The sequence below is a fragment of the Pithys albifrons genome, chromosome 20 (assembly GCF_047495875.1).
Source record: "Pithys albifrons albifrons isolate INPA30051 chromosome 20, PitAlb_v1, whole genome shotgun sequence".
In the NCBI taxonomy this organism is placed as follows: domain Eukaryota; kingdom Metazoa; phylum Chordata; class Aves; order Passeriformes; family Thamnophilidae; genus Pithys; species Pithys albifrons.
Genome location: NC_092477.1, coordinates 8,262,337 through 8,489,473, shown reverse-complemented (window position 1 = coordinate 8,489,473; position 227,137 = coordinate 8,262,337). Strand labels below are relative to the sequence as shown.

At 45.6% G+C, this 227,137-nt stretch overlaps 7 protein-coding genes across 21 annotated transcripts; 3 read left to right on the top strand and 4 right to left on the bottom strand.

Annotated features, from left to right (window-relative positions):
• Window positions 1–2,998: 2,998 nt before the first annotated feature.
• On the bottom strand, window positions 2,999–22,337 carry NCS1 (neuronal calcium sensor 1). The gene is made up of 8 exons (XM_071574481.1): window positions 21,982–22,337; window positions 9,055–9,079; window positions 7,503–7,641; window positions 6,954–7,032; window positions 6,754–6,842; window positions 6,361–6,438; window positions 5,903–6,019; window positions 2,999–5,240 (listed from the first exon to the last, which is right to left on the bottom strand). The coding sequence occupies exons 1-7, from the start codon at window positions 22,043–22,045 to the stop codon at window positions 5,921–5,923; spliced, it is 573 nt and encodes a 190-aa protein (XP_071430582.1). The 5' UTR covers window positions 22,046–22,337; the 3' UTR covers window positions 2,999–5,240; window positions 5,903–5,920.
• A 12,432-nt stretch (window positions 22,338–34,769) lies between these two features.
• On the bottom strand, window positions 34,770–67,455 carry GPR107 (G protein-coupled receptor 107). Its single transcript, XM_071574086.1, has 18 exons — window positions 67,320–67,455; window positions 62,799–62,915; window positions 61,993–62,043; window positions 61,654–61,742; window positions 60,854–61,020; window positions 59,113–59,147; window positions 58,839–58,895; window positions 57,920–58,030; window positions 57,152–57,285; window positions 56,168–56,243; window positions 55,102–55,175; window positions 54,412–54,529; window positions 53,306–53,436; window positions 51,448–51,491; window positions 44,184–44,233; window positions 43,362–43,445; window positions 42,423–42,547; window positions 34,770–36,256 (listed from the first exon to the last, which is right to left on the bottom strand). Exons 1-18 carry the CDS (start codon window positions 67,428–67,430, stop codon window positions 36,160–36,162), a joined length of 1,671 nt encoding a protein of 556 aa, XP_071430187.1. The 5' UTR covers window positions 67,431–67,455; the 3' UTR covers window positions 34,770–36,159.
• Window positions 67,456–74,855: 7,400 nt separating this feature from the next.
• Window positions 74,856–169,617, top strand: FNBP1 (formin binding protein 1). Of its 11 annotated transcripts, XM_071574679.1 has the most exons (18): window positions 74,856–75,013; window positions 106,006–106,121; window positions 110,606–110,662; window positions 113,073–113,220; window positions 125,836–125,898; window positions 126,630–126,734; window positions 139,464–139,592; window positions 141,357–141,503; window positions 146,352–146,549; window positions 147,924–148,106; window positions 153,615–153,701; window positions 156,892–156,906; window positions 160,871–160,980; window positions 163,400–163,532; window positions 164,992–165,113; window positions 165,544–165,683; window positions 166,050–166,208; window positions 168,293–169,617. In XM_071574679.1, the coding sequence occupies exons 1-18, from the start codon at window positions 74,990–74,992 to the stop codon at window positions 168,325–168,327; spliced, it is 1,971 nt and encodes a 656-aa protein (XP_071430780.1). In that variant the 5' UTR covers window positions 74,856–74,989; the 3' UTR covers window positions 168,328–169,617. The 11 variants fall into 11 exon arrangements, with proteins under 11 accessions (XP_071430780.1, XP_071430777.1, XP_071430776.1 ...); XM_071574676.1 differs by lacking the exons at window positions 74,856–75,013; window positions 153,615–153,701 and adding an exon at window positions 99,974–100,132 and having other exon boundaries at window positions 165,547–165,683; XM_071574675.1 differs by lacking the exons at window positions 74,856–75,013; window positions 153,615–153,701 and adding an exon at window positions 99,974–100,132.
• A 6,507-nt stretch (window positions 169,618–176,124) lies between these two features.
• On the bottom strand, window positions 176,125–195,949 carry USP20 (ubiquitin specific peptidase 20). 4 transcript variants are annotated; one of them, XM_071574670.1, is made up of 24 exons: window positions 195,430–195,949; window positions 192,156–192,269; window positions 191,720–191,773; window positions 191,001–191,063; window positions 190,735–190,866; window positions 190,005–190,101; window positions 189,769–189,838; window positions 189,134–189,247; window positions 187,991–188,069; window positions 186,262–186,703; window positions 185,236–185,376; window positions 183,922–184,034; window positions 183,305–183,477; window positions 182,737–182,831; window positions 182,201–182,234; window positions 181,946–181,991; window positions 181,494–181,674; window positions 180,947–181,073; window positions 180,668–180,837; window positions 179,981–180,062; window positions 179,609–179,717; window positions 179,149–179,251; window positions 178,838–178,909; window positions 176,125–178,160 (listed from the first exon to the last, which is right to left on the bottom strand). In XM_071574670.1, the coding sequence occupies exons 2-24, from the start codon at window positions 192,234–192,236 to the stop codon at window positions 178,000–178,002; spliced, it is 2,739 nt and encodes a 912-aa protein (XP_071430771.1). In that variant the 5' UTR covers window positions 192,237–192,269; window positions 195,430–195,949; the 3' UTR covers window positions 176,125–177,999. The 4 variants fall into 4 exon arrangements, with proteins under 4 accessions (XP_071430771.1, XP_071430773.1, XP_071430774.1 ...); XM_071574672.1 differs by having other exon boundaries at window positions 185,236–185,373; XM_071574673.1 differs by having other exon boundaries at window positions 190,747–190,866.
• On the top strand, window positions 195,547–201,156 carry C20H9orf78 (chromosome 20 C9orf78 homolog). Its single transcript, XM_071574686.1, has 9 exons — window positions 195,547–196,113; window positions 197,120–197,179; window positions 197,447–197,498; window positions 197,710–197,780; window positions 198,017–198,094; window positions 198,531–198,728; window positions 199,153–199,289; window positions 200,009–200,107; window positions 200,536–201,156. The coding sequence occupies exons 1-9, from the start codon at window positions 196,031–196,033 to the stop codon at window positions 200,625–200,627; spliced, it is 870 nt and encodes a 289-aa protein (XP_071430787.1). The 5' UTR covers window positions 195,547–196,030; the 3' UTR covers window positions 200,628–201,156.
• Window positions 201,157–202,020: 864 nt separating this feature from the next.
• On the top strand, window positions 202,021–206,493 carry LOC139681042 (torsin-1A-like). Its single transcript, XM_071574176.1, has 5 exons — window positions 202,021–202,281; window positions 202,467–202,732; window positions 204,342–204,517; window positions 204,609–204,736; window positions 205,218–206,493. Exons 1-5 carry the CDS (start codon window positions 202,071–202,073, stop codon window positions 205,466–205,468), a joined length of 1,032 nt encoding a protein of 343 aa, XP_071430277.1. The 5' UTR covers window positions 202,021–202,070; the 3' UTR covers window positions 205,469–206,493.
• A 2,038-nt stretch (window positions 206,494–208,531) lies between these two features.
• Window positions 208,532–216,013, bottom strand: TOR1B (torsin family 1 member B). 2 transcript variants are annotated; one of them, XM_071574496.1, is made up of 5 exons: window positions 215,788–216,013; window positions 213,548–213,813; window positions 211,842–212,017; window positions 210,774–210,901; window positions 208,532–210,617 (listed from the first exon to the last, which is right to left on the bottom strand). In XM_071574496.1, the coding sequence occupies exons 1-5, from the start codon at window positions 215,972–215,974 to the stop codon at window positions 210,352–210,354; spliced, it is 1,023 nt and encodes a 340-aa protein (XP_071430597.1). In that variant the 5' UTR covers window positions 215,975–216,013; the 3' UTR covers window positions 208,532–210,351. The 2 variants fall into 2 exon arrangements, with proteins under 2 accessions (XP_071430597.1, XP_071430598.1); XM_071574497.1 differs by lacking the exon at window positions 215,788–216,013 and adding an exon at window positions 213,902–214,101.
• Window positions 216,014–227,137: the final 11,124 nt, after the last annotated feature.

Below are 227,137 nucleotides of genomic sequence, written 5' to 3'. Positions count from 1 at the left end.
ACCCTTTCCTTTCTGGGGGTTAAGGCACAGCCTCTGAGCAACCAGCGTGGTTTGGAGCCCATCCTCACCCGCTCCCTGGCACAGGGAAATCACCGGGTGCCCCCACCATGTGCTGGCACAAGGCACCTCTGGACAAAACCCCCTGTGCAAACACAGCCTCCTTGTTCAGATCATTAGGGCATCTCCTCTGGCTTCCCGAAAATAATTAGTCAGCCTCGTTAGGAATGAAAACACAACAGAGATGGGCTGGCAGGGAAGCCTTGCAGAGCTTGTTTCCAGAAGACTTGGCAACACAGAATGGCAAATGCAATCCCACTGCACGTGAAAAGCCCAGTCCAGGCTATGGGTCCCCCATGAGCTCTGCCAGTGCTGGGGGGACTGGGGAGGGGCACCTCCGGTCTGGGCCATGGGGGACAATTATGGGATATTCCCATTCGGCTTCCCCTGCAGCCACTGTGTGCCAAAAGCCACCCAATGGCTCCCCAGGCAGCTGCACTGACGAGGGGGCTCAGAAGAGACAGGGATGGTACCAGTGGGCACAGGGCTGCAAGTGTGCAAGAGGACAAGGGAAGAAGGGATGTGGCAGATGGAAAGCTGTGTCTTGGGTAAAAGGAGGTGGAAAGAGCAGTGACATGGGGGTGAAGAGTTCCCAACCTGCCTGGAGCTGAGACCTCACAGCTCTTCACAGGTGTGGGCACAGCTCCTGACCAACTGCCTGCTCACAGGGCTCAGAGCATCCCTTTTACAGCTGTGCTGGTGTACCCCCAGGCCCTGCTCACTGCTGGTGCCATCACAGCCCCGTGCTTGGGGCATTGAACAGTTGTATCCCCCAGCTCAACTCCCAGCCCCTCTGGGTGCCAGGGGACTGTCATGACCCTCCACCCCAGCCCATCACAACCACAGCTGTTCTGTTATTGTCATTAAGCTTTTATTTCCACTGTCACAAAGTTCCTGGGTTTTGTTTTGTTTTCTTTTTGTTTTTAAAGTGTTTTGTTTGCTTGGTTTGCTCTTGAATTCATCTCAAGACAAGGCAGCGGGGCATGCAAGCCGAGACACCGGCACGGACGCACACACAGGCTTCATCTTCACACACAAGGCTCTTTGCTGGAGCTGCTCCTTCTCAGCCCAGGGCTCAGCCACCCCCAGGCAGGGGTCCCACCTGCAGGACACAGCACCCAGCCCGGAGGTGGCCATAGGAGGAGAGAGAAGGGAAGGATGGCTTTCCAGCAGTGCTGCTGGAACAGTCAGGGCAGGCACATGTAACTGAGACCCCAAAACTGCTGTACCCCAAATTGTGCACTGAGACCAGGGCCATCAGCTTTTTTCTTTGCCCCCAGCCCTCGTTCTTACCCCAGCCAGATCCCTCCCCTCCAATGCCCTCAGGAAGGAGGGGTGGCTGATGCACTCACTAAAGGCCCCAAATCAACTTGGGGATGATGGGGGACAGTGAGCTGGCTGCAGGTCACCCACCCATCCCATTCGAATCCCCCCTGGCCCTAAACACATGGGAAGAGGGCAGCTCTACCAATTATTTCAGCTGCTCCCATGCCATGCCTGGCTCTGATTTGAAGCCAGCCCCCAGCTCCCAAGCCTCCAAGAAATTTCCACGCCCTGGACAGCTTGTTACCTGCATCCTTGCCCACTCAGGAGCGGTGGCTCTGGGATTTGAGTCCCAGGGCCTCAGCACCCCCAACCAATGGGCATGCAGTGTCCTGATAGCACAGGGAGCACCAACAGGCACCTGTTTCTGCACAGGTAGGGGAGATGCAGTTGGTACCTGGCACAAACAGGATCTGGGGTTCCCCACAATCAAACACCCCCCTTCACCAACCCAGTGCAGAGCCTCCTGGGGGCTGTTTGATCTCGTTACAAATCACACTAATTAATGGACTGCAACAGAGGAAAAACCCTTCACTTCTCTCTCCTGGGTCCTGCTTTGTGCCATGAGGAGAGGGCCAGGGGAATCTGCCCCCAGAGCCTTCTCCCATGTCCTTGCTCCCGGGGGAAACAGCTCAGCCCAGCCCAGCCCCAGAGCTCAAGGAAAGATGGATATAAAGCAGCAACAGTCAGCACACGGACAGAAAAATGAAAAAAAAGGAAAGTACAGATGTGGCATTTAATGGGGCAACACTAACAGGGACAAATGAGAATGTGGGGGGGACACACTGCAGTTATCAGGGCTGGACCTGCACCTCTGCCTCGCTGTGCTTTGGGTCGCCTTCCCATCACCAGGGCTCTGTTTTGGACAGACACCGGGAACCCGAGTATGAACAGGAACAAACTAGGGCTTCTTGGCCCTGTTTGCTTTTCGTCATGGGCAGGTGTAAAATGGAGACTGGACTTAATTATTTGCTGATGTAAACTCCACCCCAGCAGCTCATGCATCATCCCTGGTGTTCTGCATGTGCCTGATGCTTGGTGGGTCCTGCCAAGCCCTCGTGGCCGCAGCCATGAGCCGTACCCAGCACTCATGCTTGCTGGGGCACAGGCCTTGAACCGCTTTCCGGAGGAGAATTGATCATTCTGGCCACTTCACTGATGGGGAAACTGAGGCACGAGGAGGTTAAGGCCAACATTTCCAAGCACAAGATGCTCCAAGCCTTATTTTCAGCAGTACTGAGATGCTGCAGATCCTGGTGATTTTCAGGAGTTGGGGACCCTCAGTGCTCCCTAGTGGGAGACTGGAAGCATCCAAACCAGGGTCCCAAATCCACAGCAAGAGAAGGAATACTGGAGCCAAAAGACTTTGCTCAAGGACACTCAGCATGACAAGCACCCTGGCAGGGCTGACTCCCCAGGGAGCACTGATGGAGCTCAACTCATGACAGGTCCTCCTAAAAATTAAAAGCTTTTCAGGGGAAAGTGTCAGAGCAAATAAGGTTTGCCTTTGCTCGGGAACTGTGTCAAACATCATGGGCTCCATCATTCATCAGTGGAGGTGATTACAGCAGTGTCACATTCATTGGGAACATCGACTGGCACCGGGAAGGGACCCAACTGGCAGATGAGCATTCAGCAAGTTGGAGGCACTACAAAAGTCTACCTCCAGAGTTGCATTTTGGCTACAAAGCATCAAAGCAAAGGAGTTTCCATGTGAGGGAGCGAGGTGACATCTTCCACAACCCCCCACCATAAAACATGGGCACCCATGGGGGCAGGAACTGCAGAAGCAGCAGAAATATTGCACGTGGATGTGAGATTGTTCTCCTTGGGAATGGGGAAAGGTGTTTTTTATGGGCATCAGAAAGTACCACAAGTACATGGTCCTGAAACTGGGGAGGACTGCACAGCAAAGGACCAGCATCCCTTGGCTGAGGCATCTTTCCCTGCCATGCCATGAGGATTCAGGGAATACTGAGGCACTGCCTTCTCTCCCGCATCATGAGACACCTCTGAGACTGTCCTCCACATCCAGCTGTCACCTCCCACTCTGACGGGGACAGTGCTGCAGCTGGGCTCAGCCACAGGAGCTGTAGACACTCTGGGATACAGTTGGGCAGAAAGATGCTGCCACTATGGAAGGGTGAACCCCCAGGATTGGCTTTAGGGGTCCCACAGGCATCTTGTACTTTGCTCCTGAGGGGATGCACTCCTCTCCTTCCCCAGGGTAGGGGAAATACAGGTGGAAACAGAGCTGTGGCAGCACCCACACAATGCTCATTCTCCAGCAGAGATGCCAACTGTGTCCCACGGTGTGTGATCTGGTGGGGCTGAGCTGGGGGCACATCCTGGAGTGGTGGTGGGTGACAGAGAGGCCACGCAGGCACCTCTCATGGCTGGGGAGCTGCTGCCCCACATTTGGGTGTCCCCAGGTGTGTAACCCTATCCCTTTGCCTCCTCCAAGGTGGGTGTAAGCGGCTCAGCTTCGGGTCATGCTCTTGGTTTACAGCAAAACTTCCCATGTCCTAAACAAGGACTGAGCGGATAAAGAAACACCCTGTGCATGGGCCGGCTCAGCACAGCCCTGTGACATCACCCCAGCTGGGATGAGGGGAAGACACAAGACAGAGCAATTCACCCCCTCTGCTCTGCCAGCCCCACCAGCACATGGGCTGATTCACAGCTACCACCAAACAGATCTTCCCAGCATTTGCAAAGCAGAAAACAGTAAAGGAACCTGTTTGAACACAAAACCAAAGTCTGGGCTCCATTAATACTTTTTCATGCAGTAAGAAAATGAAAAAAAAGAAAGGAAATAGGGACATTCTGGTGCCCGGTGGTTTTCTCACCCTGCCTGATGAGGGATAGAGCAGCTCAGTCTGCTCAGAGCCTGGGCTGAGTGAGTCCTCACTGAGCTGCCAAAGGGAAAGGTGAACAGAAAAATGCAGGCAAACAGCGGAATGGGAAGAGGGAAAGAAGCTACAGCATCCCCTGCAAACAGCAGGCAGCCCACAGAGCTTGGGATACAGGGGGTGGGAGGAGAGGGGGGGAAGGCAGATTTTTGGCTTCATTGTTATTGCAGGCTCCCGTGTCCCCGCAATAGTACAAGCATGTAAACCTTACAAATTCTCACCTGGGTGGGTGGACACACACACGAGAGACAAAACACAGCAGCAACATTTACAACAAATAAATAAGGATATCAATCGTCGAGATAGGTATATAAAAAAAAAAGCCTCACTTTTTTCCACCAAAGGAAAAAAATAAACAAAAAAAACCAAACCAAAAAGCACAATACTGTCTCACCAAAAAAAAAAAATAGTAATAATATAATATATATCCCTAGTGAGCCGGGCCGGGCTGCCAGCGGCATCGTGGGTGATGCCAGGAATCTGTTCCCAATTGCCATCAGTGCCTCGGCTCCCCTGCTGCCCTGCAAGGGCAGCGCCCCAGGGTGTGCAGCCCCCGGTACCTTTGGGCTCCATCTCCAGCCAGCTGGTTCCCAGAGAGGACCAGGCCGGCACATCCGCAGTCCCATCCGAAAACATAGGAAAAGGGGAGCAAAGGGGGCGAGGAGGCCGGGTGGGGAGGCTCTGCCTTCGGCGATGCTCAACCCATTCCCCCGGCCCTGAAGTCTCGGGCGTTCGCTGCCGCTCAGACCAGGGTCTGGCATGGGGTTGTGTTTGGAAAAAGCAGAAGTCGGCGGATGGCAGCGGCTGGTTCGGAGTGCAGAGAGGGGGAGTGAGCTCGCGCTGCGAGGGCATCCTTTGCTCACGGAACAGAAAGGAAGGCCGAGAGGGACAGGCAAGCTTCGCGCGGCGGTGGTCGGATGGCACGGAGAGCGTCTTCCCCCCAGGCATCTGCAGGAGAAGGGAAGGGGAGAAGGGAAATGTGGTGAGAAGGATGGGTAGAAATCCCTGTGGCCATCTGGTGTAACACCAGAGAATTTGGAAGGGCAAAGCTGGAAAGACAACAGAGATTTTGAAAAGCTCAGAACTCCAGTGGAGTGTTAAAAAACACAGCTGGACACTGCCTGGACTGAGATGACAAAAGTCACTGCAAGAGACACCTCTGCATGGCCCCAGAAACCACTGTGAGGACCATGGGGTACTCAACCCAGTACCTGCAGGATGCTGCAAACCACAGTGTCCCTGACACCACCATGCCAAACCCAGCTCCAGGGAGTAATATTATAAGAGTAATATGAATAGAACATTTGATACAGTATCTTTTTCAAGCATCCCATGCCCCCAGCACGCCAGCTGCCTTCCTGCCTCTTCTGCAGCCAAATCTGCTGGTGAGAGCATGAGCTGTGCCACAGGCAAATGCTGCCATCTCCATGGGATGTGGTCTGGGGGTGCGCTGTGGGATGGGAGGGACTGGAAGAAACTCATCAGAATGGGGGCAACATCTCCCCCATCTGGATCTGGGGTGGATGCCCATGTTTTGATGGTTCAGCAGAGGAGAATCGGTTGCAAGGCAGATGGGACATGGGGCACCCCAACCCCCTCACTGCACTCACCGCCACTCGGCCCCGGGACTATACGAGCCCATCATAGAGGGAGAGCGCCTGCACGATGGAGGGGTCGGCTTTGGAGCCCTCCTGAAACTCCTGCAGCGTCAGCTTCCCATCTGCATTCTGCAAAACACTCCTGTTACAGCACCACTTTGGCCTAGCTGAGCAACCACCATCCCACACAGCCACCCAGGTCCTCCCACCTCCACAGCTTCAGTTTCCCCATCAATTCACCCATGCCTGAAGAAAGGGAGGAGTACCAAGGAAGGAGCAATGCCACCCTGGGACTCTGAAATGGATGCAGGGATCCCTGGTGGATGTGGAGGTCCCAGTGAGCCCAGTGGCAGCTGAGATCTTGTACTGGTAGGGGAACGAGGCATCTGCAAGGGCCAAGATGCAGCAAAGGGACCCAAAGCAGTTTCTAAATCCCTTGTCCCCAGGGAAAAACCCTCAAGTGTCCTCACCTTGTCCATCATGGCAAAAATCCGATCCACCCTCTTCTCTGGTGTGTTCTCCTCCTCAGGAAGCTCCACTGTGTTTCCCTGCAGCAGCAGGACAGGACTCAGTCACACACCCACCTGTGCCCTGCCTGTAAAGTGTCCCCAGGCAAGGACATGAATCCCCCAACACCTCTGACAACAGGACAGGGTGCAAGGGGATGGTGTTGGCACCAGAACCACCCACAGTGGCCAGATTCAGCCCTGCCCTGGCCACGATGGCCATGAGGGCCACAACCCCCCAGCAAAAAAGGCCAAAGAGGGAACTGGGGGTGCTTCAGCATTCCCACAGAGCCAGGTTCCAGCCCAGCAGGGATCCCCAGAGGCTGCCTATCCCACAACCCCCTTCACATTACTTACCACCATCTGATAAATTGCATCCACAATGTCCAGCATCTCGTTCCTCGTGATGTACCCGTCGTTGTCCAAGTCATACAGCTTGAACGCCCCTGCAAGCCAGAGCAACACTGAGATGCTGAGACTGTGGCCCAACACACGCCCCTGACACCCACAGCACCTTATGGGGCTGAGCCCACCAGCATCCCATGGGGAGCACTTACACCTCAGCTTCTCGTCCAGCGTTCCCCGGGAGGTGACTGACAGTGCCTGGATGAACTCCGAAAACTCGATCCTCCCATCCTGCAGAAGGGAAGGCGCAGGTGAGGGTGCTGCTGCCATCCCTGTCTAGCAAAGCCCTCCCTGCCCACACGTGCCCTCTGAGAAGGCACATCCAAGAAGGCAGTGGGGAGGGAGGAGTGACGCACATTTATCTCAGTGTGATCCACCCGCTGGTGCCCAGCCCAGCAGGGAGCACCCCTGCCGGAGTAGCTCTGGAACTGCATGGATGGGCTTTTGCCAGCAGCACCAAAACACCGCGTTTCTCCTCTCTCACTCTGGCACTTCATCGCCTCTTCCCACGTGACTCTCCTCGACTGAAATAAGCGCGGGGGCTCACTCGCTCCAGCTGCGCCACTTCAATTTCACGCCCCAGGAAGCACTGGAATATTTTGCTTCTCCAGTGCTGCACAGCTGCGCTCCCAACCCATCCCATCATCACCACAGCCCCAGCCCAGACTCCCCTGGAACATGCCCTCAGATGCCAAACTTACTTTGTTCTCATCGAAGACATTGAAAACAAAGGTGGCAAATTTGGTTGGGTCACCAAAGGGGAAGAACTGCTTATAGATCTTCTGGAAGCCAGCGGCATCGAGCTGCCCACTGGGACAGTCCTTGATAAAGCCCTTGTACCTGTGGAGGGAGGACAGAGCATGGGCACCAGGAGGGTCTCCTCACTGAGCCCTGGGGAGCTGGGATGAGGCTCTGCTCAGTGCTCCAGTGGGCTGGAGCTGGGAAGGTCCCCAGGTGCTCCTGAGTCATTCCCACCACCCACCCACAGCCTCCCAGCCCTGTGGGATGAGGTCCCTGCAGGCACCACAGTGAGGGTGACAGTGGGGACAAGCAGCGAGTGGCACCAGTGACACTGAGCGGTGCCCACTGAACTGCTCCAACCTGCTGCCAGCCCACAAGTGGCAACAGAGCCACAATAAGGATTGTGCTGAACACTGCCCAGGATCTGGGAAGGGACAAGGACCCACTGCCCAGACAGCAGCAACAGCGACCCCATGCTGCAGCCATGCCCTGGTGAAAAACAATGGCACAACAGCAGCTGAGGTTCTGTGAGGGTGTTTGGGCACTGGAACAGGCTCCCCAGGGAAGTGGTCATGGCATCAAGCCTGCCAGAGAAGCATTTGAACAATGCTCTCAGGCACATGGTGGGATTCTTGGCATATGCAGGGCCAGGAGCTGGGTCTTTGCTGATCCTTGTGAGTCACTTCCAACTCAGGACAATCTATGATTCCATGAGTCTACTGCTAATTTTTTGCACAACCCAAATGGAAGATGCTGAGAGCTGGGGGGCACAGCAGGGTTATTGTGTACTTGCGTGGCATCTCCAAAACCCATCAATGCTTAAACACCTCAAAAAGCCCTTGGTTCCAGCTCTGGGGATCTGGGTGCTGTGAAGTGCCACCCCAGAGAGTGTGGCACCTGTGGGTGCAGGGAGCAGGCAGGGACCACAGGGGGACCACGTGGGGTACGTGAATATTATGCAACACATCGCCCAGATCTGTCAGGCTCCCGTTGCAGGGGGACGAGGGCTGGAGGAGGAGGGGAAGGGGGTGGCGAGGTGGGAAACCAAAGTGCCAGTGACATCTTTTCCACGCTGCTGCAGCTATGACTCATCGGGTGGGGGGAAGGATGAGAGAAAGAGATAAAGAAAGCAAACCTTGACTGGTGGGATAGGAAGATGAAAGGGAAGCAGTGGCTTTTCCAGGGCGCTGTGTTCGGTGGGGCAGAGGGGATGGGATGAGAGCATGTTGTTGGCAAGTACCATGGATCTTACCCCTGCCTGCCTCTGCAGGGCCTGCTGCAAATGGGGACATGCTGGGACAGCCAAGGCCATGGCCACCAGCTGCACAATCCCCCTGTCCAGCTGCACAATCCCCACGTCCACCTGCACCCCAATACAAGTGCATCCCCTGCCCACACCTCCTGCACCCCTCACCTCTGCCCAGCCAGTGGGGTGGCTGAGTGCCACCAGCTCCCCTCCCCTCACCCACGTCCCCAAACCCTTGCCAGCTCACCACCACACTGGACACTCACCACTGCTGTACCTCCTTCTCTGTGACTGCAAGAGGAAAGAGGAGAAAAGAGAAAGAAGAGACAGGAATTTAGTGCTTGTGCAGTGACAGCTGTTCCTCTGCACTTCCATCAGTGACTGGGCCTCCCAACAGTGAATTCCCAGGGCAGATGTCCCAGGGTTACCATTAGTGAATTCCCAAGGCAGATGTCCCAGGGCTCCAATCAGTGACTTCCCGAGGGAATGCCCCAGGGCTCACTTGCTCCCTGGACTGCCACATTGTTCCCCACATGCCAGCAGCTGCTTTTGAGGCACAGCCTGGGCCAGCCTGGGTTGTCAGCAGGGCCAGGGATGTGGGTGCTGAAGAGCCTCCAGCTCTGAAACCAGAGAGTCCCTCAAGATGTTTTGATCCCTGCCAGGAGAGTGCAGCACCATTGCTGCAAGGTGCTATGGACCATGCAGAGGACAGGACTGGCTCTGCCCTCCTTCCTCTCCAGAGCTAAAACGTCCCTGGAAACATCAGCCAAAACATCTGCCTGGAGTTAGCTCAGGGAAGGAACCTGCCTGGCCTCAACATACTGAACATGGGCACAGGCACAGCCCCAGAGCTGGCATCCCCCCAGGTACCAGCTGTCTCTGACCCACTTGGAGAAACATCATCAAACCCATCCCAGGGCCCTGGAAGCTTCACCAGGGTCTGGAGAACCCCCAAAAATGTGCAAGCTAGAAAACAGTAAACATTGGCAACCTTGAATGTGCCCAGCCCAGGGACAGCTGCTGAGATGGCAAATGTCCTGGGCAGAGGGAAGGGCTCTGATGGGATGCTGGGCAGGGGGCTGGCACCCGTCCCTGCTCGTCCCACTGCAGGAGGAGTGCCTGGTCGAAATGCCAGCAGGGAGCCCTGTGCCAGCAGGTGGGCACAGGGGGGGAACAACCTCATTAGTCATTTCTTTTGCATCGTGCATCTAAATAATGATAAAAAAGCCACAGGTCTGAAAGGCGCAGGGATAATGAGGCGAGCGGAGATGTCAATGTGCAAACGACTGATAAAAATAGAGACTCAAGACACATCAACAGATGCCAATTACCTTGAATGGCAAAAAGAAAAAAAGCAATTTTCCATCAGGAAGATTTGTAACGTGCCTGGCAGAAGGTGCAGAGCACAGAGGCGAGGGCCCTCACCACGTGCTGGATGCTGGCTCCAGCATCCCTGTGGGCAGGAATTGCTGCACCCAAAGCTGTCCCCGTGTATTGGGGGTCCCTCCATCCCAGCTCAGGGATCACTGGAGGGACAGAGCATGCAGTTCTCCCAGAAAGGGCTACGCCAGCCTCCCCACCATGTCAGTAAAGGGCAGCAGCTCTCGCAGTACCACCACGGGGTGTCTGGAAAGCAACACTCCAGAAGAGAGAAGGTATGCTCAGCACCTGGGATGAAAGACACCCAGAGCTTCAGCTGTGCCACAGGAGGGATTTGGACAGTTGTTTGTTTGGCAGAAGAGTAGACAAGGGAAAGGACAGAGGTCTCTTGTCAGGAGGGAGCCAGAAAGGACACACTGCATCCAGCAGCTGAGCTGAGTGGGCTAAAACAACAGTCATGCCAGTCCCAAGGGAGTTCACCATCCCAAAAAAGAGTTGCACAGAAGCATCCTTCGAAAAGAGAGATGCTGAGCAACAGCTCTTACAGGAACAGGCTTCTCTGCACACATTCCCTACAAGCATTGACACAATGGCCACAACCCCCACCCCGAGGATGCCCGAGGCACCAGCGGGCACCAAGGAGGGCAGGTGGAAGGAGGAGAAGGAGTGTGAGCAGCAGAACTTCAGGCAGCCCTTGAAGCAGGCAGAAGGAGCCAAAGCAGCAGTTGGGGCTCGGCTCAGCCCCTCCAGGCAAATCGCCTTCTGCTCTCTCTTGTTCGACTGCGTTTCCTCCAACGTGCTATTTTGGGCCCGGGAGCTGCCTTTCAAATCCAGCAGGAAACAATTAAGAAATTTGTGCTTTTTTTAGTACAGGAGAAATGCTGGTAATGATACGCTCGAGTTGAGGCGGGAGGGAGGGATGGAGCCAGCTCCCCTCGTGCTGCAGGAGGGATGTGTGATGCTCCCAGGAGAGGCTTTTCCGATGGAGGAAACCATTCAGGTGCCAGCCTGAAAATAAGCACGGGGCTCCCGGGGAGGGATTTGTTAATGTGCATCCTGGAATGGAGCCACATAGAGCCCCATCCCTCCTCCAGCACACAGGCACCCGTGCCTGTCCTCCAGTCCCGAGTGCGGGGGAAGCTGTGGGGTGTGGCTTGGGGTGGGAGTACAGCCTCATCTCCCACCTCTGGGTAGATCCCTCCACTGCCACCAAATCTCCCCTCTCCCCAGGGGCAGTGTTCCCTGTGCAGGGAAACACCCCTGTCCTGATCCAGTGTGGCTGTGGCCAGCCAAGCTGCGACTGAGCTGTACCTGCCTCCCTGTACCTGCTGTTACTGATCTGAGACAGATGATGACTTCATGACTGTCACTTCCCAGCCACTCCGACCTTGCTGGGTTGTCCACACTCGAGTGGCACTGATTAGGGATGCTAATGTCCAACCCAGCAGCTGGACCTGCAGCCAGGGAAGCCTTGGGGACATGCCACTGTGTGACAGTCACCTGTCCTGGAGCTGGGGACAGTGGACACACTGAGGGGCAGGGCCATCCCTCCACTCACCCGGATCCATCCCCTGCAGCTCCGCGGCACGCAGAGCCCAGCCAAGCTCACAGAAAGTATCCGTGTGGTGGCGGCGGCGTTGGCTGCTGCATTTCCGTCCGCCCGCATCGATTACGGCGCGATGCTGAGCCGATAACACATCAACTGGCAGCGATAGAAACCTCAGCCAGGTGTGCCACCAGTGCCCAAGGACAAGGAGACGACCCACAGCAGCCTCACCGCAGCATCCCAGCGGAGCAGGGCCGGCTAAGCCGGGGCCGAGGCTGGCTCAGCTGCCGTGCAGTGCTCCGGGGACCGCCGCTCTGGGAAGGGCTATAAATAGCGCACGAAGCAGCTTGTTAGTAGCAGCGTGCCCCGGGATCCTTGGGGATGGATCCTGGGGGATGAAAGGCGCTAAATAAAGGCAGAGTATTAGCATTCGTTATGAACCGCAACGCTGGAAGAGGCATCGCCGAGCCGGGAGCCTTCGGCTACGCCCCGCAGACGCCGGTCCCGCACGAACGAACATCACCGCACGGCAGCAGTGACAGCACATCACGGCTCCTGCTGCTCGTAGCAAAGAACAGGGAGCCTCCGAACGCGGTGTTGTCACCGCAGGCAGGGCAGGCGGTGGAGACAGGGACAGGCACTCAGAGCAGCTCAGGAGCTGCCTGGCACGGCCAAACTGCGGCCAAGGGCCCTCGCTGCCCTTCGCAGCGCTGGTCGGTCCGTTCCTGCTCCCACCTCAGCCGGGAGGAAGGGTTTGGCTGCACAATTCACAGAGCACAGGGGCAGAGCCTCCAAGCAGCCCCCAGCCCCCTTCTCCCAGCACCCCCCACAACCCTCTCCCCGCACCTCTCCATCAATCCCAGCGGCACAGGCGAGGACTGACAGCTCCGTCACCACCCGCCCCTCCCTTGCCCCCTCTCCTCCCACCACCCAGCTGCCACTGCAGCAAGAATCAGCTCTGGTTAATCAGTGCTCAAGCCTGTTAATTTGTGTTTTCAAGGCAGCGAGGAGAGGAAGCGCCCGGGACCGCAAATCCCTGTTCATTGCCTCGCTACAGGGCGCTCGCTGGACCGTGGCAGGAGCAGGGGCAGCAGGAAGGAGGGCGAGAGGCAGCCAAATTCGAAACGGTTCAGAGACCACTGGCCACAGTGGGATTCGTGAGGTGACATGAAGTTCCAGCCCCACGGGGCTTTTTGGGTGCTGCCATTGCCTTCCCTGCCTGCTCAAGGGCAGGGGCTTGGCCACGGCAGCTGGGCTGGGTCCTGGGCAGGACTGTGCACACTCAGCCCAGCCCTTCGTGTGTCAGTCCCAGCACGGGTCTGATTTTGTGTGGGTCCCAAAGGCTCCACAAGCAACGTCTCCACACAGGAGCCAGCAGGAAACCTCACCTCGCTCCAGCCACTACAACAGCACCTTGATCCCGCGGGGCCATGGCCACCAGAGCCTTATCAGGGAAACCAGTTAATTATTTGTAGGTGCAAAGTGACTTCCTTCACTGCCACAGGGCACTCCAGCTCTGCCAGGTCATGGGCTCAGCTGCCAACCCATGGGCAACTGGTCCACCATCACCGACTGAGTCATTGCAGAGTCAGTCCTCAGTCCTGTGGCATTTATTTCCCCCAAAGATCTGCTGCTTCTTCACAGGGTTGCTGCAGGTCACTGGGCATCCCAGTCTGGGGGAGCCAAGCACATCATCCTAAGCTGGGGCTCCCACTGGTTTGGGGCTGCCTAAAGCTGCTGTGGATGCTCAGCACAGCCCTCAGATGAGGGGAAATTTGGCACCCACATGTATGCAGTGGGTGCTCCTGCATAAGCAAAGTGGGTGCTCAGACATGAAGGAATGGGGAACTTAGGCTTGCACTAACTGGGCACCCATGACTAAGCCAGATGGGCACTCATGCAAACATACAGTGGGAGATCATGCATGGACTAACTGGACACTCATGCATAAATTATATGGGTGTTTCTAGGTGAACTAACTGTGTGCTCATGCATGAACTGCTGGGGGGCTGAGGCATGAATGAAAAGGGTGCTTGTGCACAAACCAGCTGGGGGCTCATGCATCAATTTTTTTTTTGCATTCATGAATTTCTGGGGCGCTCATGCACAGACTAATTGAGCAGTCACGCGATTCACTGGGCACTCCTGCGTGAACTAATTGGGCACTCATGTGTAAATTAGTATAATTAGTAGATAACACACTTGTGCATGTACTAATTGGGTACTCAGGTGTGAGTGGATCAGGTGCTCATGCATAAATTAATTGGACACCCAGGCATGAACTGATTGGAGGCACATGAACCAATTAATTGGGCACTCATGCATCAACCACCAGGGCACTCATGCGTGGACAAGTGTGTGATCCAGCATGAATTAACTGGGCACCCATGCACAAATCAACTGGGTGCTTGTATGTAAATTAATTGGGTGCTCATGTGTGTATTAACTGGGTGCTCATGCGTGAACTTATTGGGCACTGATGAGGAAATGACTGGGCTGCTCATGCGTGCGCTGATGGTCCCTCATGCGCAAAATACCAGGGTGCTCCGGGGTGAGCCCCACACACCCTGCAATTTATGCTCAACACACTCCGCCCCTCGCCTCTGTGAAACACATATTTAAGAATTTTCTGAATGTAAATCTGATACAAACTCTGCTTTCAAAATCACGTTAACATCACTGTTAATACTGACCAATTATGAGCTCCCCACTCCTTCCCACCCAGCTCGGCAGTGTGTGCGTGTGCCCGCTCCGATTTCACTCCAACCCCTGGGACCCAGATTCAGGCTCAGCAGCAGAGTCTGAACCAACACCACTGCAGAACTGGCCCCTCGTTCCCTCAGAGCAGACATCAGGCTCAATACAGCAGGTACTCAGTGCAGACTTCACACCTGCAAAATGGACCCAGGCTGAATTCCGTGACAATGTCCTGGTTAACCATTAGAGAGCACGTGGTCCTGTGCACTCTGTCAGGGCTCAGGTCCAGCTTCAGGGCAACCAGACTGTCCAGACTGGGCTTTGCTCCTACCCTCAGGCAGCACAGGGGTAACTCTGGGGAAGAGGCATTAAAACATGACCCTGGCACTGGGAAAGAACCACGGTAGGAACATGCCCAATGACATTTCCTTTTGCTCCCAGAGATGACCAGCTGCACCTGGCGCAAACCACCATGCCCCTATTTCAGCCCTTTGCCCATCCCTGTTTCCAGACACATCACCCACGTGCCAGTATCCACGCCTGCAACATCTCAAAAGCATGTGGGAGCAGCCTCAATGCGTGGGCACTGGCACAGCCAGAGCTGTCAACCTGTTGGAGCAGGACATTCCCATCCCAGCTCGCCCAATTTGGCTCCTCTCCCCATCAGACACAGACACCACCAGCACTGTGGCGGGTCCAGGAGCCTCCGAGATGCTGGGAGCACAAGCCTGACAGTGTTATTGGTGTCATTAGTTCCTGACACTTGGAGCCATATGCTGGAGCACTGCCTGTGTGCTTGGCACTTCCTCGCCAGTGGTTGCCATTAGTGGGCTGTCTTGCTCCCAGACTGGATAAACAGGTCTGTGAGCAGTTCTGTTCTCATCTCCCCCGGGGCTGGTACCAACAGGAGAGCCAATATGCAGTCGAAATCCTTTTTAGACTTTATTAAATATTTAAGGACCAGACATTAGGCTTTGGAAATTGGGTTTAGGGAAGAAGCAGCGGTTACTCTTTGCAGCAAAGGTAGCAGAGGAAGGGCAAAGGACGTTGCCTTCATTTGGAAATTAATGAATCTGAGTGTAGCACCTCCACAGCAGGAACTGGTGGCTGTGACAGGTCAATTCCAGGCTGGACTCAATCCCGGCTTCCCCATGTGCCAATATAGCAATGCCTTGGTGGAGCAGAGCTTCCCCAGTACTGCTGGAAGCAGAGACAGAGCAGCCCCACTGCCCAGCTGTGTGTGGGGCAGCTGCTTCCTGCCCCCTGCTCAACCCATCCTTGGCCACAGGGATTTTAGCATGGCCTGGCACTCCAGTGTGCTGTCCCCAACTCACATAGCGATTCCTGCCCCAGGCAGAGGAGAAAACTCCCCCCCAGACCCAGCACAGGCAGGGGAAGAGAAGTCTCTCCAGCCCACCCATCAGTCTCTGGAGCCAAGGGAAGAACAGGAGGATGCTCAGGGCAAAGCCTCACTGGCAGTGGGGCCACTTCTGCTGCCCTCCTGGTCTCTCCTGAACGGAACAGACTGTGCCAAGGGGCACAGTACCAACACCCAGAGCAGCTCCACCTGGTTGGACCATTGATCAGAAGATGCTGGAGAAACACAGGTGGATGAAGCACAGGCAGCCCTCCTTCCAGGTGGAAAGCAAAAACACACCTTGAAGGGAGAATGTGCCAGAGGTGTGGGAAGAGAGCCTTGTGCCGGCACCTCCAGGCTGGGGAACCCATAGAAGCAACACACCCTGTCCTGGGCTAAGCACCCCACTGCCACCAGTGCCCAGGGCACAAACCTTTGCCCCCTTTGCCATCCAGCTCCTAGAAGACCCAGGAGAACAAGGAGGAGAGGGAGGAACAAGGCAACTCCACAAATGTCACCCTGATAACAGAGCGAGCGCATCCGCAGGCTCCTCCCTGAAGCAGCCGCTTCCTTTGATGCCTTCAGAGCTTCTTGTTTCACAACCTTAATTATAGCGGCAGCAGCAAAGGTCAGGAGAGTGGTTAAGCAGATCCATTAACATGTCAGGGGATAAATGAAATGTGATTCTTCTGATGCCGGAGCAGCAGCGGCGCGAGCGTGGCCGGCGGGGACGGCTGCTCCGCTCTGCCGCAGAGGGAACCCTCAGGGCCCTTGGTCACGTCTCCATCTTCCCACCCCGGCACTGCAAACAACTCCCAAGGATCACAGGGATTCTTCAAAACTTGCTTTTGACACCCCAAAACTTGCTCCTCTTGCATCTACCTACAGAACCCCAGACCCACATGCACGTGACATGCCCAGTTGTGAAGTTCACTGGGAGCAGGTTGGGGTCTCCTTGGGGAATGGGCTGGAGTTGTCTCCAGCCAGCCACAGCCCTCTGGAGGCAGCACAGCAGGTCCCCAATCAACTTGCAGTGAACCTGAACCACAGAAACCACCTTCACAGCTCTGGGTTACATGTGGCTGCAGTAAAAACAGGTCCCAAACAAACACCAGCCCTTGGCCATCCCTCCGGCATATCCTGCCCACTGTCCTGCCTCGGTGCTCCAAGCCCTGTCCAACAGGGCCTTGGTCACTTCCAGGGATGGGGCAGCCACGGCTTCTCTGGGCAACCTGTGCCAGGGTCTCACCACCCTCACAGCCAAGAATTTCTTCCCAATATCCAGTCTAACCCTGCCCTCCCTCAGTTTGAAGCCATTCCCCCTTGTCCTGTCACTCCATCCCACTAGAAATCACCCAGCACTGTGAAAATCCCACCCAGCACTGGCCACTGAAGGGTAAAGGGTCCAGAGCCACCCAGCCAGCTCACCTCATTTTCTGCCAGATGAGCAACAGGAGGGATTTCAACATGAACTAACCTTGCAGAGAAACCCACTGCCTGGGGCCAAACATTTTGGAGGCTAAAAATAAACCAGCAGCAGTGGGGAACTACCAAGGTCCCTCCTCTGCTCCTGCCCACCACCCCAGCAGCGCATTTCCCCGGCACAGGGGCGGCATGATGGAGTAAAGCCCCAGCCTGGTTCCCTCAGGGAGGAACCGAGTCATTTTCCTGGCTGAAAACTGCGGCAGTCGTAGAATTTCCTTTCCTTTCCCACAGAATTCCACCCGCCACCACGTACCCCCGTAACTACGAATCAATATGTTTATAGTTTGCTCTTAAACTAATGCCCATTAATTCCCTGCATTACTGTCGAGCAACAGAGCCAATTTTGTGGCTCATTGTAAAAGAGCAGAAAACGATGATGCCAGAGTGAGTTTAAAAATCCACAAAATAGATCACAGTGGGTGGGAAGCAGTTCTTGGGAAAAGAGCATCTTCCTCTCCCTGCACCCACTCTGCAGGCTGGGTGTTGTGTTGGCACCCTCGCCGTGGCTCCCACGCCTTCACCAGAGCCCCACTGTGGCCTCTGAAGCACTGGGACCATCATCCTGACCCCACCCCAGACCCAGCAGTGATGCTGCTGCACTGACACCACTCTGAGTGTGATAGATTGCTCAGCTATTGCAGCTGGTGTCAAAAATAATACAGGGTTAGTTCTGGACACAGGCAACGGCTGCACAAAGGGAACCCTGAAAGCAGATCCCACCCCAAAATGATTTTTAAAAAAAGGGCTAAAACGTGCTCTTCTGAAACAACCTGACATTTTTAAGTCTGTTTCATGATTTTAGGGGTTGCCAGCGCTGTGACTGGGCTGGCCTGGGAGTGCTGCTTTAAGTAGGAACACTCAGCACTGTATTTCTCTCCTAATTTCACTCCCAGGAGCCCCGTGTCAAGACATTTCCACCCAGGACACATACTCTGCACCCACAACTGCAGACTTTACACACTTTATGCAGGCTGTAGCCATGCTCCACGAACTTCATAAATCTTCAGCTTAGCAGAACCCTCTGAATGGCCCCACAAGGCTCTTACAAACAATCCCAAATCCCACCGTGGCCCTGAGCTGTGAGCACCTGGTCCAAGTAAAGCTCAGGTTTAAATCCCCGTAGAAGAGCAGTTGTCAGACATGATCCAGGGAGGACGGTGGTTCCTTTGAGTCTCAGGAGTTATCACCTACTGGGACACAACATAAAACTGCATCTCTGAGCTACGTCAACAAGGCACGAAGATGATTAATAAATTAATTATTATAAAGCACTTTGAAAGCTTTTGGGTGACAGGATATATAGAAGTACAAAGAATTACATCATTTATTATTATCACTTGGTATTGGCTTCTCCTGCATGCTTCTGTGTGGCACCAGCCTGGCCCTGAGGAGGGTTAAATCCTCACCCCTCAGCCTGCCTCTCCCCACCAGCACCACTCCAGCACCTGCCAGATGGGTGAGCTTGGCACTACCAGGTATTTCTGAGCACTCAGGTGTCCTGAGATGCAAAAATGTACATAGGGATGGGTCCAAACCAACAGAACTTGGGCAGTAAGCACTTCAACAAAGCCCTCAGATGTCCTTCTCTGCCTTTAGGTGTCCAAGTGCCATTAAAATCTGGCCCCCAGCACTGTAAGTCAGGAGCAGAGTGGGGAGGGGAGCCAAGAGACGAGATTTCCAGGCTCCTGCCTTTTCATGTCCGGCTCCCAGCAGGGCCTGGGACAACCTGCTCTGAATACACGCAGTAAAATATTTCTCGCTGCTCAGAGGCCGCTGACAGCAGCTCTGCAGCATCCTCGGCTCCAACACCTTGCCCAAAATTGCTCTGGCACATGAAACATCCCAAACCCCTCTCCTGGCTGTTCCCACCACCTCCTTGTCCTGGAACTGCTATGACCAAGGCACAGCCAGTGAAACACCACAAACAGAAAATGGAGAGCCCAGAGGACACAAGAAGCCACCAGGCACTGGAAGAACACTGAGGGGACACAGCACAGACTGCAGGTCCTGTGTCCCATGGATGAGATAAATCTGCAGAAAAGCCACATGGGAGTGGAGAGAGGGGGTGACATCTCCCCATTCCTCTGATCCTGCAGAACCAAGAAGGGGCCTTTTGTTATTTGCTTCGTTTCGTGCAGAAATCACACAAACAGAAAATGATGCAATGGAAGGGAATCCCAGCATGGGAAAAGCCCTTTATGTACCACAGCCACGGCTCACGCTGCCACGGGAACCTCCCTGAGACAAAAGCAGGTCCCCATTGTTACCTGCCAGTTTCAGACTCCAGGAGACATCTGCCCAGATGTGCTGGACCAGCAGCTGAAACAGCACCATGCATGAGGCAGGGATGGCACCCGCTCAGTGATGAGGCAGTCAGGACACAGGATGGGCACCACAGGCCAGAGATGCTCTTAGGATGGTCCTCAGCATCTGCCAGAAAGGTGCCAAAATACCACTGTGCTGTGGAGAAAAACCTTTCCCAAACAGGCCCCCAGAAATTCTTGACTATTCCGTGGATTTGTAGGTCCTGTTCCAGCTGTTCCAACAGCCACAGCACAGGGGTCTGGATCAGTCCCTCCTGCTGTACTCAGCACAGCCCTGCCCTCCTACCTGCCTCTCCTCTGCTTGGATTCCCCAAAACACAGAAGGAAATTAATATCTTTCCAGTCTCTCAGGGTCTGAAGATAAATCAGAGGCTCTCAGCCGTGCCTGGGAGGGCCCTGTGAAGTGCTTTGCCAGACAAGGGAATGCGTGCTCGCCTTGACAGCTGCAGAAAAGGGGCAGAAACACTCAGCAAAAGTAATTAATCCCAGAGACAAGAGGTGGAATGAGCAGAGATCAACAAACAGAGCCTGGAATTAGCGACGGCTCTGCCTGACAGGCACCACACCACCAGCCACACGCTGCCAGGGCACGTTGGGATGCTGCACCAGGCTCTGGCCACACCAAGGGCCATGTGCTGCCTCATGGCACGGCTGCCAAGCGCTGCTGCCTCACCTGCACAGGTACATGGGTCTGTTGCACATTGGAAAAGAGGCAATGAGAAGTCCAGAGCAGGCAGGCAAAATCACAGGCAGGCCAGGAGCTCATCAGGGGAGAGATCAGAGAACCACAGTCATTCTTGAAAAAGGTGCAGTGGAAAGAGGAGGGCACCCAAAAGAGAGGAACAGAAAGTTGTGAATGAAGTGATTCAAAAGGCAATGACTCTCTGCTGGCCTTATCCAGAGAAGAGACATTCCTGCACCTGCAGATGATGGTTTCACCAGCACTGTGTTTGGTTGGCCACGGCTGCAGGTAGGACAAGGGACATCCCTGCCCACAGGCCCCACATCAGCCCCACTGGGGCTGCACCTTCTCACACCGAGAGGAGCCACCCCAGGGAGGCAGAAAGCCCAATACACAGGAGACCACCAGCAGACGAGGCGAGGCTGGGACTGGCTGTCCCCAGATCCCTCTCCATCAGAGATCAGATCACCACAGCGGCTGCAATTGCAGCACAGCAATAACTGTACCTGGCCCAGTGTGGCTGCACTTGGTGTGGGTGACAGCTGCAGTGAGGACACCAAAACCCAGGGCTCAGCTCCAGCTCCAGCCCCAGCCCGGGGCTCTGCCCAGTCAGCACTGCCACCTTCTCACTATTTCTTCTCCTTGAGCACTTTGAGGAAGCCCAGCTGGGGTACCCCAACCTCTCCTACCATCACACCCGGTGTGGCTCTGAGGACGTGCCCCCCACAACCTGCCCTCCTCCTGCCTGCTGTGCCACGGCAGAGAGCAACCCCGCGTGTAGGGTTGTGCAATGCACCAGTATTGCCTCTTCTCCATATGGGAGAACTTGCTGCATCCTAATCTATTGCCTTTTTGGGTAAGCGCTGCCGTGGGACTGCAGCAATGACAGCGGGGAGAGCTCGCAGGTCTCTGCTGCACGTTAAGGGAATATCTGCGACCTGCGAGGGGGGAGGCAAACTTGAGTCACCAAAGCCTTTGTTTCCTTTGTGCATCCTTCAGGAGAAAAAAACCTGATTTTGCTAAAACTGGATGGCTCAGGCACCAGCCACGTTAATAAGATTACAGTGAAGGTCCAGACGGGAAAGCCACTCGCCTAGAAAATCAGGTTATTAAACCGATACTGAAATACTCAGAAAAATACCGAACTTGCCGGTGTCGGGCTCTTCACTTCAGAGCGCAATAACAAAGGGAACCCCTCCAACTAAGCACCCAAACTTTGGAAGCCACCCAGACGCTCAGCTCCCCTCTCCGGGAGCTGCTGCCTGGCTCTCCTCCGGGGAGGACAATCCCCGCGGCCGGCCCTGGGTACCGGGGACCGGGGAAACACGAGGAAGGATGCCAGGGGCAGGCGCGGAGGGTCGGCGAGGGAGGGCGCGATGCTCCGGTGGGCGCCGCGGGCGGGCAGGATGCGGCCCTGGCCCCGCCGTTCCCGGAGGCTCAGAAATAGGCCACGGAGGATGGTTTTTGCAAGAAAACGGCGCGTTCCCCTGGCTCGCTGCCCCTCTCCGTGTCTCCGCTGCCTTATGGGTTTTTTCCTCCTCCCAAGCCAATCCCTGAATTCTTCCAACAAAGCCCGGCCGAGCCTGCGCCCTCCCCGGGAGCGGCCCCGCAGGAGCCGCCGCTTCTCCGCGGGACCGACCCGGGGGGAGCGGCTGGGCTGGGCGGCGCCGCGGACTCCCCGCACCCCCGGCATCCCCCCGGCAAGCCCCCCGAGGCACTCACAGTACGTTTTCCTGGTCAGCTCCTCCACAACTTCAGGCTTCAACTTGCTGTTGGATTTGCCCATGGTGGCGGCAGCGCCGCTGAGCCCGCCGCCTCCCGGCCTCGCTGCGGGGCACGGAGCGGCGGGGCCGCTGCCTCGCTGGGGCTCCCGGTCCCGCTACATCCCGCGGGGGGCGACGGCGAGGGGGGCGGACAGAGAGAGGGTCTTTGTTGCCGGGGCTTGGCCGCACAGCCGCGCTGCGGGACCGCCCTGCGTGTGCGTGTCCGTGAGCGTGTCCGTGTGCGTGTCCGTGTCCGTGAGCGTGTCCGCGGCTCCACGCGCCCTGCCCGCCCTCCGCCGCCGGGCGCGGAGCGGCCGCGGGGGCGCGGAGGGGCGGAGGGGGCCGGCGCGCCCCGCCCCGCGCTGCGGGAGCGGGATGGGGAGCGGGATGGGGGAATTCCGGCATGGCCCCGCCGCTCCCGATGGCGCGGGCTCCGAGAGGGGCAGGGATTCCAGAGAAGACCCCGCCGCGGCGACCCCCCCCCCCCCCCGAGCCGGCCCGCAGGGAGCAGCGGGAACAGCCGCAGCGAAATGTTGGGGGTCGTGCCCGAGAGGGTTGATGGGCAGCTGAGGGGTGAGGAGACACAGGATCCGGGAGCTGGCGGTGGGAACACGGAGCCTGGAGCGAGGCTGAGCTCGGAGTGCGGGGGTGACCTTGGTGGGACACCAACACCTCCCGCTGTAGAAGCATCTTCCAACCTCCGGGTGCCCCAGCTGAAGAGGGGTCTGCTCCTGACTTGGAGGAGTTGGATCCTTGTGCGTCCAGTCCATCTAAGGATAATCAGGCTGAGAGAACTGAAGGTGTTCAGCCTGGGGAAGAAAAGGTTGTGGAAAGACCTTAGAGCCCTTTCCAGCACCTAAGGGCCTACAAGAGAGTTGGAGAGAGGCTTCAGACAAAGGCATGGAGGACAAGGGGGAATGGCTTAAAGCTGAAAGAGGGCTGGTTTAGACTAGATATTAGGAGGAAATTCTTCCCTGTGAGGCCCTGGCACAGGTTCCCCAGGGAAGCTGTGGCTGCCCCATCTTCAGAAGTGTTGAAGGCCAGGTTAGACAGGGCTCTCTGAGCAACATGGTGTAGTGAAAGGTGTCTCTCTGCCAGCGGCAGGGGTGGGTGGAAGGACGTTAAGGACCCTTCCAACCCAAACCATTCTGTGATTCTACGATTCTCTCAGCCCAAGGCTTCTGTGAGCCTTCCCGCACTCTCTGCAACACGCATATATAGAGAGACCAAGTTCAATCGCTTCAAAACCCCCACAGATTCAACCTACAGCAGGTTTGTGGTGCAGCCAGGAAACCATACAAGTGCTAAAAGCAGTGGCACCCAGCTCTTCTCCAGCTCAAACCATGCAGGGTTTATGCCTCCACAAAAGCTCTCTGTGGCTGTGCAGTCATTAGCTGTACCGATGCACACGATAAATACAGTTTTCCTCCCATCTCTGTTGTAATGAGGGCCCTGCTGGAGCTGCCCAGGCATGCCTGGACTGCTGTGGTAACAGCCCAGGAGGGGGAAAATCTGTGCCTGGATACAGTAAAACCTGTCTGCAAGGCTGCAGAGAGCCCAGCACAACACACACACACACACAGGGTATTTGCAGCGGGGACAGGGAGCACAGCTGACAGGGCGCTGCTCTCCCCACTTTTATTGTTTTTAACCAGCCAAATGTTGCCTGACACTCACTTCTCCAGGGATGCATTCCCCAAGTGGATGTTTCTAAAACGCCTCCTCCTCTGTTACCCAGCCTCACACAAACGAGCTCATTAAGGCAGAAGAGCATAAAAACACCATCCCCATGTCCCAGCAGTGGCACACCCTGGGGGTGAGCAGGAGGGACAGCACTCAGCGACAGGGGGTTGGCAACACGTGGCAGTGAGAGCTCTGCGAGGCTCGTGTCTCCCCTCCAGGCCCTCCCAACATTTGCACAGCTTTTGGGGACAAAGGCCTGCCTGTGAATCCAGCACAGGCCTTGGCAAGTTCCAGTTTGGTCCCCAGATGTGCTTCAAAATGCCCTGTGCTGCCCTTCTGTGCTGCCCACCAGCGAAACACCATATTTTGCAGTATTTCCCTTCATCTGTGGTCCCTGGGCTGTAAGTGTGTGCAGAGCACAACCTGTCCTGTTCCCAGCTGGGGGGACCAGCAAGCTCCCAAACCTTCCCTGCACAGCACAGGCATTTTAGCACAAGCTCTGCTGCTGCAAAACTGATGTTAAAAGGATTTAATTCTATTTAAAACACTACCCTGCCTCCAGCACGGGGAATGCTGAGGGGAGAGCTCAGATCACACAGACGAGAGGAGAAAAGTAATCATAAACTGTGCAAGCCAGTCACTTTCGCTTCCTAATTATTAGCTTTAACCCTAGTATTGTTTAAATAACAACACCAGTGGCATTTTCTGGGATAAAGTGACATTATTACAGAGAAACACAGTCCCAGCCTGGAAAGACTCCTGGGGCTGATGGGCTTGAAATCTAAACAGTGTCTGGGGCACAATGCAGCCATGTCCCCCTGAATATGGTCAGTGTGCCAGGGAAGGAGCTGGGTTGTTTGCTCAGGAGGGAAAATCCAATGCAGGGCCAGCTCCTGAGAGAAGTTTTGCTTTATAAATGCCCCTGGATCTCTCTTCCAAGGCAGACCTCGGGCAGTGCTCACATTCCTGTGACTGCAGGACAAGCTCAGAGCCTGCCCAGCAGTGACCCGGGCTGGCTTTTTGGTTAAGCAATCGCGAGTGCCGCTCGCAGTGCATTCGCTGTCTGCTCCCCGTATCGCAACGTGCTGCCATGGAAATGATCAACCCCTGGGCGATATTTGCCGTCGCTGCCGCGGCCAGAGCAGGGTCCTGCTAAAAGGGAAGCTGTTACCTCTCCTGCCACACCAGCGCTGGAGGCTGGGATGGGATCTGAGGATGCTCCACGCACTGACTGTAAAAGCTGGGAGCTGCGTGGGCTGCACAACTGAGTGTGTGTCTGCAGAAAGCTTTTCCTTCCTTGGGTATTTACTTAAAAGTGTTTAATAAAAACCCCGAGTTCTTTTTCCCCAGGACACAGCGAGTCTGTCAGGCTCAGCCACGCAGCCTTTTGTTCCACGTGGGCTCAGCACACCACACGCATTTAATCAGCATCCTCAGACGCCATCACGGGGGTTTTCCTCAACGCATCCTTCCTGATTCATTTGTCAGGATTGCAGTTGCCTCGTGGGAATAGCACTGCATCCAAGCAGAGAGGTGCATTCCCCCCGTTCTAGCATTCTCACTCTCTGTGCTTCATCATAAAAGGTCTTGTCTTTTCCCCTTCATTTCCCTCACTGCTCAGACTTGAAAAATCAGTGGTGTAACACAGCCCAAGGACAGCACCCTCTGAATCCCACCTTGGGCATGGCTGGAGCTGTTTGTGGGGTAGGAACTTGGGGACGGGGTAGTATCCAGTATCACACTACACTCTTGGATGTGCTTTGATGCAGAAGCTGCTCCAGGAAGGGGAGGAGACAGGCAGAAGATGGGCTCAGCTCAGCCCATCCCCTGCCTTTCTCCCCCAGTTCCCAGGGCTGGATGAGGCTCCACACAGGGTGAACTCAGGCTTCAGGCTTCACCAACCCCTTTTTTCCTACTGCATCACTAAACCCACACATCCATCCACCCATCACTGTTAGCTTTGTGGCCAGTGTCACCCCCAGACCTGTCGGCTTGTGAACATCCCCCTTCCACATCCACCCACCCACCCACCAGCAGATCAAGAAGATGCTCCAAAAGCCAGCACACCACGTGACAAAGGAATCTGTGACTGCAGACACCAACAGCAAAGGCAAATAGCCTTTGCCTGGCAGTGAACTCACACACAGCCTGTACTTTGTGCTTTCTTTTTGTGGAAAAGCCAAGCTTTGCTAAGAGCTTTCTTGTGCCAAAGCAGGGAGTGGGTCAGCAGGGGTGTGGTGAAGCCTCAGAGCCTGGAATGGGGAAAGAACGTACACACACAGGAGATTAATTATATCAACTACAAAAATAGTTGCTATTTTAAGGTTAATGCTTGAGTGATCTGACTCAGTTAGAAAAAGAGCCAAAGGAATTACTGGCATAAGTGCTGGCTGCTCCACCAAACAAGCTGTGGTCACCGCTGGCACAGAGAGCCACCAAAATAGCTGCTTTTTGAGAGGATTTGAAAAAAAAATGCCAGTACAGTGAGTTCAACATCCTGGTGCAACAACCACAAACACAGGAATGCATCAGCTAGTGCTGGGGACATCCTCAGCTTCCCAGGCATCACCCTCATCTCAGATTACAGCAATTTTACATATGTGTGTGATCTCAAGACTGAGCAGCTTTCAGTGGGGCTCCACAGTTTCCAGTTCACCAACCAGTGTGTTCCTGAAGCTCTTTTAAGTGTGACAAGATGTGAGTGAGCTGCTCCTGCTTTGCCCCTGGTATCACTGTGGGTCACAGCAAGTACCCAGAGCTGGCATTTACCACTGCAGGCTGTTTTGATAGCTGAGCTATATATATGACTGAATAAGAAAGCCCTCAAAAATCAAGATTTATAACCCAAACCACTCTGAGACTTGAACTCTACCAGCCCTACTGGCTATCACTGTCATAAATTAATTTCAGATTGCACAGCATTTTAGTGCCAATCCATTGAATAGCTCTAGAGAAAATGCAAAAGACAAAAAACATAGCAGGTTTTTGGGTAAATGGCAGCAGGAATGGTGTCCTGCAGGCTCTTGCCCCAGGAAACAGAATTGTAGAGGTTGAAATGCTGGCCAAATGCAGAGGAAAGTCTGGCAATCACAGCTCTGCCAAGGCTGCACCTACAGCTGTCGCTCAAGCCTGACAGGCAGCCGAGGCGCTGAGCGTTACAATTTGCTACACTATTAATTTTCTGTTAAATTCTAGTATATTTTTGAAAGCCCGTATTCTCCTTACAGCCTCTGGGGCTGTAATTGTTATGCTAATGTAGGAACCTGGGAAGGGTGGCTGTGGTGAACTCATCAGCTGCTCTCTCGTTGCCTGCAGTGTGCAACCAGCTCTTGGCTGAGATAAACCCGAGTAGGAGGGGGGTTTTGTGATCTTCCTTCGATCTTCCTTCGTGGCACATCACAAATCACAGCTGGCAACTGGGAAACCACCTTGTTGTTCTGCTCCTGCCACGCTCAACCTGCAGTGCAGGGAAGGGAGAGCTCAGCCCAGACACCCTGAGCCTTCAGCCGAGGTTTGATACCAGACACAGGCAGTGCATTTGAAAATAAAAGACTCCTCGTAACGACAGCCAAGCAAGCGCCGCGCAGTTGTGTCTGTGTGCGATAAGATCACAGTCGCAGAGGCAGCAGCACCGTTTTGCAGCACAGACGCCCCGCAGCATCCAAGAGCACCCTCCGGGCTGGAAAAGGGGTTGGGAGGCTGCTCCTGCTGTGAGCACAGACTGCAAGGGGAACTTGAGCACTGCTCACCAGTTCTGCCCAGCTGCAGCAGGGGGTTGGAATAAAAAAACAATCATTTTTTTGGGAGAAGTGTCCCTAAAACTGAAAGACTGAGGTTTGGAGCTGAACGAAGCACCCTTTTTTTTTTAAATAAATATACATAGGAACCTCCAAAATTAAGGGAAGGCCTGTGTGTTCCAGGTCTCCGATCCTGCCTGGATCTTTGCTCCAAAGGCAACTCAGTGTCCACTCAGTGCTGAGCTGTGAACCAGGCAGGGAATGGTTGTGGTGGTGGGTTTCATGCCATGAGCCAGACAGAATCAGCCTCTATTCCTCATGAGTCATATGTTGGCTCAGCAGCTGGTCGGTGTGGGGGTTTGTGTGCTGTGGACACAATTGTGGGGGCCGGGGCAGCAGCTGGGGCTGGGGTTGCTGACCTGGCCTGCTCTTAAGACAGGACACAAGCTCCTTGAGGAAGCTGTGTAAGCCAATTGTCAGCAGTGATGTCTGCCCACCCAAATCCTACCCTGCAACTGATAAATTAAAAAAAAACCAAAACCACAAACCCAACAAAAACACAGCACTCCCCCTCCCCAAAAAAAAAGACATTCAGACATCCAAAAATCGACCTGATGGACCTGTACCTATTTATCAAATTTTGTTGTTGTTAAAGAGGTTGAATTGTTGCCTCCCACAAGGCTGCTCTGATTCATGGCAACACACGGGCATTGTGTGCTTGGCAAATCCCCGCAGATATTTCCGCTCAGTTTTTGCAGCAACAGTTAAAACCCTGACTGAGTCGGAATACAGATGAGGGCACGCCCGACCCAGCTTCGTTTGAACGTGGTCCTTTCAACGTTCCTCCTGTGGAGCAGCCAGGCTCACTCAAGGCATCTACAAGGCTTCACAGTAAAGCAAATGAACCCCCAAACCAGGAATTATGCACGCAATATACTTCACACAGAGATAAGCAAATGGAAAACGGCTGAGCCAGGCATTTCATCCAGCTCACAGCTGATGAGGGGTCATTCCCTGCAGTGTATTTAGCAATGATTTGTCCAGTCTAGTGTTGATTATCTAAAACAACACAGAACTGCCTCGATTTCTCCAGGGAGATTGTTTGCAGCCAAACTCATTGGCAGAAGGTTTCTCCTAACATCTTGCTTTCCTCTGCTTTCATTACATCTCACCTCTCCACAGCTCAGCTTTCAGCCACACTAATTAGTTCCCCATTTCCATGGGTTCCCCCATGCAGCCATTTTGTACCATGCTACATCTTCTTGGCTCTCTTTAATCATCCCTTAGTCAGGCTTACATCTTTATTTCTTGTAATCTTCTGCCATTGCCCAGTTCTCTCCTCTCAGTCACTGCAGCTGCTCTTTGTAGCCCTCCAATTTGGATACCACCTCGTGGCATAAGAGCCATCTCAAAATGAACAAGTTTAGCTTCTCCCAAGAGATTCAGATCAATACCTTCATAACCGTGCTGGGTGGAGGATTCCTCCTGACTTCACAGGGCTCCTGCAGAACAAAGATCCTGAGCAGCTCAGGGAAGAGCCATCTGGAGCACAGACCTGCAGTAAGTGGTGGGTGTATGCACATTGTGAGGGAGACAATATGCCACTGGGCTATCCATGGCATTATGTCCCACCCTTACCAAAATGACTCAGGACGGAAGATATATAGAAGATCTGAAGCCCAGAACACTGCCCTCAGGAGCGAAAAATCCACTCCAAAGGTATTAATATACTTACTCTGGCCACAGGAGACCCATGTGGTTAACTGCTCTCATTGAGGATGCTCTTGGCTCAGCACAGCCACCCCAAGAGGGAGCAGTAAAAAGAATGTTAAGCCATCTCTTCCATTTTGATCCTCACTTATTCCACCTGCCACCCTCATAACAGCTTTACCTCACATGCCTGTTTACTTCTTTAAGGAACAGAAGAGCCATCTCATGTATTGTCTCAGCCACCCCAGGGAAAATATTCCACAGGGAAGAAGAGTCACAACAAAGCAGTGTCGCCTCCAGTTACACCATTTTCCATGGGTGAGAGGGAAGAAAGGAATGACATGCATTTGTTAGTACTTAAGGCACACAAAAGCCCTTGTCTCCTAACTGAGGACCCCAATATCAGGATCAGCTGTGCCAATACAAGCTGTGATATTACCTCTGCTGTAGAAAGCAATTTGGTTTTTATTGACCACTCGCTATACAGGGCACTACAACAGGCTCCTCTCATTAGAGCCTGTCAGTCAGAAGGCAAAGGAAAGCAAAAGCAGGACTGAAAAAGAAGGCAGCCCCCTTTGCAGTCATGAAGATAACCTTGCTCCAGCAAAAGCATTGACAGCAGGCAGCCAGGACTGCAACAAGGAGCTGCAAATGATCAAGACAGCTGGGAATTTTAGACACTGGAAGAAAAACCTTAAAGCAGGTAGAACAATGTACCTCCCCTGAGCAGGAAAACACCTACAAAATTACATCCAAATGCAGCACATCAAGAAGAGCTTTGTTAGGGCTCTGGTTTTGTCTCTTAATTTCCCCTGTGTAAGTCTGCCAGACAACCTCTGCTGGGAACTCTTTGTCTCCTTGGAGAAGAGGGTCAGAAATCAAATTTTCACCATATAACTTTATTTAGTCTCTTTTTCAAGTGAGAGTTCCCACAATTTAGTCCCATTTTACCCACCCCACTTTTAACATTCCACCCTCCATTGTGGCTGAGGGATGTCCTGGCCTGATGCAGCCAACTCTGCCAGAGCACTGCACTCTTAGAGCAGGGATGAGTTTGGCTGCTCTCAGGGAGAGAGGGAGAATGTTTTAAGGCCAAATACACAACAGACAGAACACGCAGAGGATGTTCAGTTTGGAGCAATCTGCATGAAGTAGATCCAGGTCACCCCAGTGTAACAACCAGCCACCACCTCCATCACACAGTTCGTTTTGATCTACAGAGGGGTATTAGGAAATCCAAAGCCCAAGTACTTTTTATAGTTTAGTTCCCTGGGCAAACACCACCCACCCAGAGGCTCAAGGTAACACAGAACTGACTGCTTGGGAGGTGCAGGGTAGAGAACATGGGCTATTTCTGGCATTACCCCTCGGTGGTAGGATGAGAGCTATAGGCTGAACTGTTAGAAACATCTTGAAGAGTTGCATTTCGTGCTGAAGGACATCTGCTTTTGAGGGCTGGGGGATAATCAGGACAAACACTTCACAGGAATACTCTGCCCTTCTCATCCCTGCCAATCCAACCAGTTTGCAGAACTGAAAAGCATGATTAGATGCCAACACCTCAGGAAGAGCACAACCATGTCAGTCCCGAATAACCATCAGTCCAGCCTAAAGCAAACAGGTCCCTTTGAGACAATGTGGTCAGATCCACAAAAGATGTTACTTAAAAATAGGTTTCTACCCTTAATTTGTCATCAAGGTTCAAAGCACCAGCTTTTTCTGCTCTTACATGGCAAAGTAACACCAAGCCCTATGGAGCAGAGAGACTACAGGGATGTGAGAAATACTTCTGTTTGAAACCCAGTCCACAAACTACTGCTTGAGCTCAGCTTATAAACCTAAATGAGCAGCTGGGAACATACAAGCAGAGCTCAGGACCCCGAGGTCTTCCAGGTCAAGGAAAGACACCTCAGTGAACCCCAGTGGGTCACTGACAGGAAAGCTTTTCCCTTACAAAAAAGTTTTCCTTATAAGATTTTTGTGATTTGGCCCTGTATCCATGATGCAGATGTTCATGGCTGGAAATGGAAGTCAGGGAGGGGGAAATACAGACTTTGGAACCAATGGGTCAGCGTGGCTGCTGGCAGTTCAGAAGCAGAAAATGAGATGCATTAAACTTCTTTCTGGTCAATTTTTATTTTACACATTTGCATCACAGCAGGGAAACCAAGTTACACAGACCATCCTGACTTGTCTCTACCTTATTTCTCTTCAAATACTGTTTGCTGTTCTTCTAATAAAGTTTAAAAAAATACTGGGAAAAAAAATCCATTTTTACACCTTAACAGGAAATGGGGAATAGGATATTTACAGGTCACCAAAACCCCTGGAACTGGACCTTGCTGTACACAGGAAAGTCTTTTTTAGTTCTTCTGGAGGTCACTTACTAAATGAATTCAAAGCTACATTGTACAAGGTGCCCTAAAGCTGCTTAATGATACAAGAGGATCTAGAATTAATTATTAATAGTTACACTAAAGGGCAAGGAAGCTATTTAGACCCATACTCTGTTTTGACAGAGCAGTAGCAGCCCCACACTCCAGTATCCTGGCTACAGGATGAAGTGCCTTGATGATGTGGAGGTCGAGCTCTACTTTATTAGACAGAGAGCAGAACACTGAGTGAAATCCCACAGGGAGATATTTATTCAGAATTGTCCCTTCTACAGGATTGCTGCAGTCAAAACATAAATGGGTTCTTGAGCCAGTCAACCTACAAGGGGTGACTCTTTTCTCAGCCACTTTCTTCCAGTACCATCACTCTACACCTAAGTATCAGTATTTTCCTAAATCCTGTTCCAGCCATTTGCAAGTATGTGTCATGTGCAGTTCTTACAGCATCATTGCTTGATCCAAGCAAGAAACTAAAAGGGGGGAAATACAATATTGCAAAGGAAAAGTGATAAGACTAGGACAGCATTGCATCCAGCAGCTACAAAAAAGCCACATTAATCCAATTCAGAACATTTTCCAAATTAACCCCAGGGAACACAAAGATTGGTCAAGTGCCTCCAGGCAGCACCACCTCAGCTTTCATGAAACCTTGAGGTTAATGACATTACAAACAAGGTCACAAGTTTCAGACAGTGGGAGTCTCACCAGGTTCAAACACCACCGCACCTCCCACTCCCGCAGACCAGAGCTCCACATTCTTTGTACACAAGTGAAAAATGGGGACATGCTCTATGGGTGAAGTGGAGGTCATAACACAGAATCCATAAAACACATCTGCTCCAAAGTGACAGGAGTCTTGTCAGCTGGCATGGCAGGTCAAATTGAAGCAGACAAACCTACCAAAGGTAGGCTGAAAGAAGAAGGATTTCCTTTCCTTAATACTAAGCAACTCCAGTTCTCAGAGCTCAACAGAGCATACAAACACCCAATATTTGCTTCAAATCAGGCAGTTTACAAATAAACAACAATAAAATCCCTCCTTTCTTGTCAATCTCATCGTCAGTGGCCAGACTGCATTTCTCCAAGAGGACCATACATTAACACACTAAAAATCTTCCACTGGACTTCCACCAGATGTGCACACTGGAGTGATTAGGACATGCCCTTCTGTGGCCAGAAGGAATGTTACAGTGCTCAAGGATACATGGTGGATGCACACTCATGCTCCAGAGAGTCCACTCAGCTTAGAAAAATACATCTTCCACACTACTTGCTCCAAGAGAAAATACTGCAATGCAGCAAATTTTTACAACATGCTCCCAGGGTATGCCAGCATGGAAATCCAGGGACAGGGCACTCAGCTGGGGAGAAACAGTGAACAATGCACTGCACAGATCACGACACGCTGAGTTAGATGACAACATGAAAGAGCATCTTAATAGGACAGCATGTGGCTTCTTCAGCTCAAACTGCTCCACCCCGAGCAAGCAGTAGCACTGTTCCAGATGACCCCATTATGTCTTGCTTTCTTTCAGTACATCTCTTGATGAACCATCAAGGAAAACATTTTCCCAGCCTGAAGAATGCAAGAGTCTGGCAGTTGCACTGCAAGGCTCCCTCTGGAAGACACCCTGCTGAACAGTGACAGCAGGAGGGAGGGGAGCAGCAGTGGCATGTGCATGTCATCATCAACAGGGATTTATTGGGGCATAACCTGCATTACAGCTGAAGACTGAACCAATCTCATTCCTGTCTACAGAGGGTGCCGAGTGCTCCACTGCAGCAACATATGGGAAAGCATTCCAACCATTTATTTGGAACTGCACCAGACCTGCTGCTTCAGGGCTGCTGTCACAGCACTGCCGTGTCCTGTCAGGGTGATTGCTTCAGTTCCCCAATTCAGTAAAAGGCAGAGACAGCAAGTAAGGCTGTATCCCAAAACAATCTGTAATCCACAGCAGCTCCTCCAGTTTCCCTGTGAAAGACAGAGCTTCCTACCAGATCAGCAGCTGTCAGCACGTGAAAGGCAGGCACTGATTATCCTGCCTGAGGAGCTCAGAGCTGCTGCACTCCACTAGCCCTGGAGTCATGCAATGCCAGTCATGCAGCTGTGGGTTTGCCTGGGAGGCAGGGGAGGGAGCAGCCCTCTCTTTGATGCCTTGCAGTGCAGCACAGCAAGTGAGAGAAGCACAACCACAGCCATCTTCCAACATCCCACCATCCAATCCATCACATCCCCCTGCAAGACATTTTTTGACCTCCTCCGAGGAATTCCACTAAAAGTGGAAATTTACTGCAGCCATTTCCAAAGTGAGAATCTTTAGGGTTTTGACTTGCACACAACATTAACTTTCCTTCCTAATGCCCAGGGCTGACCAGTTCCTGCTACTTCACATCCTGCACTAAGCACCAGCTGAAGCTGTTGCAGAGCTGACTGCTGAAACTCAGGGATGAACTTGGAAAAAGCTGTTCTAAAAAAATACTTCCGGAATACTGCTGTGACATTTCATGCCAAGACAAAAAGAAATGACCCATTTTGTGGCCTTTGACTAGCAAGCCAGGGACTTGGCAGATAAACCTACACCATATGCAACTTTAGCAAAAAAAGTGCATACAAAAAAGAGAAACCTGAGACTAAGGTATCAGCTCTTGCCAAGTTGTCAGCTCCACTGATGCTGAGGTATGGAATAGGCAGCTGTTTGGAACCAGGTCAGCACTCGCTGGGATCGCAGAACAGCCCTCACGTTTTTGGGAGAAATGTCACAGCCATCAGTTTCACATCTCATTCACAAAAGGGATTAGCTTGTTCTAGAACACCATCGTGTCCAGATAATGCTGTTACTGCATTTTGTTCCTTACAGCACATCCTTATCCCTTATCCCTGGCAACCCAAGAAAGTGAAGCTGCTCCTCAAACAGCGAGTCTTGGTACATTCTGCTGACCAAGAGCTCTGCAACCCCTGCTCAGGGGTGAGGAAGTGGTTCAACATTCTAAAGGAAATCCTCCTTCTTAGCTTGAAGAAGAACCTAGTGGCTAACAGTCCTCTAGTTGTGGCCCAGAGATGTAGTCCCTTCAAAAAGCAATTCCTAAATGAGTCTATTAAGTGATGCTGGCACTTCCAAAGCTCTGATGATTCCTATCCCTGTCACTCTGGCAGAAGCACTTGGCTCAGCAGCACCATATGCCAATGTCTCTACATCAATATTAAGGCTTCAGTAGGTCAGTGAGTTATACTTGATTTATTTTTCTTAAAGCTTATCCTCATTACATCAGTGAACCACTTCCATCCTCCCCTGAACTAACAACCATTCTCACTCCTGCAGCTACAACAGCAGCTGCTTTACTGACCAAAGCAGCAACTACAGGGAAAAATCCACGTGGCATTTGCAACATGCCTGTAAAGACTCCACTGAAGTGTGCAGCTAACAGTCAGAACTTCTATATTCCCCTAATAGAGGTTCTGCCCATGTTCTTTCCTGACAAAAAAACCCCATTTAGGACTGGGAGCTGCAGTTGCCTGGTTTTGGTGGCAAGACCACTTCAACTTATCTCCAATAGCAGTGTCATTAATCCTACATAGCCAGACAGGTACAAGTAGCCATCCAGAGAGGCCAAGTAACTCAGGATTATGGTGAACCAGAGATTTATGGTGCAGTAAATTGGCTAGACAGATTTCCACTGGAGCATCTGGTACTGTTTATACTGTGCCAGAAAGGAGTGACTTTGAAATACCTTGAAAATATTTTATCAAGCAGAGCAAGGTGCTCTGGGTCTCAGCTTGGAAGTAAATGTTCAGGATAGCATGGCAGACCCCTAACAAGCAAGCATCAGTGTTATACCTCTTGTGTACTTTTTGTCAGGAGGGGTGAGTCAAGAGCAACCCCATGAACAGTGGAGAATATACAATAATGCTTATTGCACTATGGGCTTAGTGCTTTAATGGAGAACAGTCACTTGTTTCCTGTATGGTAACACATCTGAAAACCTGACACACTCAGGTGGATACCTGCATGGATGGGACAAGAAGATACTTATAACTTTCCCACTGGTGTGAGCAGTGGCAGAAATCATCTGCTCCCATAGCTGTTCAGTCTCGCAAGTAACTGCAGTTGCTCCTATTCATGTTTTGTCCAAGCCAAAAGGAGAGTTTATAAAAAAAAAATACTTACATCTCTTATCTTCTTTTCCCACGTTCTGACACTTTTAAACTCCCAGCATACATGTTACATAGTGTGTGTGTGTATATATATATATATGCACATTATATAAAATATATACTTTACATACACACTGAAGGTCTCTCTTCACATTACCATTACACATTCTGAAGAATGCAACTGCAAACAATTCAGGATACAGAACTGATCCAGAAAGGGGGGGAAAAATAAGCTACCCAAAATCCCTAGGAAAGCTTCACACTCCTTGCAGGTACCAGGAGATCCCATTTTCTTATAATCAAAGGAATAGTTATGTTTCTGCACTGCTTTGCTCCCCCCTAGACACACCCCACTCTGCTGTTTCAGTGGTGGGAAGTGCAAGTTGCTCCCTTTCCACCGAGAGTAATATTAATAAATTAAAACAGTTCCTCTGAAAGTGCTGCCTTAGTCCAGTCCATCATGCCATGCTTTCCCATTCACCCTGGGGCTCTGCTGAACCATTCACCACTTTCTTGACCTTCTTCATGCCCTCCATTACTCCTGAAGTCGTCACCCTGGAAGGAAAGGGAGAAACATCAGCGATCAGACCTTGAACTGCAACATCCATTTCACCAGCCCATACTCATCTTCCTGTGCCTATCAAATCACACTTCTCACACATCTCTTTACCCAGTTTCCATGTTTGGAACTCTGCTGTTGCTCCCATTTTGCAGGCCAGGTGTCACCTTGGACACAACACTGATGGGTGTTGGGAGCAAGGCCACTGTCCTTGAGCCCCTCAAGGCCCTTCCCATCCATCATTACACTAAACCAGCAAATAGTACTTACTCATACTTGAAAGAAGATACCAGGGGCAGTTAAAGAGTTAAACCAGGTGTTTATTTGCTAATTTTGAGAAGCTTGCTTAAAAACCCATTTTGCTATACAGCTGAACACCTTTAGTTCTGTGCATTAAAGACTTTCTTCTGCATTTGCAATGCTTTTAATAAGGACAACATAATACACAAATGCACATGCAGTGGACAGTGGCCCAAATGAATCTTATTAGCTGAATGCACACCAGCTCCTGTTAACAGCAAAATTACTCAATGCGTAGCAACAAAACAGAAGTGAGAGGTCATCCTTTTATATCATCCAAGTCTGGATTTGTCATGGCAGTCTGACCAGTGAACTACAAAGTCTCATAATACCATTCAAACATTAGGCAGACTGAACTGTTTACCCAGGCAGAACAGCACCACTCCTCTCAGAACTACCTTGGCTCTACAGCAGCTCTTCAGCCCAGCAGCTTCTCTGCTGCTACACAAAACAGGCCATTAGGATGCACAACACATTTCCTTTATTCTTTTGCACAATGTGATTCTCATTCCATGCAGGCTTTTTTTTCCCACCCCCCCAAATGCGCTACAAAGGTTATTTTGGATGCTGAAAGTAAGAGTTCCAATAGCTTGATGCATTCCCCAGGGATGCCTGGAAGCATACACAGAACTGTCCTGTTCAAAGCTGCTGCTGTTGGCCTGGGTGTGCTCTCACCTGCTGTTTACCATGTCAGAATGCTTTATTTGATCAGAGCTGCTAACAACATCTTCACAGCATCACCCCAGGAGAAGTCATCTTCAGATACACTCTTCTGGTAATGCCCTTAGTTCCACATTAGATATCAGCATCTGTTCGTGTAATGTAAAAATAATTCACCCCAGACTGCTGTGTTCAGTGACTCTCAGTAGTGGGATTGTCAGTGGTTGCATTTAGAGTGGGCCTAGATGAGTTTGTGCATAATAGCAAAGGGTCACAAGAGTACAGATAAAGTAACTTTACTCCTTGTTTAGAGAAAAATAGGCAGCTTGCTTAAAGGAGAAAGATGGAATGACTAAATGATAAACATTTCCTAGAAGAGACCAAACTTATCAGCACAGAGATGTGCAGATCTCTTAAATTATCCCTGTAGACAAAGGTTTTTCCATAGTCATATAGGAAAAAATTTGGGGAAAATAAGCTAGACAGAAGTAAAGTAGATGGACAACTAATTGGAAAAGCATGCATTGAGATGTACTTAATGGTTTCCTGTCAAAAATGTAAGAACATTGAGTGTGGTTCCAGAGAGGCCTGTCCTGGGTTCACTTCTATTCAGTATTTTCAGTAATTGCCTGGGTAATGGAATAGAGAACTTGCTTATTAAATCTGCACAAGACACTAAGAGCTGCATATTGGAGAGCAGGACTAGAATGCAGAAACATTCTGGCAAATTGAAGTAATAGTCTGAAAAATGTGGGAGGATGCAGCAAGACAGCTACAAAGTTTACTCTTCAGAAACAATCAACTTCGTAATTACAGCATCAGGACTAAGTATCCATTCCTCAGGAAAGAGCCAAAGATTGCCACGGATTACAAACCACGCATGAGCATCTACCACAGCAATGAAGCACCAGACACAGTGGAATATATGTAAGAGGTGTTTTACACATACATGACACCAAAGCAGTCCTAACACTTGACTCACAGCAAGGAAGAATCCACCTGGCACACAGCCTGGATTTCAGCACTGAACTCCAACACCACTGCAAAGCCAGTGCACACCAAGGTGATGACAGAAGTAATGAGATGTTATGGCTGAGAGGGAATCATCCACTTCCCACATTTATGGGACAGCTACAAACTGAAACTGCAGCCAGGTCAAGTCATGTCCTTTGTTACCAGAGGGGCCATTCACTGTGTTTCCCTCCCAATAACAGCAAAGAACTGGGAGAGATTTCAGGGTGGACTCCCAACAGTGAAGGTTAAAGCCAATCTCAAGAGCACCATTCTCGTCTCGTGACAAGTGCATGAAGTAGCTCCGAGTCCTCCTTTTCTCAGATAGTTCAGGTACAACAGGCAATTCCTCTCCCTCTCAAAATCAGTCCAGCCAATGTGTTTTAGTGCCCAATAAAGTAAGGGTAGCAGCACTAAGACCAAGCACACTGCAATCTTCATTATTGTCCTCAGAGCAATTTCAGCACTGCAGTTCTGACCTGCAATAAGGCAGGGAAATGTTCCTCACCTGCTCTCTGCTTAACTGCATTTCCAGCCCACAGACCAGCAGCAGTTAAAATGCAACAAATCCTTCTCACTAAACTATCTCTCTCCAGAGAGCATTTCTGTGCCTGTCAGAGGGAAACCATTTACAAGTGAGGCACAAAGGTTGTTCCCCAAACACTCCATCACACAACAGCACGTGCCGCAGAAATTCCATGTTTTTTTTCTCCTGCATTGCATTCAAGGTATTAAGGAATGGCTAAATATCCAGAAGCATCTCCAGCCCTCCACACTGGTGGATCTCAGCTGTCTTTTCTCCTGTTTGTTTTGTTTTATAGTCCAACAAGAAACACTGCAATACTGGCAGCAGCCAGGCCTTTACAAACCATTGCAAACTGGAGTGAAAACTGATCAGCCATGGAACAAAAAAGCTGATCTCCGCAAGAGAAAGGTGTGTTAGGTGAAGAAAATCACTGCTAATGGAGAGCATCATGAATCAGTCTGCCATGAAGCACAGCTTGAGAGAAAACAGAGAAAAGCAACCAACCAGGACATGAAGTCTCAGCACAGAATTGGCTGCCTCATAATACAGTGAGAAACTCCAGATCCCAAGGCTGTTACCACAACAGTTCACTGTGTTGAGGCTGCTTTGGGTGTTAAGGAGAAGCAAAGTCTCCACATGCTGAGTAAGATGGATTTACTGACTTGAGAACAAAACCTTTAATGGTTTCTTCTCCTGCAATTCCTCCTTCAGTGGAAATATCTTAACCCCACCTCCAAGTACGAACATTATTCTCAACCAAGATGTGCAGAAGAGCATTTTGGTACCCAAATCTAAAAGCAAACATACTGAGCTGAAGAATTTTTAAAAAAAACCCAAACACCACCAAAACTCCTTTCTTTCCCCTTCTTCACCCACATCTCATCTACTGTACTGTTTATATTTTTGTGCTCATGCCCCAGAAATGGCATTAGGACTGGAAGGCTGACAGCTCTTTCTGCCAAGTGTGGCTGCACCTTTTCAAGCAATGAGCCCATGTACTGATAGAACAGGCTCAAGGGGTGCCCAGCACAGAATGCACAGAAAGGCACTTTGCTCATGATGAACAGCTACTGACCCTGCTTGAGAAGGAACAGACTGGTTCCAAGTTCAGGTTTAGCCACACTCTCCTCCCCATCAGGACTTCTACTGAGCCTGGAATAACTGAAGAGAAGGTTCTGTAATGCCTGTGGATTCTCTCTCCAGTATAGGGGCATGGTGGCTGAAAAGACTTATTACAAGTTACTTTTGCTATTCTTGATTTCTATTTTATTCTTGAGAGTTACAAGAACGTACAGAGAGATTTGTGCCTTATGTTGCTTCTGTCATAGACACCTAATCTGTGGATTTTTCCTGAAACTTTGCAGATTTCCAGTGTCCTTAACAGTATTTACATTTACTGCCAGATTGAGCTTTGTATAGTTTGCACTGCATGAAAACAGACACAAGCAAGAGAGCTGCACTTAAAATGTCCTTTATTTCTCCTGGAAGACAAGCAGGCCTGAAAAACAGGCTTGACCTCACAGCTTTCCCCTCTGCTGGCTCATAATAATGTTGAGTCTAAAGAAAATGAATGCTTCTGTTTTAAAGAACCTGATTTTAACAAGAAACCTCTGGGAGAGGAAAATAACCATAAAACCTGGCAGTAAGACATAGCAGAACACCATGAAGTCTGCAGGCTTTTACCTTCTGTCATAGCCTCTGAAGACAAGTGGGTATTTATCACATAAAAGACAAAACACTCATGCAATGGTTAGTCAGGACACTGTCAGGCACTTAGTCACCTGCTCAAACAAGCTGTGAGTTCCCTCTGCTCCCCCCAGAAACAACATTTAATATTTATAAATGCAAAAATAGGATGAGCATGACCAAGTCAACAATAAATTTAATACACTTTCTTTGCAGTGCTTCACCTGTCACAGAATGTGTATAAACTCTGCTTTTCAAGTAAATGCAAACTTAACCTCCCTGATGGAGCTGAGGAAGGGAGAACCAGACACAGATTATACCCTGCCAAGTGCCCAAATGGAGTAAAACTTCTGCTGCATCAGATGAGAAAAATTCAAGCAAGACTAAAGAGAACAACCCACAGGGCATAACAATGGAAACTCCCAAAACAAAGAGCAAAATGCCTTACTAGGAAAAGGCTCACAAGGAATTCTGATCCTCGAGTTTCTAGTAATGTGTATTTCACTAGGATGAGATGTAAATCACTGAATTGGTTCATTAAAATTTCTCCACCTTATTTCTGGCATTCTCCTAAATTTAGCAACTTCTCCAACTGACTGAAATCACTCTACTTGAAAGGTGCCCCTTTATTAGTCCTAAGAAAACCCCAACAACCCACAAGCAAAAATTCATCAAGCACATAATGCTAAGTGGAAATTCACTCCAACAGGCAACACAACAAAAAGCCCATTTCAAAACAATCACAAATCCTGCCACATCTTCCAGTTCAGGCAGTGCCTTCCTGATTGTCACTGTTTATTCACCAGCTTCCAAACTGAAATCAGTTTCTTACATAACCATTTTAACACCTTTAAGTGATAGTGATTTTAAGGCCACTACCCACTAGTTGGATTGCACTTGTAAAAATGACAGATTTTCTAGATCCAAAGCAAAAATAGCAAAAATATATTTGTTACTGGTAATATTTATGAGAAATTCAACTCTTTACATGACATTTGAGGCTGGATGCTATGATTCAAACCTCCTTGGAGCAATTTCCCAGTAAGAGCCATTTCTTTCTGAGCTAACTAGGAGAGCAAACACATTCTGATTTTTTTCCCTCTGTAATAAAAATCTGAGAGTTCATTTATTTCACCCAAGATCAGGTAAAGAAGATTTACCAAATTGGAAAAACTCTTAGGAACAGGCTTTGTACATGAATTGCAATTATGCATGAAATGTATAACTAGTAAAGGATTAGGTTGGCTCTGCTCTTATTAAGGCAGGAGAGTCTGTGGCAGTTACAGCTGTACCCAACACTCCTGGCAGGCTGAATTTCTTAGGGCACTTTCTATCATAAATTCAGAAATGCCACTCATTTTTTAAGCCCTGAGAAAATCACTGCAAAGAAAACGACAGGGACTTAGGCTGAGCCCTACTTTATCATTTCTCCAGACTAGCTTAGGTCCTGAAGCATTTGTGGTGCCTCATGGTTTAGCAGCAAGGAATAGAACAGGGAAAAGCATCAGCAAAAATCCATCTCCTTGACTCAGTGTTACTTTAGATAATTTCTTTGCAAAGCTACAGGTTGAATGCCAAGGCAGAAGGAACCTTACCTGGTCACTGATGTTCTGTAGATTGGTGGGTCATTTTTCTTGTTGGTTTGGTTGTAGATTTTTTAAATATGAAGCATTAATGCCAATCTGTAAGGCTCAATGTTCAATGACATCAACTCAGAAGTTTTGATATTTTCATGGGTATCTTTTTGCCCCATGAAAAGCTTTACCAGCTTATTCCACATTACTGCAATACTCAGGTCAGAGCCTCCTATGCATAAACACAAATCTCTTTACACACACCAGACATCTCATCTTTAAATGTTTGGGCAGACCCTGATCTTTTTCAGAGAAGGGTTTAGAGAGATTAAAGCAAACTGGTTTTAAACATTACTTTTCTCAAGTCAAGTGAAGAGGTAAAAAAGGAGGGGAGGAGGTTCTTACACAGCTTCCATCTCCAAGTCATCCTCATCATCCTGAGAGAGCTGTAGGTAAGGGTTGTCTGATGCTGGACGGAACTTGTACCCGGTGAGGACAAAGAACACAAGTGTGGCCATTTCATCCAGCAGCTGCAAGTGAGAACACAAGATTGAACTTCAGTCCTGTAACGCTTCGTGGACACGAAACATTTCTCCCCATTCACAAGGTTCAAGGTTTAATGGCCAAGGAGGCTGTTCCATAGCAGAAATAAAGCAATTCCTGCCCTGTTATCATTAATCCCAGGCTAAAGGCTGCCAAACCCTTTGTTCTTTCAGCTTTCCCTGTCACTTTAATTACAGTTACAGTTCTATCCATCACTCCAGAGCTTTCAAAGAACTATGGCAAGACTTGGCTTTTAAATGGTGGATGGGGGGGGGGGGAAATTATCCCTAAGTTATTTGGTATTTTAAACAGTTAATGTATTCCAAGGACTCCCTGCACAGTTACTTGGATTACATGTTAAGAAACCAAGTATTTAAAAGTCACAAGGCAAATAAAGCCTGTAGATGGAAGAGCTAAAGCCTATTCTCTGGCTTCCTGGGGCCTCAATTACACAGGGCAAACCTGACTAGGTTTTTTTTAATCCTTTGTATGTTCTTGATTAATTTCCTTCAGACATTTTTAAATTGAAAGACTAAAAAAAATCAATAATGAAATTACTTTCAGACATCTCATGTATAATCCAGCAGTCTCACTGGACAAACATAAAACTAAAAATATACTCCTTCACCTTAAGGACATCAGTGATAAAAATCAGGAGGAGACAGGGTGCAGCACTGTCCTTTGAGATGTTCTACTGTAACATGAGCAACAATTTATGGATTTTTTTGGTGCAGTTATACTTAAAGAATAGTACAGAAAAAAATTCAAGGAATGGATGTATTTTCCTTTGCTGGCAAATACCTGGTACAGCCATTTCCACTGGAATGGAACAGCAATCTTTATGAGAATTGCAATGATCCGTGTGAAGTAAATGTAACACACAATCTGGGAAGGAAAAGGAGAAAGTGTGGTGAGAACAATAGCACTGTCCTTATAGAACCACTTTTTCCAGAGAAATAGCTCAAGCAATTCCCAGACAATTCATTATGCCAGACTGGCCTTATTATACTCCTTGATAAACATGGAAGATATGGGCTGAGGGCTCTGCTGCTTGTTCAACATCCAAATAACTCAAGCTCTTGGTAACATACTCACGTTACAGCAGGAAATGCTTTAAGTATTACCATTTCATAGAACTTGAAGAATCATGATTGTAATTTATCACTCTTACCACTTATAAGAGCCTGAAATGAGGCTGCTGGAAATCATTAGGAAGCCTGTGTTCTCCCAGGAGATATACTCATGGCTTCCACTGACTTCATCACAAACTGCACATGTGCATCTCAAGGCACCATTTGGTCCCAAGATTAATTTTTAGCAAGTTTACAGTACGTTATTCAAGCCCATCAATTCAACTGGCAGCTCAAGCTGTCTCCAGAGGAAAGCAGGAAGCATTACAAATAGCTGGAACCAATTTAAAGATAGACAGAAGGATGCAACCACCAGAAAAAAAAGGGAAGTTGCTTTTAGGATTGTAAGCCAGTTGACCAAGATGCCAAAGCACACAGCTAGGAACATCTCCACCACATCCCCCAGCTATAGTAGCTTCCAACAAGTATTTCATCACAGGGTTTGAACAGCTTCCAAGTGCTCTGCATGCCTGTGCACAGGTGTTTTACTTACCATAACATAGTAATGTCTGAAGAGCTTCAACTTTGCCAGGTTAATGGCAGCTATCAAGAGAACACAAAAGCCCATCAGAAAATTGTTAAAATGAGACAGTTAATTGTGATGGTTGTCTGCAGGGTAGGCAAGTGGTCAAAACCACGACTCAATCCCAGATTAGAAGGGTTCATCTCACATCCCACTGGGCACTCCAAGAGTGGTGTGCCCACACATTGGACATCTCCCAGGCTGGAGTGAATTGTCTCTTAAAAAAGGAACTCAGATTGCTTTTATACTAAATTTTATATGCAATATAGAGCCTTTCTCTACCTGTGTACAGCCAACTGGATACAGTCACCTCACCACTGCCAGAAGGGCCATTCCACCCAGCACTATCTCCTAGAAAATTCCTGTCTTTTCCAGAGTCCTCCCTGACCTGCTGCATGCCTTCAGCTGACCTGAGCAACTCCGAGGTCATCACAGCTCTGGGAACTGATGCATCTTGTCAAACCACAGCACAAGCATTTTAACATCTAAGCAGGATGTTCGTGGCTCAGTCACAACTTACAAGTGAAATGGGAAATCATCCTAAACAGTTATTAAAGGCATGTGTTGCAGTCACAGGCCGTGCAAGCCGAGCCCCAGGCGAACCTGCGTGTCCTGGACAGATCCCATCAGCTGCAGGAGCACAGCACACACTCATGTGAACGAGCTGAGGTCAACAACAGATGGAACAGCTGTCAGCTCCAGTTTGAGAGTCAGGGTTTATACGTGCACCAGGATTACTAACACAGACTCCTGATGCTTTTGTGACAACATGAGAGGCAAGGAGTCCAAGATATGTTGACAGCATACAGAGATGCATCTCAGAGCCAGTGAATACAAGTTGTCAGTTAAAAATGTTGCCACATGTTTACTGGTAATCCCTCCTTGCCCTCATAATGTATTTATCAGACGTGGTAGTGCAATACATTGTGCTGAGCTTCACCTGCACTCCCTCACAGAATTCACCCACTGCAAAGTTTTATAAAAGGCTCCATATATTTGCACATAAGGTCATCCAGGTTCACAAGAGAGCAAAATACAGTGTTACAGACATGAGGAAGAAAAGGGCTAATAGGTCCCAAAGAAATGCTTCACTTTGTGTACCAAAAACAGCAGCTTTTCTTAAGGCAGCATCAAATGCACCACTGCAAATAAACTCCTGTTTATTTTTATGAAGACAGGCAACATTCTGTTATAAACCTAACTTGTATGATTTAGAGATCAAGAGTCCCTTTCCAGCTGATATTTAGTGCTCCTGGAGAAACACTGAAAGCTACAGACACCTTGAGACAGACACAAACCCTCCTCCAGCACACACATTCTAAGAGCAGCACTTGACTAACACAAAGTATGAACTGACTGATGACCTGATGTTAAAAGCTTTTCCTAATACACTTGGTTAAAGATTAAAACATGTAAATATGCATTAAATCATGAAGCAAGGAAGCAATATTGTCCTATTTAAAGGAGAGCTGCATTAAGTGTGACCATGAAGATCTTGTGATTTCCCACACACTGGTTTGCACACAGAAGGATCTATTTTGAACTCAACACATCCAACTTCAAGAACTGCCACCAACTGGTGCATTGACAAACCATGAGAATTACCAGGCTTTGTAGTTCAAGGAACACCAACTCAACAGCTGTTGATTCAAACTGCCAGTCCATCAGTGCTTTACAGTCAACAACAGTCAGCTGGGGAGTCATTTCTGTTGGATTCATGCAACTCACAAGATGAAAGGACAGCACAGCCAAAGATCTGACTGCCAACTGAAGTGTCACAATGCCACCTCTGATGGAGCACAGCTCAAGATCTTACCTACTCATCATGATAATCAATACCAAAGAGACACAAGTTGGTATATCCACACATCTAGGATGTCTGAGCATGGGAAAGAAGGGTGAGGAGAGGGGAAAAATGGCAACCACCACCAAGCAGAAAGGCAAAAAAGTCACCTGTAGAAGTTGGCTTGCTGATTTATTAGAAGCAGGTGCTCTCCCCTAGCTGCCTCAACAGCAGAAATACTTCTCTCCACTATCAGATACTCAAGTCAATATTAATGCACGTCTACAAAATTCTGCCAGTTTTTTTAACCAACTCAAAGTTACAGGACACACTGTTCTGGAGAAAATCTAAAATCATCATTGCTTGACATCAGCAGCCTGTGAATTGCTTCTTCACAGGCTGAATGTGCTCCAAGCAGTAATATTTGAGTCTTGCTGTCCTGGACACTTAAAGACTTCCCTTCACCTCAGCCTGGCAGCCCAGGCACTGACAGTGGCACTGGCAAGGAGTGAGGCTCGGCCAGCAGCTGTCACTTACAACTTGAATCACTTGCAGCCCCAACCTGTAAAGCTGAGATAACACAGCAGCAATCACAGCAGGCAGTAAAGGTTGGCTAAATTCATGTTTTGAGTATGATAACCATTCTGCAAGAAACAGTACTTAACTGCAGAGACGGGAAAAAATAAATTAAAAAGCAAAGGTTTTACAAATGAATTCATACCTGTGTTCCATCTCTTTCATAGAATAATTAAGAAGATAAAAACCATTCTCCAAGAAAGATTTATAACATCTATGCCTTGCTTCTCTCAGTTTTCCCCCTCTATCCCCATTTAACAACTTGTGCCTGGAATAGCCCAATCTGCACTGATCAAAACACAGCATCTGATAAGCAGTCTCATTTTCAGATTGCCCCTGTGCTAATTTCCAATGCTAACACTGCCTGGAAGATGGAAAAAGGAAAGTTGGGCCATCCACTGCAGCCTTGCACATCACACAAGAGCTTTTTGATGAATATATCTGACCTTTTCAGAATATGTATGTAGTAACAATCCCAGGACTGCAGCTGAGGGCACAGGGAGCTTGAGCCCAGACAAACCAGTATGAAAGGCAAACCATAATGCAGCAAGTGAAGACACTCAAGTACAGCTGAGAATATTTCTACAATCCTTTGCTTGTTCTACTCACTCTGGTGCATTTGAGATGTGACCTGTGCTATTACTGAATTGTAAATGGAAGTTTTCTATTCTCCCCAGTGATGCAGCACACATGTAGATCTAGACCTCAAAAAGCAACTCTGAGAAGTGGGGCTCTACAGTCTCCAGAGCACTCTGCTTAAAAGCACTCCTGTACTAGAAAGAGGAGATCAGACAGGCACAACAACACTCAGAGTCACACATGAGAATGTGGCACAGAGTAGTTCATCTTGAATATCCCAAAATACATCACCCATTTGGCACAAAAGGTCTCCACCAGGTCAGATAAAGTCCAAAGTACAGCATAAGCAATGTGTCTCCAACATGCAGTCACTACATCAACCCTGGACAGCACCTGGATGTGGTGCTGAGCTCAGCCAAGCACAGGCTGCTCTGCACCACACAGGACCAGGCTCTTTGGTCACAGCAGCAGGAGGACACTGAATACTGCAAGTGGTTCTTCCTGCCATGGGGGCAAGCATGAGAGCACTAATCATTATTTGCCCACTGCACAGAACACAGGGAATGTTGCCTGGGAGTTACACACTGCAATGTATTCCCCTAATTCTGCTGCCAACTATGACATGCTGCAGTGCTCCAGGAAAAGAGCAAACCTTCGTGATCTGACTGTGCTGTGTCACATCTCTCATCACACACACACACAGAGGTACCAGCAGAACAAACTGCAGTAACGTTTTCAACCCCCATTCCTCCCTCAAACAACACATGACATGATGACTAGAGAGGGTTGTGAGACTTGAGAGGTCCAGTGACCAAAAACTTGGGCGTTTCAAGCAAAACAATATATAAATAATACATATATTTCCCCCTTTTTTCTCATGATGCCTGTAAATAAGGTGGTGGCAGCTGAGCAGCTTTCCAGCCTGAATGATTCTAGGTCAGTTTGCAAGGCTGATTTCCTTAAATCTGCAAGACATTTGAAATGCAGATCTAGAAATGGACAGAGAGCACAGGCTCCCATCTGAGGGAAGATATAGTGACAGATCAAAGAGGTGTAGCTAAGTACTTGCTTAAGTCTGAAGGTGGCGATTTTTAAAAGGGAGGAAAAAAAAGCTTCTAAAAATGGGATGTTTACACCCACTGCTGTGCAAGCTAAGAAGCCTGTGTAGGTCAGACTTACTGCTTTACAGATCACCTTCAAGGGAAAAAAGCAACCAACCAGGCAGCTCAAACTGAGCTGTATCACTGTGCCATGTCTACTCTTCACTATCAATCCACACCATCTGTGTGTGTAAAGTCTGCCTGGATAATTATGGCCTTCAGACCCATTCCTCTAGCTTTCCTAATTTGGAAGAACTGAAAATAAAAACAATCTGGTTCAAACTACAATCAGGTAGTGACTCCAAATCACTGCCACTTATAAGAAGCCTTTTACTAACTGTACATTGCTAAAACAAAGGCCTATGGCAAGCACAAGCCTAAGACTAAACACCTGGTAAAGCCAACCAGCCTTCTGCTTCATTCCTAGTCCAGGCACATTGTAGTCATGGCTGCATTTGACCCAAGGCTGTGCTGCCAAATAAATAGGGGGAGAAGCAGCTGGAAGAGAACAAGGCAGTCAGGAAACACCAGCAAGATGCCAAGCCATAAAGTCCTGGAGTTGTCAGTTCTAATGGGTGCAAGGAAGTAAAAATAATTTTCCTTAGGTCTCTCTCACTATCAAGATGGTCACCAGAAGAGTCAGAGCCAGGAAAAGTAACTAGTGAAAGTATAGGACGTAATTCCCCAATCCACCCTGTAAGTTAATGAAGCTTGAGAGAGAGCAGGGAAAGTAACCTTGGACTAGACAATAAACCCCAGCAGGCAACAGCCAGTCCAACAAGGACTGTCTGCACAAGATTCAGTTCTAACCACAGGACAGACTGTGCAGCATTTAAACTGCATATGAGAGGATCCAGTAATTTTTACTGCTTCAGAAGAAAACTACCTTCAACAGCAGGGAAAAAATGCTGGCGATTTGAGAATGAGTGCTAGTTCTGTTTTTCATATGAGAAGCAGAGACACCGAGCAGAGTCTCCAAGGGAAACCTCAAGAGTAAAGAGCATGTGGTTCTAGTAAAGACTGTTCATTGATAAGCCTAACATGAATGATTTTACATTTTACAGTGCAACAAAATCACTTCTAGTTTTCTCAACAAGACACACTAACAGCACGACATCATTAGGTAACATTCTGCTTCTGGTATCACATTGCCATCCACTTGCTCCCCGTGGGCTCCTATCAACAGCCTCTAAATAGCCAAACCAGATTGTGTTTCACAAGTGAGTCTCAGCACTGTGGCTCTCCTGGCCACAATCTGCTGTCAGCCTATGCAATGTGTTCCCTGCAAATCTTTTCCTTAGATATTGTTTTATTATTAGTGTAGCATAACACAGTTGCTAGGTGCCTCTCAACAGAGAGATACTGAACTTGCAGGATCTGCACAACCAGATGGCCACACCAGTAGGTAAAGCTGGTAACAGCAGGAGGTGATCCACAAGCAACATTCACGATAAAGAGCATGTTACCCATGGAGAAAAACACAATACAGAGGATTAAAAGAGCCCTTAATGGCTACTGTGCATAGCACTGAATAACTAAAGAGACAGCCAGTTCCTCTCAAATTACTGTCTTCTTTTACCTCCATTAAACATAACAGTAAACCCTTCAGAAGTGCTCAGTTTTACTCAGATCTGGATTCCACCCATTAGGAAGGACAGTGGACAGGTCCAACCTTTATGCTGAACATTCTTGCTGTTGGCCACCTCTCCTTCACTCAGGATGTCTGAAGTTAAGCAAACTGCATAGCACCATCTTGTGATAAGAACCAAGGTAGGCATGGGGGGATCACCTGGATCTGCAATTTGTGTCTAAGTTACTTGTACAAACTGCCTGCTCAGCACCAGGATAATCAGATCCACTGCCACCCAGGCAAGAACCAGGACTGACACGTATAAAGTCCTCTGTTCAGAAGAAAGACTCTCTGCTTCGAGGAATATCTAAATTTTAGCACTTTTTAACAGTAAGAGCACAAATACATATGCTCAGTGGACAATGTGTAACAAATTTGTCACTGAATCCAACAGAACACAGTGATAAGAAAGCTACCAAAACATTCATGTCATTAGTAACACTGGCCTCCTTGACATTGTTTCTATTAGAAATTTTTCCACCTTTAAATTTGAAGGGGGGGGGGGGTTGGTGTGTGTATATGGTCATTATTTGTGGGGTTTTTTAACAGCTAAGAACATAAAGAAAACCTAAACTCATTGTAAGTATAGTTTCAACCTAACAGTTGGCAAAAAACCACTCTCATCTGTGACCTGCACAGAGCTGAGTTCTGTATGCAGCCTTACACTTCACCTACAGAGACAATCAGAAATGAAATGCAAGAGTGGCAGTGAAAGCCAAGGAAATGGCTGGAGGAAGTATCCAGACCTGGGAATGTATCTCCAGAAAGGAAAGACAAGAGTTAAAGGATAAGCCTGGGTTAAAAGGCTGTTGCCAACAAATGATCTTCTACAAATGAAGCTTTCGAGAAGAATAAGCCACCAAATGACAAAAGACTGAAATGGCTGCCTGCTTCCAAGGAAGTCAGTGCTCTGCTCCACAGCTTGTTTCAGAGGAACTAACTCAGAAGTGAGCAGACAGGGCAGGAAAAGCACATGCTGCAGCAGCTGTACTTGGACTGGCTTTCCATCCATCACCTCATTTCACTGCTACAATAAACATCACTCCACTTCCCACAAGCAGCCCTTGGAGCTGCTGTACAAACATGGACAAGTCAAGAACTGTGATACACTGAATGCCAAGTTATGTTTTGTTTCATAATGAGGTTTGTTTGCCTCTGTTTTGTCAGGAACAGAGTTCTGCAAGAATTTAAACAGGGGGGTCTATTTAGACTAATAGACAGCAATTCTGGAGTTCATTTCTAGTTGTGCTTCTGAACACTTGAGTGAGAAAAAAAATGGCAAATGTGTCAAGATGATTTACTTTAGATGTCATGTTTAGCTCAAGCACAGAGAGCTGTGCAAGTAGCAGAGAAGGAGTTACACATACCCTTTCTGATAGTCAAAGCAATACATGAAAAAGGTCATTTTCCAAAAGTTATTCCCACGAGCCCACTGAGGAAAAGCAGAGTGACACTAAGAGTGTAGACTTATAGTTTTAGTTTACATATTTTAAATCTGCATCACATATTTGAAATTCTGGCATTATGACATGTAGCATAAAACAGGGAAAAAAAAAGATTACTTGCCTTTCCCATCTGTTGCCGAAGCCTCCTGTAAATGTCTTATTGACCTGAAAATAAAAATAAAGAATAGTTTTACACTCCTTTTCCACTGTAGTCCTCTAGATCACTGACAAGTTTTGTTAGCTCTTTATGGCTGGGTTGTGCTCAGAATTAACTGTGCTTGGCACTGCACATCCTTCACCCTCCTGCCCCCAGCTCAGGCAGTTAGCTCAAGTATCTCTATTTCTTTGGGATTAAGAAAGCAGATTGCTAAAACCCACTTCAGCCTACAGAAAGCTTTGTGGGAGGGAGGGAGCAGAGTGAGAAACTGGGGCATTTTCCAGCATAATGCTTTCCACTTGTAAAATTAAGCTGAGCTACTCTTCAGAGAACTGCCAAGCATTTGGCATCTTACTGCTCTTTTAAGCTCTTTTCATTTAAATAGTTGATTACAGCTTACATGTCTACATAGGCAACTTATGTAACAGAAACTACCCTAGAGAAATGTAAATCCAGGGGCCAAGTCTTAGTCACCTTGCTCACATGAATCATCCCACCAGCTGCAGTAAGTCCATCCTGATGAAAAAGGGGGAGGATTTTATGTCAGGGGCTTCACTGCCAGTTTATGTTGGCACCATGGCAATGTGGGTTGCACAGTATAAACAGTCACAGGACAGCTCATCTCTGTGCATTTGTTCTTCACATACATTTCCTTTATGGAAATTAAGTTTTATACCAGCCTATCACTAGGTTGGACATATGGATTTCAGCATGAGGCAGCAAGAATTGCAACTGCAGAAGTCACTTCTATCATAGGAAATCAGAGTCTACAATTAAAGTTAATATCCCTGCAGTTTTATTTACTATACCCAAGTATCTCAACCTCAAAGCTGCAGCACTTTGACTGGAGAGGAGGAAAGGACAAGTGAGTAGTGCAAATTTCTTGGAAGACATTTCCCAGCCTTGGCAGAAAGCCACTGGGACTGTGTAAGGCTCTGCTTTAACACAGAGGACAACTGGGAAGGGGAGGGAAGCAGAGCTGAAACCCACCGTCACAAGTCAAGCTGAAGCTTATTTCCATCTACTGAGCAACACAGTTATCTGAAAAACTGGAGTTACACACTCAAGAGTGATGACATGTTACCAAACACTTATATACAATCTGCATACATTTTGCATTTCAGAAAAAAAAAATTGAGATACTGCAGAAAAAGAATAATATTCTGTGTTTACTAACCAAGGAGCCAGAAGCTCCTTCATATCTTCCTTTAAACCCAGCTGTTTATCCAATTAAGACAAAATGCATTTAGAAGATAAATGTTCTGGCTAACTGGCAAGAGGCAACAATAGTGTTTATCTGAATTATCTGTGTTTTGGTCGTGTTTTATATAACCAACATTATTCCTTGCCAAGTAGGGTGGAAGGAAGGGCGGGGAAATGCTCCCTGTGGGATTATTTCTTCTAAACAGTCAAACAAACATGCAGCCACTCTGCTTGAAGGCTGCCCTGATTTTAGACAGCACTATTGTCTCAAAATTTAGCAGTTTGTTTTCTAATCTCAGTGAAGCAAAATCCCATTTTTCAATTTAGTGAGTCAACACTTGAGCAAAACTCCAAGTTTCAAAAGTCTGCACAGTGCTGGCCCCATTTAAATCATTATCCTCCTTACCTTATCCCCACTAACATCCCCAAAATCACTGTCTTCCACAACATTAGACTGAAGTGTCAAGACTAATAAGATTTTAAAAAGACAATAGAATGTTTGACTCCACAGGACCACAGACTTCTGTTTGGCAGTATCTGGAGCTGTCAGTGCCCATTAATTCAGAATCAGCTCAAGCCATCAGGGCTGTGCAACCACACAACACATCCAGCAACTCACCATACCACTGGAAACAGGATGGCTCCACAACACAGCAAGTCTACCAGGAAAAGGATCTCTTTCCACAGGCCATACTCGGTCGTGCCCTCCTCTGTGGACTCTATGATGATGTAGGCCACGTTTGCCAGGACCTGCACAACAACACACAGCTGTGGCCTCACAAACCTTCCAAGGAGACACCAGATGTGGGCTGCCAATTCAGCAAAAGCCCATTCAGTAACATCAATAATTTTTCTGCAGCTCTGTGTCAAGAAGTTACACGTTCAGCAGCATCTTCTCGAGGTTTACAGAAATAAAACTGATTGAAACTTATTTCTGCTGACATTCAGAAAGTAGTTCTTTTGTTATATATGGTGCTGAATCGACTGTATCAGAGAGATACAGAGAGCAAAATCTGTTTGTTTTTATATATAGAAGCAAAACTCTGCAGATGCACACAAAGACAATAGTTTAAGTACATAATTCTAAACTAAGCCAATAATTCAGACAGGTCATCAACCATTTTTGTAGTCCACACCTGAGCTCTGTAAGAGCCTCAAACATTAATTCTAAACTTCTGGTTTTGCAGCTGGGTAAGGGATTTCATCGAGAAAGGCAGAAAAACTCTTCTATCTACAGCAAACTGAGGTGCTGTTCTCCTGTGTACTTCAGTTCCTGGAGCAGGAGACAAGCATTGCTCACTTTGAACACAATGGGAATGGTTCCCTCAGACCAAACAGGCCTACAAATCTTGGTTTTCCAATTTTTATTTCCTTGAGCCACTCAGCAAACATTTCAGAAGTGACAACTTTCACTCAACTCTTCTGTATAGTAGTTTAGTACTGTTATGCAGCCCAAATTTTGTCTCAATATGAATTTACCTTCCTTATAGCCAGTTGTTCATTTGCTGAAACTATTTGATCACCATTATCTCGTGCTCAATATAGAGACAAAAATAGAGCAAATTACAGCTCTAACTTCTGGCCCAGGAAATTCCAGCTCAACTTATACTGCAACCAATACAAGCAATAAATATGTGCTATTATGTGAAGTTTTCACAGCCTTTTCCAGTCTGCAAAAGCAGCTCTCCCACAAGACAGGAAATATTGACACAGCTCAGTCCTCACCTGAAGTGGGATGACAATCATGAAAATTTTTTTGTCTTTATCTGACAGGATGTGTTTAATGAAAGCCCAGCCTGTGCCAATGAGGGCGATGGTGATGAACAGAAGGGCACCCTTCAGTCTGGAAGAGAAACAGACACCACAGTGAGAGACTTTATCACACTTTCTCTTCTGCCCAGGTTCTCTCTCACAGCCAGTAAAGCCACAAACCCAAACAAATGCTTTGCTATTCATAATTCTGGCAAGCACTTATCCATCCCACAATAGTGAAGCAGATGCACTTGCCTACAACTGTGTATCACAGAGCAATATTAGGCTTCATTCACAATTGTCAATACATGCAATCTTTTCCTGGGGGAGTCACCCATTCACCAACAGCCACAAACACACAGGCAGCTGTGCCCTCTCACCATTCACACCAAGAGCAAATTAGATACTTGAATGTGAGTGTGAACAAAGAAAAGCAAAGCATTTGCTGTCCTTTTACTCCCCCACCCACAGAAGTGCCAACTCTCTGCAGCTGCCCTGTATAAGTGGAGCTTTCCCCTTCACACAGGGCTGATTGCTGGTTCTTGGGTACTATGCTCTGAAAGGGAAGACAACAGTTCCCCAGTTTGCTCAGGAGGGAGGCAGCCTCACAGGTAATTCATTCCATTGTTGGAATCTACTCCATAAATCTCCTGACATACTTACAGGTGAGTGATGTAATAAACAACAGCCCAGCCCTCAATGGGAAATCCCTGAGAAGAGATGTAGTGATAGTCGATCTGGAAACAAAACACAGCACTTCACAAGCTGCTCCTCAGCACCCCACCCTCTATAAACCAAATCTGCTTGACAGCCACTTCAAGTTTCATTTTCCAATCAGTGTGTGCAAACCCAGCTCTGTCACATTTAGACATCACTTCCTCCCAACATCTTCTAGTTTTGTTTAGCAACAATGAGATCATTTCCACTTGCTGTATATCCCAAGTGTTAGTGGATGTATCCCATGCAATCTACATTCTTCCCACACAACTCCCATGCTTAGCTATAGTGAATCAACTGCATTTGGAACCTATTTATTCACTCATTGTTCAAGTTCAGTTGTATTCCCTGCCTAGTGGCTTTCTAGTTTCACTTTCACTGGAAGCCAGATTCACTTCATTAGACTCCAAAAATAATTGTAGCATCTATTCTACCATGAACATCAAGGTGAAAATTGTGGCTGGCACTAACACTGAAGGATTAAATGCTTGCCATTACCTTTGTTTATGAGATCTTTCTAGTGGAAAGGCAAAGTCAACAGAATTCAGAGATGTATCTACTGAAAGTCTTAAAGCTGGTAAGGTGAGGTCTGTTACCCAACACCATAATACTTCATCTACAGCAGTGCCCTTGAATTTCACAAACATTCATCAAGGTTTCCATTTATTAAGATTTACTGCAAGCCAAGGAGCTGAAGCAGCAGCACAGCTCAAGCTTTCAGGCCAGCCTCAAATGACCAAAACATTAGAAATGGTGGAGCTCATTCAACCCTCAACCCCTGCTGCTTCAAAACTTCAGGCCATGAACTCAACTGTATTTCAAGTCAGTTTGCTGATGAAAACTGAATCACTTTCACCAAACAGCTGCAGTTCAGTCCCAATGCTTCAGTACTAAGGACAGTTCTCCCTCCCATTCTCCCCTCTCTCCAAAGCAGATTTCCCTAAAAGAATGCCCTGGATTCCATGTTTCTGCTTCCCAGGTGAACAGCTTCAGGCAGAGACATTACACGTACCGCATGGAAGACCAAGGACAGCGATTTGGTGAAAGGAAGGGCTGCCATGAGCCAGTGAATCTTAAAAACATCATTTCTAGGAAGAAAGAAAAGAAGGAAGAGCATCAATTAAAAACCATCAGGAAGTTCAGATTCCAAAGATAATTCCTTAAAACTTTAAAGTGTCAGTCACTCCCAGCCTGAGCTGACCATTGGTGTGAAAGGATTCCCTTTAACACTCCCATTTCTGCAACATCCTGAACAATATTTCAACTAAATGTTCTAGACCTCTGACTTTTTATAATTGGGTTAATTAAAAATAGTAATTAATAGGAATACCCTGCAAATGTAGATCTAAACTGTTAGAAAATTTGCTAAACACACTTCAAATGTGTATCCCTCCACCCTTCAGCCCAAGTCACTGCACCCATCACCAGTGAACTGAATACCAAACCAGCTGATCACCAAGCAACTTCAAACTACCAAATAATGAGTCAACCTAATGAACTTCAGACTAAGAGGAAAAGGTAAAACAGAACCACAGATGCTGCTGGCTTCCTTTGCTATGTTTTAACTATTAAGCAGCATAGTTTTCAGTTCAGAATTCCTATCACCTTCAACTGCAATCAACATATTTATGGCTCCACTGCCATAAGTTGCCATTTCCCATACGAAAAAAGGGATCAAACTTTTCTTATTTATTTTCAAAAAGTCATCTCCTATTTGACATCAACTACAGGAATTTCCTGTCTATTTTTCGCCACAATTTGGTTTAATATGTACATTGCATGAAGAATTTTTAACAATAAGACTTGATAACTTTCAAGCAAGTCTGGAACAACATATTGATAGTTTTCAAATACAAACTATGGGTATTAAGCATACAATATTAAGCCAGATTTGGAGTTTTAAAGTTATTAAATCGATGAACTGAGGAGGAATAAAAAATAAAAATCAAACAAGGTAGATCCCTACTTGTCACTGACACCCAACTAACCTGCTTACCTGCGTTTACGGAGTATGTGGATCCACACAGTCCCAGACAGGAAAAAGAAGAGAGCCATGGAGATGTAAAGTTTGGGCAGTGGGATTTCACCTGCTGAGAGGTAGCTTTCAGGATTCTTTTCCGTAATTTCTATCTGAATATTAAAGGTGTGTTATGTGCACAGTTATAAAAAACCCAACATTTTTTTAAAACATTGAGGTAACAAAGTTCACAATCAAATTCACTCATTTAAAATGAGCTTTTCTGAAGCAATGACTTTGTGAGACTCAAACAAAAAATCAAAACCAACTCTTTATCCTCAAGACTCTCAAAACATTTTGCAACATTACTCCCACAAGAACAAGCTCCTTGAAAAATGAGACTTCAGTCAGGCAGTGTAATTGAGAAAGGCAAAGTAGTTTTCCCAAAGAATAGTTGTTCTCTCTCCCAAACTTCACAGTTTGACCACCTTTGACTCAGAAACAGGATCTACAATAGGCTGCCAGCCTGATACCCTGTGACTGAGAAAACAGCAGTATTATTTAGCATCCAATTTGTGCCCCTAAGTGGCTTATTTATATTTCTGCAAAACTAGTATTTTAAATGTTTTAACAGGAGTTGTTTCTTTCAGAAATGCCACAGCAGACATTGATGCACAACTCTGAATCACTTCCCACCCCATATACACATTCATGTGCAGTGTGGGCTCAGTTACAAACTGGAGTTTTCAAAGCTCTATGTTTCAGTCTAAGTGAATGAGTTAATTATACTTTACAAGCCATACTCACATCCAGACTAAATAGCAGCTGATCATTAGCTGGCCCTTTCTTGCCAACACACTTATGGAAATATAGGCTGTAGAGACCCTCTTGGCTATCCGAGCTGACGTTAAAATAGAACTGCAATTTAAGAATAGGAAAGTCAGCATTCTTCTCATTCACAACAGGGTTGCCCTGGTAAGAAGCCATCCCTACTGAAGCATGAAAGAATTCAGTCATTTGGGGTTACTTGGTTCCTTTCAGGAAACATGCTGTTCTGAGGACATCAGCCTATCTGGAAACTTCAACAGAATTCCAGATGCAAAATCATTGCAGCTATCTAGGATTATGCACTCTGGTTTTCCAAGCCTTTTAAGTATCAGTCTTTAAAACTTAGTTCACTACAGAGAAGAGATAACAGAAAGTGTCATATATTTAACATGGTGAAGCATAAATTTTTGATCATATTTGCCCTGAAGTATAAGTAGCTTTTCTGTTCCTCCCCCAACTATGCAAACTGTGATAGTTCTGGTAATGAGATTTGTGCCAGATAACAGAATTTAAAGTGTGTTGGTTTTAGAGTAACCAATCATGAGTGAACCAGGCTGGTGAAACAAAGCATTAGTCTGGTTTTAACATCTTCCCCTTAGGTCAGTCAGGTCACAGCAGTTTGATATTAGCAACCTGCATGCACTAGTGGCATCACAGTGAACTTTAATATGCTGAGGCTCACAGACTGGGGAATTTAGAACAGCATCACACCAAAGCCATCTTAAAAGCAGCTTCTCCACCTTATAAAGAGATTTCCATCACTGATCCTTAGCTCAGTAAATTTTTGAGTGGACTCTTGTTATCAGAGAGACATCTATATCAGACTTTCACTTTTCCAAAGTACTACAGTGAAGGATTATCTGCACATATTAAGTTAAAACACTGACAGACACCTCACCTGAAATGAAAAAGTTCCTTTGTCATTGTGAACAGGATGTTCTTGTTCTATAATAGCCTGGGAAAAGGGAGAGAGACCTTTAGAATTTTTTAAGCAGGCAACCAACACATTTGGCTACAGCAAGCAGACAATCAAAATTGTGTTCTGTATATTTACAGTGGAGGCTGAGAGCAACAGCAAATACTCTCCACCTTCTGGCTATGACTATACTGCTGATTATACTGGAATATTCCCCTAGATTCATTCTGAAAGAGAACTGCAGACAGCTTCTTACCTGGGAGGATGTTGTACTTCGTTTGGACTTCTTACCTAGAGATGGAAATATTAATGGTACATTTAGAGTGTTTGCATTTGACATCCTCACCTTTTACCCATGGTCCATACTTTACTCACATCTTCCTACACATGTCTGTGTGGCAGTCCCCTAGATAATCATTAACAGAGATTCTTTCCCAGTCTCTCCTTACTCTCACAGGACTCTTCCCAAAGCTGGCATTCATCCTGAATGCATCCTCAAATGCTAGGATAGGCTTCTCTACTATTACACCTTCTACAAAAGCCTCCTCCAGAACTCTCTCCAGCTCCTCCCATGGCAGTGGTGCAGGAGGCAGATGACCCATGGCTACAGCAATGACTTCTAATGTTATGACTGAGTGCTGTTAATCTGACTAATCTCAATCTGGACACTAATACATGGCCTGACAAATATGTGAAAGTCCTAATTAACCCTGGGGTAGGAAAAATGTCTCAGCTTTACACTAAGTAGGTTCCCAGTAAAAACCCAAACAACCCTCAAAAGCACAGGTGACCTGCCAAGCCAGTATCTGCTCTAAACCTAAGAAACCTGAGTTGACAGCAGCCTTCAGAAGAGCAGCATGTCAAGTTCACAGTTTCACTCTACTGCTATAAGAAGCTTTTCAAACATCCCATTCTATCAGGAAGCAAAAGTTCAAGACTTAAAGCTTTGCTTTGGCTCCCACACCTCAGAGCACTGCCCATGTGCATGCTACACTTTTCAATAGCAGAAAAAGCTGTCAGATCACTTATCTTCAGACATCCCTCCTTGGTTCTCAGTTCATTAGAACAGCTGTGCAAACTTTTGAATGGTATCAAAGCTTGTGAACATGACAGGCCAAGACAGACTCAGACTACTTCAGATCAGACTGCTCAACAGTCTGGTCTGAAGTCTAAACTCTGCCAGGATGGGATAACAAGAGCTAATCCCATTACAGCTGAGATTATTGAATTGTTTCGTCTGCTGGTCTGGAAGCCAGACAAAGATTTGTGCCTCCAAGAAAAGGTTACTAGGATAGTTACTTCTCCCTCCCCTAAGTGATAGACTAGATCTCAACTCCTCAGATGCATACAGACTTGTACAAACATTGTCTGGAATAGATGGGTGGGTACATGGGTAGATGTAATCCAACTTCTGTGGGTAGAGGTAATCTAACTTCTGACTAAAGCATGCCTGGTGTCAATACACTGGCCCCAGTTTTGTTTAGTCAGGTGTTTGAAACCTCAAGAGATGGAGGTTCTACAACTTACACAAGTGACCTGCCACAAGGCTGAAATACCTACCCAGGAAAGGTATTTTATTTACTTTCCCTCCCTGAGACATTCAAGATGTAGTAAGGGGAAACAGAAACTGGTTGCAATGTGTGCCACTACTAAAAGTTGCTTGAAATCCTTGCCCTCCTAACCTTCCTTCAACTAAAATTCCCTCTTTACTTTTCTTTTTGCCAGAAAAAAAGACAACCAAGTTGTCAACCACTTACAGGCACTGAAGGGCTCCAACAATCACATTATCTCTCTGCTGGATCAACAGAACTGGTAACAACAAATCACTGAGCAGGAGAGACCCCAGTCAAAGGCAGCTCTGTGCATAAATTTACACAAGATGTGCAACAAGTTCTGGCCCAAAGGGACCCCAAAACATGACCACCACACAGTGCTGGATGTACAGGAATGAGGAATGAGCAGTAAGAGCACACACAGGTCAGGTGTAGCTGGTTTACCTTTGCCATCTGTATTTTCATTGGTCTTTGGAGGATTTTGACCAGAATCATTGCTTGGTTCAGAAGTTTTTAGTGGCTTGGTATTTATAGCAGTACCATTTTCCTCAGATACAAATGAAATTTTAGGTAACAACGAAGCAGCTTCTGCAGAGAACTGTACCTTCACACTGAGGAAACAAAGAGGTCTTATTACAGAATTAAAGTAAATCAACATTTATAAAGAGGCTGTTTGTCACAGCCTACATTTACCCAATAAAGGAAAATCAACTTGTCTTAACTTGGTTTTTGTATCACAGAGAACAGGCAAGAACCAGGTCATGATTTACAGCATTGAACTCATCACTGTAGGAAAAGTCACACTTGACATCAAATACAACAGCAGTTGAAGAAAACAAAGTTCTTCAGTTTTGGTAACCAGAGTCTCCTTAGAAACTATGTTTGCATACAAACAGTTAAGAGTTGTACCTCCAAGAGAAAGCAACCTAGCCCTGAAGGTACTTCCATACAATAGGTAATTCAAGACAATAAAATGGCACATTGGGTGCCAAGAGCTACAAAAGTGACCCAAGACTTCAAGTCCTTCCTTCAGCACAAAGAAAGTAGGTTGCTTTCCCCTCTAATGCAGCAAGAACTCTTAGACCATTTTATGCTGCAGATTTCTTATTTTTCCTCTCATGTAACCCTTTAAAAAAAGCAAATTACATTGACAGCAGCTTTCTAAGCCCCTAAGAAGTCTCAAGTGTTACATTATCTTCAACTACAGAAATAACTTTAAAATGTCATGTACACTGTTTACTCACACTTTACTATCAATATCCAGAAGTAAAAGTACAACAGACACATCTGGCTCTGGGGTCTTTCTCAGAATACAGTAATCCACTTCTTCATCCTGGTAATATGAGCAAAAGATCTCTGAAGGACTCTGGTTTATAAGAAATGGGACGTGTTCCCCCCCAGGCAGAGGTTACCATTGTTAGCCCAGCAAACTGTAAAACCAAATTATCCTTTGCATCCTGCCCATGCCTAAAGGCCTCCCCACATTTCTTTTATTATTATTATTTCTTCCAACCATTCCTAGAGTAAGGTAGACTATGAGATGTCCCAGCTCAGAAAAGCAAGTTCACTTCTCTTACTCTTACCAGGTAAGTGGAGAATCCGTCATTCCTTGTTCGATCCAAACTGAACCCCACCTAGGAGACAATTGAGAAGAATCTGTCAATCTGAAGCCAAACCACCCCTGAAAAGAGTCACAGTTACTGCTTCCTAAGTAAATGGGCCTACATTTAAGGCAGAATCCAGGGGTTTTTTTCATTATCTAATTAGATACAAAAAAAATTGCAAATATAATAAACTTGCTGCCTCACCCATATCCACCAAGAAAAAAATGATATATTGATTCAACCCCAAACTAAATCTAGAGTATCTTCTGTCCCTGAACATTTTTTTTCAGTATTGTTCCAGGTGTTTTTGTTTGAGAAAAACATTTCTTACTTGTAGCAATCAAGAGGCTGAACTGTGCAGAAGGGTAAGAACTCAGGTCTGTTTTCTAACCCAGCATTTCAGTCTCTCCATTAAAATCCCTGATGCAACAGGTAATGTTAAGAGTTCTCTAAAAATAAGACTGTCACTGTTCAGGAAACCCACTGACACAATGATCACAAGATGAATGTGGAAAAAACCCCTCACATCAGAGGGCTGCTCGGGAAATTGGTGTTCAATAAGTTATAGATGTTGCACCAAGTTCAGCAAAAGGTCTAATAAGTTAAAAGTTCATCCTTAAAGCAGATTGGAGAGTGCTCAAGGATAAATCTCAATATGGGTATCCTCACCAATGGCTCACAGGGGGGAGCAAAACAGCACCACCAGTTTGGATCTGACACATCAGACAAGTGGAGGGGAATTTCACAGGAAGCTTCACACAGTCACTGGACACAAAGAAACTTACAAATAAACCATTCATGTCACTGGAGCCCCTCAGGGAGAGGTTGCTGACATTGACTCTCATGAAACCATTCTTGAAGAAGCCAAAGGTATTCAGGTGCACTTTCTGCCTCACATCGTCCTGTATGAAAGGAAAACAAGTTTACTGATCACATGCACAGTTATCTGCAGTCAGAGGGGAAGCAGGTGACAGGCTGACACTTGAATAGTCATGCAAAACATCCAATTACACAAAGAGCAAATTTCTTTAGGATACCTTCAGATATAACCAACCATTTCACTGGAATGGACCAACTCTTCCAATATCCTGAACAACAAGACTTACAATAAACATGTCTCTGCCAACTGCCTGGCTGTACTACTGGGAAAGGTGCAAGGAAAAAAGAATTCTAGAAGAATTTAAACATCTGGCATCACTGATTAAACAACATATAGCTACCAAAAAACCCCAAAGAGACTGTAGACACACCAACATAGCTATTGTTTGAACACTGACTACTGTCATTGCAACAGACTGAAGAGGAATTAGGTGACTTTAGGAATATTACCTAACTGAGAGCTGGGTTTTGGCCAAGTGTTCAGCAAGTGCATTGTCATCCCATCGGATCATCAGGGGTGTTTGGACAGTCAAGCACCCAACACACTGGCAAATCGTGTATGGTGTGGGGGAGAAAGTTTCTTATGTAATCCCATTTCTCCAAATGATTTTTAGCATAAAATAAAACCAATTCTTTTTAAAAAGTACAACAAATACCAAAAACTGGCCAAGTGTGTTTAAACAGAATTACTGGGGTTAGTTGCTCTAGCAGGAAAATTCCAATCCACTCCTCTATTCCCAGTCTTAGCTGCAGAATAATTTCCTTCCTCTCAGTCTGGCAAGGAAACTGCAGCTATTGATCCCTTCCCTTGCCTTGCTCAGCTGATACAGGTTAAAGTAAGTGAGCTTTAATTTGTTTTAAATAAGGCAGCCACGAAGGACCTCACATGAAAAGTAGTCAACATCCCACACAGCTGCCACAGCAGATGACAAAGGTCATATCCCAGCTGCTTTGCATTTATAACTCAATAAATAGGTCTGCAGTTGGACCCTCAAACCTACTGGGTCATTAATTGGAAGAAAAGCAGAACCAAAACAACAGAAATTAAAAAGCAAGTTGAAAAGGTGATTTAGTGACAAGGTGTCAAGCAGTTTAAGAATAAAAAAACCTGTTTCTTCCTCTTGCTTCAATCACATTGCAAAATGCTCTAAAAAGAGAAGTCAGCTGCTAAAGGTGGACAAACTGTTCTGGAGAAGGTCCTGCGAGACTGAGCTAAGAACTGCACAGTACAAGAAGTTCTCCCTTCCTCTACCCGAGTATTGATTTTGACATCTGTGCACAAAACATTCCTGATGCATAAATCTCACTCCCTGTGCTAGCAGGACACTAATCCTGACACAGCTAACCTGCAATCCAGCCGTAATAAGATCACTATAATAGAACCAAGATAACCTGGCAAATAACCAGATGGTTCTCTTAATGCTCAGGAGAGGAAAACAAAAAAAGTTAAGTGACATGTTAAGTGTTCAACAGGGCATTCCAGCTCTGCTGTCTTGGGGTTCCAGGGCACTGAACATGCTTGAAAACAAGAGCCCACCTGGTTCTTCTAACACTGCTTTTGACATAATTTCCCAGTCAGAACAGAAAATTAATACTGGCTCTTTACAGAGCACATCATAGGTATTTAATCACAGCTGGGCAGAGAAATGTTTGTGTGGGTGATGATGTGAGGGGAATGTGGGGGGATCCAGCCACAGGGGGGTTTGCACCTTGCAAACACGACCAGAGCACCTGCAAGAGCCATTCAGTTCATTTAAAGTGTATTTACTCTGTCAGGTTACTGATCTGCTCCCCCACCAACAGCAGGTAATTAATACACAGCACACATCACTCTCCTCCCTGGTTTTAGCTCAGCTTTGAGTTTACAGATTTAGTTCACAAATCCTTCAGCTTTAGATGATCCCACACACCAACACACTGTCACCAGTTGCCACCAAGCAAGAGCATCGACTGCCCCACATATTGACAACTTAAAGACATCGGCTCACCAACAATGGTCTCACCTCTCACAGGAGGGTTAAGGGGTGACAGAATCCAGCTTTTATTTATAACCACTCAACCACTGAGTTCAGAAATATTTAAGTTCACAACAAAGCTGTGAACCCACACAAGTGAATACTGCAGCACCCAAGTTGTTAACACTGTGTTGGCAGCTGGAAGGTCGCTCTTCAAGTCTGTACCTTGGTTAGTCACCAACATTAAACTCAGCTCCAACCAACTCCCTCATTCTCTGGGACGGTTTGCCATTATTGCATCATGCAAAATAAAAGACTTCAATAGTCTGGCATTTAACTGTTAAGACAACAAAAATCTTATTTTTGATCAAGAGAAACATTTGAACTACCAGCTACTTTTGGAATTCGCAGAAAATTGATTCTGTGAGTCTCCATAACTTCCCATTTTTGTAGGAGGTGTTTTTTGTTAGTTGTTTTGTTTTTTTTTTTTTTTAATTCATGACTCATTAAACTAATGAGACTGATAACAATTGCCACTAAGGAAGAGAGTCTGCTCTGACAAGGTTAGCCTAACAGCAAGATTCAAGCAAATCATTTCTCCAACTCAGAAGAAATACATTATTTTGCCTATTTTTATAAAGTTATTTTTGAACAGGAAACTGCTCGAACTGATGCTTTTTATTCCTCACAACAAAAGAGCTTCACCTCAGCACAATAATTACAAAGATACAAGAATAAAGCTATTCTGACTTAAGCAATTAACAGCTTGTTTGAGGAAACCCAATACCCAACACTCCCACAGCGCTGTGGCCTTTCCCTTGGCACAATGTCAAGGCACCCTTACAGGCAGGGAAGGAACCAAAGAACACCAGAGAGGAGACCTCACTGTGAAAGGGCTCCGTTGTTGGAGTCTGATATTTACACAAAGGTTGTAAAGCAGTGGATGAAGCAGAAAGGAAGAGCCTGTGCTCTGACAGTAAGTCTGATGTTTATAGAGGGGGTGGATAAAGGCATTGACTCACTTGTATTTCTCACAGCTCTTGGTGGGTCAGGGCTGCAACTCTCACAACACACCTGAAAAACTAAACCCACACCTCACTCTGATGGGAACAATGGGCAAACAGGGCTTAGGAATTGATCCAGGCAATTAAGAGACACCCCATCACAGACCTGAAACCACAATGTTTGCTGCTGAGAACATTTGCTCGAGGCAAATTTAAAAGTTTTCTACATAAGGGTAAAGGATGACCCAGGGAGAAATTCCTCAGCACTCAACAATTTGTCACAAATTCCTCAAAACAATAATGTAACCAGCACAAACCTCCTAATTCACTGCTCTGGGGAAGAGTTTACATTTCCTGAAACAGAACAACGTTCGTGTGGTTGCACTTTAGACAATGACATAGTCTGGAAAATTCCCCATTAAATAAGACATAAACATCCCCAGCAGTCACTGTATCCCAAGGGCTGAAAGGGAATTCCTTCAAAGTTCTGGCACCCTCCCTAAGCTCCTGCAAGAGCACAGGAACGCTGGTTCCACTCATTTACTGCTTGATTAATCTCTTTCAACGTTTCCACTGGCAAAATACTGCCCGTTGTCGACAAACAAAACAAAATTAGAGTTCTGAAGACTAAGAAATCTTTCATGAGTTGCACAGCAGCCCTTAAAAAGCGTAACCCCAAGTGCACAGTTCCCTTGCCATGGAGCAGCTGGGCAGCTTTCCATGCCAAGCACAACGTGCAGCAGCTCTGAGGGCTCCATGACCTCCAGAATAACCAGTTTATCCACAAATACAGTCACAGCAACACACAAGGCTCTGCCAAAGCACACCCAGCAGTCCGGGGAACCGAAACAGAAAGGTGTTAGCATCAGTTTCTTCTGCTTCTACTAACTGCATGACTAGTGTAAAGAAATTACATCTGGGAGGGCAGTAAGGCAGCCAGACACCCTTTAAAGCCGAGTGGCCAGTGACGAAGACAGGAACAACACAGTTAAGAGGAAATTCAACCGCAAACCCCTTACAGGAGCCTCCCCATCCAGCCCTCTCTTATCACGCCCAGCCTTCTGCCTCGCCTTTAACGGGACGCGCGAAGCAGTTCCCCCTCCAAGCAGCTACTCCTCCAAACAGACAGTTACTCCTCCAAACAGTGACCCCTCCAACCCACGGCAGTCTCGAGGCCTCTCCACACGCTTTACCCGCGGGCAGAGAGAGCCGGGAGGGGCTGTGGGGATACGGGCACAGCAAAAGCAGAAGGCAGCGCGACCCGGGCGCGCCAGGGCACAGCGGGAGAGCCCAGAGGGAAGAGAGCAGGAGGAAGGGGCAAGGCTGGCAGCGGGACAGCGTTGGAGAGATGGGGAGGCCCGTCCGAGGCGGCGGGAGGCGCGCAGGGCAGGGCCGGGCCGGCCTCAGCGCTCCCCTCGGAGGGAGCCCAGTGCGGCCGGAGGCCGAGCCGGAGAGGCGCGGACCTTACTTTGAGGGTGAGATGATGGACGCGAGCACAGGCAGGGCCCGCACAGAGCAGGAGGAGCAGCAGCAACAACGCGAGCAGCCCCGGAGCGGCCCCAGCGCCGCGGGCCGCCATGTTTGTTCCAGCGTCAGCGGCCCGGCCCGCGCCACTTCCGGGTCAGCGCGGGCCACGTGATCGGCCGGGTCACATGACGGGGGTGGGTCACGTGGCGGCCCCGCCCTCGCGGGATCGGTCCCTGTCGGGGGGTCCTGGAAACTCTTGGGATGGGTTGGGGATTTTTTGGGGATTGATTGGGAGCTTTTGGGATGGGTTGGGAGCCTTTGGTATCGCCCCTTCTGCTGCCGCCAGCCGTTGTGCTACGCGTGCGTTTGGCTCGTCCCACTGTCCTGGGGATGGGGCTGTATGTGGGAATTGGGTGTTGTGTGATTTCAGTCATTGGGGTGTCCAAAACAGCTGTAAAATGGTTCAGTTTTCCAGTGGTTTCCAGATGATTGGGGTACATAAGCAGCCTTGTTCTTTCTTTCATTTCCCACCCAGAAGATGGAAATGTTATATAGAGATGTCATAACTATAAATGTGTGAGAGATGAACTCAGGTTGGGCAAGAAAATCAGAGTGGTTTGGGTTGGAAAGGGCCTTAAAGATCATTTCATTCCACAGGCAGGGACATCTTCCACTATCCCAGGTTGCTCCAACCTGGCCTTGAACACTTCCAGGGATGGGGCAGCCACAGCTTCTCTGGCAACCTGTGCCAGGGCCTGCCCACCCTCACAGGGAACAATTCCTTCCATGCATCCAACCTGAATTTCTCCTCTTTCCATTTGAAGCCATTTCCCCTTGTATTGTTGCTGCAAACTATCCTTGTAGCTATAAATTCTGCATTCCTTGTATCCAATCTCAGCAATGCCTCTCCTGAGCTTTGTTCCCTGAAGCACATCAAGGTTGGTTTAACAAAATTAAATGTTTCAGGAATTTTCCCAAACTGTCCCCACAGCAGCAGCTTATGGCAAACCTTGCTGAACGCTGGCTACAGTGGGAAATTACACTGCTTGTGATTAATTAAAGCAAATAATTAGAAAAAGTTAATTAAAACAATTAATTAGAAAAGTTCCTAGGGAAGTTACATCATTGCCAACACTATCACTCCAGTTCCTGATGAGCTGTCCCTCTCCAGCTTCCCTGCAGGCCTTTTCAGATCCTGGAAGGTGCTGTGAGCTTTCCACACAGCCTCGTCTTCTCCAGGCTGGAAAGCCCCAAATTCCTCAGCCTGTCTCCACAGGGGAGGTGCTTCCCAGACATTTTCCTTCCCTCTGAGACCCTTCACCCCACAGTATCCCCAGGTTGGTCCAGGCCCCTCAGTGAGGTCCCTGTGGTGGGTCCCTCCTTGACCATGAGACCCCTTTGACAGGGATCTCCCCTAGATGGTGGGTCCCCACATGGTTGTGGGTCTTACTGACCAAAGAGAATCCCCAGAGCCTCCTCCAGACCAGCCTCTGTGGGGGTTCTTAGCCCTGGCTTGGGGTGAGGCAACACAAAAAGGAAAGAAGCAAAATGAACGTGAAGAGTAGAAATTAAAATGGCTTTTTAGTTAACACATTGCCAAAAAAAGTTTGAAAGACTATGCAATGTGAAGCAATGAAGGTGAATTAATATAGTACCTCAGTGGGGAGCCCTGTGCTATCAGCTCCTGGAATTCAGACATTCTGATTTTCCCTTTCAATGCACGGAGTAACAGCCGTAAAAGTTCTGTTATCTAGAGACAGAAAAACAACTGGACTGGATCAGGTGACTTGCAAAATGTGAGGGTGAAAAGGCAGAGAAAAATAAATAACCTTGATCTTTATTTTATCAAGATTATGTAGGATGTCCCATCTTTATTTAGAGAGATGATTCAGACGTTACCATACGTTTCTTCTTAGAATTTCATTTCCCCCTTTTATATTCTTAGATAATAAAATAAACACAGAAATCTCACCATCAGCCAAAGAAACCTGGACTGCTACCAGAAAATATCTGGAAGCGTGAAAAAAAAATCTGTTTTTCTAGTAATATCCTTTCTCTGGGCAGTACGTGTGGGTGCCACTAGATGTCCTGGCAGCATCAGCCCTTGCGCTGCTCAGTGACACCACGCGGGTTGGAAGAAACCTACGGAACTACAAACATCAGATGATTTATTCTGAAATACTCTGGTCCAGATATTTTCTTGGGATTAGTACTTTTTTTTTTAAGTAATGATTGTAATTCCTGTGCACGGACCACCTGGGAAACTTGGAGAGTTTTGACTCCTGAGAAGCAGCTGCTTTGCACCCACAGCTGTGGCTCAGGGCATTGTGCCTTGCTCCACTGCCAAGTGTCAGGTACACTTTGACTGCTTCCATGGTCAAAAAGCACGAGGCAATCCCTGTAATTCTGGGGATTGGTTCATCTGAAGAGGCTTTCTTAGTCCTAGGATGATTCCTTAGAGAAATCAGGGATTTTTATGCCACAGACTAGAAACTGTGTGAAGATCTTTATTTTTTTCGGTGTTTCTCCACCAGCTATTAGGATATTGTAGTAACTAAGATCTCACCTTACCTACACTAAATGATCTCAAAAATACAATTTTAACATGCTTACTTTTTTGGATATGCATTTTTCTAGAATTTGTGTATTAAAAGATGCCTGTACCTAAATTTATCTCTATCAATATGCAAACCAGCTGCTGTCCATCATGTAACAGAAGTTCCATTGCTACATTGATATGTTGTCACTGTAGCTTCCAAACAGGATTCTCTATGTTCTAAATGTACTTTTCCAGCACATACAGTTATTCTTAGCCTGGGTATCTTTTTCTTCACTCCTTCATTGTAAGCAAACATCTAATTAGAATCCTTCAAAGAATTTTAATTTTTTTTTAGTGTATCCTAGGCAACTATTGAGATTGGTACAAGTGGGGAGGGGGGAGATGAGCAGGATGACACAAGGCAGGGGCTACTCAGGAGCCAGTCCCTGGGCAAGGAGAGAAGAGCAATTCCAGGGGGCAGAGCTGGGAGCAGCCAAAATCCAGGTCATTTGGTGAATTCATAGCCATGAGACAGGGGCAAGGCTGAGCTAAGAAATCCCCCTGCAATTTGGGTGATGGTAATTAAGATCAGTCACAGTCTAGTGATGACTGGACAGGCCCAGAGATGTGAGCCTGAACCCCCTTCAACATGGGGCAAAACAAGTGGCCTTTCAGACCAGAGCTTAAATGAAGCTCCTGGGTCCATGGGCAGAGACCCCAGGTGGGGCTGGCAGGGGTTTATCAGGTCTTAATCAGTCCCCTCTGGGCCCTGATGGGACATTAAAGGGCACCAAGGTTCCAAGCTGTGCGCCTGAATGATCTGTGTGGTGTTGTAACAGCAGAAAGGAAACAGCTGGGATGGTGATGGCCTCGAGGAAAGGTGTGTCCTCTTCCTTTCCTGGTGCTGTTTCAGTCCCAGTGTATGAGAGGTTATAAGCAACATCCAAAGTTCCTTATCTTGGACGTGGATGATATGGGTAGAATTATAAAATCAAAGGGAAGCAGCTGTAAGGGTGATAACTCTGGGGGGAAAGGTAGGTCCTCTTCCTGCTGTGTCCTGGAAGCGCTTGGAGCGCTCTAAAAACAGGGATTTTTTTTCTTGCTTTGCATAAGTAAACAAACACAGAGAGAAGTGTTTAGGTTTGTCTGTAGTTTAGAGATTTGTTTTATCTCCTTTATGTAGTTTCTCAATCATTTAGCAGCTAATCTGGGGACTTTCAAGTGCGGTTTGGGTTTCCTAAACAAAACCCTGGCTTCCTAAAAAGGGAATTGGTTCTGCTTGGAATTAGGAGCTGAGTCTGGGAGTGTTCTGAATCCTAACAACAGGAGAGGTAAACACAGAGAATTTACAGGAATAGGCCCGTATCTGGATAACAGATCTGCATGGTCTTGTTCTCAGCGTGGCTGAGGGAAAAATTCTACCAGTTTCTGTGTTGCTCAGATATGAATTATGCAAACTGAGTAAATAAGTGCTGGATACTACAATTTATAAGTGTCATTTTGAGTTATTTTTTGAGACAGAACTTCTGAGTTTTCCAGCATCTACTTCAGCATAAAGGACTCTTAATGCTCCTGTTGTTTCTAATTACATTAGTAATTAGGGACTAGCCACGCTGCAGGCCCTGTTGTTTTGGGCACTGTACAACTGAAAGTAATAATATAAGTGGCAGTCCCTGCCTTGGAGAGTTTCAGGCTAAACAGTAAAGACAGTCAAAGAAAGTCCTGTTCTAGAAGCATCTAGAATTAATTTTATTTATAGTTCTTGTCTTGTGCCTCTGTCCACCCAAGTTTTGATAGCTTTTCATAGTTTTTTGCTTGGTTTATTCAAATGTACCATCATAACACAAAACTTGTATTTCTGGCCTTTATCTTTTGAGAACTGGCAGAGCATTTCTATCTCTTGGTGTGGACAGGTTTTCCTGCCCATGCTGGTGTAACAGGTTTGCCTTGTTCCCCTCCCAGCTCTTTGTGCAAAAGGAAATTCCACAGCAAACTCACCTAAGATGATACCAGTGCTGTTTTCTGTTTCTGTACATTCTTTTCCTACAAGTATTTATGGGTTTAGCTCTCAAAAAGTCTTGATGCAACTGTGCTGTCTGGTTTTGCAATGTGTGCTGGATGGATGCAGGGCTAAGGATGGTGGGTCTGAGAGTCTGGGGAGGTAGAGGCCTTTGGAAGGTTGTGGTTGTGCTTCAGGCAGCAGGGCAGGCTTGGATATTTAAATATGTTGGCAGCAGAAAGAAGAAGTGCTCTAAAATGAGTTGAACAGCATGTCTTTAGTTATTATGAAGTCAGTCCTTCAAAGTAATAATTTCTAATGATGAACAAAATCGTTGCCTGCTCTGCCTCCCTTCAAAAACAGCTGTGTGAGGAGCAGCATTCTAGTCTCATGTTCAAATCAATGGAACTTGGATAAAAATAAATGCAATTCTGTTATTAACATAACATTTGTCTTCATTGTTCTAAACATTGGAATTGCTTAATACGTTTTTCTTTTTCATGTGGGGTAATAGCCAAGCATCAGTGGAAGAAGAGCATTAATCCAGAGGAGATAATGCTTGTTGTAGCAGCTGGTCAATTTTTATCTTCTCACATCAAAAGCATCCCCACCCTCTATGAGCAGAAACATTTTCCTCAGGTGAATAAATATGCTTCCCCTTTTTTCCCCCTATGTAAATCTCTCATGACTTGATGCAGCAATAAATATATCAGTCTCAAGCTCTTTTTGCATTTGTTGTAGCTGAAAAGCAGAAATGCAAAATGAGATTAAGTGACACAGCTCAAATAAATGACAGAGAGGAAGAGGAGCACAAAATGAATATTATTTCTCTGGCAAGGAAAAGAGCCATTTTCCACAAGGCCTGTGCAATTGCTGCAATAACCCACATTTATGCAAAGGCAGATAATTTAGTTATTTTCCTGCTTGCTTGTTGAGCGTGTTGCTGACAGATGGTGGAGGTGGATTTAATATTCCTGGATTTGGGTTATTTTAGGGGTGGGGGGCTGGATATACTGCTTAGCTGAGTTAGAAGTCAGCCCTTGCAATCAGTTCATAGAATCAATTAGGCTGGAAAAGACCTCTGAGATCATTGAGTCCAACCTTTGGCTGATCAGCACCTTGTCAACTAGACCAGAGCACTGAGTGATGTGTCCCCTTGTTCCTTGAACACCTCCAGGGATGGTGATGCCACCACACCCTGGGCAGCCCCTTCCAGTGCTTAATCACCCTTTCTGTGAAGAAATTCCTCCTAAAGTCCGACCTGAACCTCTCCTGACACAGCTTAAAGGGCTCTGAGTTTTAAGGGTGTGGGTTCTCTTTTCCTCTAGGGCACTTGCCTGTTTTACAAATGATCAAAACAGGAACATTTGCTTCAAAACCAGCCCCACCTGGCTCTGGGGGAGGGTGGTAAAAGGCAGGGAAGCAGCACCTGAGGGTGGGTGGGGCTGGGATTACCACCCCTGTGCTTGGCATTGGTGAGGTTACACCTTCAGTACTGAGTTCAGTTTGGGGCTCCTCACTTTAAAAAGGACATTGAAGTGCTGGAGCATGTCCAGCAAAGAGCAACAAGCGTCATGAAAGGTCTGGAAAACATGTCTCATGGGGAATGGCTGAGAGAGCTGGGTTTGTTTAGTCTCAAGAAGAGAAGGGGGGCCAGGCTTAGGGGGGACCTCATTGTTCTCTACAACCTCCTCTCAGGTGATTGTTCTCTATAATCATCTGAGAGGAGGTTGTAGTGAGGTGGGGGAAGGTCTCTTCTACCTGCAGTGAGAGGACCAGAGGAAAATGCCCTTAAGCTGAGACAGGGGATATTCAAATTACATACAAGAAAAAATGTTTTCACTGTTTGGGTGGCCAGGCATTGGAATAGGTTGTAAAAGGAGGTGATGGAGTCAACATCCCTGGAGATGTTCAAGAGGCACTGGAACAGGTTCTCCAGGGCAGTGGTCACCTCCCCAGGCCTGTCTGAATTTAAGAAGTGTTCAGACAATGCTTTCAGGCACATGGTGGGATTCTTGGGGTATCCTGTGCAGGGCCATGGGTCAGACTCAACGATCCTGATGGGTCTCCATATGCATATTCTATGCATATTCATCATCTTCTAATTTTGTAACTGGAGGAAATGTCCTTAAACTGGGGGGGGGGGGGAGGTGAGTTAGATCAGATGTTAGGAAAAAGTTTTTCCCCAGTTGGGGTGGTCAGGCATTGGAAGGGGTTGCCCAGGAAGGTGTTGGAGTCACCACCCCTTTATGTGGCACTGGGTGAGGAGGTTTGGGGACTGCAGTTTGCTTTGCTGGGTGGACATTTGGGCTTGATAACCTTAAAGGCCATTTTCAGTCTTGCTTATTGCATGATTTGATGATTGTGTAAGTAGAGCTGCCCCAGTGGCAGGAGAGGAGACTGAGGGGAGACCTTGGGAGGGGCAGTGGAGGGGAAGGCATTGTGGGGAGCAGTGACAGAGAGAGTAATCAGGCTTTGGAATGGCCTGCCCAGAGAGGGGGTGGATTCCCCATCCCTGGAAGTTTTTAAACTGAGCTTGGCTGTGGCACTGAGTGCCATGATCTGGTAAAGGGACTGGAGTTGGACCAAGGGTTGGACTTGATGATCTCTGAGATCTTTTCCAACCCAATCGATTCTGTGATTCTCTGACAGGACCCGCGGGAACAGCCTGAAGTGGTGTCAGGGGAAATTTAGGCTGGCTCTTAAAAAAAGGTTCCTCCCCCCGAGCGTGGCCGGCACTGCACAGGCTGCCCAGGGCTGTGGCCACAACGCCAAACCTGACACGGCTCAGGGAGCGTTCGGACGATAATCTCAGGCACAGAGCGATATCCATGCAGCGGTAAGTGCTGGGCTCTCCCATCCTTGCACGCCTTCCCAACTCGGTATATTCCTTAATCCTGCGGGTGACTCCGTGACCCGCCCGTGGGTCGGGCCCGCTCTGCCCCCCCCCTCCCCGCTCCCTCCCCGCCGCGCCTGCGCAGTGCCCGAGCTGTCACTCTCCCCCCGCGCGGCGCCGCTCGGGCCATTTTGCGGCGCGATGGGGCGGGCGCGGCGGTGAGAGCAGCGCCCGGCACGGCCCTGCGAGCGGCGAGGAGCGCGGCCACGGGCACGGCGAGACACCCCCGGCGGAGCCATGAGCTGGGGCACGGAGCTGTGGGTGAGTGCGGGGGCTGCGGGGCCGCCGCCGGCTCATAGCGGTCCGTGCGGGCGGTGCGGGCAGGAGGGGCTGCGCGGGGTTCCGTCCGCTTCGACGGATCTCCGTGCCCCCCGGCGGGTCTCGCTCCCCTCTGACGGGGCTCTGTCCCCTTTCCAACGGGTCTGTTCCCCCTCCGGCGAGTCTCCGTGTCCCCCCCCGACGCATCTCTATGTCCCCCCCGGCGGGTCGCTGTGTCCCCCTCCAGGTTTCCGTCCTCCTGCCAGGGGTCTCTGTCCCCCCTTCCGACGGGTCTTTGTCCCCCGCCCGGCGGGTCTGTCCCCCTTCAACGGGGCTCTGTGCCCCCCCGGCGGGTCTCTTCTTCGTCCCCCTCCCGCGGGTCTCTGTCCCCTGTTCCCTCCGACGGGGTTTCGTCCCCCTCGGTGGATCCTCCCCACCGCTCGCCCCGCAAAGTTTTACGTGCAGCCACTGCCGGGGGCAAAAAAAAATCCCAGCGGGTATTCAGGAGGTTTGTTTATTTATTTATTTATTTATTTATTCATTTATTTGCTGGAGGAATTAAATAACATAAAGAAAAGCCCCGCAGCGCAAAAAGCGGGTGCGGAGCAGAGCTCGGCTCGCCCGGGGTGGGTGTTTTGTGGCTGCTGCGGGAGGCTCCGAGGTGGGTCCATGGACAGGGGTCCGGTTTCAGGAGAGGGAGCTGCAGGGAAGGGAAGCCAGATGATAAAATTTCCTGCCCGCTGCTCTTAAGGGGCTTCTCTCCGCGGAGAGAGGGTTTTTATGAGAGGCTTTTTGTGTTGTGTGTAAATAAGCAGGTTTTAGAGGTGCGGAGGGTGCGTAAAGCTCCTTGATGTTTTTGGAGAGAACCTGGAAAGTATAAACGCGTTTGGCTCTCCGGTGGAGCGTTAATGGAAAATATCAAACTGTTAAAAGGAATGAGAAGTGGGGACTAGCGGTTTGAAATGGTCCCTTGGTAGTCGGAGGAATTAAAGGAGGGCAGGAGAGCTGTTCCACACGTTGTCACAAAGAGGACGTGATGCAGCCATGTTTGATGGTGGGGCTTGGGGTTGGTACCCGGGCACGACAGGGTGGGCACCGCCTGTTCCCTCACCTGGTGGGACACGGAACATCTCGGGGCAAATCCGTCTCGGGAGAAGAGAAAAACGGAAACGGTGCTTTGAATGGAGGAGTCAAGAATGAGTGGCAGAGGGTCATCTGGACTGCAAAGCACTGCAGGATTCGCTCCTGTTTGTGGCTCGTAACGGTGCGGGCTGAGATGAAACCATATCCGAGCTTTTAAACTGTCTCTGTGTAGAAAAGGTTATTTTGGACGTGCTAATTGCTGTCTTTTTAGGATGCATTCCCAGCCCGTTCTGGAAGGCAGTTCAGCATCCCGTTGTGCTGTGACATTGGAGTCGTGTTATAGCCAGATCTGGTTAAAACTAGACAGTAAATTAGGAAGCAGATGCTGACTGGGAGAGGTTACTGTGGTATGTTTTTATATGCCATAGAAAGAAAGGTGATACATACTGGTGAAATAATGTAGTGATGCTACATTGATTCATCAGTATATAAACAGTTCTGCTGCATGGGAATGTCTCTGGGAAAATCTGCAGTTGCCTCCTCTTTCTACATCTTGCATGCTTTGGGGGGATGAAATAGTTTGAGTGAAATTAGAGGCAAAATAACGATTTTGATGGAGGAAAATAAATTCTGAATTCTCAAAAGGAACTTAATTTTTTTTCCCATTTTTCAGTTTCCGAGTGATACTGATTTGTTTGTGCACAAGAGCAGTAGTAGAGAATAGTGTTTATAAATAGTTCTTTCTGGTTTATGCAATATTGGCAGGTGTGTGCACATAGTCATATATTTGTCGTCTGCAATACTTACAAACTGCTTTTGTAACATTTTTTTCCTCTGAAAGTTTTGTTTGTGAAATTGCCTTCATCAGCATCAAAGTATCATTTCTCATGTCTTCAGTGTAGCACTTTGAGAAGTGTAGCAGGTTACTGAGGAAAAGGGCTGGACCAACAGATTTAATGAATCTAGATACAAAATTGGCAGGACTTGGTTAATTTTAAATTGGGCAGAGCTTTGAAAACACGTTGGTTTCCAGTACTCTGGGTATTTAGGCCAAAACAGTGATTTCTCACTTTGTGTTCTCCCTTTCACTGGCAAAGGAAAACCACACAAACAACCTGTATTTAATATATGCTCCCTTCTTTTGTTGATCATGGCATGTTTTTAAACAAAATTAAATTTCCATTTACCTTAGAACTTAGTCTTCGTTTTATATAGCCAGGTTTTCAGGAGCAGGTGTTGTAAGCAGCAAATGCCTGTTCTACATGTGACTGGTGTGTGGTTTGATGGGACTGAAAGTTGAGGCAATAACAAGTGTTTTCAGCTGTGGTTTAGAAATTTGCTGGAAAGATCAGCGATGTTTTATCTGGCTTGACTTACACCTTGTATCTCTGATGTGCTGATCCACCAGACCTGATGCATGTTCATGATTCACCCCTTTAGATGTAGCAAAGGAGAAGTAAAATCGAGCTTGCCTTTTAGAGCACGTAGAGCCTTAATGTGCATGCAGTTATGTAGAATTTCTGTTCATTCCTGCGGGGGAAAAAGCTGGTTGCAGAAAGCCTCATACTTCAGAAGCAACAAAATCCCTTTGGCAACACTTAAGTTATTCCTCAAACGCTTTTAGCCTGTGATGTGTCTCTCTCTGCCTCTGGGTTGACAATCCTATCTCAGTTCCTATTGATGTTTCACTTGATTCTGGAGTTTGAGTTACATCTCAAGGTTGGACCCATAACCAGAACTATTAGAGGTACTAATGCAGCATTTGTGTCCTGAATGAGATGGAATGGTCGGGATAACGAGATCAGCTGGGGCCTCCCAGCAATCCAGTGTAACAGAGTGAGTTCCCTGTGTGCAGGGCTGCTCTGTGCAGTTTGTACATCCACCCAGCCCTTGCAGAATTCTTTCTGCCTATACTTCAAACATTCAGGAGCTGAGGAGGAAGTGGTGGGTGAAGGAAAAAGTGCAGGCATAGCACTGAACTGTTTTGATTTTCACCCTGATTCAAGAGTGCATTAAGGGCTAACAGGTAGGAGGGTGTAGTATATACTTATTTCATGTCTGATTCTTGAAATTGGTGATGTTTTCTAAATACCAATTTAAACAATAGTGATATTTTAAAATGTAAATGGTAAGTAAAGATTATGTGTACCAGTATACAGACCTGACTTGTACCTTCAGTAACTACACTTTGGGGACAACAGGCTGTAAAAGCATATTTGAATCTCCTTCACCCTTTTTCTCTCTTGGCTAATGGGAAGGCACATGGAGCGTGGCACACACAGCTCTTCTGAAGGATGCTTTAAGCAGTAAAGTCATAGTGTGTGCCACACTTCCCACCTGTGCCCTTTTGTGTGGTATGAAGCCCTTGAAACAAGTGGAATTACGTCGCAAACTGAGCTGAAACTAACCTTGGCCCTTGGGTGCTTGTCTCCTGAGTGAAAAAGGCTGTGGCTGCACAGTTGGAATATTGAGAGGAATGAACTTTGCTGATGATGACTTTTGATCCAGCATGTATTTTGGGGAAGCTATGTGTAAATTTGTGGTCAGGTGGTCCAGGAAAAACTGCCTTTTCAGAGCACTGTCACAGCATGGCAAGTGGTCAATGTGGAAAGTTTTGTCCTTTTTTTGTGAATGTTTCAGAGGTGCAGATGCTGTGGGTTTGTTGTTGGGGTTTTTTCCCCACATTTAATGTAAAGTCTAAAAAAAGCCTGAGGATGAGGAGGAAGGTGATTTAATCAAAGTTTTCTTTGACCTTTGTGAGAGCTGGCTGGCTCACAGCTGTCCCTGTCCTTTCAGCCTGTGAGAAGATGGATATTCTATGTTTGCAAAGGACTTAATTTGCTGTCCTCTTGCAAAGGGGCAACTCCTCGCGGAATCGATACTTTGGGTACCACACCTTTTGTTTGTAGAATTCCACTGTGCTTTACTGTGAAAAAACACGGCTTGTGGATGGTTGTTTTTGCCTTTTAGAGTTCATTCCACATAGGTGCAACTCCGAGAACTTGAAAGCCCCACTTGCACTCTGTAAATGCTAAATCGTTTCCTCTCCCAGTACTCGCGTCTCTCTTTCATCAGCAGAATCTGTGTTTAAACAGCTGTAATCTTTCACTTCTGCAATTTGCCTGAATGCAGCATTGTTCTTCTATAACATTTGCAATGTATGGCTGTTGCATATGGTGGTGACTCACATTTGGAAACAGTCTGGAGTACCTGGGTGATTTTGACCTCGGTGTCATTGCTGTCTGGGCACAGAAGTCAAATGTGATTTCAAATGAAAGCCTTGTTCTTCATAAGAGGACCTGCAGAGCTGGATCGAGGTTTGTTGTTTTGATTCTTTAGCCAATATCCAATTTTTATTGTATGCACCACTAGTTGATTGCACGCAATAGAAACTGTGTGTGTGTCATCCCACCCATCCCATTCTCACACCTCCTCCAGCCCCCGCCCCCCCCCCCCCATTCTTTGATTTTAGGTGTTAACTGTTGGTCTCCAGGATTGAAAGGAAAAGGAAATGGTGTCTGATGGGAAAAGGACACGGGTATTTAGTCTTGCAAGATAAGTCACAGGTTAACTCTGATGAGCTGAGAGTTTCCATTCTGGGCCGAACCCTCACAGGTGGGTGGATGAATTGTTGACAGCTTAGACAAACTTCTGTGGTGATGGCAAATGCTCTTCTGAAACGTGGATTTTATGGTAAATTGGCTGTGAATTGTTGCAACTTATTGGATGTCATTCAGACAACTCCTAGAGGCAGAGCTCTGTGTTCTGTCCCTTTTGCTTTGTGTTTCATAGAATCTTGGTTTCTGTTTAGTTAAAACTTCTGTATATTTCAAAGCTTCTGGAATTTCATCCACAAAATATACTCCCAGTGTAACGCACTCTAAAAGCAAATACAGTGGGAGGCTGGAAGAGAAAACCCTGATATCAGTAATAAATGCATCATATTTGTAATTTTGGCTTAGTTATTCTAAAGCTTTTAGTAAAAGTTGTACATACAGTGCTGGAGATGGGCACTTCAAAGCAAAATACACTTTTTATTAGTTAAGTAGTACTGGTTTAGTATTCTGCATAGTTACTTGGACCGTTTTGAGGTAGCAGAATTGTCTCCTTATTTCACAGTGGCTCACTCACTGTTTTAAGTGGTCATTATATGCAGATTAGTGAGTGAGGAATAGTTTATAGAAGCTGAATCATTACATAGTATCTTTATTCTGCAACTCACACCTTTGTGTGTTCGCTCAGCACAGGGTGAGATTTTGGGCTCCTGCAGCCTCTGTGTACATGAATTGTGAAGTTGGTGCCATCAGAATCCTTTTCTTGAGCTTAAAAGGAGAGAATTTGTAAACTTTGTGTGGTGTGGGGGCTCCCCTGCTGCTCCCAGGAGCTGTTTGGTGGGAGAAGGGGCTTCTGTGTGAGGTCCCTGCCCCACACCCCTCAGTACCTGCAGGCACCAAGAGTAAAGGATTTCCTTCTGCTACCTGAAGAGTTGCTGGGTCTTTGATGCATGAATGTCAGAGTAATTTCCTTTACAATTCTGCTTTGCTTTAAGGAAGAGGATTTCTACAATATTGTCACCGACCTATTCTTGTATTTCCTACCTATTCGTTAAAGAATGGGGGATTTATGGTCTTTCCGTGTGAGTCAAGACTGCAGAATTCATGTTTTCCCTTTCAGTCCCAGGCTCTTCCCAGTTGTATTGTGGCTGCTCAAGATCCCCCGCTTCCTTGAACCATCTGGGCAGGCAGGCAAACATGAGACGATGTTTTTCTGGACTCTTTGCAGCTCATTAGTGTTACTCATGTTGTGAAACATTCTTTTACGGCAGAATTTCAAAAGCTGTGAAACATTCTTTTAAAGCAGAATTTCAAAAGCTGAATTCCACATGAAGAGTAGGGGCCACTGCTGCACTGCAACTTAATAACCTGCTTCTCATTATTGCCTTTGATTGCTGGACAGGTAACCTGCTAATGAATTTTTGGAAATTCGCTTTCATCCTGTTTGAAATAATGTTGCTGAGATTGGTTATGTATTGAATGCAACCCAGCTGTCAAAATCCCGTGCTTTGTTGAGTTTCCTCAGTATTCATGTAAATATTTTAAAATAACTTCCCCCTTCAATATAATCATACGCCTTAAATGAAACTTTTCTTCTTCCTTTCACCTCTAGAAACACTGCTTTTCTATTTTTTCCCCATTAAACAGCAAGCTGGTTACTGTTGTCTCATGGCACGTTGCAGTCTTTGTCACTCTTTTCAATCAATGGCCTTGGCTCAAATACAAAACAGTGGAAAAATAGTGTGTATGTTCTGTGTATGTACAGGATATGATGCTCTATGTCTTAGGCAGGTGTGGTGGAGTGGTTTGGATCCCTTTGGAATCTCACATGGTTGTCTTGTCTCTGTGCTGTCTGGAGACAATCTTATTAACCTGGTCAATAATTTCTTTTGGTGCAGTGTATTAAAAATAGTTTGTTGATGTAATTAAGTTAAATGTTTCTTTTGCCATCTAAAAATTGAAGAACTGTAGATGGGGTTTCTAGATTACTTACAGCAGAGTTGAAGTGCGAGAGAGAAATGCTGCTTGCCTGGTGTTCATTGCTGGTCACTGAAGCAGATCATGTTGTAAAGCACATAAAGTGGCAATTCTGTTGCAATGTTGTCCCTTATTTATTGGAGGAAGAGTCAACCTAATTGGGAAAACACCCAAAGGAACAACAACAATAATCCCCCAGATGCCCTCTGAAACCCAGTAAAGCATTAAAACTTGAAATGGAGTCCCTTGAGAACTAATGCCTGGTTTAGAAGGATGGTCCCCAATGACCTACCAAGTCACCAGATAGTCCTTAAGCCTGAGGAAATTCCGTAGGGGATTCCTCTTCTTGTTGTAGCTGAAAAAAAATAGATTTCTTCCATAAATATGTGTCACTTGGCCATCTCTTGTTCCAATATTTTTCAAGTGCTTTTATTTGGTACCTAAAGAGGTTTTATAAAGCAGATCCTTCAGTTCTGCCCTTGCAGAGGGGCAGGCATGAGAGCTGCTGGCACCATTCACGTGTCTGAAGGGGAAGGGTAGTTTGTAGTGTTTAGATTTACTCCCCTGGGAACAGCTGGTACAATTTCTCTCATAAATTATTCATTTTTATAGTTCAAACATTTTACTTGCATTGCACTGAGTCTGAGGAGGTGCAGATAAAGGAAGTACTACCTATGTGACAGGAGAAGGATGATCTTGCAGAGATCCTGAGAATATGCTTTTCTTTAAATGCACTCTTGGAGATTTTACTCCAATTAACACCAAGAAATTGCTTTATTGGGTGCCTTGGACAGTTTTCTCTGTCTCAGCCTCTGAGCTGGGAGCTCTTATTGAGAAGGTTTTTAACACTTTCTGTTCAAGTCATCTGTTTTCTGCTGCTTCAGTGTTTTTCCACATTAGCATGCTCAGGCTGCAGTTTCCTCCTTTCTGCACCCACCTCTTGCTTTTAGTGCTTCAGATTAGTCAGGATTATTCAGTTGTTACCAGGGCCAGTGTATTGCACATGCTGAACACGATGCCTCTTGGATTTTGGAAAGCTGTGGTGCTCCCATTCACTGGAGCAAGGTTTAAAAATTTGGCAGACAGAAGCTGTTGAACAGGGTGCTGGTCTTGAGAAAATATTCCCAAATTAGGCAACCCTGTAAGTCTTTGGAAAAATAGCACTTTGCATGTGCTATTGACCAAGTCTTCGTGGGTGCTGGCTGAGTTTTGGCCTTGGAGGGGTTTTTGTGGGACAAGATGATGAGGTCACCCACGGAATAATTGACGATGGCTCAGTGTGGTCCTTGCAGGAGAGCAGCCAGACTTGCCATGCCATGGCTGCTCAAGGCCAGGGTGGAGCTGGGCAGCCTCTTCTGCTCGTTTGTTACTGGAGGAAGAAGTCAGCTGGAGGACAGTCCTGGAAAAGTGGGATGTGGGCTGTGTTGTGGAAGAATAGTGTGTGTCAGTGAGTGGGGAGGAAGCAGAGCTGGAAGGAAGAGGGGATGGAAAGCCTGGATGCACCAAGTCCTGCTAAAGGTCCCTCTGACCACTTACACAGTTTCTCAATAGTAGCAAACTGGTTCTTCTGTTGTTACAGGCTGGTTCTTCTCTGGTTACACACACCTGAGGGTGAGTGAGATGTGGTCACTGGGGAAACTGCCTGATTCAAGAGGCTGAAGGTGGGGAGGAAGGAGTTGAGATCATACTGGGATCCAGTTACAGACAGTTGGATCTGCTTGTCTAGGAGCTGCTCCTGTGATTGAAGTGCCAAGAATGATGGAGATGGGGTCATTTGAGGAGATGTAATTCAAGCTGGCAGTTCTGACAGTGAGAGAACCAGGATGAACTGGGCAAAGGAAACAGCAGGAACAAGCTCAGGAGGAGAAAATGAATTTGAACAAAGAAAACAGGGAACCAGTCAGTAACAAGGAAACAGCTTGGATAAAGAACTTGTAGAAGGAACAGGGCTGGGCTCTGGGTAGGACGAGTGAGGTTGTGCCTTGCTGTTGGACAGGCCGTGCAATGGGATTAGTGCATTAGAACAGCAAGTCAAGAGTTTGATGGGATCAGGAGAAAGTACAGTGGTGTATGAGGGGAAGGAAGTAAAGCAGAAAATTAACAAATAGCAGTCCTCTTTTACCTGCTTGGCTTTGTAGAGTCTCTATTTCATGTGGCTTTTTCCATGTAATATTTAAGAAGAGTTGACTTGCTGGTTTCACTGTATGCAGCTTGATTTGTGTGGTTTCATTTTGCATCTTTACTTATCATGGAAGAATATTTGACCACATCTCCAAATGAGAGCTTTCTCCAGAAGTGTGTCTGCTGCGTTTTTCATCCACTCATTCTGTGCAGAAAGCCTTGAGGAATTGTTTAGCAAATAAGTCTAAAATGTGTTTAGATAATATTTTTCACTCGGCATTATTCTCTCTTATGCAGAGATAAAAGCTTTAACACTTTTATCTTGTATTTACAAAAAGAAAACAAAATGATTGGCATGCAACAGTGAGTGAATGGAAGTGTGTTTTACTCAAACAAAAGTTAAATGGGGAAGGGAAATATTTCTTGCCCTCTTGAGGGCTGTTTATCTGTCAAATGTGGGTCTTACAGGAGTGACATTCATTAAGAGTGTGTAACTAAGGTTTTGCTTTAGAAAAACTGGCAGTGGATAAACTGGGAGAGCTGTGATAGAGCCCTACATAAATATTTTTTCATCCGTCTTGTCTCTCTCTCCCAAATATAACAGTCTGAGATCCTTTTGCTCATGTGTAGTCACTGGGAAAGCCTAAAAATAAAGGGTGAGAGAAAAGGGTTGTCTGTGCTGGTCAAGAGCCTTTATTTCCTTACAAGTCTTTGGAGCTGTGAAACATCTGGGTCTCACAGAGGATGCTGTTGGCACGTGTTCATAACTCAACATGCAGAAGCTCAAGAACTGTGGAGCACATCTTTGCTTCAATTTTGGTGTGCAAAAAACCTCCTAAGCAAACATTTCTGTAGTGTATCTATTGGTTAGGGGGTTTTTTTTGCTCAGAGACACCACCAGCTGATGTGAGAGGCTTCATCCTCCTGAAGGACAGCCAGGCCTACCTGCCAAGGCATCCAGAACTCCCAGATTGTTGGTGAATGCTTTACCTGAAACCTAAAATTGAACCAGCTGACTCACAGGTAGTGAGAATGCATCTCACATGACATGTGTGACTGGCTGCCTATTTAAATCAGTGCCCTGGGGATTTACAGCCTTATTTTTGGAATAGAGGGGGCTAGCTAGTTTCCAGCTCTATTTAAAGATAAAATCAAGTTTCTCTGGCTGTGTGGGTGCATGTGGTTTTCTGAGGTGCAATGGAGTAGCCCAGGAAACCCCCTTGGAAGGGTGGCAGTGTGCACCCACTCCTGGTACAGCATGAAATGGACTGTGGGCATCTTCCCACCTCCTCTTCCAGAGAACTGTGGGTGCTTTTTCATTGTGACTCTTGCTCTGATTCTTGTCTGCATCATCTTTACACCTGTATTATGTAGAAAATTGCTGAAAGCTCCTTTTCCAGAGGTTCAGTATGATTGACATGAAGCTATCTCGAAATAGGAAAGCTGTAATGGTTGAAAGACGACAATTTTTGCAGGAAAATGGGCTATTGTGAAACTCATGCACCTAATTTAGGCATCATTGGTGGCTGGTTCTGCATAGTTGTCACTCTTTGAGAATACTCACCTTGAACAGAAAGCTTGTGTATCGTAGTTCCAGCATTTAATGGTTGAGGGAGTGTGTTGAATTGTTCCACTAACAAAAGCCTCTGCTGAGCTGAACAATATAAATATAAATATTTCACTTGGTTATTAGCAGCTGAGTTGAAGCACTCGGTGGCTGGGAACAGCGTGACAAACTAGTGCACTCCATTCATACAAAGGTCAGAAGACATTCTACATGATATTTGTGGGTTCCACGCATGCAATTATAGGCATTTGTAATGACTTGAATGCAGAATCCGTTGCTGGCTCAGCGTAGTCATCTTCTGTGGTTTGCTTGTGGGTTAATCCCTGGGAACAAAAAAAAAATATTTATATATGGAATAGTGACAGAGGAGCCAAAAGCTGGAATCCACTTGCAGAGTTGAACTAGTAAAAAATATCAAAATAATGGAAATGCAGAACCCCTTTTGCAATTAGAATGCAAGAATTAAGTGCTGTTTTCCTTTATTCATGATCCGTGGGAGTGTGTGGCGCTGGGGAGGTGCTGGGCAGTGGAGCAGTGTTGATTCCCCTCTGGGGGCAAGGCATCCATCCAGCTCTCTCTGCAGGGGGGTGGGATTGAGTCCTTAATCGGAGCAACAACAATCCATCCTGACGCTTCCTCAAGGTATTAGGGCTAAATTAAACAGTCTGGGACTGGTGGGTAAGCCCTAATGCACTTCAAGAGGCTTTCCTGGATAGGAAAATTTTGAAAATAATCAGATGATGAACCCAAAAGTAACAGGGGAAAAAAAGCCACAGGCACAAATCACCCTTAAAAAAGGTCTGTAATGCATTTTCTTTGTGTGGTGCAGTGCTTAATGCTCAGATTCTCTTGGGGAAGAAAAGATGCATGAACTGTAGCTCTATTCATGGCATTGTATTTAGAATTTGTTTTCTCTCCTTTGTGTACGTGTTCCATAGATGTTCCAAAAATAGATATGGTCACAAATATTATATTAGTGGAATTAGGCATCATAAAGTCAGGAAATACACCATTTTTTTAAACAACAGTCACTACTGAGGAAACGTAGGTTCTTATTCATGTTGTATTATATCTTAATTTTTCAAAGTGTTAAGGTTGTGTTTACTTCTGTGCCTTTGCAGAGTCCACAATTCTGCAGGAACTTCTTGAGGATACAAATGTCATGGTTGCATTTAGGTTTTTTTGAATTTTACTTTTCTTTTACTTTCATTAACTTACAAGAGGAATGAAACGTGATAACTGAGCTTTAGTCTGTATATTAAGTCCTCACAAGAAAAATTAACTATAATGTATCAGTAACCTTGTTGGATGTGCTTGCTGATCATTATGGATGTACAGAAATACTCCAAAAATAAAAGTGAGGTAGACCAGATGACACCTTCAGTCTTGCTCTCAGTTCTCAGCCACTTTGTCCTGGTCCATCTCACTCTGCAGCCCAAATTAGTTAAGCAGTAATTTTTTTTCCTGAATGAAATCCTTCACAAGTTTATCCAGAAGGCCTGAGGACTTCATAAAAGCTGGAATATTTTAGGGTAACTCTTTGTTAATAATGTTGGTGAAGACATTCTAAACGTCCCCCAGAGAAACTGGCAGGTGGTGTCATCTCAGACCTCTGGCTTCAGGGATGCTCCACCATAACACAACCTTCACTGGTCCTAGTGGTTCATGGCCCACCAGTCTGGGCCATGAATTAGCAGCCAAAACTCTGTTATTTGGGGAGATGCATTTGAACTTCAGGGTTTGTGAAAAACAAACCCTTTATTTTCCCTTCCTTAGCTGGGAGCGGTTTTGAGTCAACCTTTGGACCAGAGCTGTAGCTTCCAAAAAACTATTTTAAGTGGAAGATATTGTCATTTGAACAACTGTAGAGCACTGGATGACCTTGTTGTCCTTGCAGTGGGAGGGGATGTTCTTGCCAATTTGTGAGAAACTCTTTTTCTTTCCCTGCCCTCTGTGTACGAAGGTAAACAGACATTTGTTTTCCTCTTCCTCTCTCTGAATCAGTCTGGTTCAGAGGCCAAACTTGCTTTCCCTGCTTGGCAGATAAAACATCTAATAGATTCAAGTCAATATCCTCTTCCATATTTTTTAGATGATTCAACTGCTCATGAAGCAACTGGTCCATGCCTGCATTATAAAATAGTTGGGGAGTCATGGGATGTTCAGGGAACTGAGCCCAGAAGCTCCAGTTGCTGCATTGAAGATCAGTAGCTCAGATCCATCCAAGTCAAGGGTTGGACAGGAGGTTCCTGTTTGTTCTTCAAACAAAAGCTTTTCTTGTGTGTTTGAGTGCTCTTTAATCCAAAAGGGCTGCAGCTTCATAATGGATGAAAGCTGAAGGAAGCAAAGTCCAGATATGAGGAAGAGGGAAAAGGGGAGAAGAGGAAGGCTGGCACATTGTTATTTTTAATAGTTGGAGTTGATACAGATCAAGGGACAGGTAAAACTTCTGTCAGAAGGAGCAGCTTTGTGGTGAGATTGGAGCCCACTGGAAGCTCTGGGGGTCTCTGGTGGTGCTGTGGCAGTGATGGCCTGGGATTGTCACCTCCCCTGCCAGCTGGGGGCTGCTCCTCCTGCAGAGTTCATGGAGATGTCCAGATCCTGTGGCAGGGAGGTCTGATCCCTGTGGCAGCTCTGCCCTGCTGGGGATGCTCCTGTGGCAGTGCCTGAGGCAGTTTGGATACGGGGGATGCTCTTAGTTCTTGAAATTTCTTCCTGGGTAAATATTTCTGAGTGTGACCATTCTGAAGATTTACATTTGTTTTTCCTCTTTTCTTTAAGGCAGTTCAGTTTACCTAAGAATTGTATTTAAGTCCAGATTTTGAAAATATTTATCCTCTGTTTTGCATTTTTGTTAAAAAGAAAATAAAACAAGGACTACTCCTTTTATCTTCACATCGCAAGATAAAAGGTTAATTACTCTTGTATAAATGAGACACTCTGTTACCTTAATGTTTAAATGAGACACTCTGTTACCTTGATATCTATATTTGAAAATATTTGTTTTAAAGTTTGTAAACAGTGTCATTTTTTTCAACTTAAATGGAAAAGTGTAACAGAATAGAACCACACATATGACTAGAAAGCAAATATATGAAAAGCTCATGTAATTTGGGGGGATTTTATCTGTAGTTAAATTTATTATTTTTGGTTAAATTACAGTCTTTTAATTTTAGAGAAAGGATAAACTCATGAGATTTGTTACCTTGCCATCACTATCACTTCTAATAAGAAGCCTTTATGATAAGCTTTGTCTTGCAAAGCACTTGCACTTTTCAAATGTTGCTTGAACTATTTATCTTTATTAACGTAATTTATTTTAGAAATTGCTTGTATTTTGTAGCATTGTTTAACAAAATCGCATTTTATAAGACTGAACTGCATTTTTCAGCCCTTATCTTTATGAGTAATTGCAGTGATTTCAGTGCAGATAAGAGCAGAAGTTGTGGGCTTTTGGCTTATGCATCCACTGTGTCTCTGCATTATGGTCTTGGACGCTTTTTTTTGAGGTTAATAAGAAATTTAGACCATAGTGCTTAGTTTAGTAATGCTGACTGTGCTCCCTGAACATCTGTCACTGTGTTTGCTTCAGTGCCTGTGCAAGGCAGGGTGATGGTCAGGACCTTCAGGCTCATGGCAGGCACGTGTTTTTCTGAAGCATTCGTGTCACAATATGCCCAATAAGAAATTCTTCTCCAATACATACAGATTGTACACCTTAATCTTGAGCTCTGGTAAAGTAAATTTTTCTGATATTCTGCAGCATTTTGTTATTTTTTTTAGTGTCACGTTATTTTCCACTGCCCCCCCCCTCTTGCATCCTGCTTTCCATGAATAGATTATTTATTCTCAAAAACAGTTTGTTTTTTTCCTCTCTTGCACTACTCAGGGGATTTACTCACAGCACCACATACTTTGGGATTTACAACATCTGTTTTGGTGGCTGAAGTGCAGTGTGATAACCTCGAGGGCTGAGTGGGAAAGTGTCATGTTTAACAAGGGGCATGTCCTGTAGGTCAGCTGAAGACACCAAGTGTCAGAAACAGCAAAGAACTCACTCAGAGACCCAGAGGACTGAAAGGAGATTCGCTGGTAATGACTTGGTAATTTAATGAAATGGCAAGATTTAGGGAAAAAACTCATCACCTCAAAAGACTTCCTGCCCCAAGTTACATTTGCTCTGGTGAACTGTAATATCCAAAGCCCAGATGTCTCTTCCACAGAAATAAGAACTTGTCCTTTAACATATTCCACTTTGGAATTGAGTGTCTGATACTATTTCATTCCAGTAATAAATTAATTGGAAGTGCATCCAGCAAGACTTTTGAGGAATGCCTCAGTATAATTTACAGGATGTCAATCCTTGTAACACTTTGGCTTCTGCTTTTATTTAATGAGTGCATAGTTTAAAGTGTTGCACTGCTCCAGAAGTCCCACTTTTTGTTCTCCAATTTACATTTTTTTATTTCCTGAACGTTGAGTTGTTGCTGGAGATCCCACCCTCCTTGTGCTAGGTAGATACTGTACAATCCAGGCACTGATGGTCTCTGTCTTGCAAATTGTGTGATCTGAATGAAAGACAAGCAGGATTGGAGGGATGGAGCACAAGTCACTCAAAGATGTAGAAATTATACAGAGCTCTCAAACCTCTCCCATGACTGGTCTGGGGTAAAACAGAGTAATTTCTGTTGTGCCCATGTTTGTTATGAAAGTTCTTATGTGCTGTAAAATTAAAACTACTGAATGGTTACTGTACTCTGGGACAAACTCAAAAGGAAAATAGAGAGTATCTATTTTTTTGTATCTTCTTACATAGAAAATCAATATATAGATACCCAAAATAGATTGCACTAGAATTGCAGTGTTCCCTGGATGCTCTGAGAAGTCTGACAGCCACATATCAAAGAATTGGTTTTCTCAGTGTGCTAATTAATTCCCTTCAAATAAATAGTCATGCAAAAAAAAAATGAAATACAACATCAATATTTAATGGTATCTGCTTAAAACTCTCCTGGTCTAGACTTCTGAAGTTGTGTGGGGGTGGTATTCACACATCCCTGATTAAGGGAGGATGGAATGTGTGTGTTTTCTTTTCATTTAAGGAGCTGATTACTCCTTAAAAATGTAATAATAAGGTGCCCTACGTGGCCTTGCTCAAAAAATAATGTAGGAAGCAGCTGAAGGGAAGTTCTGACCAGGTGGGGGTTGGTCTCTTCTCCCAGGCACTCAGCAATAGGACACGGGGGCACGATGGGCTCAAGCTCTGCCAGGGGAAATTGAAGTTGGAGAGCAGAAAAAAATCCTTTCCAGAGAGAGTGCTCAGGCATTGGAATGGGCTGCCCAGAGTGGGTGTGGATTCCCCATCCCTGGAGGTTTATCAACTGAGATTGGCCGTGGCACTGAGTGCCATGATCTGGTAAAGGGACTGGAGTTGGACCAAGGGTTGGGCTTGATGATCTCAGAGGTCTTTTCCAACCCAATTGATTCTATGATTTGATGATTCATCTCCGCAGAGGCCACTGCTCTGTGACTGCCGGGGATGTTCCCAGAGAGGGAGAGTTTGCTTCCTCAATGCAGTGGCTGGTCTGCACCTTGCAGGCTCAGCCAGTTGGAGCAAGTGTGCCAAAGTAATTTTTAAAGTGGGCTGTCATTTTTCTCTTGCTGCAGGAAACTGAGAGCCCAAGTGCCCGACATCTTACCCTGCACATCACATTGTTTCCTGTTCCTCTGCCGAGCGCAGCAGCACAAGCTGACCTAAATTTACGGTTCTCTTGTGAGATGTCAGTCAGCTCTTTGCAGGATTTTCATCTGTGGACTGGCTGTATTTGTTCTTAGTGCTGTGTTATCAGCTGCTGCTGTTAAATGGAGGATCATTCTTCTTGTAGAGAAGTGAATTTGTGATGGATTTCAGTACAATTTGTGGGCACTGCTTATTGCTCAGAGACCTGCAGAGTTGGGGGATCCATTCCTTTCTGGAAATAGCAAACATGGGTTGGATTTCCTCCCACAATGGTGATAGAAAAGAGCAGTGCTGTGCTTTGCCATCCTCTTTTTATACTTCATGGTTTATTATTGCTGTCTTAGGAAAACACAAGTAGCGGGTTGTAATATAAACATTCCCTGTTTATTTGTTAGTCTTGCTTGTTTATTACTTGATCTTCCAGCAATGTGAGAAGAGTGAAAATCAGGATCATGCATCTGTAGATTCAATAAAAAATACCACCCCACATGCTCTGTGTGCAGCACACTTGTCTATGCCATAGTCTTAAAGCAGTGAATTAAGAAATATTCCTGTAAAACAGGCTGTGCTATCACAGTGACCCAAACTTAGCCAGGAGCTCTCTGTTAGAAGGATTTTAATAACATTTAACCATGGTTTGTGTTACTCCTTTGACTAATAACATCCCACTGTATATGCTGTGGTGCTCTTGGTTTTGTTTATCTTCAAGACACAAGAATTCTTTTTATTGCTGTCCCAGAAATCAGTCCCAAGTCCAGCAAGCCGCTTTCCACTTGAAAAACTGTAGCACCCTTTCAGGAAATATCTGCGGCGCCTCAGATTTTTTCAGCCTGCCAACACATTCAGAACACAGGACAAGCAGCTTAAGACCTGAATGAGATTGTTCACCAAATGAGTTGGTGCAGCATGTTAATTTGCTAGTGCTTCTAAATGCCTGCAGTGTTACAAGAGCCTGCAATGGCACCAAAATACCAGGAGCTTTGTTGGCTCTAAACTCCTTAAAAGAGAGTTTTAAATTCTTGTCTGCTTGGCGTAGCCTTACCAGCTTTATAAAGAATTTGGAGATCTGGATGTGAAAAAGGTTGTGCATCCTGAGCTTAGCAAAGTTACTAAGAGCTTTTTCTGGCAGTATTAATTGTCTTGCAGTTGGATTGTGCTCTGGGTTTTCCTCTATAGATCATTATATGAGCCTCCTATTAGTGCTTTTGTCTTGATGCCAGTGGATACATTTATTGCATGTTTTGATATGTGTTTAATCTCAATGGAGAGCCAAGGATTTATATTGAAAAAATATTTGCCTTTGCTGTTAGGTAAACTAACATAAAGTGGTTTTAATGAGGCTGGATGCAGTCAGCCTGATTTTATTATGTGTATTTTCAGTTTCATTTTAAGTTTTTAAGTTAGTATTCAAGTGTCAGAATAGAGCTGATATGACACTACACCAGTGTTCTGCCTGGCAGTTGCTGGAGAGGGATAGAAATTGCTTTTTGAAAGTACAAAGCAGTTAAAAACTTTATAAGTCAGTTTTCAAGGTCTTAAAATAGATGCTGTTATTAGAGAATGAACCCAAACACTTTAATGGGAGCTGCCTAGATGGAAAATGCAAATGATATTACCTGCAGCAGGTAATAACATCCATCCAAGGTTTATGAACTGGTACTGGTTCACAGTTCAGAACTGGGAATTGAATAAAAGGCTGTCACAGCTGCATGGATGAAATTTAAAAAAAACCAAAATTAAACACTCAGTGCTGTCCCTTGTTTCCCTGATCCTGCATTTTGGCAAATAGGCAGTATTGGAGGATGGGATAGGCAGAAGCAAGTGGTCAGACTGGTGTGGTATATGTGTGGTTTTTACTCTTGGCTCCAATAAGCACTGGTTTGCATTGGGTAGTGCTTTTCTTCACAACTGTCTAAAAGCTAAATATATGAGAGTCTTTACTGATGAAATTCCCACTGGGATTGTAAAAATGTGTGTTTCTTCATGCATTGCTACAGTTTGAAATACATATCATGGTACCACCATTATTGTGGCATGAGTTACAGAATAGTCACACAGGTTTTTTGGAACTCAAGGACTTGAGATTGTTGTCCCAAGAAAACTGGATTACCCCTTTTGCTCAGCTGGACTTGCCTGTCCAGCTTAGGAGCAGAATCTCCTTGCTGAGGGAAGCAGTTCTTACTTAAAGGATCAAAGCAAGTTGCTGTTGCTTAGTATGGTGAAGTGTCATTTATTCCTGCTGCTTGTGTTTCCAAGTCATATTGGTCAAAAGAGAGTGTCATGGTTGATTTATTTCCCTAAAATATTCTGACTGTTTGACTTTGAGAGGCCAGAGGCTGTGTAGGGAGCCAGGACAGAAGGTTTGGACAGTCAGCAGTTGCCCTACTTTCTAGAAACTGTAATTTTAGGTTGTCTTGGCTGGCACAGCATGGTTAGCACACTGAACTTGAGCTTTGTCTGCTGAGGCTTGGCCTGAGCATCCTTGTGGGACAGCAGCAAACCAGCGGCTCTCGCTCTGTGCTGTGGCTCCCCTCGTGTCTCTAATTCCTGGGAGGTGCTCCCACTTTGGATCTGTTGGAGTATGGACAGCATTCAGCACAACAGGGCTGCTCTCAGCCCTGGGGACTCTTTGCTGCTGCTGCAACTCGCTTCAAATGTTCTCTGATCAAATGCTTGGGCACTTAAAATGGATGGATGGGAGAGATAATTGTGTTGTAAAATTCTAGTTCTGTGCATTTCACGAGTGTCGTTTATAGGGTAGGAAATGCTGATTTCTTGCATTTTACAAGGCCTGGTGACGTGTGATCTCTCTGTTCTTGTGTAAATGTTTGGTTAGTGAGATGGAATTAAATTTACCTCTTTCTCTTCAGATGTTTCCAATTGTCTCGTGTCCCCAGGAGAATGTCAAGTGTCCTCGAGTGAGCAGCCTGGGTGACTCCACGTGCTGGGCTGTGTGTGCTGCTCTATTGACTCTGCAAACCTGAAATGTGTGTGGGAGAACTTTCTCTTGTAGTCTAGCATGTAATTTAATTGATGTTAGTTTGGTAATTTGCCTCAGAATATGTTATTCATTGTCACTGCTGAACAAATGCTTTGTGTGCTTCTGGTGGGTCAGCACTTTGCACAATATTTTCCCTTCTTTATTCCACCTACTTTGGTGCATTCATTTGTTTTTGCAGCGATCTTTGTATTGAGATCTGAGAGAGGCTTCTGTTGGAAGGAAAGGGAGAGCCAGTGGAGTTTGAGAGGCTTTCACAGTGATTATTTGGTCAAGGGAAATGCGATTACTTTTCCTCAGATTTAAACTTTGATGTAACACAAGTTCACACTGTAATTAGTGGCAGTTGTTACCTGAGGATAAACTTCATAGATATGGCACAGAAATGAGTGTGTGAGGACATGAGTATGTGCTCTCTTCCTCCAAAGTTATTGGAGAATCTTTGTTTATTGATAGCACTATATGCTCTGGTGCACAGGTGGATGTTTCTGATCCTTAGCAGGGCTCCACGTTGCCACATTAATTTTGGTTTGCTCATACTTTAGTTTGGTAATTCTGTGGCCATACAGGTGATCTGGTATTTCACAGAGAAAATGATCAGTGGGTTCAGACTGGAACAATCCTGCTGTCAAACAAGAGGCCCCACTGCAGGATGTACAGATGTGTTGCTGGGGTTAGGCCCTTTTCTGAAGCATTTATATATTAAAAGCTGAGAAGAGAAAGGTATGAGATAAAAGAAAAATATCTGACAGGATGTTGGAGGACTGTGTTGGTTGCCATTCTCACAGCTGTGCGAAGAGTTGGGTCTTATTGTAGTAAAAAAACCTGTGTGACAAACCCTAATAGATGATTTAAGGAATAGAATCTCTACAGCCTTTCTTTGACTCTTTGCTTATTTTCTATTTCAGGCCAGGTTCCAGAATTAATCCATTTTTGACAGTGTTGCTTGACTCCACAGAGTGGAGTGTGTGAGTGGATAATTCTGAGTTGTGAAATACAGTTTGTTAACAAATTTTGAAGTGACCAACTTGGTGTTGTTTGCAGACATTTGACATGTTATGTACTCAAACACTGCTCTTCAACCTATTGCTTTAGATTCCTGAGGCACAAACGTCTCTGACAATCCTCCTGTTTTGGAAACTTCACTATTTCTTGAGTCAGAACAGAAACACCTAATCTAATTTCTGGGTTAAAAATGGAATGTGATGGCAGATAGGAATACTTAAGGCATAGCAGTAATCTGATTTGGTCCTGAGTCTGAAGTGGCCCTTGAAAAATCTAAGGCTCTGTTTGTCATGTCATGGTATTTAAGGTATTAAATGCTTTTTGAGCCCCATCTGCAAATAAGTTTTTCAGCTCTTTTTGTTCCATTTAATTTGGAAATGAAAAGAGGGAACATTCAGTTCACAGATTTCCACTTTTTATTTGAACTTTGAGGAAAGGCTTTGGACACTGAAGTGCATGTGGGGTGTTTTTTATCCCTGGTTATTGCCATTACTCCAGTGGTTCCAGGAGGGAGCCTCAAGCCAAGCAGAATTTGTGATTTTTTACAACGTTTTTCTTTTCTTAGTGCCTGCATAAACATCCCATAAGGACACTGAGGTTTGGTCAGTTCTGAGAGCTGCACAGCCAGGGGAGGGAGGACGAGGAAAGGGTATCAGGAATAAAGACTGTTCTGTTTAATAAATAAATACACCTTTGCATCAGCACCTGTGTAGAAAAGAGCTTTACATACATGCTCAGTTCATCACCCAACAGGTGATTTATTTAGTGGAGATTAGAAGATGAGAAGTTTTGCTGTTTAGAATACCAGGCATACCTGGCAAGACTTCTACTGCTTTGGTTTTAGGCTTTTTTTTTTAAATATAACCCATTTGGGCTGATTTTGATAGAGGGAAATCAAGGACTCTTTGCAAAGCTTGACAATAACACTGATTGTTTTTGAAGGTGTTATATAAAAATAATCAAATTAATTCCCCTAAAACCCAACAACACTGACACCCCCTCAAAAAAACACAAAACACCTCACCCAAATATTGCTTCTCCAAAGAATTCAACAGAATGTGATTGAAATTCAGGATTTCCTCAACTCCAGCTGCATGCTCAGAGCTGTGTCATATTCACAAAGGATTGATATTAGTGATGAAATTGTGCACTTTGAGGATGCAAAGAACAGCTTGGATATTTATGATGGAGCCAGCATGGCATTGGTTTGCAAAGAAGTTGGGCAAAAAGCTCATTTCCCCAAACCACATTCCCACAGACTGCTACAGTTTGAAGTATTGTTCTTGTGGATAAGATTCTGCTATTGTAATTCAGAATGGGTTTGGATAAGAGGACAGAATTGCCTTTTTTGTGTGTGTTCTTTTAAATGGATCAGCAGGCTTGTTTGTTTTTCTATTGAAGTTATCCATGCAATAAGCAGGAACATCTATGGCTCGTTTTTAATAATTAGTACACAGCTGCCCAAAGGGGAAACTCTGGGCAAGAGCTCTTGTTGATCTTTGTTTTAACAGCTGGTATTATTAAGGGAGAGCTTCACAGACTGGAAGAAAAAAAAAAAGAGGATGAAAATCAGTCAACAGTTAATCCAAGCTGCAGCCAGACACTAAAAGATTTATTGGGAATTAGTCCTAAAATTGCATTTGTTCAAAATAATTTCGGAAGAAGCGAATGGGTGTGTTTTAAATGGGGGAAGTGGGATGGTGCTGGGGAACAGTGAAAAGTTGCAACATTTATCAACTGAAAAGCCTTCCTGGAACAGCAGCATCGTATATTTAGCATGGTTACCATGCTGCAACTCCTGGGGGAGGCAGCTCTGGTCTGAGGCTCATGATTTATGCCCTCCCAGCACCAGGATCTGCTCCTTTTCAAAGCTCTTGTTTATAACACACGGAGCAGAGAATCCCTGTGGGTCCCTGCAGCTCTGGATACTGTCAGCAAACCCCAACTCCTTGTCCTATTCCTGCTCCCCCAGGATGAGCAGAAGGATGAGGTTAGCATTGCTTTGTTTTGTGCCTTTCTGTTTTTTTTTCTTAATAAGCTTCATTGGTATAATTAATGCTAATGGTAGAGATGCATCATCTCTCTGGCCCCAGTGGATTTTAGTAGTTATGAGCCTTTGCTTAGCTAATGAGTCTGGATTTCAAGGCCCAGATTCTGCTGTTTACCTCCATACCTAGTTGGAATAAGTTCACTTGAACAGGTTGCACTGCACTAGTGTCGCCAAAAGAAGCAGCATGTGCATGTTTGTCTTCAGTTTAGACAACTGAGCAAATACATAAAAAGGTTGAAATGGACTCAGTCCTTCAATAAAAATAGTCTGACCTTACATTTGGCATTAGTTGGAGTTTCCCTCTTATTATCATGTTCTTTCAGAGCTTTCTTATATGCTGAGTTGTAATTTGCACATTATAATGTGTTTTGAAACAAAACTGTGTCTTGTTCTGGGGTTTCTTGCCTGTATTTTATAAGTGGAATTGTATGTTTGAAAAGAAGTGTTCCTTTCTGAATGGGCTGCTCATGACAGATGGTTCTCATTGTGGCAAAGTCATGCAGTGCCTCAAACCTCAAAGTGTATAAACTTATTTGAAGGAAATGAATCGCTGCTGTGGTGTGGCCATCTATGAAAAGTGTCCTTGGACATGGCAAACAGTGGGGTTTGAGCCTTGCCTTTTCTTTATTTGAAGAAAACTATAAACTTCGTTTTCAAGAGCATGAAATTGTGACACCTCTAAGGAGCACATGTCCTTATTCAGGAGATGTAACACAATTTTTAGAAGAGTCTCCCACTGATAACAGCAGGTGATGCCTCAGTATGGCCTTTTCAGGTAATTGTTTGAATAAGACCAAAATAGCACCTATATAATGCCCCATACCAGACAGACTTCTGTCCATGCTGTCCAGGGCATGTAACCTACATAATTTCACATCAAAAACTCCCTTGTTCCTAGAAATCCAGGCTTCCCATTAGCCTTTTGCTTGCAAAAGGACCATCTATTGTCCTAACTGTCCAGTATTCTTTGGCTCAGTTGCTGTTTCTCTTTAATCACCTGTTGCTCATCCTCTCTGTCCTGCTGCAGTTGAGCTGTCACATCCTCCTGCTGTCCCACTCTCCAGAGTTAATCAATCTTCTCTGTTGTCTTACCTCTTTCAGCATCTTCTTAGGCAGCTACAGGACCAGTAACCACATCCTCTCTCCTATGGAACATCCCCTCTCTCACCTTCCTTCCTGACCGCTGTACTAACACTGTTACTTGCCCTGTTGCTATGGAGGAACCAGAAGTTCTGCTTTACCACATCCTCTGCAGGATACAACAGACAAAGGGAGGAGAATGCTTGGTTTGACACCAGGATGGCAGAGGTGGAGGGTTTGGGGCTCCAGTTGGTTTGGGCTCTGGTGAGGAAGGCTCTGCAGTAATGATAAGAGCAGCCCTTGGAGCCAAGACCGGGCAGTTTCTTGCAGGATCACCTGCTTGTGGCCTCAGTGACTCAGAGGCTTCTGGTTCTGCAGAAAGGAGCAGTTTCAGTTCATGGTTTAAACTGTCAGCAGAGAGAAGGAGACATTTATTGTGTGTGTGTGTGAGCGCCTTGGCAGTTGGTGACACCGGTTGTACTCACAGGGGAGTGTCCTGTGAACCACGTGTTGGGTTTTTCAAACCTTCCATAATAGGTGTTAAAGTGGGTCACCACTGTGGGCACGTGGTTGTACTCCCAGTGACCTCTCCAGCAGGCAGAGGTGTCCTGGTGCTGACCTGTTGCTCAGAGCTGCTGTCCAGGGGGATACTCTGCCTCCCATCCCTGCTTTGGGAGCCTGGTGTTGGATTTGTGCTCTTTGCTGTCACAAACCCTGTAACTGTTTTAGACCCTGGTGTTGTGCATCCCCTCCACACTGAGGTTGTAACCTACCCCAGTACCAAGACAAGCTCAGCCTTTTCATTAGTGAGGGATGTAACTCTGCAGCTCTACTGTTGGGGGGTCATTTGGTTGGCTATTACAATGGAATTGATTCTCATCAATCCCAGTGATCCAATTGTCCTCCCAGGACTGGCCTTGCCTCAGCACAGCGGGAATATTCCTGTTGCTCTCCAGGCCCTCTGCACCAAGGGCTCATGGCTTTCCTCAGAAGTGCTTCTTGTTTGGTTTGTCAGGTTTCCATCAAGGAAGGGTTAAGGCATGGCTGAAACCTGCCCGTGGGACAGGACAGCGCTTGGGCTTTATTAGCAGGAGGGGTCACTCCTGAGTTTGTGGAAAGTGGTTTTCAGGGTGGGGATGAGTGTGGTTGGTCTGAGGAGCAATTACAAGGTTATTCCGTGTTGCTGCCTTTTGCTATGCAAAGGGCCTTGCTATTATACTGGGGCAACAGTATTTTAAGTCCAAATTAAAATTGGCATAAATATTAGAACTTACTTTCCTTTACAGCCTCAGTGAAATGCTGAAGAGTAAGCATTTCAAGGCTGAAATAAAGCCCCGAAACTGCCTAATTCATAGGGTCTATTTGAACAAGCAGGACAATTAGAGGTGAGTTTATCTAGCAACATAAAAGGTATTTTAACATAAAACATAGCCTGTTTTCACTCTTGGTTGCTTTCTGGGAATTCCCCCTCACACAAGTTTGAAATACACTCAGTTGCCTAATGATGCAGCAAAGAATCTAATTTTGTTTCTGTGTTCTTCTAACTAGTCCAAGTTCTGAGGTGAATACAAGAGATAGAATAGTTAACCTTTAGAGCTTTACAGAAAAATGAATTAAGAGATGGTGATGAAAGGAAGATGGATTTTTTTTTCTGGGCTACTTACTATTCAACTCAAGCAGAATTACGCCTTTTTAGGGATCTTGGTGAAAGGTCAAGAAGAATTTATTTAATATTTAAAGGGTAAAATGTAATTATGCATGTGGACAGAGAAGCAATCTGCATGAAAAATGCATGTGAGCATAAATAGCTTTGCTAACAAGAACCGGATACACGGGGGATGGAAGGGGAGGCTCAGAAAAGCCACAGCACTGAGTGTGAGCCCAGCAGAGATGGTGTCCCTGCCCGGTGCTGTCCGAGCTCCCTGTCTGTGCTGCCTCAAGGGGAAGGTCAGTGGCCTGTGCTCCGTGTGGAACAGGCAATGCTTGTTTGGTGTCATGATCTGAGCGTTTCACTGGCACTTGCTGACAAGTTTTGTGGGGGAAGTTGATTCTCATCAGTAGTGGCTGAGTCAACAGATGCTGAATTGCTTTGGTATTTTCTGCTCATCTCTGTTTTCTGTAAGGCTCTTGTAGTGGTAGCCTATATTTTATGCAATTTCTTTCATTATTAATTTGCCTGGAGACTGTTAACATTTGCATGTAGCTTTATTGTAGGTCTCTGAGGATCTGTGCTCTGAATTCCCGTGTATTCTGCCAGCACTGTAGTGCCATATGGGACTTACCCCAGCCTAGGAAACTCTCATCATCTCCTTAATTATTTTTATAATTTGAAGTTGTTAAACCATGGAATCTAAAAATGTAATTTAGAATTTGGATACTGTAATGTATTCTTGATCTTCACTTTAATTCGTTTTTGCTAATAAAAATGAATGTAGGAGGAGGAGGTATGAACCAGAGGTAAAAATAGTGTTTAGTTCCCCTGTTCCTACTTCTGTTTTTAAGGACAGTGGATAAACAAGTAATTTTGTGAATTGAACTCTCTGGAGAAAGAGACAGTAGAAAATCTTCAAATAATGTTTAAGAATCATGGGTTGTTTATTGAGTTGATGCATTAGAATTATAGAAGGAGTATGCTAAATATAAAGGCTTTTCTTATTAGCATCTGAATTTTCAGCATGCTCTTCCTTCACTACTTGTCTCTGTATTAACACTCTTAATTTCCCACTCCTGCCCTGCTGCCTGTGAAAGCAGCAGGAAGGGTGGCAGTCAGGGAGCACTTCCAGCTCAGTCTAATCTGGGCAGGCTTGACAGGATGATTAAAATTGCAGAATTGATTGGTGAATTCTCCCAAAATCTACAGTTTTGTTCGCACTTGAAACCAAGTAGAAAGCCCAGGCCTTGTGCTCTGGCTGGGTGGTGGAGCTGGGCCAGGTGAGTGTGTCTGGCTGCAGAGAGACTGAGGCTGGAGCTCCAAAGGGATGATATCTCTTTATTCCAGTCAGTGTTATTGCTGAAGACCCTTGGTGGCAAATTAAGGTCCATCACCAGATCTGAATGCCCCTTTTGAACTATTTTGCAATGGGTGGAAGTGCTCTAGAAAGAGGAAGGAATATCTCACTGAACTGATTGTCAGAGACCACACAAATAACACTTTATTGCTCAATATTGGTTGTACTCCATGGTATATGGCTTAGAAATGGGAAGAGGGCTTTTGTTTTTCTTAATGACTAACTTTCCTCTTCCCAAAATACTTTGCGTCGCTGGGGAATGTGACTTCAGGAGAGCAGTTGAGAAGTGACAGCTTGAAGTAACCATTAAAATGAAGCAAAGCAAATAGGCAGCACTATTTCCATTTTAAGCATTGTCAGGGTAACAAGCATGCGGCCCAATTTCAGAGGGAATGCTTGGATGTGAGGTTATTTGGGCAGCAGGGAAAGTATTGGGAGAGTATTAATGGAAACAGAAATGAAGTTAGAAACACTCTTTGCCTTAGGGTTAAAATATTCAAAGCATTCTGGGTACTTGGATGTCAAATTCCCATTCAAGTTAATGACTAAAGTTCTGCTTTCCTCTTTTGAGTTTCAGTTTTTGTGTGTGTGCTCAGGAATGTGTTAAGCTCTGAACAGCCATGAAGATGCTGTTTGTTTTAAGCAGCTCAGAGCAGACACTTTGCTTTCCCACCTCTGTGAGTCAGGTGGGTCAGCTCCTGTATTTCAGCTCCTCCATCATATTGGGAAGTAGGTGGAATCTGATGGAGAGGGATAAGTTGCAGCTGTACAAGTGTTTTAATTATGAGCACATCTTGATTGTCAATTAGAAGTCTGTTCTTTTTAGTAAGCTGATACCACACAAAGTACAGGGACTTGAAAATGGGAGATGATGAGATTTGGCAGGTTGGAAGGCCAAAGGACAAAGACAGGAACATGAAGGCTATGGTGGGAACCTGCTGGAATACAGAACACAGTCATTGCAGTATTTTGCTCAGGGTGTTCTTAGGTGTGAACCAGTCTCTGAGCCAGAGGAGAGTAGTGAATGCTTCTGGAAAATGTTTGGGTGTTCCTTTTTCGGAGAAAACAGGTGCAGTGCGACCTTTTGTTTCCCTGTGGTCTGCAGGGAGTGTTCTTACTGAACATTGCATCATGCTTCTTGCCTTGTTTTCTTGCTTTTCTTGAACGCCAAAGCCCTGTGGAATTTATTGTCTTCTAATGTTCTCTCTAACTGGAAGGATGAGGAGGCTGCAAAAAATGAACAAAGGAGAGCCTGTATATTGAAACTGAAAGCTGAAACTGCAGCTCATGGAGGCACCTGAGCCTCTTCCAGCTGATGGCTGAACCTGCAGAGCTGCAGTGACTGAAACCTTCACCTGCTGCACCATCACTAGCAGGGCTGGTACAATTTGTGCTGAAATCATGTGCTGCTCTCATTAGACTCTAGAATAACTGAGGGTTTCTGTAATTCTTCAGATTCCATGTGATAATGCCTTTTTGTAATGAGCCTTGGGGAAAGTCAATCCATTTTTTAAAAGTCTTTGCAATACTGATTGTTTGAAGGCGTGATATGGTTGTTAACTACTCTCACAAATATTCTTTTTAGAAGTCCTGTGTTTGCATTGATTGCTTGTATACCCAGACTTTGGGATTCCATGGATTAAAGGCTATGCTGTATGATCAACATTTTTGGTACTGTGTCATCCCTTCCATTCCACAGCTGTAACTCAGAGCCTTTTCCCACCTTCATCCTGCTGAGCAGATCCATGGAACCAGAAGGACTCTCTGTGCTGGGTCCCTCTGACTGCACTGTCCTTCCTTTGGAGTCTCATGCTCAGAAGTGTTGCCAATTTTACTGCCTTTTTTTCCTCCTCAAGGAACCCAGCAAAGAGGAGGGCTAATGGAATGGATGACCCCAGAGTAACACAGTGTTTTGGGGCGTTGGCTGCTGAGTGAAATGACACTTGGGCCAACACTGCTCCATGCCCAGAAAAGAACAGAAAGTCTTCTCTTTAGCAAATCTGCAGGGAGCTGAACTTCCCCTTGCCTTGTTTCTTGATGAAGAAGCTCAGTGCTTGTGTTTTCTTGTTGAGGTTCTTCTTAAAGCTTGACGTGGGCCAAATGTCTGGGTTCAATTTATAAATAGAAATTTAGGGTCTTTCCCCGGTTGGTCTCTCCTGAACACCACAGTGTGTTCCCCTTACTCTGCTCCTCAGGGAGATTCCTTTTGCCAAACATGGCATAGCCAGGCCTCTGAAACATCCAGTAGGTCCCTCTGTGGGATAACAGACCACCCTGAGGCAGCTGCCTGGAGGCATTTTTGGGTTTTATTCAAGCTGGTCTAAATGATGCTCTGAGAATTGATTCAGAGTGGTGATGGTGGGAGGTTTGGACAAGCCACCACTAAGGTTGCCTTTTCAGGGTGAACCTGCTTTATCTTCCTATGCAGTCAGCAGTCTGGATTACCTTGAAGGGCAGGATTTCCTTGAAAGGCATTCCTTGACCTTTCCTCTTTGGATGGGCTTACAGTAGGATAGATAGTTAGTTCCTCTGTACAAGTATGATATATCTGATGAAGGTGGTTAAATTTGCTTACAGGGGTTAGAGAGTGAATCTCCCTCCCTGAGATTTCCCTTCTCAAAGTCAGGAGTGTGTGAATGCATCTAAACTTGTGAATAATGGACTGCCCCGTGGGGTATTTGTTTTATGTGCATGTGTTTATGTTAAATGATGTAAATTGTGGAGAAGTAGGGCATGGGAGAGCTGGGAGATCTCTATCAGAAACCTTCAAAAGGCTGTGTTTGCACTGCTCTGGTGACACTGGTGTGGTCCCAGGGATGGAGGGGTTGTATATTTGAGGTAGAGCAGAAAGTGCCTCGTCCCAGGCAGCTGTTCCTGTCTGATGTGAGGGAGGAAGAGAGATCCATCATGTTCCTCATGACTTTGTCTTCTCCCCAGCTGTGAAATTGTCTGAAATACAGATTTGTATGTCCTCAAATATGCACTGGGTTAGCCCACATATTCCCTTTCTGCAGAAGACACACATCCTCTTTTTGAGTGACAGAAGTTGCACTGGTTCAAGTGTGATTTACATTGCTGGAAGTCAGGCTTTTTCTTCTGTATAGTTTAAGGTTTTTGTCTTCACTCAGACTTTACTTTCTCATAGTTCCTGGAGTACAAGGCTTAGAAGTTCTTTACTATTTTTTACAACTTTGTCTTTTTGCCCTTTTGCTGTTGTGCCACCAGTGCCTCTTTAATTGACTAAAACAGTCAAATTGAAGCCTGGTCTGGTTTGGCTGACTTGGTCTGAAATGGCACCTTGTGCTAAACCAGAGCAAATACACAGATGCACAAACTGTGTGTGCTATTCCATGTGTATTTACCTCCTCCTGTAACCTGCTTCTTGCCAGGGCTTTGCAGGTTTCTTCCTCTAACATGGTTTCTATTCCTCCACTTCAAATTAGTGAAAGTTTCATTAGCAGATTTATTTTAATTTATTGGCTCCCCGTGTACATGACTCTGTTCAGTGCTGGCAGAATCTCTCCTGCCACCACCACTGTCCAAATGTGCTACTGAGCTGAAAGTGGCGTTTAATTAAAAGCAAAACTAAGGCTTTGTTGTAGCATTCTGTTGTTTTCCTGCTCTGTGTATCTCAGGAAATGGGCTTTTATCACTTTGATGGGTTGGTGACTCTGCACACTGAGTCACAAAGCCAGATCTGCAGAGAAGCATCACTTGTGTCAGAACTTTGGTTGTGGCCCCAAATCTGTTGCTGTGTGTAGTTTTTTGGAAACCATTGTAAATTTACCTTTGTAGTGCAGATGTACAAACTCACTCCCTGTTTTCCATATAATCCACAGTGGAACCTGATGCCTAAGAAGTCAGGCTGATATTACACCCCTTGTTTGTTTTCCACTGTGATTCTGTCAGGAGAAGTACTCAGTGTATCACAGTTTGAAATTATATTTCAAGTCTTATAGAAACATTAATTTCTGCAAAGCTTTGTGGAATGAATGATTGTGGAATTTGAGTGTTGTTGAAGTAACCAGATTTTGAAAAATAAGGTAATTACAGGTTAGATCTGCAGATAGTAATCAACTGCCTCAGATAATTAATTTGGATTTAGAGTTGCTTAATTTCTCTTGGCATTTGCAAATCCCAAACTGACTTGTGGAATGTTCTTGATTTTATTGAAAACATGTGTGACTCTTTTGGAGGGGAACAGTTTCTGAAGAACAAAGTAATGTGTACATAAATGGAGGTAGACAAGAAAATGTACTGACAATGTAGGTAATGTCATTTTTTGAGGCATCACTTGTTAATATGTCTTCTGTTTTAGAACAAAACAGACTATAGGGGAATTACCATCTGTTCTGTAAAAGGATTATGAGCTTTCTAAATGTTTTAAATTCATAACACTGACAAAGCTCAAGTCTAGGTTTTTTCAGACAAAGATAAGAATTATTAATTGGAAGTAGACCTCAAAATTCATGGAACTTCTTTCATTCTTCAGAGTAAAATAAAATACTGTCAAGAGTTATCTATTTCTTATCCTTTGCCTAAATATGTCTTTATATTAGAAGATGGTATTTAGTGGAATTGGCAGATTTCTGGAATGAAACTGCTTCAGAAATGAGGAAGGAAGGATGTTGCTGAATTTATCTCATGTTAAAATACAGATTTCCATCGATTGAAAAACCTTTATTGCTACAAAAGTGTCTTACTGTGGTAATGGCAAACATGAATAACACTTTCTGCATGGTGATACTTTGTATATTATTTTAATTGTCTGTGGTCAGTGAGACTAAACTTTCTTTCTTTGATTCATTGCAGGACCAGTTTGACAACTTAGAAAAACACACTCAGTGGGGTATTGATGTTCTGGAAAAGTACATCAAGTTTGTAAAAGAAAGAACAGAGATTGAACTCAGCTATGCAAAGCAGCTTAGGTAAGTTGATATGGAAAGTTCTGATATGTTGCATCTGTTCAGAGCCTGTAATCAACTCTTAAGTTTGCTCTGTCAGTGGTGATTTGGTTTATAATAATGGCTTTTGGAGATGGCTTTAATTTAGAGATGGGAAAGTAGAAGTTCATTTAAGATACCATTTTACTATCTCTGCTTTGCAAAGAAAGGCTATTTAGGTGACTGCAGAGCATGCTAGGGCTTAGTCATGATTTATGCATGATTAATAGCTCAGGCTTTGAGGCAGCATTGTAATATTTTCCACCAAATTAGGGCTGCTGAGTGTAACTGCTGAAGGGCTGAAGAATTCAGCAGAACAATGATCATTTGTTAGGCAAAGTTTAGGTTTTCTTTTACTAAGACAGGCCCTTTTTGAAGGTGTGGAGGAGAAACTGCAGGTCAGAAAGTCAGACCCAGCCCTTGGAAGGTTTTCTGTGTAGTTAACCAGGTTACAGCCTGAGATTTGAATTACAGTTTTGTAATCTTGCCATGGATCTTGTGAGATGTCTTCTAAACAGAGCAGAGATCTTTGGCAATTTGTCCCAAATAATTCCTGCAAAGTACTTTCTACATGTCTGGTTCGACCATCAGGTTGTAGATAGACAGAAATATGTGTGAACCAGACACAGAAAACCCATTAACTGGGGTCAGATCCAGGGAAAATGGGGAAGGGGTGCTCAGAACTGTCCCACAAGGAGTAGGTTTTACTCTGCTTTTCCCAGTGAGGTGAAAAACCAGATCGATGCTCAGGGTTTAGAAGGGAGCACAACACACAGACAAATTCTGCTGCTTTCAGGGGCTGTGGCAGCCTTTTTGCAGCCACCAGTGACAAACTGGGAAGTGGTGGAGCTAACTGGGGAAGGGAGAACAGAATAATTCTTCCTAACCCCTCCAGTAAATCCACATTTTTAAATGTGCATGATGATAATATATATTAAAGCTCCTTCCACCTCAGTGTATGAAGAGATTGGGATCTGAGGTTTCATTTGTCTGTGTAAATCTAAAACACAATGTCTGTTTAAAAGAAAAATGACCCAGAATTTGCTTGTGTTCCAATGGATTAGAGCTGCACTGTGGCCTGTGATTCAGGAGGAGCTGGTAGCTGATAAATCCCTGCCTTGCTGGGGCTCTGCTGTCCCAGGGGAATGCCATGAGGCTCCCTCAGGCTCTCTGTTGGGGACAAGCAGGAAATAGAAAATGACTCGTGCAGGAACAAATTGCTCACATCCTATGGAGATGAGCAGAGATTGAATTACAGAGGCAAAATGAGCTGGCAGAAAAGAGTGTGAGTGGGCTGGGAAAGCCCAGCAGAGTATCAGTGTGAGCTGGCCTGTCCTATGAGCAATCCCATGCCAGACTCACTGGATTCCTGGGATGACAAATTTCAGGTGTAAAGAGCATCATTATGAAAATAAACACACCAACAAAATGCTAAAGGAAAGTGAAAGATGGTTTTAGCTGTGACCATCTAGAAACTGTGAATTCCTGAGCTTTATTTCATATTCTGTCTTAGACTTCCAAAACAAACTTGGTCAATTTGGTTCTTACCTCTGTATTATTATGGTTTGAGGACAAATACCTCTGTCCCTGAGGAGCTCCTAAACACAGGGCTGCTTGGAGGCATCTGAGAAGTTAGAGGTAAAAAAGAAAAAAAACAAGAATGTAGACTTGTCAAATGTTGAGGTAAAACAGTGCTGGGCATTAGAAAAGAATAATAAATCATGCATCTGCTTTTATTTAATAAGTCTCCTTAATCCTGGTGCAAACCTTTCTTGTAGCACATCCATTTGGTGTAGAAGGCCTGCAGCACATCACTGCATGTCATAATTTGCAGAAAATACTATTAAAAAGGAGCAAGTTAACTCAAGGCACTCCTGTGTATTTAACTCAAAATGTTATTTATAGTGTAAGTGAAGCTGCTGAAATTTATTTTCTTCTGTGAAATTTGTGTTTTCTGCTCAGTCCCAGGGCTCCCTAAGGAGTTGTTTTTCCTCTCTCACTGTCTGCATCTCAGTCTGGTCATCTATTAAAGTTTAATTGGCTCTAATTTAAAAATGTTCCTTTGCTTCCTCTTTATCATTCTGTGCAAATGGGTGTAATTGATGTGCTGGATGCTGAGGTGGTTTATTCTCCTCCTGCTTCCCTGGTCACCACTCCCCTTACAGCAACACACTCACAGCATCACAAAGGGTGTCAAAATCCTTGCCTAATGTGAGGATGGATGCATAGCCTTGAGGAAGGTGTGTTGGAAAAAGTGCTTAAGGTATCAGGATAATCTGAGAATCTGATGGGTGACAAATATGAGAGAGAGAGGAAAATGTCAGACAGGTTGATAAAAGGGAGCAGAGAAACAAGCTGGAAAGGCAAAAATAAAGATGTGGAGTGAGACAAAATAGAAACACTCATGGGGACAGGGGCACAGGGCAGCACAGATTCTTTCCAGAACTGGTGTTCTACTGCTGGCCTTTGTTATTATGTGTTAGTCCCCTCTTTAATCACTGTTAGCACTGAAGGTGTCACTGCTTCAGTAGCTTCAGCCTGGGAAGTGCTGCTGTGCAGGCCATGACACTGCACCATGGCTGAACTTCAGCAAAATTCTGGGTTCAGAATAATTTTGGGGGTTTTTTTTGATGTGTACTTTTGTTAAACCTCTGCTCATTTTTGATGTTAGAAAAGGAAGGGAAAATCAAATATATAGACTCTATTTGTGTGTTGTATGATGTGTTTAACCCAGATGCTAATCCTTGTTAAGAAAGGGTTTTTTCTGTGAAAGCAGACTCTGGATCCCCCCTACCCCCTTCAACTGTGTAGAATTTCTGCACCTTTACAGAAGCCACTAGCTGTGTATGTCAGAGTTAATTGGGCAGTGTGACAGTGCAGGGACACGGAGTAGTGACTGTGTGTGAAAATGCCTTTTTAGTGCAGCCTTCTGTGCCTGTTTTCTTGTGGCTTTTCCTTTCCTCTGCAAGCAGGTGCATGGAGAGAGGCATTCCTGTGGTGTACCAGGGTGATGCAAGATGTGCTGTCATCATGCAGGACAGTCTGCAGGGTTGTTCCCACGCTGGTGGTGTTTGGTGGAAGCTGCTACCTGCAGAACTGGAGACAAGCCTGTTTTTTTCAGAGCATGATCTATAAGAGGAGGCAGAGACTGGGAGGGTGATGCTCATCTGGACCCCTTCCAGTTGGGGGATTCTTAAATTTTGAGGAACACACGTTTGTCTGTGCAAATCTGCCAGGGTTCTGGCTACTCCTCTGCTTGGGCAGATGCTCCTTAATTCCTCAAGGAGAACAAAAGGAATAAGAAATGTGAGCTGAGAGGCCCTGTTGTCTCCCAGTCCTCAGGGAAACCAGCACCAACAGGGAATGGGTTACACCTCTGCAAAAGCGGTTTCTTTACAACTAAGTGTGTTCTGGAAGTCTTCCAAAGAGTTTGGCACAGATAAGTCAATGAAACACGGTCCTCCCTCAGATAATGATTCCACTAATGCTCCTTGTATTCTGCTCTTAATCTCTGAAACAACCTTGTAAAGCTAAAACAAAGAGCATCCGTTTCACAAAGGAGTGAGAGGCTTCCAGAATGAACACAGTGACAGGGCTGAGTTTAGGGCAGAGGAGCTCTGAAATGGCCTTAAATTTACTAAGATTTGTCAGCTCTGTGGTGAGCACTGGTTAAAGGGTGCAGGGGGTTGTGTTGTGCTGCTCTGCAACATGGCTGGTAATGCCAAGCTGTGAGTACCAGCAAGGTGAGGGTCAGGTGGGCAGCACTTCCTCATCAAACCCTGGATTTGCTGCCAGTGAAGGGTTTGCAGGGCAATGAAAACCATTTAATCACAGTCAGATGTGCCAGCAGTCATGTTCAGGTTTCTCATTCAAGATAGGATCACTTGAAGGGCATATTGGTATTTTAAAATTAAATCATTAGTTGGCTGTGGGGTAATGAGATGCAATCATCTGTGCTAATTGGGGTAATCAAATTTCACACTTCCCCCAGCATTAGTTGATAATCATAAAATGATCCCCCTTTTGCCATCTCTGCAGCTTCCCACAGCTTTGTGAAGGTTCTTCATTTCCTTCTAATCATCCTGCTAAAAGTAGGCAAACCTGCCTGGCCAAGAGTGTCATCTGCTGCCTCAGGTCACCTTCTGTGGGGTGGATTGTGCTGGGAAAGAACCTCTCCTGTAGGTCAGGTGAAGGAGATCTGTGCATCAGCAGAACCAGAATCCAGGTGTATTGACTTCATGACCTTAATTTAAGAACTTCTTGGGTTCAGAATCTGCTGCTTTATTGTAGTTACAGAAACTGGAGCACTGTGAACCCATTGCTATGACACAATCAAAGCCTGATTTCATTCATACTTCTGAAAAGGTGTCTAGTCATGCAGAGAAAAACTGAAGCTCCACAGAATGAAAAAATAAATTTTAAAGGATATATTAACTTTTAATTTAATATATCTGTATTCTTAATTTTAGGAATCTTTCAAAGAAATACCAACCCAAAAAGAACTCCAAAGAGGAGGAAGAATACAGGTATGTTCATGATCCACTGCTGGGTGAGCACATGTTCATGGAGGAAGAGGAAAAGTTTGGGGCCTCAACTAAGATTTGGCTTGTAAACCAAAGATTTTGAAGCCAAGTGTAAGAATATAGAAGTCATAGATGCAGAAACAGCCTTATGTTCTAGATACTCAGGAGTGGATCTTCAGTGTGGATTTGGTCTGTAACTACTCAGTTCCCTTTATGTGTTACAGTTTCTGGCTGCCTGGTTTGGGGCTTTTGTTCTGGTTTTTGTTAATTTGCCTTAAAAACTTAAGGCCAGACTGATCCTGGCTCTTTGAAGTGAACATCCAAATTCATATCTGCTTTCAGCAGGAACAGAAACAGTTGTTAATTTTAGCACAAAACTTAAGCAGTCTGCCTAAGTATTAAATTACTGCAATGGGCTGACAACACAGATTAGTAACTTACTGAAGGGATAATGTTATAACAGCTCAGTGGTGGTGAGCAGGGAGGGGGATGTATTTGTTCTCCCTGGGATGGATGGACACACAACCTGCTGCTGGTGAAGGGGTTTGTTGCACGGCTTCACCTGATGATAGATCGTGTTAAGAACACTCCTGCCCTTGATGAAAATAAAGATATTCTTTAGGGAGAACCTTCTAGAAGAGCAGCTTCCCAACACAGACTATCAGCCAAAGTGAGAACCTTTTTCCTCAGAGCACTGTGGCTCTGGAGTTTCTCAACCTCAGTGTTGTAATGCAGCTCTGAACGAAGCCATGGCAGGGTCTGACCCTCAGCCCTGCATTGCTGAGGCTGCTCTGCCTCTGGAGAGCCCAGCAGGAGCCTCTAACCCTTGACCTTGAAATTTGAAACATTTCAAATGACTTTGGATATGGATCCTACTGGATGATTGTATTAATTTAGATTTTTGGGTCAGACCCCCGAGGTGCTCTGTGCAGCTACTCCAGAGGTTTGTTTAACAGAGATAACAGCCTTTTTGTTTGCTTTTTAATTTATTTTGGGTAACATTGTTTGGGAATCAGTTATTTATGCCATTGTTTCCTGAGATACTGGTATTTACACAAGGAAGCTTATGCTTACCAGCACAGTGGCTGGTTTGGTCTGTTCCCAGGATTAGGGGTAAATCTGCCTTTGGACAGCTCTACCATAAATGGATATTTTTGAGTTTACTACAACGTTTTTTGACACAACTTTCATAGCTGGAGAAGGATATTAGAGTTAAATGTTTCTATGTGATGTGGCACAGAAGGTCCTGTGTGTCCTTTGCCCTTTACAAATCCAGTGTTCACCTCAGTGTAGTGTCTTCATGTCTCAGAGCAATGTCTGGGGATTTGTCATGTGACCTTTGGGAACCTCAGATGCTGCTTTGAGACATCCTGGCTAAAAATCATCTGTTTTCAAGCTTATTGTCTGTCTGTAGTTCTATGGATTTGATCCCTCTTTTTTTGCAACTGGGACTTCTCAATGTGACTACTTTTACTAGACTGTATTTTTAGTATCTTTTTTTTTTTTTAGTTTATTGTGGTTTTATTTTCCTTTTTCATCTCCTTTTGAACCACTCCCCTGTATTTCCTCCAAATATCTCCCTTTTTACTTTGATTTTTCACCTTTAGGTGATGCTATCAGTGCAGGCCACTACTATTTAATAATAATACTAATAATATTTAATAACAGTTTTTCTAGTATGTACCAGTGTCTTGCTGCTGGTTTCCAGCTGCCCAGCACTGCCAGCTGGGGTATTTAAATGCAGCTCTGTTGGCACTGGGCTAAATATACCAGTGACATAATCTGCTGTTTTGAAATTGTGTGCACAGATGTTTGTTTCTTCCTTTTAATAATACATGGAATGCTGTATTATTTTATATAAAAAAATAAACCTTGTAATGGCAGGTACTAAAAAACGTGGGTTGACAATGAACACCTGGTTAGTAAACTCACTGCTTCTTTGAAAACTTTATAAACTGTAGCTGCTTTAAATCTAATTTACACTATGAAAAACTTTCTTTTCTAGGCTATGTTGGCCAAAATTTTGCTTGCTTAGACAGGATTTTGCCAGGTAGGATATACTGATGACCCTGTGCACTGAATTGTAGGACTTGAAAGAGTGTAACTAGAAGTGTTTGGTGAATAGAGATTAGAATGCTCAAGTCCCAGAGCTGTGCTGATAAAGAACTTGGCACTCTAAAGCACTGATATTTTAAGAGCCAGTGTCAAACTGTCTAAATGGAGATAGATTTATCAGACAACTGTCAGTGTGTGGGATAGGCTTCCTTTGCAGAAATTCCTTCCAGAGAATCTGTGCTAATTCATACTCAGTCTCAGTAGCAATGCTCAATGCCGAGGAGGATCCACCCTCCTTTGCAGTGTGTCTGTCTGGAAGAGAAGGGCTAAAAGCAAAATGCATTTTTGTCCTTTGCAGGTACACATCAACTAGAGCCTTCCTAGCCACTTTAAATGAAATGAATGACTATGCTGGACAGCACGAGGTCATCTCTGAGAACATGACCTCTCTTATCACTGGAGAGTTAACACGCTACGTGCAGGAGCTGAAGCAAGAGAGGAAATCGGTAATTGATCCTTTTTTATCTGTTATTCACACCTAGCTGCCTTTTAAGACAGACAATTAGTGGCAGTGGAGTTCAATGTTAAGTATAATTCATTTGTTGGTAATAAACATGAGCTTTGCTAATGAACCCAAGCATTAAAGAAGTGGGTTATGTGCCCTGGCCAAGTCACTGAACCATTCAAATCCAATATTATAAAATCAGACAGCAATGCCTTGAGGAGAATCCCAGCTAAATAAGGTCAGAGGCCCATCTGTGCTTAAGGCTCAGTTGGCCAAAAGCTTGCTCAGGGGAGGGTCCAGCATCACTGTGCAAAGCCTGAAGTAAACAGAGGAATTGTACTACTGAGGCTGATTGAAAAAATTATTTGGGTTTTGGTTCACATTTTCCCGCTTCTCAGCCAGACCTGGTCAGCAAGACTTTGTAAAAAATTATTCTAACGAGAAATATGAGCTCTGTCTCTTTTGGTGAGGGTGTGGAATCTGGTTCTCAACCTGCTGTGCTTCAAGAGTGGTAGAATTAACAGCTGTATGTTAGTGCTCTATTTTAGATAGGTTCCTAAAATACTATGTGCCTGCTACAGTGAATGTTCAGAGCTGATTAATTTGCATGTCCCCTGCTCTGAAAGGCAGATAGTTGAGATGTGATTTCCTTCCTTGCCTTAAACCCTTTTATCCCCTGATATGTGGGCATAAAATAGTGATTTTAAGCATTATTGTTAGAAATACTCATAGCACAGATATCCAATGACTAAGCAAAGTGCAAAGAGACTATCAGGGCATTATATTTCATTTCCAAACTGTTGGTCTATTCTGGAAAGTGCAAAAATACTCCTGCAGAACTTATGCATTTATAAATAGTCCCACTAAATATTAAGCATGTGTCGAAGTGCTGTGCAGGACCAGAGCCCTGGAAATCACCCTCTTTGTCTAAGTATAGTATTAGGATGATAAGTCTGTCAACAGAGGAAAAGAACTTATAGACATACCTTTAATTTGCAGAATGGTGTGTAATCTTTCAGGGATGTGATATTTTGGCATCAGCAAGAAAAGATGTTTCATATATAGCTGTGATGAGATTTTCTCAGCCACTCTGTGACCTTGTATTCAGCATGGATCCCTACAAGAAGCAAAACAACAAAAAAACCCGCAGCATTCTAGTGAGGCATTTTTATGTCAGTTCTAATGTTTTTACCTAATTCTTCAATTATATGGGCAGATAAATTGATTGGAATATCTTAGACATTTCAAGTATAATGAAAGAGGACTTGCAATATTTATTCTAAGTAATTTGAGCAGTAACTGTTGCTTTTCTGTTTTGTTTGTAAACTTTTGTTGTAAGTATGGCTTATATAAGTAATGGGTGAATGACAAGAAAATTATTTTAATATTGGCTGAGTGATAACAGCGTGGAAACAGCAAAACCCAACTGGTGGTATATTTACCTGCTGTTGCTGATAATTATTGGCCTTTAACAGAAAACAGTTGTCAGTCATGACTGTTTTGTTCTTGCAACATGAATAGAAGCTGTTTGAATTAGGAATCCTTGTCTAATTCCTGTAGACTTCTCATTTATGAGCAAATGGTGTTGAAAAGGAAACTGCTCCCGCCCTCAGGCATTTTTCATACACAGCCTCTCACTTCATCCTGTAAAAGCATCAATCATGCTGGGATCTGCAGGAAGGGAAGGTGGTTGTTGTGTAAATATCACAGAGGGCAGCTGCTTTGGCAAAACCCTTTCTGATATCAATTGATGAATGACTTGGTATTTCCAGAAATTTTGCTGGCAGAGTTCTCGTGCTCACTGCTTGTGCTGCCATCAGCTGCTGTTCTGCAGGTCCATAGAATCATTGGGATCAGCCCAATCCTGGGGCTAGGACCATATGTAGGAATTGGGAGACCCCCACATTCTTTTGTCCACTGAGTCTTGTATAATTCAAATTAAATCATTCAGGTGTCCAAATATCTGTAAAATGGCACAAATTTCCAGTAATTTGCATGTGACTTGGATAAACATCCTTGCTTTTTTTGTTGTGATTTCCCACCTGGAAGATGGAAATGATACACAGAGATGTGGTAACTATAAATGTGTGAAAGATGAATTCAAGTTCAGCAGAAAGTGGTCAGGCAAATCACAGAATGGTTTGGGTTGGAAGGGACCTTAAACATCATCTTGTTCCACCCCCTGCCCTGGGCAGGGACACCTCCCACTATCCCAGGTTGCTCCAAGCCCTGTCCAACCTGGTCTTGGGCACTTCCAGGGATGGAACAGCCACAGCTTCTCTGGGCAACCTGTGCCAGGGCCTGCCCACCCTCATAGGGAAGAATTTATTCCTAATATCTATAAATATATCTGGTTTTTGAGCTTCTATTTCCAAAGGAAACCCTTTTGATACACAACATTTGGTGGAGTCATGGGAGATGAGGGTGGATGGTGATCTTTAAACCTGTGGGGGCTGGTGCCTGCACTGCCCTGTTTTCATGCTCCTTTAGCTCTATTGATTCAGGTGGAATCACACCAGCAGAGGACCAGGGTCACGCAATAATAAATCACTTCTTGGGTTCTCCTTGACAAGTACAAGCCCCTGGTCTGTAAGTGGTGCAGAACCTGATGCTAAATCAAGCCTTACATTGGTTTTATGCTGGATAAAATTCATTTGGCATGCAATTTGTACATATGTTGGGTTTGTTTGACTGCTGTGAAAGGAGAATTTGATGGCTGCCTATTCATGTCTTTTCCATACAAGGTAGTTGCTAGTGGTAAAAATAAGGGACGAAGCAGCTAATCAAAACCAGGCAGGACAGTCTGCAGGTTGGACAAGGGATGACTTGCAAGTTCACAGGGGTTTGGTGCTGTTCTTCAAAAGACAGATACCTCCTCTTTCTTCTGGTGTTGTTCAGAGCTTGGGAGAGTTCTGGGGTATCTTTGTTTTTTTACAGATCAAGTGCTTTGTGGCATGATGGCTTTTTATCACCAGAAAGCAGTAAGAAAAGTCAGGGAAAATTTTTGTGAAATTCTGATTTCTTTAGCAACAAAGGTCAATCAGTGCATTAGATTTCATGATATTACACATTCCTGTTCCACAGAATAGCTCCTGATGTTGTCATTGTAGCAGGAGAGTTGTTTTGCCCTCACAGTCACTGAAGTCAGGCACACACCCTGCCTGCTTTTCACACTCTGTGTGTGTGTGAGAGAGAGGGAGAACCCCTGATGCTGTTTCAGTTCTTCCCAGCTGCCCAGTGAAGTGAAACTCTTCATAGTGCAGTTCCTCACTTCTTGTATTCTCTTGACCTTACTGTGTCTGTCCACGCTCTCACGCGAGTTTCTCACCCTCAGCCAGGGCATTACAAGCTCAGATTTCAGTTCTGTGTTACATGTGAAGATTGTGCCCCATCCATCCTCCTCTGGAGGTTACTGAGGGCAGGTGCCTGGGACTGAATTCCCCTTTGCTGTGGGAAGACCTTTATCACAAAGCCACACAAATGAGATGGGAATCATCTCTAAGGGGGTTCTAGGAAAGAACTTCTGTGGTCATTCTTCATGTCACTCCAATGTCACAAAACCCACTATGGGGTATCTCTGGAAGGTGTCAAGTCCTACAGTATGAAAAAATTGGGTCTTAATCTTGTTCAACTGTGACAAAAGGAAAGATGGTAAACTCAGTAATGTCAAAGAGAAGCATTTGAACTTGATTTCCCAAGCATTTCCAGGTTGAAAAATATACTCAATTCTTCTCCTCTCACCCACTGACTCTGTTGCTGTGTCTGATATATCCAAGCACACCAGTCATTCTCCATAGGAGACAAAGATCACCAGCACTTTGATTCTTTAGATGAGGCAATCTGCTTCTCCACACTGCTGGGCCTGCCAAGGTACTTGGCATGCTTTGTTCTATTAAAAAAAAAATCTAAACACTGAGGGTTTTCCACCCTCTTTTTGTATGATAGCTAAAAGTACTTCTGAGCAAACATGGAGCCAGTGTGGCCCAAGCATTGAGAATTTCTGTTTGTTGGATTTTATCTCTTAATGCTTCACAAACGATAGCTTGGTTTATATGTTCTCTCAACTGTGGCTGAGGAAACCCCTCAATACTGTAGTTTGGATAGAAATTCAAGAATTATTTCCTCAGGCAATTCTGATTTTAGATCTGTGGTCACAAACTAGGTCTGACTCACGGCCTTCTGGCAGCAGCTGCTCTGTGGAGCCATTGCTTCTGTCAGCTCTGCTAAAAATGTATTCGGGAGTCATGAACTATCCCTCTTATTACTGCTGCTGCTCTCACCTCCACCTCCACCTCCCCTTGGGGCTGCACTGGCTCCGTACAATCGAGCATGAAAGTCAAAGGGAAGCCAAGAGCTTTGCTGCAGTCTGAACTGGGGCAGCACTGGGATTCTGTGGTTGGGAGAGAATTTACCTGGTGTCAATACATTCCATTTTGTGTGGGGAGAGAAGGAGAGCAGGCAATGAATGCATCCTTATGGGTACTGTGGGGGCAAACCCAGTTAGTTCTTCATGGTGGAGCGTGAGCACCTTCCCTGTGTCCATTCAGACAGGGGGGTGCATGTCAGAGAACTTTCTGTTTCTTGCAGGCTCTCAGGTGTTGATGAAAAGTAAATAATTGGAGGAATTCTGTCACGTTCATGCACCCTGAATAGTGCCCTGTTCTGCAAATAGTGCTGTGGTTTTGCTCAGGGTTTCTCCCAGCCTGGTGCACCCTGCAGGATGGAGCCCTGACAAGGGCACAATGGATTTTTCCATGTTGCATTTTGGATGTGCCTCAAGGTCTGTGTGTGTTTGGAGCACAGCTGTGCTTTGTGCTGCAGGGGGACAAAGAGGCACTGCTGCCTCCCCAGAAATGACAAACCAAGGGCCAAGGTGCGGGGAAGAGAGGGACAGTGAAAGGAAGTGATTTGCCCAACTTCAAATTTCAGGTGGATGTGATTTAAGCCGAGCTTTACGCAGTTCTTGTTCTGGGACTAACCCACTTCCAGCTCAGTGCCCCATGAATGGAGTTAGAAGTCTTATTTTAACCTAAATACAAGGGTATCTATGGGAGAATTTTGTAGTGCTCAGTAAATACACTGCACCACAGTCCTACTCTACATATTCATCCTCTTTCTTGCAAGGTATTTCAGCTGTATTCTATTAACTTAAATTGTACCAGCCCAGTGTTAAGTAGTAGCTAGGAAAAAAAAAGAAAGAATGCAGAAAATTGCATAGGGAAGGTCATAATAAATTCTGTATATTGTTATGTATTCTGTATATTGTTATGAGGTGGTTTTTGTTTTCCACCAAACTGTGACACAAATGTAATGAAACTGTGTTAAATATTGACTTGTACCATGTAATGGTGCTGTGAAGGGCTTTCTGTGATGGAAGAAGCAAGTGCTTATTACAAACTTTCCAAAACATTTTTGCATGGGAAACTAATACAAATATCCCATCCAACTGAAAGGTATAATGTGAACTTTAGATGTAGCAGGGTAAAGGTTGAGACCACTGAACTTAATACCAGTTCTGAATGGGTACATTGAACTATGCAGTGACAGTTCAAATAAATAAATTGGCTTCTGTTTACCACATGAAGGATTCAGATTGGGAAACAAAATATGTTTACTAACAAATGTAGTTCCATTTTCTGTGAATTAGCCTGAATATTTGCACTGTGGATCCAGAGTGTGTTGTAGAGGCAAGATGAGAGATGCCATTTCCTGCTCAGTGCATGACTGGGAGATGCCTGAGGGTGAGGGAGGGTGAGCATGGCCATGGATGTGCTTTTCCCTTTGTGCTCTGTCTGTGCAGACACAGAGATTGGCCTAAAATGGAAGAGCAACAATAAAGCCATATGATCAGTGCACATGTTAGCTGTGGAGAAGGGTGTTCACCCAAGGCCTGAGGCACGTGGTGTGTGTGGGCTTGTTCAACTGGCATTTTAGTTAACATCCAATATTTTATGTATCTGATGCAGGTCTTGGTACTTGTGTGTAGGTGTATCTGTACATGAAGGTTATATGGAAATTGCTGAAAGGCTGCAGCTATTTAAAGAAGTTGGAAGTATTTCTTTGCCTCTTAAGGCATTGTACATCTTCTAGTTTTAGTGCAGGAGTTGTACAGAACTGTCAGACCATTTCTGTGGAGGGACATGTTGAAATTACATCTCTTAATTGTGGACCAGTGGAAGAGAAATTTTGTGACAAGATGGGGAACGAGAAGAGGTGAAGGCATGTTCCTTTATTCTCATTGAAGGATTTAAAAACAAAAGCAAATCTTTCCATACCATAGTTTGTAGTAGTAATGTTGGATCTCCCTTTGGAAAGCCCCAGGTTTGCTCTTGTAGAGCACTTTGGCACAGCTGGGCTTTTGAGAACAAGATGTATCCCACTCCAGTCCATCCCTGAGGGCTACTGATCTCCAACACCTCTGTGCTCACTGAATCCAGGGCTTTCTGCCCCTGGTGCTGTGAAGGCAGATGGTTCAGCAGGACCTCTCAGAGAGTTGGCCAGTGCAGCAGAGTGCCCAAGGATCCCTGGAGCTTTGCTCCCAGGGAGCTGTCCTGGAAGCTGCAGGAGTGCAGAGTGCTCTGCTCAGAGAGGGCACAATTGTGTCTCTGTGCACGAGAAGTTCCGAGTTGCAGTTCCCTGTATAAGGACTTAATTTGTCATATGTAGCATGAAATGACAAATTACCAAAATGTTACTGCCACAGTGCCTTTTAGGTTTATGCAAATCACCACAGAGTCATGCAATGGTTTGGGTTGGAAGGGTCATCTCATTCCAACCCCCTACCATGGGCAGAAATACTTTCCAGAGTTTGCTTCCAGTCCCATCCATCATTCTGCTGATCAGATTCTGTTGATCATCTCTCCTGATAAGCAGGAGCAGCTACTTCTGGTTGTCTTGTGCAGCTGATCAGATCTTTGTCTGAAGCCTGAGAAACTTTGGTGTTAGTGGTTCCAAGCTGGAATTCATTTGGAATGCACCACCTCAGGTGGAGACACTGCAACCAAATTAACATCAGCCTTGAACAGACATTTGTATAACTTGTTCCAGGCTTGACTTAGTTGGTGGGTACATGGTAAGAATCAAGTTCCTGTGGAAGTTTGCAAAGGAGAACAGGGTTATGCCCTGATATTAAGAAGCAGCACCAATCAACATGTGTTAAAATAGTCATGAGTTTCATTTCAACATTCACACGACTGTCTTATGCTACTCTTACTACAACTGAGAGTGGTAAGACCTCAAGAACATTTGCTGTTCTGTGTTCTGAGGAGACTGTTTCCTGTCTTTGCAGCCAGGAAAAGAAAAAAAACATTTGACAAGGTTTTTTGCAAATGTTGCTGCGAAAATTGAGGAAAAAATAATGTTCCCTTATTTCCGTCTCTGGTGTGCTTTAATCACTAGTCATTATTTTAGGAATCATTTGTAACAAAAATGGAGATAAGGGTTTGAATTGGAGGATGAAGTGCTGTATTTATATTGACTATCAGTAGGAGTGGGAGTGTTGGTTACAGAAGTCAAAGGTAACTTTCCTCTGTTATATTATCTGATATGAAAATAAAAAAGAGAATGAAGCAGCCTTGTCATATATATTTTTTGAAAATTCTTTAATAGTATTTTGTAAAAAAAATCATAGACCATGCATATAAATTAACTTATTAAGTTTATTTTTTCTGATTATTTATACTATAAACAGACTGCAGATGTAAAAATTGAAAGTTTAACCATGTAATTAACTCCTGTCTATTTAAGAACACAAGACTGTCTTGCTACAGCCTTCCTTAAAATGTTTCACACGGTCAGTTTAGACACAGCCTAAGCAGCCCTGTAGTCATGCTGGTAATCTACATGTTCCAGGCAATTCTTTCATTTAAATCTGCCCAGGAATTCCTTAGCAAAGTTCTTGCACTGCGTCACCCTTCATAAGATGCTTTTAACTACATCTTTTCTCCTGCTCCTCTCAAAAGGTCAGAAAGAAGATAAGATGCATCTTCTAACCGGCTTTTGTTGTCTGCTTGAGCTGTGGGGCTGTGTAAACCCTCGTGCATACCAAGGAAGTTGTGCAAAAATATCCTGCTGCTCCTGATTGTCGTGGTGTTGGCAGGAACAGGCGCTGCATTGTCGCTCCCTGCTCGCTGCTCCCGGGGGTTTGATCAACACGGGGGAAATCTGAGCCCAGCACAAGTCAATGAGAGGTTTGTCTGTGATTGCACAGCAGCCAGGATTGGTCCCCAGCTGTTACAGGCACAGGCAGCATCCTAATGAGGAGAGCACTCTGATCCCTATGGATTCACAAAGGAAAACACTCGTGCATGCTGTGTGTTTTAATGTGCATTTCCTGCTCTTCCTGAAACTCTTCTTCCTTTATTACAGCTGAGTATTCCCTGAGCTGGGAGTTTTCAGATAGAACAAATGCTTTTTAGAAAGTTGAGTCAACCCACGTCTTTACATCAGCAACTTAATAATCTGATAAAAATATCTTAAGGCTTAGCAACAGAATTTCAGGATGGATTCCTTCACAAAAAGGGTTGCCAAGCATTGGGATAGGCTCCTAAGGAGGTGGTGGAGTCCCCATCCCTGGAGGTGTTTAAGGACAGACTGGATGTGGCACTCACTGGTCTCGTTGACAGTGGTGATGGGTCAAAGGTTGGACTCAGTGATCTTGGAGGTCTTTTCCAAGCTGATTCTGTGAATTCTGATGAGATCACCTAAAAACTGCATTATTGGGTCTTGTGAGCTGGAATGTTTGGAGATGTCCAGTCAAAACACTCATTGTGGATTGTTCAGAGCACCCTGTGACGTACTGACTGCCCTGGGCTTTAACACTGAGGAAAAGGACAGTTGTGGTCATGCATGGTTTGAGTCTGGGCAGTGCTGCTGGGTTTTAATATTATACCATTTAGTCAGTCTAATATTTGGATAAATTATTTTTCAGGGAAATCTTAAAGTTGGCACAGTGCTTGTTTGCCTAGGACTGCACAGTATAGACTGGAAGGCGATTTAGGGAGGTTGAGTAATGAACACTAATAAACACAAACCTTTCTCTTCACTGAGTTTTTAATGTGTTCCTCAAAAGCTGAGGATATGGGTGAAAAGTCTGGAGGAAATCACGGTGTATGAACCACCAACATCCTGCTGCTGCAAATGGCACTGGCACACTTGAAGTGTGATTCATAAATTCAGTGTCTTGCTTCTAATCTGAGTTTTTTAAATGGGCTGATTAAGGTGCAGTAGTTTGGATGTTCTGTTTGGGGCAAAAATGCAATAGTCTATATTGTATCAACTCCATAATTTCATCCTTGTGTGCTGCAGAAATGTGCATTTACTAGGAATGGTAGTTCTCCATGTGATTTGCTTAATAATTTCTCATGTTACCATTTGCTAAAGGACAGGATGTGTGATAATCAATTATTTAACTTGTTTAAAAAACTGACTGAAATTAGAACTTGGACCTTGAAATCTTAGCAAGGAATAGTTGATCTTAAAAGTTATTTTTACTATTTTTGGTGGGGGGAGAGGTGAAGGTAAAGGGCATTTGCTGTTTAGGAGGATTGTAAAGGAAATGAGTTTGCAGAAGTTGAAGATAGTGCAGAGTTTGAGGAAACTGGAGGCTTCCTGTATGGCTTTGAGCAGATGAGCTCACCACACTGCCTCCATCTCTTACCCATAAAATAGGGGCTAAGAAGAAACAGAGACAGTTGCAAAGTCCCCAGCAGTTGATCTATGTAAAAAATGAATTCTGGAAGGCAGAAATCATCCTTTGAGGTCACCAGATTTGTGAAAGCAGAAGTGCTTTAGCTCTTTTAACAGGGGTCTGTATGGGATAACACAACAAGAATTGGGGGTCATAAGTATATTTAGAAATCTACTGCACTGAAATCTCCAAAATGTGAAGCACCTCTGTTTATCAGACTGTCACTCAACATCAGGTCCTCAGTTTCATTATTGAATAATTCTCAGTAATGCCTATTTATACCTCAGTGCTCCATTTGTGCAAAAATGCTTCTAAAAAATAAAATAGGAAAATGTTGCAAAATGTGATCAAGATGCACTCATACTGCTTGTGCTTCCAGCAGCTTGGAGAGTTTATTTTATAGAGAAGGCAGATTTGGAAATAACAGGGATGGCTTGTTAAAATTACATTATTTAACTACAAAGGTTTAAAAATACAAGCTCAAGGCCATCCTGTTATCTGATAGGCTTTTGTTTCCAAGTTCATCCTTCAGCCCCTCTCTACAATTGTTTTCTGTTAAATGAACCTGGCATGTTGTTTTCCTGAGGTTTATGGGTCATTGACTGTATTGGGTTTCACACAGACCAGCTGTTCTCAAATCAGGTCCCTTCCTGAGCCAGCAAAGCAGGGAACACACAGGCAGAGGTTGGTGGAGGCAGGAAAGGCATCCTGAAGGCAGCAGAGTCCTTTTCCTTCCAGCTTCACTGTTAAGACTTTCATGAATTCCATGCTCATTAGCAAAATGTTGAAAAATACAGTGTTAAATTACAGTTGTTCTTTGAGACTGTTTTTGTTGCTCCTTGGGACTGTTTTCCTAAACTCTAATTACAAAAGCAAGCCTGAAACAAGGAGAGTTTCAAAGCCCCTGGCAGGGAAGATGCAGCATCTGTCACATGCAGAGTTGAAAGGAAAGGGGGAGCTACAAAAGGAACCGAAATCAACTTGGAACCTTTCCCCTCCACCACAGCAGTTTTATGGTGATGTCTGGGGGGGTTTTCATGTCATGATGTGGTGAGGGAGTGTTTGGAGAAGCCTGGCAGGGATCTGAACTGCACCGGGACCACCAGGGCTGTGGCAGAAGGTCTCTCTGTGGCCACGGCAGTGCCAGGCTGTCAGCTGTGCTCCCTCCCATGGCACATGCCAGGATTAAAAGCATTTCTGACACTGTGCCTCTTGTTCGCTGTGAGAATTTTCATGTATCCAGATACAGAAAACTACAGAATGCCCCAGTGTTCAACCCTGGGTGAGCATCCCTCCTTAGCAGCCAGTGTTTGGGACTGCAGGTAACTACCCAGACATTCAGGGTAGCCAAGGTGTTCTGTTCTCACAAACAGGTTGAGGGTTGTTGGGATATTTTTAAGTCAATAGGAATCTACTGGACATGGCATGATAGAGAAGTGAAATTTGGGAGCTTTTTATTGTCATGTCTGGAACTAGAACAGCAGCTCTGAAATGTCCCTCACACACTTGCTCCAGAGACCTGCCCCTGACACAGGGAAATACCAGTTGCTGGTGGAGAAAGACACAGGAAAGCAAGAAGCTGCCAGTTATAAAGTGCTTGCAGGCAGATTTTTTGAACTCTGTTAGTACTGGTCTGAAGTTGGAGCTTTTCTGCCCCAACAGACTGTTGGTATCGTGTTGCTTAAAACTTCTCTAATAACTGGTTACATCCAGGCCTGAGAACACGTGAATTCTACTGGGATTAGCTGGCAATATCAGGCCTTTATTTTTCAGGTTTACTGCATGACACCATATCTTTATTTGAGTAAAATATCCTAATAGCCAGTAAATAGAACAACAAAGGCATCTCTCTTGTTGTTTGTTTGCTTTGTTACCTATTTTACAAGGTGGTTTGTGAGGGAGAAGAGTAACCTGTTCCAGCAGAGTTGGGGGCTGCATTAATATTTCTGTGTAGAGATGGGTCATTGATTTATACAACAATTCATTCTTGAATGAATTGCTTATCCTGAGAAAAGCCAGGCATATGGAAGAACAGGTTGCCCAGAGAAGCTGTGGCTGCCACATCCCTGGAAGTGTGCAAGGCCAGGTTGGACAGAGCTTGGAGCAACCTGGGCTAGTGGAAGGTGTCCCTGCCCATGGCAGGGGGTTGGAACAAGGTGGTTTTTAAGGTCTCTTCCAACCCAAACCATTCTGTGATTCTATAGAAGGGATAATAGCTGACACATGCAGATTATCTGGTGAGAATCCTTGTGTAAGGGCTAAGAACTTATTTAAGCCAACTGCAATTAAGAGTCTTGTTCCAAAAGACACATCAGGAGAGGAGTTCCTTGTCATTTAGCTGATATTTAATATTTAAGACTTCTGTTCCACCCCAGTGTGTGCACACACCCTCACCCCAGTGTGAGGGAGAGGAGGGTTTCTGGGGGGAACTCTCAAGAGGAAGGAGCAGCTGGCCTTGCACAGAGGCAGCAACGATGAAGAAGAGGCTTTTTTGTTGAGTCTGAATGAAAATCAGGACAAACATCAGTTGTTAGAATGTGCCAATCAAGGGCGCCTCGGTAAATTCCATGTAGAGAGAAATTTTAATTTAGAGCTTGTGTTCAGTCTGTCACCAAAGAAACACTCTTCAGATAAAAGTGCTTCAGATCTCATGATACAGGAAACCAATAATTATGAGATCCAGGGAACAATACAAGGTAGAATTGCTAAAGGGATTAATTAGCCTGAGTCGAACTAACCACTATAATTGATGCAAATATCCATCTGCAGCCTGCTGAGACATTAGATAGTCATCATACACCTGCTCAATTCAGCAGCCTTGCAGCACACAGATGTCAGGATGGTTTCTGCTTGGGCTCTTTCTTGAGCCTACTTGACGGTTTGTTCTTTTGTTCTTCAAAATGTTTCCTTTTTCTCTTTTTCTAACAGCACTTCCATGATGGCAGAAAGGCACAACAACATATTGAAACTTGCTGGAAACAACTTGAAGCAGTAAGTGGCAACTTCCCCACATGTGACATTAAGACATTTTTATCGTGTTTTTGTAGAGATGGTTCCAAATATATTTGGAAAGAGAAGGGTGTGGGGATAAAAGATGTATAAATGGGATTTTTAAAACTCTGCTGACTTAAACACAGTGGTAGACATGAGAAAGTGTGTTTTAATAGTACATTTGGCTTTCTGTGGGATCTGTGTCTATCCTGAGTAGCATTTCATCTGATATGACTTGAAAAAGTGTGCTAAGCAGTGTTGGAATTGCAGAGTCCCTGAGGGTCCTGTTCAGATATTCCACTGAACAGCTTCATAATGTGTGAATAAATTGAACAGGACCATCTCCTGAGTGAGGTGCTGCTTCTCAAAAGTAAATACCTTAGAATTGCCATTCATGTGATGATTGAAAACTGAGACTGTAAATACAGGACAGGATAAAGAAAAGGGATATCAGTAACCCAAAAGTACTACTTGCAAATTTAGGCTTGTTAGTAACTCCCTTGTGCATTATAAAAATTAAGGAATTAAGTGTGGGAAGTGTGATTTCTTCTGCTAAAAGGGAAATACACTGAAATACTGGTGGTGTTGGTAGCACCAATCAGCCTGAATAATGGAACAAAAATGTGTGTCTGGTAGTTTCATGTGTTGAAGTTGTTTAATATGGAAATGTATTCCAGTGTAAATTATCTTGTTTCCTTCCCATAATGAAGGCTTCTGTTTTTCCTTTTCAGAGTAAAAGGCGGTTTGAGCGTGACTGCAAAGAAGCTGATCGAGCCCAGCAGTATTTTGAGAAAATGGATGCTGACATCAACGTGACAAAAGCAGATGTTGAAAAGGTGAGCTGAGGGTGGAGAGACTGTTTGTAAACACGGATGTGATGGGTTTAGCTCCTCAATCCCACTGGTAGGATAAACCCTCTGAGGCTTAATGCCTTCCGTGAGTCAGCCTGTACGTTAATTAAAACCAGGGAGATCTCTGCAGAAACCTGCTTGCATCAAAATTCTAAACAGACACATTTTTTTTCAGTAGGTGATACCTGAGTGCAACACAGCTGAAAAGGAGTTTATGTAAATTCAGTTTTAACTAACACGCCAGATTGTGTGACAGCCAGGCTTGTGAGGGCTCCCTGAGGGCTGCTTGCAGTTTCCACACAGTTTTGTTTCCTCTGTGATCCAGGTAGAACTCAACTTCCTGCCCTTGGAGCAGCACTTTGAAGATGTTCCGATGTCATTGGATGTGATGAAGTGTTCCCAGAATTGTTTTCCATGGGTTTAGAGCAGGGCAGCTTTCCATGTGATGCAGAATCCTGGTATCCATTCCTGTCACAGATGGCAAGAAGGCTTTTATTGTCATTTCTCAGTTGCTGTCTGGTTGCAGAGTCATTTGTGGTTTTTTTACATTGATCCCCATTCAGTGAAGCTTTTGAAGTGAGCTTAATTTTAAACATCCAGTCCTGCTCCTGTGTGTCTGTCTGGAATATTTTCTGTCTTTAATTGGTTTCAAAAGTGGATGTGTGGAAGGAGGCTTAAAGTGTAAATTTTATTGGTCCAAGTCCAGTACCTGTAACTTAAGGAAGCAATGGAGATGGAAGGAAGTGTCCTTAAATTGCTTCTCTTTTTGGAGTTGCACATCTGCTCAGAAGGTGTACTAATGTAGATCAGAAACACCACATTACAGTGTGTAGGGACAGTTTTGTCTTCTCTGAGTTTGAGTCAGATAGGCAGAAAATAGCCAGAACAATTGAAAAAGCTGTGGCTTAAAATACACCAAACATCTTGTTGCAGGGACAGGAAAGGAAAGTGAATTATAGGCAAGAAATCTTTTCTGGTCCAAGGTGCTCCTTGTAAAATGTAGGTTTTGCTTCTCAAGAGCTCTGCTTCATTCTATTCTCAGTTATTTCAGTCCTGTGAAGGTATCAAATGCACATTTTCCTTTACATCTGTGGGGTCTCAATGTGTTTCTATTATGCTGAGCATCAGGAGATTGTGTGGCAAACAGCATCAAGGATGATATTAGAAATGAGGACAGTAAATGACAAACAAGCTCAGAAAATTTCCCCGAGGTGCTGTTGCACATCAAAGGACAAAATACCTCTGTGGTCTTGTAATTTGCTTGGCTCTTATTTGTAAATTCACCATGTAGATTTGATCTTTTGTTGCCCTCTGGATTTGCCAGGGCACTTGACAGATGAATGCATGTACAGATTGTTAAAGATGTAGCACCACATGTGGGTTTTTCTAACAGAGGGAGATCATCTCTCCTTTATCTGTATAAAGTGATTTTCGGCTACTTCTTTCATAGATATAAAATTAGGGCTTGGCCTAGATATTTTCCAAAGCTGAGGCCATGTCAAAGGGGTACAAAGACATGACTTACTGTTTGAAATAGAGGGCTGACACTCCTTACTTCTACATTCCTTTCCAAGGCTGGTCTTTTCTGATCAGAGTAGGAGGTGGCACATTGGTCATATATCAGTGTTAAGTAAATTCTGGGAAGCAATCCCTACCCTGCTGCTTTTTCCCTGTCAAGGGAAACAGAGAGGCTTCCCTTCTAAAATTCTCTAGCTTTTTAATGTATGAATTTGTAAATTATTTATTGCAAAATGAGGCTCACTGGTATCTTGAAAGGAAAAAAATCTGTTAGTTATGCTGTTGGCAGCTCTCAGGATAAGGCATTATTCCAGTTTCCAAGCACTCAACAGAGTAGATGGAGAAGGAAAAGGTTATCAAAATGGGTGGAATGTGAAATAATATTACTGAACAGAGAGCACAGTGTTTTCCAAGTGCATGTGTTAAACTGGGTTCATCCATGTCAGGCTGTGAATAATGCCCTTTCTTTGCTCCCCTGCCCGTGTGACTGGGACGGCTCTTGCATAACTCCCAGTGCAGAAAGGGATATTGTTCCACCAGTGCTGCTCTCACCGACTTCTCCAGGGGGATGCAGGAACTGCTCAGCTCCAAATGAAGCAATAGGATGACTCTGTCCTCCTCCTATTGCAGCAGTTCTCGTTTCTCTTGCCCCTTATGGCTTGGCTGCTGCACTCCTTGTCCCAAAAGCTCCCAGAAATCCGTCTGGAGTTTGGCTGTGTCAGAGCCAAGGCTCTTTGCTTTGGCAGAACAAGGTGCTCCTCAAGCAGAGGGATTGTTTGCCCTCATTTTTTCTTCTGGAGATTGATACCTTGGCTATTCACCTTGTACCTGCAAATATGAGCAGACACACGAGCTATTTTTTGCATCATGCATTATAGAGTGGATGGCATTAATGGAATTAAAACTCTGCAGTGATCACAATGACACACGCAACTAGAAGAGAATACAGCTGCAGTTCCCTAATGTTGAGCTGTGTGAGGCTCTGAAATGCTCACATCTCTTCATCTTTCAGACATTGAAGCCTTTGACAACTGCAGCAGGAAATCCTGTGCCAGAGCTGCCAGCCACCAGCACTTATCCCTTGCTGAGGGATTGCTCTTGTATTACAGTTTGCTAGCACTAAGTAACCAGAATAACGGCCAAGAAGCAAATTAAGAGTTACTTTCCTCCTTATTTCTCCAGGACTGATTGGCAAAGGGCCTCAGGTGTGTGCTTTGAGGCAGGGCTGGGTGTGCTCAGCATGTCCCTGGGTCCACACTCCTTTTGTAGGACCAGCTCAGTCCTGATATGCACCTTCTGTGCCACCTCTGTTGCCAGGATGGACTCCATCATCTTGCCAGCCAGCAGCCTGGTAGCTTATCTTGGAGAGAGCAGAGTGTTTGGCTTTTTTTCCTCCCAACTCCTTTTTTGGTGGCAGGAACATGGAGCAGGAGCCGAGTTCAGTCTCTGCAATGGGCACAGTCTTTATTCAGGCATCAGAACAGTGTGGAGCAAAGCACCTGATCTCCCCTCCCTGTTTGCAATGAGCCTCTAAATTACCAGCAGCCAAAGAGATGTTTGTGTCAACACAAAGTGCAGTTTAACACCAAAGTTTTGTTAGCTCAGTCTAGCACAGTCAGGGCAGGAAGCTCAGTGCCTGTGAAAATATCCTTATAAATATCCTTGTAACTAAATGGTGCAAGATGCTGATGCAGATTCCAGGAAGCCTGGTAGGTATCACTGAAAGCCTTATTTCATTTGGATCACAGTGGGATGTGTGTGTGCTGCAGAGCAGTTCTCCTTTGAAAACCACAGTGGAGCTGCTTCAATTTTTTGACCATTTGGGGAAGTGATCTCTGTCGCCAGCACGGAGCCACTGTACATATAAGGCAGAGCTCTATTGTTTCTGCCTCCCCTTCAGAGCTGCAATCACTAAAAATCTGACATCTTTATGGGATAATGTGGTACCCAGCGGTGCCTTTGCAGGCTTCTTGTAATAAAACAAAATTTAAAAAATAGCTGGCTTTTTTAAAGGTCTCTTTTCAAGGTAGGCTTTGTAGAATCTGATTTTAGAGAGGAAGTGGCTGAGGCCAACCATGGGAAGGGTTTGCCTCTTGTTTTGCTCAGCAGTTATGGGGAGGAGAGAGGTTTGAGGTACTTGGTGTCAGGCAGGATCTGTCCCTTTGCTGACGAGTAGCACTGTCGTATGTTGGCCATAGGTAATTATCTAAGATACTGTGGAGTTTTAAATGTATTTGCCTTTGTTTCTGATTTGGTTTTGAAGTGGAAAAACTGAGACAAATAGAAGTGATCTCGAGGAGCTTTCCCCAGTTCGCTGCATCTTTCAGATCAGGTTATGTCTGCAGTATCCAAGGAGTCCCAGAATAGCTTAAGATTTGCATAAAGCCTTAAAATACAGTATCACCATGACATTAGTTTTCTACTCTGTAAATATAATGACAGATACTGATGTTTCCTGCCTGAAGTTTCATTGTCTCTTCTCTTTTCTTATGCCTTGTTACCTGGTTGCTCAGCATGAATTTCAGTGCAATGTACAGTCTCTCTCCTTCCTTAACCACAGGAGACAAGTCCACTTAACAGTGCCTTGGGTAGCCACGAGCTGAATCACTGGCAAATTCTTACTGAACATGGATGTAGAAATCCTGCTCCTTGGAAAGTGCAATAAGCTGCTGTTCCAGGCTCTGTGATGCTGTCAGGTGGCAGCTCTTCCAGCATGAGGCTGCCCTGCTGTGGGACACAAATCTCTTCCTTGGGAATTTGCACATCCCTACAGTGAGGGGTGCCCTGAGCTGTTTATGTGTGGACTCTGGAGGTGTCTGTGGTGGGTGTTTCAGCCCTGCCCTGCACACAGTCTGGATGCTTTGCCAGGGCAGCAGTCGAGGCACAGCAGAGCCAGATGCCATGTGAACTGCTGGCACTGCACACCAACCTTGGTGACATCTCCAGCTCAGGGCTCAGCTGCTGCCACCTGTGTCACTGAGGTTTGCTCAGGCAGCTCTGTCAGCAGTAACTGCTGCATAACCCCAGGTTGTGGGGATCTGCCTTCTGCAGACTTTAACTGCTTAATTGGCCTAATTTTTCATGAGGTGCCAAGTCATGTGCTCTGTGACAGTGGGACTTAATATCCCCTCCCTCTGCAGTCCACATCAAGGCACCCACTGGCACAATCAACTTACCAGCATTTCTGAGAATGTGGTGCATGCAAAGGTGGCGTCAGAAGGTGGAGAAATTTTATAGTGTTTGTGTCATTAATGTGGCAAATACTGCAGTGAGTAGTTCCAGAGACTTTGCTTTTCCTGTTCTCTGCTGTGAACTTACAGAGGTGCATCAGTGAAATACTTGGGTGAGGTGTGCAGGGCTCAGCCCTGAGGAGGGTCTGGCCTGTGCATTTCTGATTTGAGTGAGACACTGCATAAGATTTTCCCATGTTCTCTGTGTGGTGATGAATTTTATATATGTTGAGTAAGCAACTGCTTCTCTTTTGCTCCCCAGATGAAACTGGCTAAAGCTTTTGTGTCTCTGCTTGTGACGTGTCTCATATTTCCCATCAATTCAAGTGCAGTCCTTGCTTGGTAACGTGATTTAAGGGCATTAGATTCATGCTAATGTTACTTCTCTGGGTTATGCAGACCCCAATATCCTTCCTGAACTGCTTCCTTCCTGATGGATGATGTAGTGTGTGAACACAGGGAGTCCCTCAGGACAGCAATTTGCATTTCTGGAAGAGTGAGCCTTGTTTACAACCTGCCGTCCCTGATGCCCTGTGTGGAGCAGCTGTTTCCCTTTTGGAATCGTGACTAATTTAAGAGTGTCGATTTCCACTCAATAGAGAGTTAATGACTCCAACAGGAGTGGCTGGAGATCTTAATAAATATCCATATGTGTCCCATACATACACTGTGTGGTGTTAAGAGATCAAAGAGCAGATCATCAGTCAGTTTTACTGTAAGATAAGGAAGTCCAACTGGACTTATATTTCCTCTTGGCTGGGCTCCTCTGCAGCAATGGCAATTTGACTGAGTTTTGTGACAATACAGCTCTTTTGGGAGGTGAATTGCTAAAGTGAGTGTGAAGGGGAGGTTTAAGAGGAGCTTCTGACTTAAGGATCAGCAGCAGTTTCAATCAGAATTGCAATATAACTGGTATTCTTAGCTAATGCAAAGCCATCAGTTCATGCTGTACAGTTGGACACTTGTTTGTAGTCATCCTTTTTCTGTCAAAACATTAGAACAGCTCTTTTCTCCTGTGTAAGAACTAAGGCCTGAGAGTTTAGTTAATTTAGTTTGCCAGCTCTTCAGTTTCAGTAAATCATAGAATACCAGGTTGGAAGAGACCTCAGAGTCCATCTGGTCCAACTCTTCCTTGGAAAACCATGGCCTAGACAAGGTGGCCCAGCACCCTTTCCAGCTGAATCATCAAGTGTCTCATGCTGGGGAATCCACCACTTCCCTGGGGAGATAATTCCAGTGGCTTCTTTTTCTCACTGTGTAAAATTGTCCTCTGGTGTTCAGTCTGGAACTCCCCAGGGGTAACTTGTACCCATTACCCTCATCTTTTCCATGTGACTCCTTGTAAAAAAGGGCTTCTCTGTAGCCACCCTTGAACTACTGGAATGTGGTGATAAGGTACCCTAAGCCTTCTTTTCTCAAGGGTGAACAAACCCAGATCTTTTAGCCTTTCCTCATATGGCAACATCCCATTCCTTGGATCATCTGTGCTGGCCCTTCTGGACCCCCTCCAGCCTGTCCATATTATCTTGTATGGTGGGGACCCAAACTGAGCACAGTGTTCCAGGTGTGGCCTGACAAACACTGAGGTGGGGAAATGCTGAGAATACCTGCCTTTCCAGTTGACTAATTCACCTCTTCAAGAGACAAATTCATGTATTGTGCCTGTCAAGTTGGTCTTCAAGGGTGACAGATTCATGCTGGTAACTTTCTTCAGCCCTGACTGTCTGTTCTGCACTGGCTGTGTTTGTAAATTCTTCGTTGGAGAGAGATGACTAGAGCCATGCCCAGTATTCCAAGTATGAACTAAGCAATCTATTACACAGTCCTGAAATTTCCATTATTTATATTTGAGAAATAATTTCCACTATTTATATTCAATACTCAGAGTTATACACTGCAGGATTTAATTGCTTATGTAGTACAACTAAACAGAGCTCCAGAAATCATTTAAACATTGTTGGCTGCTGCTCCAAATACATCTTTTCTTGTTCAAATCCACATAACCTTCCACCCACCAAGGTTCTCCTTTATTAATAAACTAGACCTGTTAGATATCCGTGTGGAACTGCATTTCTCTGAGTTGTGTGGCAAATTCCTGGGTGTTAGCTGGGATTTGCACTTTGGTCACCCAGAGAGTTTGGATATTTAGTATTCCTGACATGAGAATGGCAGTGCAAGGAGACAAACTTTTGGATTCAAGACACAGTTATTCCCCAGGGCCTTGGGGCAGTGTGCTGAGAGGTGCTTCTCTGGCACATGGTGTGGTGGCATGTGCTGCATTTCTTAATTAATTGAGTCTGTCTTCATTGTTAGGGCTTCACTAGGGCTGTGTTCCTTTGGGATGTCTCTTGTTAGTGTGAGTTTCTGAATTCTGGCAGAATTATGTGCAGTGGAGCTGCACTAGATAACAATTCCTGAGCTGTGGTGATGAAGATTTTCCATCCTCTTTCAGTGGTTTGCTCATTTGTGTATTGTATTCAGCCAAAGGATTCCAGGGATCCACAGAACCTCAACCTTCCTCCCCACCTTCTCCAGTGTGAAAAGAAAGAATTTTTCCCTTTCTTTCTTTTCTTGTCTGTTATTTTAAACCCCCACTCTGCCTTTTTTTTTCCTTTCACTAAAGCAAACCTCAAATCCTATTTCTGCTTGCCAGTTTAGAGAGACCCAACTGGTTATTGTAAAATAGTAAACAGTGCAGCTTGATTTGGAGGCTGTGTAAACCCAGGCCTGCAGTCCTGGCCCTGTTTTGAAGTCTGTGGCAGGATGCCCACTGTTATTAATGATTCTGCAAAGGCTGCTGCTCCCAGGAGGCTCCCTGATGGTGCCCAGTGGTCACTGAGAGGCTGTGGAAAGAGGACCAGAGCCTGCAGCTGAAAAATCTGTGAGCAGTTGAAAGCATTCCTGACATTGGTGAAGTGTTTCTGAGTCTGCCTTTATCATTAAGTTATTTTGAAGGGCTTGGGTAGTGGAGGGGAGGGGGCAGGGGTGATTTTTTTTTTTGTATTTGCATTTTAGTCTGATCTTGGATTTGCCAGAGACGGCTCTATCTTGGCAGGCAGTGGCCTGGCAGTGATGCATCTCACATGCTGTCTGAGCTTGAAAGAAAAGAGGGGGTGCAGAATGGGAGAAAAGAAAGAAGAAATAAAATGACACCACAGTTTTGACTGGAAACTCTGCCATTCTGGACAAGAGCGACTGCTGAGAAGTTGAACTGTTCCACTTGGTGTGGAGCAGCTGAATAGCAGCCAAAGTTTTTTTCTGCCCTTTTCAGTTATTCATATCACTCCCACCATAACAGCCCTGAGGAGCTGCATATTTTGTCTGTGTAAACCCAGAAAACAGTGTGTCTATTGACCCTCTTGCTGTTTCTGGAATGTGTCTTAGAAAATTGTTCTCAGCAAAATCTCCCCATTCTTTTCTGCACCGGAGACCAAAACAGCAGAAAGTGGATCTGGTTTGGAAAAATTTCTCCTACACTTTATCATCACTTACATCTCATATGAAATAAGATTTTGGGGGGAGAAGGTGTATGTAACCCTATTAAGGATGTATTTTTTAATTCTCTTAAGAGGCAGCAACGTAACATGTGGCAGCTTCTTAATGCTTTCTTCACACCAGGGTTGGCAGTGCCCATCACAAAGATGTCCATATTCCCTTTCTCTGTTAGATTTTCCTGGTCAAAGATATAAAGTAGTAGGACTGATTTCACACAGATCAATATATAAAGCTTTAGTAGTCCTGCATGTTTGTAAGGACTGTGGAGACATTCACTTGTCTGGAATTCTTTGATCTCGTTCTGCTCTTTCAGTGATTACTTAAGTTTCATCATATTGCTAAACCACAGAGGTTTCTAGCAGGTGACAAGAAGGTTCAGGCTAAATATATCCCTCAAACACAGGTTCTTTAGAGTAAAAGTGTTGCCAATTTCTTACTTTAAAGGGGAAAAAATACCTCCATAAGTACTTCAGTCAAGTAAGATTTTAGAGCATCAGTGTTCCACCCTGGCATCTGCCTCTGGTATCTCTGGGCTTCTGGTAGAGTCATTTAAATATCTGAAATTCACTTCTGATGCTGTTTGAAAGTCTGTGTTTTTGCAACTCAGTGGTTAAGTAGAAAATTGTGCAGGAAATGTGGTTAAAATAATCTTGAGAGAATACGTTTGTGTTCTTCCAGCTACCTTGACATAGATGTCATAGTGGGTGTTGCAGGCTCATATGGCTATTGAGTTTAGTGTTGTTTTTCACCTAAGGTGGGTGCTGCTTGGCCTCTTTTTTTAAAACAAACAAACAAAAAAACCCCAGTTTTAAAATGCTAAAACCACCCACAGTTCTGATTTTTTAAAAATCAACACTTTGAAAGTTATTACTTCTCTGCAGTTCACTACTGCCCTGCATTCTCCCCCATCATCCAGCGGGGCTGGATGTCTGAAGGAAGGATAAAAGATTGGGTTTGATGATATTTAATGGCAGTTCTGTACAGATGCTGTGAGAGGAGGTCACACATAATAAGCCTTTCCTGCTTACCCTGGTGAGATTTTCCCTCTCTGTCTATCAGAGTTGTGCTTCCTTTACCTGGAGTGTTCTCTGAGTTACAGCAAACACTCCCCTGGTGTGACTGTGGTTAAATCTGATTGCCCTGGCAGTGGGAGCCTGAAGCTTAACCTGCATGCTCCCTGCAAGGGCAGTGGTGCTGCAGGTGCTGGGCTCTCACTCATTTTTGGGAGCATTTTACAAGCATTGACAAATGTGACCTTTTGGTTTTGTTGCTGCCACCTGAGTTCAGTAAAGAACTGCCTTAACAAAACCAGACTGTGGAGAGGAAAACGGTACATTTCTACACTGTGGACATTTATGTGGGGACAAAAATATGTTACAAGGGGTGGTTTGTGGTTGGGGGTGTACAAAATCTATGTGTGTCTTTTGAAAGCAAATTTTGAAAGCAAATTGCTGCTGTCCCCCCCCAGATCTCTCGGGTTTACACACCGTTTTTGCTTTTTGATGTTGCTGAAAGGTGACCTCATTCTTTCTTTCTTTCTCTGTTGCATTCAGAGTACCTTGCCTTGACATCTCTTACAACTGAGCAGTCTGGCAGTTTGCAGGAGATCTGGATTGTGGTTTCACATGTGCTGCTGGAAATGTGAGCTCTTTCTTGCTCAGTCATCCCTGCCCAGTTAAAGGAGAGAGTGTGTTAACTGGAAGCTGCATCACAGTATCATTCTCTTATATCTGAAGTCATGGTCTGGTTTTCCAGAGCCCAATTATTCCAAAGCCTTTCCTTCTGGAAATACCGTTCGGAGAAAATATTTTAACATTAAGAAGCCCCCAAAAGCTTCTCTGAATCTCTTTGCATGCCCAAGTGAGCAGTAAAGAAGGCAAAACTTTATTTTCCTTTAAAGCTCAACTATAAATTACTCCTGAAATAGCTCCTGTGACTCTCTGCAGCTCCAGGCTACTGCATCCATTACTCTGAATGTGAAACTCAACTCGTTTTTATCACTCTGTGTTTCAGCAGAGTGCAGGAGCCTATAAAATGTAATTCTGTTGACATTAGAATGATGATGTTAGAGTAAGTGACATACTCAAATGAAGTAATAGAAAAATTCTAGACTTTTTTTCTTTGATATTCTTATTTTAAGATCCAAATACCTCATTGGAAAAATATTTAAACTGTTTGAAGCTTGCCAAATGCATTAAATGGCCAGGAGAAACAAAACATCACTGGGGCTCTCACACAAAAATTCTTGGTTTTGGAATGCACCCAATTTTATTTACTCATCTGCTTCCCCCTCTTATTTGGGGCCAGTTAAGATCATTTTGGAAACAGAGTGTCTACTCCTGTATACATTTAGCTCAGAGTGACTTTGTCATATCCAGCCAGTGAGTCTGCACATGAAAATGAACTCTGGCTTAATGCTTGTTGGATCTGCCTGGAAATGTGTAATAATGGATTTCTTGTTTTTCTGCTTCAACAATAGAGTCAAGGGACAAATTCCAGAGTTGTGCTATTTAAAATTATTTGAAAAAAAAATAAAGAGAGAGAGAGAGAGAGACAGCTGTTTGAGTGGGAGTGGGGCTGGTGTAGACTCAGCTCTAACAATGGGTTGCTCTTAGGTAGATGAGGAGAATGGGCCTCACAAATGGATATTGATCTGCAGCAGCTGGGAAGTGAGGATGGGCTTGGGGGACCAGTGTGCCCCTCTCCTCCAGCTGTCCTGCCCTTCCATGGCTGACCTTGTTTTCCTGCTAAATTTGTGTTTGTAGCACAAGGCTGTGTTGTTTTCCACTCATATTTAATGTCACTGCAGATGAGTGTGTGCGTGTTGAAGTGTGATAAGGTTTATAGCATTAGGGCAGGGAAATGATTGATGTGGCTCCTTGGAGTTTGATTGCAGCAGGTAAATGTTCTGAAGTTAAACACTCATCCTTTGCAGGAGTTAGTGGCCAGTTAAAATTCCCAGGGAACAAGCAAAGTTGAAAATCTGTCTTCTATTGAATTTATTTATTTGGTTGTAGTCCCCTTCTTTTCCATTTGATGCTACTGTTTTATCCCCTATGATGCACTTAGTGCCTGGTATCTCCTCATTCTGCTTGAATTATTTTTTTAGAAAGATTGTGAAGGGGATCTGGGAAATTCTTACAATTGACTGCAAAAGCAATAGCTGAACTGAGGTGAAGTAAATTATTAGGTGAGATGTGGGAGTTTGACAAATGACAAATTGAGATTTGAAACCCTCTGGCAGAATTTGTTACCTTCCAGTTATGATTACTAAAATGTTCCATGATTTGGTATTTCATGGATTTATTGTCAGGAAACTATTGTCTGTGTGGAACAGTTCAAAGAATAACCCTGGTCTGAACTGGATTTAATGGGAGCCCACATGAAATCTGCTAAAATTCCTTGCAGTGTTGTGTTCCCTGAAACACTCTGAAGCACTTTAAATAGTTTTCAAATTTAAATTTTAGATTTAAATGGGATTTAAGTTATAAATAACCCCCTTGTCTTAAGGGGTTATTCAGAAATTAAACAGCAGAGCTCCAGCCAGGTGAGGGGAGCAGGAAAAGGAGGGAAGGACAATGTAGGAAGGGCAGAGAAGGAAAATTTGCTGTTTGAAGGCCACTGGCAGGGAAGGAAAAGGCATCTAAACCAAACAGATGGGATAGGCAGGAAGGGGATAATATTGGGCAGTGAGACAGATAACAGAAGGCCTTGGGAAAGAGAACTGTAAGGGAAGGAATCTGAAATATAAAAGGGTCACTTGGGGACAGATTATTTTAGGGAAAGAAGTGAGATTAATTGCCCAGTGCTCTGTTGTGTTGAGTAGCAAAGCAAATCATCTCTGTGGGTAAAAATAGGAAGGGAGTTGTGTCTCAGCTGCTGCTCAGGCTCTCCCCTTTCCTTGTGAGCTTCATGCCAGTGCTGTTGGAGGGAGTGTGGGTAAAGGACCCTGCAGAATACACAGAGTTAGGGTGTTTTGCCATGGTTATGTTGGCTGAGGCAAGGGAAATGAGCCAAAACTGTGCTGTGTTTTTTCTCACTTCCCTTTCCCCAGAAAATACTGCTCAGCAACAGGGAAGGAGTTCATTAAAGGAAAGCAGGTACCATTCAGCAGGGCATATATGGAGCAACAAGAGTGTCCACAAGTATGTTGGGAAGGTGCCTGCTCAGTGGGCAGGCAGAGGGACAAGCTTGTTGTGGTGTTTTACAAGCATGTGAACAAAGGGTGTTCATGGAGTGCAAAATGCCCCATGGAAACAGCACATTGGAACATAGGAAAGGAGTAGCAGCAGCACTGTCCAACTGCAGCTTGTGCTGGATGAGATGAACTCCTTCACTAAACAGGAGTAAACCAAAAGCTAAAGTGTTCTGAGTTCCATATCCCAATGTTCCTGGATAGTTAGATGAGGAATCCCACAGTGCAATTGCTTTCTAAGTAGTAAATTATAAAATTCTTTTGCTCTTTCTTCAGGCAAGGCAGCAAGCCCAGCTGCGACATCAGATGGCAGAAGACAGCAAAGCAGAATATTCTTCCACCCTACAGAAGTTCAACAGTGAGCAGCATGAGCATTACTACACACACATACCAAACATCTTCCAGGTAAGGGACACTGCAAGGATCCAGAGTAGCCCATAATCCTGTGGTAAGAACAGAGAGTCATGCTGCACATCACCTCAATTCTATGACCTTGACTTTTACTTTTTGGTGATTTTTTTCTTGTCACTTAGCAAGTTTTATATGCAGTTTGCCACCCCAAGAGGTGGTAGGGTAAATTATGCCTGTTTCTTAGACTAGATATCAAGGGATCAATAATATGAGGAAGGTGACATTGAACTGTCATGGCAAATTCTAACAATCTTTGGAATCCTCAGTCTTGCTCTGTCCAACTCTTGTGTCTGTGCAGCTGGGGATGAGAACATCATGTGCATTGTTGGGGCAGGAGTCAGCTGGGCATTGTTGCATCTCCCAGCCCTTTATAACCTGTGTTCAAATCAGACTTCACAGATGTTTAAATGTAACCCACAGTAATTCTGCAGTAGTGAATGCCAAAGGTTTAATGCTGATTATGTCCTGAGGTGCCTAAAGAAAGGCTGTAGGGAAAGAATAAAAATACCATCCCATTTGTACTGACTGAAGATCTGAGTTTGTGCTCAGCTGAATGAATTGAGATTAATGTAGTAGAACAGAAGTTCTAAATGACTGTTCCACTGTGATGGGTCATGAGCATCACAAGTGGAAAATACAACCTTTTTAAGGGAGGAAATGTCACATGGTGGTCATCAGATGAGAAAGAGCTGATGTTTGCGTAGCAAACACGCACTTTCCTGCCATTGCTGAAACCTCTGAGCTAAATGGACACCTCCTCTTTTGCCTTGTGGTATTCAAACCAAGGCATTGAGGTAAATTATTCCTGGAATCAAATATAACATTTTTGCAATACATTTGTGTTTAATGGAGGAGCTGGTAAGGCCCCTGATGTGCAGGTGAGCATGTAAAGTCCTCCAGATGTGCCTCTTCCCTATCAGTGCACCAGTGAGCCCCAGGGCTTCCTTTTAAATGCTGAATTAAGTAATTTTGTAAAGAATTGATGTTACTTGTGGATCTGGCAAGGCAATGGGAGTTTTTAAGCTGACAATATTCCACAGGATTCCTGCAGTCCAGTGTGAAAGAGTCTGTTCCTGTCCATGCCCTTCTGTATCCTGTTCTAGTTTGTCATAGTAGAATTATGCCACATCCAGTTCCCCTCTGTTGTAAATGAGAGGTCTGTGGAATAGATGCTGGAGATTTTGGCACTGAATCCACTGAGCAATGAGGAGCATATGTTGGGAAACCCTGGTGTGAACAACACATGATGTATTGTACATCAATACATGATATATTGCATTGTGAACTATACATGATGTGTAGGGCTGATTGAAAACCAAAAATTACCTTCTAGGGAAAAGCAGAAGGGAAGACATCAAGAGTTTTATTTACTTGGGTTCTGCAGAGGAGTGAAAATAAGCTCTTTCAGAACATGCACAGAAAATGAATTTATTGCAGCAGAAATTCTCTTAAAAGCCTTAGGAGCCAATCCTTACAAAAGTCTAAAGCTGGGGTTTTGACAAATCAGCATTTTTCAACATAAAAAGTTAATTGAAAAATTCCCAGTAATAGTAAAGGAGATTACTTTTAGAATGACATTTTAATGTTTGAGGGAACAGCATCACTTGGTGCCTTCCTGAGAACAGCTGTCCTAGTTTTTCCTGAAAAATACATTTAAACCTAAAGTTTTAAAGCAGCTGATGTATGCTGGGAAGGAAAATTGGGTGCAACTGTGGAGTCAATCGTGATGTTTGATCTGAATGAAATGTAATGTTTTAGAAAATACAAGAGATGGAGGAGAGAAGGATCGTGAGGATAGGGGAGTCCATGAAAACCTTTGCCGAAGTCGACCGCCAAGTGATCCCCATCATTGGGAAGTGTCTGGATGAAATAACAAAGGCTGCAGAATCAGTGGATCACAAGAATGTAAGTGTTGCATTGTTGATTATCATCTTTACTACTGATCTCATCTATATGGAGAATTAAATCCTGTGTCCAGGCTGCAGCACGAGGACTTTGCAGTCACAGAACTGACCCAAAGAATGGCTTCGTGTCCCAGGCTGCTTTGTCTGGGGCAGGATGTGCTCAGGTTATTCCCCAACTCTGCTTAACACCCAGAAATGCCTCTACTGCCACACATTTCGTTGTTAAATTTTATTCTTTTTGGAATATTCTCTTCTTTGTTTAGGGTACTTACTTTTCAAAATACTGTAATTGAAAAATAGGCTTCTGCATAGAATAAGATGATGTTGGGCAATTTCAGATACTTAGAAACCACCTTTATACAAATCAGTGATTTTTATGTCTCACAGTCAGAAAACAGTGTTTCAGAAATTTCTTCATTCCAGTTAGTTTTATAATAATGAAAATCTTTTAAGTATTGGCTACAGAAACCATTGCAAACATCTCTGGCAAACTCTTCCTGTAAAATCTTGCTTTGCAGAGGTGAGGTTTGCTGGCAATCTGTAAATGAGCAAACCTTGCTTTCTGAGCATCACTGCAGGATGCAAAGAAGCCTTTCTGATAAAAAGGCTGATAAAGAGCTCGCTTGAGCTTCCTGATATTCAGTGACCACAAGGGCAAATGTGTTTTCTGTTTTGTTTGCAGAATGATCTGCTCCCTTCCTACATGAAGTCCCTGTTCTGTCAGCCCTTCTCATGGATCACATTAGTGCTTCAAATCCAGCATGTGTCTTGCTGGCTGTTTGAATTTCCCATACATGTTTTTCACTGGAATCTTTTCTGACCTGGTCAGTGCCTGGAGACTGCCCTGAACTGGCAGCACAGGCCTGAGACTGAAGTTTGGAAATTAATCCTCTACTCTCTGTTCAGCAGTTGCTCTCACAAAGAGCAGCACAGAAACCAGGGAATCTGAAAATCAGTGTCTGAGTGAGAAATGGGGAAACTGGGGCACAACTCCTGTGTCAGAACAACATACCCTGCTTGGTGAAATCATGCTGGGGAGATTCATATCTCAGCCTCTGCTCTGCTTGAGTCTTCAAGTGAGGTCTTGGCAAAACACACAGCTGGGTGTTTGAAACAGGGTAAATTTTATACTCATGTTGCACACAGATAAGTCAAACTGATGACTTGTGTGACATCAGAAAATGGTGGCTTTGAGTATTGATAACTAAATTTACCAGGATCTCCTGCTGGCAAAAATGTGTTTAACCAAACAACTTACATCTGAACAGTGACCAAGGGTTTAGCATGTTCTATCTGGAAACAGCCAAGTCTATAAATGGTTCTTTTTTTCTTAAAAATCATCAAGGATTTTATCATCTCTACAATAATAGTTTCTATTTTTCCTGATTCTGATGAAAGTGTTGGGCTGGTTCCTGTCTTCTGTGGCAATGCAGGTCCTGCCACTGTATCCAGATGGCCACAGGTGCCCATGGGAGCAATTTAAAAGCTGTATTTTCTTTATTTCCAGCTAATGTACTGCTTTTGCCACTAATGCAGAGTGTTACCACAGACCTTTACCATCTCACCCCTTAATATTTCAAGAAGCAAGTCTGGGCTCTTTTAAACAGCCTTAAGGAGAGTTTCTCCTTTTCCTCCGCTAATTGCAATTGAATCTTGTCTCCTTTCCTCCTCCTTAAAGATCTTTGGATAGGAAAATCCACTTGATGTGTGCTGTGGTCAACCTTGAAAGTGAGGTCACATTCCAGGAAAGGTGACTGCAGGGACAGCTGGTGGTGGTAGAGCAGGACAATGAGCAAACCCCAGAGTTGCTGAGCAGGGAGAGCTCTGTGTGGATCTCTGAGCCCACACAAACATGTGCTTCCCAGCTGGGAGCAGATCTCCAGGATCTGGGAGTCATAAACACCAGTACAGTATCACCAAACTTGAAATGGGACACTGCCAAAAGGCAGTGATGCATCTGGAGTTTGTGTTTAGCTCTTGGTATCCTTTGGCTTTATTTCACTTTTTTTCTGCCCCATTATCACATGCAGAAGGGGAGAATTTAACTGAAAACTGCTCTTTTTGCATTAACTTCTGCTTCAGAAACCAGGGCTTTAAATGGAATAACCAAAAAGAAAATTTACTGGTCAGAAAAAAAAAAGTAGAGAAAACACCAATTCTCGTAGAATTTACCTTGTGTACCAAACCATGTGATGACTGTAGCTGCAACTATGTTGGAACCTGCAAGTTCTGCAGCTTTTTTTGCTGCCAGTAAAATATTACCAGCTGATGGTAAGGTATTGCTGTTTTATTTTGGTTTGCTCTTTTAAACAGCAGAACTTTGCACTTTATGTTGGTATCTCGGAGCTTTTTAGTAATCAATTTTCAGCTTTGGGTAGGTTTGTGGCAAGCTTTGGCCAATGGAGTTGGAGTTCCTGTGGGATTTGGCAGCCCCCATGATTTTTAGCATCAGAATTGTATAGTACAATAGTAAGGCAGGGTGTGTTTCTACAGTGACTTTGAAACTGCCAACAGGCTTCTTTTCCACAGCCAGCCCTGAGTTCCCTCTCTATTCATGCTAGCAGGATTCTGGAGCATCACTTGTGTTCCAGGGCCCCTGTTTTATTGGATAAAGAACCAAAATGACATATTGGATCAGATTTAATACTTTCTTTGTCATGTTTAAGCTGCAGAGTATAAAGTTCTGCCTCATGCCCACTTGCAGAGGGGCCACTCTTTCAGGCTTAGTTACTAAATGTGCAACCATGTAAATAGGATTATTTATTGCCCTCATTGAAGTGTTTAGAATTCCTGCTAATAGTAATAGAAACTGGGTTTAGCTGGGAATGCTGGTTAGCTGTAACTGTGTTTCTGATAGTTTTAAATATTTTCTTTCTTCAATTTCCCCTTTCTAACCACTTGAGCAACACAAAGGGCGTGTTGCAAGGGTGAGCTGTGGTGACTGCCAGGTGAACCTGTGTAGAACCTCATTCAGAAGGCTCCAGCAGGAGATAAAACTAATTTGTTATGGAGTTTGGAGTTCCTGTTATGACATTATCTCTGTGATATATGGAGCATGCTGGTTATTTTTAGCTCCATTGTAGTGGAAGGATGTTTTAGCTAAATGGAAAGAACACTAAAATTAAGAGGAAAATGAAAAGCATCATGAATAGAATAAAATACTGGTGGAGTCTTTAATATAACACTGTGTAGTCTCTTAGAATCATAGAATGGTTTGGGTTGGAAGGGACCATAAAGATCATCTCATTCTACCCCCTACCATGGACAGGAACACTTCCCACTAGACAAGGATGTTCCAAGCCCTTTCCAGCCTGGCCTTGGACACTTCCAGGGATGGAGCAGCCACAGCTTCTCTGGGCAACCTGTGCCAGGGCCTGCCCACCCTCACAGGGAAGGATTTCATCCTAATATCTGATCTAAACCTACTCCTTTTCAGTTTGAAACCCCCTGGATTTCTCCTGAACAGCATTTTATCTACAGACTTACACAGAATCTGTGAAATGCCTTCAAAGCAACAAGTTCCTCTGTTTATATGAACAGGATGGTGCTGCTCTTCTCTAGAGACTAATAAGATATTTGTGTTCTGAGGCACAGTTTGTCTAAATGATCTTAAGAAGAAAGCTGTCAGAGTATAACAAAAACCTCTCCTCCCCAAAAAAACAAGTAGATGAGAAGTGTGTAAAAATATTTTTCCCTGAATCCATTAGTTTTCAATGCATTTGGCAAGCTGGGCTCTTAATCTGAGCTCATGTATAATTCATTGTGTTTGTAGACCTGAGTAGGAAAAGTGCTATGTATTGGGTTTGCTTTGATTTGCCTTTTTCTTCTCCCTCTGTCCAAAAGCAAAAAAGTAAAGCCATTGCACTCAGTGTACAGTCAGTGTGGCTGAATTACCTCCCTCCTAATGTGCCATAAGGGAAGGTGGGTTCAGAGACCTTCAGTCTTTGTTACGAGTCACTGACCTGTTCTGGTACTGAGGTGTGATAGATTTCTGGTCTGTACATTTAATAAACTCTCAGTGCTTTTCACCTGCAGACATCAAAAGGCCTTTACAAGAGGTTTGTACCAGAATTTTGATTTTTATGTTGGAAATGAAAGAAAGGGAATGAAAATATTGATGACTGCAATCTGCTTCAGGAGTTGTGCAGCTTGGTGGGAGTCTGGAATGAGGAGATCTGAGTCTAATCTTCCAAAGCATCGTCTTCAGTTACCTTCAAAGAACCTATGCTGTAATGATAGTTATATATTATTTATTTTCCTCAATAGATCATAGTCCTCTGTTTTTTATCTGTTAGTGTTTTGAGTAATGACTCTCTGATACCTCTGTAAACTAGACTGGAGTTTCATAACAGCAGTAATGGACTATTTAAGACTAAAACTCCCCTTATATATGGGAATAAAGCCTTATTTCCATTGATTGTTTATTTAGGGATCTATGATGAATTTGAGACTTGTGTTCATTTCTGTTCCCTGTTGTAACACATTCTGACAGATACAGGTTGGAGATTTTTGTTCTCTGTGGGGTGATTGTTGTGTTCTTAACTGCATTTACCACTTTAGTATCTGGAAGGATTAAACACCACCTCAGAGTGGGTGGTTTTGGAGGGATACCATGCTGTGCCTAAGTGGGGTTATTTGAAAGCACATCATGGTAATGAAAATAAGGCCAAGAAAAATGCCCTGGTCTTGGAGCAGAAGGTGCAGAGACTTGTATTGATCCTGGGCTCTAGAAGGGTGTTCATTCCCAGGAATGAACCTCATCTTGTCCTGTTCTGTTTCAATATTCCACCGATTTGCTGACAGCCCTCATTGAGGTATTTACACTTCTGTTGGATCTCTCCCATTGCAGGATTCTCAGATGGTAATAGAAGCCTTTAAATCTGGGTTTGAGCCTCCAGGAGATGTCGAGTTTGAGGATTTCACGCAGCCCATGAAGAGAACTGTGTCCGAAACCAGCCTTTCCAACTCCAGAGGCGACGGCAAAGCAGAGCCCAAGTTTGGCAGCAAATCCAAGGGCAAGTTATGGCCATTCATCAAGAAAAATAAGGTACTGATTTGCAGACTTGAGCTTGGTGCTAGTATGTGTTTTGTCAGTAACCTCTGTCTTGTCTGGTAATCCTGGCAAGTTCAGTTTTCTTAAAGAGAATTTTAGAGTTGGAAAGTTCGTATCTGATGTCTTAATGTGGTGTTTTGTTGTAGTCTTTGGTTACTTAAATTTGTTTATATCTTTAATTTTTTTCTTGTGTAATTTCTTTAATTATGTTACAGTTTTTAAATTAATTTAACTTAAGTTGTCACGTCTCTGCCATGGTCCATTTCTGTTCCTAACCCTGAGGAGGAATCGTAAACCACTTACCTAGTGCCATGTGTGCCAACTAACCCTGTTCCTTGTGGGAAGCTTTAACGTGGCATTACTGTTTTGACACTCCTAAAACTCTCCTTGGCTCTTCATTTGTGTTTCCAGTCTGTGCACTGGGGTGAGCAGGTGGGTGGCTGGAACAGGGAACTGCTGGGGTTCATTCTGAAGCACAACTAATGGAGCAGAACTAACTGAGCAGTTGACTTTTGAAAAAGACCACATTAACTTATGTATCCATTAAACCTTTTTCATTCCACTGTCATATTTTACACCATAATGCATGGCAACATTTATCTGGGGTTACCAGAACGTGTCAGGGTGACTGGACTGAATCAGTTTTCAGTAACACTGATGGAAGCCCAGAGTAGCTTCATTGTTTTAACCTCACCCTTGCTGTGACCCTTCATCAAACCACTTCTAATTAGAGTAAAAAAGTCTACCAGTTCTCAAGGGGTCATTCCTGTAGTGCTGGTATAAGACAAAACTCAGCTGTCTGGTGCTTACATCAGTGTAGCCAGAAAATAAAACCCACCCAGGACTAACTCCTGAGCAAATCCATAGAATAATTTGTACAAGTGAAGTGTGATGCACAGCGCTGGGGTACAGATTTGGAAGCAGGAAGGAATGTGGTTTGTTGTTTTCCAGATAATAGAAACGCTACTGGGCACTAAGGTACCTCCCTTATCTGATCCATTTAAATTCAGGTATTTGAAAGCTCTATCCATATGCATTATTCTGAGCTGTCCACAGAGCAGAGCAGGGCAATTTATGGGGATAGTGCTGCATGGAAGAGTCTGCATGAGCTTCCCTCAAAGTACTTTTTTGTTACTCTTCTGTTGCATCACTTACTAAAACTTTCATTTCTCACACTCTTCATTTAACACGACTCTTAACTACTGCTTTCTCCCCTCTTTTGAACCATGGCCTTAAATATTTAATTATTTAATTGGTTTTTTTGTTTCCTCTGAATTTCAAATATCGGTTTTGATGCTTATTTTCGTTTTGTGTTTTATCTCTTTATTTTGGTTTTTATTCTGTCACTTCTCCATCTCTTATACGTAGCTTATGTCCCTTTTAACATCCCCCCATCAGCCCCCTCCTCCTCCCCCTGCCTCTGCCTCACCCTCTGCTGTTCCCAACGGCCCCCAGTCTCCCAAGCAGCAAAAGGAACCCCTCTCCCATCGCTTCAACGAGTTCATGACCTCCAAACCCAAAATCCACTGCTTCAGGAGCCTAAAGCGCGGGGTAAGTTCTCCTCTGGATACCTCTCTCTCTCTTTCTCTCTCTCAATCTCTCTTTTTCTCTCTTTCTTTTCTTCCTTTCTTGCGCTTTTATTGCACGTTCTGTTATGTAAAAACTTGCTTTGTTTTGTGAATGGTTCCATTGTGTTTTATCATAACATGCAGACAAATCCAAGGATTCCCAACCTATAAAGCCATCTGTAGTCAAAAACCCCACAGTGAAACCACAAAAAGTACATTTGCTGATGGAAATGTCCCCGTTTGGGTTTTTTGAGGGGAGGAGGGATTGTCCAAAATGTGGAAGGATGAGCTGAAAATGAAATAATGCACATGTAGAAGCTCAAGTCATTAGTTTTCATCTTTTCAGGGTGGTTTCAGCTCAATGTCTGTGTCAGAAGGAGAAGAGTAAATTAGGAGGGCTTTAGAATATAATTCTGATTTCAGTTGATGGAAGTTCAGTCATTTCCCTGAAATGATCTGACAGTTCTGCTGGGGCAGTGGGAACTTCTGTTCCCTGTGCACTTCAGGTATTAGTAACTCTGAGTGTTGGGATCAGAAACAGGTGAGGTGGGAAAGGTGAAGTGATTCTGGGTGGTAAGAAGGTTGTTTTTGTGGCCCTTGTGTGCTTCAAACCTGGGCTGCCTTGTTGGGAAAGTCTGGGGGAGACACACCAAAGATAACTACAATTGGCTCTAAATATTTGGGACTGACATTCTCAAGGGCCTTAACTGCATCCTGTAGCATGAATTTTCAATAAGATTTGGAAAAGGTTTGATTTGATTCCTGTAGGGAGACAAACTAATGAAGCTTCCCACCAAGTTTATCATGTCAGCCTTTGGGTCAACTTGAGCAGATAGTTTGGGTTTAGCAGTTTTTAAAGTGTCCAGAGAAAAATTAAAATCCTGCCATGCTCTTTTACTTTTTTCTTATTAGTTTTAAATGGGGTTCTTTGCCACAGTTCTTATTCTTGGGACTTTAAATGTCAATGAAGTATCTTTGCAAAAATACCAAGTTGAGAAGCTCTTTGTCATAGCCAGTAATAGCTGCTGTCCCTGCAAAATGTGGAGGGAAGACATTAAATGAGAGTTTGATAGACTTTGTGACAAAGAACAGCAAAGCTGGGGGGAAAAAATCCATGCTTGGACCTTGCAGCCTTCCCTAGAGGCATTAGCATGCAGAATTTTAGATAAGGAGGAATTTTTCTGGGCATTTCCCATGAAGATTTTTTTTTTGTTTCTGAACAGATTTTCACTTCCCAGTGCTATAATGCGCAATTTCAAGGTGTATTCTGTGTGCAAAGGCTTTGTGAGTGCAGTATCCAAGCTCCAAACCACAGATGGGATGTTCTGAGGGATTAGGGTTTGGCTTTCCCCTGCCAGCACCTGGAGCAGTGTCAGTGCTGGCTTAAGCACTGGATGGTGGAAAGCAGCTCAAAGCCTCTGTGGCTGGTTTGGGGATTCAACTGGCTCTGGGTCACACTTGATCAACCCTTTGGGACACATCTCCACTGCTCCAAGGTGTGTCCTTTGCTGCTGACAGAGGAGGAAACATGGCCTGAGTTTTCCCAGGTCACCTGCTCTGTTCCTCCTCCCAACAGCAGCTGTGGTTTTATTCATAAACTGATGTTGAAGTGTTTGTGTTGAATTAAACCCTCTACTTGGTGGTCTTCATAAGGAGTAAATAGAATGACAGGTCCCTGAGATAAAAATTTCCATTTTCCAAACAAAAATAGGACTTTGTCTTCCCAGAACCTTGCACAGGGTGCAGTTGTGCTTAAAAATTGCTGGCATAACATGGCTTTGCCTCCAAGGTGAAGATCCTTGGAATTATTTCCTCCTGCAAAAACTGCAGGATGGAGACACAAGTGTTCAGTATTTAAAATGTTTTTTAGAGCAGACTGTTACAGTGAGGAAGTGACTACTTTAAAAAAGCCCAAATTCTGCTCCAGGGACTGCACTGACATTTAGGACTAAGGACTGGAGCTGTATGAAAGCAGAGATGATTTCAGTGGGGAACTTCAGTGGTTAGTTACAAAGAACTGGGAACAGGCTGCAAACAATACACTGTCTGGTCTGGTCACAGACAATATAGTTAAAAAAAATGTTTTAAACAGAGCGAGTTTCAGTTCTTTGCTAGGAAATTGCCATTTAATGGGACACTCAGAACCTAAAAAATCCCACTTCTGATGCGTTCCACTGGGGAAGTGGGAAGTTTCTAAGCTGCCCAGAGGCATGATCTGTACATGTCCCTCCTGTTCTCAGTTGCAGTTTGGCTCAGAGAGTCTTTTCTCAGTGGTTTTTACAGGAGGAGACAGTTTTTTTTCAGTTCTGCTTCTGCAGCAGCAGAGCTGGGGACGAGCTGGGTGGTGGCACCACTGCGAGGTGGGCAACTGGAGCCATCCTGGTGCTGGGCAGTACTGGGAGAAGTCAGGGGGATGTTGCAATATAATGCTCCAGTAGTGCCATTCACAGCACAGAATAGTGAAAATAGTGCTGAATATTTCCCAAAGACTGGTTTGTATTTCCATGGGCACATCACACATTTGTATTTCAAATGTACAAATTCTTGCTATTGTATTTGGCTATATAAGCAAGTAGGAGTAATTACTTTTAATATTTCATGAAGAAAGGCCATTATTTTATGTATCAGCTATCTAAGAAATTCAAGCAAACCTCACAGATTCTTTTAAGTGCTTTGTGTCAAAGGTTAAATAATGAGAACAATGTTCTGTAGTTTTCTCTGGAATCCCTCAAATTTCTGCTGACACATTCACTGAGAATGGGCAAGGAAGGGCTATTGCTAAATCTTCATTTAAACCTTTCACTGTGTTCTTTTTCTCTTTCATTTCCTTCCCTTGTCAGCTTACCAGGATGTTTGTATGTAAATACTTTTCCTGCCCAGCTCATCCTGTGGATTTGGAGGCCAATATTCAGATCATCATCTCTGTTTTTCCAGAGGGATGAATTCAGGCCATTTGGTTCATCCAGACATGTAGAGGAGAGGCTGCAAAACTGGCAGTTTGCTGAGTCTCATGTGAAACGTTTTCAAATTCCCATTTTATAGGTCCTTGGTGATTTGTAGTGTACAAATGGTCAGGCTAGAAGATCATCAAAGTGCCATATGACCTTCAAAATTAAAATAATTATAACCAGGCAAAAAGGAGATCAAGAACCACCCACAAATCTTTTTAATTTATCTGGTGAAAAACAAGTGGTTGGTCTGTTTCAGTTGTAGGACCCCCTTTATATTCAGTACAGACAGACAACACTGTTAATTCTGCTTTAACCTGATGAAGTTTAATAAGATTTCCTTTTTTCATTCTTTTCTGTCCTCCTGTTAAATCCAAAAATATCTGAATTTTGCTTGGGGACATGAGCAGTAATGTCAGGAATACTGTGGGTGGTGGTGCTGCCAGGGGAGTGAGGAGGATGTAGGGAGGAACTCTCCTCTACACAGAAGAACATTTGGTCTGTACAGAAGTACATCAGGGAAGCAACTTTTGGAAGGTCATGCAGGGAGCAGCAGGACAGCACAGGGTGACAGGAGTTTGGATCATTTAATTTGCTCTGAATTTTGTCTCTGCACTGCTGGGTTTGTGCCTTGGCAGAATTCCACTGCAGACACCTCCAGGGAAGGCCATGAGGCTCTCCAAGTGTCGTTTGAGAGATTCAACCAGATTTGCCAAGCAGGTCCTTCCTGGCTTTGTTGATAACCTGAGCTCTCAAATCTTACAAAGCCAAAAAACAATGTTTGCTCCAAAGGAAACAGAATCATACTCCTTTTTTTTTTAGTCCTGACTTAAGGGATAAGGAAAAGAAAAGCAACTACTTGACATGCACAAGTCCTGAGACCTTTACCAGGATCAATTCCAGCAGCAGAACTTCATGTTGTAATTGATCCCTGAAACATAACACATGAATGGATTCCCATGCAGCTCCTCCATGGAATCTGGGAGATCAGGATGTGTCTGGAGAGGCTGTGTGGTTTAGCCATTTCCTTTCAAATCTTCGTGTTAGAATCTTATGTTGCCTTTGGAAAGAGGAGTTGCAAAGCTAAAGCAGCAAAATCACTGGTGACTGTTAAAAGGAATTATATAATTAGCTATGATATGTCCTGTGCCCAGTCTGGTTTTAATTTTGCTTTCAAACCAAAAATCCAATGACTCTTTTTTTCATGGAACAAAACAGATGCCTGAGCAATTCACAACAGATGCAAGGTTAATGTGGAGGCACCAACACCAGTATCAGTGCTCACTGCCAGTATGAAATCCTAGTCTGTTCAAAAAAAATATTTAGGTGCTGACTCTTGGTGGTGTCTGTGGTTTTCTAATCACAATTTTTTTTTTCCTTCAAGCTTTTTCTTTATACCCCAGCAGCAGATATGTCTATTATAGAGAACACCATAAAACTGTTAGAGCACTTATTATGGATCAGAGATAGGAGAGGGGGAAAAATCTCTTCTTACTCTATTTTTGTGAGTGCTGTTTCTAATAGCTCCTGGTAGTGGTATAGTGGTATAACACTTCAAATCAACTGCCTCTTTAGGGAAGTTAAAGCCAGAAGAGTGCAAAGAATGAGGAACCACTTACATAACTCATATTTTCATTTATGCTTGCTCTGCTTTTTCTAATTCCTTTCTGAGGACAAAGGAAACTCAGTATTCTCTGCTGGTTGATACTAATTTTGTGTTCTTTTCTTTTATTGCTGGAGTGGCAGTAACATCAGCACCTTTATTTAAAGAGCAGTACCCCAAACTAACACCGTCCAGGGGCAGAACTTACACCTCTGAATTGCTCCATGTGCTTTGTCTGGACTTGCCTTTTCTCTCCTGCCTTGGAGCCCAGATGGGACCGAGCAGAGAGGATGGTCTGGGAGCTGGGACAGATTTTGCTGCCATCACCCAAATTCCAGCCTCCAGACAGTTCCATAAAGCACAAGGAGGAACTTTTGTGGTTTCCTTTTTAGTGGAAGTTGTTGACTTCATTACAATGTGATTTTATTTCCACTGCACCAGTTGATGTTCTCCCTCCCCGTCCCGTCTCCTCTGACACATTGTGCAGTCCTGTCCCTTGACACTGAGCTGTGGCTCTGCCTCAGTGATCAGTGCTTTGTTGTTCTGTGAGCATGCAGAAACAGCAAACCAACCACCCCCTCTCCAGCCTGCTCTGTTCCCTGCCCTGGGAATACTTGTTATTCTAACTAAGTGTCTCTGTCTGTGCCAGCACCGGGGTTTTTGGTGGGTGGGGTCATTAAAGCCATGGATTATTCTAGCGCAGATAGAGATGTTTTCTGACCTTGGTATTTAAGCAAGCATTTAAAACCACAGTATTTCCTGATCTTTGTGAGCATGCTGAACTCTTACTATTCACCTAGTTTCTAGGAAGCTCCCACTCTGCACTTTGAGGCTGGTTAAACACCGAGCTGCCTTTTGCTGTAGAAGCAGTAAAAACACAGAAGGTGCCGTGCTCGTCTCCGGTGTAACCAATGTGTGTTTTCTCTTGCTGACTCACCAGCAGACACAGTCTTTGTATATTCACAAAGAACTCATGAAGAGGACTTTAGGGACCCCCACGTGTGCCGTTGAGGCTAGGGAATATGTTGTAAGTCTGTGTATGGTGTGCTCAGCCCATACGTTGCTGCACAGTCGCTAACCCCACTTACAACGCCCTTCTGAGTGTGCCGTGGGAATGTGCTTGGCCAAAGATCCCAGGAAAATTTGGTGGGAGGCAAGTTGCAGCTTACTGTGTGATGTGCAGGAAAGAGATGTCTGCCAGTCCTGGAAATGCTGAAATTGGCACAACTGAAGTAGCTGGACCTGTTAAATCCGAAGGGTTACAAACAGGTTCTGTGCACTTATTGTAAATTATTTAATGAGTGAAGTCTTGAGCATCACGAGCCAACCCTGATGGACAGCAGTGTGGTGACACATTCTGTGCCATGGGGGTGGAGCACTGCCTAGAGCTTTTGGAAGCTTCCCTGAACTGTCTGTGACGATGGACAATTCATGGAATCAAGATATGTGACCTCTAAATCTGATTATTGGATAAAGCAGCGTATGGGGAGATGGTTACAGGGCCACTAAAAAAAAAAGAAAAAAAAGAGAAAATGACCTCTTGGTTTTATGGAAATCCAGTGATTGATTCAACCCTGTTTCTGTAAGTGAGGTTAGTGTCCGTGACTGTCCAATAACACATGGACCTGCTGCCTTCCATGCTCTCTCATGTGTTATTGAAGCTTGTGGCTCTTAGACTCTTCATTTTTCCCCTGCAAGACTAAGCTAGACATGGTTTAAACTGACAGCTTGAAACAGATTTGCTCATTTCAAGGAAATGTAACTTATTTGATCTTTTGGGTGGAAAATGCCCCTGTTCTCCCAGGAGCTGTGAGCACGTTTCTAGCTGTGAAAACCCAGCAGAATGGGCAAAAGTAGTTATGTAGTGTTTAATGCAGATTTATTTTCACTCTGCCTGTGTCTGTTTCTAGAAAACGAATCACTGTCACATAAAACGACCATTTCAGAAATAGAAAACCGAATATGACTTATTTCAGCATTTCATTGTTTCCAGCCTATGATCTGCTTTATTTATACTGGTGATAACAATCCCTGATGTACTATTTGAAAATGCTATTAATAAATTCTCTATTTTTGTCCTGCTTAACAGCATAAGAATTGGGCATACAGTGTCTGTAAATTTGCTGAATTCACAGCAAAAGAATAGTCTTGATGCAGATGATTCTCAGCAGTATTTAGTGCCTTTAGAGTGAGTAGTGTTTAGCCACTAGCGCATGTAGCAAACATTTGTGCCTTTATAGAGTGCTTCATAGGTAAATATTTATTCTGCACCATGAGTCTTGTCTGTATATATGTACAAGAATCTCAATTTGTGCTGATCATGTCTATGCTAAAGTTCACAGGAGTGCTAAAGCAATGATACAAACACAAGCTGCCTACGCTGAATTTCTTCAGATCGTTCTTTCTCCTTCCTCTGTGATTATTCTCTCAAATGGATTGGTTTTGTTTGCTTTTTTGTTTTTAGTGACCTCTTTAGCTCAGAGTGAATTTCTTCATAGCACTGTGATTATTATGCTGTGTTTGGTTCCTAATGGACTGGACTGCAGAGGGGAGTCTCGCTGCTGCCCTGTCCCTGAATGATCATTTCACATGCAGCATTCCACTGTTACTTCAAGGCCATTTATTTCCCTTGAATGACTGGCATGTGTTGCTGTACAAATCCTGGTGACTAATGGCAATTGTTGTTTTGGAAAAAAAAAGTTTATTTCCTAAATTGTGCTGTCAAACACATCATAGGTGTCGAGCCACTTATTATTTTAATTTCAACCCTAAAGAACTGTGCTTTTGCTCAAAATGGAACATCTTTTTGAGAGCACCATTCCCAGGAGCTGTTGGTAGTACAGTGACAGAGAACTTGAATGGAAAGAGATTCTGAAGTCTGACAGCACAGCCCCTTGCCTGGAGAGAGGAGTTGTCCAGTTTTTCCATTTCAACTCCTGCACAAAATGTGTGCATTGATGCACTGACAAGTTTGTTGGGTGGTTGGAGCATTTCACAACTGTCCCCAGAGAGCTGGTAGGGCAGCTCAGTGCTGATTGCTGGAAGAGGAGGCTGGGTGGAGTTTTGATTCTCCCTTTATATCTGGCTTTAGATCTTGAGCAGCAGCTCCCTCGTGCTCCTTGGCACAGACCAGAGCACAGGAACACTCTTAAGCCTCCATATCTCTTGGAAAACCTTCTGAACCGCAGCTGTTGTAACATCTTGCAACACTGGAGGAGGTTTTGGTGATTTTGGTGGTCGGGTGCCCAGGCACAGAGATGGTCCCCTGAGGGTTCCTGGGGCCCTGCAGCCCTGCCCAGAGCTGTGTGTGCAGGTGCTGCTGGGCAGGGACACACCTGGCTGTGCGTGGGCTCCGTGGGCACACGCTGCATTCAGACTTCGCTTCCCCAGAGTAACTGAAAGATAATGTTTTGGCTCTGCCCCAGGAAGTGTGGTAACTTTGAAGAATTAGATCATGTATATATCATTTAAGGAGCTTGAATAATGTCTTACCACGCTGCCATGGAATCAAATTGGTGTCAAGAGAATAGATTGGGTTTTTTCCTGCTCCTTGGGCCTGACCTTGTCTGACTATGGCTGAAGTACGTTCGAGTCTGAGTATTTGTTTTTGAATTGTTCAAGAATGTGAAATGACTTTCCATGCCTGCCCAGCCAGCACTGTGCAGTCAGCAGGGACATTTCTGGGCTGTTGTCCTCTGGCCATAGTTGGAGAACCAGGCAGTCTCTGGAGATCCCATCGTGCTGCTGGGGCTGTTCTCACCTCCCCACTGAGGTTTGGCTCAGGTGCCACCCCCTCTCTGAAGCCCCTGTGAGAAGTGGCTGATGCATTTCAGCACAGTTTTGATCTAAAGTGACCCCCATACATTTGCAGCCTCTGATTTTTGACCACATCAGTGATGTTCCTGTAATGAGAAAACCCACTGTTGTTGTAGCCACTGTCAGTCAGTCCAGGGCAGATTTCCACCAGCAGTGCTAAAGCACCTGTGCCAGGTACAGCCCTTCCCATTCCTGTTCCTGGCAACCAAACGGCAGCTGCCTGAGCCCATCTTGTGAACTTTTGCACAGATCTCTTAGTGTTACCCATTTTGCCTTCCAACAGCAAGGGGATTATGTGTCATTTGATTGTAACAGCAGTTTGAAAAAGTTCCTCTTCTACTGATGCACTGTTGTTTTTTCTCTCTCCCCCCCACCCTGTATCTCTCCAATTTTACATGAAGCTTTCTCTCAAGCTGGTAAGCACATTTACAGCATGCCTGTCCTGTGTCTTAATCACAATTTCCTGTGTGTGTTTGAATGTGCACTGTGCCACATGTGACATGACACCAAAATTAACTGTTAAATTTGTTTCTTCTTTGTGTTTACTTTTTTTGACATTTATCAGATAACTCTGAATACACAGGTCTGGAGTCTAATAGAGGTGATCAGAATTCAGTCTTCTAATAAGCTGCTAAAAATTAACTCTAATACATAGTTTAGTTTTCACTACTATAATCTAGGGCTATGAAAATGTAGAAAAACACTATGGAATAATTCTGCTACTGTATAAGAATACTTTAAAACATTAAAAGAAGGAAAAACTTACAGGTCTCTGAGCTTGCTAGACCTTTTCCAGAGAGCAGTGCATGTCTTTCTGTGTAAAGTAGCTACAAAGTTTGCTTTCCATGTCCAGGTATTACTGGCAATCTGCACCATTATCACCTACATTTTACAGCCCTATGTAGTCCTTCAGAATAACCAATAATTATATTAATTCAAATTCTGTAAACCTTAACCAACAAGGTTAACTCAATCTGATTTAAATTTGCCAATGGAGAGAGATCATATATGTGAATCCTAAACTCCATCTTGGATGCAACTGGGAAGATTTCTTGAACTGTGGTAAGATAAGATGTTACTGAATTGGAAAGGGATGGGGTGAACACACTTGAGGAGGTAAATTACATGCTGAACTTCATACACAAGGTATTGTTTTGCTTGAGACACTCCACACCTTGATATGTTCCTGACAGCTTGTCTACATTCCTTTGCCTCTCACAAGGAGAACGCAACTGGTTTGCTGACCCACCTTGTGCAAGCATGTGAGAGCCACAGTGTCTGATGGCAGTTTTGGAGAGCCTCAGGATCCAGGACCACCTTGACTGCATTGCCTTCCAAGTTCTCTTATTCCTCACCAGTTAGTTCCTTTGGGTGCTCTTTCCCTTCCCTGTGAGGGTGGGCAGGCCCTGGCACAGGTTGGGCAGAGAAGCTGTGGCTGTCCCAGCCCTGGAAGTGCCCAAGGCCAGGTTGGAGCAGCCTGGGATAGTGGAAGGTGTCCCTGCCATGGTTGAATGAGATGAGGCTTAAGGTCCCTTCCACCCCAAACCATTCTATGATTCTACACGTATCTTGTTCCTGGATACAACACTGTGGGCCAGGAGCTGCCTGGAGTAGCTCTGGAAGTTTCTGCCTCTGCTGCTGCTCTGGCAACACAGGGACTTGCTTGGGCTCCTTTAGCAACGTTGCTTCTCCCTGAAGACCCATGGGTAGGTCTAAGGAATGATGGAAGTGTCTGGAATATTTGCAAATCTTATTTTGGCTGTTGCCAAGCCACTGTCCTGGGAGTGCAGTGCATTTATACCGTGGATTTCCACTGGTTTTCCTGGTCACAGTGCCAGTGTGTGGTGTAGCTGAGCTGAGCCTCTGCAGGAATCAAACCTGCCCACATGGCTGACCTGGCCTTTCCCCAGGAATGGCACAAACTGGAAAGATGTGCAGAGAGGGATGAGACCCACGTGTACCTCAGGTGGAGGAGAGTGGCTTGTTGTCATCTCCTCTTGGATCCTGTCTGTGCAAGAGCCAGGACTGTGCCTGATAAACCTTGTTCTCTCCCCACATGTAGCTTCAGCCCAGAAATGGTCCTAACACGGCCTCCTTTTCCACAGTCCTTCATCTTGGGACAGTTTGCATCCTAAATCCCAGTATCTTTGTGCAAGGAAATCTTGTGAGCTGCAGCTCTGCTAGTCCTGTGACAGCCCATCAGAAATAGCACAGCTTTCCTCTGCACCTCACTGCTGCAGCCTTTCTAATGTCCACAGCTTGAGACACAGCCCAGGTGTGTTTGTGCTTGAGAGCATGAAATGTGCCCAGCATGTGCAAAAACTGCTCCTTGGCTCTCCCTTTCGGAGCAGGATCTGTAACTTCTGATGGAAATGCCTGAGCACGGAATAAAGTCCGAGTGAGTCACCTCCCAGTCCCAGGTGTGCAGCTCTGTCTTTGGGCTGACCATTGGGAGCAAAGCTGCTGGATTTAGTCCAGCCTGGAGCTTTTAAATGCAGATGAAGACTCAAAAACAAGATATGAAAAGAAGATGCTTTTCCAAATTTGTTTAGCTACATCTGCTACATTTGGCTAATGTATAATTGGGGATATTTTCAAGTGTGTCTGTCTCCTCTGCTTAAAACTGAGAAGAATGTGTCAGAATATGTCATCTAGTCTTTCCTAAAACTGCTTGTTTATTTACAAAGCTGCCTCCAGATACTTTGCCTTAAGAAGATGTGTATGGCTTTAGTGTAGATTATCCATAAAACAGATTGAATCACTCTCACATCTAATGTGATGTGGGAATTACTGTCAAGCAAAATATTAACATTAAAGAAAAAATTAAGATAGAAATCATCTCTACCAGGGACAGCAAGTAATGTAAGCACTGCTAGAAATCCATATGGTTAAAGTTTGGGAATCAACATAACTTTTTTAGCAATTTGTCTTAGATTTGCTTTCTTGTTGTCTCATGAATGGAATTTTAGGTATTATTACACAGGTCATCAAGGCTTAACAAGATGTATGTGCTGTCTTTGACAGTCAGTGCAGCAGCAGCTGCACCAAGCCTGTTCTGTTGTTTTGGAATGACCAGTCCAGAGGGAAAGTGACCTGCCTGCTGTTGTCCTCCAGCCCTCTGACACCCACACACTTTCTGAACAGCCTGTTCTGCAGCTGCAGAAAGAAGAGTGCAATGTCTCAGCACATTCAGGGCAGAGTCAAGGGGCTAATGGGCAGCTTTTGTGGAAGTGTGTCCACCAACTCACACTCCTCAGAGAGAAATGTGGTGTTTCAGTGAGACTCATGTCCCAACCTTGCTCACAAGCTTTCACTAAGCTGATGGACCCCTGAATTTGGTTACTCAGCTTTGTGTTTTTACCCTTCTTTCTCCCATAGGCCAGTATTCCCCTTAGAAATGGGACATGGAATGAGCAGAAACTAAAACAAGTAAAACCTGTCCAAATTCAAGATCATGTACAAGAACCTCAATCTTTTATGGTGCAACTAATTAGTATTGATGTGTGTCCCACACAGCCCACCCAAACTGCCCTCCTTGCCTTCTGGCAAGACAAAAACAGGTGTTGCTGTGAAGAAAATAGTGTGGATGTATTTTATGTCTCATCTATCTGCTATATCAAATTGAGGCAATCAAGAGGAGACATAGCAGTTTGAAGGCAGAAAAGGGCTTTTCAAGCAGAATAACACAAAGGTAACACTGTGGTCTTCACATTTTTTCCTTTGTTATGATTTCAAATGGATTCATTCTGTGACTTTGATATAACTCCTGATTTTTATGCTAGTACAAGGGAGAGAGGAAAAACTGAGAGACTTTGGCATGGAATGTGGATCCTGGAAAGTAAGCAGCATGTTTTTTAAATTGCAGAATGCAATGGGAAGTGCTTCTGTTAACTTGGTGTGTTTAGGAGAGCCCTGACATAAATTAGCTGTGTTGGACCAGCACTTAGTGGTGCTCAGGAAAAGTGTGAGTGTGACACAGGAGCGCCAGCCAGGAACTGCTTTTATGGGAATGCTGCCTGAAGCAGGGTGAAGGAAGGAAGGGAAGATCAGCTTTCCATGAGAAGGCAACTCTCTTAAACAAAATCTGATGATAACTAGATAAAAATAGTTTCTCAGCTTTGCCGTTGAATTCTGGAATTCTCCAGTTGATTAGCCACTGTTATGGAAGCAGGATGTGGTCCTGGGATCATTTCTAGGGCATCCAGATTCCTGACCATTCAGGGCCTGATAACACAGTGCAAATGATAGCAGTGCTTCAGACCATTGTGATTTGGCACAGGTTTTTTTGAGCTGTTTTCAAACTGCAATCCCAAAGAATTCCTTCAGACCCTGATTATTATTTTTTTTCCTTATTGCCCCCTTCCATTCCACTCTGTACAGGGAGCAGGGCCCGAAGACTTCAGCAATCTCCCACCTGAGCAGAGAAGAAAGAAGTTGCAGCAAAAGGTTGATGAACTGAACAAGGACATTCAGAAGGAGCTGGATCAAAGGTGAGTCAAACCTCTCCAATGAGAAATGAAATAGGTGGTCTCATATACAACAGGAACAACTATAATAGGAGAAAGAGCAAATAAGGCTCTAGGTTTGGTTAATGTGCTGTTTCAAGAAAGGAAGGACCAGACTTTGCATATGGCTAAGAACACCTGAGTGATGCAAGGCTCAGATTTTGAAATCAGGGATTTGATTTGGGCTGATGAGGGTCTGAGCTGGGGCAAAAGGTGCCTTTTGTTTGTTCCATTCTCTCACTTCAGTGTAGTGTATTATCCTGCCTTTGGAATGTTTAGAAGGGAAGATCCTGGTATAAGGATGAGAATGATAGAAGTGTAGCTATTGAATGCAGCTTTTCCTCCTTTCTGGAGCTGCCTTCTTGGGCTTTTGAAGAGGAAGAGACAAAGGTCACTGTTGGATACACTGAGCGTTTTGTTGATGTGAGTTGTCATGAGGGTGTTTTTAGTGAAGAGCAGGATGCAAATACAGCCTCAGTCAAAGGTACAGGCACTGAGCAGAGCCTCTGTGTCTGGTGGACGTGGTAAATCCCAACCACAGAGGCTGTTACAGCATTATAACATCATCCAAAGTGCTGGTTCTTTGGTGTGTGCCTTAAGTCTCTGATCTTTAGCTTAGATTTCCTGGAAGCAGGAAGATAATGACTCCAGTGCTTTGTGAATGCTTTTTCTACAGGGCTGCATTTATCATTCTGGTTGAGAATAAGGCTATTTTAGTTACCCACTTTTAATTGATTCTGGCAGCCTGTATTTGTGCTTTGTGTTTGTTCACATTCTGCAGTTGCATTAAAGATTCAGCGTGTTTTGTTTGCAAGAGACAGAACTTTTCTTCCCTCAAGGATTTCAAGACTAGTCTGTCCCTAAATACTGCTTTGCATTTGCACAGTTGTGCTGTTATCTTGCTTTCAAGAACTTGTTTATTTTGCCTACTAACCCAAAATTTCTTTTTTTTATTTTATGTCTTGAACAAGAAAGGAAAACTCTGTTTGGTTATATCATTTCTCATTGCTTTGGTTTTTTTCCTCTGTGGAAACTTTGATTTGTCTGTACAGAATTTTTTTACTGCTCTGCATTGATCCCAATGTTAAAATCAAATGTGGAATCAGAGCAGAGTGTTAGTTTAAATAAAAATAGTTTATGACTGAGGAAATAGTACCATTGGTTAAATAAGAGTTAAACAAATAGTAATAATTCTGACTCATATGTTTGCAACATTGTCCCTTTAGGCTTCAAGCACAGAGCAATCCCATTTCCTTGCCACCCACACTTTTTCCCAGTTTCCACACACACAAAGCAAAGCCAGGCACAGGATTGTAATTGTCAAGAGTTTGGTGGGAAACTCTAAAATATAAAACAGTGTTAACTTGAGTCGTGGGACTCACATTAACCTTTCTCCCCCCAGCTAATGCCTAGAGAAAAACTGAATAGTTGCAGCAGGATTACAGGAAATCAGCTCATAATTCCATCTTTCAGCTTCGAAATGTCCATCATCAGGCAGAGAACTTTCCTGTGAGCTCAGCCTGAGTGTGACTCAGGTCACAGGAGCTCCCTGCTGTTGGTGCAAGCTCTGCAGGCACTGAGGGAGCTCATCAGGGCATGTCCTGCATCAGTCCTGGTCTTGTGGCACCACATCCATCATGGCAGGACTTAAAATCACCATCTCAGAAGCCCTGAGCTCTTGGCACTGGGGCTGATGTGGCACAGCCCTCAGAAGGAGCTGAGTGAAGGTGCCCTCTGACTTAGCAGGATGCAGAGTTGTGTTTTTCAGCCCAAAGTGTGTCTGCCACTGAGCTGAGACAAACACAAACCATCTGGAGTCAGCTTTGTGTTAAGCAGTGTGAAATAAATATCTTACAAATTATTTGGGTTGCTAAAGGCAAACTGCAACAGGCAGGGTGAGAATGTCTGGTTTGCACTCCATTTCTTTTCTTGATACATCCATATAGACATTTTTGTCCCAGTTTCTCAACTGTAGGTCAGTCCATGATGGGTAATGATGCAACTGTTTGTCTCTGCCCCAAAAACTGGGGTGATATTCATCTAGAAAGTTGGAGCTGTCATGCATTTCAGTGGTTGTGAGATTTTTTTATTATTATTATTTTCCCCAGGGTTAGCAAGTAGATATTATAGTACAACAATAACAGGCTAAAAATCAATACCAAATATCTTCTCACATTGTAGGTAAATCCCTGTTTTTCATCTCTAACAGTGTAACTTCTCTTCTGGCAAGGGATTTTACTGTTGTTTTTTAATGGCAAAAGCCCTATCTGTATGTTTTCAGTTCCTTAGGCTGAACCTCAGAGTGAAGAAGAGGCAGTTTATTTTCCTTTCATTTGCCCTCATGTAGGGAAAGGCATCTGCCCTCAGCTGCACTAACATGTTTGGTTTCTCTTCTGCCTCTCAGAGATGCCTTAACGAAGATGAAAGATGTGTATATCAAGAACCCTCAGATGGGAGATGCAGCAAGTGTGGACCACAGATTAGCAGAGCTTGCACAGAACATCGAGAAGTTACGATTAGAAGTTCAGAAGTTCGAGGTATGAGAAGAGACATTTTGGTAAAAAGCATCTCAGCAAGTGCTCAGTCTGAGCAGGTGCTTCAGGGCTTTTCCAGGTGTATTGATGCAGCTCCTTTCTGTGTGTGTGAAAGTGCTACTGGAGCACTTGAATTAATCAGGATCTTGGAGCCAATTTATGTAACATAAACATGCACCATCTCCTGTGACTGTCAGCCCACAGTTCAATTGGCCACAGAAAAGAGATTGTGCTAAGTGGAGGTGGAAAGAAAAGGCAGTGCTCTCTGGACTGCCCAGAGGGGTTCAGATGCTTATTTAATTCATTAAATAAATTGAAGCATCATGTCAAAGTCATCTGTGGGAAATCAGTGACATAAATGCAAAGCACCGTTTAGAGACTTGCAGCAAGACAGGAACCATCACATGAAGTATGTTTTAAGGAATAGTCTGCCATGAACAGGAAGCTTCCTAGTGATACAAAATCTCAAGAGCTGACTGGGAGTGTTTGGAATATATAAAGCCCATTATAATTACATGAGAAGGATAATAAGGCTGAGAAAATACTTCATTTTCTACATTATTCGTTGTACAGAAACAGATACAGCCTGTTAATTTTTGATGTTTCTTACAGTTGTGGCTTCACTATCCATTGTTTTCTTACCTGTTTGAAATCAGTGGCTCTTTCATTCTCCTCAGCTTTAGTTCTCATTCATTCAGCAGCCCCAGAGGTTGCTGTGTCTCTGGTGTTACTGAGACTAAACTGCCACACATCTTTTTATTTGATTGTGGCTAGAGCAGCATCATCTCATGGCAGCTGTTGTTACCTGCTTCCCTTGGCCCATGGTGTAAAGTAAACAATAAGTGTGTAGGAACAAGGACACCACACACCAGACTGATGTGATCAGGCAAATGCCATTTATTACACTCTGCACACGGTTTATATGGGGTTAAGGCTACATTCCAATGGCTAAATTGGATATCACACCATCAATCTACAAATTCCAATTGGTTATAATCCATATCTCACAAGTCCAATGTTTTGGTGAAATCATCCTGAGTGTTTTCAGGAACATCTGTGGTGTCTTGTGGGAAGTCTGAGGAGTTCTCATGAGAAACTCCTGGGGAGTTGCTAAGAACTCCTGGGGAGTGATTTCTCCTTTACTGGACAACAGCAGCTCTGGCCTTGCTGCTTCTCAGCTGATAGCTGCCTTCAGTCTCACAGGGTCTATATAGATCTGAATTGCTCACCTTTGTTTTTTCTGTACCAACAAGGGTGTTTTCATCACCCACTGTCAAAAATAGTCAAGTTCTCAGTGTGTTTTTTGGGAAAACCAATGGATTTGATACCCACAGAGCCCAGCAACTGCACAAATGACAACTGCCACTCGTAAGGAAATGTAAATACATTTCCAGCAGGTTTTGGCTGTGCAGTGTGAGTGGCAGCTGTGGCACAGCAGGTAACGGGCCGTGTCTCCCGGCAGGGCTGGCTGGCAGAGGTGGAGGGCAGGCTGCCTGCCCGCGGCGAGCAGCCCCGGCGCCAGAGCGGCATGTACGAGCCCCAGCACCCGGCGGCGGTGAACAGCTGTGCCCAGGACCGCGAGAGGTACAGTATCTGCACAGGGCAGGCAGCTGGGCCCGCTGGCCCTGGCTCAGTGATTGGCAGAACTGGAGCCCTGCAGTGCTCAGGGACCCACTCTGTCACCACACCCACTCTGGGCACTCAGTGTTTTGCATCCTGGTTGTACCATATCCCAACTCCAAGAGCTAAATTCTGAACGTGTTTCCAAACTCTGTAATAGCCCCCATGCTCGCAGCTGTGAAGGCAAGTGAGACAGTGCATTTTCACAGCTTTTAATGGTAACAAAATGATGGGGCTCACCCATCTGGTGTCACAGCCAGTTCTGAGGCTGCTTTACAGTGGCGGAGCTGCTGCAGCTGAGGGTGCTCCCCTTGCCTGAAGCGCCTGGTAACAGAGTGGTTCTCTCTGCTCCTGAGGTTGGTCGCTATAGTTGCTGTGTTTTATCTCTCTTGAGCAGCCCAGATGGCAGTTACACAGAAGAGCAGAGTCAGGAGACTGAGATGAAAGTACCTGCAACAGACTTTGATGATGAATTTGATGATGAAGAACCACTACCCACCATAGGAACGTGTAAAGCGCTCTATACATTTGAAGGTATCACTCCAACTTTACCCTCAATTTCACTGTTTCTTTTTCAGTTCATATGCCAAGAACAAGTGGGAAATCTTTGTTTAACCCCTGCAGTGGAAACAGCCAAAGGGCAAGTGAGGCTCTGGGGTGATTCTGTTTCTAGAGAGGCATTAAGTGATTTGTTTCCTGTTACACGAGGCCTTTGAACAAGAACCAAAAGTCTGGTGTCAGGATCACATTTATCTGGTTTTTTGTATTCACACTGTTGACTCCAGAAACCCATGCTCCTGTTTTTGCTGCCAGTGATGCAACAAAGATGTGGTCACCCCACAATGCCTCTGGTTCCCACTGTGCAGGACACCCTAAAATCCTTGTCACTGTGTCTTTCAGGTCAGAATGAAGGAACAATTTCTGTAGCAGAAGGAGAGATGCTCTATGTAATAGAAGAAGACAAAGGTGATGGGTGGACGCGGATCCGAAGGAACGAAGATGAGGAGGGCTATGTCCCCACGTCGTATGTTGAAGTCTATTTGGACAAAAATGCCAAAGGTGCTATGACCTATATTTAATACTATTATTTTTATTCTATTTGCTTTCACAGAGATAATCCAACCCTGAAGCTGCTCTGTGTTGCAGATACAGAGCCTTTTAAAAGTCTGTACAATGCCACCAAGTGCATTATTCCCTACATGGACTAATTATGGCTTGCTCTACTGCAAACCATGCTTTTATTGGTCAGAGAAGGGTGGCATGGGGGACTGTGAAACCAGAGGGGAAATGCAGCCTTTTCTGGAGAGTGTCTGCTCATCTGACATTGCCATGGCATGTCCAACTTAGTGCAGGAAGCACAAAGCCATTTGGGATAACACAGGCTCTCCTCAGATATCCAGGTGGCATCTCAGACACATTTGCAAATTGACTGTTTGTCCCAAACTCATTCAGTGGAACTTTATGTAGGAAATATTTAGACTGCTGGTTTGTGTCTGTGTGGGAACTTTTCGGAGCCTGTTGTATTTTGGGACCTTTTGAATTGCAATCTGGTCATCCTTTAGTGTGTGAGGAAGGGCAAGGAGACATCTTGCTAAAACCTCTCTGTGGTCCTTGATAAAGGGGTAAAACATGAAGAAAGCTCCTCTCTTCTTTCCTACCTTGCTACATTTCAGATATATTTGCTGTTACAGCTGACCATAACTAATGGTTTGATCTTTTGCTCACACAAGATCAGCAGAGACACTCAGAGTTTGGACTCTGCAAGCTGCTGTTTGTAGCTCTTGATTCCTCCCAGCCAGGAGTGTGTGTAAGGCAGCAGTGCTGCAGGGCAGTCCTGCTGGAATAAATGGCAGCACTGAACACCTGGGAATGGGATACACCAAGAAATCAAAAGATTTTAGTCCTGTTCCAAATTGGGATGTGTTAGAACTCCACTGTTCAATAATTTGTGTTTATTCAGACTATTGTTGTGTTTCCTGGACCTCAGAGTTCTTAGTGTGAAACAAGCTGCCTCATCCAAGCCCAGAGAACACTGAACCATTTTCACTGGGATTTATGGACAGTAGGAAGAGAGGAGTGGAACTGTCTAAAGCAACACTATAACCTGAGCAGTTCACAGTGTTGGATTTGGTGTTAATCAGAGCAGTGCCTTGTCTGCTGCAGGTGAAAATCTGGGCCTTGCTTTATTTTGCCATAATACAGGAGTTTCATGGTTTTGTTGGCAAATACAGGGTCAGTTTTGTTGCAGAAGAGTGCAAAAAGCTTCCACTAGGCTGAAAATGCAGTCAGTGCTGGGGGTGAAGGCTGGGACAGCTGCAACAGCCACTTCTGTAGCCACAATGGAGGTTTTTCAAATAATTTTTAAGTTTTTCCATTATTTTTACTGGACTTCAGGAACAAAATCAAATGTATCTGTGAATATCCAATGGATAGGAACTATGATGTTTACCTCTTAATTCTCAATTCTCTGGTTACAAAGAAGAGCTAAAAGAGAACTTTTCATAGAATACAACATAAAGATTTGGGGGAAATGCTACTGAGTTTAATAGACAAACTGTTGCAAGCTGCAAATTTCTGATTTTATTTTTAATGTATTGGTAAAAGTGATTCAGCCCTTGAAATGGAAGCCATGACATTCCTGAAGACAACACTGTGAATACTAAAGCATTTGCAAACTTCAGTAATTCCTTCCTCTTTTTGGAGAGAAGCTTGAGCAGCTGATACTGCTAAAGGTTGGTTGCAGGAGGGTGAGAGCTCCCAGCAGCTCTGAGCACCCCTGTGGCTCTCCCAGCCAGCAGAATAAGTCCTGGCTCAGGAGTACCTGTCCTCAGGATGGACAGAGGATGGGTTTGGAGTCAGAGGCAGCTCTGCCCAAGAAATGCCACTGCTTTGTGCAAAGCTGCTTTTTCAGTCAGCTGTAGCCTGTGCTGTCAGGGCTCTGCTGCAGAACTGAGCTGGGTAGGACAGGTAAGTCACGTGCTGCAGGTGCCCTCCTGGTCACAGAGCTCAGGGAGCCCAGCTGGGTCTGTGTGCCCCTGCCAATACCTGTGTGAGGGCTGCTGGTGACACTTACAGAGGGTGTTGGCAAACCCTGTCACAAAAAGAACAGTAATGTCTATCTTGTTTTGCCTTTTTTTTTCCAGATGTGTACAAACCACTTCAGAAAATCTCTGAGTAGGTTTGTATAGGCCTGTCCACCCTTTATTCTCCTGGTTTGCTGCTACGGTTGTTTTAAGAGCTCTATTTGAGAAGGTTTTCTTTAGAAGAGATGAATGCACATGTCATATCTCCATCACTGAAAGACTCTGTTAGGTACCACTCACTCAGCTGATGCTTTGTCAGGTCGCCTCTGAAATGTCAGTGGAAGGTGCTGGCCCAGCTGTGTCCATTTAGTGCAAACAGCATTTATTGTCCTTCTTAAGAGAAGTCAGAGCTGCAGGGCTCGTTCTCGTTGGGATTCATGCAGGAAACTGTTCTGTGCACACCCAGGGGTAGCACCTTGCAGGGCTTTTCTGTGCCTGTCTGGTGCTGAGAACTGTCAAATACAGGAACTAGTTACTCAAGACTGACCATCCTGTGTCACTGACTATGGTACCATCTTCTTGGGAGCAAAACTGTCTTTCACTGAGGGATGTGATACACAACCCTGCATGGAATAAGCAGCTTTCTGTAAACTCTGCATTGCACCCAAAAAAATGCCATGTTTTCCTTCCAGCAGAAGGCCTGGATGTTTGGGTGCCATGCAAGGAGTAGGGGCTGGTTTGTGAACTTAAACTTCTTGATTAAAACGATTTTGGAGCCATGGGCTGATGAGCATTTTGGCTCCTTGGCCTCTGTGGGTCTGTTCCCCCTCACCTCTGACATCAATAAATCCTCACAGACAGCTCTGGGATTCCCAGGGCTGCAGCTCTGCTGTTTGCTGTAACCACCATGCAGAGCCTTGACTTATATAAGTAAATAGGTAAAAGTTAACCATGCTGATGCACTTTTTATCTAGGATATATCTGATTATTTAATGCTTGCCAAATTATTTAGGAATCGGTAATTATAAACTGGACTGTGGCTTTTAAAAATCCTTTTGTTAAATACATGCCCTTAGTTCTCCCATTATGAAAAATGTATATAACATAACTTAAAAACTAAAGTTACTTGAATTTGAATTGTTTTTATCCTTTTATATGTGTATAAATATAAATGGTTTTATAGGCTGTTGTTGTGCTTAACCCAGCTGTTGTTTTGGTAACTACTTTGGTCCCTCTTATGTGGAAAAGTGTTTTTGGTTGCTCAGCTGTCTGCACCTGGTTGGACTCGCATAGAAACTGCTGTTGTGTGTTAAGGTTTGTTCAATCTGGCCTGTGTGGTTGTCTCCTTTCCTTTCTTATTTTTTAAAGAATCATTATTTGTCAGGAACCTCTTTATAGCTTGATGTACCATGGTGTCTTCTTCTAATAAACATTATATTTTCTCATTCCCGTGAGGTTTTGTTTTTGGGGGTTTTAATGGCAATTACTAATAAGTGGCAATAATTAGTGGCAAAAAATAATGGTTTAACTTTCCTAAGGGACAGCAAATTGCCCAAAGCTGCTTCCCACACTAAGTACCAATACAGTTCCTGCTCAGGAAAAATATTTTGTGGCTCTTTGAAAACCTTTTTTGTGCTGTCACTTGGAAGGTTTTTATGGAAGTGGATGCAGAGGAGGTGGGGGAAGGTTCCCCTGCTCTCTGAAATGCAAGGGAAGTTTGAACTCACCCTGTATTCCCTTGGATACAGCAGTCTGGGCCAAACCAACCTCCTGGACTGTGGCTTCACTTGGCCCAAGGGGAAACCTGCTCTGAGCCAGGAGAGTGTGCGAACAGGGATGGACAGAGGATGGGTTTGGAGGCCCAGGCTGGGCCACTGACTTCTGTATTCCTGGGCTTCCCTTGGGACAGCCCATGGTGGAAAGGAGAGCTCTGGATTCCTCTCCAAATTCTTTATGGTTTAGTTTCCTGTTACTTGGTAGCATTGCTGGTCTCTGGAGCTGTCACTTGAACAGCTGCAGTGCTGCTTTGCAGACTGAAAATTAAAAAGCTGTTTGTTTTCTTGGTGGCACGGGGTAGGTGCTGGCAGGGTCCTGCTCCTGAGCTTCACGTTCTCCTCCTGGAGGAGAGCAGTGTCCCTGTGATGTTCATCCCCAGGCCGGAGGGTGAGAGATTGCTGTTAGGATTGGGAGCCTTCCTTAACCCCCTGCAGCCCAGTAGATGCTTGGATGCTCTATTTCCTTTAACCTCCTGCAGGCAGTGCTGCTCATAAGGGATCCCATTTTCCCCAACCTCTTTCTAATCCAGTCTCTTTCTTTTTGTCTTTCTTATGTTTTAGATTCCTAAAGGTGTTTGTGCTGGTGCAAGAACCTCGGGGCGAGCTTGTCACAGAAGGAGAAACAAAATGGTCTGTTTACCCTGCAGGCAGTTAAAACACACCCCTGGAAAGCCAGACTCACAGTCTTGTCTGGAGTTCCCACTTGAAAAATTCAGGCCTAAATTCCATCCCAGTACCATTCAGATGCTTGCTCTTTTCCATGGCATGCTACTTGTGGCTCTGATTACCTTATCAGCCTTTCCCACTCTCCTGCCAGCTTGGCACAGCCCCTCTGTCAAACATAACCCACACTTTCCCCCACGCAGTTCCCCCCAACTTCTGTCAGAGAACTGCTGGCTGCCCTTGGACGCAGAGGGTGGCCAGAGAGTCCCAAGCATGTGCTGGTCTGTCTGCTGTCCTTTTGTCCCTCAGTCCATCTGAATGTACACACTGGTCCCTCAGCATTTCACACGGTGCCTTTAGTGCTAATTCTGCAGGAATTCTCATCAGAGAGCGTGGAAGGGAGGTGGAAAACCTGCCCTGGGCACAGTGTTACAGCAGCTGGACTGATTCTGAATTTGCAGATATTAAATTCGATCCCCATGCATTATTCAATATTCTGCTTTCCCCAAAAGGTCACTAATACTTGTCAGCCTTTTTTTTTTTTCTTTAAACCCAGGCTGATGCCCATCCCAAGTATTAAACCCCTTTGCCCTTGCTGTTTCCTGAAACCCTTCGAGCTCCTGTGTGTTCGCTGGTTTTCCTGCTTGTTCTCTCTGCTCCCTCCTCTTTATCCACCCCCCTCTCTCCCTCCTCTTCCTCACACACACACACACAGACACACACAGACCGTGGCATTTTGGTTTGAAGCCCCATTTTGCTGCCACAGGCCCCGTTTGGCTCTGGTTTCAGCCTGCATGCTCGCCCTGTTGCCTTGCCTGCGCCCACCTTCCTCAGGGTCACGTTATTTTGTGGCTCGTGGGTAATCTCTTTGCAGTTTTCTTTTGTTGGTTTGTTTTTCAGCATTTCAGACCTGCCTTCTCTTTTTGCATGACCTCCTGTGCGTTCTCATCAGTTAATGTTTGAATAACAGAGTTTTTTTAGATAAATAAAAGAGGAAAGAAAAAAAAAAGAAATCGCACTATTTCCTTCTCTCACCTTGCAATGGACTGGACCTGGACCCATCAGCCAGACAGGAATTGTGACCACCCTGTTCTCATGTGGTTTGGTTTGAAGCAGATGTAGGATAAGTGATGCTGCACTCTTGTCACCTCATGCAGTGGGGAGAGAGCTACAGTATCTCCAAACATCACATGATCTGACCTCAACTGCCTGTGAAAGGGTTGATTGCTCTCTAAACTTCTATATTCTATCTTGGTTTCCTCAGTCATTACCATTGCTTGGGTTTTACAGTCACTTTGGACAAGCTTGAGCCCTGCAAGAGTCAGTTGCCACTAAATAGCTCCTGAGGGCTGAACTTACTCATGGATCAACACAGGGGGATCTTCTGGCTCTAATCCAACTTCAGCATATTTTATACAATCCCCACATTCTGAGAAATTTTCTATCAGAGCCCCTCTGGGCAGCGGCCCTAAACTGAAACCTCTCAGGGTTAGTTTGCAGACAGACCAGTGTTGTTTTGCTGCCTGCTCTGCTGTGTGGGGTCAGCACATGGAAACACATCCCAGAATCATGGACTCTCCATGCTGGGAATGGCCTGGGTCATTCCCATGCAGGAAAAAGTCATTTTTTCAGTTGGGTTAAGTGCTGTTTTCATAACTTTGCCCTCTTCTCTTCCTCCAAGATACCAACTTTTATTTTCACTAACACAAAGTCCCTTGTGCTGCAGTTCATCCTGTAGCTGTTTAATGACAGTGTTTAATATCTGCCACATCAAGCAGCAGAAAGTTTGTGTTTCAAACCCACCCCAGGTGGCTCTGGTGCCTGTGCTGAGCACAGGGAACACCAACCCCACGGCCATTCTGTGGCATCAGAGGGTTGTAAATCCATTAAACCACATCCTTACCATTGCTGCTACTGTGGTCACTGAGCTGTTTAGATCCATGAGACTCCAGGAGGGATTCACATACTTGGCACCTGTGGCTTTGTGAAAAGATTTGTGCAAAGGCTTTGTGGCATCCACCTGTGGGGGTATCTAAAGGGCTGAGCAGGTAACGGGGGTGCAAAAAATATCCTTAAAATATTTTTAGCTGCAGTATTTTTATTCTCGTGTCCAATGCACTGTTGAACCAGCAGCTGAGAATTCATTTTCACCTATTGTTGTGCCATCTATGTACAAATTAGATCAAAGTTTGCTTTTCTATATTTAATCTGGGTGGACAGTATATTATTGTCAGCCTCTGTGGAACATTGGAACAATTGCAATGTCTGTGTTGCTGAATTGTGCTGTAGAAGGAGCATTAGCTTTAGCTGACTGATTGACTCCTAAAGTTTTATTGAAAGACCATGTATGGAGTTTTTATAAACTTGGCAACTAGTTCCCAAAAGCCTGGATCTTCAAACTCATTTCAGAAATAGTGACAGTCGTGTTGTAGCCTCCACACGTTTATTCCGCTGCCGTTATTCAGGGTAATGAATGAGTCATTTTTGTAGAATTTACCTTTGGCAAATGCTGAAGAACTAAATATGTGACTGGTTTATAAAAACTCTGCTTGAATTTACTAATCTTGCCCAGCAGCGTGGACTGTACATCCTATGAAATCTCATGATCCCCAGCAAAAGTCTCTAATGCCCTTTCTTAACACCTGTAAATAGAGAAGAAACATATTTACTGATACTCAAAGTTGTGTTTAATGCTGAGTATTTTTCAGAAGTTCATTTAGTTTGCATATTGTTCTTTGGGTTTTGTTTTCCTGCCTGAAATGTCAGAAGACCTAAAAAGCCAAAATTCTATTTTAACATGATGATGTTGAGCACTTTTTTATTTGTATATGTGTGTGTATGTGTGTTTGAGCACTGATCTCGAGATCTCGGTGGCATCTCAGTGTTGTGATTTCATTGCCAATGTAAAAGGTTCTGGTGTTGCCCATTCATTTCTGGAGACAGAATTCAACCAAATAAAGTGCTTCCATTTGAAAGCGAATATTGACCTTGTAGCAATGAAACAAAGTCATCTGCATATTTAAATAAACATTTAATTCCAGAAATACAGTTTCACTGGACCCTTTTGATCAGCCAGACTTGTTGTGTTTGGTTTTTATTTCATATTCTTTCCCAATGGAATTTTCAGGCATTTGAAGTATTAATTTGGCTCTGCCTGTCCCACAGAACTGGTTCACATCAGGTCACTTTGAGACAATGATTTTATCAAATTTTAACCTTTCCAGCTGGCACTGAGGAGTGAATGAAGTGGTTGGGTTGTTTTTTCAATTTGGTCCTCTGAGGAGAAAAACATGGGCTGTTCTGGCTGGAGTTGGCGTTGGGAAGGGCAGGTGGTTCTTGCTTTAGGAATCCATGAGAATTGCAATGTTGGGGAATTTATTTCAGCTGAGAGAGTTGTACCATGGAATGCTTTGGTTTAGCTGGAAGTCTTGGCAGATTTTTTTATGCTGATTCATTATATATTAAAACAATCTGTTGCAAGCCAGGTAAGTAATGAATTTGGGCATGGATTTGTGGACATGCAGGTGTGAAAGACAGTAATGCCTCCCTTCACCAAATAATCCAAAACCCAGGCACGTTCCTGTATTTCTGGCTGAGATGTACATTCCCATTTTAGCAGGCAGGGTTGGTGAATAGTGGGTGTCTCCAGCTGAGACAAAACCCCTCTGGCTTCTGCCCACTTCTCCATCACCCCTTTGTCCAGTTCACTGCAAACAGCCCATCCAGGGCCAAGAGGATTTGCAGTTGTCCCACTCAGTAGGTGACACCTGGCTGGTCATATTATGAAAGAAATAATGACATTTATCTGAGAAATAATCTAGAGATGATTTCTTTTTCTAACATAAGGTTGCAATTTTTTTCCCCTTTTTAGCAGGGTTTCAGTTGTTCTTTGCCAGCACTAATTACCACCCTTGTCAGTTCAGGACAAATCAGGGCTGTTTGTGACAGGCTGCTGGTCTTTGTGGTGTTGGGCAATAATGAATAGGAGGGGGTGTCCCTCTGGCTCTGACTTGGGTTTATCTTTCACAGAATCAGCATTGCTGGATTTAAATAGAAATGGCACAACCAAAAGGGTGAGTGAGGGCTGGGGGGTGGAAGCTGAGCTGAGCAATAAGAGAGAAGAAAATAAAAATGAGCATTTTGTGTTTGGGCTGTCATTGCCCGTGGAGCTGTGCAGGGGTGGGTGGGTGTGCTGGGCCATGGGGAGGATGGGGGAGGTTCCACCCAACCAGGTGTGGCCTCCTGGGCTCAAGCAGGTGAAACTTGCAGGTATGTGGGTGCTGCAGCTCTAGAGGAAAAGCCAGGACAGGGGTGAAGTGAGAGTGTGGGGCAGGTGGGGCAGAGGGTTTGTCATCTGCTCAGGGGGAAGAGGAGCAGCACCTGTGAACTGAGCTCCTGGCACTCCCAGGAGCCTGGGGGGAGGGAGAAGATAATCTAATACTGGTTTGCTCCATCAGTCCAACACATGAAGAGTTCTTTCATCTCCCCTTTTTTGAAATCAGCAAGGAACCTCGTAAAATAAGGGGAAAATCATTTGCAAAAAGAACTGGTAAGAGTTCAGCACTGGCAATGACTCCCAGAGCTGCATCTGAGACGTGCTCAGAAATGCTGTAGCTGCCTCCTGCAGCTGGAGGAAAGCAAGGCTGCAGTGGGATTTCAGATGGAATCTGGATGCAGAACTGCCCCTTGAGTGCTTGACCAGGCAAAGGGTAACACAGGGTATAGTTGTGGCTCTGCCAGAGCACCCCTAGAGCTGTTTTGTCTGGACTCTGACCAGTCACCTCCGTGGGAGGGTGTTTGTTGGTGTCTCCAGGAAGGTTTGGAGCTGTTCAGCAGTTGCTGAGGTGACAGGTTTGTTTGTGAGATGCAAGTTTTGACAGTTGGCTCCACGTTGCTCAAGAACAATCTGCATGTTCCTGTTAACGCAGCTCAAGCTCTGCTTCTTGAGACATTTCAGGCTCCAGCTGAGGGCCTGTCACTCCCCACATGGGCAGGGACCTCCTGCTCCTCCAGCCCCTTGGGCTGCTTTAGAAACTTAATTCTCAGGGGTGAGAGCCCAGCCTTCCCTGGGACTCAGTGCCAAAGCTGCTGACGTCTGTGTTGCCAAGGAAGGGGAATGGGATCAGCAGGGACATTTTAGCCACAAAACAGGGATGAGAAACTCTCGTAGAATCCTTAACAGCTCAATGAAACTCGAACCCCTTCCCTTGCAGGTTCTATCCAGGGCAGTAACAATGGCCAGAAGCACATCCAGACCCCCTGGGCTTTCTGAGGTGAGGTCAGGAGAAATTGGGTAAATGAAAGGTGAAGGGATGTCTGTAAGCACAGACTGAAGGGGCAGGTGGCTGGAGTAGCTGCCCTAAAGAACCCTCACCACAAGATGCCTGGGCAGCAGGAAGCTTGGATTTTATTTTAGTTTTAAATTTTTTCTGAAATTTTTCTTCCTTGCCCCCTGAAGCTCCCTGGAGCTGTCAGTCCCCCTCACAGGCAAGGCAGGCCCCGGGCAGTAGCGTGTTGAATGCACATGTATTTATTGCACCACATTTTCAGCACAAGGTCTAACACTTAAGCACAGGAGTGTCATTACAGTCTGTACAGCACCCTCTGGACACACGGACAACACAGACATGCAGAGCCCAGGGCTGCTGCAGTGGGGAACAAAGACAGCTTGAAACAATGAGAATCCCAACAGTGGCTCATTCTCTGACCTCTCCCTCAGGCCTGGCTGAGTCTATACAAGCATCCCATAAACAGGATTGTAAAATTAATATGCTGAGCCATTTACAGACAATTTTTAAAGAAGCTGCTGTTTGCAGCAGATATTTGATCTAAAAAAAAAGAAACCTGAAGGCCATGTTTTGCTTCTCAAAATTCTCCTGTCTTACCCCCTTCTATCTCTAAGTCAAGGAGCAGTCTCCTTCTCCTTTTCAGGTGAGGAGCTTGGGAGGTCCCAACCCCACGTGGAGTCTGGCACCACTAAGGCCAGACTTGATGCTGTGCAATCATCCAGCACCACACAAACACAGCTTGGTTCCTCAGGCCATGGGAGGCACCTCTTCCTTCTCTGCCTCAGCTAAACCTCTCTCAAAGGTTAGCAAATATTTAACTCTTGCCTTTCTGCCTGACAAGATGAATGAAAATCTTTTAAAGAACAGCCTTGCTGAGAAGAGTGGAGTATAGCTTTTGTGCCTTCATTCTGCCTCCATCAGCTGCTCCTTGGCTGCACTGGTGGCAATAGATGGGGGAGCAAATTTCATTAAATGAGCCACTGTATACACAAAGGACATCTGGAATGACCTCAGCACACAGGTGGGGGCTTGTTTGCAGGAAGCAGATAATTCCTAAAAAGCTGCTTCACCAGCCTGGGCCCTGCTTAGCCAGGTCCCCTCCCCAGCCAAGGGTGACCCCCTGGAATGGGCTCTGTGGGAACAAAGGAGCCCTTCCTGAGACTTCAACCTCCTCTGCTTGTCATGACAGATGTGGAGACACACAGGCTTATGGCAGGGTCAGTCTGAGAACTGGCTTAGCAATAAGGAGTCCCAAAATCTGCCATCAGAGCTGTGCTGTGCCCCAGTCCAGCCCAGCCTTCCCAGTACCACCCAAAGGCTCCAGCCCACAGCTCCACAGGGCCAGAAGCTTCAGCAGGAAGAGTGCAGTGGAAAGGAAGGTGTTGGAAAGGAGGACTCACCTTCCAGCTCTATGCTCTGAAAATGTGCTGAACACGTGAAATCAGACACAAGGAGAAAACAAAATTCTGCAGGACCGTGAAGGTGAGGTTTGGGGGGGTGAGAGGAGAAAGGAACAGCCTCTTTCCAAATTTCTTGGTTGCAACTGAATTTGCAAGAACTTGATAAAGAGCAAAATTAGGAAGTTGTGACAGCTGTGCACCACCAGCACAAAACCTCAGGGAGGCCTTGTGGCTTTTCTCAGCCTCAAACAACAGGTTTCTCCAGTGGCAACACTGCCCACTGGAAACAAGAAACATTTCATTATCTTCCTACATTTTGGTTAAAAAGTGCCAAAAGCAAAACCTGCAAAGAAGTAGAGATCGGGGCACTGGGGACAAGCTGGGAGTGCTGGTTTCTTGTAAGCAAAGGAAAGGGGAAGGGCTTGGGTCAGGAAACCCTGTGAGGTGTGGCTGCAGCCTCGTACCATGGCTTCATCCAGAGGTGAGTTAGAGTCTTCTCCCAGTCTATCCCAGCACATCCCTGTGCTCAAAGCCATGTGAAAGGATGAGAAGGAAGCTTGCCTGCCCCAGGAGTCTGGGGGAAGCTGCACACACCTTCAAGTACCAGACAAGAAGAGGTTTGACTCCTCAGGACTCCCCATCCTTCCACCCCCATACAGAGGTGTCTGTGCTGTACCTTCCCTGCCCCAACCCCGCACAGGTCACACCGCGCGCGTCTCCGCCTCGATCTTCTGCTCCCCATGGTGGTTCTCCAGCTCTTGGACCTGGGCCACGTTCTGTCTGATGGCAATCTCTGGGCCCCCTCCATAGAGTGTGCTTAAATAAATCCACGTCTCCTCAGAAATCTGCCCGTAGTCAGCACCTGGAAGGGACAACAGCACTTGTCCAGTAAGGAAAGGCTGGGGCACCACAACATGAGGATGTCCCCCCGCCCAGCCACATCCCCTGCACAGCTCAGCCCAGGAAGGAGGCACTGGTGGTCCTCACCAAAGCCCCAGACCCTGTACAGCTGCAGCCCCCACAGTGGGGAAGCACCAGGACTCCAGTGTGTCCACCACTAGCCCATGCCCTCAGTCACCACATCTACACATCTAAATCCCTCCAGGGATGGTGACTCCATCACTGCCCTGAACAGCCTGTTCCAAACCTTGACAACCCTTTCCATGAAGAAATTTTTCCTAATATCCAATCTAAACCTCCCCAGGCACAACACGAGGCTGTTTTCACTTCAGAAGCTGCACCACAACAAATGCTGAGTAAAGAGCAAGTCAAAGCAACACCGGATCCAAGCAACAGCACAAAGAATGGTGAAAGGGGCTGGGAAGCAGCAGGAACCAGTGACAGCAGCAAGCTGGTCATGCAGGAGCTGCCACTGGAGAACTGGCCCACTCAGGGTGGGCAGAAAGGGGTTGGGCAGAGAACTGTCATCCTCTGCAACACCATCTTGCTCTGTAACTGCTTCACTATGGACATCCAGATCCAGTAAAATAGTCTCCTTGACCTTTTAGGAACACTAAAGGACAGAAGCACGAGCCTTACCCTGCTTGACTTGCACATGGCCACCAGGTTTCGTGAGGGCAATCTTGGTGTTGTCAATTGGTCCAGGAGGCTCTGTGGGAGAACAAACAGGTCAAAAAACATCTGCTTTCCTCACTGCCTCCAGATCCAGCGCCTTTCCTGAGCTGGTTCTCTTTCTGGGGACCTGCAGGCAGTCAGGAGGGCTTGGTGTCTGCACTCTGCTCAGCCTCATCACCCCAGTCAGGGGCAGTGCTCATCCAGGATCCAGCAAATGGATTCGTTTCCATTCCACCCCTCACCCCTGCCAGAGCTCCCTGGTTTCCAGTCCTTACCATTATCCTTCCCCTTGACAAAGGCTTCCCACTCCCGGAACCACTGCATGCTGATACAGTAGATGACACTTGGAGACTCCTCTGCCTGGAAAGCCTTGTTCAGCTGGGAGAGCAGAGAACAGAGACATGCAAGAAGGACTTAAGTCACTTTTGGGATCGCAGGGGGCCCCTTCCATTAACTCCAAGGCACCCTTGCCATTCTCCAAAAGAGCCCCATGTAATTCCTTCCTCACACCCTGTTCCTGCTCACCAGAGCAGGCAACACACAAGGATGGTTTCACACTTTGTGTCCTCATGGCCTTTTCATGCCCCAGCTGCCCCTCCCTGTGCTGCCAGCACTGGGGAACCCCCAGGCCAATCTCCTGCCCATGCTGGAGTGTTCTGGAAAACTGGCAGTTCTCCAGGTCTCCATTCCCCACCTCTCCCTTTTGCCTTGCTTCCAGATGCTTCCCATACCAACCTTGATGAAGGTGTCGATTTCGATTCTCCTGCGCTTGGCGAGTGCTTCGATCTCCACTTGGCAAATGGAGCACACATACAGATGGTTCACAGCAGGGCCACCCCCAAACCTGAGCACAGGGAGAGAGGGAGCGCAATGGGGAACTGCAGCGGAATGGAAACACTTCCCAGCCCTGCATCCTGCAGACGTGGATTTTTATACTTTTCCAGACACTGGTGAAGGAGGTACATCTACAGCTGAGGGCAGAGCTGCCTTTGCTCAACCAGTGAGGACCACCCAGTGCTCTGGGACAGGCACTGATACAGCTTATTGTGGCTTAGATCAGGAGACTCTACCAAAAAGTGGGAGAAAGAATGAAATGGCCACAATCACCTGTTGTAAAGATATTCCCACACGTTTTGGGGCAGAATCACCACCAGATCATCAATGTAATGGTATTTATTAGGAGGGATCCCTGTGAAGGAAAGAAAGGGGAAGAGTTAAAATAGACACAATTAAAAATGCAGAATTTCCTTCCTGAAAACTCTGATTCCAGAATCTGCTTCCTTTGCTAATAGAAGACAGTCAAGAGTTCAGCAACTGTGAAGGTTCCTCAATTCATGGCTCAATTTCTAATCAAGTGCTTCGTTTCCAGTGGGAGATTTACAAACATAAGTGCTCTCCAGCGTGACTGATGAAGCAGGAGAAGAGAGTCAGACATGGTATCAGCTCCCTTCCACAGCACGTGCCTCATTCTCCAAACAAACCCTGAGGGCCAGCCTTGCTGACAGGGCAACAGATAAATGCTGCCCTATCTGCTTTCCACAGGTTTGGTTTTAAACACAGAGAACTGAAAACTGATGTTTCCCAGCACTAAACATCCCCTTAGGCCTCCAACCAGCAGCACAATGGATAATTGTCTCATCCCTCCCTGAGCAGGCTGGAGGTTCTGTCAAAGAGGATCCCACTGCAGCATCCCCTGTATCAGGATGGCAGCTGGAGCTTTTTCCTGAATTTGTTCAGGCACCAGGAAACAAAGGTACAGCCAAGAGGTGCTGCTCCCAGGTCCAGCAGCCTTACCTCCATGGGAGCACAGAAAGGTGTGGTTGGTGATGGGCCCAGGCTCAGCAAAGGTGTTGAATTTATTAAGCCACTCTCGAGAGATGTAGAACTGGAGCAAACTGTGCTCCTTCATGCTGGCCAGGGACACGACCTTCTGACGCTCTCGCACGGCTTCTTCGCTGCTTTTCCTGAAGCAGGGGAAAGAAAAGGAAACAATTCCTCAAAACTCAGATCGTGAAATGCATTTCTAGGTCTTCTGCAGCCAGGGAGGGGCTGCTGCAGCCAGGGCTCACTCACCTGTAGAACAGGACATAGGCTTCTGCATTCTGCACCACGGTCTCGTGCACCTCGGTGACGTACTGGTCATCGAACTCGTACCACTGGCCATTGATCACGTTCTGGCAGTAGGCAATGTAATGGCCACCTGGAACAGAGAGCACAGCACTGCTGGGATTCACAGTGCAGACAGAAGGCAGGCCTGGGATAATGTCAGCAGCACAAACAGGATTAGCTGCTGGCAGAGAACAGAGAGACAGAAAAAAAAAGATATTTCCTGTTCAGGCAAGCTCTGCAGGAGCAGCAGAGCCTGGCACTGTCACCCTGATTTGCCTTCCTTGGAAGAGCCTCTCAGCAAGACTGAACATTGGGAAAGGGCTTGAGCCAAGCCCGTGGTGAGGCTGAAATAGCTGCAGGGGATCTGTCAGAAGTTGCTTGGTTCACTTTTCAAGGGGGACAGGCTGCACAAGGCTGGGAATGGAGGGGGCTGGTCTTACACTGCCCTTCAGCCCAGCAGAGGTGTTGGCTAGTCCTGAACACTCGTTGTCCTCCCAGCAGAAGGACTTACTGCCTGCTGTGCCGTGGTGACAGATGACTGACAGGAGGTCGTAGGTGGTGATCTGGGAGACACATTCCTTGGCCAGGAAAGGTCGCAGATCCAGCCCTTCCAAGGGGAAGGAGACATGGCTGTTGATCTTGAAGGAATACATCACCTCATGTCGGAACCGTTTCAGGTGGATGCAAAGAATCTGAAAGACCAAGGACAGAGGACACCATAGCACAGTGTTGCTGTGGGTATTCAGGTAACACAGCACACTCTTTGTGTGTGATCTTTGCAGGAGTTCTCTGCCTGACATTCATGAATCCTGCTGGCTCCTCAGCTTAGAATGGGAAAGGCTTATCTGGTCTAGACAGAGGACTTTGCCAACAAAACAAACTGCTGTTTTTGTTCTAGCCCTGATCTCCTCATCTCCTCAGGGCTGCTAAAATAGAACTAGACAACAAGGTGCTTTTCCTCACCTCTGGGAGCCGGAGGACTTTGCAGTACTTCACTCCATTCCGCAACCTGAGGGAGGAAAAGAAAGGAGCTGTGAGATCCCTCTGAAGCAACAGGATGCCAAAAGGCAAAGCAGTCTTACTCACTTTGGAATCCAAGACAAATCCTGAATTCCAGCAGAAGAAATATCCAGGCAGAAGTCACAGCAAAATATTTGACAACAACACAGAGAAATAAAGTTCCAGAAAATCAACACAATACAGATAATGCAAACTTACTTCTTACACCGTTCACAGCTGTACATGTTGTCCCCTGCAGACAGAGAGAAGAGAGCCACTATGAACTTGTTCAGAGCACACAAGGCTGACACAGCTACACTTCCAGCAAGTGCAGAGAAACCATGTTAAGAGCCTCCTGGGGAAGCCAGGGTGAGAGGAGATCAAAACAACTCCTCTCAATAAGTATAAGCAAGAAGAGAATGCAACTAGCAGGAAAGTATGTAACTGCCAACCAACAACACACAAACAGCAAACTGAGTCCTCCAGAGCTTCAGAACCTGATGGAGAAAGCAAAGACACTAAGAAGCCACAGCACTCAACCAACCAACAGCTATGTCTGCTCCTTGTGAGGACACTCTCACCCAGATTTCCCATTCCTGAGTAGGTGAGAAGACTGAGTCCTGCTCAGAGATGCGGAGCTGCCATCTTTTGGTAATGCCAGTCTCTAAGTGACATAGTGAGGCAGGATTTCCAGGAGCTTTAATCCACCTTCAAAATGCATATGAAATGCTCCTCCATGCTGTCAGAAAACTCACCCTTCAACTCATCTGCTGCAAAAAAGGCAGCAAGGCAATCCTCCAGTGTCACCACAGGACCCCAAAACCAGCTAGGGATACAGGACACCACAAACCTGCAGAGGAGAAGGGATTAACAGTTATACATAAAAGAGCTGAATGCTTTGGTGTACAAAACCCCAAATGGGTGATGGGTTTCCTTCTAGCTGTAGGTCCTAAGCTCATCCCACATCCCAGAGGAGCAGAGAAAGCATGACTTCTCTCAGCTGATGTTCCTAATGTGACTGCTCAAACTGGAAATGATCTGGAAAGCTATAGCAGGAATTAATTTGCTCTGGAGGGCAAGTCTGAGCTGAAGGTAGAAGGGAGGGATGACTAGCTGCACAAGAGTTCTCAAGGTATGTTACAAAACTAGAGGAACAGTAACAATTGGTTTCCATGAAAAGGCTCAAAGCCCTGTGAAGTAGCACTGTCCTAATAGGAATGGTTCCAACTATATTCTGGTGTAAACACCACTGGTTAGGGACAGCTGCCTTCCAGCACTGCAGGACAAACCCCAGAAAAAAGAGGTCCTGCACAGGGAACACACCTCCGGATATACTCCATGATGAAAGCAATCCAGCCTTGTGAGGCATAGTTGTCCCCACATGCCCCTGTCTTAGCTGGCACGTTTTGGTAGATGGCAGAGTGCAGCTTGGCCAGGTCCTCCTTCCCTGGGATTGGGAGTGACAGGTCCTGGAATGTCTCCACTGTTGTAGAAACCTGGAAACATCCAAAAGGAAGAAGTCTGGGTTTCCTGTGTGTGTAATGGAGCTGGGACCTGACTTTCATCACTTTTTATCATTGCTTGGATTATGCCTAGGCTAGAAACCTGAGCTGGCAGTGGAGCAACTTGTGTTGGCTAATTATTCTTCCCTGCTGTCAGCAGACTGACTTCTGTCAGGGTTTTGTAGCACTGGATTCAGTTTCCTAATGTGCATGTGACATGCTGGGCCAACTCAGTAATGTTGACCAGCAAACAGACCCCTATAGAGAAACACATCTCCTTCACACAGCAAGTTCTAACACCTCCCCTGCCATTCCCCATCCCCATTTTAGCAGGCCTCTGCATCCCAGAGGGTTTGGAAAGAGCAGCACCATTCCTTAGGAAGGGATCTACAAGCTGGCAGCCCGTGCTGTGTGACTGACAGGGCCCAGGAGACTCACCCTGTCACAGGTGAGGCACTGCACCAGGCTGAGGATGGAGCCGTCGAAGATGTCGGAAATCACACTGCGGTACCGGAGTTCCTTCTTCTTCTTCCCAGAAGCCTGAATCTGGGCTGAAAGACAAGGAGGGCCCATCATGGAGTAACTCAGTGTCCTGTCTCCACAGAGTCACACAGGCACATAAAGAACATGAGACAAGCACTGTCCTGATGGTCAGACCCCACGTGTGTGACAGGGAGGTGGCAGAGCCTGTTGTGAAGGGACAGGGAGGACTCTGCTGCTGTGTATGGCATGGGAAAGGCGGAGGCAGCCAACTGAACCAACACCAGGAGGCAGAAACTGTCTTACTGGAAATCCTGTTTCCATCCTCTTACATGTTTAGAAGCCTGGCCCTGCCACAGTCTTGCGACATTTTGCTCCAAGCTTTGTACTTTACCTCTTCTCCCCCCTCACCTGCCTGTGTACTTTGTCCTGGTTTTTTCCCTCTGACCATGTGTTCCCCACGTTTCCTGCACTGGAGAGGATTCTCCACATCAGGGACTGGCCAAATGCAAAGCTTTGTTTAACAACAAACCCTCTCTCCACATACACTTGCACAGACACAGAGTGCTTTTCATCCAGCCAGCACATCTGCGGCTGTGCTGACCTCAGCCAGGGGGCTGGGACACAGCTGAAGAAAGAATGTCCTCATGGAACAGCTGTAGGGACAGTGGTACAAGCACATGCCATTGTGTGTGCAGACTATGCAATGTGGAGTCATTTTGATTTGCAGTTTGCTTTGGGATGAAGAGACCAGTTTGATAACAACACAAGCCAGGCTCCACTCTGCAGCCTGACAGTGCTCCCAGCACTGCAGGGACATCTGCAGCCTTAATTCCATTCTTGTGAGCCCAAGATGTCCAAGAGGCAGGAAGCTCTGTCAGTAACAACATCTTACAGTTCTCTGGCCCATGTGCTATGAAATTCAAGTCTGGCAGACAAATGTTTATGCATCTCCCCACTCCCCTGAAGGGACAGAGCTTGTCCCTGGGACTTCAGAGACATTTTATTCATGACAAACACAGCAGATGCAGACACGGAGATAATTTCAGGCTCCAATGTAAGAACAAATTAGAACATTGTTGTGCCCAGAGCTTATTTTACCTGCAGGTTTACTGTAGTCTTTGACAAACACTATTTTAGAACACACTGATGTCCAGAGGAATCAGCACTTGTTACATCTGTTAATCAAGAATCACAATGGATTCCCTCTCTTCCCTCCTTCTCCTCTACATGTTCCCCCCTTTGCCTCCCAGCAATCCCTCCTTGCACTACCTTTCTTGAGTACGTAGGAAGGTCCAATCCTGGCAGGACTGGAGCGAGGAGGGCTGCTGGAGAGCTTGGAGTGCATCTCATGATGGACTGGGCTGCAGGGGCGTGAGGAGCAGCGCATGTAGGCGTCATTGTCAGGCTCTGCTTGGGAAAATAGGAAGGGAAAAGGGCACTGGTGAAAATCCCAGTTATGAAAGGCAACCCCAATTCCATCAGTGTCAGCCCAGCTCTGCATTCCAGCACAGAATCTTTCCCAAAGGCACAGTACACTGTCTGTTAACTGTCCTGCTTGCACAGGTGCACACACAGCTCCCTCAGTGCCTGGGTAAGAGTGCACAGAGATAAGCAGAACGGCTAATAATTACATGCTAAACAAACCTAAAGAACAACTCGCCATTTTTTCACACTTATGACTAATTAGGTTTTGCAGCTTGCTCCTGTAGCCCTAATCCACACAAACAGCATTGCTGCCTTCAGTGCCAGCTGGCAGAGTAAGACTCTTACATAAAGAAGTGTTGAAAGATCGGATATGTTCAGCTTGAGGTGACTCCACAGTGCTGCTCTTTTCTGTTCCCTGAGACAGAGAAATGCACAAACTGTGCCTCTCCCTTTTCTCTCCCCAAAGCCCACAGTCCAACAGCAGCAAATACCTTCTCCCATGCCTTTTCCACAGCTAGTATTTCCCCAGGCAGTGTAACAAATAAAGCACCATACAAATACAAAACCTTTTTTCTTAAAAGGGATAAATACAATGTTTGCAGCTTTGGCAGAGGCAGGTACACTGCTGTGTCTTTACTGAGCTCACAGCACTTTAGCCTGGCTAAGCACCTCTCTGGCTCACTTAGTGTATTTTTTTTTTACAGAAACTGTACACAAAGGCAGGACTGAGAAAAACCTGGATGCAAAAATCTTTTGAAACCCAGAGAAGGAACAGCCACATTATGTCTTGTTTGCCGCTGCACCACACACCAGTCCCTGTCAGGATGATAACACCTCTTCTCAGAGATCCTGACAGGCACAGGTGTTTACCTGGTGTCCTACAGGGGCTGGCAGGACGGGGAGCTGGCAGCATCTCAGGTGAGGCTCTTCCATCAACTTGCATCATAGTAGTATCAACATCTGCATCCTCATCCACCTGCTCCGAGTTGCTGCGCCGGTGGCCACAGGAGAACTTCCTGTCCTTCATCCTCTCCTTCTCGGAGATCCCTCTCCCTGCTTCATCCTGGATCAACAGCTCTGTCTCTGCCAGGGAGCTGCTGCCCACACTCCCTGTGGGCCGACTCTGGCCCTCTCCCTCGCCCCTGTCACTGCTGGAGTCACAGGACAGGAACTCATCCTCCGAAGGGCTTCGGTCGCCCTCCCGCTTGTCCTCCTGGTCAATGGCATCCAAATCCCTCGTCTCTGCAACAACTGGTTCCTTCAGTTCTTCATGGAGCTGATCCATCAGGCACCGCAGGAATTCTTGGGTGTCCTGAAAACCAAGAGTGACTCCACATTACTATCCATCCAGAAAAGGGGCAAAGGAGAGGGGCAAAGGGATGGCTCCACTCAGCCTATTCCAACTCTGCAGCAAGTAGAGACCCTGCTAACGCAGAGAGAGACACAGCCATGTACCAAAGGCCTCTCTGCTACAGAAATGTTTTTAACTCCTAAATAATAAAAGGCTCATTTTTTTTATCTGAATATCTTCAGCTGTAAGACATTAAAAAGCCAGAGAGCAACTTGCAAACCAGGAGTTTATTTGTCAGGGGTTTGCCACTGATAAGAGGCAAGAGACAAGGAAAAACCTGATGAAAACAGCAGGTCCTGGAGAACACACAAACACCCACAAATAAATGTTATGAACACTGACTTCTTCTCATGGTAATCCATCTCTTAGAGAGGGCAGATTACAATCTTTAATAAACAAGGAATGAAATCAGAAAGCCAAGGCCATACAGTCTCAGTGCAAGCTCCTACATTCATAATACATGGTAAAAGAGCTGATACATTGGCTTCAAAGGAGCTGCTGGAAAGCAACTTGGTATTTTGACAACTCTAGAAAGTTAATTATGATGTTTCTGTTATTTTATGAAGTTTGGCTTTTAGCCTGCCCTGCCTTCCTTTCAATTTTATCTCTTCAGAGATGAGTCTTCCAACCCAATGTACTTCACATCAAAGACAGACATAGAAGTTCTTTCATGAATCATTATTTTTATCCTATTTTGACTTCTTGTCACTATCATGTTTAGACGTACTGTCACTTCTCTTGTATATTTTCTAATCATAGTTTTTTGTTTACATTTTATTCTAAAGAACAAACAGAAGAGCTACACTGATGAAGACTTCAAAGAAATAAAAGGATACTATCATTATATAAGATATAGTTTGCTGCAATTCCCCAGAAAAAAAGAATATAGAATGTTCACATCTTTGACATTTTGGTACAGATTTCTCAGGTTTCTCAGCTCTGATGTGAATAAATAATACCAAATTCTAATATAGCAGGTATCAAGAGATCCCAAAGCTCTTTGTAGAGGATCTGACTATCATAATTTCAGAGGTGAGCAAACTGACACAAGAAAATGAACTGATTTGGAACTAGCCAGAACCCAGGTATCCAAATCCCACCCCAGTGCTCTACCAGATCACTGATATTGGTAAAAAAAGGCCATGACCCCTGAGCTCAAGCTCTCCCTCCTGAACACAAACACCACCACTGCAAGAATTAAAATCCCACCATCTCTGGAATAATGGCATGGGTTGTTTCAGGCCCCACCTGCTGTGCGTAGCCTCGGAACATGGGGTTGACAAGTTTAATTCCATGAGACAGACTGCTTGGAACAACATAACTTGGGCTGTTTAGACATGGAAAAAGAAAAAAGAAGTTAGTTTGCTTAGCAGGCCTGGAGCCAGTTTGTCTAATGGGCCATAGCAGAGGGTGTGGTAATTAGTTAAAGAGGACAAAAGATAATTATGCACCTGCAAAACCTGGGCATAGATTTCTGCATTAGCTGGATGACATACACACCCAAGAGACAGAAAACACCTCGAAGCCATTTCAGTCTGTCCTTCCAGAGAGACTCTTTCCCAAAGCACATTTCACTTACAACTCTGGACACACTTTGAATGGTCTCAAGTGATTCCTTCCAGACCAGGGCTTGGCAATTAGTTACTTGGTTTGATTATGCAGCACTATGTCTAACTCAAAATCCTGGTGGGCTGGTAAGTCAAACCAATATAAAAATGACACAATATTGTTTCAAAGTCTACAGCCTCCTCTTCCAAACAAACACAATTGGCTTTTGTTCTGTATCTTATTTATCCCTTATTAAAAACAAACATGAGGCAAACATACAATGCCATTTAAATTCCTAGTTTGATGGTTTTTAATTGATTGCAGAGAGCACACCTCTTCATATTCAAACAGAGCTGCATAATTTTGTACTATCCTTTGAACTGGTCTAACTTTGAACCAGTAGCAAACATTTTGCAAAATGTCACCTGCATTTTCCACTGCCATTAGTAAAAATCTCTGTATCAGTTTTTCCATCCAAATCATCAATTCCTCTGCTAATCAAGAGCAATAAAGTGCTGGTCACTGAAGCCCAGGAAAAATACATGGAGATAGCCACAAGTATTCCCTTATTCCATCAATTTTTTTCTTCACTGCCATCAGGCAAGCTGTATTTAAAAAATGTCTTCCTTTTAAAAATTTTAGTATTAAGAACGTGCCAGTTTTATCACCAGCAGCAGGACATGGGATCTTCCAGACCTGAAGGAATCCTCAGATCCCCATCCACTGAGGCTGTGAAATGACTGCCTTAGACAATGCACTTGCCCCTAAGATCAGATTTCCTCTGCTGATGCCACTAACACACCTATAAAATTTGGCCAGGTTAGATTAGGGGTGTCCACTCACCGTTTCTTGTGCCAAACCTCAGACACCAACTTCTGGTAACTTTTGCACAGTGCAGGTTTCTTATCCGTACGGACCAGTCCACCACATTCCAGGAAAAACTGTGTCAGAGGTGGGCTACAAGAGAAAGAAGAATTCAGTGCACAGAAAATTCTCCTCTGCTTCAACTCAAGGGTTTATTAAAATTTAAATGCAGGCCTTATCAAAAGCATGCTCAAGGTACTGTTTTCAAACCAAGGGAGAAGTGATTCCAGATGCAGACACGACTTGAAACAAATGGAAAAGGCTGATCTGAACCTGTTCCCAGTATAGAGAAGAGATCCTGGAATTAGTCCTCAGCAGGGTGGGTGGAGAATATTTTAGGATTTGGGTTGTTAGAATGATATAACTGGGGAAAATAAAGAGATGTGACATGGCTTTCCACAGGATACATACTTTCTGTTGCCACAGAAATGATGAGTTTTACTTCAAGTAATTTCCTACCCTAACACTTCTGCTGCCCTAAACAAACACTAATTGTTTCTGCCCTTAGCCTGGCTTATCCCTCTGCAAGACCCATGAAGGTTTCAGACCAGAGGTGACACTTTTGGTATTTAGTGAAGTTTAGTAAAGATGCCACTGAAGGCTGTAACGCCTACCAGTTAGAGAGAGCCTGAAGTGCTGCATTCATGTAGCAGGAGTTCCCAAGATTTTTCATTCCAGTAAGGCCTAAAGCACAAACAAGACAAGGGATGAATCACTTTCCAGACATGCTGCTTTCTATACTGCTCCCCAAAGAAGCAGGAATCCAGGCCTTTCTAGGCAGTCTCCACAGTTTGCTCCCATGTTGCAGAGTTGCCCTCCCAGCCCTTTCCCCGAGGCAATGCAAAATCACCTCTTGGTTTCAAATCATCATCCTCTGATTCAGATTCGCCTTCATCAGCCACTGCAATTGGGACAGCTTTCAGAGGGTGAGCAGGCAAAGAAGAATCCTAGATTAAAGACACAGAAATAAGTATCAGTGAGAGAAATGAATGATGAGCTGGGAGAGATATTATCTTACACAGAAATGGAGCCAGCCTTTTAAGGAAAGCACTCTGGAAAGAGAAGAACCAGTTGCACTGTCTACCATTCTCACTAATGCCAGGAGGGAGTGGAAATGGTACCATTACTGCTTCCAGCACACATGATAAGAGGCATCAGGAATGAGCAGCAGTGTCCCAATACATGTGTTTCTGGTCTGACAGCTAAACTCCCATGGGCCATGCATTGAAAATGAAGATGGCACAGCTACAGTGGTTCCTCCCAGATGCAGATGCCCCATGGAAGAGGCAAGGAAAGGTTAAAATAAAATCAGAATGGATATTCAAGTCACAGAACCATAGAATGGTTTGGGTTGGAAGGGACCTTAATGACCATCTAGTTCCCACCCCCCAGTCATCTGGAAGTCTTTTTGCTGGGAGCCCCTACAAGGCAGGACTACTGTTCCTCTGGCTACTTGCACTGAAAGAATTCCTATGGCAACAAAACCTGCACAGCAGCAGGACCCACTTGGCTAATTTTACACCAGGCAAACAAAACCCCTGCCAAGCTTCCAAGCCTGGCCCTGTGTGCCCCAGACCCACCGGTTCAGTGACCTTGGCTGGGGGGCAGGGTGGGTGAGCTGCCAGTCTCTGCTCCAGGAACACCTCCCTCTCACAGGCGTAGCACCACACGCGGAACGTGGTCAGATTCACCGTCAGGTTGTGCTTTTTGGCCTGGAAATTGAAAAGATGAGATAATGGATCTCCTCTGATGGCTGGCACAAGGTGAAGCACAGGACTACCAGAATAAGGAATGGAGAAAATCCAACTCTGTTCTGTCTAAATGTGGATGACAGAGGAAAGCTCACCTGTGCATGAAGTGTGCTGTGGTCAGCAAAGGACTCCCCACAACCAACATAAGGACAACCAATCTAGAGAGGGAAAAGAGCCAAAGCACAGTGGGCACATCAAATTAGAGCCTTCATAAAACAGTCTGCAACTCCAGTCCCACCAGCAGCTTCAGAATTATTTTGCCAGTTTTTCTAACATGCTTTTTTATTCAGAGCGAAGAACAAGATGGAAATTTAAAATTCATAGAAATTTAGAAGTGATTTAAGAAGGAAAACCTGGAACCAGGTATAGGCTCCATTCCAAGGTCATTGCTCCAAAGGGCAGCTCATCTGAGCAGCCTCAAAACACCTGGGGATTCCAGTGCAGAAATAAACTGCCCCTTCCCACCCTCATGTCCTGTGGTATCCCCTCTCTCCTCACTGCCCTCAGCAATGTCTTCCAAGTGTCACCCTGCAGCCCCTTCACAGGTGCCAGCAGAGCACAGTCAACACTGGGCATTTCATTTGTTCCTACTGGGATCTGCAGGGGCAATCCCTTACAAGGAGTGAATTGTTACATCTTGGCAGATTCTGACAGCATTGCCCTTTCATCTAGGGAGTCTCCTCCTTGGAATCCATCAAAAAATAGTGGGTAGCTCCACTGTGAACTCCCTCTTTGCTTCTTTTTTTTTTCAGTCTAAGTGTTATTGAAGTGAAGTCCCACCACATCATGCACACAAATAACAAGCCATTCTTACCTGAAGACAAGCCCAGAGGTTTGGTCCCACAGCTCCACAAGACTGGCAAGTTCCCTGCATATTCATGACAAAAGAAGGTTTGTTTGCTTGGTTGGTAACTGAGTCCTTCAAGAGTGGGAAACTTCTCTGTGAGACAGCCCTTGCCAACCTGCAGCTCACAGCATTTCATTCCTTAATACCACACTTCCAAGCAAATACACATTTTGCAACTCTTTAGCTAAGTGACACATTTAAACTGGATAAAATATTGGGGAGAAATAGATCAAGTGGGGTCACAAAGGATGACTTTATGAGGCATGTACAGGGTACATCAGGGTGGGAAGAAGAGTTTTTGCCTCTCCTCTGGAGACAAGGCAGCACTTTCTTTGAAAACCAAACATGCAAATCCATGGACACAGCTAAAAGGGAAAGAAACAACAACCACAACATCCTGCACCTTGGATTTGAGCAGCAGATCATCCCTGGTCACCTCTCCTATGGAATCCAGGTGAGGACAGATGTCTCTGGGATCCCCCATTTTCACCAATGCTCTCCTTCAGTGAGTGTTTTCCTAGGACAAGAAAAGACAGCTCCTTTTATCTACGTGTCAGCTTTGCTCTCACAGATTGTGAGAACATGCACATCTTGCATATCAGAGGTTACATATCCACCTTTAAGGTTCAGAGATTGAAACAAACCTAAATCTGGAGCCATTCACATGAGCTGGCACAGTCTGGCCCCACTGCTGAGTGGCTGCATTGTGGTATCACAGGGAAGTGAACGAGGCAATGGGGAGGAGAGGGAAATGCACAAATAAAGCTAATAATCCATGTCATGGAAAGTGCCTCCAGAAATGCAGGAGGTGCTCAGCACACAGGCACAGCTCCAGCTGCAAAGATACAAACCTAATTAGCTCTTTTGCATGAAACTCAGATGAAAAGTGACAGGGCACTGCAGCCCAAGACATCAGTATTTATCCTGTGCTGTCTTTGAGCTTCCTGCACCCAAACTGTGCTGATCTTTATCTAACACTTCACTGCCATACTACTTTATCAAACACTAAAATATGTTTAGTTCTTGGCAAGAAGGAAATGAACTTAAATGAACTGTAACACCAATAACCAGGCTTCAGTCTCTGAGGAACTTACCATTTGATAGGTAGAGTTTTAACAGTATGAGCCACAAAACTGAGACTCTACAAAACACAACACACTGTTCCACCCAGCTCATACATCCAAGTACCACAAGGACAGAGGATTTCATAGCTGTGTGCTCATAAGTACAACAAACACTTTCATGGTGGTCCATGGGTATATAAAAGGCTTTAAACATGTCTCAGTAACACACAGCTATAAAAAAAATGAAAGGACTTTGTGTTTCTGAAGCATAACTTAATTAACCTCACTCATGGCTGTTCAAAAAATGAAAAAGAAGACAAGTGATATTAATAGCACAGACCAAGATATTACTGCTGGCTGGAAATGAAGCAGATATGAAAAGCCCATATCACTGCAAGAAAAGAAGTGGAAAAATCTGATGAACTTGATGTTAATGACTCCATGGCTGCTACACTGTTTTGGGTTTTTTTCAAATTTTGAGGACATTTGAAAGAATTCCCATTTGAAAGAATCACTGACGGTGGGGAGAAAAGAAAAAAGATACAGAAAGAAGCCATATCAGCAACACTTATCTTGGGAGTGGAAAAGCTTGCCTAGCACCTCGCCTTGGCAGAAGACAAACCTCAAGGATAATTTTACAATGTTTTCCCAGCACTCTTTAGAACTCAATGAACTGACAGGAGGAGCAAAGCAAAACTGGAGGAGGAAGAAATCACATGTGCATGGTAGAAAACACCACAGTGGTGCTGACCTGGATCTCAGTAACCTGCAAAGAGATGCTTAACAAACAATGGAGCGATTTCATGCAGCCTCACAGAGAAGGAAAACAGCACCACGTAACACATGTTGATTTAAAAGACAAGTGACAAGAGCACAGTAGCTTTGACTAACACATAAAACTGGGACATTTCAGGCTCTGACTCCCTTCATCAAACCCGACCTCATTTTCCCAAATGCATCAGCTGGTCCAATTATAAAGAAAAAAAAAAGTACCATTGCCACATTTGTTATTTCAGCTTCCTTGATTGCTTATCTCTTTCCCAGATGTTTCCCAGGAAATCTAATGAACAAAATACTGGTTTAAAATTAATTTCAGATCCCTTATCTTCACCAGCAAACTGGGAACAGTTCTGGAGCACACGGTGTTAATTCTTGTGGATGTGGATGGTTTCAGTGCACTGGGTGGGACAACCCTCTCCTCAAAATTAAACCCACACCTTTAATCTTTCCAGCACGAGGGTGCTGATCTTCCCACGCAGGGCTGCCCTTTTTTACGGAAACAAGGAAAACCTCATTTTCACTTCTCAGCCCTGACAGCACACGCCAGAAAAACGTTTGAGTTGTGACTATTCAACCTCTGCCTTCCCACGACTCTGCCCTACGAGGTTTAGCTGGCACACACAGCTCTAACGCTGCTCAGGAAACCAGGAATTTCATGAAAGCACCACCAGAGACCTGAACTGTGCTTGTCAAAACGTACTGCCTATGATGGGAAGAGAAGCTGCCCTAAAACAAACCCTTCAGCCCGTCTTTCTCAAGCACCACCGTGGAAGAACAGTACACGAACATGTCAGAACAATTCCACCCTAACTGCAACCTACTTTTTTTCAGTAGCTTAAACTGCTGCCAAACGCAGCGTCTCTGCCTTCTACAGGAACACGTTTTCTTGGGTTTGGGGTTTTTTAGCTCCAAACAACTGGGTGGGTTTGTACCAAAGCCAGAACCAGCTCTCAGGAGTTTCTGATCCGTGCAGACTCACAGCCTGCAGAGCACAAATAAAAAAGAAATCTTTGCACTGCTCATGCACAAAACAACTACCAGGTCCGGTCTTGCATAACCTACCAGGAGAACAGACTATCGGCAGTTGTTCTCAGCGACATTTTATGCTTGAGATACTGAAGAAAGAAATAATTACTGAACTGCCCTCCTGACAAGGCAGAATCAGAACGCAGGTGCTTCTGATCGCTGCTGCACGTTCGCACCCATCAGGCACAGGAAAGCCAGGAGGTTCATACAGAGCAGGCAAAGGACAGCAGGTTTGAACACTGATTTATCACAGCAGTTCACAACACAACGAAACACCTGGAAATGCACCTTTTAGGCGAAAAGCACCTCCGGGAACTCCTCTAATCCCCGCTATGCCGCTCCTCCAGCTCAGCGGAGCCCCAGGGCACAAACCCTCTCCTGGCAGACGCTACAGAACCCCCAAAGGGTGGCCGCGGGGAAGGCACCACCTGGGGGTGGCACAAAGCCGGGGATCCCGGGGAAGGCACCAGCCCTGGGGGTGGCACAAAGCCGGGGATCCCGGGGAAGGCACCAGCCCTGGGGGTGGCACAAAGCCGGGGATCCCGGGGAAGGCACCAGCCCTGGGGGTGGCACAAAGCCGGAGATCCCGGGGAAGGCACCAGCCCTGGGGGTGGCACAAAGCCGGGGATCCCGGGGAAGGCACCAGCCCTGGGGGTGGCACAAAGCCGGGGATCCCGGGGAAGGCACCAGCCCTGGGGGTGGCACAAAGCCGGAGATCCCGGAGCTCCGCGGTCGCTGCTGCTGCATCATCCCGGGCACGGCCCGGCCGCGCTGCCCCGCACAGCCCCGCCCGCGGCCCTCGCTCACCTGCGGGATGCTCGGGGCGCCCCCGGGCCTGGCTGGGCCGCCGGGAAGCTCGGGGAGCCAGCGGAGCAGCAGCGGGGCCGGGCAGGCCGGGGGAGGAGCGGGGGCCGCGCCGGGGCGGGGACGGGCCGGGCCGGGGAGGCGGCGGCGCTGCCCCTGCGGGCCCCGGGGCCGCTCCCGGCGGTTCCCCCGGTCCCGGGCGGTCCGGGTTCGGCCCCTCGTTCAGCCGCTCGGTGAGCGGGGAGCAGCCGGGCTGGACGAGCTGCACGGGCCGGGCTGTTAACTCGGGTGCGGGGCCAACGCTCCCCGGGGCGCCTTCTCTCCGCGGCGTCCCCTGACGTGCACCGGGCCACCAGCTCTGCGAACGACCCCCGTGCCTTACACGGGAGCTCCTCGGAAAAGACAGGGAGGGCACGGCGGGCTCCCGGCCCCGCTCCCGGGAGGGCACCGGGGGCTCCCGGGCGACTCCTGCCCAGACACGGTGCTGGCAGGGGGGCGGTGCCACCCGGCTTCGTCGCGCTGCTGCGGCGTCATCGCGGCGCGCCGCGGCGGCGGCAGGGGGAGAGGCGGGTGGCGGCCGTGTCGCGGCGCGGAGGCCGCAGCGATGCCGGCCAAGAAGTCCTTCCGCCGGCGGAGGGAGGACGAGGACGAGGAGGAGGAGGACGAGCAGCTCGCCGAGGAGGTCAGGTGGGTCGGGAGCCGGCAGGGAGCCCGGCCGGACCCAGGGCCTGCCTTAGTGCAGCAGTGCTGCGTCCGGGCGCGTCACCACACCGTGTGGTGTTGTCATATCGTTATATCGTCGCGTACGGCTGTGCTGGTAGAGGTCACGTCCACGTCATATTGTGTGGCACCACTGTGGTCGTTGCGTCACAGCATCGCGTCACACCGTTACATGGACGTGTCGTTGTGTCCCATCATCTCCGGCCCCTCCAGGGTGGCAGCTCCATCCCCAGGGGTGTCTCGTCCCTCTCCTCTCCCACTCTGTGGGTGGTCTGGCCAGGAGAGGAGGGAGTTTGGAGCCGGCCAGCCCCGGGAGCTGTGCTTGGAAACACCGCAGGCACCTGACCCCCAAGCACCCTCTGCCCCTGCCTGGCACCTGCAACCCATCATCCTGCACTCAGCATCCTCTTCGAAATGGGCACCCACAGAGCGTCCCTTCTGTTCTCAGATTCTTTAATCCCAAACAAGATCTTGGTGTTTTTTATTTCTGAAATATATATGATGATGCACAGTTCGTGGTGGCTATTGAAAGGTGAGTAATTAGGGCAAGTCTGAGTATCTGCAGAAGTTAAGGATGCCTGTCAGCTTAGAGACACACTTGGGATTTCATTTTACCATTAGCTTTCTTCAGAGTCACTCATGCACTGTTGCGTCTTGGCTTGTTCTTCCCAAATGCCTTTTTCTTAAAGCCTTTCTGTGTGCTTTCTTCCCCAGCTGAGGGAAGGCATCTGGAAGGAACAGATCAAACAGGTGCCTCAGTTGTTTGTGGGGTTGTTTTTTGATTGTTTAAATACATGGAGTTGCATAAATAAATAGAAAATACCTATTTAACCTGTAACCTCAAAAGTGGATGGTGCTATGCAGAGGTTTAGAGCAAAGTCTGACTAGAAAATTTCATGTTAACTGCAGAAAGTCAAATTAATTAGTTAAAGCCAAAGCATCAAGTACTAAGTCAGATGTTTTTTTTATTCAGGTTGAAACTTGAGGAAGCCAAAGAAGTTCAGAGCCTCAGGAAGCGACCCAATGGGGTGAGGTAAGGGATGTGGCACTGGGGATGGGAAGTTGTGTTTTGTCCAAGGGTGTGATGTAACAGGGAATTTCTCTCTTGTAATCTGCCTCCTTCCAGTACAAACCATTAAGTGTCAGATATTGCCAAAACCATGTTCTTGATAGAGGAGTTTCTATGTTAAAGCCTGAGGATGGAAAACGGGGGGAGACTTAAGGATAAGGCAATGCAGTATTGTTGGTGATATGTTTCCTTCCACTGAATTCCATTTTCTGTCTATATCTGCCTGACCAGTGCTGTAGCTCTGCTTGTGGGAGAGAAGTTGCAAGAAGAAGCAACACTTGTGGTAAGTGCTGGACATTTCCATCACCTCAGGGCTAAGATGTGATAGTGTGAAAACAGGGGTGCAGTCCAGCCAGTGACTGTGTGAGTCTGGCCTTGGGTAGGACCGATGTCACAACTCAATTCCTAAATGTTTTCTGTGCTTTGATCCAGATTTTGAAGACTAGCATTAAACTAGAGGGAAGCTTCAGGCTTTCTTGTTCCTTGTTTTACAGGATGATCCATTTAAGATCAAATCTGGGGGAATGGTGGACATGAAGAAGTTGAAGGAAAGAGGCAAGGACAGGTGGGTGCATGTGAGCTCTGAAAATCTCTCTCTGGACTAGTACTAAATGGCAGCTGGTAGTGAACTAACCAGACATTGTGTCACTTTGGAAGTTTAATATAAACTTTTGGCCAGCTACTTTTACCCTAAGTTGTTAAATTAGTTTTAAAAAACCACCACACATACTTCCCAAAAAAAATCCAGGAACAAACAAAAGAACCCCAGCAAAACCTGTAAACCTTGTGCTTTCCACTTAGGATTAATGAAGAGGAAGATCTGAACTTGGGAACTTCCTTCTCAGCAGAAACCAACAGGCGGGATGAAGATGCTGACATGTGAGTTGTGCTGTGTCTCTGATGTTGAATCATGAGGGCTGGGTGGCCCCTCACTATTTGGTTTTTTCTGTCTTGGATTCTGAGTAGTCCCAGAGTATCTTCCCAGTTCTCACTGAAACTTTCCCTTGCCCTTCCAATTCCTTCATGCCAGACTTGAGAAGGCCTTTTCATAGACGAAGTTGGGAGGTGCCAACCAGTCAGCTTGGCATTAAATACCAGTGGGAGTCTTCCCTGGTAGCTGTGAAAGATCTTGGAGAATCTGATTGTTTCTTGGACAATTAATTCTTGCTGTTGATGTTAGCTGAGTTCTTTTGGAGAAATCAGTCTTTCCTCTGTCCCAGCTTTCAGGACAGGGGTGCAGCTGTGCTCAGCAGGGCTGGGACAGAGCACAGGAACAGAATTAAGTGCTGTGTGTCCCTCCTGTGCTGCTATTTAGGATGAAGTACATTGAGACTGAGCTGAAGAAGAGAAAGGGAATTGTGGAGAATGAGGAGCAGAAGGTGAAGTTAAAGAATGCTGAGGACTCTCTGTATGAGCTTCCAGAGAACATCCGTGTCTCCTCTGCCAAGAAGACTGAGGAGATGCTGTCCAACCAGATGCTGAGCGGCATTCCCGAAGTGGACCTGGGAATTGAGTATGTGCTTCACAGATCTGTGGGTTATGGCCAGAATTTCCAGGATGAGCAACTGTTGGTTGCAGTGCTATGGCTGGATTGCACAGCCCCAGTTTGGCTCTGGGTGGGATTGAGCCTTGTTTTGGGTTAGTGTGATAACTGGCACAGCCCATCCTACACAACGACAGCTCCATTGTGTGACCTGTGGGAAAAGGCTCTTAATTTTTGTGACCTGAATCTGACAGCTTTCTGGAGGACCCATTTGTGCCCTGCACTTAAAGCACACACACAGATGGGAGCTTCCCTTTTGTTTCTATAGCGACACCTCCTCCCTCAAAAAAACACATCAAATACCATGGCAGTGCTGTTACTACCCCCCAAACCCACTTAGCACTTCCATGGCTGCTACTCTTTCTAACTATCAGTATGTTTTTCTTTCTTTTAGTGCAAAAATCAAAAACATCATCTCAACTGAAGAGGCCAAGGCCAAGCTGCTGGCAGAGCAGCAGAACAAAAAGAAAGACAGCGAAACTTCCTTTGTTCCCACCAACATGGCTGTTAATTATGTCCAGCACAACAGATGTAAGTCTTGTGTAGTTCTCCTGACCCAGCTGGGACAGAGTCTGATGCAGGAGGGATTAGCCCATGTATTGGCACAAGCAGCTGTCACATTGCTTTTCCTGGGATGCTCATATGGGCCTGGTCTTTTTCTTCTTCCTGTCAGCAAGGAGAGGGACTCACATTGCTCAGTCTCACAGCTGGACTTTCTGAACTCCCAGCTGACACTGACTCATAAATTTCAAGGTGTTTTCTTTAAGTTGTGCCTTGAGCCTGGGCTGGAAATGCCTGCCCTGTCTGCCTTGATAAATGGTGATTTGTAGTAGTGGGGAGGGTCTATTTTGTAGGCTGCCAGAGCAGGCAGGTGGCCGAGCAAACACAGACCTTACTAGACAGGAGACAGGAATTAATTTGCATGAGAGCCTTTCATACCACAGCCATCTGGAGGAAGGGCAGCCTTCTGCTGTGTCCTTCCATGCTTTCAGGGGTGGTTGGGGGTCAACTTGGTGTGTTCTGAAGGAAGTGAAGAGTGTTTGGGCCACTTCTAGTGAAATAGTGTTGCTGAAATTTGCTGTACCTCATCTTGCCTGTATTGATCATTCACAGAAACCGGGTCCAACAATGGTTGTTCTAAGCTGCTGTTTCTGCTAAAGATCACTTGTAACAGATGCCATTAGAAATTTGTCTGTCTGGATAAGAGCACTCCAGATAATATTCCTTACCCGATGTTTTCACTCTTTCAGTTTATCATGAGGAGCTGAATGCACCAGTGAGAAGGAACAAAGAGGAGCCAAAGCCCCGTCCCCTGAGAGTGGGGGATACGGAGAGACCAGAACCTGAGCGTAAGTTCGGAATCAGAAAGGTCGTGAGGAGATACACTGAAACCCTTCAGGGGTCTCGCACAGAGAAACAACCTGGCTCTTTTTACCTCCTCTGGATGCCCTGAGGTAGCAGGGAAATGGAGCAATCCAAGTCCAGGAGAGCTGACTGTTGCACTTGATGTACCACTACTGAAGCCCCTCTGGATGGAGGATGTATTTAGAGATGCTCAGAGGTGAAGTGGTAAAGGTCACAGCTTAAGTGGGTTTCCAAAGCTCCAACAAGGGTTTGGTGGAAGCTGGAATAGCAAAGGATGCAAGGCTGGGAAGCAGGGACAGCTGAAGCAATAACCTCACATAACAGGGGGCTGTATAAGGGAACTGGTGGGGTTAAGAAACTGTCTCCTGTGAAAGGACAAGGAAAATAATATCTCTGTCTCTTTCTTTTGAAGGGTCTCCTCCAAATCGCAAACGTCCCCTCAATGAAAAGGCCACAGATGATTATCACTATGAGAAGTTCAAGAAGATGAATAGACGATACTGATGAATGTGGACTGAAGCCTTTGGAGTTATTTGGATTTTCTGCTAATAAAGGATTTTGTGTCAGTGACCTGCGATGGATGTTGGGAAGAGTCATGACCTTCACATTCTGATGTTACCTACAAAGTTTTTCCTGTGTGATCTTGTAGTGAATCAGTTTGCAGGTGATTGTGAACTCTTTGGGCAGTGCAACCTTGTATATAACTGTTCTTATAAATGAAGTTTTATAATGGAAAATGAGCTTTCATGGTTAACATTTTTTAGTGAGAAAATAATTGTGCTTTTATAGATTTTTTTCACCCTCTCAAAAAGTACTTAAAGAGATCCTTTAAAAGCATCAGTGCTGTTTGATTTGTAAATGTAAAGCTCTTGGGAGCTTTATATTTAAAATGTATAGCTGGTGCAGAGGCCAGAGGTGCCACAGCTGCACCTTGTCTTTCCTGGAGGTGCAATGTGGGTACTTGTGAAGATTTGTAACTTTGAAAAGAGTAAACGTGTTTTTAAGTTATTAAAAGTGACATTTTTCCTTCTGAGATCCTTGTGGGTGGTTTGTGGGCACTGGTGGTGCTGAGGGCCAGGGTGTCCTGTCAGCTCAGGATTGGCAGCTCCAGGGTGAGGAGGAACAAGCTCAGATCTTACATTTTTTCAGAAAAGGGGAGAAGTGTTTCTGCCAGACCACAGACACGTTTGCCCCTGAGCTCAGCCTTGGGTGACTGTCCCTCAGCCTGTGTCCTGTATCAATCAGGGGTGGATGCCCTGACAAGGAAACCTTAAACAGAGACAGAAGAAATTTAGATTAGATATTAAGAAAAAAACCTTCACCATTAGGGTGGCCAGAAATAGGTCGTTAAGAGGTGTCTGGATTTGGTGCTGGGTGATGTTGCTTTAGGGGTTATAGTGGTAGTGCTGACAACTGGACTTGATGATCTTAAAGTCTCTTCCAACCTTGATAAGCCAACGATTCTATGGCTCCACGACTCTTAACACCTGGACACAGACCCATGGAGTGTAACATTTAACTCCACCAACGCGAGACCGCGGCGCAGCCACTCACAGGGCCGGGCCCGCCCAGCCATGGCGGCAGTCCCTGAGCCCCGGCCCAGCTCAGCCACGGCGGCCGCCCCTCAACGCCAGCCCCGACCAGCCCAGCCATGGCGGCTGCCCCTCAGCCCCATCCCCGCCCAGCCATGGCGGCCGCCCCTCATCCCCAACCCAGCCCACCCATGGCGGCCGCCCCTCAGCCCCAACCCAGCCCAGCCATGGCGGCCTCCCCTCAGCCCCATCCCCGCCCAGCCCAGCCATGGCGGCCGCTCCTCTGCGCCGTCCCCGCCCAGCCATGGCGGCCGCGCCTCAGCGCCGGCCCCGCCTCTCCCCAGGCCGCGATGGCGGCGGCGGAAGCGGCGCGGAGGGGCGGAAGGGGCGGCGGGGCGGCGGGGCCGGGCGGGCCATGAAGCTGCGGCGGGGCGCGCTGCGGGCGGCCCTGGCGCTGGCGCTGCTGCCGCTCCTCCCGCCGGCGGGCGCCGTGGAGCCCATCAGCCTGGGGCTCGCCATCGCGGGCGCCGCCGCCTCCGCCCTCACCGGCTTCATCTCCTACCCGCGGCTCTACTGCTACTTCAGGGAGTGCTGCCTGCACCGGCACGACCAGCGCGCCGCCGCCGGTGGGGGGCCAGTACGGGGCTGGGCGGGCTGAGGGGAGGTGTCGGGAGGGCGCCGGGACCGGGACTGGCCTGCCCTGCCCCGGGGCCGCCGCTCCGGCCCGGCCGGCCCTTGGCCCCCTCGCCAAGGGGGCAGGGTGAGACCCCCGGTCCGTGCCCGCCGCTGACCGTGTGGTCTCTCCATGCAGCTCTGCAGGAGACCTTGGACAAGCGGCTGTTCGGACAGCACCTGGTGAGCAAGGTGGTTGTCAAAGCCGTGAGAGGCTTCCTGAACAACACCAACGCCAAAAAGCCTCTCGCGCTCTCCTTGCACGGCTGGACGGGGACTGGCAAGAACTTCGTCAGTAAGATCGTCGCCGAAAGCATTTATAAAAACGGTCTGCAGAGTAAATACGTCCATCAGTTCGTGGCAACTTTGCACTTTCCTCATGCGCACAGCATCAATCTCTACAAGGTAAGAGTGGGCTCTGTTGCATCGGGTTATAAATCATAGAATCGATTGGGTTGAAAAGACCTCTGAGATCATCAAGTCCAACCCTTGGTCCAACTCCAGTCCCTTTACCAGATCATGGCACTCAGTGCCACGGCCAATCTCACTTTAAAAACCTCCAGGGATGGGGAATCCACCCCCTCTGGGCAGCCCATTCCAATGCCTGAGCACTCTCTGTAAAGAATTCTTTTCAAATGTCACTTTGCTTAGGGAGAGTTAAGGATAGACATGACTCATGGTTAGGTGACACGCTGGTGGGCACTGCAAAAAACCTCAAGTAGTTCATGACTGGGGAACAACCCAGTGACCTCCAGGTGTGTCAGGCACCATGGCAAGCTGAAGTTTGATCTCTGAGACATCAGTGTACGTTTCTGTTCAGGCTATTTAGTTTTCTGTGGATCCATTTCCCAGCTCTAAAGCAAAATCACAAGATTCTCTGTTGTCAGAATGCTGCAGATAAAGGTATTTGTAATTGTCAGTTTGAAAAGTGCCAGTGCAGTGCTGTGGGCAGAGGGATATCATGGAACAGTAACTCAAATGCATGTTTTTTGTGGAGCTTTTTGTTCTAACTTTGTTAGCAGCACAGTTTGAATGAGCACCACTGTCTTATAGTACTGCATGTTTATATTCAGTTTGTTTATGTTAAAAATGGGAAAACCGTGGTCTACAAACCTGATTTCTAAATGGAGGAAATAGATATTTCCTCTTTCACAGCTTACTTTTCTCCTTCTTGTAGCCAAACTGTTTTAAAATAAAATGGATGATTTTGTTTTGAGGGGAATACCCCTGGGGAAACTCGTTGCCCAAGGCAGTAGGAGGATCTATTGCTACTTATCCCCAGTACACCTGCAATTCAGGGAGTGAGTAAGCAGTGAATATAAAAAAGGGATGAATCACTGAAAATGGTCAGAACAGTTATTTCTCAGAACAACCGTTTTTTTCACCCCAATTAATTCATTATGGATCTTGAATGTAACAATTGAGAGAAATATACAGTGCTTAAGTAAGAGAATCTTTCAATACAATAAAGCCTTAGCCCTTCTGAACAATATTGTGGTTTAAGAAGGACTTTTAATTGTCTTCATTTAACTTCAGATTGCCTAAAACAGAGGGCTGAGAATGGAATTTTGTCTCTATTTCCTCCAGTGACTGCAGGTGCAGTTTCTCACTGCTGCTGTCCAGTTCATATTGTTTACAGCTGGGATATTAAGGATGTTTAGAACAAAGTGCTGCTCGTCAGGGCTTTGTTTTGTGTGTCTGTTCCTTGGTGGGACACATCCTTTGTCCTGCTGTGCACTTTTAATTTTTGCTTTTCATAAGAATTTCTTTCTGACAAGGAAATTTCCTGCTTGTTCCATTCTATCTCTTGGTGTCTTAAAATTTTTCCAGAACCAGCATGAGATTTTGTTAAAGTTTCATTTACAACTTCCAAGTTTTGTTCGAGAAGACAGAGCTATTAAAATGACACCATTGAAATAACTCTTGCAGGGCGAGGTTCAATAAGCAGAAGTGCTATATTTTCTGTCATTTCAACACAAATTCTTTCAGCATCTTCCATTTTTGTGGCCCTCAGGACCAGCTGCAGTCATGGATTCGGGGAAATGTGAGCATCTGTCCCAGGTCACTCTTCATCTTTGATGAAATGGATAAAATGCACGCAGGACTCATCGACTCAATCAAGCCCTTCCTGGACTACTACGAGCTGCTGGATGGGGTGTCTTATCGACAGGCCATCTTCATCTTCCTCAGGTAAGAAGTGCCTTCTCAGGGTTGCTGTTCTGTGCACTCACTGCCTTTTAAAGCTACCCCCAGCTACAATCTTTGTTTTCTCTTCACTTAGCAACGCAGGAGCTGAGAAGATAACAGAGGTAGCACTAGACTTCTGGAGAAATGGGAGGACAAGGGAAGATATCCAGCTCACAGATATCCAAAATGCACTGTCTGTGTCTGTCTTCAATAACAAAAATAGTGAGTAAAACTGGGATTGCTTTTGAGGGAGTAAAAGTTACACAAAAGGGATGGACTGTACTTAGCACTCCATTTTTACACCTATGGCTTCTACTCAAGGTGGCCTCCAGTTTGTGGCTTCTGAGGATGGAAGCAGCAAAAGAAGTAAGAAAACTGGTCTGGGAGAGCTGATAAGAGAAAATCTGTTTTGGGGTTTGTGCAGGGGAGGTATGAGCCCAGCACCTGGAGAGCAGGGCTCTAACACAGTCAAAATTCATTCATTCATTCAGCCTCAGAGGGCCACTTTTATGTGTTTGCCCAAAACTTTATGCACCAAGTACTGTGAGAAGGGGTTCGTATTGACATGTGCATTATAGTGCCCTAAAACCCCAGGTGAATTCTTACAGGTGTGCAGCAGAGGGCTGTGATGTGCCTCTTGCTCCCATGGAGTATTTAATTAGAGGAGTAGTAACAAATGCCTTCCTTCTCTTTCCCTTTACAGGTGGATTTTGGCACAGCACCTTGATTGATAAAAATCTCATTGACTACTTTATACCTTTCCTGCCTCTGGAATACAAACATGTGAAAATGTGTGTCAGGGTTGAGATTGAATCGCGGGGCTATGCTGTGGATGAAGACATTTTAACCAGAATAGCTGATGAGATGACCTACTTTCCCAGAGAGGAGAGAATTTATTCAGATAAAGGATGTAAAACTGTGGATGCAAAGCTGGATTATTACTATGACTTCTGATGCTTTGTTGCTACAACTGTTGAAGAAGCAAATTTAATTTAATCACCAAGTGGGGAACCCGAGACATTTCATTTTTAAGTACTTTTTAAAGGAAGGAACGCTATTTTTTAACTGGTGTGTAAGCAGCAGTGCCTCTGCATTTTTATTCTGTCACCAGTCACGGTTCATGAGTACTTCAGGCTGGTGCTGTCAAGGAAAGAAGGAACTGCATTGGGAATTCCTGAGTCTGTGTCTGACGAGCCTGAAGACTCCCTGGATCATGTGTCGATCATTGGAACCGTTTTTCAGACTATTGACAGGTACAGAAGGACTGAGACTGTGACCTAATTTTAATTGGATTTTGCTCTGATGTGAATGATCTCTAGACAATATTGAGAATTTTAATCAAAGTTCCTATGTCTGTGAAACTCTTCATTGGTCCTGTGGGAAAATGCATTAAAAATAGACTATGTGTCTTTTCTCCTTCAACAACTTGGGTCCAGTAAAGATAAGGGGTGGGGGGGGGGAATTCTGGAATTAAAAACCTGGGCCCTTCTGTCCAACATCATGCAGTGCCATTGTCTGTCTCAAAACGGTGGTATAGTTTGGTCTCCTGTGTGTCAAACCAAGAATACGAAACTCATTGTTGTGAATAGTGTTCAGAGAGCTGACTTAATATTGCAAGGAAGTGAGTTAAAATCCTTGACTGCCACATCAGTGTAATTAGTTGCTATTTTTGGTTTGTTTTTATGTATAAAGTTGCCCACAGCCTCCTCTCCCAGGAGTGCTCTCAGGAGGGAGAACAGTGTGCTCCTGGACTGGTGAGTCAGCTTCATGGAAAGGGTTGTACTGTAGTGGGAAACGTGGACAGATTAAATTTTACACCATGGAAATGGAAAAGAGGTTTCTCTTCTTCACCTGCATGACAAATTCAGGGGCCAGTTTGCAGGGTTTTCTCTTTTTTATCTTCTCACAATACTGTGTGCCTTTGAGGCAGGGATGGAGACAGATCTGAAGGCATTTGAAAATAAAACGTGTCAACTACTTACTGCGAAGGGTGTCAGATTTGTTTCTGAATGTGAGCACTGCAGAGGCCTTTTTCACTCCAGTTGCTGTTCAAAATAAACTTTTCTCATCAGAAATTTATTTCTTAGCTACTTTCTGGTGTTCTTTGCACTCAGTGATTTGATGTTAATTTTGCACAAACTTACTCCACGATGAGGAACAGCACACTGCATTCCTGGCTGTTCAAGCTGTGCTTGAGCACAGGTATTTCCCTTTTTGAGTTCAAAGGGCACAGATAGTAGATGTGACTCTGCTACCTGGTGAAAGAGAAACAAATGTAGCTTGAGTGGAATCTGCATTTCTGGACTGTTGGTACTAATTACACTTACATGGTTTTTGTAGAGGCAAACTTCCTAGATGTGCGTGCTCAGCAGTATCATAGGGATGAATGTGGAGACTGGTTAAAACACTGCTCATCTCTTCCCACTGTGGTGCCAGTGCCTGAACACTTGCAAGCTGACTGAAGCCACCTAGGTTTTCAGTGGCAGCATCATGAAGTTATTCTCTGCAAAGTTAAAAAAAAGGGCCAGTAAGCCTCCAGCTATTCAGTTCTGCTCTGAAGGGGTATAATAATTATCAGTCCTAGTATTTGTCAGCAAATGAGTGCTTTGAACTCCAGTATTTATCTGTTTGACTTCTTGATTATAACAAATAAATAATGGAAAAAAGCAGATTTAATAATGATATACTGTCTGATACCTTCTCTTCAAGAGAAGCAGTACAACCAAGCAGTATTGTGACTCTTGTAGCATCAAGTACTCTGCTTTATGTGCCATTGCAGCATCAGTATGAGCATTTAGCATAAATTGGAAGCCAGTATTTTGTTATATCACAGCCCTAAATGGCTCACAGTACATGGAAGCTTCTTCTGGAGAATGTAGGAAGGATGCTCAAAGGGTGGAGACTCTTATCTAGACCTGGCCAGCAATAGGTGTGCCTGAAATCACTCCCAGATTTGATCCTTCTGATCTTCTCCCCTGTATTGTTTCAGAGCTAAGGTTCCTCACTCTTACTGTGACTGGGTAACTTTGGCCAGTATTCTGTTTAATAGGCCACTTGAAGCTGGATCAGGCAACTTAAAGAAAACTTCAAGCAGGGGGAAAGGTCTGATGCCCAGAGCTCCTTACCTGTTGGCCAGGTGAGAGGAGCTCAGCAGTCACCAAGTTCTGTTCTTACCAGAGCCCAGTACAAACAGCTGCTGTTTTAATTCAACCTTCTGCAGGGAACCTTCCGAGACCTCATGCTGTGCTCATGGAATTAGAGGCCATGGTTAAAACACAGTGCTAGAGTAGGTTCTGTGTCCTGCCAAACAGGCAGCCTGGCCCTAGAGCCTGGTGTGTGGGGACAAACAGCAGAGCTGTCACGTGTGCAGCACAGGGCAAAGTCCTGGGGAACAGCACAGCTCACACTTCCCATGCAGGCTCTGAACATTTCCTTGTGCACCCTTGGAACACAACGGGTGGTTCACAACAGCGTGAAGGGCTGACTCTTGAGCAAGGAGCCAGTGTCTGCCAACAGCTCTGCCTCAACTGAATTAAGGTGCTACTTACCCACTGGTTTCTTTTCAGTGCTGGGCTCTGGAGACAGGATGGAAACCTGGAGTCCCATCATGCCTTTGCCAGCTCAGAGAGGGGAAGAGCCACGTTGAATGACAGCTTTGGAGACACAGCCAGAGAGGAGGAATAGTTAAACAAGCTACCTGAGGTGTGTTTGTCCTGCAGTGCCTGGCAGTGTGGTAGGAGAGCTCTGTTAATAACCATGAAGCAGAGCAAGCAGAGACTTTTAGGCGTTTTGGTAGGTGTTTGTTTCTACTGAGCTGTATTTAACAGCTGAATTCCTTACTGTGCTGTTGGATGAGTCAACTTGTTTGAGTATCAACAGACTATTTAATCTGCTTCTCTGTTGTCATAAACACCTTTTTAAGAATAAAGGAAGTGTAACAGATAATGTGCAGTACAGCTGGTTGCAAACTGCATAAATTAGTACTTTCCTATAGCTGATAATGATTAAACCAAGAGAAAAAAGTAACTTAAGATTTATTCCAACTGCAGTACAGTAGTAACAGTTAGTGTTTTGAAATGGCACAAGTATTTTGTTTACGGAGTAAGTGAAACTGGACAGCATATACAACTACTAGTAAGTCAGTTAAAAGGCAAAACATCACACTGGAAAGTGACAGTCCAATGTCCCAAGGTTAATGGCTTGATAGAGTTTGGCTCTGGAGATTGCATCAGTGTGAAGAGTTTGCCAGCACTGACAAACTCCACACGGGGTTGTAACAGGCAATTGACACTTTTAGTTTAGAGCTTAACATAAATGCTGAGCCCTCTGTTGTGATTTGAATTAACATAATTGTAATGAGACCTGTAATTTTGCATCACCTCCTAAAGGAAGTACAAGTGAGGGAGTAGATGCTGCAGCAAAAAAATAGCCCAATCCCTCGTACCAATTTAAAATCCACTGTACAATCAGCCAAGTGAAAGGCACTTCTCTCTTGCACTACACTATTTGATCCACAAGTGATGGGTGATGAAAGAGTTAAACCTTGCAACAGAGTTTTAAACTCTCGCCTGCCCAGTGGGTAAAGGTTAAATCGATCTTTCCCAGCTTAACTCATCACCCTTTCACACAGGCATTCTTTAATGCCTGTCAAAAGCTACTATAAAACATACTTAACTAGTGAGGTAGGGGATTGTTGCCGTTGCTCAGACTTCAGCATAAAAATATGCTATAAAAATAACTTCTTCATCAAAGTGTCTTCCAAGCAAGGTGAGAGTAGAATTATCCACACCTTAGCCATTGGGTGCAGCAGGGAGTGACCTCCAAAGATGTTACAGACTTCAAGCCCAGGAGCCCACAAACAGATTAACAAAGTGTAAATTAAATCTTCATGAGAGATTTTCCTGATTAAGAACAGGAGACTTACTGTAATAGATCCCTCAGGTAAGTTCCTCTGCTTAGGAAGACCTGGACTCACAAATTCAAGAATATAAAGTTTCTTTAACAATTCCTTTTCCCTCAAAGAAACACAGGACAAGCAGTTACTCCCCCTCCCCACACCCTCTATTATTTAATAACAGATTTGCTGGAGATATTACTTCCCATATTTCTGTAGCAGGATATTTGGGATGATGCCACAGCTCAGCCATTAAGTGTCTTCATGCCCTTCCATCCCTGAAATACATGTTTGTAGCAGCCATGACAGCATCAATTTACTGGAAGGACAGGAAGACTTCCACAATATCATCTTCTTACTACAATGCATTGCAGACATGATCAGAGCCCAGAACACACCACACATCCCTCCATTTAACTATGTACACCAACAGGACCATGTACATGGAAAGGAATGTGACTGCCTGGAAGAATTTCTCTGTTCTCCTTTACTCTAGTTTTTGTGGAAAGAGGAATTAAATACTTAATAATCCTAGCACTTGGAAGAATAAAGCTGGAGAGGCTCTATCCAGGATGGTGTGTGTGTCACACCCTGAAATTCTCCAGATATTAAAAGAAAACTAAAGGGGCAACATTTGCATTGTTCAGAGATGAATGGTAGTTCAAGGCCAGGTTGGAGGGGCCTTTGAGTGACCTGCCCATGGCAGAGGATAGAACTAGATGATCTTTAAGGACTCTTTCAATCCAAACCATTCTGTGATTCATGTTAAGTTAAAAAAAACCAAACTTAAACTAAAAACACATAAAAAAGCTACAAAGCCCACAGAGCTCACTGGTATTTTCACCATACTCCCTGCAACAGTAAAAAAGCGTAAGTGCAAATACACAGATTTCCAAAAGCTCTGAAACTGCTTTGGAAACTTGAAGGGGAAATCAACCCCTTGCTATTGTATCCCCATCAAGAGGTCTTCATGAATATCCAGCTTGGCCTGTACAGTCTTGCAGCCTTTATCAGAGTAGATTTTCTGCTCCTTGGGGAAGTATGTCATCTCATCAGCCACTGCCTGAACAACCTCCTCATTCACGGCGTAGCCACGGGCTGCCATTTCAGCCCTGACACACATCTTGACGTGCCTGTGCTCCAGGGGCAGGAAGGGCACAAAATAGTCAACGAGGTTCCTGTCGATGATGCTGCTGTGCCACAGTCCACCTGAAGAGTTGGGGAAAAAAAATAATCAGAGGAAGGAGTTTCTCTAAACTCGATCCCACACACAACAAAATCTGCAGGCCAGGCTGAATTCACAAAGCACTTTTGTCTCAGCCACTGAGGGATGAATTTCCCATTTTTCTGAGCAAAGTGACTTACTATTCTTGTTGTTGAAGACTCCTACAGACAGCATGGGCTCCAGGTCTTTCAGCTGAATATCTTCCCTGCGCTTTCCACTTATCCAGAAGTCAAGAGCTGCTTTATTAATTAAGTCACCACCTGCATTGCTGGTCATAAAATCAAAATGTACAGTGTTGAAATAGACACAACTGAACCAGAATTTCTTTTGCAGCCAGTTGCATGTATTGCTAATCTTGACAGCAAACAATCACCAAAACACAACCCTGTACTCCAAAATTTGAGGAAGTCTCTAGTTCCTTAAATAGCCATCAGTGTGTGGTGAGTTGTCCCCAGCCAGCAACCAAACACCTACATGGCCACTTGTTTACTCCCTCCTGCCTCACCAGGATGGAAGGAGAAACAGGAAAAATAGAATACTTCTGTGATGGAAAGAGGAGAAAATACCCAAGGAAGTCTAAGAAAATCATTCACTACCCTACAGTCAGACCAAAACTCAGGTGACTCCTGAAAAGCACCATCTTGAAAGCTGAAATCCCCCCCCTTTTTCTCCACCTCTTATTTATTGGTGAGCATGACATGACATGATATCGAGTATTTCCCTGAGCAGTTCAGGTCATCTCTCACAGCTGTGTCCCCTCCCACCCTCCTGCCCATCTCAGCTCACTCTGGGAAAAGCCTTGAGGCTTTGCAAGCACCATCCAGAAACAACCAAAACATCGGTGTGGTTATCAACATGTTTTACCCACAAATCCAACACACAGCACTAAGCCAGCTACTCTGAAGACAATTCCATGCCATCCACACCCAGTACACGGTTCATTCATCCCAGAGAACATTCCCAAAATGTGAATTCTTATATATCTGTGCTCTGGGCCAGGCTCAGGAGATCCTGCACAGCATCAGACCTGCTCCTCCACAGCCACAGGCCAGGCACAAGCTCAGAGTGCTTCCCCCCGTCTTTGCACAGAGGGTCTTCACTCCAGAGTGGCTCCTTTGCTGTTCTTTGAAAGAGATCCCTAAGGAACATCATTATCATCACAGACAAACACTTAGTATCTCAAAATGACAGAAATAGGTGCCACAGACCTCAGGAAGATGAAGATGGCTTTTCTGTAGGACACCCCATCCACTTCCTCATAATAGTCCAGGAATGGCTTGATGGCATCGATGACACCTGGATGCATTTTGTCCATCTCATCGAAAATGAAGACAGAGGAGGGGCAGGCACTGACATTGCCCCGAATCCAGTTCTGCAGCTGCTCCTGGAACAAGAGGTTGAAATCCACTGAAAAACAAGGTCTTTTCTGGATGTACTGCAAAATTCTTGTGTGTGACAGGTTCTGGGAACACCCTGTCAAATGTCAGTATCCCACTCACTGGCTGTACTTACTGAAGAAAGGACCATAACCTCTGTGACTGATCCCTTTGACATGTGACACTGAATTTAAATGTCACCTCTTTTCTTGCTGACAGAGAAAAAAACACTTCCTAATTTCTTCTGCTTTGTGTATGGGTAAGCCATGAAAACCAGGCTGAGATGGGAAGTATTACAGAAATCTTTTTGTTTTAAAAAAATCAGTTTTGTCTTTCACACAGAAATCAAATCTATCAGTACACCAGTTCTGGGTTCCTTCAAACATTAAAACATGAAGATCAGAATTCTCCAATGTGGAGGAATGAAGTCCCTTGGAAAACCTCTCATGCAGGTTGCACTTTCTCACTGCACAGTGTGTGATGGGTTGACCCAGCCAAGCACTCCAAGAGGTTGGGGGATAAAAGGACATAGAATAAAAGTGAGAAAATCACTTTATTCAAGATAAAGACAGTTTGACAAGTGATGGAAAGAGGAAAAAGCAAAGGGAATTACTCACCCTCCCAATACATGCAGACCAATGCCCAGCCAGAGCTAGAGCAACAACCACCTTGGAAGCAAATGCCCTCCCACCTTTTTCCTTCTTCTACCCCAGTTTTAAGGCTAAGCATGACAAGATACAGTATGGAATATCCCTTTGGCCAACTGGGGTCAGCTGTCTGGGCTGTGTCCCCTCCCAACCTCTTGCCCACCCCAGCCTGTTTGGTATGAGTGGGAAATACCAGCAAGCTTTGAGGCTGTGCCAGCACTCTCATGTCACAGCCAAAGCACTGCTGTGTTATCAACACTGTTTTAGCCATAAATGCAAACCACAGCCCTGCAGGGGTTTGGAGAAGGTTCCTTCCATCCCAGCCAGGACATTCAGTTGGGATGTCAGGACTCTCCCAGCAGTGAGCACAAGAATCAGCAGATGGCATCAGTGAGAGGGCAGTGCTAGGAAATTCTTTCACATTCGATTCTCGGCTTTTTCATAGAATCAGAGAATCGATTGGGTTGGAAAAGACCTCCGAGATCATCAAGTCCAACCCTTGGTCCAACTCCAGTCCCTTTACCAGATCATGGCACTCAGTGCCACGGCCAATCTCAGTTTAAAAACCTCCAGGGATGGGGAATCCACCCCCTCTCTGGGCAGCCCATTCCAATGCCTGAGCACTCTCTCTGGAAAGAATTTTTTTCTGATCTCCAACTTAAATTTCCCCTGGCAGAGCTTGAGCCCGTGTCCCCTTGACCTATTGCTGACTGCCTGGGAGAGTGCACTTTTTGGTGCATTTTCCTTTTACTTTCTGCATGATCTTCCTCCTTTGCCTAAGCGCCAGCTTTGGAATCCGCAGCTACACATCTCCAGCTGCAGGGGGAGATGTGCAGGACCACCCCCTCTACCAAGGGAGTTTGGGGACTGTCACCTCGCGCCCCTCCTCACCTTGTAGAGCTTCACCTGGTCGTGGTGTGGGAAGTGCAGGGTGGCCAGGAAGAGATGGACGAACTTGCTGCGCAGCCCGGCGGGGTGGACTTGCTCCGCCAGGATCTGGCTGAGGAAGTTCTTGCCGGTGCCGGCCCAGCCGTGCAGCGACAGCATCAGCGGCTTCTTGGGGCTCGGGTTGTTGCTGAAGCCCAGCACCGCCTTCAGCACCACGTCCTTGGCCAGGTGCTGCCCGAAGAGCCGGTTGTCCAGCTGCGCCTTCAGCGCTGCGGGGAGAGGGACACTCAGCACCGCCGGTCACCGCAGCGGGGGCAGCGCCCGGTGACCGGCCGCGTTCGGGGGGGAAGGCCGTACCGCTGGCGTTGAGGCGCCGCCCGTCGCGGGGGCAGCACTCCACGTAGCTGCAGTAGAACCTGGGGTGGGACAGGTACCCGGTGAGCGCGGAGGCCACGCCGATGGCCAGGCCCACGCTGAGCGGCTCCAGCGCCGCCAGTCCCGGTAGCAGCGCCCACAGCAGCGCCAGCCACCGCGCCATGGCGGCCCCGCGCGCGCCCCCCGCGCTGCGCCTGCGCGCCCGCGCCGCCCCGCCCCGCGCCGCCGCCGCCATCTTTGAGACGGGCAAGGATGTCCTCACTGCGTCACTGGGCACCAGAATCCCAAAATCCCAGATCCCAAAATCCCTTCTGGTGGAAGGAGTGCCTTCACAATATCCCGGAATTCCCGAAGCCCGTCTAGTGGAAGGTGTTCCTGCCCAAAATCCCTTCTAGGGGAAGATGTCCCTGCCCCAGATCCAAAAATCCCTTCTAGTGGAAGTTATTCCTGCCCAAAATCCCCGAATCCCTTTGAGTCGAAGGTGTCCCTGCCCAGATTCCCCAAAATCTCTTCTAGTGGAAGGCATCCCTGCCCAAAATCCCCCAATCCCTTCTAGGGGAAGGTGTCCCTGCCCAAAATCCCCAAATCCCTTCTGGTGGAAGGTATTCCTGCCCATGGCAGAGGGTGGAACTAGATGATCCTCAAGGATGCTTTAAATCCCAGAATCAGTCAGGCTGGAAGGGACCGCAGTGAGTCATCTTGTAAAATGTGGCATATGTAAAATTTTTCTTTTAAAAGGATGTTTTTCGGCGTCTGATCTTTGTATACTTTCAAACCTAGTCAGAATCACAGAATCCTGGAATCCCCAGAATAAGTCAGGCTGGAAGGGACCACAGCGGATTATCTTGTTCTAAAATGTGCAATATATCTTCTTAAAAAAAGATGTTCTTTGGTGTTTGATCTGTGTATACTTTCAAGCCTGAGGCTTGAAAATGGAATCAGTGGAATTCACTGCCCTGCTGGTGGCATCAGCGGGCTGTTCTCTACCGACAGGCACAGAAGGATGGGGAGGATGATGGAGAAGCAGTCTCGGTGAATGCAAAGGTTTTTTTCAACCTAAATGATTGTATTGTCCAGTTTGGGTGGGCTGTCCTGGCTGTGTTCCCTCCCAGCTCCTTGTGCCCCTCCAGCCCTCCCTGCCTCGGTATAAACACCACTTACCAACAACTAAAACCCTCACTGTGTTATCAGAGTAGTTTCCACACTAAATCCAAAACTCAACAGCTACTGAGAAGAAAGTTAATTCCACCCCAGACAAAACCAGCCCAGCCCTTTCCTGCCAACATAAACCAAGACCCCAGCAAGGGAAACGCTCCGGTACTGCTGTGACAAGCAGGGTACACGACCACGTGTGGGATAAGACCTGGCGTTGTTTAGCCTGGAGAAGAGGAGGCTCAGGAGAGGCCTTATCACTCTCTACAACTACCTGAAAGGAGGTTGTAGCCAGGTGGGGATTGGTCTCTTCTCTCAGGCAACCAACAGTAGGACAAGAGGGCATGGGCTTAAGCTCTGCCAGGGGAGGTTTAGGATGGATATCAGGAAGAAATTCTTTCTAGAGAGTGGTCAGGCCTGCCCAGGGAGGGGGTGGATTCTCCGACCCTGAAGGTTTTTAAGGTGAGACTGGACGTGGCACTGAGTGCCATGATCTGGTAATCAAGATGGGGTTGGATTAAGGGTTGGACTTGATGATCTCAGAGGTCTCTTCCAACCCAACTGATTCTATGATTCTATTAAAAATAGCAGGTTAGTACAGCCCCTGCCTTCTGAAGGCACTGTGGGTGGTAATTCTTGCCTCTCCACAGCCCCCTCAAAGGATGCTCTCACCACCCTAGGAAGGAACCACTCGGCTCAAAGTGCCCTCGCCTTACCTGTGAAGTCCAGAGTATGACTCCTATTGCAGCACTCCTGGAAAGAGCACTTGAGCCAGGAATCGGAGGAGAGGAGATGCCAAACCACCGCAACGCTCCCCACTGCGACTGACACGCTGAGAGGATCAAAAGCCGGCGTCAGAGTGGGCACAAAAATAAGCATTAGAGCAGCGTTCAGGAGCTCCATGGTGGGATCTGAGCGCCAGCCTGGCTCAGCAGGAATAGAAAGCGAAACAGGAACTGCAGCAAAGCTTCGTGGAGCATTGAGCCCGGGGCTGTTCGGAGGGTGGGAGCCAAGGCTCCTGTAAGCGGGAGGTGTTAATGAGTTAACAGCCTTATCACGGCGCTCCCGGAGAAGCCAAGGTGGTGTGAACAGAGCATTGCATGGGCAGAATGAGAGTTTGATCAGAACAATCCCAGCTCTGAAGGAGGGAGGACTGGAATCTCACTACATCTTAAGCAAGGTGCTAAGTGATTAACGGAGATCATCGCGATGCTTGATTGCCCACCTAAGTGTGCACCCAGCATCACTCAGCCCAAGGATTGCCCCAGCAGTGCCTGGAGCTCTGCAACTCACAGGGCTGAACGGTTTGGGTTTGTTTGTTGTTAGTTTTTTTTCTTAAAGCTGCTTTTATAAAACCAAGTTCTCAAATCAGATTTTTTTTGTCCTGACAATTTCACAATCCCCCCACCGCTAAAGAAGTGTGTTTGCAAAGGAGGACAGACACCGAAAATGCTCATTTCATTGAGTGTTGTGTTCAGTTCTGGGCCCCTCAGTTCAGGAAAGATATTGAGGGGCTGGAGCAGGGCCAGAGAAGAGTAACGAGGCTGGAGAAGGGACTGGAGCACAAGTGCTGTGGGGAGAGGCTGAGGGAGCTGGGGGTGTTTAGCCTGGAGAAGAGGAGGCTCAGAGGTGACCTCAGCACTGTCTAGAACTCCCTGAAGGGAAGTTCTGACCAGGTGGGGATTGGTCTCTTCTCCCAGGCACTCAGCAATAGGACAAGGGGGCACGATGGGCTCAAGCTCTGCCAGGGGAAATTGAAGCTGGAGATCAGAAAAAAATTCTTTCCAGAGAGAGTAATCAGGCATTGGAATGGGCTGCCCAGAGAGGGGGTGGATTCACCATCCCTGGAGGTTTTTAAGGTGAGACTGGATGTGGCACTGAGTGCCATGATCTGGTAATCAAAGTGGGGTTGGAATAAGGGTTCGACTTGATGATCTCAGAGGTCTCTTCCAACCCAACTGATTCTATGATTCTATGATTTTCTCAACACTTTTTTTCATTGAAAAAATGTGTAAAATCTCATTGAAAAAACACTGAGCAGCATTATGTGATATTCAAAATACACACTCTGGATTTGACGTGTTTTTTGAAGCAAGTGCCCTGTGCTGCCGAGTGCTGAGCTCCTGGAAAACCGCCTTGTTCCCTGTTTGGAGGGAATTCACACTGTCAGCTGCCAGGGAGCCTTGAGGTGGGCACGGCTTAGACTCTTGGCTTCTTATTCCAAGGTAATTTGCCCAGGTATCCTCCAAGCCCCGGGGTGGGTGCTGAGGAGCTGACACCTGAGGAGCTGGGCTTCCAGGGATTTCCACCTGCCATCATTCCCTTGGGACACCCAGAGGCTGCAGCGAGGAAAAAGGAATTGGCAGCGGGATATGCAGGTGGTGGATTCCCCATCCCTGGAGGTTTTTAAACTGAGATTGGACCTGGCACTCAGTGCCATGATCTGGTAAAGGGAGTGGAGTTGGACCAAGGGTTGGTCTTGATGATCTTGGAGGTCTTTTCAACCCAATCGATTCTGTGATTCTGTGGCTTCGTGTTGCCTGGGCTCTGTCCAAGCTCTCTTGGAGACAACTCAAATAATTTGAGTTAAAATGATAAACGGTGCCCCCTGCATCTGTCCGTGCTGAACACTAGATGGGGCGTCAGACACAGGGTTTGGACCGGGATTTACAGGGAAATACTTCAGCAGCGAACTGAGTCACGTTTGAGAAAAACAGACGAGAGAGGAGTGTGGGCTCACATCTGCAGAGCTGACCACTTGTGTTGTGAAAAGTGATTTCTTGGGATACACAACAACCCCGCCACGTGGCTGATGAGGGTTCGAAGAGAGCAAGAGCCTCCTGGCAATTTCATCAAGGGACTGAGGACAGCCAGCCAGAGGAGGATGGAGAGTTTGGATAAAGAAATGAGACTGTTCAGCTGGGATCTGCAGGTTCTCTTGTCTGTCCGTATGAATTAAAGGGGCAGGCAGGGTGCCTTGCTCACCTCACAGGCTTCAGCAGATATTTCACTGTTCCCCTGTAAAATCAGAGCATGGTCCCACAAACACAGACTGTCATCCTGAATCTCTCTCAGACAAAGGGTAGTGCCAAGTTGTGTCTTGCAAAGGGGTTTCATGGTTTATGCTCCTCCCTTTCAAAACCTGGATGGCAGAGTCTTCTCTGACTGGTGTGGGAAGTGGGCAAGGAAACATCCCTAGCAAATTTTTCATTGTATTGTTGTTTCTTTTCACAAGGTCTCCCCAGCCTGGGAGAAACTCCATCTCCCAAAGTACAGGTGGGAAATACAAAATGATACGATACAAACAGCACAGAGAATGAGAATTACCTCATCTGTGCAAAAAGGAGTAGTGTGGGGCAGATCTATAGATCTCCTTTCCATGTGGGAGGGAGGTGGCATGTATTTCCTATACAACAATAGGACGTATGCTGCATAACAGGTACCAGATGGGTGTTTAAATAATCTTCAGCTGCAACATGTCATGCTGTTATCTCATTATCCGGAACAAGTTAAATGGGTTCAAGCTGGGCCTGGACGTGGATGAGATGTCTAATAGTGGTGGTGAGGCTGACATTGATGGCAATTTCCTTGAACAGCAGTCTGGAAGCTCCAAGTGGAGCACAGACCCTGCAACACACAGACCACAGTGCAATGTCTTGTTGCCTGTTGTGTTGTGCTGATGAATACCTTGTTCTTTAGTCTCAACACCCTCCTGTGCCCTGGGCACAAATTGGCATCCTGTTGTGTATTCCTAGTGCCCTCCTGATCAGCACAGGGAGTGGGGGTGATCAGCCAGCAGTGGATCATCTTGAATCAACTACCACAAGCTGGAGGTACTGAAAATTTGTGGCAGAGAACTTTGGAAAGGTGTTTAATGTGCAACAGTCTCGGGGTGTCTGTGATTTAGAGGGTTGATCAGCAGTGGTGTGGTGGGAAGGTGAGGATGTGGGAGAGGAAAGGACATAGTAGGGGGATTACAGAGAGAAGGAAGGTGGGGATATGGGTAGCAGGGCTATATGGGGTGTTTGCAGTGAATAACTGAGGTTGCAGCCCTGTTTGAGTTCATGGAGTGCAAGAGGTTTTCAGGTAAGAATTGCAGGGTCAATGAATCAATGCTTTTCCCAGAAAAAGTGTATTTTTGCTGGAAAATGTATAGAGTCCTCACAATTTCCAAGTGCTTTATGTAAGAGTTTTGAAAATGTGACTACTGTTTGTTGCTGGGCTGTCTAAAGTTTCTCACTGGAGGTTTCTAATTGAAGAAGAAGAGCTGGGAGACTTATTTTTCCCCACATTCAGTTTGATATCTACATAGTCTCTCCCTGCCTTCTGATTCTGGCTAGACACTCTAATGGTTGGAGTTTTTCTGAGTATACTTTGGTTTATTTTTACCTTCTCCCTCCCCCTTTGTATGTGTGGTTTTGCTTTGTTTTCTTTTCCCGCTCTAATTTCAGCATCATCTTCCAAGTGCTCTTTATCCCAAACACAGAGATGAGGCAGTGACAGGAAAGGGCTGCCACGCTGACGTACATTGGAATCTTTTAAGAGTGGGATTGTGGTGGGCTTTATCCAAATACAGGGCCTGGCTAAGGTCTGAGGGCTACACTAATGCTGTGGAAAGGCTCTGACTCATGGAATGTGTTCATTGACCTTTCTAGAATGTGACAGTAGCAATAACACAAAACACCAAAATCTACATTAATGCTGAGCAGACGTTGTCTAATCCCAGAAACACCCAGGGAATGAAAAGCTTGTCATCCTTCTCTTGCAGGTAGGAAAATTGGGGTTTGTGGATGATGCAAGTTCTTCTTGACATGGTGGTTTATAGCAAAGGTTTTAACATTTCTGTTGTGTCTTTCAAATGTTTACCCAAGAGCTTGAGCCATGATCTGCCTTGGGCAGGCTTAGCAATCCTTGCCTGGGGTACAAAATCACAGAATCCCTTGGGTCAGTGTGTGCTGCTCTGAAAAGGATAGTCCAACAGGGAAAGGAATGGACGATCTTGGGTTCTGGGTGAAATAAAACATTATATACTTGTCCAAATAAATCTTCCCATGTGAAAAGGTTCCTTTGATCATGTCTGAATGCTTGTAAAATTCTGATGTACAGTTAAGGGTTGGTTTTTGTTCTGGTTGCTATCTCTGAAAATTCTATTGAGAGGTTCTTCCCTACCAGAGAAAAGGTTTCCCATCCAGATACCCACCCTCAAATCTCTTTTGCCTGAGCCTGAACTACAGTCAGAGAGCAGAGTCTCACTGTGCTGTACAATCAGGATGAATAACCAGCCCTGAGGACCTCACAGGGTTTGGATGCAATGGTTGTCCTGACCAGAGCTTTACCTGGTACCAGTACAGCACCTCCCCGGAGCAGCAGGGGATCAAACAGGGTTTGTAAATGCTGCCAGTGGCCTCTGGCTGGGGTGAATGCTGACAGACTGCAGAGGGAGAATAATGTGATTTTTAATCTGATATCAAGTGGTTTTCAGCAGGTGGAGCTACACAGGTTGTGTTACCTGGTAGGGGTGGGAGTGAGAGGTACATGTTTAAAGTCATGCTTGGTCAGCATCGGTGTGGGTGAGGGAAGCTGCCATCTCACATTTCTTGCCTCCCGTGAGAATTTGCTGGAAATGTTTTACAGACAAGCACAAGGTGACAAACTGGCAGGACACTTCTCTGGTCTGACCTGGTGCTGGAACCTGCTCAATCTTTCAGTCACATCAGCTCCATCAAGCACTAATGAATGGAGATGGTCTTTCTCAGAACAAGCACAATGAGTTATTTAAGTGCCTGATAGCCAAATTTTCTCTGCTCCTCCACAGGCCAGTGGGTGCTCCAGAGGAGAAGGGATGGAGAGAGGCAGCCCTTTGGCTTTGGGAAAAAACAGGTTTCCATTCATGTGAACAGGAGCTGCTGGGACTGCCTTAGTGTCAGGCTTCGAGAAGAAGAGTTTTTAATTTGTAGCTGGGTGATCTTAACAGGTGTCCATTTCTCAAATGGGCTTTAATGTCTTGTACACCCTCCAGGCTCCTATTCTGATGCCAGGAATAAAGAGGTTTGACACAGCTTGGATAAAACTGCTGTTAAGAGTTGAAGTACCAGTTAACTCCTGTTAACTAGCAGGAGGGGAATAGGGTTCAGGGGGTGTTTTTTGTGCTGGCTTGGGTGTCTGCTGTTGCAAGGCAAGAGGACAGACCAGCTCAGGGTCTGGTTCACCATCACTGGATGTGGTTTAGGGGCGAACAGGGCAGTGCTGGGTTAACGGTTGGATTTGAAGACCTCAGAGATTTTTTCCAACCCGAATGGTTCTATGATTCTATGCTAATGGCACCGCCCAAAGCCAGGTGCAAATCAGCAGCAGCCACCTCTGGACAACGCAAATCCACCTGGGCTGGCGGCTGAGAAAGGCAGCCTTGGGGCAGGAACTCAGCAGAGCAAAGCAGGGTGCGGAAGGTGCTTTACCATTTGCCAGCCTCGCCCTTTCACCCCTCGCTGCAGACTTGGCTCTGCTCTTTCATAGTTGCCTCCGGGTTCTGATTTCAAGGCCTGTGTTGCGCAAGAACAAGATGAATAATGTATGAAGTGGTAGCGATAGACCCAGTGGATGGGTTATCGATGCTGGCAGTTAGGCTCTGTTTTGACTTGTAACTAAACATTCCTGGTGCAGACATCCTCTGTGGTTTAGTGATTAGATCTGAGAACTGCTTTTGGACTCCAGGGGTCAAGTCAAGGTGCTGTCACCCATCTCCAGCACCACTGGCTTAGTCACATCATCTGTTCCTAATGCTCTGCTTGTCTCTCCATGACATGAGCAAGAGGTGAAGGAGATCCCATAAAAAGATTATTATTATCATAATCTCCATTCAGATTGTGTTTCATTATGGAATTTATTGTCCCAGGATGTAATTTCGTTTAAACGATGAACTCGACATGTGCAAATATTGAGCATTCCTGTCATGCATGACCAGAAATCTGCAATAAAGAGAATTAAACCTTGTGCTGTAGGTGTTCATGGATAAGATGGGGACATTCTGAGAGTTGAACTTCACCTGCCTCAGTCCTGACTTTGGTTTTTACTTTTCTTTTTAAAATTATGCCTAGAATCTGAAACTGCAGACTGTTCTGTTAGGCTTTGCCTGGGCTCCAGGATCTACTTTCTGGTTTTGTTCTCCAGGCTGGCTTGGAGTGGAGTAGCTCTCATGTGAGCTGCTCTGATTGTGTAGCAACAGCTCTCACTGAAAGAACAAGAAATAATAGAGAAACTTTAGCCCATATTCTATCTGAAATAGAATTCTGTTGTAAATAATAATTTAGGGATAAAAACTGTGTGAAAGAGATGAAACTTGGACTGGATGAAATAAGAAAACATTGTGCTCACATGACGTGGGAGGATTCCTACAGGAGGAGGCTTATAGGGCATGAGTAATGCTGTGCCCTCGCTCCAGTCATGGGCTCTGATGTGGCCAGTGGCTTGTATTTCATCCAAAGCAAAAAAGGTGGTGATGGTATTAAGAAGACAGCCCCATCCAGTGCTTTCAGACCCTTAGGTGAAAGAGGATTTAAAATTGCTTAATAGGTTTTTGGTTGGACCAGAATCAGAGGCTGCGTTTGGCTTGGGATTTGCAGAACTAAACACCCTGCTCTTGCACCCATCTCCTGTGGAAGGGCTGTAAATACAGGTCACTAAAATTAGTCTTGCAAAGCAGCTCTTCTGACTGGCGCCTCTGCTAGTCCTCCTCTGCCTCCAGTTTGTGCCTGAATAGAGACCTCTGCCTGGTTTTAATCAGCACTAGCCTTTGGCACTGAGGAACAAGGAGGCTCATCAGGAGAAAGTGACTGTTTGCTGCTGTAAAAGCTTCCCTGTTTGTTCAGACAGGCTGGGTCTGGCAGCCCTCGGGAGGCTGGGGAGGTTATGGAGCCAGGCTCGGTATTACCAGCTGGTTGCAAGGCCAGGGAAGAGCAGCAAAGTGCTGGTGACTGAAAGATAGCACAGGCTCCTGGTTTCCTCCAGAGCTTCAGAGGGGATCTGTAACCAGGGAACCGCAGGTCCCAGCACACCCTGGCACCAGCAGTTTGGTGTCCTGAGCAAGGAGGGATGTGCTGATTTCTGTGGAGACCACAGTGAAGAGGCTTCCTGGAAAGTGCACCTTGTCTGTCCATCTCTGTGGTTTAGATATCAAAATGTCACTGTGGGACAGCCAAGGCATCTCTCCTGTTTAGTGACTTGCCATCCAGAGCTTTCCAGTCTGTCTCTCACCTGTGTGCTGTCTCTGCTGCCTCTGGTGCTGGGAACAACAGGGAAGAAATCTCCGGGTAGAATCTCTCAGACCAGGGATCCAGTGCAGAGTGAAACCCTGAGATGACAAACTGTTGTGCTGCCATTTCCACTAAACAAAACTGGACTTCAGCAGCTAACTGGAGAAGAGTAGTTTTCAAGGGCCTGATGACATCCTGTTGCACGTGGCTTTTTTATTTGGAACTGACAGTCTCAAGCCCATTTTCCAGGGAGGAATATGTTCTCTACAACTTCCCTGTGATGGTCCTTCACTCACAGGGTACAGCTCTGCCCTTCCCATGCTGGTCACTCCTGTACTGTGGGAATAACTTCAGTTCCACACCAGCTTGATGCAAAATGAATTCACTCAACCAACTCTGTTCATTTGACAGGAAAAAAATTATCCGCTTGGTTTTTTTCTCTGTTCTTTTTTGTCGATTTGTGTTACCAAAAGAGAGAAAAATAAAATCCAGGAAAAAAGTTTTAAATATCTACACGTGCTGAGAGTTTGGGGAGGATATTGTAGCTTAGGAGCATGAATTGAGGGACTGGAAAGAGACACTTATTGAGAAGTGTGTCCCTCTAGTTATGCAGGACCAACTGAGAGGTATTTAATTCTTCCACTTCTGCAATATCCAGCTGCAGAACTCTGAGAACTGTTAATTTATGCCTCAAATCTTACTCTGAACAACCTGGAAAGTTACATTTCCATGCAGATTCATCAATGTTAAATAAGGATGGAGGGTCAAGAGGGGATCTAAAACTGTTAGGTTCCTTTTCCAGGAGATTTGTTATCTAACAGGAAGAAGAATGTACTCTGCTAAAAGAAAAGGTTGCCTGCAGGGCTTCAGTTTCCAGCTATTGTTAAAATATGTGTTTGAGAGCTGGGAACCCTGCGGCCAACAGAGAGCTGGAATGAGTTGAAAACAGAAGGGATGTGCTCTGCAAAGAACAATGTTAAGTCCATGCAAACAGCACAGTGAGAGAGGAGACTGGCTGGAGGATACAGAAAGGCCCTGAAGGAACAGGGATGAGCAGCCCAGATCTATGGCTGGATAGCTGTGAGTGTCCCAGAGCTGTCTTCTACAGAGCATAGCTGGAATTCCTTCAGTTTGGGAGTAGCCCCTCCACAGTACTAAATAACTTGGTGTGGAATTATCCTACACCCCTCAGTGAGGATTTAAAACATTTTAAAAAGTGGCATTTAAAAGAAAAATGACCTTTTAGGAGGCTGAAGGACATTTAGGGTGCAAGGGGTGAAGGAGATGATAGTCATGTGCTGGTCATCTGCTTGCTTGGAGGGAAATGTGAAAGTATGACTGGGATAATCAAAAGCGTGGAGAAATCTCCTTTGAAGAGAGATGAAAGTGAACAGGGCTGTGGTAAAGCTGAGTAAGAGGTGCTTTCACAGGCATGTTTCAAAGGAGGGCAATGTTAGGCAAAGCTGAGCAAGAACTACTGTTCTTCCTAAATCCCCTGAGTGTCTGTAACATGCACAAGAGGGGAAGGAGATCCCATAAAAATATTATCATCATCATCATCTTACTTTAAATTGTGTTTCATTACGGGGTTTATTGTTTAAATTATGCTTCATTATGGAACTTGTCTCCAGAAGTAATTTAATTTAAAACATTTGGCCAGTGACTTGACGCATGTAATTATCAAACATTACCATCATGTATGACAAAAAATTTACAAGAAAGAGAATTAAACCTTGTGATTCAGAGCTGAAGTTAATCTCTGATTTCTGAAGACTGAATGAACCAAGTGAATGGGGGCAGAGAGCCTCAATCCGTTGGTATCTACCACAGGGGCATGTCCTACCTTCAATCTGTGGGGTGTCCCATGGCTGTTACAACCCTGCAAGGTCCCTGCTCACGTGGAAGAGCAGCAGCTCCTTCCACCACCAAACACACACCAACCTGCTCTGCTGTGGTTCAGTGCAGCACAGCTCCCTGCCCCTTCCTGTTGGCCACCTCTCCTTGTGGGACAGCCCTGTCCCCACTGATGTGGCCATAGCTTCCTGTCCCTGCACCCTTTCCACAGCTGCCTTCCCACTCTGATCCAGCTTCCTTCCTGCAAAAAGGGGGCAACACTTCTTGTTCAGTTTTGGCTGAGTTGGTGGCACTTTCACAGAAACGTGCTGTGCATTCTGCTGCTTTGTAAATATTTTCAGAGAGCACAAATCTATCCCCTCATGGAGGGCTGTGAAAGCAGTCAGGGGTTGCATAAACACAGGGTGGAGCAGACTCCTGGGCACACATCATGGACATGGGGATAGGCTGTAAATCAGGAGAGCAATTGAAGCGTGGGACCTGGGCAGGCTCCTGGAGTCCTGCTGAAGGGTCACTCAGGCAGAGAAGAAAACTTGGGATGGTAAGCCCAAGCATCACTGCCTGTAGAGCAGCATGGAGAGGTTTCTCTGCTTCCTTGTATCATTTAGGCCAAGTTCTGCTCTAGATAAAGTCAGGGTCATACAGCCTGGGTCATGTTCTGTCAGTGCTCCCACTGCTGTGAGCAAGAGACCAGCTGAGACAACAGCACAATAAAAAGCTTCCAGGCAAGGGGGGCTGTAAATAATGTAGCAAAATTACTCCCTGCTTTCCAGGCTGATTATGGGGAGGGTGTTTATCAACAAGATCAGAACTGAGACCTGGACCACCTTTCTGCCTGAAACCAGGTCCAAAAGATGTGTTGTTTGTCACCCAGGGCAGGGAAAAGGGAAAGTTTTAGGATGTGTCTGGAGCTGGCTGTGGGCTGATCAATGACTCAACTCATAAAACCTCAAACTGCCAAGAAGCTCTGACTTCTGCCTGAGTCAGGCCCTGGTCTCTTCTGGGAAGCACAGTCACCTTCCTTTTGCCCAGGACTTCACTCTGCGAAGTGAGGGCGTTTAGAAGATCAGCATGTGTGATAAAGAGATTTAGAAAACATGACCTATAAGGAAGGGTGGGAGGAAATGCTGGTGTTTAATTTAGGGGTGATGGAGGGGACACAGAGAATTCAAGGTTTTAAAAATAAATTTTGCATTTTGGAAAGCTTTGTGGTGAGGGAAGCTCTATGGCAAGGCCATGGAGGAAGGGTCTCCTTAGAGCTGGTCTCACCAGGATGGTGTAGCTACTCAGTTTGTGTCAGGGGCAGGTAATGACATGCTGACCTTTCCATTTCCCTCTTGTCCTACATTTTGATGTCTCTGTGACAACTTGAAAATGCCTTTCTGTTGTAAACAGGATTTTAAAGACCTTAGAGTGAATGAGCTCTGCAGCCTGTTGCTCTTGGGTTTTAGGGCAGCCCAGGAGACAAGAGGTGCCCACCTGCCAAGACAGGTCCGTGTTCTTAAGCTGGGCACCCCATTGCACTTCTGAAGATGAGCAGAGCCCTGTGGATCAGCACAGCTGGAGATCCCAGCCCTTGGACAGGCACTGGAAGAGAGAAAGGTCAGCTTGGTTTGTTTTCTACTTTTCACCTTGAAGCTGCTCATCTGCTGTTGAATGACAGGTCTCTGTAAGGCTGGATTGGGGACCACAGCTGCTTTCTCTCCTAGCTCTGTGTTAGTGAGGCAGCTACAGCTCTTAATGCTGTAAAACATGGCCTGATTCCCATTTCTCCATAACACAGCATGTGGAGGCAGGACCACACAGCACCCTTTACCTTTGTTCTTGCTCAAGAATTTGCATTTACACTGTAGTTTTGCAAATGCTTCAAGTGTAGGAAATGTTTCCCAATTCTGAACTTTTTTGTTTCTCTTCTCGCTCAGCCTGGTGGGGAAACTCCCTCTTTTTGGGCAGCAACACAGTA

What these genes read in the sequence shown, in the direction of transcription:
- GPR107 (XM_071574086.1), bottom strand. Translation starts at nt 67,430, where the DNA reads ATGGCGGCCCGCGGCGCTGGGGCCGCTCCGGGGCTGCTCGCGTTGTTG. An exon ending in AGCTGCTATTTAGTCTGGAT is followed by an intron (nt 57,286 to 57,919) that starts GTGAGTATGGCT and finishes TTTAATATTCAG; the next exon opens with ATAGAAATTACGGAAAAGAA. An exon ending in ATCCTGTTTCCAGTGGTATG is followed by an intron (nt 51,492 to 53,305) that starts GTGAGTTGCTGG and finishes TTTTATTTTCAG; the next exon opens with GTCAATAAGACATTTACAGG.
- TOR1B (XM_071574496.1), bottom strand. Translation starts at nt 215,974, where the DNA reads ATGGAGCTCCTGAACGCTGCTCTAATGCTTATTTTTGTGCCCACTCTG. An exon ending in ACCAGGTGAAGCTCTACAAG is followed by an intron (nt 212,018 to 213,547) that starts GTGAGGAGGGGC and finishes CTCTTGTTCCAG; the next exon opens with GAGCAGCTGCAGAACTGGAT. An exon ending in AGTCTTCAACAACAAGAATA is followed by an intron (nt 210,618 to 210,773) that starts GTAAGTCACTTT and finishes CCAACTCTTCAG; the next exon opens with GTGGACTGTGGCACAGCAGC.
- LOC139681042 (XM_071574176.1), top strand. Translation starts at nt 202,071, where the DNA reads ATGAAGCTGCGGCGGGGCGCGCTGCGGGCGGCCCTGGCGCTGGCGCTG. An exon ending in ACAGCATCAATCTCTACAAG is followed by an intron (nt 202,733 to 204,341) that starts GTAAGAGTGGGC and finishes TGTGGCCCTCAG; the next exon opens with GACCAGCTGCAGTCATGGAT. An exon ending in GCCATCTTCATCTTCCTCAG is followed by an intron (nt 204,518 to 204,608) that starts GTAAGAAGTGCC and finishes CTCTTCACTTAG; the next exon opens with CAACGCAGGAGCTGAGAAGA.
- NCS1 (XM_071574481.1), bottom strand. Translation starts at nt 22,045, where the DNA reads ATGGGCAAATCCAACAGCAAGTTGAAGCCTGAAGTTGTGGAGGAGCTG. An exon ending in GAGAAGGAGGTACAGCAGTG is followed by an intron (nt 7,642 to 9,054) that starts GTGAGTGTCCAG and finishes CTCCCTCCACAG; the next exon opens with GTACAAGGGCTTTATCAAGG. An exon ending in ATGTCTTCGATGAGAACAAA is followed by an intron (nt 7,033 to 7,502) that starts GTAAGTTTGGCA and finishes TCCCTTCTGCAG; the next exon opens with GATGGGAGGATCGAGTTTTC.
- C20H9orf78 (XM_071574686.1), top strand. Translation starts at nt 196,031, where the DNA reads ATGCCGGCCAAGAAGTCCTTCCGCCGGCGGAGGGAGGACGAGGACGAG. An exon ending in AAGCGACCCAATGGGGTGAG is followed by an intron (nt 197,180 to 197,446) that starts GTAAGGGATGTG and finishes CTGCCTGACCAG; the next exon opens with TGCTGTAGCTCTGCTTGTGG. An exon ending in AAGAAGAAGCAACACTTGTG is followed by an intron (nt 197,499 to 197,709) that starts GTAAGTGCTGGA and finishes CTTGTTTTACAG; the next exon opens with GATGATCCATTTAAGATCAA.
- USP20 (XM_071574670.1), bottom strand. Translation starts at nt 192,236, where the DNA reads ATGGGGGATCCCAGAGACATCTGTCCTCACCTGGATTCCATAGGAGAG. An exon ending in AGCTGTGAACGGTGTAAGAA is followed by an intron (nt 181,992 to 182,200) that starts GTAAGTTTGCAT and finishes TTCCTCCCTCAG; the next exon opens with GTTGCGGAATGGAGTGAAGT. An exon ending in TGGGAATATCTTTACAACAG is followed by an intron (nt 179,718 to 179,980) that starts GTGATTGTGGCC and finishes CCCTGTGCTCAG; the next exon opens with GTTTGGGGGTGGCCCTGCTG.
- FNBP1 (XM_071574675.1), top strand. Translation starts at nt 99,974, where the DNA reads ATGCATGTGAGCATAAATAGCTTTGCTAACAAGAACCGGATACACGGG. An exon ending in GCTGGAAACAACTTGAAGCA is followed by an intron (nt 125,899 to 126,629) that starts GTAAGTGGCAAC and finishes TTTCCTTTTCAG; the next exon opens with AGTAAAAGGCGGTTTGAGCG. An exon ending in AGCGCTCTATACATTTGAAG is followed by an intron (nt 165,684 to 166,049) that starts GTATCACTCCAA and finishes TGTGTCTTTCAG; the next exon opens with GTCAGAATGAAGGAACAATT.